This window comes from Lygodium microphyllum, chromosome 19, assembly GCF_053477565.2.
Source record: "Lygodium microphyllum isolate KBCC chromosome 19, Lygodium_microphyllum_v1.1.10, whole genome shotgun sequence".
NCBI classification, from domain to species: domain Eukaryota; kingdom Viridiplantae; phylum Streptophyta; class Polypodiopsida; order Schizaeales; family Lygodiaceae; genus Lygodium; species Lygodium microphyllum.
Genome location: NC_141153.1, coordinates 101,814,173 through 102,102,530, shown reverse-complemented (window position 1 = coordinate 102,102,530; position 288,358 = coordinate 101,814,173). Strand labels below are relative to the sequence as shown.

The window sequence follows — 288,358 nt, the reverse complement described above, 5'->3', positions numbered from 1 at the left end:
TCCTAGCCTGAGAATAGCCCTTCAAGAACGATGGGAAGGGAAGGAGGCATGGACACAACGCCTGGTCGAGCTTGAACGCCTATCAGAGACCCGTCTTCTAGCCACCCATGCACTTATATGTGAGAAGGCCTATCGCAAGAGTTGGTTTGACAAGCATGTCAAGCAGTGCAACTTTGAACAGGGTGACTTAGTGCTCCTCTACTCCCTTAAGGGACATAAACAGAAAATGAAATTTCGAGGCCTTGGACCCTTCAAAGTTCGTACGATCAGCCGCACAGGCAATGTCAAACTCGAAACCTTAGACGGTGAGGGAATAGGCTTCTTCAATGGTAGTCATGTCAAGAAGTACTACCCTCCCACCCATCCTTTGCACGAGCCCCCGATGTTAGAACCACTTGTCAAAGTACGAGTGGCCACAATCATTGAGATTGATGACGAGGATGAGGAAGCCGTAGAGCCCGCATACCTCCATATAATGGTCACTGCAAAACAGACCTGCGCTTTCAACGCTTTGATCTATGAGGGAGTAGACTTCAATGTCCTAACTCACGATCATTGGACCAAACTTGGCAGACCACCACTTCAGCCCACGAATGCTAAATTAAGCCCATATGGGGCCCATTCCTACGCACTCCTCGTCAAGTGCAAAGTAGCCGTTTTTATCGAGTCTGAGACTGCCACAATGATTTTTTACGTGTTGCCAAATGCTAAAGATGCAGGCACGGAGTTGCTACTAGGGCGCACTTTCAAAAAGCAGACTCACTGCAATGTTGATTTTTATGAGTCACAGCGCATCCACCTCGCAATAGGCAATGTTCGCATTGTCACAGCTTTCAGCAAGGGCTGCGCGACTTCATCACCATCCGCAAAGCCACCAATAGAATTCTCCATAACCAAATCTAAGGAGGGGGTAGTGCGCAGCCGCCACCTCCTTGAATTCAAGAATCACAGCCCACAATAGCAAAAACATAAGGCTCAACAGCCTAGATTTCAATGGAAGCCTAAGCAGCCGCAACCGCCGCCTAGGAGTCGATTCTCCTATCCTCATAAGACCAAAAAATCTAAACCTAGGAGGCCAAGACGCAGTCACAGAAAGAACCGCATGTGTTGGGGGTAAAGGCGCCTCCGCCGTGCCGCCCCGTGTATTACTACACTGACAGTACCCGCCACTGCACACTGCAGGTGGCGGGCGCCCGTCACGTCACTTTATTCTTTATTCTTTTAGTGACAGTTTGAATAAAGGAAGGCCCGGTCACACATTGTGATTGTTGGAGTTCCCATTTCTTGTCTCTCTCTTTCTTGCTCTTGCTCTCCCGCCATAGCTCGCGTGCAAGCTTCGATCCTTCTCACCTTTCAACTGGTATCAGAGCTTGGCATTCTCTTGCTCGAGCTTGACTCGGTGCTTCCCGACCTTCATATCGACTCGCTTCACGCATTGGGTCTCCATCCCGGCAGCCATAGCCGACCTCTTGAGCTCCCGACTCTCCCCGGCTTCCCGAGCTCCATCCTGGCCTTCTTGAGCTTCATCAGGGCCTTGCCCTTGAGGTATTGCTTCAGCATTTGCAGGCATTTGAGTGTATTCTCAGATTGAAACAGGGCAGGAACAAAGGGTAGCCACTCTTCTTGAGCTCCATAGCTCATATCTTCCCTCCCCTTTGCATTGGGCCTTCATGGCTTGGTATGTGCCTACCTTGGGCCATCATTGAGCCCCCCATTACCCCCTTTTCAGCCCATGTGGAGCAGCAACAAGTTCAGCACCAACAAGGCAGATTGCATCATTTTTTTCCAGGCTGTGAGCACTCATCTACTTCAGCTCCACACTTGGCCATTGCTTCTCGCTCTCTACCTTGATCAAGAGGGCTATAGACTTCATGTTTGATGTCATTCAAGCTTTGGGCATTGGTCTTGATCATTCGGGGCTGATCTCTTCAGATTTGGGACTGTCATAAACTGTCATAACAGGCTGAAAACAGGGCAGCACCATTGGCATTAGCATTTGTTGCTTATACTCCATTCCGGTTGTGCTATTTGATGCCCGTATGCGGTCTACATGATGCCTAGTGCCTTGGGAATGTATGCACATGATTATGCCATGATTTTGGCCTAAAATATTGGCTGATTTGGGACTGTTATTTACTGTTATACAGTGCTGGAAACAGGGCAGCCACACTTGGCATTGGCATTTGATGCTTATACTCTACTCCGGTTACCTTATTTTATGCCCGTATGCGGTCTACTTCCTACCCGGATGTATTGGGGATGTATGCATTTGGTTTGACCATGATTTTGGCTTGAATTCGGGGCTGAAATCTACTGTTTAGAACAGTAAATACATGCTGGAATAACAGTGGGCTGAAGGTACTTTACATGCTTTGGCACTTACCTACCGATACCGGATGTATGCTTTGAGCTTTGGCATGATATCTCTGACATTTGGGGACGACTTGGAGCATATGTATGAGATTATGGGATGCTTTTGAGCTTCGCATTAGCTCCGTCTTCACTGGCATTTGGACCGACTTGGCATGCTCGTGGACCGCCTATGCCTCATGTCTCTGCTTGACAGTTAGGCTTTTGCATTACATGCTTTGGTTCGTGACATATGCTATTTGGTTCGTGTATGCCATACTGACATTTGGAGCTTGGATTTGGATGTATTTGAGCATTCCCGGCTTACTTGATCACTGATCTTGGTTGCTATTTGGATGTCATTGAGTTGACCGAGAGCTTATTTGGGCTTATGTATTGCTTCATGGGTAATACGACCGGTGCTTCATGTATGTCATGCTCTCTTGGATGCGCTTGATGCATTGACAGGGTCACTTATCACTGGTGCTTTCTCTTGGGTTGTTTGAGCTTCTGAGCTCGCTTTGTACGCCTTTTGTGCCAGTGGGAGCATTTTACATGCTTGCTTGACCTTTGACAGTTGCATGCTATTGGAGCACTTACATGTATTTGGAGCAGTTTATGTCTTGAGCAGCTACATACGCATTGAGAATTGGGGATCATACTCCGATCTTTATGGATAGCCAGGGCTGCATATTCCTCATCCATGGCAGCACACCAGTTATCATTTGTAATTGCATCATCAAACTTTGTAGGTTCTTTGTAACCTGTCACACTAGCCATATATGCATAATGGCGGGCTGAATAACCAGTGTATGTAAACATGTCAACTGGTTTTTTGACTCTCTCAGATCTCTGTAACTGTACTGTGACTCACTCTGAGCTTGCCTCTCATGAGGTGGTACATAATGCCCAACTCACTATCCAAAGTGTCGCTGTTAGATGACTCATAACCTGCTATAAGTGGACCTGTCACATCCTCAAGAATATTTTCTTTTTCCTTATACAATCTCCCCCTCACTGACATATCTATGTCAGTGGACGTAGGAGTACAACTCTGCAAGCGTCTTGACGAAGGACTTACTGTAGGTGACCCATCACCTGTAGAACCCATCACCTGTAGAACCACTCATAGATGTACTCCTGTAGGTGTATTTTTAGCATTACTAGTGCTGGCTGATCCATCAATAGCCATTGCAACAGGATTACCATACCACGATGCCAGCTCATAAAAAACAATATCTTTGCTAATCAATGTCTCATATGTAGATGGTACATAACACTTGTAAGCTTTCTGGTCTTGTGCATAACCAAGGAACACACTCTTGACAGCTTTAGGATCCAATTTCTTCCTCTTTTCATCAGGAACATGCACATATGCAATGCTGCCAAATACTTTCAAGTGTGAAATATCAGGCTCATGACTATACAACCTCTCATATGGAGTTACATCATGAATCCCTACTGTAAGGGTTCTATTCAGCACATAGACATCAGTCACTACTGCTTCAGCCTAATAACCATTTGGCAAACTCTTCTCATTTAGCATAGCTCTTGCCATCAATACCCTATTTTTCCTTTCTGCTACACCATTTTGCTGTGGTGTATACCTGCTACTTAACTGTCTTCTGATCCCATGTTTAGCAAGGTACCTGTCAAAGTAATTAGAGGCATATTCTCCACCTCCATCTGATCTAAGACATGAAATTTTATAGCTCAACTCATTTTTGAAGTCCTTGAATGTATCAAACACATCATCCTTATGTTTCAATATGTAAAGCCAAGTAAACCTGTTGAAATCATCAATGAAGGATACATAGTAACGAGCACCACCAAACAAAGCATTATTAGATGGACCCCATACAATTGAATGCACCAACTGCAAGGGTTATGAGTTATTCCATACATGTCTCATAAATGGAAACCGTGCTTGCTTTCCAAACTGACATGCATCACATACATGTCCAAAGTCATGATACTTGAACTTAGGCAGTCCAAGCACAATCTCCTTCTGCTGCATAGATTTCAGCTTTTGTACATTCACATGGCCAATCCGCTTATGCCATATCTCAACATCTCGTATAGCACCATCATCATGTGCATACATGACTACTTTCAATTTTGGAATTGACACATCAAGATTAAACATTTTGCCATCTCTTCGGCCTCTAGCAATCAATTTGCAGCCATTACCATATTCTTCAACAAAGCATCCGTCTCTATTAAATCTCACCTACGGATTCTCTTCTGCCATTTGTCCAACTGATAAAAGATTCTTGGTTATTGTAGGTATATGTAGTACATCATGCAAGCTCTTTTTCTTGCCATCAAGCATCAACAACGGAACAATTCCTGTGTGCTCAATGTCATATTGGGTGTCATTCCTGGTACACACATAACCATGTGAACTTGCAACCATCTCATCAAACCATTCTCCATGGGGTGTCATATGATTTGAAGCCCCTGAATCAATGTACCATCTCTCATCTCTGTTTTGCCTAGATGCATTCTTAGACACATGCTACATGTGTAATATTTCCACGCAATAAAAGTTAGTTGGCTAGTTCGAAAGTTAGTTAGTTAGTTAATAAGTTAGTAAGATTACTAACTAAAGACTAACTAAGGTAAAAACTAACTAACGTTAATATTTAATAATTTTTATTTAAGTAAAACAATATTTAAAAAATTGAGAGTCGTAAATCTGATATTTTTCTCGGATTGACAAGGACCGTAGCCACCCTTCACGAAATTTACAATGTGAACGAGACTTATGAGCCATATTAACCACTAATATTAATGTGTATAGTTTGCATGGTCCAAAAATATTAGATTTTTGGGCAAAAAAAAACTAGTATATTTTAGATATTATCCTAAAAAGATAAAACTGAAAGTCATTTAAAAGAAAAGACAAGTGATGCTTTAGTTAGTTTTTGAGATTTTATAAAAAAGAAAAAATAAAGAAAAGTGACTGGCAAAATTGCGCGCGCCGCGATCGCAGTCTACAAGCAGTAGACAGCACTTCGAACAGAGAAAAGAAGAAGGAGTGAACCAAGAGCTTTCTAAGCAAGTATCTTGGGGTTTTACCCCCCTTTTGGAGCCAATGCAACCATTAGATTTATGATCTGATCATCAGATCACTAAGTCTTCCAAGAGCCCCTCCACTCTTGTTCTTAGCCTTATCCCCCCTCTCTAATTCATTATAAATATGAGGCATGGGGAGGCACAAGGGAGCATAAGGAGACCTCGAGAGGCTGCGAGAGAGAGGTAGAGAGAATGGTACCTCTCCGAGAGAGAGAGAGAGAGAGAGAGAGAGAGAGAGAGAGAGAGAGAGAGAGAGAGAGAGAGAGAGAGAGAGAGAGAGAGAGAGAGAGAGAGAGAAGAGTTACCCCAAGAGGCTACACAATTCCCTCTATCTCGATCCTCGACTTAACCATCTTCTCTTACGCTCTCCCATCTCAAATCTATTCCTCCTTCTTAATCTCTTGAGTCTACTTACGGACGATGGCCTCCAAACGAAGCATGTCGCGTGCAGATGGCAATCCTACAACTAGGAACAAGCTTCGGGTGAAGGCATCATTGTCAATCTAACTGCTGTTTTGGTCGTAAGTAATGTATTTCTAAATTGATAGATGCTTGCTTTGATTCTCGCATGAGATATGTTAGGCTCCGTACTTGTTGTGCTAGAATAGGTCATTGAAAAGGATAAATTGTATCTCAAATATTCAAATATGAAGTTTACGAAGTGCTTGTATTAAGGGGAGTTAAATTGCACCTAGTTGTTATGCGATGAATCCATGCATAGCATAAGGAGCACATGGGACTCTAAAGTATTGAGTATCGATGAGTCTTTGATTAATCTTTACCGATGACAATATTGTTTAAGGTTCGCAAATGCATATAGATGGTACATACATGGGAGAGATTATGTGAACTTTACATCAATGACATGCGACTCCTTGCCTTAGGAGAAAGGAAGATAAAGCCAAGATAAAATGCTGCATAGTAGGGAAAGGCTAAAAGATAAATGTCACTTAGAGAAGATGCATAAATGCTCTTGCTAGATTGATTAATTCACATTGGAAAGATAGGACTTATGTCGTGTATAGTATTTGAACCTTTAGCATATGCCTTAACCAAAAGGAGGGAATGTTAGAGGTAAATTTTTCTCTTTGGTCCCAAGGGGGAGAGCGAATATATGATAAAATTGTTATCGCGTCTATTCTTGCATTGTTTGGGAAATAAACAATTAGTTTTGTTGGTTGATTGAACAACACTCTAAATGTTTTTCTTTCAATCAATTGATTGTTGCATTATGATTTAGATAAATATTCCAAGTGCTTGTGTTTGATGGCAAAAGCATGGCAAAGGTCAGTAATGACAAGTAGCCATGGGAAAATAAGGGAATGTTTCACTGGAAGATGTTATTAGGGTTGATTGCCTTGATTGTGCTTGGTTCCTAAATGGATTAATTAAGGAAGAATATTTTACATGGGTGGATCATCTCCAAGCTCGCACCAAGGATTACCCTGAGAGGACGCTGCTCGATTCACAGGCTGATGGTCGAGTGGTGAAAAAGCCAACCACGGAAATGACATCTCACTCCTAGACCGCTTGTGGGTCAGGTGGAGCTCTGGACACCCCTTGCTTGTCTAGAATGGAGTTGGAGATCCCTGTTAGCCCAACGTATTGGGACATTGGACGATCCTATTCTAGATAAAGGATGGAAATTTTGGTGCCATGTGATTTGGAATAGGTACTTTTGTTGGATAGAAGGGATAGAAAATTCTCCTGTATGGGTAGGAGACAAAGACTAACTTGAAGATAAGTTAAGGAACCACATTACGTGTTTGTGATGTAAATTACGTGAACGAATCACATTTCCTAAAAGGCTTGATTAATGAAGCTGATTTTAAATGTCGCACATAAATGTGGTAGGATCTAATTAGAAAACTAAAGCTATCAAGGGAAGTGGGTAGATGGAATCCCCGACGGGTCCATCCTATGGCAGGGTGGTCCCAGAGAATTGGGAGGCTTCTCACAAGGATTTATCATCGGTTGACTTTAGGTATTGTTAATTGAGAACCCGATTTATGTCGTTTTAGGGGACCAAAATGGGACTATGCCCTACAGGCAGAGAGGTTGAGCGGGTGTATCCCTCTCGTTTTCCATTCTCTTTGAACCAAGTGCGGTATGGATTTGCTTCGGATTGGGTATCTTTTGCATAAAGTAGGATGCCTAAAACCCGATGTTAGAATGCTCTCAGGAGACCTTGACAACTAGGAACCTAGATTTCAGGTCGATCCTAGTGGGTTTGGTTGCGAACGTTCCGTTGCGAGGCGGACTCATGAAACCCTAGGTGGCAAACCCTGGAACATTCCATGGGAGTGCCGGGTGGCAATGCTTAGATTCGTTTCTGGATGGACCACTAAAATGTGGTTGGACAGGGCACGTTACAGTTGGTATTAGAGCAAAACTTTCTAATGCTATATGATTGATTAATGTATGGTTCTTAGATACATTCCAAATAGCATAACCTAAGTGGTATGGCTTGATTGTTAGGCACCTTCTACACCTACGAATGCCAACATGCAAGAGAAGAAATTAATTCTCAAACAAATTAAGGCACCCAAATTTGATGGAGAAGGGATAGACATTGTAGTAGAGGTGGAGATATGGATTGAGTCGATGGATGATTATTAGTCTGCTTCAGGAACTGCCTCCACGATGTAACGTGCCCGCTCCTCAAATCACAGGACACGTCTTAGCAGTCCATCGAGAGATATATCTAGAAGACGCCGCCTGGCACTCCCAAGGAATGACACAGGGTTTGCCAACTAGGGTCTCTCGAGTCTACCCCGCAACGGAACTTATCCGGCCGTTCCCACTAGGATCGACTTGAAGTCCGGGTTCCTTGTAATTAGGTCTTCCTAACAGCCTTCTAGCATCGGTCTACAACTGCTCCACTTTGCGCAGATACAAGTGGACCAAAGCAGAATCATACCGCACTTGGTTCAAAGAGAATGGGAAACGAGAGGGATGCACCGCTCGACCTCTCTGCCCGTAGGGCATACGGTCCCCTAAAATGGTATGAATCAGGGTTCTAACCAACATTGTCTAAGGCCATCGTCCGACTTTTCCTAGCATTTCGCGTTAACATTTCCTTTGAGGAAAGCTCTATACTAACCGAGACCACCCTTCCATAGGATGGACCCGACGGTCACATCCACCACGCTTTCCTCGGGGGTTGTTTTAGTTATCTAAATACCTACCACATTATGTTTGACACTGTGGGAGCTTTCGCTCAACCGCCAAGACCCACGGACTGCTTATTGTTTCAAGCGTTCCAAGCCGAGCACTAATGGCTACCTCTCACATAGCCGACACGCTATCCATATCTACGGGTGTAGTGAGATTACCTCCATGCCGTTCGAGTTACCTTCTCTCCCACGCACTCTGGTAGCTCCATGATCCAAGTGTAAGCTTCAAGCAAGCTCCATCCTCAAGCTCCATGCTCCAAGCTCCATCACCGCGAGCAAGAGAAGAGAAGAGAAGAGAAGAGAAGAGAAGAGAAGAGAAGAGAAGAGAAGAAGAGAGGAGAAGATGGAGAGCTTCTCCACCCCACGGTCCCTCACCCTCACACACTCACTCCCTCACACTCCCACACTTCCTCTCTCAAGCACAAGCTCAAGCAAGCAAGCAAGAAGAAGAAGAAGAAGAGAGCCACTTTTTGCCACACACAAGAATGAGCTTCTCATTCACTTTTCAACTTTATATACAAAACCCTAAATCCCTTTTGGGCGGTCATCCCCTTTTCCCGTTTCTTACATGGCCGGCCATAGCCTAGGCCCTTTTTCCCATTGTCCTTCTCTCTCCCTAGCTTCCTTTTCACCGCCTGTCTACATTTACAAATTGCACGGGTGAGAGCTCGGCGCTCCTTGAATTAAACCATGATGCGCTTGCGCTATTTTACAATAGTTTTGACTTGCGCTTTTCCTTGTGCACCTTTGTCTTCCGTTTCTCTTTGCCTTGGCCTTTGTCTTTGTCTTCTGTTTTAGCTTTCTGGATTTTCCACCGCCTGGCACTCTTTTACAAGATTTCAGGGTGCGCCTTTGTATTTTAAAATGCACATTTCCCCTTTTGCATTTGCCCTGGACTTTTTAAGGTTGCCCTTGCGCTTTTGACCTTTTCTCCTCTTCTTTCTTCAGTCGGGCTACCTTTTTTCCGCCTTTGCCCTGCGTCTTTTTCATTTCCTTTTGCTTTCTTTGTGTTGGGGTTAACAGACACATAAAAGTAGCTTCCTTAATTAACCCGTTAATCACAGGTTCCTTTACGTAATTTAGGGCAGTGATATGAAGACAAGATAAAACAAGATCAAACACTTCCTTAACTCATCTTCAGATTAATGTTTGTCTCCCGCCCATACAGGAGAATTAAGTGTTCCTTTCTGCCTCTGCAGAAAAATCCTTCCATCTCCTGGCAATAAAACCCGAAGGTTTATCCTACCAAGATTCCACCTTGTAGCTAGTATCAAGGCCTCGAGATCCCATCTCGAGTCACGTAGAACACTTGTGTAGGGCACGGAGGCATTGAGATTTACAGCCAGAGCCCCCACTGGCACCCAAGCGTCCTCCTACACCAAGTAATTTCCACGGAGAGACCTCTCACGACGGGTTCAGTCCACATTCTCGGCGCGGATTCATAACCCCCTTGGTCAAGATTTGGTGGTTCGCGGGGGGTAGCTAGCGCCATCCTTCCTTAATTATCCCTTTAGGAAATCAACCACAGCTGAAGCAACCAGCTTAATAACATTTACTAGGGAAAACATCCCTTTTGTTTCCATGGCAATCAGTCATCTCAAACCCGTCCATGCAATCATCAATCACAAACAACTTGGATTAGCATCCAAAACCACATCAAGCAATCACCTTGCTTATGATCCACCTATCCTTAGTAAGATTCTCTCCTCTTACCAACACAACCAGTCGACATTCACTTGGAGATACCCTTTTCAAGCAACCAAGTATAACTTGGGTCAACAATCCATCTTTAACAAGATCAACCTTTGTTAAAACCATTTCAATAGTTCCAAGCAACATGCTTAGCATAAATCAACTACCATAAAGTCCACTCTCCCCCTTGGGTTAGGGTTTCGCAAGGTCAATTTAACAAATTCCTTCTAGATCCTTTAAATGATCTAAGTGGTCTTCCCCTTGATCCTAATTTGATCAAGGCTAACATTGTCCTATTGTTTCAAACATAGACAAGTTTGGTGGTTTGTACAACATTCCTGTTAAGGTGAAGTTCCTTTCCTGAATACCCTCAGCATTCTTCCTTAGGTCGATTGCAACCCTCAAGATCCGATACCTTAGAAATTGGGGTTTTCCCTAAGTTCGTCTTTGCTTGTAAGGAACAAGAATATACGTAGTCGAATGCCAATTCAACTCGTGCTTTTCGAGTTATGGACTGGTGCTCTGCCCTATCCAATGACCTTAGCATCGACTAGGTCTTCATAGGAATTTTCCCCTAGATAGTTTGCCTATCTAACTCCTAAATGTTATTGTGCATTGAGTCCACTAGGACGTCCTTGCCCTAGTATGTAAGTCTCCCCTTCCTGGACGAGCAGGAGAATTTTTCCATCCCAAGTTCTAATGCATTTAAACTACCTTTTCAAACTTATAATTTACCATAAATCCCGGGTCTTAGAAAAACCCAATTTTGATCCGCAAGAGTTGAGACATCAACAGTTCCACTTGATTCGGTCGGCTTCTTTTCCCCTTTTGCAGCTCCCACTTTCGTACTTCAATCGCATACATCGAACGAGCTCTCGTCCTCCTTCCTCAAAGAGCGAACCTTGCAAGGAACTCCATAGCTTTGCTAGGAATTCGGCAGCCCTCAATTTGAAGGGAATAGTGGCAATGATCCCGCGGTTTAAGTGAGGGGGAAGGATGAGTAGGAACAAGGCTTAAGTAGGGGGGACCTTAGAAGGTTCTAGAACCTTCTCTTTCTCTCTCTTTCTCTCTCTTTCTCTCTCTTCTTCTCCTTCTTCTTCTCCTACTCTCTCTCTTTTTCTTCTTATTTCTCTCTCTTCCTCTTCCTCTCCTTCTTCTTCTCCTCTCTCTCCCTCTACTTCTCCTTCTTTCTCTCCCTTCTTCTCTTCTTCTCTCCCTCTCTTCTTCTCCTTTCCTCTCTCCCTTCTTCTCTTCTTCTCTCTCTCTCTTCTTCTCCCTCTTTCTCTACGCAATAAAAGTTAGTTGGCTAGTTCGAAAGTTAGTTAGTCAGTTAATAAGTTAGTAAGATTACTAACTAAAGACTAACTAAGGTAAAAACTAACTAACATTAATAGCTAATAATTTTTATTTAATTAAAAATATATTAAAAAATCGAGAGTCATAAATTCGATATTTTTCTTGGATTGACAAGGACCGTAGCCACCCTTTACGGAAGTTACAATGTGAACGAGACTTATGAGCCATATTAATCACTAGTATTAATGTGTATAGTTTCGATGGTCCAAAAATATTAGATTTTTGGGGAAAAAAACTAGTATATTTTAGATATTATCCTAAAAAGATAGAATTGAAAGTCATTTAAAAGAAAAGACAAGTGATGTTTTAGTTACTTTTTGAGATTTTATAAAAAAGAAAAAAAAAGAAAAGTGACTGGCAAAATCGCCACGCCGCGAACGCAGTCTACAGACAGTAGATAGCACTTCGAATAGAGAAAATAAGAAGAAGTAAATCGAGAGTTTTCTAATCAAGTATATTGGGGTTTTACTTCCCTTTTGGAGCCAATGCAACCATCAGATTTATGATATGAGCATCAGATCATTGAGTCTTTCAAGAGCCCCTCCACTCTTGTTCTCAGCCTTATCCCCTCCTCTCTAATTCATTATAAATATGAGGCATGGGGAGGCACAAGGGAGCATAAGGAGACCTCGAGAGGATGTGAGAGAGAGGTAGAGAGAAGGATATCCCTCTGCGAGTTTTACCCCCCTTTTGGAGCCAATGCAACCATCATATTTATGATCTGAGCATCAGATCACTGAGTCTTATAAGAGCCCCTCCACTCTTGTTCTCAGCCTTATCCCCTCCTCTCTAATTCATTATAAATATGAGGCATGGGGAGGCACAAGGGAGAATAAGGAGACCCCAAGAGGTTGCGAGAGAGAGGTAGAGAGAAGGATGCCCCTCCAAGAGATTGAGAGAGAGAGAGAGAGAGAGAGAGAGAGAGAGAGAGAGAGAGAGAGAGAGAGAGAGAGAGAGAGAGAGAGAGAGAGAGAGAGAGAAGAGTTACCCTGAGAGGCTGCACAATTCCCTCTATCTCGATCCTCGACTTAACCATCTTCTCTTATGCTCTCCCATCTCAAATCTATTCCACCTTCTTAATCTCTTGAGTCTACTTGCGGACAATGGCCTCCAAGGGAAGAATGTCGCGTGTAGATGGCAATCCTACAACTATCAACGAAGCTCCGGGCGAAGGCATCACTACCAATCCAACAATGGTTCCAGTGCAGCCACAAATAGTGGTGGCTATATGAGGTGTGTATAAAAATTGAGTCTTCTTGTACATGACCTAATTTTTACAAAAGAGAGTGTGTTGGTAAGCCTTACCTAGCCCACAAACATCTATACTATGTATTGATGAGGGTTTTGGGCCTACATGAAAACAAAGGCATGCCCATGCACCAACCTAAGCTTTCCAGCAAGAATGTATCGACCACTCCTAGATTGGCAGCATCCTAGGCCAACATTTCAAAATCCTCTTTCTTTGTCCTAGGCATAGCTTAGCACGTAGTTAGGTTGGCATGTTGAACTTTTGTGATACTCCACTTCCAATGTTTGTGCCACCAAACAACAATTTCACAAACTTCTAGTGTAATTTTCCTTATGTAATCACTCTTGTATTGTAATATTTCCATGCAATTAAAAGTTAGTTTGTTAGTTCAAAAGTTAGTTAGTCAATTAATAACTTAGTAAGATTACTAGCTAAAGACTAACTAAAGTAAAAACTAACTAGAGTTAATAACTAACAATATATATATATATATATATATATATATATATATATATATATATATATATATATATATATATATATATATAACTTCTAGTGTAATTTTCCTTATGTAATCACTCTTGTATTGTAATATTTCCATGCAATTAAAAGTTAGTTTGTTAGTTCAAAAGTTAGTTAGTCAATTAATAACTTAGTAAGATTACTAGCTAAAGACTAACTAAAGTAAAAACTAACTAGCGTTAATAACTAATTATATATATATATATATATATATATATATATATATATATATATATATATATGTATATATGTATGTATGTATGTATGTATGTATGTATGTATGTATGTATGTATGTAATCGAGAGTCATAATCTGATATTTTTCTTGGATTGACAAGGACTGTAGCTACCCTTCACGGAAGTTACAATGTGAACGAGAGTTATGAGCCATATTAATCACTAGTATTAATGTGTATAGTATGGATGGTCCAAAAATATTAGATTCATGGGAGAAACTAACATACTTTAGATATTACTTATTGTAAATATCCTAAAAAGATATGAAAATTTCTAGAACTGGATGTCACGTAAAAAAAAAAGCAAGTGATTTTTAAAGCTAGTTTTGGAGATTTAATACAAAAAGAAGAAGGATTGCTGAAATTGCGCACGTTGCAATCGCAGTTTACAGGCAATGAACATCACTTTGAACAAGGAGAAAAAGGAGTGATAAAAAAGATTTCTAGTCAAGTGTCTTGGAGTTTTGCCCCCCTTTTGGAGCCAATGGAACCATCAGATTTATGATTTGAGCACCAGATCACTGATTTTTCCAAGATTCCCCAGCCACAACCCTTCTCTTGTTTAGCTATGAATATGAGGCATGGGGAGCAGTTAGAGAGGCACAAGGAGTCCTCGAGAGACTATGAGAGAGAGGTAAAGAGAGGGAGGTAGAAGGATACCCCTCCAAGAGATTGTGAGAAGGAGCTTGAGAGAGAGAGAGAGAGAGAGAGAGAGAGAGAGAGAGAGAGAGAGAGAGAGAGGTTACCTGAGAGGTTGTGAGGGAGAGAGTCAGCTCAATTCCCCCTATATTGGTCTTTGACTAAGCCATCGTCTCTTAGACTCTCCTATCTCAAATTCATTCCTCCTTCTTTATCCCTCGAATCTACTTGCGAACGATGAAGCTTTGAGCAAGGGTATCACTATCAATACAACTACGGTACTGGATATAAGTAATACATTTCCAAATTGTTAGATGCTTGCTTTGATTCCCACATGAGATACATTAGGTCCCATACTACGTCACATGAGAGTAGGTCATTGAAAGGGATAAATTCCATCTTTATAATTGTAGGATGCATATTCAAGTGCAAGAGTTAAAATTATGATAATAAAATTGCACTCATTCATGTATGGTAAATGTTAGAATATCAAGCTCCCGTTACTCTTCAGTCATTCTATCTTTATGTGTGTGACTGACATTAGCTGGATACAATTGTTCATGTGTGTGACATTCAATAAGTCGGTGTAGTCAGTGACTTAACCACAGTTAGTCTCGGTTAGTCATATCTATGTGTGTAAGTCTCTTTCAGTTAGTATGATGGAAGAATAATGGAAGAAGAACAACAATGAGTTGTGGATCATCTTCCGCTCCACTCTATCTCTCTCCCTCTCTTACAACATGGTATCAGAGCTTGAATGTCTGAAGCCTGAAGGCTTGGTAGTGGCCATTTGGCATCAAGACATTAGATCTGAAGAAAATGTCATCAAAGGAGACTGTGTCTACATCCCGTTTTTTTGTAGAAGCTATAACTTGCTATAGAAATGGTTTTTGGAGAAACAACCTAATATTCTTGACCATTTTGACATGGTCTACAACTTTGCAGAAGAAAGTTTTTTCAAATTCCTTATAGATTTTGAGATATTCAGCACAGACCTGTGCAGATTGGCTGTTTACTGCAGTAAACAGCAGGTGATTCCAGGGAACTAGTGGCTTTCATCCTAACAATGTATATGCCCTTACTATCATGCATTTGAGCATAATATTGGAGTATTAAATGCTCAATTTTGGAGCTTATTTGCAGGCTAGAAATAGTGAACTGGTTGTTGTCCTAAATTTGGAAACAATATACCTACAGGGTTGAATTATCTGTGATGCTTATTTGCTAACAAATGCTTGGATCATACCACTTGAGTGGTAGATGCATTTTGGGATATTGTGAGTGCTGAAAGTCCAAATTTTGGACTAATTTGTTGCTAGTTATACCAAGTTATTGACTGGTTATTGTCTGCAAGAAGGATACCTATTATCTTCACTTGACATACATGCAATATATTCTGACCGATTGGACATGTATCAACTCCTACATAGAGTGGCAACTGAATGAGATGTTTTGGGGCTGTTTTGAGTTTTGAATACTCTTGTTTTAACAAAGAAAATACTGCTAGTTATAGTAGTGGGCTAGCTATATTTGGCACTGCTACTTGCATACAGTACAAACATTGATACTTCTATGGATACAATTTGTTGCTAGGATGTTTTGCCACTACCATAGAATGTTTTGAACTGATTTGAGCTTGGTTTATGCTCAATTGACTGTGTTTTTTCATTGTTGGAACACAATTTACAGCAAGCAGGTTGTCAGGAAAACTGTCTTGAATTACAGGAAACTATCCTGAATAGCAGGAAACTGGTCCTAAACTGTAGAAAAAGGAGTCAGATACTTACAGGTTGTATACATCACTGAATACCTAAGCTGCAACTATGGCAAATGCTCAAGGCACTGACAATATCACTCAAATTGTGGGAGAAAAGCTGGACAACAAAAATTTTGCTTTATGGAAGTTCCGTATGAAGATTTTTTTGGTTGGCAGAGGTTATTGGGACTTATGTACATGAAGAATTTTTTGGTTGGCAGAGGTTATTGGGACTTATGTACATGTGATGAGGCTGAACCTGAAATACATAAAGTCAGCTCCATGCGAGCTAGAGCTTGAGTTGACCAACACATGAGATATTCAGTTTAATGACTTCGAGTTTTTGTTCTTTTGTGTTCTAGAGAAGTCATACCCTATTTCTATATAGACTTGCTAGAGAGGGCATGTATAGGGTTTTTCCAAGGCATTGGCAATGTCAAGTAAGAGATTCCATAAGTAGGCAGGGATACTAGGGACCTCAATCCAAACAAGACATTGTTTCCTAAGTGATTCCCTTCCAATTTTGATAGGTTTCCAAGGCATGATTTTGCAAATCAGCCCATTGGGTTGCTAGAAGTCAAGTCTTGGATAGGCATTCTAGCTCAATTAGGCATTACTTCAATGCATCCTTTCCATCCCATCTCTCTTGGATGGCCACTCTTAAGATATGGACAAATAATTCTATTGGTAGAATGGCTTCAGTTCCGTAGCTCAGCCTAAAAGGAGTCTATTCCACAGTTGTTTTATAGGCTGTTCGATAGGCCCATAAAGTTGCCATCAACTTGTTGTCCCAGTCACTGCGAGAAGCAAAGACTATCTTGTTCAAGACATTCACTAAGATCTTGTTTGTGGATTCAGCCTAGCCGTTAGCTTGAGGGTAGTAGGGTGAAGGTTTCTTATGGATGATCAAGAAGGTAGACAGGAGGTGGGCAATCACTTTGTTGATGAAGTGCGTGCCTTAATCGTTGACTAGTTCAATGGGGCAACCAAATCGTGAGATTACTTGCTCGCAAAGGAACTTGGATATGGTCCTAGCATCATTTTTCCTAGTGGCTTGTGCTTCTATACACTTTGTGAGATAGTCTATGGCGACTATGATGTACTTGACCTGCGAGTATTGTGCTATAGGACTACTTGGCCCAATGAAGTCAATCCCCCATTTTTCGAATGGCTATCTTGTGATGATTGGGGTGAGCTCTATCTTGTCCTTGAAAACAGGGACCTTGGTCTATTGGCACTCATCATAGTGCTTCACGAATTGTGTTGCATCACAAAAAAGTGTAGGCCACCATAGTTGAGACTGCACCACCTTGTGTGCTATCATATCTCCGCTGAAGTGCCCTCCCATGATTCCATCTTGTGCCTCTGCGAGTACATCATGCATCTCATGTTTGCACACACATTGTTGTAGTAAGCCATCTTGTTCTAACCTATAGAGTTGACCAAAAATATCAATTTATAGGGTTGTATCTTGAGGATAAGTCACCTACGCCAGGCCTTCTTGATAGGTCTTTTGGGTAGCTCATGCTCTAGTACTTGGACTATGTTGTCCACCTAGTATGGCATCAAGTAGGCTCTAAACATGTCCTTTTCACTAGACATGTTGAAAAAATGTGCATCTACTAAGTCATTTACTATACTTGTCCAGTAGCCTCTCCCATGGGCGGGACATGTGATCAACCATGCAGTGTTGCTTCCCTTTGTGTACAACCATGGAGAAGTCAAATTCTAGAAGGAGAAGCAACCATCCAACAATGCGTCCTCTAGCACAAGATTTATTCATAAGATAAAGCAAGGTGACTTGATGGTGAACAAAGAAGGTGAATGGCATGGCCAGAAGATAATGTCAAAATTTCTTTACGAAAAACACCATGGTCAACCCTCTCTCTTAGTCATGGAATAGTTTATCTCAGTATCCATGAGCTACCTGCTAGTAAAACTCATAGGATAGTCCAACTTGTGTTCTCCAAGCTGACACAAAACAACTCACATAGCAAACTTCGAGGCGTCAATGTGTACATGGAAGGTGATGGTCTAGCCTGGGGCTCATAGAATGGGTGAAATTGTTAGAGACGTTTTCAACTCTTTGTATACGCATTGGCACTCCTTGGTCCATTTGAATATTATCAGCAGTTTGTAGAGTGGTCTAGCAATCGATGCATAGTTCAACACGAATTGTCGATAGTATCTTGTATGTCCTAGGAAGCAGAAAACTCCCTTGTAGCTAGTTGGTCGTGGAAGGTCGACAATAACCTTGACTTTCGAGAAGTCGGTGGCAATGCCATTCTTGGATACACATGCCGTAGGATGCAACAAGGGGGTTCAAACAATTTGCATCATTCAAAGACTACACAGAGTTTGTTTGGGCATTCCCTCCAACTCGAGTGAACACACAGATCATCAATGAAAACTTCTAACTCTCTCCTAAGCATGTCCTTGAAGATGGCACACATAAGCCATTAGAATGTGGCTGGTGCATTTGTTAGCCCAAAAGGCATGACTATGTAGGCAAAGACACCCCATTTGGTAGCGAATGCGGTATTATGCTTGTCATCAACGTGGACTTGCACCTAATTGTACCCTAAGAATTCATCCAAGAAACCATATGCTTCTTTGCCAGCCACTCTCTCAAGCATATGCTCAGTGTATGGTAGTGGATAGTTGTCTCTCTTCATAGTAGCATTGACTTTCTTATAATTAATGCATACTCTGATTTTTTCGTTCTTCTTTAGGACGATCACAATGGGTGAAACCCAGTCTATGTGCTCAATTTCATAGATGAATCCCGCTCTTAACAGCTTGTCTATCTCCCCTTTGATTGCATGAGCATGCTTGGGATTCATAGGGTATGGTCTCGCTCCTTGATAGGCATTGTGTATGGTGTCATGGAAATGTTATTAGTCAATACACTTGGATCTACTCCTTTCAGCTCGTCGAGGGACTAAACGAATACGTCTATGTACTCTTGTAGTCGCAATGAGATTTGCTTCTTCCTACCCAGTTAGGTCATCAACTATGAAGACATGTCACAAATTCTCCCCTTCTCCAGCTAGGTTGATCTCGTTGACCTTGGTAGGCCCTTCCATGGGTCGTTCGTTCACTTGTCCTTGCTTCTTGGCACCTAGCAAGATCACTACCTATCACCTTTCTTAAATTTTGTGAATCGCTTTGATAGATCTTGTAGCTTTCTTTGCTCCTTAGTGTTTGATTCCCCAGATTGCCTCTTTTCTTGCTCCTTCAATTGTCTGTGGTCTTAGGTAGACCCATAGGTCCCCCTTGGTGCATTTGGCGTTAGGCAGTCAGGGTATTTTGAGGCCATTATCTGAGATTACTTTCAATTCATAGTCAAACACCCTGTCTTTGCTAGAAGAGGGAGTCTCTCTTGGTGGTCATAGCTCCGAAGGTGACTTCGTCCTAAGTAATGGTGCGGCACTTGGTTGGGTGAGCCATGCCTGTTCGTAGTTGATTGCTCTTGTTTTCTCCTACCATGTGTGATCGCACTCTGTTTGCATGATTCCTCTCTCGAATCTAAAGTTACTCTCTTTCTGCAGCTTAGGATCTACTCGTATTTGCTCAATCTCATGTCCATCAGTGTCATGCTCTATCGTGTCACTCTCTTCTTCACTCTCTTTATCATCACTGAAGGAACAATAGTCCTCATACTCATCATTCGAACTATCCTCATTCGATTGCTCATCATTACCTAGGTTTCTACACTCATTTTTCTTCTCATCCGTGACTAAGGCCCAATTGTACATTAGGTTGAGATCATGTACCTTGGTTCATTTCCACTTGGGTTTGTCTGTGAAATCCTTGAGGGGTTTAAGATTAGCAACTGGGTTGCCACCTAGCTTGTCTGTCAAGTACTCTAAGATCTCGTGGAGCTCTCGCTTGTTGTGCAGGACATGGAACACGATAGGGTTGGGCCGTCTACAAGAGCTTCTAGCCATCATGCATAAAGATTGAGGGCTTATCCGTGGGTTTATTGGCTGCCTTAGTAGCTTGCTCATATTATCCTTGTTTTCTGAGAATGGCAGATCGATTGTGGCTAGCACATGCATCCAATCCTGCTCATCCTCAGGGCAAGGGATATACTTCGTTAGTGGCCTATAAGACTTCCTAACTTGAGCATCACCCTTCAACATGGTGGAGATGGTATCCAGGTTGATTGTGTGGTCTTTTAGGTATCCATATCTACCTTTACTACTTTTGTTCGATTGCCCAAGAAGATCAGACCATTTCCCTAGTCTTCTATGACTCGCGTGTTCCGCATCCAAGGTCGCCCTAGCAGGATGTTGTAGTCTATCCCCTTCATGACGATGAGATCCATTGAAAACTGAACTCTTGTGATATTCAATGGTCAATTCTTCAACACCCTTGAATGGCTTAACTCTCATCCCATTGGCCAATGTGATATTGAACCTAGTGTTCTCGACAGGTGGGTTACCCCAAGCCTAGAGCACTGCTTGGCTAAAGTACACTGACTCCTATCCTCATGTCTATGATTCCTTTCCTTGTAGCATCTCCTAGCACAAGACTAACAAGACCACATGCATCTCGGTTCCTTCCAAAAAGGCATTAACATGCAAGGACTTGGGTACTGATGAGTACAGCATCAAGCTCGATATCTAAATCACTTTATCAAGGTCATGTAGGTTAGCTACCTCCTACTCAATTGGTCCTTCTACCCACTGCTTCAACTCCTGCCACAGCATTGGGTGCTACCTAAGAAAGTCTCCTAAGCACAAAGTCATAGGGGTTGACACTAGCATTGTAAGAAGTGTCAATATTGTGGGAGAGAAGGAAGGAGTCTCGCTTGAAGCTTTCTTGCTTGCACAATGGGGGAAGACACATAAGGGTGGAGGCTGAAAACAGTTTTTCTCTTCTTAGTTGTGTAAGCCAAAGAACTCCAGTACAAAGAAATAGAAGAACCCTATATATGGATCTCAAACAAAACTCAACTAACTAAGGTGGCATACTAACTGAGCCATGAACTAGAATAGATAAGGATAGCTATCATGTAGCTATTATTCATGGGCGGTGTACCAACCGTGTCTGCAACTGACAAGTCGGTGACATAAATACACAACGGTCACCCTGGCGTATCACGAGTGGAGCTCGATATCTCAACACTCCCCCTCGAGCTCAATCCCAATTCCTGTACGCCAAGCAGGTCTCTGAACTTGCGCAGCTTCTCTGCGCCCAATGCCTTCGTGAATATGTCAGCTACCTGATCCTCTGTGCTGACATAAACTAGATCAATAAGACCTAGTAAAACCCTCTCTCGCACATAGTGATAATGCACCTCAATGTGCTTTGTTCTAGCATGATAGACTGGGTTATTTGCCAAGTGTATACTACTCATGTTATCACAATAAATGACAACTGGCTCATCTAGGCTGATGCATATCATAAAGTAGCTTATGCAACCAAGCTACCTCACATGCAGCCATTGTTGCGCCCCTGTACTCAACCTCTGTGCTGGATAAGGCAACTGTAGGCTGTTTCTTGCTGCTCCAAGTGACTGCAGCACTCCCAAAAGAGAACACATATCCACTAGTAGATCGTCTATCAGAAATGCTACCAGCCCAATCAGCATCAGTGTATCCATGCAACTGTATCTGAACCCCAGTCTCATAAAATAATCCATACTGCAATGTGGACTTCACATACCTAAGTATGCGTCTAGCCGCATCCAAATGTGGTTTCCTTGGAGCCTGCATAAACTGACTTACCAATCCAACAGCATAGCTCAAATCTGGCCTGGTAATAGTCATATAAATCAAACTTCGTACTATGCGTCTGTACATAGTAGGGTCTTCTAGAAGCTCACCGGCATCTATGCTCAGCTTCACATTCTGCTCCAAAGGAACTGAAATAGGCTTACAGCCTGTCATCCCATATTTGGACAGCATGTCCAATCCATACTGCCTCTGCAAGAGTTGTATCCCACTTGGTGATCTAATCACCTCAATGCCCAAGAAATAACGCAGCTCTCCCAAATCCTTCATCTCAAACTTCTGCTTCAATAGCATTTTCACATGAAGGATATCTTCATCACTGTCACCTGTCATAATCAAATCATCAACATAAATGACAAGTAGCATAATACCTTTCTCTGTTTTTCTCACATAAAGTGAGAAATCTGCCTTGGAAATCTGAAAACCAATAGTGACAAGATACTGTCCTATCTTGTCAGACCATGCTCTAGGTGCTTGCTTCAAGCCATACAAGGCTTTCTTCAACCTGCAAACAAACTCAGGATGAACAGCATGCACATAACCTGGTGGCTGCTCCATATAGACCTCTTCTTGCAAATCACCATACAAGAAGGCATTCTTTACATCCATCTGATGTAAAGACCATCCCTTTGATGCAGCCATAGCAATGACTGCTCTTACGGTTGCCATCCTTGCAACCGGACTAAATGTTTCTTCATAGTCAATGCCATATGTTTGTGCATACCCCTTGACTACTAATCTTGCCTTGTATCTGTTCACAGAACCATCTGCATTGTGCTTCACCTTATAAACCCATTTAAAGCCAATTGCATTTTTACCTTTAGGCAGTGGTACCAATTCCCATGTAGCATTTGCTTCCAAGGCATCCATTTCTTCATCCATGGCTTTCTCCCATTTTTCTTTTCCCATGGCTTCCTCAAAAGAAGTGGGTTCTGGTTCTTGTATCACTTTCACCATATATGCATAGTGAATGGCTGTAAATCCATCATATTTCAGCCTATCCACAGGATATCTAGTTCTCGTAGACCTGCGCAAAGTAGGTTCACTCCCAGGTGCTCTCAAAACATCCCTAGTCTTCCTTACTCCAGGTGTAACAATAGAAGGAATACCCAACTCATCATCAATGCTCTGTTCTGAGCCACTGGATTCACCATCCACATAAGAGTGACCTGCATTCACATCAAACATGGGCTGATCAACCTTCTCTTTTCCTTTTCGTGATACCTGCATACCACTATCTGCATTACTTTGAGAAGATTCTCCTGATCTCAATCTGCCTGTCCATGGCGAAGAATGTGAACCACTGCTAGAGGACGCTCCAGGTCCACTAATATTTTGTGACAGCTGCTGTGAGTTTTGTGCAGCATTACCATTCTGTGCATCTACATCATCAATCACATTTACTGGTTTATACCAGCTGCTCATCTCATAAAAAACAACATCTCTGCTCACTGTAAACTTACGAGTAGAAGGGTTATAGCATCTATACCCTTTTTGCTGCAGAGAGTAACCAATAAAGATGCACTTCTCAGCTTTTGGATCCAACTTGGATCTCAGTTCATCTGGCACATGTACATAGGCAATGCAACCAAAAATTTTCAAATGAGAAATATCTGGTTTCCTACCAGTATACCTCTCCTCTGGAGTCATTCCATATATTGCTGCAGTGGGAGTCCTGTTCATTATGTAGACTGTTGTAGCAACTGCTTCAGCCCAATAAAAATCTGGCAAGTCTTTTTCATTGAGCATGGCACGAGATACCTCTCCAATATGCCCGTTTTTCCTTTCTGCAATTCCATTTTGTTGTGGGGTATGACTGCATGAATATTGCTGCTTTATGCCATGCTCCTGTAGGAACCTTGCAAACTCATTTGAGAGGTACTCTCCCCCTCCATCTGACCTTAGGCATTTTATCTGCATGCCTGTTTCTTTTTCAACCATAGCTTTAAGAGTTTTGAAGTGCCCAAAAACTTCACTTTTCTTTTTCATAAAATATACCCAAACTTTTCTGCTATAGTCATCAATAAAAGTGACAAAATAATGACAGCCTCCAAGAGATGCAGCTTTAGTAGTCCACACATCAGAGTGGATTAATTCCAATGGCTTCTCACTCTCTTGAACATGTCTAGGAAATGGTTTCCTTGCCTGTTTTCCAAACTGACAGGCTTCACATACCTTATGCATTTCTGCAACCTTGAATTTGGGCAATCCTGCAACAATATTTTGGGCCTGCATTGATTTAAGTCGCTGTACATTTACATGACCAATGCGTTTATGCCAGATATCAATATCTGCAACTACACCGGTCCCATGTGCAAACATTGCTGCACTCAATTCAGGCATGTCTGCATCCAACGTAAACATTCTGCCCTTCTTCTTTCCTTTTGCTATCAAGCGACCTTTATTTTTCATATCCTCAACAAAGCATCCATGAGGATTAAATCTGACCTGCAAGCCCTGCTCAACCATTTGACCAACAGAAACCAGATTCTTGGTGATATTCGGGACATGAAATACATCAGACAGGTATTTCTTTTTCCCATCCTACATAGACAAAGGAATTTTTCCAATCTGCACAATAGGATGTGCAGTATCATCACCAGTCTCCACAAATCCTGGTTTTTCCATTTTCCTTGCATCCTCCATCCATTCTGCATGACCTGTCATGTGGTTTGATGCACCTGAGTCAACATACCATACATCATTGCTTTCTTCTGCACTTGTCACAGAATTGTTCAAGTGCTGTACCATGAACAAATGCTCATTTCTGTCATCACCCTGTCTACTAGAAGATGCATAATTCCCTTGTTGCAGTTTTCCATTCATGATGTCATTCTGCTTTTTATAGCAGTCTTTAGCCATATGACCCATTTTACCACAATAGTAGCATTCAACATTACTGTTTGCATTTTGACCTCTTTGCCATCCACCACGACCTCTTTGGCTCCCCCTGCCTCTAGAGTTACCACGTCCTCCTCCATAGGACTGGTTTTCTTGAGTTTGCTGCATATTCTGATTTCTACCACGGCCTCCAAATCGGCCTCCTCTACCTCTGCCTCTACCTCTTCCAGCATTTGAGTAGAAGACAGCTTCTTTTGAAGTTCCTCCTAAAGAAGATGCACCACCATTTCTCTGCTCCTCAGAAATTAGAAGAGCAATCAACTCCTCAAAATCAGGAAATCTTTCACGGACAGAAATGGATGTCCGAAACTGCGCATAATCCTTTCCTAGACCATTCAAGGTCACAGAAACTAAATCATCATCTTCCACTGGCGACCCAATGGAAGCAAGTGCATCTGCAATCTTCTTCACCTTCATGTGGTAGTCGTTGATGCTCATATTTTCTCTTTGCACATTATGCAACTCTTGCTTGAGCTGCATTTTCCTGGCTTGAGTATTTGTGCTATACATTTTTGACAAAGTATCCCATGCCTCCTTTGGCGTACTTGCATCCTGAATATGCACAATCATAGAGTCTGAAATACTGATAGACAACCAATACATAACTTTCCTGGCTCTCTCATGCCATGCTTTAAATGCCTGCATTTGCTACTGATTGGGAACATCAGGAAGAATTGGTTCTTCTTCATTTCCTGCAACAAATTCCCAATATCCTTTTCCCATAAGGAAATTCGTCATTCTAAACTTCCATGCTTGGAAGTTGTTCTTGTCAAGATTTTCAGTGACAATCTGAGAGAGAGAATCAGACGCCATTACAGAACACTGCAAAAAGTTCTGTCACTGCAAAGAACACAGCTTCAGCCTCACAAGGGCAAATCTGCAAAACTGGCGAAAGTGGTATTTGACCACACAGTCACTTTCTAGTGACGATTTTGCATAAACAGGAACCAAGGATAATTCTGAAACTCCCAATGTCTCTGCGCACAAGCATACGATGCAATTTCTACAGTAACTTTTCACCGACCTGTAGAACAGTGGCTGCACAGCATAAAACTGGGCCTTTTCCTGAGTGCGTGCAAAAAACTTCCGCCTCCAAAACAGGCGCCGAAATGGCCTCAAATCAAAAAAACAAGGTCGCCGAGGGCTAAAGCCCTCACCCGCAGCATATACTGCCCTCTTGCTTCACCGCGAAGGGCGTCTCAACCTGAGACAATGCACTCCTGCACTTTCCGGCTGTGCTACCTGCAGAGATCTGCTCCCAAAACAGAAAATGAAAGCAACACTGCTCCTCTTACCAGAACACCGCGAGCTTGGCTTGCTTTCTTGAGCTCCTTACCACGAACAAGGCTCTGATACCATGTCAATATTGTGGGAGAGAAGGAAGGAGTCTCGCTTGAAGCTTTCTTGCTTGCACAATGGGGGAAGACACACAAGGGTGGAGGCTGAAAACAGTTTTTCTCTTCTTAGTTGTGTAAGCCAAAGAACTCCAGTACAAAGAAATAGAAGAACCCTATATATGGATCTCAAACCAAACTCAACTAACTAAGGTGGCATACTAACTGAGCCACGAACTAGAATAGATAAGGATAGCTATCATGTAGCTATTATTCATGGGCGGTGTACCAACCGCGTCTACAACTGACAAGTCGGTGACATAAATACACAACGGTCACCCTGGCGTATCACGAGTGGAGCTCGATATCTCAACAAGAAGGTTGTCGACTTCCTGCTTCCCTCCTAACTCCATGCTTCTTGGCCAATGGTCTTGGCTAGTTTTTGCTGGCCCATGGCACGTAAGATCTACCTATGTGGTACTGCTCATGGTGCAAATGTGTCTCTTGACTTTAGTTAGTCAAGTCGGCAAGACCAATGTGCTCACACTAGAGAGCTCATCGATTTCATCTTCTAATATGGGCTTTGTGTCCTTTAAGTGCTCTTGGGCTTCTCTCACCTAGTCCTTGACCTTATCTATGGCTTCAAGCTGGTGCTTTAGTCTTTTCAAAGTAGATATCTCTACCTTTGCATTTGTGACTCTTTTTCTCGTAGATAGTGTCGTGGCACTCTCTGTCTTAAGTGTGACCTTTGTCTTAGTTCTCCTATGACTCTTCTTTCCTATTGAGGTTGCGTCTAGGTTACTAGGCCTTGGCAGTGATATGTCGGCTTGCTTTGTCTCTGCTTGGGTCATAACATGAAATGGGATGCGCGTAGCCTCTCTATGGAATGCTTCAACTCTGAACAACCCCAATGGCACTGATGGCACGATTGTCGAACTAAAGGATGGTTTCCTTCTAGGGTAATCTGTGAACAGATGGGTGATTCCGCACTCTGGGCATCTAAGGTCAGGCCTTCTCTCTATTGGTTTGATCCCTCTTGGGGCAACATGAAGAAATGTATCATGGGTGACCACAAATCTAACATTAGATTAGCTCTTGGTTTTGCCCTCCCAGGCCTCTACCTCTATCTCTAGCTCATGCCATCACCAACACTAGCCAATAGTCCATGAGAATGGGGTTGCCCTCTTCATCATATGAGACATAAGGGTTTATGCATGCCTCCTCATTATTTGGTTTCTCCACATAATGGATTGGAGCATCGCTCCGGTGGGTGGGTGACAAAAGGTCCAGGGGGCCTAGGGATGCCCATGGGATTAATCTCCATTCTAGGGATGGGTGGTTTCACTTTGTTAGGAGTTGGAAGAGCCAATGGGGCTCCCCTTCCAAAGAAGTTTGGTGGCCTATTTCCTAGGTATGGTTGGTTGTGTGGTTGCGAGCATGGGAGCCTCCTTGGTAGCCTATAGTGCATGGCATCATGGCCAAACCTACCGCAATTGGCACAAGATTGGGACCTTGGGTCTTGACATTCTACTGGAATGTGATTTCCTGTGCAATGCACGCACTGGACATGTGGGCGTGTAGGTCCCCTCACTATCTCTTGCAGTCTTGCTAGCTCCATCTTCATCTCTGCTAGCTCTTGGCTTTGGTCAATGCTTTTCGCTTTATCTTGGATCCCTAGGACTGACCGTTTGCGAGATGTTGTGGTTGTCTCTAAGGATCTAAAGTTAGCAACATCTCGGTTTGAGTTTCTAGAGCTTCTCTCTTTGAGCTGGTCATCTACTCATATGGCTTCTTCAAAGACACTAGCTAGTATGTCTCTTGACAAGCTCGAATTGCATGGCAAGGCCTTGTAGAGTTCCTCATTATGAATTCCATTTACAAAGATTGTGGAGACTGCTCTCTCAGTGGGTTTTTCATTAATCGAGATTCTCTTAAAGAGATTTCACATGTGGGTAACATAATCCTTGAAGTCCTCCATGTCCTTCTGCTTGACATTCATTAGCCTAACTATGAGATTGTACATGAGCTCCAAACCCTCGAAGAGTATGCCCTCTGCAAGTACAATTTGCACAGCTTCTTCCTTTTACTGATGAAGCGACGACCTCAAAGAAGTTGTGATCATCATAGTAGATATGCTCCATCAAGCTATCACCCTCAAGGATCATATTGAATCACATAACGACATCAAGTGGCTCTACTTAGCATGCTTCTTTTAAGTCATCACATTTCCTTTTATGGAATACACTACTTATATTGAGTTCTAGGTTATCCTCCACACTCTATTTCTCCATAACCTCTCCCTACTCATTCTACACCTCAAGCAACCTCTTGACTAGGCTCCATGCATTGGGCTACATGTGAGGCCAGGTGCTACATGTCATTTGGACATGTGTCTAGAGTAAATGTGGTTTAATAGTTAATTAAGTCCTATCTTCCTTCCTTCCTTTGTCATTCATACTCTCATTCTAAGAATTAAACTCAACCACCTTGGTCAAGTGCTTCCTTCTTTTGTGTCAATGTTTTGAACTTTTCATATGCAAAACTTCTACATCATCACCTAATTTCCCTTTTGTTGATGCACGATTATTTTTGTAAATAGTTAAATTGCAAGAAAATTATTTCCCATTTTGTGGATTCTCACATTTGATAATGTCAATTTTTTTTTTCTCTCTTGGAAAGAATATCATGAATAAATAAATATATACATTTGTAGTGTCATGCATAAATAAACACATACATTTGCAGTACTCATCCTTAAAGATCTTATGATTTGACATTTGAGCATCTCGTAGATATGCTCTTAATTGGAACTAAAATAGAACAAATTTTTTTATAGGCTACATTGACATATGCGACAAGTTGTCTTTGTTGCAAATATAAAATATGGCCCAACAAACTAAAAGGTAGATATCTTTTGCAACAATATGGGACAATTATGAAAATTTAGTATAGCCATTATAGGATCATGCAAATCTTTAACCAATCAAAACACCTATATGCATTGACAAAGATGTTATCGCACCAAAAAAATCAATATGCAAACGTATAAAATTTTGGTCATAAACCAACTTGACATTCAAATGAGAAGTTGGTCATATGCAAAAAATCAATATAAAATTTTGTTCAAAGGCTCATATGTAGATTTGAAAATCATCTCCACATTTCCTTGATCAAAACACTACCCATTGGTCACCAAGTATTCTTGATGGCCTATGTTGAATTCAACTAATGAAGTTGTATTGAGATTGGAGACATTAATGTATCATATGTTACGTAATCTTTAAATGTTGCATAACAATATGCCTCTCTTTGTATGAATGGTTATGAAAGGAATCCATAAGCATGCCATTCACAACATTGTATCTAATACATGCGTTACTACACCTCAAAAGAGCAAACATCCTAAGAAGGAACTTTTATGATGTTTCTCTCAATAGGCATAGCTTTTTCTATGGGAGAAACCTCATTAGGAGCATATGGGAATAGTTTTCTTACAAAACCCTTTACCATTTTGGTAGCACATGTGGCTATGTATTTTTAGCTATGAAGGGCCACATACAACTTCAATTATATGAATTGTAAGAATTGGCTAGATTACTTTTTCTCAAGTTATGGTGTAGAACATCTAACAAAAGTTAAGGATATCTCTCGCATGTTATAGATCTTTGACAAGGATTAATGAATGCACATGCTTCTGGAGCTTCATTTTTCTTATTTCACAATAAAAATACACATAACCTACATAAAGAAGTTTCTTGCTTCTAATGTTATTGTGTCTAATTCTTGGAATGCATATGTATAGTAGAGTGAGTGTAAGTTATTAACTCATGAGTGTAGACATATACATTATAGTAGAAAAAATATCAAATGCCAATTATGAATAGAATTATGAACTCCATGTATCCCTCTAGGAAGTAACATGTTGCCTCTTAAGATTCCTAGACAATCACTCTTTTCATTTAGGAAACCTATGTAAAAGCTGTGCAACTTGGTGAGCCTCTAGAACCAAGATGCCCTTGGGAAATGTAGGCCAACCTTTTTAGCATTTTGCTTGATGTATCTTTAGTAACTTTGCTCTTGAGCTACAATGCAGACATTCAAAGGTTGTTGATTTATTTTATTTTCATGTGACAATAGTCACACCTTTATTGTCTATTTTTAGAATAAGCTAAAGAAAGTTCAAAGTTCTCTAGTTAATTTATTTGTTACATTACTTGTGCATTTCTACTTTCCTTAGCACATGGGTGTGCAAGCTTATAGTCCAAATATTCATGTGTTAGGATGCACTTCAATATTTGTAGCTTCATGCCTTTTCTTTGTAAAAAGACACAAAAGCTCTCTTATCTTAAGATAATTGTGTCTATGATCTCGATAATGACGATGAATGTTGCAAAAAATCAAGAAGGTATTTAGAAAACAACATACTTTTTACACCCAATCCTAAAAGTGCCAACCTTTTGACATGCACTTTTGATAGTTGCAAGAAACAATAATTAGTTCAAATCATTCTTTATTAGCCACATTTTTACAACATGTGGAAATATCTAGGCTTCTTCACAACCATAAAAACCTAAGGTTCAACTTAAATGAGTGCATAAACCAACTATGAGATCTAAACATCTCCCAAATTCAAGCATAACATTCATGTGAACACCTATGGGACATTGTACTTGTATACTCACTTGGAGAAAAGGAAATATATAAAGGAAATGGTAGAATAATACAAAACTGGTGCATGCTATTTGACTTATGATGTAATATGAGCAAGAACATCATGTTTGGAAGTTGTCAAACACTTGTAAAGGAAATAGGTTCCTATTCATGCAATTGATAGATGGTAACCATACTATTTCCAACTAACACATGGAATAATAACATAAAGAAGTGCTATACTTTGAGATGAAGGATGCAATAACATGAATAACTCATTTAAGTTGCTATATTATTTAGTATGCAGTTTAGTATAATGCTAAATATCCCACAATAAATATGTGGATCATGGATGATTATAGAAAGCAAGTTCATGACAACTTTCTCTTTTTGTAATGCACTTATTGAAACATTGGTAACTACATTGTAAATATACTCACACTACTTTTCCAATCATTGTACAATTAGTGCATAATTGTAGGTTAAATTATAAATAAAAGGTCATATAGGAATCAATTTAAATGGTGCATAAGGGAGAGGGCATGAAGATCATAGGAAAGTGTCCAATTACTCTCTTAGAAAAGTGTTCAATGTCTCTAAATAATACTTTTTCAGAAAGAGAAAGACTCCTCAAACACAGTAAAAAAGTAACTTCCATATTCTCAATGCCTTAAAGAGAATGTTTGGAAATTATAGAGTTGCATTTGTCAACAATGCATATAATACACCTAGGTTTGCATCTTTGGGAGAAAGTTCACAATATGCATCATAAACCATAGTTCTTGCTAGAAATTTAGAAACATCCATACAAATCATTAAGCAATAGGAGAAAATCAAGCAATATATCACTTCTATAGTATGAGAACTTTGTGGTTCAATGAAATAAAGTAATGACCATATTGATGTTTTTTCCATAAATACAATATGCTAAAATATTATTGAAGATAAAAGATGTATTATAGAAAGATTAATAGATGCCAAGGTGTTCTCATGTAAAGATGGCCATAGAAACTAGTTAAATAATTCCTAGATTTATGGAAGTCCAACTTTTCATATGAAGGCAAGGTTTTTCTAGAGAGTTTTTTGGAAATCTCTATATTTCCAGTATGGTGTAATAATGCAATATTTGATTATGTCATGCCTTTTAATTGGGCTAGCATATAGTATAGTTATAATGTATGATTGCACTTAGAACTTTCTAGGCTTTTCATTGTATGATCATTTTTCTCTCTTTGAGGTTCTTCTCCTCAAGCTTGTACAATACCTACTCTTTTTCTTTTAGGGTTGTATATTTATCTTTTATTCTAACTTCATCATTATCTTTGATAGTAGAACAATGATCTTTGTCTTGCTCCATAACTTCTCTGTTATTGATTGTGCTCTTCCTTTTCCCTCTAGCCATTATTTCCAACAATTGTTACTAGAGAGATATTCCACCTTGTGGGATTTTCGAGTGTAAATGGCATTACTCTACCACCATTTTAGGTGGAAGTAGCTTCCATATATATGTTTTTCCTACATAGTCGGCAATGCTTTATGTGGTTTTCTTTGTGAGAGAACAGGAGGGTAAACGTCTATACTCTCCAAATTTAGCAAAATGTCTTATTCTTCTTACTATGGAAATTTTTAAAACATCATTTTCTAATTATACAATACAACTACAACAACTACATTGTTCCAGGTTGGCAACAAACTTATTGCTTCTATGATTTGTAAATATTTTGTAGTCACAACTTGAGTAATTTGATAGTGCATTTGAGATCATGTAATTGGAAGTGATGATGTACTTATTATGTAGTCAATTAATGACAAGCTTGATTTGATTGTCTATCCATTACAACCCTATATCATTTGACCTGAGATGTGGAATATTACAATAATTATTTAGAAGGATCCTAAGTCTCTCATTGTTGTAGTGTACTATTATTTCTAAAGATACAATGGAGGATGAGGTAGATCTTAGTAGTAGCATGGAAAGTGTACGATCCACTCAACAACAATGTAGATGGAAGGAAAAGGATACATAGACTCATGTATCACTATGTCTATTTATCAAAATAATGTTTATGTTTCATATTCTCTCATACAATATTTCCAAGTGGGCTTGAGATAGAATTTTTAAGCTCTAGCATAATGAGACACAAGTGACCTACATTGATAAGAGAATTAAATTCAAAATTTTAGTATTCATAATGACTTTGGATGCATTTCTCATGTTAATTAATGATCTCAAGGAGCTGCTTTCTATACAATTGATAAATTAATAAACCACTAGACCTTGGTTATTACTAGTAGTTACTATCACTAATGTAAATGTCTTACCAATATCTTTATCATGGGTTTGCATCTATAGTTGGGCTCATGATGAAGAGAAATCAAGTACCCTCACATTTCATGACTTGACTTAGTGTTGCAATAAGAACAATCAAAAGAAAATCGATTTTGGTTGTATGGTTGACGTGGCATTTATTGTTGCAAGTCGTCAAAAGGCCAAGGAAAATGCATGTTTTTTAAATGGCTTAAAGGTCAAGTTTGATTCTACTTTCTAATTAAATAGATACTATTAACGTAGTAGATTGCAAGAATTTTTATGTTGATATGGCAAATATAGTCATGCTTACAAGGATTAACAAAAGTGGTAGGCTAAAAAGAAGAAAAATAGTAGGGTTTGGCAATTGTTAATGTATAAGATGACGATTCTAGAAAAAAGGATTTTGGTGTTATGATACTTGTATGCATGGGACATGTATGATAATTTTTGAACCAATAATGCAATGTCCATACTTGCTCATGTCTTTAGCAATATGGAAATTCTTAGAGAATACAAATCTAATTGAAGCTCGAAGGGTATCAAAATCCAAGATGGTAAACCTTTTGGAAAGCATGGAAAAATTTTAAATGACTAGACTCTCCTAACTTATTGCAATGTAAATTAGTTAAAAATGAGAGCGAAGCTATTGTGCAAATTGTAATATCTCCTAGGATCATAGAGTATATTTTCTATTTTTATTCATGTGTATACAAAAGCCCTCACTATAAGAGATTGGGGGCTTTTGCAATAGGGGTGTCTTGATGCGACACATGTTAAAACCTTCGCATAGGAAGCATCACCTGGCATCCCATGAATGTTGATTTTTGAAGGTTGCACAAACTGCATTTCGATGCATAAACAACGTCCATGAAAGTTTGTGATGTAACAGTCAATTCTGATTACAAATTTTCCTTGTAAGTAAACACCTCTCATAGTTTTATTTCTTTTTGGTGCACTATCCTCTCTGTCTATCTCTTTCTCCATTGGACAACAAACACCGTCATGATTAGAAAGCACCACGATCAAAATGGATGTATACAGCATGCCATATTGAGTGAATACCAACCATGTTGCTTTCTTGTTTTAATGAAAGCAAGGTATTGCTTATTATTGAGTGTGCCTACTAAGCATAGGGTATGATAAGAGGGAACACACAAAGGAGAGTTAATATCCTACTACCATGGAGACTCAAGGAGCACAAGGGACCTGGGACAGGGACCTGGGACCTATTGTCTTTTAGTGTTCACCAAGTTGAACTATGGGTGTAGTATCGTAGGTCTTCCTAGAGTTTGTTCCTTGTGTGTTTGTGGAGTTGAAGGTCATCCTACTTGTGGAGTAGGTGGAGTGTTATGACCCACAAATAGGTGGTTGTCAAGAGTTGAATCCCTTTTGCAGAGGTAGTGGAAGCTTTGAAATTGTTCTTGTTCATGGTGCATGAAGACAATGTGATGTTCATGGAGGTGTGGAGAGTTGGAGCTATAGAGTAGAGTCAAGGACTCCCCAAGGAAATTCTTTGATGATTTATTTGCCTATGTGCTACGGTGTTGAGGAAATCTAGGTGTGTTTCTTGAGGAGGATCATGACCATGAGGTAGCTATTGTGTCCAATGAAGAGAATTTGTTTGTATTGAGTTTGCATGAAAATTTATCTATTCTATCAAGGTATCCTCATGGTTTTCTCATTGTCAAGTTTTCAGCAGAATAGTTGTAAGTAGACATGCCTTATACACCAAGTTCTATGAGAGTTGGTTGTACAAAAGAGTGATATTAACACTGCTTGAAGCTAAAATAGATATTGTAGTTGCTTGTGTGTTTGTTGAGGTATATACATTGGCATGTTTCTTATAAGTGTGGAAGAATTCATAGTGGCACAAATAAATTGAGTAAGAAGAGAACAAGAGGAGCTAGTTCAAAATTCAAAGAGGAAATAGATCGTTAAAGGAAAATCTAGTAGAAAGAAGAAGAGGGGGATCCACAAGGAAATTTAAGTCTGGAAATATGCCTCTAAGGGTGGGTCATGAGAGTTACAATCTAAAAAAGAATTTGTTGATTAAGAAATGTTGATATGTTAAGCTCCCATAGGTTGGTGTCCATTACAAAGCTTAGTGATGTGGCAAGTTTTTTCTCATTAGTACCTTAATTGACTAACATGGAGGATACACAAGTGCTTCTACAATTGACATTGACCATATTCACATATGCAATTGTGTACTACCTTTATGCCTACTCATTTTCATGGCTTCAAGAGGCCTAGAAGGACCAGCATTTTGGTCTAAACCAAGATGTGGCAAGATTTTGCTCATTAGCACCTTAATTGACTAACATGGAGGATACACAAGTGCTTCTACAATTGACATTGACCATATGCACATATGCAATTGTGTACTACCTTTACGCCTACTCATTGTCATAGCTTCAAGAGGCCTAGAAGGACCAGTATTTTGGTCTAAACCAACCTTAACTACTTGTTTGCTTCCCATGATAAGTGCCATCTCATATTTTAAATACCATCATTATTTCGTCCCATCTCACCATATGAATATATTCTTAATATAAAGCTCAACTAATTGCAAATTTTTCATTGTGTATTTTCTAGATCACCATGATGCCATCCACCATTAGAGATGGGTTGTTGATAACACTATGGAGACTACTACATAGACAAGGCTTGACATGTGAGGATATTGAGGAGTGCATGTAAAGCTACATGATGCTCTCCAATGATGCATTGGAGGCTACCATTGAGAGGCTATCCATCTTGGCGTTGCCACACCATTCAGAAGAGAGCACCTTGACAAATCCCCCCATGGCTATGAGGCAAGTTTTGTTTTCTTCACCTATAAAGTAACATTGGAAATGGACTTAGGAGTATATCGAATTCACCTTTGTTAAATGTTATCTATGGTAGAACCCTAGTTCTATCAACTCAAGCCACACAAGGTTTGCGTCATATCACTTAGGTTGAGGTCACGTACCAAGGTATGGATTCTCAAAATATATTAGACTTTGTTTTATGCAATATGTTATACTTAAAGGTTCTCTTTACATTTATTTTTCTCTTTTCTATGTGTAGGATGAGCATCCAACGCATAGGTGGAGTGACATTTCTCAATCTTTGACAACATGACTTGTTGCAGGGACTCTATCTCCTTGGTCTATTGCAACATTGCCTCCTATGCTGGCAATTTGAGGATCAATCACCTTTTCTCTCCCAAGTATATTCTTTTATCTTATTGAGTATGAGAGCAAATTTTAAGCCCAATTTGAAGCGGAAAAGTGGCATGGGAGCCATAAAGACCAAATTTTCATGGAAAATGAAATGGTTACATATCAATGAGCTAGATTTTTCCCACATAGAGTTCAATGCTAGGAAGGGTGAAAATTAATATTCAAGAAACAATGAGGGCTTTTTCTTGAAGGGTCAGTGGGAGTTATATTTATTTGCTTCTCTCTCTCTCTCTCTCTCTCTCTCTCTCTCTCTCTCTCTCTCTCTCTCTCTCTCTCTCTCTCTCTCTCTCTCTCTCTCTCTCTCTCTCTCTCTCTCTCATAACTAATAATGAATAATATATGTACATGGTAGCATTGGTGAGCCATCTAAAGTCATATTTACAAGCTTTATAGGTGCCCATAAGGAAAGGTAATTTAAAATTAAAAGGAGGCATATTTTAATATGCCAAATGCTATGTTGGAAGGCCTCCATATCAAAGGATATTTCTTCAAAGTTAGAACCTAGAAATTTTTATTCAACTAACTTCAATAATTATTTCTTGCAAAAGGAGGATGGATTATTGCTCGCTTTGTCAATTCCAATAATATGAAAATTGTTTAAGAGTTTATATAAGGCTTTGGACTAATTACTAGGCTCATAGCATAGATGTCTCATGATGATGATATTATGTAATTAGTGATACTTATAAATTAAGTATTAGTACATAATATAAATATTCAATCTACACATATATGTTGATTATAGGTCAAATATAATGTACATAATAATATTGAATACTTAATTATTAATACATAATTTGTGTGTGTGTGTGTGTGTGTGCGTGTGCGCGCACGTGTGTACACACACACACACACACAATTGTTTCCTTTTTGCTTCTTCTTGTTTTCCTATATACTTTGTGTGTATGCATGCATGTACACATATATACATGTGTGTGTGTGTGTGTGTGTGTGTGTGTGGTCTTGTAAATGTGTGTCCTCTCTATCCCTCTCATCATTTTATTTTCTCTCCTTTCTTTTTCTTCCTCCAATCTCTCACCTTTCTTCACCTCATATGTGTGCATGTGTATACATGTGTATATGTATATGCCATGCATTGCATGTATATGTACATGTTGATATTTGTGAGTGGATGTGTATGTTTATATATGTGCATGTGTGCATGTTTGTAAGTGCATGTTTTATTAGTATATGTTTATATATGTGCATGCATGCATGTTTGTAAGTGCATGTTTTATTAATGTGTGTCCATTCTCTCTCCTCGCCTCTCTCTCTCTCTCCCCCCATTTTTTCTCTCACTCATATATGTTTACATGTGTATAAGCATGTACATGTATATATGCATACATGTGTGTATATGTATATACACCAAATATACACGTACATATGTGTGTATATGCATACATGTATATGTGTGCATGCATTGTTCAAGTGTTTTGATAGTCTATGTGCACTTGTCTATGGTTTTGGTATATATTGCATGAATTGAACTTGTTCAACCATTAAAACGATATCCCATCCCATATGTTTTATCATTTGTGAATGTTTTAGAGTACATACACATTGCATAGATATGTTCAACCATTAAGATATCATATCACTTTATATTTCTAATTAAAAAAGAAATTCATGAGAGAGAAAGAAAGAAAAAGAAAGAAAGTTATATTAACGTCTTCTAAAGACCAAAACTGGCCTATGAGACAAACTGTGATACAACTGATGAGGTCCAGCTATCCAAAATAAAAGTGCCGAATGAAAAGCTAAAAACTGGAAACTGAAAATACGGTGCTGTGAGTGTGATAAGTGTCATGTATGTGTATGTGCATATGTAGCTCTGGTACTCCAGATAATGGCTACAAAAGGGGAACAAATGTCGGCTGTGATAGGGGAACAACTGTCGGCTGTGATAAAGTGGTGCGATGTGTATATGTAACAGATGCAGGGAGATATACTATCCTGGGATGTAGTAGCAGTCGTCGAAGTCGCCAATAGCAGGTGATCCCTCCTGGATGCAGGATGTGGTACATCGGCGGTGGAGAAAGAGCAAACTGGAGATCTGAGATCCAATGTGTCGAGTGTCGTCGGATCTCAGTCTGTTGTCGATGTAGATCAAGAATCCTCCGAATCTCCTGTCGGTGTGGCTGTGGGGTCCGAAACCCACGGATCCTCGTGCGGCGTCGGGTACGTTGGTCCTCAGCCTGCTGTAGTGTGAGCCCGGAGGTCTGGCTGGAGGTTGGTACAGTAGCTCTCACTCTATCTGTCTGAAAGAACTGTGTAATAGTCGTCTGGGTGGGCCCCTCTCTGACTGGGACCCCTTGTGTGCTCTGCTCTCTGATGTGCCATGCCTCTCCCAGAAAACGGCCAAATGATCTCTGATCCATATCAGTCATACATCCCTGAAGTGAGCTGCTCAATGTGTATCTAGATCTCAACTCTGAGTATGCCGGGCATCTGAGAACAAAATGCTCCTCACTCTCCACCTCTGATCTGCAAAGGGGGCATATCCTCTCCTCCCATGGGATGCCACTGGCTCTGCCACTCTCAATCATAAGCTGATGTGATGATACCCTGAGCTGTCCAATAAGAACTCTCAATCGATGTGGCATATAGATCTGCATATATCTCAAAATCTCTATGAATCCCTGCTCTGATATGCTCAAGAAGAGAGAGAGAGAGAGAGAGAGAGAGAGAGAGAGAGAGAGAGAGAGAGAGAGAGAGAGAGAGAGAACTAGCTCTCCTTTTACGAAAAAAAAAGAGAGAACTAGCTCAACATGGACACTTTCCTTGGAACTTATCTTACACCCCACTCATAAAATCACCTAAGCCAACCTTTCCTCTTCTTTCTATACAACCCCCTTCTCCCTAGAAACCAATAGACACATCTAATCAGATTATTGGACATATTTAACTAGGAAATCAATCTTAGTAATTCTTATTGGATGTGCCCAAGTTCACATAAGTGTATATATTACTTACTTGTTCTTAGGATGAATGGATAGAGTCTATTTTCCTGCATTGGTTGTGTATATTTGATGAGAATATTTGACTAGTTAAGAGTATTTAGCACATTCAAGTTGCGTACTTGTCAAATAAACCTAGAATAAGGAAACTATACAATAGTAGAAAATCATCACCATTGATTTTAATCTCCTTAAAACACATTTGTATACACATACTCACACTTCAATAATCTTTTAGTTAAATTGCTACACTAGTAGTAACACACATTATTATAGCCACGCTAACTCTCTTTCACATGTGCACACATAGCCTTCAGGATGTAAGAGAAAAAGTGATTGTTATCTAGGTTTGATGAATTATTGCACCTTTTGGTGTTCATCTAAAATACATGGTATCAATATCCCAGATTTGAAAAAAATCTCATTACCTTTAATACAGATATTCCCCTCCTAATCATTAAAAATATATCTATTATCCTATAATAATGGTGCTTTGCTGCACAAAAATTGGCTTATATGCTTATGGTAGCCTAGCTTGGCTAATGGTTTAATAGGAATACTCCTAATGTCTACACACTTAAATACTTCTCCCACAGTGCCTAAAATTTCCTAAACCTCATACATAGTGTATGATTTATTGTGTCCTTGGGCTAATGCCTCTTCTTAAGTTGTAGGCTAGGAGCATAGTATGCCTTATATTGGTCTCCTTGAATTATGCCTTAAATATTATTTCACTAAAAATGTTTTAATATATCCATATAGCTAGTAGAAATACCTTAGGGCATAAATTAACCCTTGCTTGGTTAGGGTGAGTTACTGTAGTTAACCTGAGTCTATACCATAAACCCTACCCTTGCTTGTAAACTTCTCTTTTGAGGAGTTATATATCTCTTTCCTCATAATGCTACTATCATTGCCTTGCCCACACATCGCCTTACCAAGTGCTAGGGCCCTACATGGAGGCTATTTATGACCCTCCTGCTCACTTATGGATGATTACATGCGTAAGTGCATTGCCATGGCTCTATTGCTATCAAGTTAATCTTGTCCTAAAATTGATGAATCAGATATTGTTTGTGCCAATATGATATATCCCCTTTAACACAATATTAATGAGTTTGGGAATCTCCCAATTCCCATTTTTTGAATACTAAAAAGGTGGCACACAGATAACATGCCCATAAGTTTCTCAAAACCATATGATGTGACCTATCATTGAAAAGTACTTGAAAAATGGAATCTATTGAGCTATAGAGCACTCAATTGGAGTTATAGTATTCAAGTTATGAAAAATCCAAAGATTTGACCATGTGTCCCAAACTTATGGGAAATTCCCATATTCCCCAATATGGTGTTCTTTGTTCTTTTTCCTCATGCAACAAATTTGTTGGAGGTAAAGGCGCCTCCGCCTAGCCGCCCGTGTATTACTACACTGACAGCCACTGCCACTGCACACTGTAGGTGGCGGACGCCCATCACCGTCACTTTATTATTTATTCTTTTAGTGATAGTTTGAATAAAGGAAGGCCTGGTCACACATTGTGACTGTTGGAGTTCCCATTTCTTGTCTCTCTTTTTCTTGCTCTTGCTCTCCAGCCATAGCTCTCGCTTGCAAGCTTCGATCCTTCTCACCTTTCAACTGGTATCAGAGCCCGACTTCCCAACTCTTGAGCTTGGCTTGTGGCATTCTCAGCTTCCCATCGACTCCCCACTCGCATTGGGTCTCCTTCACGGTAGCCATAGCTCATTCTCTTGAGCTCTCATCACTCCCTGGCTTCTCGAGCTTCTTCCCAGCCTATTGAGGCACCATCAGGGCATTGACATTGAGGTATTGCTTCATTATTTCAGAGATTTATCTCATTCCACAGGTCTAGGTAAACAGGGCAGCCACCATTGAAGCTTTCAACCTTCATATCTCTTTGCCACTGGTTGTGGGCTACTAAAGGCTTGTTCCCAAGCCTCTTTGGCTCATGTTTGAGCCCTCCAACCTCTCCAGACCTGCCACGTGGACTAGCATGAGCACTAGCAACATCACACAAATCTGTGCCTGATTCTGGACAGCCACCATTCAGCCACTTCAGCTCCAGCTCCAGCTTGGCATTAAGCACTTGTTCAGGCTCCATTTCGGGCTTCTTGCACATGTATTGATACTTGGCATTGATCCTTTGAGATTAGGAATTGGTTTGGTGGCTGAAAATAGTGTTTCAGGATTGTTATAAGCAGTCCACAGACATTTGATGCTAGTGCTACATTCACAGTTTATGCTTGTTTGGGCATGACTACATAACCGGTTTGATGCCTATTGCATCCCGATTGATTGGGGGATTGAAGCTACACGTCATGATATGATTTTGGCCAGATTGTGAGGCTGGAAATACACAATTTATAATAGTAAATGCATGCTGAATACTCTTGGGTTGAAGCTATCTTTCATGCTTTGACATATGCCTATTGGTTCCGGGTGTATGTCTTGGGTTATTCTATGATGTATTGATCATCGAGGGACGACTTCGAGCTTGTCATTGGATCCGGACGCTTTTGGAAGCTTGAGCTTATTTCAGCCCACACTTATTGATATCAGTCTATGCTCAGTGCTTTGACAGTTATATGCTCTTTGAGTACATGCTTACCCGATGCCTATGGCTTGATGAATTTGTCTTGGCACAGTGTACCATGTATTTGTTGAGCTTTAGTGCTCTCTGAAGACTTGGCTTGGATTCTCATCTGCTATTCTAGAATTTTGTATTGGATGTCATTTTGGTTGTCAGAGATCTTTATTGGGATGTATGTCTTGCTCATGGATGCTACCTACAGTTGCTTTGTAGCTGTCATGCTCTTGGGATGATATTGAGGCATTGTCTTGGTTACCTGTCTTTGGTACTTTAACTTGGTTTGCTTGAGATGTTGAGCTCGTTTATCCACCTTTTGAGCTAGTGGGAGCATCTTGTATGCTTGACCGACATTGAGTAGGAGGTTTATGCTATTTGAGCATTTTGCAGATACTTGAGACTTTGGGATCTCTTACACTTACATGTTGCATGGTTCATGCACTGATATCTTGGAGTTGCTTTTGACCTGAGCTTGGGCTTTGCACTCTTGTGAGCATACATCCTACTGGTGTTAGGTATTGCCAGTGTTATGTATACTTTGCCCTACTATCCAGGGGGTATGCCTACTCCACTGACGGATGCTTTGGTGACATGTTTGGGTGTTTGCTCAAGGTCTTGATGATTGTTTGGTGTTGATTTATGCCTGTTTATGGTTGGTCATGTCTTGGCTATCATTTATTCACTTGGTGCAGTGATTTGGTAAGCAATTGACTCTCACAGTACCCTGCTATCATTTATTACAACAAGCATATAACTCCAGACTGACATGGATTTTTCATGCTGAAATGTTTTGAAATGATGTACTTTCTCTAGTACTTGGTGGGTAGCAGCTTTGGTTACACTTTTTTCGCCATTTTCTCTCGATTTTGGTGATTTTTTTGTCATTTTCTGTAGTAAACAGCAAGTGGTTTTGAATTGTCTGCGGTCTTCCAGCCTGCATTATGGCGAGTTCATCCATTGATCATGCTATCTTGATGGTACGAATTACTCTTATTGGAAGAGCCAGATTTGGCAAGTGTTGGTGCAGAAATTGCAGATCAAACCATTGAGGTTCAGTGGGCAGCCGCCCTCAACTATACCAGATGAGGAATGGTTTGAGCTTGATGAGTTATGCAAGTCCACTATTGTATTATCTCTCACCAAACATGTTCATTACAATGCATTTGAGGAAGAACAGAGTGCATGGCAGTTGTGGGATAAAATCAAGAATCTCTATGACAAGAAAAGTCCAGCGAGTCAGATGTATTGGCTGAAGCAGCTTATGGATCTGCGCATGAAGGAGAATGTGACTATGTTTGCTCACTTGAGCCAGTTCCATGCTATACTCAAGAACTTGATTTCACAGGACATCACTTTTGCAGAGGATGTCACTCCTCTTTTCTTGCTTGGTACTCTTAATGAGTCATGGGATGTATTCCGCACTACATTATGTGCCTCTGCTGCTACCTTGAAATTATCTGATGTTGAGAGTGCTCTTCTGCAGGAAGAGGTTAACCGTAAGAATTTGGATGCCTCTCGTGTGTCGCATGCTATGACAATTAAAGGTAGGAATGATGGATATGGAAAGCATGGTAATGGCAGTGGCCGTGGACGGGATTCTCAAAAATCTCAGTCCAAGTCTCATGGGAAGTCACGTAGCAAATCGCGTGGCAGGAATGCAGATGCTACTTGTCACCATTGTGGGAAAAATGGCCATATTAGGCCACAATGCCATGAACTATGCAATGAAAGGCACAAAGATAAGGGGAAAGCCAAAGTGCAGGATAAGTCTTCTGATCGCAGCATAGTGCATGGAAAGTCCAGTGTTAAAATTGAAGAGATCAATGTTATGCAGCCTGAGGATGTTGATGATGATTATATCCTTGCAGCTTCTTCTAGTGCTTCGCAGATGACAGAGACACACTCTATGTATGCACAGTGTTGGCTCTTGTACTCAGGTGCATCCTTTCATGTGACACATTACCTAGAGTGGTTTCATTCATACTGTACTATTTCGGGTTCTGTGCACTTGGGTAATGACAACTCTCTTGATCTTGTGGGCATTGGTGATGTTAGGCTGTAGCTTCCTTATGGCAGCAGTTTTGTTATGCAGGATGTACGTCATGTACCTGCTTTGACACACAGTCTCATGTCAGCTGGACAGCTTGATGATGCAAGTTATCATGTATCTTTTGGAGACTCTACATGGAAGATCACTCGTGGACTTGTGATTGCGAGAGGTGCCAAGGCTGGTAACCTCTATCCCTTGATTGTATCCGCTTCTTCCCTTGATCATGTTTTGTCTGTGGGTTCTATCCCACATATATCTCTTTGGCATGCCTGTTTGGGCCATATGTCTTTGAAGAGAATGAAAATGCTTTCTGGTTTGCAATACTTACCACCCCTTGATTATGCATGTTTTGATTCATGTGAGCATTGTCTTTATGGCTGGCAGACCAGGTCTACACATAAGAAGTCTGATAGGCCACGCATGAGCAAGCCCTTGGCATTGGTACATTCGGATGTCTGTGGGCCCATGCCTTGTTAGTCTATGGGTGCTGCAAAGTATTTTGTTACTTTCATAGATGATTTTTCACGAAAAGTTTGACCTTATCCCATTAAGCTAAAATCCGATGTCTTGGTTGTGTTTCAAAGATGGCTTGCATTGGTTGAGAACCAGTCTGGGTATAGGCTAAAATGCCTAAGGATAGATAATGGGAGTGAGTATTTCTCACGTGCTTTTGAGCAGTTATGTGATGAGAGGGGTATTAAGCGTCAATTGACTGCCCCCTACACCCCCTAGAATGGTTTGGCTGAGCGGATGAATAGAACCATCCAGGAGTGTACGCAGTATGCTTAGCCATGCAGGCCTACCACAGAGCTTTTGGGCTAAGCCAGTTAGTACAGCTGTGCATATCATAAATAGATCACCTTCTAGTGGTTTGGATTTCTAGGTTGCAGAGAAGGTATGGACTGGAAAACCTCCCTCTTATGCGCATCTCCGTGTCTTTGGATGTGAGGCATTTTGCCATGTGCCCAGGGACAAGAGAAGTAAGCTGGATCCTAAGAGTGTCAAATGCATTTTCCTTGGTTATGGGGATGCAAGGGAGATGGGTTATCGTCTTTGGGATCCGCAGGCATGGAACGTTATCTGCAGTCATGATGTAGTCTTCCATGAAGACAAGATGCATAGGCAACCTGAGAGAGTTGTTGAGATCCGCAGGGTTATATTTCAGGAGGAGCCGAGAGCTCCTACACAGCTAGTTGGACAACCTACAGCTGCAGCAGATGCTCATGGTCAGGGTGTTAGACAAGCAGCTGGGTAGACATCAGAGCCTGCCGTGAGACGATCTACTAGAGACAGACGCTCACCTATGATAGATTTCATCCCTCAATGCATTATGTCTTGGTTACAGATACAGGAGAGCCTTTCACTTATAATGAGGCTATGCGCAGGGGTGACAGTCACTCCTGGGAGAGGGCTATGCAATCTGAGATAGACTCCTTGCATAAGAATAAGACTTGGGATTTGGTTTCCTTGCCTAAGGGAAATAAGGCTTTGCCATGCAAGTGGGTGTACAAGCTGAAAAGTACCCTTGGACACCCCAAGCCGGCATACAAGGCTAGATTGGTAGCAAAGGATTTTAAGTAAGAGCATGGTGTGGACTTTGATGAGGTCTTTTCTCCTGTGGTTAAGATGGCCACCCTATGCTTAGTCTTTGCTTTGGTTACTCAGCTTGACTTGGATTTATACTAGATGGATGTCAAGACGACTTTCTTACATAGGGACTTGCACGATGAGATTTATATGGAGCAGCCTAAGGGCTTTGCAGAACCTGGCAGGGAGCACCTAGTGTGCAAATTGAAGAAAAGTCTTTATGGCTTGAAGCAGGCACCTAGGGAGTGGTATCATAAGTTTAATGCATTTATGTAGTCACTGGGCTATAGCAGGAGTACTATGGATCCATGTCTTTACACGAAGAAAGCCCGTGATGGTTCTTTATTGATTTTGGTACTCTATGTGGATGATATGCTGATAGCAGGGAAAGCTCGTGATGAGTTTATGCTCTTAAGGCTCAGCTCAAGAAGATCTTTGAGATGAAAGATCTGTGACAGGCCTCTCACATACTTGGTATGCACATTAGACACGACAGGCATCTGGGACTCCTCTACTTGTCACAGAGGGAGTACATGCATAAAGTCCTTGAGCGCTTCTGCATGCAGGACGTAAAGCCTATTGGTTTTCCATTGCCTTCTTATGTGAAGGTATCACAGGCTGATTGTCCACAGACAGATGAGCACATGGCCGAGATGGCCAAGATCCCCTATGCATCCGCTGGCAGTCTTATGTATGCCATGATAGCCACTTGTCCAGATATTTCCTTTGCAGTTGGTGTTGTGGAACGCTATATGGCTACACCTGGTAAGAAGCATTGGGATGCCGTGAAGGGTATCATGAGGTACCTGAAGGGCACTGCAAATCTGTGCATATGCTATGGCAGCTAGGATACAGGAGTCATGGGGTACACTGACTCTAATTATGTAGGACATGCAGATAGTAGGAAGTCCACTTCCGGCTATGTATTCATCTATGCTGGAGGTGCTCTTTCTTGGATGTCCAGGGTGCAGAAATGCACAGTCCTTTCTACTACAGAGGCCGAGTATGTTGCAACCACTGAGGCTTGCAAGGAGGCCATTTTCTTGGGTCGTTTGGTTGTTGACCTTGGTATTGATGCTACCTCTACACTGCATTTGGATTCTATGAGTGCTATTGAGTTAGCCAAGAATCCGATCTTCCATGCGAAGACGAAACACATTGAGGTGAGGTATCATTTCATACGTGGGGTCGTTGAGGACAAGTTTGTTGACCTTATCAAGATCTTGACTGACCAGAATCCCGCAGATATGCTCATGAAAAGCCTCTCTACAGAGCGCTTTGCCTTCCTCGGGAGGTTGATGGGCGTGGGATGAGATGATGTCTTTCCTCATCCTATTGTACATGTGTACATGTTGTACTGTCTTTTTTCTTTTTCTTTTCACTCCTCACTAGGGCAGATTCACCTTTAAGTGGGAGGTTGTTGGGGGTAAAGGCGCCTATGCCTAGCTGCCCGTGTATTACTACATTGACAATCACCGCCACTGCACACTGCAGGTGGTGGGCACTCGTCACCGTCACTTTATTCTTTATTCTTTTAGTGACAGTTTGAATAAAGGAAGGCCCGGTCACACATTGTGACTGTTGGAGTTCCCATTTCTTGTCTCTCTTCTTCTTGCTCTTGCTCTCCCGCCATAGCTCTCGCGTGCAAGCTTCGATCCTTCTCACCTTTCAAAATTTTGACATGCTTTATCTTATGCTTAGTTATTATGACATAGCACTCCATCATCACCATGGAAAGAATATTTCATAATGCTTAAAGCAGCAATATGAGTCACTTGAATACTACAATAACATGAGGATGTCAAGGATGGTTAATTCCATGCACTCTTTGAATGCTTGGTAGGGTGGGTAATTTCCTTTTTAGCTTATGCTTGAAGAATTTTGCTCTGAAATCTGTTATATGCATAGACATATATTTGATTAATCAAAATAATACAATTTTCATCTTTAATTTAGTCCCATATTATTGCTATTATACATCATTATATGATGTCATATAACACTATAGTCTATTGTATACGCATTGTTCTATAAATAATCATTGATTATGATTGCCATTATTTTAGTATAATTTGTTGCTAAGCAAGATAAACTTTATTATCTTGCATAAAATTAGATTGCAATAAAATGAAGTCTATGTTGTCTTGTAACACAATTATATGTTGTATATGTAGTCCTCTATTAAAGAATTGTTATTTGTGATTGCCATTATTTTAGTATAAATTGTTATTAAGCAACATAATACTGCCTATGTGGCACTCATGTTGCATAAAATTAGATTGCAAGGAAATGAGTAGTCAATTGCTGAAATATGCCATTGGAAAATTTTGCATGTACTCTTATTCCGCTCGGTGTTTACACTAATTAAAAGCTAAGTCTTTAATGGTAAGATTCATTTGTGTTCTAATTTTCTACTGCTACTGTTGCTAAATGCATTTAACCCCCCTCTTGATGCAATTCTAGTTACATGCATCCTTACTTGCAATGACAAATTTTGTTTTACTTGCACCTTATTCTAATTAAATTTAACAATTATTGTACTTTTTATAATGCTAGTTATTTTTCTAAAGTGCTTAAGTGCATATTGTTAAGGGATGTAATTGTCTACTCTGATTAGATACTCTGATTAGATAATCACTACTAGCAACAACTATGATGATTTGTTATACACAAGAGCTACAGTCCACTCTAACCTTTCAGTACTCAAATACTTTCTTATTATGCCTCATTGGCATCATGCCTTTTCTCCATTACCTATGAGCATATGAATTTACTTTTCATATTAATTTCCTATCTTGATGTTACAAAATAATATTGTCAAGTTACCCATGAAGGTTTATTTGTTGCTATGAATAATGGAGCAAATTAACCCCATACTCTATTAAAACTTAAATGCTCGCTTAAACCGTGAGATGGGGTATTTCCCTTGACTATCTTTGAACTGCATTCCCATGGTTTCTCATGACCCTTTCTCATACTATGCATAATAGCACCATGTTTATGCTTCATTCCTTGATAACATATTGTGCTAGCACATTACCTATATATAGCACCAAAGAAATTACTCTCCTCAACCTTTCAAACTAGTTTAGCTACTTCTACCATAGCTTCATGGCTACATTTACGATAAAGTAAATGACAGTGGGTGACTGGAATAACACCTAAATGCTTCATACTGTTATAGTTAGACCCCTCATGTTGGCTAAAGATCTATCACATTTCACTCTCGAATGCACCTTTTGCTATTACCAAAATTAAAGCACTAAAAAAGCATGAACAATTTGGTAAAAGAAGATGAAATTAACCTTCATAATTGGATGGATTCTTCTAAAACCATCGTTAAGAATCTATTTTAGCATATAGGTATTCCATTCCAAGACTCTTCGTAATCTGTTTTAGCATATAATACCCCCACACCATGCCAAATAATACTAACTGAAAAGTCTTGGTCCCTTTGGATTTCTCAAAATAAGAGGCTAAATTTCTCAATGCCACATGGGAGACCCCTAAGTGGGTGAAAAATCATGATCAAGGTTCTTATGTGGAAGCTTTCATTTCCCCTCATCTCCTAGAAATCTACTTAGAGGCATGTAGTCACTAGCCCTAGTTGTATGGTGTGTTTACAGGTACAACACCTATTCCACCTAAAATGTGGTTACTATTTCTTGTGGTGAAGAAAACATTGATGTTGCTAGAAAATAGTTTGCCATGTTAGCTTTGGAGGGAACCTCATTCCTTTCCAAAAATATCATTCTCAATCGACCTTTGAGTATGGTTTTATTTGATGCTAATAGACGCCCTTCTCCTTATTGTATGGCCACCAAATCCACAAAGCCAAATGAAGGAAAATAGGATGCAAAATCGTCATCTGATGTATTAAGTTTTCTTTGACCATGTACCAAATGCAACTATGAGACTGCTAGTGAGGGCTTACGAGTGTAAAAACAATGCCATTCTTTGGTTTGATTATGTTTTATGGCATCCTATGCATAATATGGATATTGTCTTCCAAGCTAAGAGTCTTTGGGCCTCTATGATGTTAATTTTTAATTGGGTGGCTAAAAAGCTTATGTGTATCCCCTTTGTTTTTCTTATGCAACAAATTTTGACACATTTTATATGATGCTTGGTTTTATCATGACATAGTGCTCCATGATCATTGTGGAAAAAACATTTCTTAATGCTTAGTGTAGCAATATGAATCCCTTGAATACTGTAATAATGTCATGATGCTAGGGATGGTTAACTCCATGTGCTCTCCAAATGCCTGGTAGGACATGTAATTGCTTTTTTAGCTTATGTTTGAAGAATTCTATTGTGAAATCTATTATATGTAGAGAGATATATTTGATTAACTAAAATAATAAAATATCTATCTTTAATAATATTGTGTACTATTACAACCACAAATAATTATATGATGTGTAACACTGTAATATATGTTGTATATGCAGTGTTCTATAAATAATCATTGACTATGATTACCATGATTTTAGTATGATTCGTTATAAGCAAGATAAGATTTCTTGTATTGCATAAAATTAGATTGTAGGAAAATAAGGTCTATGTTTTCTTGTGACATAGTTATATGTTGTACATGCAACTCTCTATGAAAAATTGTTCCTTGTTATTGCCATTATTTTAGTATGAATTGTTATTAAGTAACAAAATATTTCCTATGCTATATAAAATTAGATTGCAAGGAAATGAGAGTCAATTGTTGAAATCTGCCCCATTGGCAAATTTTTATTGTACTCTTATCCCACTCAGTGTTTACACTAATTAATAACTAAGTTTTTAACTGTAAGATTCATGCATGTCCTAATTTTCTACAGTTATTGCTGCTGAATGCATCTAACCCCCCTCTTGATGTAATTCTACTTACATCCTTGTAATGACAAAACTTGATTTACTTGCACCTTATTGTAGTTGAATTTAATTATTATTGTACTCTTCATACTTTTGTTGTGACTAGGTACAACATGAGGCACCAAAGTGCTTAACATGGTGCTTCTAGGCAGCTGACTTATATTTCAATAGGAGGAATAAAAGAACTTGCAAAAGTTATGTGTATATGGTAAAACAGTTGGTATTGGCTTGCTCATGTTTCCCAATTGTCAAATCTTAGTTTCCCTCCTTTTTTGTGCATTCACTTTTAGTTGGACGTTCATAATCCTATTTTTATGATATGCTTAAGTGCATACTATTAAGGAATGTAATTGTCTACTAACAATACTAATAACAACTATGATAATCTGTTATACAAGTAATCCACTTTGACATTAAAATACTTAAATACTTTATTATCATAGGCTATGCCTATTTTTAACTATTGTTATATTCTTATACAACCACCCTAATTGGTATCATGCCTTTGCTCCATCCCCTACGAGCATATGAACCTATTTTTCATATTAATTTTCTCTTGATATTACAAATAATCTTATCAAGTTACCTTCTTCTTTTTTTGTTCCCCATATTCTATTAAAACTTAAATGCTCTCTTAAACCATGAGATGGGTTATTTCCCATGACTTTCTTTTGATTGCAACCCCATGGTTTCTTATGACCCTTTCTCATGGTCTACATAATAGCACCATGCATATGCTTCATTCTTGATAACATATTATGTTGGCACATTGCCTACATATAGCACCAAACCTACTTACTCACCTCATCCTTGTAAGCTACTTTAGCTACTTCTACCTTTCTCAAAGAGACACTTGCCTCAAGATAGCTTCATGGCTACATCTAAGGCAAACTAAATGATATTGGGCAAAATAGCACCTAAATGCTTGTGTTGATGCCTACAATCGGCTTGCACATAATATGTGGCATCCCTCCCTCTTGACTTTCGTTTCTTTATTGCAATCTATCTATCTTTATTTTAACATTGAATCAATGCATATATGGCATGCTAGGAATGCAATGGTATCCTATTTAAACTTGGTGCAATTTGTAAATTTTATTTTTGATCTCTAACAAATTTTGTTTTAACACATACACTCATGGAGATGGTACTTATGCAATCATCTTCTTTAATTTTATTATGCACATTGCCTCTTGTCTAACTTGTGCTTATCGTATTATGTAGCACAATGGCTAGCACTATGATCTTTTGGCCATAGTCTTGGCCATAGTCTAAACTAGTTTCCTATGCCCACCCTCTCCCTTTATGCAAGGTATATTGGCCTACATCAACCCTAAATAGTTCCATCAAGTATTGATTGATTTGGATTCTACATGTATTTGAGAAAATATAAAGTCAGAAAATGTATTGTTATTGCAATTAGACTCCTCATGCTAGCTAAAGATCTATCACATTTCACTATCGAATGTAGCTTGTGCTATTATCCAACTTAAAGCACTCAAAGAAAACATGGATAGATTGGTAAAAGAAGATGAAATCAACCTTAATAATTGGATGGATTCTTCTTAAACCATAATTAAGAATCTATTCCAACATGTGGGTATTCCATTCCAAGTTGAGAATCCAAAGACAAAAAAATCTTTAGATTTTGATACCCCTACATCTCTAGATAATACAAAGCAAAAAGTCTTGATCCCTTTGGTTTTCTCAGAATGAGAGGCTCAATTTCTCAATACCACATGTGAGACCCCAAGTGGGTGAAAAAGCAAGATCATGGACCTTATGTGGATGCTTTCATTCCCCTCATCTCCCAAAAATCTACTTATAGGCATGCAACCATCAGCCCTAGTCATATGGTGTGTTTACACTTATAACACCTATTCCACTAGAAATATGGTTACTATATCTTGGTGAAGGAAACATTGATGTTGCTAGAAAACAGTTTTCCATGTTAGCTTTGGAGGAAACCTCATCCCTTTCCAAAAGTATTATTCTCAATGGACCTTTGAGTGTGGATTTATTTGAGGCTAATACAATACCTTCTTCCTATGGGATTTGTGCAGCTACCAAATCCACAAAGACTAATGAAGGAAAATAATTATCAACAAGGAAACTTTAATAAGGGCTATACAAATCTTGCCAATACTCCCCATAATTGCAATAATAATAAAAACAATTATATGAATTGGAATAATGAATGGTATTGCTTCAAATTCAACCAACCATGCCACTTTTGTACTCAATGTCTCAAGAAGGGAATGAATGTCTATGCCAATGCTCCTCATAATCCTCCAAGGGAAGTAAACTTCAATAATCAAGGAGGCAAATGTGGAGCAAGGCATCGAGCTAAGGATTGGATAGGGAGTAAACCAAGAAGCATGACTTGGAGTTGGAGCCCGTGTCTATGCTATTGTAAGCAATGAACTAGATTTGTCTCTCTCAAAGAAGTCAAAACATGGTCTATTCATGCTTCAATCAACAACCACGATGTTGTTGACAATTTTCTATCATCCCAATTCTAGTTAAATATCAAGGTATTTCTTTCTAGATTTTAATTGATTGTGAAGCTACTCATTCATTTATGCCCCATAAATGTACAAAAAGATTGAAGTTAAATCCCACACCCTCTAGGAAACTCATCGTAGAATTACTAGATGGAAGGGAACAATGCCAACCTAATCCATTAACAATGTCTAGTTTCACATGGGGGAAGAGACCATGATAGCAAATTTCAAGGTCATATCTTTAGGGATTCATGATTGCCTATTAGGAATAGATTGGTTAGCACCCAATCAAGCATTAGGGGATATTTGAGGTCTCAAAAATGCTCTGTAAGTGATCCTAGAGAGAGAAAATGTTTATTTTTTTAGGTTTTTAAATTTTATATTTTGGTAAGTAAATAAATAAATAATTATTAATAAGTCATTGTCGTGATATTCTCGTAGTTATATCAAACCTAGAAATCTAGGCCGCCATAAAGGTGACAAAGATTGTCATAATGAAGATCTTACTCATCCTCATTAAACTGAAAGCAATATTAAATTTGAATTTTGTTTGACGTTTGATTACTTCCCTCCATTCTCACTCTCTTCTTTATTTCCCATCCTTATTAGTTTCTTCTTCATTTTCCTTCTTGTTTCTAATTCGCATAGTTTTTCAATCCAATCTTCTAATCATATCCTTACTATGGATTAGTCATCCAATGATCTCTATAGCTCTAGTAAAAAACCTCTCTATCATCTTCATATTGAGTTGGATAATGATTATGAAGCAATAAGGAAGAGAATAAAACACATTACTATTACAGAGTCTACAAAACATATATTGAGGTTTGAAGGAAATAAGAATCCTGATCTTTGGTTAGATGGTAGACTATATCCCAAAGATCTTAGCAAAAATAGCACTCCACCTTTCTATAATAGCTCTTCATTGATGAGGTTCATTGGTGATGATTATAATGGGTTTCTAGGTAATACAGTGAACTTCGTTGTAGAAAAGGATGTCCTTAGATTGTGTAAAAGCTGAAAAAGTTATATATAAGCATCTTGACTGATACCAATACTATCTAGTGTCTTTTGCACTAACTTAATATCCAAAGAATGATTCTTTATAAATGACTCCAAGCATTATTTCTTTACATTTTTAAATTTCTTATTCTCCAAAAGATCTTTTGAAACTATTGAAGAAAGAAGAAATTGAGATGCTTTTAAAGAATCTCTTTCACTTGCATTCAATATTGAAGAGAAGAGACCTAAACAAAATCAACATCACAAATCAATACAATTAATTATAAACAAAGTCATATTTAGTATTTTTAAAGTGAAAAAAAATACATTGCTGCTTGGATTATTTTACTACAACCACCTCCTCCTCATCTGAGACTCTTAATATTTTTAAGAGCCCTTAGTCAAATTCAAAGGTTTAAAATAGTTTGCTTTCATTGATAAGATTTGATGCTTTTCTCCAATGAATGAGTCCTCTGTTTGATAGCCCTCTAGCTTCTACAACAACTCGTTGTTATGTTTTGATAAAAGAAGCAAGGAAAAATACGCAATTGCATACATCCAAGGCCATCTATGCTTAGAACTATCAGATAGAGAGTGAATAACAAAGTGATGGAGATTCTGGGTGAGCCATTCCATATCAATGCTAGCTTCAAGGGCAAGAAAAAGAAAGTTGTATTCAATTAATTTAACAATGTTTTCCTTGACTTGCCCACCCTACAATGTTTAATGATCAGATTCTATGGCTTGCCACTAGAATAGGCATAAGGAATGGCTAGATTTGTGGTTAAACTTGATGAAAGTGAGATTCTGAAATGCACAAAACTAGAGAGGGTCTCTATTATCTTGATGAATAGAGCACTTTTATCAGATCACTACAATCACTCAATGTCATTTAATGTTCAATTGGAACACAACTTCTGGTGGCTATTGTATTGGATTTTTCATCAAACACCAATACCTGATGTTATTAAGAGACAACAAGTAGGAGAAGAGCTATTTGTTGAAGGATTTGGAAACTAAAATATTGAGTGGCACATAGTGGGTGACTTAAACACACTCAAATGTATGTACAATGTATCAAAGGGGGCCAACTCTAGATCTCCTTGCATATATTGCATGTCCTCAGTCATAAAGTTGAACTCAAGTAATTGGAATAGAGATCCCTCTAGGCACAATAAGGATCCACAGTTTAAGCTAGTCCTAGATATTCCTTTAGTGAATGCCCATATCTATACACTTCATGTGGTTTGTAGGATAATTGAAAAGTTTGTTCATATTTATATAGGATTTGTATACTTAGCTAGAAAAGATGCTAATACAAAGATCTTCAAAAGTCTAAGGATAGCAATTGGGTCCCCAAAAAGCCATCTATTAGTGGAGTGAAGGCTAGAAGGTTCCTAGGCTTTCATGGGAGACTTGGTAAGATAAACTCTATGAATGGTAGCTCAACTATTAGATACAATCAGTGGAAGTCCCTACATAATGCACTTAAGGATCATGCTGATAATGAACAAGCTTGGAATAGAAAAGCCAATGTTTGGGAAACACTAAACAAAGTATCTTTTATTGTGATAAAACTAAATGGAATGATGATGATCTCAAAGACTTCAAAAACCAATTGAACCTTTTTGAAAAGGAAATTATAGAAGCTTGGGATAATCAACACTTCACTTACTATATGGTAAGAAGTTTGCATATGTATGTCTCTTTATTGTCTAACCCATATATGGTTTTTTTATTGACTTTCTTTATTTGTTAACTATGTAGCATACTTTATACAACCATGCTCCATATTTTATCAAGAGATATGGATCTCTATCTATCTGGTCAATCCAAGGTATGGAAAAATGACATTATTAAGCAAGAACAAAATACTTTAGACACACAAGGCGTGGAGGTGGAATATACAAAGCAAACAGTTTATTAGAGGAATGGTTACAAACTAGACAAATAGATGGAAAAAGATGGGTTTCAAGAAACCCTTGACATCTTTTAGTCTGACTCTATGCAAAGAGTCTCTAGTTTCAAGCAATTCACTAGGTCCCCTAGAAGAATCTTTTGTTTCATCCCACTCAATGAGACCTCCACATTTCAAGAACTCTTATTTCCTATAGCCTAAAAGGAGCTTCAAATTCTTGGCATCTCCTACATGGGAGAGCAAATAAGAGCCAAGAACTCCAAAGTATCCTGCTCTAGACCCACTATATCGAGGCATGAAGCTAAAAACTCTTACAGCTTCTTCCTTCTCTACCAAAATTATCTTATATGATCCTCTATTAAAAACTTGGGATCCAATCACCTTGGAGATAGCTTTCAAATCCATCATTTGCAAGCTTGGAGAGCTTGACAACCTGCTATGATAAATTGCAACCGTTTGATTATTTAAGCTTCCAATAGAATGACTAAGGCCTTGACTTTTGCCAAGCTTCAATGGCCTTGAGCCCTTGACTCTTCCAAGAAATCTGTTTACATCTTCAATTTCTATCTGCACAATAAACCACAGTAGTGCAAGATGTCAATAGATAAATATCCAATAATATTTGTCTATAATGCATAACATTCTCTAATATAAACCACAATGGATATCTTAGAATTATCTTCCATACCTTAGGGTTTTTATCTTCTTCAAGAATACTATCATCGTAAAGATTTATTGAACTTTTTGGTTTCTCCTCTAATGGAGACATCAGTTTCTCTTCATACCCCATGACATCAATACTAAGTCTCTGAATTTGTAAGAACTCTTCCTTTGTAGGTAGCCCCCCCTTTTCATATTCCATGATTTGATTAATACATGAATGCAAGGCTATAGGGCTGTCTTGAAAATTATCTCCCTCAACATCAATACTTGCTAACAATTACTGTTCATAACCTATAAATTTCTTATCATTTTGATCCCATGCCGCAAGGATTGCCAAGCAGTACTCTTCTATGAGATTAAAAAAGGTATTGAATATCATTTAGCAATACATATCTCTTTTTGTTGATGATGTAATTGGGAAATATTGGGACACATTCAGGATGACCTATTTCGATGTCTACACTCAACTCTATCTCATTTTCTTCCACTTTTGTAATGTTCTCACTTTTAAACAAAGCAGCATCAAATCCCTACACAAATTAGTTCTCAACATCCTCCTAAAACATTTTTCCATTCTCTTCAACCTCTTTATCTTTGCTTGCAATATCCTCTATAAATCCAACATCCTTCTATATAAGAAGACATTGATGTTGATTCCGATGAAAAGAGCAATTTGCTTCCCACTTCTTGAATTCCTCATCAATAAGGCTAAATCTTGTTTTCAAAGTTGTTCTAGTAGCATTGTTAGCTTCCACTATATCACTATAATGGACAAATCCCTCAATCTCTAGGCCTTCCACATGTCTATCATAAAACTCCCTATAATCCTTCAGTTTGTCTTCAAGATTCTTCAAGAGCTCTTGCAAATCAAAGGGAACATTGAGCATATCTCTAATGTAAATAAATCCAGATGAATTTCTAGTTGCATGGAGGAAATCAAAGAGCTTCTCATTATAGGTATCCTTTAGATCCTCTTCCTCCATTCCCTCTAGAGAAATCTTCATTTAGTCATCTTGATTACTCATAGAACAAAATCTTGAAAACAACAAGACAAGTTTAGGGATACAATATACCAATCCACATTTACTCACTTCTAAAAAATTTGTCTAAAGCTAATGCACATAAAATATCAAAACCCAGATCATTTTACATATGTATAAGATCAAAGCAAGATTGTTAGAAAAGTTCTGTCAAACCCTTCATGCCATTTTTGGCTTTTTGATATTTTATGAGGAACTCACTCTTGGCTTTGAATTTTACCACTCTGATGTATAATATGCTCATTAAGGAAACTTGAGTAAGGCTTCAATGTTCTCTTCCTCCTCTTAGACCAACAAACACAAAACAATGGGCCACAATGGCACTTTAGTTCATTCATCTTGCATGTCTAAATTCATATATCATACTATACATTTGCAAGTGCTTGCATAACATATCATACATGTTAAATTGGATGAAACAAAACAACAATGCCTTTTGAAACGTGAATTGACTCTTTGGATAGCAGAGTAAGCATAAAATTTTGTGTTTCATCGGGCATACATTATTCTAGTTGGATGACTTATGAAACGCGACAATCAAGGTCCAAAACCCTTTGTAGGTTGATAATATCGCATTTCATATACTTCAATCAATCACTGAAATCAGGAAGAGTCCAGTGCCAGGAGTTCTGAGAGAGCCTCAACACCAAGTCAGAGAGTAGACCCAAGCACTCCGGACAAAGGGAAGGGCATTGAGACGAGACAAGAGCTAGCAGAGATTAGGATGGACATAGCCAAACTACAAGAGATGATGAGATGACCAACACGCCCACATGTCCAATGTGTGCATTGCAGCGAGAACCACTTGCCAGCTGAGTGTCATGACCCTAGATCACAACCTTGTGCTAATTGTGGTAGGTTTCGGCCATGAAACCATGCATTGTCAATTACCTCAGAGGCTCCCATACCCGCAGCCTTACGGTCAACTCCACCCTGCGAATAGACCACCAAATTTCTTCGGAAGGGGAGTCTCATTGGCTCTTTTGGCACCAAATGATGCTAAACCAACCATCCCTAGGATGGAAATCAATCCTATAGGTATCCCTAGACCACCTGGACCCTATGTGACCCATTCACCGAGTGATACTCCAGTCCACTATGTGGATGAGCCTAGCAATGACAAGCATTATGTCAACCCATACATGTCATACGATGAGGAAGGCAATGGTATCCTCATGGACTATAGACCATTACTGGTGATGGCATTGGAAAGAGGGAGAGGCAGAGGCCTAGGAGGGCAAGCCCATGAGCTAGTTGTGTGCTCTCACACCCAGGACATATTTCTTCGCGATGCCCCAAGAGAGAGCAAACGAATAGAGATAAGGTTTATTTAAGATGGAATGAGTGTGGAATCACTCATCTCTTTGTCAATTGCCCTAGACAAAAGGCCATCCTCCATTGGGGTTGTTTGGTGTCGAGACACTCAATGGGGAGGCAATACCTATTCCATTATAGGTCATGATCCGCGCACAGACAAAGCAGGCCGGCATATCATTACCAAGGCCTAGCAACCTTGATGCAACCTCAGTTGGAAAGAAGAGTCGAAGACAAAGGAAGAAAAGACTCAACGCTAAGGTCACCATCAAAACTGAAAGTGCCACAACACTGTCGGTTGGAAGGAAAATTGTTGATGCTGAGGAAGAAACGTCGACTCCACGGACGGCTGAGAAGGAAAGTGCTAAGGTCAGGGAGTACCCCAATCCAAAACACCAACTTGAAGCCATCAAGAAGGTGAAAGAGTGGGTGAGGGAGGCCCAGGAGCACCTAAAGGATGGTGAGCCCATACTGGAGGTTGATGTCAAGAATCGCATGGTGGGGGGACTTGCTTGAGGTTCTGTGCCAAACACACACTGTATACACAAGAGGAAGCTCACTCAAGAACACAAGAAGAGAGATGGAGGCCAAAACGTTTTCTTGCTGGTTTCTTCTTCTTCTTCTACACACTATACAATGTACACAAAGTATAGATAAGATACAACATAAAGAAAAGTGGCCTACTAAGTCAAACAGTGCATAACTGACTACACTAATTGACTGGCGCAATGTCTTTGCCAACTGTAGGAAGGTGTAACAAACTAAATATAATAAGCGATAAGTCAGTGGCCATGTGAGTATCATAATGACCACCAACGTGCTAAGTGTAGACGTGCGGACCCATCTAGCCAAGCGGTCCATCACCAATGTCTGCACGTTTTGAGCTTGCCATCTCAACAAATGAGATCGATGATCTCTCAAGCAGAGGCACCCCAATTTCTCTCCCACAACCAAAATCAAGGGAGGTGATGGAACCACAAGCTGGGCCGCCTGGACAAAGTCTAAATGCTTCATGCTAGCAAAATAATCAAGGCCATTGGCCAAGAACCACAGACCTAGAAGATAGGCGAGTGACTAGCAACCTCCTCAATACACTGGTGACCACCCCAGTAACTCTTAGCTTAGGCAACCTGATTAGGCAACACCCAACGCTATGGGGAGAGCTTAAGCAGTGGGTTGAAGAACTAAATGAGCCAATTGCCACAGACTTGCCTGAGCATGATGCAGAAACTCAAATACCAAGCTTAACACTGCACTCCATGCCTAAGTCCCTACACATCAATGCCTTTTGGGAAGACACAGAAATGCATGCAATCCTAGCAGTCCTAGCACTTAGAGACCTCACCAGAAAGGGGATCATGGACATAGGGGTAGGAGTGAGTGTGCTAAGCTATGCAATACTCCAAGCTTGGGGTAACCCACTAGTCGAGACTGCTAGGTTCAACGTCACACTAGCAAATGGAATAAAGGTGAAGTCGCTCTGAGTGTTAAAGAATTGGCCAATAAAGATCGCAGGGATCCAATTATCTATTGACTTCATAGTCATGAAGGGAGTGGACTACGACATCCTGCTAGGCTGACCCTAGATGCACAACATGAGAGTCGTAGAAGACAGGGGCAATGGTCTTATCTTCTTAGGCAATCGAATAGAAGCTATGAGAGTGGAGATGGACACTTGGAAGACCATGTCAGTTGACCTCAATGCCATCTCCACCATGCTAAAGGGCGACGGACAGACTAGGGGATCCTATGGGGCTCTTACCAAGTATATCCCGTGTCCTAAGGACTAGCGAGATTGGATGCACATTCTTGCTACTATCGACCTACTATTCTCAGATGCTGAGTATGAACAAACCATCAAGGCAACTGATAAGTTCAGGGACACACCTTCAGTGCCAGTCTGCATGATGACCGGGAATCTATGTGAAAAACCCATTCATGTTGCATTCGGAGTCCCAAACAATAGATGTGAGCTCCAGGAGATCCTAGGATACTTAACCAACAAGTTGGCTAGCAATCCAGCGACGAACCTTAAGCCACTCCAAGATCTCTTGGATGAGTCTGAATGGCGATGGTCCAAGGTGCACGATTTGAACTTGACGTACAATTGGGCCTTACTTCTCGACCAACAAGAAGGGAATAGTCAGAACCAGGAGAATCAAGAGCAATCCAATGACAAAGACAACTCCGATGACGAATATGAGGACTGTTGTTCCTTCAACGATGAGAGCGAAAAGGAAGTCGATACCCTAGAGTATGACACCGAGGGGCATATACAAGTAGACCCCATACCATGTAAGCAAAGTCACGTAAGCAGAGTGCGCTTATAGTAGGAAAAGGAGTCAAACACAAGAACTGCGATCAAACTTGGTTGGAGCACACAAGCACAATTGACTACAAGCGAGCAGGCCTAGCCCAACCAAGTGATGCACCACTATTGCAAATGGACTCACCTTCCAAGCTACGACCACCAAGAGAGAGCCCCTCTTCTAGTAAAGATGGAGAGTTCAATTCCAAGTCATAAGTCAGCTTAGATAGTGACCCAAAAATACCTTAGCCTCCCAAGACTATGTTAAGATTGTGGGAGAGAAGAAAGGAGTCTCACTTGTAGATTTCTCACTTACAAAATGGGGAAATACACACAAAGGTGGAGGCTGAAAACAGTTTTCCTCTTCTTAGTTGTGTAAGCCAAAAGAACTCACATACAAAGAAATAGAAGAACCCTATATATGGGTCTCAAACCAAACTCAACTAACTAAGGTGACATACTAACTAAACCACAAACTAGAGTAGATAAGGATAGCTATCATCTAGCTATTATTCATGGGTGGTGTACCAACCGCATCTGCAAGTAACAAGTTTGTGACATAAATGCACAACAGTCACCTTGGCATATCTCGAGTGGAGCTCGATATCTCAACACAACACTCCCCCTCGGGCTCAATCCCAATTCCTGCACACCAAGCAGGTCTCTAAACTTACGCAGCTTCTCTGCGCCCAATGCCTTCGTAAATATGTCAGATACCTGATCCTCTATGCTGACATAAACTAGATCAATAAGACCTAGTAAAACCCTCTCCCACACATAGTGATAATGCACCTCAATGTGCTTTGTTCTAGCATGATAGATTGGGTTATTTGCCAAGTGTATACTACTCATGTTATCACAATAAATGACAACTGGCCCATCTGTAGGGCTGATGCATATCATAAAGTATCTTATGCAACCAAGCCACCTCACATGCAGCCATTGCTGCACCCCTGTACTCAGCCTTTGTGCTCGACAAGGCAACTATAGGCTGTTTCTTGTTGCTCCAAGTGACTGCAGCACTTCCAAAAGAGAACACATATCCACTGGTAGATTGTCTATCAGAAATACTACCAGCCCAATTAGCATCAGTGTATCCATGCAACTGTATCTGAACCCCAGTCTCATAAAATAGTCAATACTGCAATGTGGACTTCACATACCTGAGTATGCATCTAGCCGCATCCAAATGCGGTTTCCTTAGAGCCTGCATAAAGTGACTTACCAATCCAACAACATAGCTCAAATCTGGCTTGGTAATAGTCATATAAATCAAACTTCCTACTATGCGCCTGTACATAGTAGGGTCTTCCAGAAGCTCGCCTGCATCTGCGCTTGGCTTCACATTCTGCTCCAAAGAAACTGAAATAGGCTTACAGCCTGTCATCCCATATTTGGACAGCATGTCCAATCCATACTGCCTCTCCAAGAGCCATATCCCACTTGGTGATCTTATCATCTCAATGCCCAAGAAATAACGCAGCTCTCCCAAATCCTTCATCTCAAACTTCTGCTTCAATAGCGTTTTCACATGAAGGATATCTTCATCACTATCACCTGTGATAATCAAATCATCAACATAAATGACAAGCAGCATAATACCTTTCTCTATTTTTCTCACATAAAGTAAGAAATCTGCCTTGGAAATCTGAAAGCCAATAGTGACAAGATACTGTCCTATCTTGTCAGACCATGCTCTAGGTACTTGTTTCAAGCCATACAAGGCTTTCTTCAACCTGCAAACAAACTCAGGATGAACAGTATGCACATAACCTGGTGGTTGCTCCATATAGACCTCTTCTTGCAAATCACCATGCAAGAAGGCATTCTTTACATCCATCTGATGTAAAGACCATCCCTTTGATGCAGCCATAGCAATGACTGCTCTTACGGTTGCCATCCTTGCAACCGGACTGAATGTTTCTTCATAATCAATGCCATATGTTTGTGCATACCCCTTGACTACTAATCTTTCATTGTATCTGTTCACAGAACCATCTGCATTGTGCTTCACCTTATAAACCCACTTACAACCAATTGCATTCTTATCTTTAGGCAAAGGTACCAATTCCCATGTAGCATTTTTCTTTTCCCATGGCTTGCTCAAAAGAAATGGGTTCTGCTTCCTGTATCACTTTGACTATATAGGCATAGTGAATGGCTGTAAATCCATCATATTTCATCCTATCCACAGGATACCTAGCTCTGGTAGACCTACACAAAGTAAACTCACTTCCAGATGCTCTCAAAACATCCCTGGTCTTCCTTACTCCAGGTGTAACAATAGAAGGAATACCCAACTCATCATCAATGCTCTGTTCTGAGCCACTGGATTTACCATCCACATAAGAGTGACCTGCATTCACATCAAACATGGGCTGATCTACCTTCTCTTTTCATTTTCGTGATACCTACATACCACTATATGCATTGCTTTGAGAAGATTCTCCTAATCTCAATCTACCTGTCCATGGCGAAGAATGTGAACCACTGCTAGAGGACACTCCAGGTCCACTAATATCTTGTGACTGTTGTTGTGATTTCTATGCAGCATTACCATTTTGTGCATCTACATTATCAATCACATTTACTGGTTTATACTAGCTACTGATCTCATCAAAAACAACATCTCTGCTCACTGTAAACTTACGAGTAGAAGGGTTATAGCATCTATACCCTTTCTGCTGCTGCAGAGAGTAACCAATAAAGAGCACTTCTCAGCTTTTGGATCCAACTTGGATCTCTGCAGAGAGTAACCAATAAAGATGTACTTCTCAGCTTTTGGATCCAACTTGGATCTCAACTCATCTGGCACATGAACATAGGCAATGCAACCGAAAATTTTCAAATGAGAAATATCTGGTTTCCTGCCAGTATACCTCTCCTCTGGAGTCATGCCATGTATTGCTGCAGTGGGAGTCTTGTTCATTATGTAGACTGCTGTAGCAACTGCCTCAGCCCAGTAAAAATCTGGCAGGTCTTTTTCATTGAGCATGGCACGAGATACCTCTCCAATATGCTTGTTTTTTCTTTCTGCAATTCCATTTTGTTGTGGGGTATGACTACATGAATATTGTTGCTTTATGCCATGCTCCTGCAAGAACCTTGCAAACTCATTTGACAGGTACTCTCCCCCTCCATCTGACCTTAGGCATTTTATTTGCAGGCCTGTTTCTTTTTCAACCATAGCTTTAAGAGTTTTGAAATGCCCAAAGACTTCACTTTTCTTTTTCATAAAATACACCCAAACTTTTCTGCTATAGTCATCAATAAAAGTGACAAAATAATGACAGCCTCCAATAGATGCAGCTTTAGTAGTCCACACATCAGAGTGGATTAATTCCAATGGCTTCTTACTCTCTTGAACATGTCTAGGAAATGGTTTCCTTGCCTGTTTTCCAAATTGACAGGCTTCACATACCTTATGTATTTTTGCAACCTTGAATTTAGGCAATCCTGCAACAATATTTTGGGCCTGCATTGATTTAAGTCGCTGTACATTAACATGACCAATGTGTTTATGCCAGATATCAATATCTGCAACTACATCCGTCCCATGTGCAAACATTGCTGCACTCAATTCAGGCATGTTTGCATCCAACGTAAACATTCTGCCCTTCTTCTTTCCTTTTGCTATCAAGCGACCTTTATTTTTCATATCCTCAACAAAACATCCATGAGGATTAAATCTGACCTGCAAGCCCTGCTCAACCATTTGACCAACAGAAACCAGATTCTTGGTGATATTCGGGACATGAAATACATCTGACAGGTATTTCTTTTTCCCATCCTGCATAGACAAAGGAATTTTTCCAATCTACACAATAAGATGTGCAGTATCATCACCAGTCTCCACAAATCCTAGTTTTTCCATTTTCCTTGCATCTTGCATCCATTCTACATGACCTATCATGTGGTTTGACGCACCTGAGTTAACATACCACACTTCGTTGCTTTCTTCTGCACTTGAACAGAATTGTTCATGTGCTGCACTATAAACAAATGCTCATTTCTGTCATCACCCTGCCTACTAGAAGATGCATAATTCCCTTGTTGCAATTTTCCATTCATGATGTCATTCTGCTTTTTATAGCAGTCTTTAGCCACATGACCCATTTTACCATAGTAGTAGCATTCAACATTGTTGTTTGCATTTTGGCCTCTTTGCTATCCACCACGACCTCTTTGGCTCCCCCTGCCTCTAGAGTTACCACGTCCTCCTCCATAGGACTGGTTTTCTTGAGTTTGTTGCATATTCTGATTTCTACCACGGCCTCCAGATCGGCCTCCTCTACCTCTCCCTCTACCTCTTCTTGTATTTGAGTAGAAGACAGTTTCTTTTGAAGTTCCTCCTGAAGAAGATGCACCACCATTTCTCTGCTCCTCAGAAATTAGAAGAGCAATCAACTCCTCAAAATCAGGAAATCTTTCACGGACGGGAATGGATATTCGGAACTGTGCATAATACTTTCCTAGACCATTCAAGGTCACGGAAACTAAATCATCATCTTCCACTGGCGACCCAATGGAACAAGTGCATCTGCAATCTTCTTCACCTTCATGTGGTAGTCATTGATGCTCATACTTTCTCTTTGCACATTGTGCAACTCTTGCTTGAGCTGCATTTTCCTGGCTTGCGTATTTGTGCTATACATTTTTGACAAAGTATCCCATGCCTCCTTTGGCGTACTTGCATCCTGAATATGCACAATCATAGAGTTTGAAATACTGATAGACAGCCAGTACATAACTTTTCTGGCTCTCTCATGCCATCCTTTAAATGCCTGCATTTGCTGTTGATTGGGAACATCAGGAAGGACTGGTTCTTCTTCATTTCCTGCAACAAATTTCCAATATCCTTTTCCCATAAGGAAATTCGTCATTCTAAACTTCCATGCTTGGAAGTTGTTCTTGTCAAGCTTTTCAGTGACAATCTGTGAAAGAGAATCAGACACCATTACAGAACACTGCAAAAAATTATGTCACTGTAAAAAGCACAGCTTTAGCCTCACAAGGGCAAATCTGCAAAACTAACGAAAGTGGTATTTGACCACACAATCACTTCCTAGTGACGATTTTGCATCAACAGGCAACAAGGATGATTCTGTAACTCCCAATGTCTCTTTGCACAGGCATACGATGCAATTTCTACGGTAACTTTTCACTGACCTGTAGAACAGTGGTCGCACAGCATAAAACAGGGCCTTTTCCTGAGTGCGTACAGAAAACTTCTGCCTCCAAAACAGGCCCCGAAATGGTCTCAAATAAAAAAAAACAGAGCAACCAGGGGCTAAAGCCTTCACCCACAGCATATACTGTCCTCTTGCTACACCGCGAAGGGCGTATCAATCTGAGACAATGCACTAATGTACTCTTGCACTTTCTGACTGTGCTACCCTACAGAGACTTGCTCCCAAAACAGAAAAATGAAAGCAACACTAGTCCTCTTACCAGAACACCGCGAACTTGGTTTGCTTTCTTGAGCTCCTTACCACGAACAAGGCTCTGATACCATGTCAAGATTGTGGGAGAGAAGGAAGGAATCTCACTTGTAGCTTTCTCACTTACACAATGGGGGAATACACACAAAGGTGGAGGCTGAAAACAGTTTTCCTCTTCTTAGTTGTGTAAGCCAAAATAACTCACATACAAAGAAATAGAAGAACCCTATATATGGGTCTCAAACCAAACTCAACTAACTAAGGTGGCATACTAACTAAACCACGAACTAGAGTAGATAAGGATAGCTGTCATCTAGCTATTATTCATGGGCGGTGTACCAACCGCATCTGCAACTAACAAGTCGGTGACATAAATGCACAACGGTCACCGTGGCATATCACAAGTGGAGCTTGATATCTCAACAGACTAAACGCACTAAGGGGGACCTACCCGTCCACCTATGACGCCGACAGTTAAAGAAGGAATGACAGGCACTGAGCAAAGAAACGCAGACAGACAAACAACAAAAACTGCAAGACCTACCAAAACGATTCACGAAGTTTAAAAAGGAAGACACGGTGGTGGTCTTGCTGGGAGCCAAATGATAGGGGCAAGCAAGTGAATCAATCGAGAGACCCACCAAGGTTAAGGAGGTTTTGCCAGGAAAGGGGAGACCTCACGACCTGTCTTTATAGCTGATGACTTGGCTGAGCAAGATGAAGCAAGTCTCATCACTCTCTTGCAAGAGTATGTAGATGTCTTTGCTTGGTCCCTAGAAGAGCTCAAGGGGGTAGACCCAAGTGTGGTGACTCACAACATACCCATGACACCTAATGCATCAACACCGGTCAAACAGTAACAATATCCCATGAATCCGAAGCACGCCCATGCCATCAAGGAAGAAATTAATAAGCTAATGAGGGCAGGATTCATCTATGAAATTGAACACACAAATTGGGTTTCTCCCATAGTCATCGTATTGAAGAAAAATGGGAAGATTCGAGTGTATGTCAATTACAAGAAGGTAAACGCAGCTACACAAAGAGATAATTACCCACTTCCATACACCGAGCATATGCTAGAGACAGTGGCGGGCAAAGAACCCTACATTTTTTTGGACGGGTTCTCTGGATACAATCAGGTGCAAGTGCATCCTGACGATAGGAATAAGACGGTGTTTGCCACTGAATGGGGAGTCTTTACCTACATAGTCATGCCTTTTGGATTGACTAATGCACCAACCACTTTCCAACGACTGATGTGTACAATATTCAAGGACATGCTAAGGAAAGAGTTAGAAGTCTTCGTGGATGACTTGTGCATTCACTCTACTTGGCGAGAACACTTAGGCAGGCTCCGAGTGGTCTTTGAACAATGACGGCTATACTATCTCTCATTGAACCCCTGAAATGCCAATTCTGGGTAAAGCATGGATGTATCCTAGGACACGTGATGTCAAGGAACGCCATTGCCACAAATTTCTCAAAGATCAAGGTCATTGTCGATCTTCCACCCCCAGCTGCTTACAAGGGTGTTCAGTGCTTCTTATTAGGACATACTGAGTACTATTGACAGTTTGTGTCAAACTATGCATTGATTGCTAGACCTCTATATAAGCTGTTAATTGCATTTGAATGGACAGGGGAGTGCCAACACATGTATCAAGAACTAAAAAAGGCTCTAACCACCGCACTGATAGTACGAGCCCCAGATTGGACACTCATGTTCCATGTGCACATTGATGCTTTGAAATTCGTCGTAGGAGCTGTGTTGTGCCAACCTGGTGAACACAACTTGGATTATCTAGTCAGCTTTGCTAGCAGACAACTCACTGAGATTGAAATGAATAACTCAACAAACAGAGAGAGAGGGCTTGGCCATGGTATTTGTTGTAAAGAAATTTGGACATTATCTTTTGGCCTTTTACTTTCTTTGTTGACCATCAAGCCTTGTTGTCTCTAGTCAATAAACCATGCGCTACAAGATGCATTGCTAGATGGTTGCTTCTGCTTTTGGAATTTGACTTCTCCATGGTGGTGCGTAAAGGGAAGCCGCATTACATGGTTGACCATCTATCTTGTATCCCCATGGGAGAAGTGGCTAGACAAGGCAGTGGATGAACTGTCAGATACACATCTATTCCGATTATCTAACGAAAAAGATTTGTTTAAAGCTAACTTGATGCCGTATTGGGTAGACGACATAGTTCAAGTGCTTCAACATGGACTACCGGAACGACCGATAGAAAAGGCCCACCTTAGGCGGCTTATCCTGAAAATCCAACCCTATCAGTTGATAGCTCGCCAACTTTACATGCTGGGGCAAGATGGGTTGCTGGGCAGATGCATGTGTGAGCATGAGATGCATGACATACTGACAAAGCCACACAATGGAATAGCAGGAGGAAATTTTAGTGGAGATGCGATAGCCTGCAAGGTGCTACAGTCCCAGTTGTAGTGGCCTACCCTCTTTCGAGATGCGATGCAATTCATGAAGCATTGTGATGAGTGCCAACGAACTAAAGTTTCTATCCATAAATATCGCATAGAGCTAACCCCAATTATCACATGGCAACCCTTCGAGAAATGCGGGATTGACTTCATCAGACCCATTAGTCCTGCGACACAATATTCACATGCTAAATACATCATTGTGGCCACCAACTATCTAACCAAATGGGAAGAAGCACGAGCTATGAGAAATAATGATGATAGGACCACCACTAAGTTTCTATGGGAGCAAGTGATCTCATGATTCGGCTGCCCCATCGAACTAGTCAATGACTAGGGCACACATTTTATCAATGAAGTGATAGCTCACATCCTGTCCTCCTTCTTAATCATCCATCAAAAATCCTCACCCTATTACCCACAAGCAAACGATCAAGCTGAATCGACAAATAAAATCCTAATAAACATCCTAACCAAGATCTTCTTTGATTCATGCAGTGATTGGGATAACAAATTGATTGCGTCCTTGTGGGCCACCGCATGGCTTACAAGAGAGTGGTAGGATACACCCCCTTTAGATTGACATATGGTACAAAGGCAATCCTTTCCTTGGAATTCTTTGTACCAAGCCTCAAGATCGCCTTTCAAGAAAGATGGGATGGAAAGAGGGCATGGGCGGAACGCTTGATTGAACTCGAACGCTTAACAAAAACCTGGCTTCTAGCCACCCATGTGCTCATATGCAAGAAGGCAAGACACAAAAGCTGGTTTGACAAGCATGTCAAGCAATGCAACTTTGAATAGGGTGGCTTAGTATTGCTATACTCAGTCAAGGTACATAAGCAAAAGCTGAAGTTTCAGGGGCTAGGACCTTTTAAGGTTTGAACCATCAGCCAAACTGGCAACGTCGAACTAGAAACCCTAAAGGGTGAGGGCATAGGCTTCTTTAATGGCAGCCGCATACAGAATTATTTTCCTCCCATGCACCCATTGCATGAGTCCCCCAATGCTAGCACCCCCCGTCCACGTACGAGTAGCCACTATCACTAAGGTGGATGGTGAGGATGAGGAAGCAGTACCACCATCTTACCTATGCATGATGGTCACTACTAAACACACATGCACCATCAACGCATTGATCGATGGGGGAGCTAACTTTAATATATTGACTCATGACCATTGGAACCAAATTGTCAAACTGCAAACTGTAACCCGCTATTGCTAATCTCACTCCTTATGGAGGCCAACCCTACATACTTTTGGAAAAGTGCAAGGTTGTAGTCTCTATCGAGTTGGAAATCATGCCAATAATCTTCTATGTGTTACCCAACACTAAGGATGCATGCATGAAATCGTTGTTAGGACGAACTTTCAAGAAGCAAGCCTCTTGCCATGTCGACTATGAGTCGAGCATATCTCAACCACATCTAGTCCCAGTGATGCCCCCCCTCAACTCTCAAATGCACCAAGTAGTACGTTAGCCATAGCCAAACCCGCACCCATTGAACATAAGGCCAAGCTACAAACTCATGAGCAAACCAAGTGACAACCATTAGCTAATGACCTCTCTAGTGCTATCAAACCTCAACCAGCTGCCGAGCTTAGACCCTCTTATGAGCGGTGCTCAATTCTAACCTTGGCTGCAAATTTTGCTGAAAATACTAGGGGCGACTTGGTTGCCTTTCTCCAACACTTGGACGCTACTTTCATGGCATTGGCTAAAATCTACGATCGACTAAATCTAAGACTCTTGGAAGAACCTATAGCAACAGAACTACGAACACTTCCTTGCTGTTAGGAGGAGTCAAATTTTGTATTCGTTAAAGCTTCCAAAGCAACTGCGGAGTTAATTGCAATCAAGGTATCCAAGGAACAAGCAACCAAACAGCGTCTCATCACATCATATAGCAAGAGCACGATCATGGCCACAAACCAGGAAATCGAGAAGTTGCAATGTCTTGCAGACAACAATTCCCCCTTCTTGTAGAAATCGTATGCTCTACAATTACAATGGGAGCTAGAGGGATGCCAAATAATGATCAATGCTGAAGAGTGACGTACAATCAAAGCATCTAAATATGACCCAACCTATGTCACTCCAACTTCATATAGGATGTTCACTACTCTCCGTAATCAACCCATGGAAGACCACATTAAAGAAAACCCTTATCTAGATTGCATCCTCACTGACGAGGAGTTGCACATTACTAGCAGAGTGGCCTCTGGTGACTTCTTACTTGATGTCCTCACTTACATTACACATGTGGGCATCCACCCTTTCGATATGGACAACTATGCTCGGTTAGAATATAATCCAAGTCTCTATGCCTAGCTCATGCGAAAGTAAAACACTAAGATTGTGCACTAAAGGCCCTCCATCCACTAACCATTTCATCCTAGAGGGATTCTCTTCATTGCGAAGGGGGAAGGGGTAAGGTGAATCAAACCAAACACATAAAGAAAACAATAAAGGAATAGCACACATTGCAAGGGTAAAATGCAACAACTTGTGAGTAAAGAAAGATCAATAAAAGTTAAAATCAATAGACTACTGGGAGGAAAAGTCTACTTCTGCACACGCAAGCATTTCAGTTCAACAAGCATGTAGTCATTTCTTGTTGCTTATTCTGAAAACCACTAATGGTGAATATGGCTTCATGATAGGCACCCATCATGGCGCAGGCAAATTGTCTTTTTTAGAGGGAGAACAAGAAAAATATGGACTTTCAGTGGAAACGCGAGCCTTCAACCAATTCAAATTCTGGCATATCTTCAACCTAAAAGATGTGGCCATCGAAGAATGAGCAGTGAGGTAGATCATCGAGCAATGAAATCTGCAGAAATACGTGGAAGCAGTGAGCTAGGGGGTGGACTACTTCCATTATGCAGAGTTCTTGAGGACTTTCCACAGAAACCGCGGCATCATAACTGTGCATGAGGAAGAGGAAACTCGCCAAGTGCAAATTGAATTGACCCCGGAGCTAGTAGAAAAGGCATTGGGCCTAGCAAACAAAGTAGAAAGGAACCTAAAAAGAGACATATATGCCTTACTAAGGATGGACAAGGTAAAAGTCTACATCAATGATGACGGCATCAGCTTGGCGGATATTCCTAATCCCGAAATCCAACTCCAAGCCAAGATGGTGCACACGCTATTCTCTAGCCAAAGATACAACTCCATAATGAACCACATCAATGTCCCCCTGCTACAGAGAGTATCGCAGCAAGGTCACTGGATGAGGTCAACCTCAACGGGTTTGTGAGGAAGACCATTGAGACCTTAGCAAAAGCCTTGGCAATGAGAGGGAAGCCTAGTGGAGGAGAATCTCCCGCCACCAAGGTTAAACGAAAAGCTTCATCCTTAAAGGCTACAATAATCAAATTTGGTGGAGTCCTCCCTGCAATCATTAGGGAACCTTTGGGATAGGAGCAGGAAGAAGGAGGAGAAGGGGTGGATGAAACACCAAGCAAGTCGCCACCCCACCAAGAACATGAGGCATAGTCCAACGAAAGGACGCTAAGTGAAGGAGAAGACAGCAAGGAACAAGAAGAACAAACTAACCAGGGAGAGGCTAGGAAGACAAAGAAGAAAATTGCACAAGAACAACAAGAAGAGGAGAGGAGGAAACAAAAAAAGGCGAACTTGCCATGCCAAGGGCCCGTAGGGAGTCCAAACGGGCCGAGGAGGAGAGAAAGAAAAAGTAAGAAGAGGAGGAGGAGCTAAGAAAAAAAGAGGAGGAAGACATGGCCCTCACCATGCGGCGCAGGTCCATTGAGCAATAGTCGAGGTACGATGAGCCAAAACCCGCAAGCCCCATCAGTAATGAAGGGCCAAGTTCAAGTGCATATGCGCCTGAGTTTGTGCCACCTTCAATGCAAGAGTGCAAGGGCAAGGCTCCGATCACCCCCATCCCTACCCTCCTAATGTCCACTACCACCACCACCATCTCCACTCCTAGTTCTAAGACCCAGGTGGACACCAGCAACCTGATGACTTGGGTCCAGTACTTTGTAAATAAGGAAATGGACCAAGGAGGAGGAGAAGGAACTCCCCTAGTAGGAACCAAAAGTCCCCAACTGTAGAGAAGATGCCGAGTCAAGGCAAGACCCTAAGAATCAAAAGGTGGCAGGGTCTACAACCTCCATCCTCGCAACAGAGAGGCCGCCCAAAGAATATGATGAGTATGTCGTCACAGGGAGCTCCTCTCTCAACTAGAAAGAGCCAAGGAGGATAAGAGAGCTACGGTAGTAGAGCTGGAAGTGGAAAGGGAGGCAATGGCCATGTTCCAGCTAGAGAGAACACACTTGGAAAGAACACGCCAAATGGCCATGGCCCAAAGGGAAGTAAATGAGATAAAAGAGTAGCTACAAGATAAGGAGGAGGCAGAAGATGAATGGCACGTGCACCTGAATGAAGAAACCGAGGCCACAGGTGCCTACAGCAGTACAATGAAGAGATTGTGACACTCTACAAAGATCTACAAGCTCAAATGGAGAAAATCACTGAAGCCACGGAAGAGGTGGAGGAGGTGAGGGAGGAAAAAGCTCACAAGTATGAAACAGAGGTGGAGAGACTAACCCAAGAGGCTACCTCAGCACAGGAAGAGTAGCAAAAGCTAAGGGCAGAAATGGAAGATCAAGAATGAAGGCTGATAGTACTAGCCCAGAGGCAGGGGGAAAGCCTCGAAGACATGAACAAGAGGGTGGAAGAATGGGCCACTCAAAACGAAAAAAGGGTCAAAACCTTGGCACATCTCCTCGCTCAAGCCAAAAAATAAAAGATACTCACCGAAAGCAGAGCGGAGGCCACCCAAATGAGCTTCCACATCCAACAATGTGCCTTCCTAGAAACCCTATTGGAGTCACCTAGGCAAAGGAGGGAGAGTCCATGGAAGTGATGAAAAATAAACTAGGAATGGCTCATAGGGCACTGAAGGCCGAACTTGAAATGCCACCACAACCTAGTGGAGTTGGCCCAAGCTTGGATGAACAATGCCATTATCTCCTATTGGCAGGCCTAACCTCACAGGAAGTGGACACACTCGGGTTCCTCAAAGAGGAGCAGCAAGAGCCAAGCCGACAAGGGGAGGTGAACATGAACTTTGAAATGGGACCACATGAAGACGAGCTTGTCCCATCGCCTCCTTCCTCGAGGCCTAAAGACCAATAACATGTAGACACCTCCGCAGAAAGAAAGGTGGCCCTAAGAGAAAGAATGAAGCAAATGGTGGAGGAGACAAGGAGAAAATGGAATTCCAAGGGAGTGAGGGCACCCCAGGCACCTATCCCACCATGTGTAAACAACACCCCAGCAAGCTTCCATGCTGACTTCATAACCTGGGAGAGGCAAGAAATGGCCAAGAGCCCCTTCAACCTCAACTTCCAATTCCCCACCACCTTGCGTAGAGGGTTACCTATCAAGGTGGTGGAGGAGGTGATTAACATCAAAAGCAAGCTCGAACAAAGATGGCTGGAACAGAGTTTTGGCAAAATACAGTTTTTGAAACACCACGGTCTGTGCCCGGCTAGGAATGCCAACCTACATGGAGAAGAAGGGTCTGTGACACCAACCTGGACACTTGGATGGCCTTTTGCAACACTCAACCCTTCAAGCGGAATGACCCAACATTTATGCCCTACCCTCGAAGGATGGGAGTGAATTTTGACTTTAGTGTCCACAGCCGCTACGACTTCCCTGTTATCTATAATCCTCATTGTACTACATATGAAGATGCCCTCGTCTTCACATCAGAAAACTTGTATGATATCCTAATCCAATTCACTAATGCATTCTCTTCATGCCCTGACCCCGCTTTTATTACCACTTGTAATTACCTTAAATTGCTTAGGATACTTCTTAGGCAAGACCCCACCCCACAGGAACACGGCTTCCTAGTGCTTCATTTTGATCCTAACACTATAGATACTTGTGTAATGGCTCGACTTATGATGCGAGCTACTCTATTGCCTTCATTATGCTTAGCTCTACTAGAGGACATGAATGATATCCGCTTCACCTGTTGCTATCATCCATTCCTCTCCACCGCCACTCTTCAAGTCTGCCCTCAACCTCAAGGGGTATCTCCAAAGCCGTCGATTCCTTAGTAAATCTATTAAGCCTCCTTCTCCACCTCACTCCAATGATGAAGATTAACCTTCTGTCATGACTATGTAACTTTATTATTATTATTATTATCATTATTATTATTATTATTAAAGAAAAAGAAAATGGAAGAGCTATCACATGTCTCCACCGCAAGTTGCACATCCACCACAGCCACTACACCTAAGGATCCTCAAGTTAGGTGTGTCCGGTGGCCCCAGTCGACCGGCTCCATTCCTAACTCCCTAGCCTCATTTTGATCCCCCACTTCCTACTTAGGGCACATCAAGGGTAGGGCACACCTAGGGAGGTAACACTCACATGTGGTTAGACTTGTCACCCTAAGCTCCATCCCACTAGCATGCGCACAATGCACCACACGACAGTGGCATACATCCACACGTAATTAACCTTTCTTTTCTTTGTAAGTATAGTCGAAGGCCCCACCACCAGCTTCAGAGACCCCATCATCCATGCAATGCCCTCCCCATCCTATGCCATGTGCCATCAAATAAAGCACAACCAACCAAGGGGTGAATGCAACAGCCACAATCAGAAAGTGAATGAAGAAGCTTATTTGGAATAGCACAGGAAAACTCAATCACAGAGAGTTAAATGACGAATCCATCTAACACCATTTTGAATTTCAAAGATGGATCCACCCCTCAACATCCTTTCAACACCAAGGATCATACCCAATGTCAGGGCCCTTCAGTTCCATAAATCCCTCCAACACCAAAGATCATATCCAACGCTAGGGTCTCTCAATTCCAAAAATCCCTCCAATACTAGGGCCCCTACCTAGCCCAAGGGCCTTTTAGTTCCATAAATCCCTCTAACAAGTCCATAAATCCCTCCAACACCAAGGCCCCTACCTAGTTCAATGGCCTTTTAGTTCCATAACTCCCTCCAACCAGTCCAGAAATCCCTCCAATACACCCCACCATATGGTATGCCCACAACCTCAAGAAGCCCCTAGCATCCTAGCACCACTATCCCCCTCACTACCAGCAACAAGTGCCATGGGATTGACACTCGTTTAGGAGGGGGGTAATGTTAACTCTCACTACCAGCAACAAGTGCCATGGGATTGGCACTCGTTTAGGAGAGGGGTAATGTTAACCCTCAGACGAAGAAGGTGGAAAATCAAGAAAATCTAAAGCAAAAGATAAGGCCAAGGCAAAAGTAAAACGGGAGACGAAGGCGTGCCAGGAAAAATATGGAAACACAAGAAGTGTAGAAAAGTCCTGAATCAAGGAGAAAGGCACACAAGAAAAAGCGCAAGTCAATGCTTTTGTAAAAGAACGCAAGGCGCACCACGATTTATTTTAAGAGTGTCGCAGGCTCTCACCCGTGCAAATTGTAAAGGTCGATGGATAGTAGGAAGGTAGCAAGGACCTCAAAACCCTAAACCCTAAACCCTCCTTGCTAGGGGCTTGGGGAGCAAAACAGCAAATGCAGTTGCCTCAACAAGAGCCATTAGAGCTGTTCTACGAAGAAGGGCATGACTCTACATCTAATCAATGAAAGAAAGAATGAGTGCATGAAACCAAGTCCCCCTCCGTGGCCACAATAAGTACAATCAGGAAGAGAAAAGGGCTCCATGCCAAGCCATGTATTCCTTGGTAAATCTCTTAGGCCCCCTTGAAATGTAACTATTGTAGAGCATCAGGATGATGTCTAGCATGCCCCCTACCAATGCATCTCCAAAACAAAACAAAAAAGAAAGAGAAAGAAAAAGAAAAAGAAAAGAGAAAACAAATAAAGACCCACACAAAGAAAAATGAAAAAAACACTAAGCTTTTCCATGATCAAAGTGCCACAAACACTACACCTAGGGGTCCTCATGTTAGGCATGTCTAGTGGCCTTGGTCAACCAGCTTCATGCCTAACCCCCTAGCTCTTTCTATTCCCCCACTTCACACTTAGGGCACATCAAGGGTAGGACACACCTAGGGAGTTTGTGCTCGCCTATGGTTAGATCTGTCTCCCTAAGTGACACCCACAGCACCTTCCCTATACACAAACTGGGTCCTCAAGTATGGGACAACACCACAAGCTTCCCTGAGGTTCTCCTTGAGGTTTGACCCAACTCCCAGTTTCACTAGCACATGGACACTATGCAACACTACACACAGTGAGGTAGACACACCCCCAAGTAGTGCACTTTCTTTTCCTTTTTTCAGGAATACTCAACAATGGTGATCAACCCCACATTGAAGGTCCCCACTACCCAAACAAAAATTGAATATGGGCCTCTGCAATCTAATCTTGCTGTCAATGAGCTCAATCATCCTACATCATGTTGACAAAAGCACAAATAATGTCTCAAGAAGCCTTCAAGTGTACTTCTCCTTAACATCGAATTTTTTCCACCCCATTGAAACCTCACTTCATCCACACATTGCTACAAGGAACGAGACCAATAGTCTTCTAACTACGTAATATCTAAGTATGTACATGCACTCACATAATATCTGCACCCTAATCTATATACATTTTGGGTCCTCAAGTGTAGGAAAATACTCTCGGCTTACTTAGAAACCTCTCTCCCAAACTCATCAAGCTATGTCTTGTGCATGATAAGAAGACTAGCATTAACCCCTAGGGAGAGCCCATGTGAGAGGTTTTCAATTGCAAGTATTGAAGTCTCCAATGAAAGTACATTTAGCTCTTCATCAACACTCTTGTCCTTTATCATCATGCAAGCCCACTAAAGAATCTTCACGAGAGTAGCTTCCCCAGAACAACAACACCTGTGCTAGTCATGAGTGCAAAGCCCCACAAAAAATAGCCCTATTACTAACTACAACAACCCTATCACCAGCCAATCAGGCCAAAAAAGTGCCACCAATGACCTTCATCCGCACCACCAAAACTCCTCCACAAAAACCACAGAAGTACCTTCCAACCATGCCTTTGGTGCATGCCAAAAGCCTACCTATGACAGAGAGTGCCATGGGATTGGCACTCATCTAGAAGGGGCTAATGTTAACTCTCAGATGAATAAGGTGGAAAATCTAGAAAATTGAAAGCAGAAGATAAGGCCAAGGCAAAAGTGAAATGGAAGACGAAGGCACACCAAGAAGAATCTAGAAACACAAGAAGTGCAAAAAGTCCTAAATCAAGGAGAGAGGTGCACAAGAAAAAGCACATGTCAATACTTTTGTAAAAGAGTGCAAGACACACCATGATTTATTTTAAGAGCGCCCCACAGGCTCTCACCCGTGCAAATTGTAAAGGTAGATGGGCGATAGGAAGGAAGCTAGGAAGATAGGAGAACAATGGGAAAAAGGGCCGGTCGGCCATGTAAAAAGGGAATGACCACCCAAAAAGGGATTTAGGGTTTTGTATATAAAGCTGAAAAGTGAATGAGAAACTCATTCTTGTGTGTGGCCAAAATTAGCTCTCCTATTCTTCTTCTTCTTCTTCTTCTTCTTTTTCTTGCTTGCTTGAGCTTGTACTTGAGAGAGGGAGTGTGAGAGTGTGAGGGAGTGAGTGTGTGAGGTGAGGGACCATGGTGGAGAAGCTCTCCATCTTCTCCTCTCTTCTTCTCTTTTCTTCTCTTCTCTTCTCTTCTCTTCTCTTCTCTTCTCTTCTCTTCTCTTCTCTTCTCTTGCTTGTAGTAATGAAGTTTGGAGCGTGAAAGAGCTTGAGAATCGAGCTCGCTTGAAGCTTGCACTTGGATCGTGGAGCTACTGGAGTGCTCGGGAGAGGATGCAACTCGATCGGGCATGGAGGTAAGCTCACTACACTCGTAGAGAGAGATAGCATGTTGGCTATGTGAAAGGTAGTCATTAGTGCTCGGTTTGAAATGCTTGAACAATAAGCGATCTATGGGTCTTGGCGGTTGAGCTTGAGATTACCTCTACAACACCCCCATGGGATCAAAGATGCATCAGCTAGGTCATAGATAGCCATTTTTGCTCACTTGAAATGCTTGAATCAATAAGCGGTCCATGGGTCTTGGCGGATGAGCATGAGCTCCCACTACAATTGGCCAAGTCAAATTCATGATAATTAGCAATGGTTCTCTTCTCTTGCCAGCCCATGCTTTCTCTTGGTCACTATGAACAAGCTTAGGTGTCTTTGTTGGGGGTAAAGGCACCTCTGCCTAGCCGCCTATGTATTACTACACTGATAGTACATGCACCTATACACTGCAGGTAGGGGACACCCATCATTGTCACTTCATTATTTATTCTTTCAATGACATTTGAATAAAGGGAAGGCCAGTCACACATTGTGACCATTGAAGTTCCCACATTGTGTGTGTTTCTCTCTCTTGCTCTTGCTCCTTTCACAATAGCTCTTGCTCTTGCTCATGCTTCCACTTTAGGGCTCACCTCCCTTCAGTCTCTTTCTTGGCAACTCCTTATTGGAGTTAGCCTTACTACCAGTAGCTTTTAGAGGACTAACTTTCACATCAGGATTAAGGACTTGCATCCCCTTATCATCCTATTTAGGGTTTGCCTTAACAAGTTTTACATTATCTCTAATGCCTTCTTTAACCTTTTGTCCTCTTGTAGTGGGGCTCATAAATTGGAAGCCTCAGTGGTGTTAACACGCACAGCTTCGATAAGGCTGACACCACTACCACTGGGTAGCTCTTCTACGATAGCTTTTCCTTTTTGCAATATTTTCTTTGGTCCTTCATCTTCCTAAAGGTTGTTACCTTGCACTCAATGATTAATCAAATCTAGTTGCTTACTCCTTTTTGCTGAAGAGAGGTAATCTTACTCGAGCTAGTACTAGCTAGATGGCAGGACTTTCCACATATATCACATTTGATATCATGGTAGTTTCTCGAAAAGTGATGACCACCACTTATAGCTAAATCTTAATGGGCCACCCTCTTCAAGACATCAACTTCCTATCAAGTTTTGTTACTTCTTTAGAAAATTAACATCTATGGCTATTTTTCTATACTATTTTGTTATCATATCAGTATAATGCTTCATCATGTCCTTGATTTTGCCTAGAATATTTGATGCACTAGACGCATAACCATGATTGTCTGATTATCATTCAACTAGCCTAACCACTTGATTAGGGATCAATTGTTGATTAATTGATATGACATTGGGTTCGTCATTTGGCTTCCATTATTTAGTAGAACCATTTGGCTAGCCATCACAATAGAAACATTAGGAGAAGCCAATAGCATGGGCACATTATGCATTATTCTTTCCCTTTCATATTCGAATTAGTCATAGGTGTACTAGTCGCACCTTAGCTTCCATTTGTCAATGCCAAATTGTTTTCAAGACCTATCCTAGATGCGTAGGTTACTTGTAAGCACAACTCTAACTCCCATGCACTATCTATATCAACAAGAGCAACACTACTCAATTGCCATATTAAAGTCTAATCCATGTAAAAAGTACTGCAATTGGGCAGTAGGTGGAACTGAAATAGAGGTTTGCAATTTGTGAAACACCTCTTTCAATTTCTTGGCATAAGCTCGAGCATTCTCATGGGGCTCTTGATGTGTCACATTTAGAACATGTATCCAATACTAACCATCTCTCTCAGAGGGCAAATTCTCTTCGGAAGGCCGCAAAGAATAAATTGATCATAGTTATTATTTCGGCTTCTAAGCCATGATACCTAATTATAGCTTATCCTTTCACAGTCATATTGAAAAATATCATGAGATGTCCTTCATTCTAAATTCAACAATTGAACATTAATTTTTGGAACTCACTAATGTGAAGTTCTGCATCTTTTTCTACTAATCCATTAAAGATGGGTAGAGGGAAACCTAGGGCTAGCAAATTTGGCATTCTTGTAGGTATTGCAATGGGTTGTGCCATCATGACAATCGAGTTTGCTCTAGGGATTTGTATCAGTGGGGTTATACTCCCACTCAAAGTAGATTGAGTTTTTGAGGAAATGGGAATGCAAAAGCTTCTTCTCCCCCTAACAAACTAACAAGAATATTGATTGGGTCAACAAGACATCTCTTTCTCAAGGATATCAAACTATTATGCTTAGGAGATGAGCTCTCATAATATAAATTGTAATTATCTATGAGAGTATTTTGTATATTAAATATCTTTCCATTTTAGCCCCACACCCCCTACCTTTTATATTTAGATTGCTTGCATAAATATAGAGAGGTTTCATGATAATTTTCCATAGAAAAAAGCTTTAAATACACACTTTAATATATAAATAAAGGTAAATTGAGGCAAACCATCATGCTTTACCTTTATTATACATCCACCGACATTCTTCTTTTTTTAAAATTTTTAACACACAAAACTATTTTTTTCTTAATTTTTCTCCTTTATTTGACTATTTTCCCTGAATTATTCCATTTATTTTAACATAAATTATTGATTTTTTAGTTTTTTATTTTTATAACTTATATGAAGTGTAATCCATCAACATACTCATTTTCATCCCATATGAATATCACTCGATCTCCAAAATCCAAGAATAATACCATTTTCCATTAAATCCCATATTTTAGGTTTTATGGTTTTATTGTTTTTAATATACGTACAGGAAAATGAATGAACTTTTGAGATTGCAAACATCAACAAACATATTCGAATAATTTTCAATCATCTTTCCATCATATGCACTAATAATTTATCATAAAAATAAATAAGAGTCGATTACTCTAAAATTTACATACTTATGTTTCGTATTTTTAGAAAGTGGAACCACTGACACTATTTTCTAGCCATGTTGATGCATCCAAATCACCCATCTACATGCCATTACACTTTTGAACCACCATCCATTCCCGATTCATCAAGTCAGCCCTCCCTCTCTCTCTCTCTCTCGCATAAATAGCCATATGAAAAAGGAACAAAGAGGAGAGAGAAATACATAATTTGGACCTTGCTAATTACTACATCATTTTGTATGAGGATTGAAGTAATGAAGAGCAAGAAATTGATAGAACTTAGGCCCAAAGAGGAAAAAGATCATGATAGACATCAAAAATCATTTTTTTAAATGAGAGGAAGAGGTGCAAAAAAAAATGTGACCCTCCCCATATCGTGTGGAATTTTTGAGTTATGGCCTTCTTTTAATCATATTTAAAGCATAACCTACAAAGCATCTAGTTGACTTTGGCTTTTTCACACTTGACCAATGTGATTTTATCCTGGATGAAGGGGCAAACGGCCTCAAAATCAAATTCAACTAGAGGGGCAACTTTTTGGCATCGAAATCTATCACCTGGCCTCCATCACATGCTTTTCAGCTTTTGAATCCAATAGCTGCTTCATAACGCCAAACCTTGATACCATTAAATGGGGGGTTAAACAGACTCCAATTAACGAACGGACACTTGCATTGGATTCCTAGCGTCGAAATGTATCTTAAAAAAACTCCAACTCATCGGTTCGTAATTGTTTCGTTTTGCACCAAAAATGCCTCTTTTATGGATCTCAGACTACTTTTGCACTTGAATTCTAGCTATAAAATCAAATCTTGGTGATAAAATCCATAGGGATATGTGCCCAATTCCCTTCAAGACTAGGCAGGGGCTGCAAGAGACCAATGGGTCTAAGTGTGCTGTCCTTATTTTTTTGGCATGGAACACAACTAGCCACAAAATCCTTGATATCCCTCCATAGGCCCTTCTAGTGAAAGCTCTTTGCAATCCAATCATATATTTTGAAAATACCCAAATGACCCGTGGTGTGGCAAGAATGCATCTCTTCCATGATCTTTTGTGTTGAAGGGAAAAGTGTGGGGGATGACAATCTTGCCATGGGACCAGATAATGTCATTTTTAAGCTAATATTGAGAGTTTTCATCCATGAACCCATGCTGCCATTAGGAAAAAATTGAACTCACAAATGGGCCTTTTAGTCCCCCCCTCTCTTCTCCTTAAAACAAGGAAAAGAAGAGAGAAGAATAGTAAAATAATCCTCTTCTCTCTCCACTTTTGCAATCTCATTTTACCTTTTTTATATTACCTACAAATTTATACTAAGATTCCTTCTCTCTCCTCATTCAAGAAGTCTTTTTCAACCAAATTTTATATTCAAAAAGAAGTTTGTTACAAGAGTGTGGTGCTTCATTTTCAATGCAAAATGATTAGTTGATACGAGGTAATTGATTTTTTAATTGAGAACAAGGAAAATAAAATTTCAAAAGTTTTTTTAAAGATATTTTGGGGATTTTTTATATTCTAGCTTTTGGTAAAAAAACAAACCAACTGGTCAAATTTCATGTTTTTCGAAAATGTTTTTAGAGGTAAAATAGAAATGTCTAAAATACGAAAAGTCTTGGGCATCCCTACCCTTTGAGCTATTTCCCCCAATATCTATACTCTCTCATTGCTCTATTGTGACCTCTTCTCTGTGTTTATGAAACCTTCATTAGCAGAGTGAATTACTTACACCCTCCTTTCCCTTGGCACCTTTGTGTGCCTCTCTGTGCATCTCCACTCTACCTCCTATGACAACCAAGTAGGCTCCCCATTTCTATTAATAGTAAATTGAATACAGGAAAGAAGGAGCTGCATATTGAGGTAGAGATTGAATATGCCCCATTATTCAAAAGAACCCAGCGTACCAGTGTCAACCCTCAGGTTTTGCAGAGTTACAAGCAAATGAGATTGAAATATGTGGATTTGTGGGTTGATAAGTGAATCTACCCAATTGACCCCTTACATAATAGACCTCCAACTTTCTCAGGAATCACAAATTTGCTTAAGTATGTGTGCGAGGGTGAAAATGGGTTGCTCGATTACACTAGGCGGATCAATGATCAAGCATTCAAAGTATTTACAACTTGTCAAGCAGCCATAAAAATTTGCCATGATGTGATCGTTGCACATCAACTTAAACAGCTCATAGGACAAGTGGTACAACTAAATGGCACTATAATTCAACAAAACAATCAAATTATTTCAATGCAAGACACTATCCGTGACATTGGTATCTCATATAAGGCAAAGGCACAATTGGACGACTTGAGAAAGATCAACAGCAAGCTAACACATGAGCGCAAACAAAAGAAGAAGCCAATCAATGAGTTAATTGTGAATAGCGGCTAGTGAAAGCGATGTATCAAAGCATGTAAGGTAGCTCAGAAAGAGAACCTAGGTGAGGGTGAGGTTGGACCGTGTATTAGTAGATTGTTGAAGGCAAGTACATTGGAAAATGCTTTGAGCAATCTTAAGTTTAAGGCTATGAAGGAAAAGGTGATTGAGTGCACATTAAAAGATGTGTCAAATGAGTTCTCAGCTGTGGATGCACAATCTATTTGTGACATGGCCAGTATTAGCACAACGACTTACTCAAAGATATTCAAAGGTGTGAAGGCTGGGTTTGGTCATGTACTGAAGAGAAATAGAATCATGCCTCTTCCTCAACCTTCAAAGTTAATAGAGACCCGATTACAACTTAATACAAAGGTTTTGGAACTAATAGGAGATCCCATGCATGTTCAATGCATGAAAACACTAAAGGTTGGGACTAAAAATGCATATGAGGTGAAGTTCACCGAACTCAACAATTACTATTTAGATTTGTACAAGGTGTAGTCGGCAATGGTAATATACTACAATATGTATGTTGAGGAATGTAATGGTAAATTGCAGTTTATTATAAAATTAGATGAAAGTGAGGTCATCAAAGGAGTAAAGCTTGAAAGAGTTAGTGTAACTCTGATGAATAAAGCTTTATAATTCGACAAGAACAAACACAAGGAACTTTAGTGTTCAATCTGAGTGCCATGTGTAGTGGCTCGCTGCATTTGAAGTTCCTAAGGAAACTTTTGAGGTGTTGCAATTGTTCTTTATGCACACAAGCATTCCAAGCATCACCAATCGTCAAGAAAATGGTGAGATGCTTTCAGTTGAAGGGTATGGTCAATACTTAGTTGAATGGCATCTTGCAAGAGACTTGAAAACTTTAAAATGCATGTGTGGAATCTCCAATGGTGCAAATACAAAAAATCCATGCCTATATTGCTTGATAGAGAGGGTGGAAGAAAAGGACGGAAAGTAGAACTGGCAAAGGTTGACAAGTCCTATACCGATGTGCAATATAGAGAAGATCCCACGTGGAAGCCCATCTTCAACATTCCATTGGATCGTATTCACATTTGTTCACTATATGCTTTTATCAGAATCATGGAGAAACTTATATATGAATACATTTGCTTTGCTTATAGGATGCAACCAGAAAAAGAATCCATTGCAACGTGTAGGAATGTGGAGCAAGTGCTATCAAAAATTGGGCTACACAAGCATCAAGTGACGATTGAAAAAGATAAGAAGAGATCAGGGAAATCTAGTAAATTGCCAAAAAAGCCTTACTTTGGCGGAGCAAAGGCTAGGAAGTTTTGTCAAGAATCGCGTGGTGGGGGGACTTGCTCAAGATGCTGCGCCGAACATACACAAAATGCACAAGGAGAAGCTCACTCAAGAGACAAGAAGAGAGATGGAGGCCAAAACGTTTTCTTGCTGGTTTCTTCTTCTTCTTCCACACACTTTACAATGTACACAAAGTATAGATAAGATACAACATAAAGGAAAGTGGCCTACTAAGTCAAACAATGCATAACCGACTACACTAATCGACTGGCATTATAACTATGCCAGCTATAAATAGCTGTAATAACCTGAATATAATAAGTAATGAGTCAGTGGCCATGTGAGAGTCATAATGACCACCGACGTGCTAAGTGTAGACGTGTGGACCCATCTAACCAAGCGGTCCATCATCAATGTCCGCATGTGTTGAGCTTGTCATCTCAACACTCCCCCTCAAGCTCAACTGCATCTCTGCAACTCCAAGTAAGCTTCGAAACTTTTGAAGCTTCTATGTACCCAATGCCTTCGTGAAGATGTCAGCTATCTGATCCTATGTGCTGACATACACCAAGTCAATCTCACCTGCTAGTACCTTCTCTCTCACAAAGTGGTAGTGTACCTCAATATGTTTTGTCTTGGCATGGAACACAGGGATCCTAGCCAACTATATACTGCTCATGTTGTCACAATGAATGACAACTAGACCTTCCACCTGCACATCCAAATCAGCCATTAACTTTTGTAGCCATACTACCTCACATACTGCAACAGCAGCACCTCTATACTCAGCCTCTATACTCGACAAAGCAACTGTAGATTGCTTTTTGCTGCTCCAAGCAACTGCTGCACTACCAAGAGAGAATATGTATCCGCTGGTAGATCTTCTATCAGACATACTACCAGCCCAATCTGTATCTGTGTATCCAAACACCTCTACATCTGTACCTGCCTCATAGAAAAGTCCATAATGTAATGTGGAATTCACATATCTCAATATGCGTCTGACTGCATCCAAATGTGGCTTTCTAGGTACTTGCATAAACTGACTCACAAGACCAACAGCGTAGCTCAAGTCTGGTCTTGTAATGGTCATGTAGATCAAACTCCCCACTATCCTCCTGAACATAGTAGGGTCTTCTATCTCATCTCCAACATCAGCACTCAACTTTACATTCTGCTCCAACGGGACTGAAAGTAGTTTGCATGCTGTCATACCATACTTGGACAACATATCCAAGCCATACTGTCTTTGGGACAGCCATATACCATCATCACATTTGATCACCTCAATGCCAAGGAAGTACCTTAGCTCACCTAAATCCTTCATCTCAAACTTCTTCTTCAAAAAGTCCTTGACTTCAGCAATCCCACTATCACTATCACCTGTAATAATCAAGTCATCCACATAGATGACTATGATGACCAAACCTGCATCTCCCTTTCTCACATAAAGTGAGTGATCAGCATCAGAAACATAAAAGCCAATATTGACAAGATACTCTCTAATCTTGTCAGATCATGCTCTAGGTACTTGCTTGAGCCCATAGAGCGCCTTCTTCAACCTGCACACATACATGGGATGCTCTAAATCTTCATAACCTGCTGGCTGATCCATATACACTTCTTTCTACAAATCACCATGCAAGAAGGCATTCTTCACATCCATTTGCTGCAACCTCCAACCTTTGGCTGCTGCCAAAGCAATCACACATCTGACAGTTGCCATCCTAGCAAATGGACTGAAGGTTTCATCATAATCTATGCCATATGTTTGGGCATAGCCTTTTGCAACCAGCCTAGCTTTGTACCTACTAATAGAACCATCTGCATTGTGCTTAATCTTATAAACCCACTTACGTCCAATAGCTTTCTTGCCCTTCGGCAATGATACTAGATCCCAAGTCTTATTGGCCTCTAATGCAGCCATCTCCTCATCCATTGCTGCATCCCAATGAGTATGACCAACAACATCCTCAAAAGAAGTGGGCTCAACATCCTCAACTAGTTTCACCATATAAGCATAATGGTGAGCTACATAACCTTCAAAACAAAATCTTGTAACAGGATATCTGACCCTGCTAGATCTGTGTACCACCGGATCACTCAATGGAGCCTTTACATTATTATGAGCTCTCTGTACACCTGGTGTCCTCACTGAAGGAATGTCGAGCTCATCATCCAAGCTCTCTGAGCCACTGGAGTCTCCATCAAGAACTGCATCAATACCTTCTGACACTTTACTCTTTCCTTTGTCTTTACCTGTAGTGCTACTACATGCACCTGAAGATGTAGAGCTACTCCTTAGTCTCCCAGACCAAGGACTACCAGATGATGTCTTTGGTCCACTAAGAGTCCGTGATTCTTGCTTTTCAACCTGCACATGAGTGTCATGATCATCATCACCATCTAATGCATCACCACTAGATGCATACCAACTGCTCATTTCATCAAAGATGACATCCCTGCTCACTCTGAACTTACATGTAACAGGGTTATAACAACGATACCCTTTCTACTCTAAAGAGTATCCAATAAAGACACACTTTTTAGCCTTTGGATCTAGTTTCTTCCGCAACTCATCTGGCACATGAACATACGCAATGCAGCCAAATACTTTCAAGTGTAAGACATCAGGCTTCTTACCTGTAAAACATTCTTCGGGGGTCATACCATGAACTGTAGCTGTGGGAGTTCTGTTCATAATATAAACAGCATTATGAACAGCCTCAGACCAAAAATGCTTAGGCATATTCTTTTCAGCCACCATCAAGGTGCGTGCAACTTCTGCAATATGCCTGTTTTTCCTTTCTGCAACCCCATTTTGCTGTGGGGTATATCTGCATGTGAACTGTCTCTTTATCCCATGAGACCTCAGAAAATCACTGAACTCATTCGAGAGGTACTCTCCCCCTCCATCTGACCTCAAGCACTTTACTTTCAAGCATGTTTCTCTTTCAATTGCAGCCTTGAAAGTTCTAAAGTGCTCAAATGCTTCACTCTTTTCCTTCATAAAATATACCCACATCTTTCTAGAACAATCATCAATGAATGTGACAAAGTATGAACTGCCTCCAAGAGATACATTTTGTGTAGGCCCCCAAATGTCTGTATGCACAACATCAAGGATATTTCTGCTTACATCTCTGTCATGTGAAAAGGGTTGTCTTGCCTGCTTACCAAACTGACATGCTTTGCATACCTTATGAAATTCTGCAACTCTAAATGTAGGCAAACCTATAACCAACCCTTTGGACTGCATTAATTTCAGCCTTTGTACATTTGCATGTACAATGCAATGCGTTTGTGCCTAATTTCAATATCTGCAACAACACATTTTCCTTTAGCGTACATAGCAGCATTCATAGTAGGAATTCCAGCATCCAGAGTAAACATACGTCTAACTCTACTTCCCTTTGCTACCAACCTGCACTTGTCATTGAAGTCTTCTACAAAGCAGCCCTTTGCATTAGATCTGGCTTGCAGCCCTTGCTCTACCATTTGACCGACTGACACCAAGTTCTTTATAATAGATGGCCCATGTAATACATCTGAAAGACTCTTTGTCTTACCATCATGCAAGGACAAGGGAACTTTTCCAATATGTGAAATTGGGTGGCATGAATCATCACCTGTCTACACATAACCTACATTTTGCAAATCCTGCATCTCTCCAAACCATTCTGCATGGATGGTCATATGATTAGATGCACCTGAATCTACATACCAAACATCATCATGTGTTCCCTTTCTTGTAACAGCATTCAGCATATGCTGCATAACAAACAGACGTTCATTTTTGTCTTCATTCTGTCGTGAAGATTATGCATAGTTTCCTTGCTACAACTTACCACTGCAAATATCATCTTTCTTAGCATAACATTGGGCTGCAATATGACCTGTTTTGCCACAGTAGTGGCACACAATACCAGAGTTGTTAGAGCCTCTGTTCTGCCATACACTTCTTCCTCTAAAGCTCCCTCTACCTCTAAAGTTACCACGACCTCCTAAAACCTACATATCGCCAAATTGCTGATTCAATCTATTTTGTTGATTGTCACTACCACGTCCTGTACCACGGCCTCTTGAAGAGAACCTGCCACGTCCCCTTCCTGAACTAGAGTAGAAAGCTTGGACCTGTTCACCACTTTTTTCAGATATCTCACTCTGCATGTTGATCTCTTCAGTGATCATAAGAGAGACCAACTCATCAAAATCTAGAAATGGCTTTCTGACATATACGGAAGTTACAAAAGACTTCCAAGCCTTTTCATTGTTAAGTCCACCCAAGGTAGACGGCACCAAATCATCATCATTAGGCATTGCATCAATCGCTGCCAATGCATCAGCAATGCTCCTTACCTTCAGTGCATACTCATTGATAGACATCTTCCCTTTCTTCAATGTATTCAACTCTTGCTTAAGTTGAATCTTTCGTGCCTTTGTATTTACGAAAAACATACTTTCAAGTATGGTCCAAGCTGCATATGAATTCTCTGCATTTCTAATATGTCCCAGCATATTATTGTCAATTACTGCAGACAGCCAATACATGATCTTCTTGTCTTTTGCATTCCATTCCTTCCGTGCCTTTGTCTCTTCTACAGTTGGAGGATCACTCACCTTCGGCTCCTTTTCTTTACCTGAAACAAACTCATAGAGACCTTTTCCAATAAAGAAGTTCGTAACATGAAACTTCCATGAAGGGAAGTTGTTCTTGTCGAGCTTCTCAATGATGGGGCTTCCATTGTTCTCTGCCATTATCACAAAACTAATACCAAACAGCAAGCAAATCTTCTACAACCCTCGACCTGTAGTGCACAGCAATACACCAGACGGCCTTTTTTCACTGTCTACTCAATAATACATGCAATCTGCAACCTATTTGCAGATAAACCTTATGTTTGCTTCCTGCATACACCTCAAGAATTACAAATTCGCAATCTGTAACCTGCGTACCCACTTTCGGTCAAAACAGTCGAAATCACAGTGTACCCTGAAACAGCTGTCCGCAACCTTGCGGCTCTAAAACGGGGCCTGAAACGGCCTCAGATGCTCAAAATAACTGCGAGAATGCCCTAAAGGGCTCATCTGCAGAATACACAGCACTCTTCGCGCACAACAAATCTCACTGTAATCCAAGATTTTTGCTCTGCCCTACTTTCGGTGCCTCCACAGGCACTATCCAAGAGAAAGAGTGGAAGGATAGGAGAGCTTCTTACCCGTGGCTTGCTTGCTCGAACCTTGCTTCTTCTCCTTCACTTCAACCTTCGAAATCAGCCTCTCTCAGTGGTGCGGCTCTGATACCATGTCAAGAATCGCGTGGTGGGGAGACTTGCTCAAGATGCTGCGCCGAACACACACAGAATACACAAGGAGAAGCTCACTCAAGAGACAAGAAGAGAGATGGAGGCCAAAACGTTTTCTTGCTGGTTTCTTCTTCTTCTTCCACACACTTTACAATGTACACAAAGTATAAATAAGATGCAACATAAAGGAAAGTGGCCTACTAAGTCAAACAATGCATAATCGACTATACTAGTTGACTGGCGCTATAACTATACCAGCTGTAAATAGGTGTAACAACCTGAATATAATAAGTAATGAGTCAGTGGCCATGTGAGAGTCATAATGACCACTGACGTGCTAAGTGTAGACGTGTGGACCCATCTAACCAGGCAGTCCATCATCAATGTCCACATGTGTTGAGCTTGTCATCTCAACAAGTTTCTCTCAACACCCATCAATGAGGAAGGGAATGTCATGGTTTGTAGGCCGCAAGACTACGATGGGTGGAAAAAGTTACATTTTGCAGTTCCTAATCAAAGTAATGGAGGAAAAACAAGGTTGGTCAAAGCTAAGGTTTGGATAAGTCTTAACAAATTGGCTCCCTTACTTCACAAGATGGTGTTTAACAATTAAGATAAGCAAGAATTTATCAATGATATGCATAGCTTCTATGAAAACATGGTGGAAGCATGGGGCAAAAGCTCTATCACACATTACATGGTGCGTACTAAGTTAATATTTTAAAATTGTATGAATTGTATAAACTGTTGAGCATAGTTTTACTCATATGTGATATGTATCTTTGTAGCATATCCTTGAGGCACATGGCCATACTTTGCAGAAAAGGAAAGCATCAGAATTTGGTCCACACAAGGGATGGAAATTTCACATTGGATAGCGCATGGTGTATACCAAAGAAAAACTAATCATGGTGGAGGTGTGAATGGTGGCAATCCAATGATCCAATTACTATCTTGGTGGTATAGGCCCTTATAGTAGCGAATGAAGCTAAACTCTCGCAAAAGAGAGCAAATGAAAGTGCTAATGAATCGGCTGTAGACATGATGGAATTACATTGTGTCACTAAAAGAGTGCGTTATGAAGCCTCAAACGCCAAAGAAAACCATGCCAAGTGGCTAGAAACAAGGCTCCGGTAAGGCAACAAATGGGTTCAAAGAGAGCTAAGATAGTAAGATGAACAATGTGTTCAGTGTGAATGTAATTCATGTAATTCATAGTTTAAGAGAGAAAGAGAGAGTGTACATCTATGTAAATGAGTGTTACAGTTTAGAGTTATATAAAAGGGGGTTTCACTTTCTATCTTATTCATTGAGTTCTTACATCTCTTGTGCAAGAAAGATGCCTAGGTCTAAGGTAGTTGCGAATAAGCTTCCGCTCAGAGCCCCATAACGTGTTCAACCCCTTGGAGCATCTACTAGATCATATGCATCCCCTTCTCAACCTAACACGCCTTCCTCAAGCCGCCCTCACAAGGGTCCTTCTCAACATCCCCAAAAGAAATGCAAGTGGAAGCTAGGTACAGTGGCCTTGAGAGAAATTATGAGGTATCAATGCTCTTTTGATCTCATCATTCCGAAGGTGAGCTTCTCAAAACTTGTTCACGAGATTGTGTAAGACCTCTACCAGAGGAGGTGGTTTTTGGCACAAGGTCAGGATAGACATGATCGCTTCACAAAAGAATGTATTCATGCTCTACAATGTGCTGCAGAGGCCTTTTTAGTTGACTTGATAACTGATACTCAACGTTGTGCAATACATGCGAAGCGCATCATTGTAACTCCCAAGGACTTCCAACTTGTAAGAAATCTTCAAGCAATGAAGGATGCATTCGTTCCAATAGAATGAGCACATTTTGTAATGTTATCTTTTTTGGCATAGTGTTATCCTCGTGTATTGGATATGACTATGTCCCACTGCAAAACTATTGTATGCGCCCTTAAAATATGAATTAAATTTTCACTCTTGTCCTTCGCTCTCAACTTTGATTGTGCATCTTTACTATATTTTCAATTCTTACTTACAATTTTTATTAGCACTATCAATTTCAATAGGAAAAACATGCAAAGATTTGCCATTTCTTGTTGCAGACTTTACTCTTGATGCCTCTGTATAGTCTATGTGGTGCAAAGTTTCTAAGCGCCAATAGTCACGATGTTGATTTCTCAATTATCAATCCATCCATAATTGTGGTGTGTGATAATTTTTAAAATACTGAACTTTATCGAAATGTGACGAAACTTCACACCTGCACTCGTTAAGTTTCCAAGAGCCCAATTTTTTTGCCTGCAGACTGGTAGGAAAGTGACTTTAGACGCCAGACTTCGAACCACAGGGGTCTGCAGGTTTTTTTTTTCTTGGCCAGCTAACAAGTGCACATATGAAGTTTCAAGCAAGAAAGTGGCTCCAAACGCCAGACTTTGGACCATGTGTCTGCATGCATTTTTTTCTTGGCCACCTAACGAGTGAGCGTGTGAAGTTTCAAGAAAGTGGCTCCAGACGCCAAACTTTGGACCAGGGGTCTGCATGCATTTTTTTTCAAAAAAAAATAATTTGGGCTCTTGGCCACCTAACGAGTGCGCTTGTGAAGATTCATCCCATTCCGATAAAAAGTTATGGATTTATGATCACATGATAAACAGCGCATATGAAGCTGCATTAACCCGGTTTTGGGATTTAAATGGGTTAAAAGTTCATTCTTCTTCTCATTTTCACATCTTGATTTCTTTGCTTCCTCCATTCTCACACTCCCAACCTCTGTCTCTTCTCCATCTTGCCGTTGTTTTGGCACGCACCAAGCAAGCATGTCGTTGTTTTGGCCCCGGGAAGACCTCACGCCAAGGCCCGCCACCTAGAGCACAAGATGGAGCCTCCTCTAGTGCAGCAACAGGTGCTCCCCATAGAGCACAAGGACCACCATAGAAGAAGAGGAGATGGAAACCAAGCACTGTAGTCCTTCGGGAGATAAGGAGAAGCCAACGTGGATACAATTTTCTCATCCCGAAAAGTTCTTTTCATAAGGTTGTTCAGGAAGTCATGCAAGACTTGGAGCTGAAAGGGATGGAAAGATTTTAGGTGCGAGTGCAGGATGGCCCGCCAGCAAGAAGGTGGACTGTTGCGGCTATGGAGGCCCTACAAACAGCTACAGAGGGGTTTCTCATAGACTTGTTCAATGATACACAGCTTGCGACCATCCATGCAAAGCATGTCACAATCACAGATAAAGACATAAATTTTATCATTCGGCTTTGACACGGCAAGGAGACTCCTCCATAGGTTATGAGATTAATGATGCAAGGTTTTGTAATGAGAGTTATAGCACCATACCATCTTGGAAGGCCAAAAAAATTGTGCACTTTTCCACATTAGAATATTTATTTATATATACATAATATCTCATGTGATGTGTACTGAATTCAAATAATTGAGTAAATTTGTTTTGTTTTGTTTCTTGAAATGCATGACTCTTAATTTTTGTTTAACGTATGAACACGTCGGGTAATACGTATGGATACGAGTTATGTTATTGTTTCACGTACCACGCATTGAATTATGCTAACGTATACAAATGCGTCATTCATGTACTACACATTATCGTCATACTTACACGAATCACACATTTATTCAATAAATATTTATTTATAGAGACAATGTAAAATATATTATATTCATCAAGAAAAATGCATGCGATGGCTAATAGTGATGGTAGATACAAAAAGCCGATAGCCAACAAGAACTCTCAATTGTTCCTTAGCTTTTTCATCAATGGAGAGGAGGGGCCAGCTTCCAATGAAAATATAAGTTTCTTCTTTGCTTCAAAAATGATGCGCTCCCCCTTCAGCTCTTTCTCCAGCGGATCTGGCACTTAAGCAAGGTCACCTAATGTAGCAAGCACACACATTGCTCCACCACGTGTTTCATCAAATAAGTAAAGAAGCTTTGATCGCTTGATTAGCACCACCTTCTCCAAGCTAGATGTCCCAAGTATCGCTCGAAAATGTCCAAAATTGGGCACAAAGCTCAAATTTTCATGATTATTTCTTGCCCTCCTAGTGAGCACTTCTTATGGAAGACCACAAAGTCTGCAACAAGGTTGCCAATGTACTCCTTTAGAGCTAAATCCTTCCGTTGATCTGCATGCTGAGCTCCTCCTTATCTTGATCCAAACTCATCTATATATAGTATGTCCTAAATGACAAATTCAAATCAAACAATATATTTAGCAACTAGCCTAGAGTTATCAGAAAGCGAACGATAGGGTGCGTCGAGTCCCCAGGAGTCCATCGGTGAAATCTTGGCCAAAAATGATGCATGCAGCTACCTTGTACAAAGTCTGGCATCTGGGGCCACTTTCTAGAGTCCATCGATGAAAACTTGGCCAAAAATAATACCTACAGAAAGTGGCCCCAGATGCCAGACTTTGAACAGGGCAGTTGCAGGCATAATTTTTTGCTAAGATTTCATCAGTGGACTTTGGGGGACCCGACGCATCCTATCGTCAAGTTTCACCACATAAAAATATATGGTAGTTAGAAATGTCACCTCCTCCAAATCATCTTGTATCTTCATTTCCTCGTGAGGCACCTCTTTGTGCAGTGGGATCTACAAACTCCTTGGTAGGAAGCTGGGACCTTGGTCCGAACAGATCATGATGTAGTGCTTCAAATTCAATATCGGGCACAAGGTAATCATCTTCTTCAACCAATGTAATATGATCTTGTGCTGTTATGATGGCACTCACTGTATCTAAGCTTGTGCCATCATATCTTCCAATCTCTGCCATCGTCGGATGCACATCCATGAAATTATAATTGATCAAGTCTTCCATCGAATCCCTAACTAGGATGGAAAACAATTCTTCTTCCTTCATTTCCAAGTATTGCAACACATCTGATAGAAGCAAGTATTGTACACCATCTACTTCAATGGGTGTCAAGGAGGCAAGGTTGGGTTTGTCGACTTGTGGTTGTTCTGAAGAAGATGGCACCATGATAGCCAACCCTTGCTCTGCCACCACTCGATGTTCCTCTTTAACATTTATGAGCTCTTCAATCGGTTCTTCTCCCATGTATGTGATAGCAATAACCTGTGGAGTTGTATCTTCATCGCTCTTCTCCTCTAGGGGTGTATCCAATGCAAGGAGGTAAATTTTCAATGCGCAATCACACTCCACGAGATCCAAAGGTGATGTACCTGGTGCACTGTCCATAGGAACAGTGTATACTCTTTGCAAAGGATCCACATGGGCCAGACACCTATTCACCACTTTTTGGTGATTCTTCCCTGCCTAAAATACCATGAGTTGTTCCAGAGGCACCCAAGTCATGTCAGATCCCTCGATGGAGTATGTGCAGGTAGCAATGGTGCTCACAAAGTCTTCCATTACCTAAAGGGGAGGATCCAGCGATGAAAGCACGCTTTCAAGGTTGAATTTCTTAGAGAAAACCTGAAATATCTCGTCATCCTGGTTGGAAAAGATAGTCTCGTGGATCCACTCATCAAAGTGTGCACGAGCATCCATTGTAGTAGGTAGGAGGGATGTAGTGGATATAAAGAGATGAAGAGGCAAAGTGTGAAATGAAACAATGAAACAAGAACTAAACTAGTTCTATCTTAAAAACCTTAAGTTTTAAACCATTAAGGGTTGTTCGCATACGATATTTAGTTATGGCTTTACTTACGTCTTTGTAAAGTTTACATGCATATGTAAATGTGTTGATGTGGAAAGTGTATAACAAATGTACGATTTTGCATAAATACCATAATTTTTAAACTTTACAAGTTTACAAGTGACAATATTCTATTGGCCAAAAAAATCTGAAAATTTATAGGTGTTGGATATTACAACTTGTGGTGTTGGGATTTTTAGGGAGACTCTACAATTTCTAAAATATGTGGAGCCACACACTTTCTGCTGGTAACCGTATCCCCAGCTCGGCTTCAAATTTTCCTACCATCTAGTTTAAAATAGAAGCTAACAGGTGGATTCTGCATTAACATTGTAATTTCCTGGCACATTATACTCAAGGGCCAATCACCCTCCATTGGCAACACTTGGGGCTCGCAACCCACTGTTGAGATGAGCTTGCACGTGTGGACATTGATGATGGACCACCTGGCTAGATGGGTCCGCACGTCTACATTTGGCATGTTGGTGGTCATTATGATACTCACATGGCCACTGACTTATCACTTATTATATTTATCTTGTTACACCTACGTACACTGGCAAAGATATAGCGCCAGTCAATTAGTGTAGTCTGTTATGCACTGTTTGACTTAGTAGGCCACTTTCCTTTATGTTGTATCTTATCAATACTTTGTATACATTTTATAGTGTGTGGAAGAAGAAGAAAAAATCAGCAAGAAAACGTTTTGGCCTCCATCTCTCTTCTTGTGTTCTTGAGTGAGCTTCCTCTTGCGTATACAGTGGGTGTTTGGCGCAGCAGCTCAAGCAACTCCCTCCACCACACGATTCTTGACATGGTATCAAAGCCGTGCCACTGATAGATGCTAATTTTGAAGACTGAAGTGAAGGAAAAGAAGCAAGGTTTGAGCAAGCAACCAATGGGTAAGAAGCTCTCCCATTCTTCCACTCTTTCTCTTGGATAGTGCCTGTGGAGGCACCGAAAGCAGGGTAGATTGAAAATCTCAAATTGCTGTGAGATTTGGTGTCCAAGCAGAGCACTATATATTCTGAAAATTGGTCATTCCCATAGTTTTTTTGGGCATCTGAGGCTATTTTAGGCTCCATTTTAGAGCCATAAGGTTGCAGAGAGAGTGGTTTCAGGGTACACTGTGATTTCGACTGTATTAACTGAAAGTGGGTGCACAAATTACAAATTTTGTTGAGATATTTGCAATCACACCTACTTTAGTCCCTTTGTGAGAAGGAGTGAGGGCTCAGGACTATAATCCCATATGCACAATAGGAGAAAGTACCACCACTCGATTCCTATAAAGCATTGTACTTGCGTTCTTTTTCTAATGCAATGATAGTACTCTTTTCTTTCTAGTAAAGTGTCAATGCCATTGTCCATACACAAGATTGTGTTTATGAGTCCAAGTCTCAATCTTGGAACCTAATTCACTTGTGTGACAATTTTTCTTTGTCAAGGTCAATGTATTCATGAGTTTCTTCTTCCTCTTTCAACCTCCATAGCTTTCGTATCTGCCATGTTCTAGATCCCGCACATCTCAACATGGTATCAAAGGGCATGGCACTGCTTCTCTAGCTCCATTGTACTCTCATCTAGCTCAGCTTGAGCTTAGTTCAGCTCAGGTTAAGTCTAGGAGCTCATCTTCTACTCCTTCTCCATTTGACCTTGTGGCAGCCATAGCCACCCTGCACCTATCCTGCTTCAAGCTCTTAGATCTCTTCAACCAGACAAGATCTTGACAAGCTTTCTTCTGGAGAACTGTAGCCTTGCTCCTGGAGCTCCTCTCTATCACCTCAGAGCTCGAGATTAGGCCATTTCAAGCTCAACACTGTGAGTCTACACAGCAATTGCCCTGTGTGTCTGCCATAGCCAGATAGACCCTGCCAACTTTGAGGAGTTCGATCTTGCAACAAAAGGCATAACTCTTCATGCTGTCTTCTACAAAGTTGTTCTTCAACTTCAGGTGCATCATCTTGGTACAACGCAACTTGACATTGCACACTCTATGCAACCGTATTGCTGAAATTCATCGCTGCTGTCAGAATTGTGCGTGTTGACGTTCGAGCTGCTACCGCCATCGCTACAGGTCGCAATGTTGACGACCACCATAGGGCATTGATAGCCCATCATTCAAGCTTCATTTTGATCAAAAAAGTTTTGAAAATGATCCACCGTAGCTCTTGCAATCAGCAAAAAACCAGGCTACCCCCAGAAACCCTAATGCAGAAGCCATAGCCAAAGCTTCAAATTTCTGACATTTTTCATTGTTTCTCTCATTGAAGTTATCAACATTGATTTTAATCATTGAGAAATACTCTCTGAAGTTCATTAAATTCCTGTCACTCAGATTTGAAGGTATCAGCATCAAATCAAGAAGGGAAAGATTAGACTTGGATTTAAAAAGAGTAAAGGACTTTGCAGATTTTGTGTTCATTGAAAGAAGCCTCGTGATGCGGATCTTGATGTAACTTGGCAAAAGAACGATGATAAGGCTCAGGCCATTATCAAACTGGAGCTAGATGATAGCTATATCCACCATGTGGATAACTGTGAGACCTCACACGATACATGGAAGAGACTTGACACCTTGTTCGGTGCACAATCTAAATCATCAAAATATGGTCTCCTGATTGAGTTTTTCAGGCTTGAAATGAAGTCCAGCACATCACTTGCCACACATCTAAATTACATGGAAGGACTTTTAACCCAACTTTCAGGAATCAACATTAAAATGGAAGAAGATGTTTGCATCGGTGTTCTACTTAAGAGTTTGTCTCCTGAATATAATAATGTATCAACAACTTTAATCAACATGCCAAATCCTAAACTTGTTGATATCCATGCATCACTGTTAGAAGAGGAAAAGAAGCTAAAAACTAAGGAAGAACCAAGTACCTCTAGAGATGAGCATGCATTATATGTTGGCAACAGGTACAAAGGCAAGAAGGATCAGCTCTTCTGTGACTTTTGCAAAAGGACCGGACACACTGAGAGGTTCTGTCACGCAAGAAAGAGGTCCCAAAAGGCCTATCTAGTTGCAATTAAAGAAGAAGAAGAAAATGGAGCTAAGGAAGAAGAAGAAGAAGAAGAAGACCACCAGGAGAAGGACAAACCTCATAGTCCTTCTATTCAGATAGACTTTTTTAGTTTTGTATTTCCTAGCCCTAATGCCTCAAACATAAACTTGTAAACTCCTTAGTTATCCTTGTACTACAGTCTCTGTACACTTTGTAAGGCCCCTGCTACAGCCTCTGGATGTCCATCATGTTTGTGGTACCCACACTTAGCCTTTTTTGCGACAGCCTCTGGTGTTTTGCCATGTTTATGGTGTGCCCACACTTTGCAGGTGTTGCTTTCACTAAAGCATCTACACACTTTGTATTTTTTGTTGTGATTGAGGAGGGGTGTTGAGATATTTGCAATCATGCCTACTTTAGTCCCTTCGTGAGAAGCAATGAAGGCTCAGGACCAGAATCCCATATGCACAGTAGGAGAAAGTACCACCACTCAATTCCTATAAAGTATTGTACTTGCACTCTTTTTCTAATGCAATGATAGTACTCTTTTCTTTCTAGTAAAGTGTCAATGTCACTGTCCATACACAAGATTGTGTTTATGAGTCCAAGTCTCAATCTTGGAACCTAATTCACTTGTGTGACAATTTGTCTTTGTCAAGGTCAATGTATTCATGAGTTTCTTCTTCCTCTTTCAACCTCCATAGCTTTCGCATCTGCCATGCTCTAGATCTCGCACATCTCAACAAATTTTGAATCTATATGTTTTCCAAGAAGAAAACATAAGTTTTATTTGCAAGCAGGTTGCAAATTACATATACTAATGAGCAATCAGTGAAAAAGGTTGCTTGGTGTATTGCTGTGCACTTGTTGTGAAAGGCTGCAAAAGACTAGCTACTATGTTGTATCCTTTTCTGTGATAATGGTAGAGAACTGTGGAAATCCCATTATTGAGAAGCTCGACAAGAACAACTACTCTTCATGGAAGTTCCGTGTGATGAACTTCCTCATTGGAAAGGGCCTTTATGAGTTTGTTTTAGGTGAAGAAAAAGAGCTAGAGCTCGATATCCCTCCGACTGCATATGAATTACAAGATGAATTAAAGGCATGGAAAGAGTGGAATACAAAAGACAAAAAGGTGATGTACTGGCTTTCTGTAGTCATTGATAATATTATGCTATGACATATTAGGAATACAGAAACTTCACATGCAGCTTGGACAATTTTAGAGAACATGTTTTCAGTAAATACAAAGGCACGAAAGATTTAACTCAAGCAAGAGTTGAATACATTGAAGAAAGGAAAAATATATGTCAATGAGTATATGTTGAAGGTGAGGAGCATTGCAGATACTTTAGCAGCGATTGATGCAATGCTTGATGATGATTATTTGGTTTCATCCACTTTGAGTGGACTCAATAATGAGAAGGCATGGAAATCATTTGTTACTTCAGTACACATACGGAAGCCATTTCCAAATTTTGATGAGTTGGTCTCTCTCATGATTACCGAAGAGATTAATATACAGGTGACTCATCTGAAAGATATTATGAGCAGGTCCAAGCATTTTACTCAAGTTCAGGAAGGGGGCGTGGTAGATCCTCTTCGAGAGGCCATGGTATGGGACGTGCTGGCGATAACCAGCAAAACAGGTTCAATCAGCAATTTGGTGAAATACAGGTTTCAGGAGGCTGAGAGGCAAGGGGAGCTCTAGAGGAAGAGGTGAATGGCACAATAGAGGTTCTGGAAATTTTTCTATTGCTTGCCATAATTGTGGCAAGACAAGTCATATTGCAGCCCATTATTATGCTAAGAAGGATGATATTCGCAGTGGTAAATTGCAATAAGAAAACTATACATCGTCTTCACGACAGAATGAAGACAAAAATGAGCGCTTGTTTGTTATGTAGCATATGATAAATGCAGTTACAGGAAAGGGGACACATGATGATGTATGTTATGTCAATTCAGGTGCATCTAATCATATGACCAATCATGTTGAATGGTTTGGAGAGATGCAGGACTTACAAAATCTAGGTTATGTGCAGATGGGTGATGATTCATGCCACCCAATTTCACACATTGAAAAGGTTCCCTTGTCCTTGCATGATGGCCAGACAAAGAGTCTGACAAGATGTATTACATGTGCCATCAATCACAAAGAATCTAGTGTCTATTGGCCAAATGGTAGAGCAGGGGTTGCAGGTCCGATTCAATGCAAAAGGTTGCTTTGTAGAAGACTTTAATGATAAGTGCATGTTGGTCGCAAAAGGAAGTAGAATTGGCCGCATGTTCACTTTAGATGTTGGAAGTCGTGCAATGGATGTTGCTATGTATGCTAAAGGAAAAGGAGTAGTTACAGATATTGAAATATGGCATAAACGTATTGGACATGCAAATGTGCAAAGGCTGAAATTAATGCAGTCCAAAGGATTGGTTACAGGGTTGCCTTCTTTTAGAGTTACAAATTTGCGTAAAGTTTGTGAAGCATGCCAGTTTGGTAAGCAGGCAAGACAACCCTTCTCGCATGATAGAGAAGTGAGCAGAAATATACTTGATGTAGTGCATACAGATGTTTGGGGGACCTACACAAAATTGATCTCTTGGTGGCAGTAAATACTTTGTCACATTTATTGATGATTGTTCAAGGAAGCAATGGATATATTTCATGAAGTAAAAGAGTGATGTATTTGAGCATTTCAAATCCTTCAAGGCAACTGTTGAAACAGAAACATGCTTGAAAGTAAAGTGCTTTAGATCAAATGGAGGGGGAGAGAACCTCTAATGAGTTTAGTGGCTTCTTGAGGACTCATGGGATAAAAATGCAATTTACTTGCAGGTATATCCCATAGCAAAATGGGGTTGCAGAAAGAAAAAATAAGCATATTGTAGAGGTTGCACGGGCATTAATGGTTGAAAAGAATATGCCAAAACATTTTTGGTCTGAATATGTCCATACTGCTGTCTATATTATGAATAGAACCCCCATAGTTGTAGTTTATGGGATGACCCTTGAAGAATGCTTTATTGGCAAGAAGCCTGACGTATCACACTTGAAGGTATTTGGATGTGTTGCATATGTTCATGTGCCAGATGAGCTACAGAAGAAGCTTGATCCAAAGGCTAAAAAATGTATTTTTATCGGATACTCTTTAGATTAGAAAGGATATCGTTGTTATAACCCTGTCATAGGTGAGTTCAGAGTGAGAAAGAATGTTATTTTTTATTAGGCAAACAGTTGCTATGCACCTGCTAGTGATATATTAGATGATGATAATGATCACGATAGCTATGTACAGAAAGAAAAGCAAGAATCATGGAGTCATGGACCAGAAACATCATCTGGTACTACACCTATAGTAAGCCCTTGGTCTAGGAGACTAAGGAGTAGCCCCACATCTTCATGTATATCTGTAATTCTTGCAATCAAAGACAAAGAAAAGAAGAAAGTACTAGATGGTAATGATGCATCTACTAGTCATTTGGGATTTGATGGAGATTCTAGTGGTTCAAAGAGTTTGGATGATGAGCTTGGTATTCCTTCAGTCATCAGGACACTAGGTTATAGAGAGCTCATAGTAATGTAAAGGCTCCATTGAGTGATCTAGTGGTACATAGGTCTAGCAAGGTCAAATATCCTGTTAAAAGATTTGGCTTTGAAGGTTATATAGCTCACCATTATGCTTATAACTACTTGAGGATGTTTAGCCCACTTGTTTTGAGGATCTTGTTGGTCATGCTCATTGGGATGTAGCAATGGATGAGGAGATGGGTACATTGGAAGCCAATAAGACTTGGGATTTGGTACCCTTTCCTAAGGGTAAGAAAGCTATTGGCTATAAGTGGGTTTACAAAGTCAAGCATAATGCAGACGGTTCAATTAGCAGGTATAAGGCTAGGCTAGTTGCAAAAGGCTATGCTCAAACATATGGCATAGATTATGAAGAGATATTCGGTCCAGTTGCTAGGATGGCAAATATTAGGTGTGTGATTGCCTTGGCAGCACCCAAAGGTTGGAGTTTACAACAAATGGATGTTAAGAATGCCTTCTTGCATGGTGAATTGCAAGAAAAGTGTATATGGAGCAACCAGCATGTTATGAGGATTTAGAGCATCCCACATATGTGTGCAGGTTAAAGAAGGTGCTCTATGGGCTAAAGCAAGCACCTAGAGCATGGTCTGACAAGATTGGAGAGTATCTTGTCAATATTGAATTTTGTATTTTTTATGTTGATCACTCACTTTATGTGAGAAAGGGAGATGCAAGTTTGGTCATCATAGTCATCTATGTGGATTACTTGATTATTACAGGTGACAGTGACAATGGGATTACTGAAGTTAAGGACTTCTTGAAGAAGAAGTTTGAGATGAAGGATTTGGGTGAGCTGAGATACTTTCTTGGTATTGAGGTGATCAGATGTGATGATGGTATATAGCTATCACAAAGTTAGTATGGCTTGGATATGTTATCCAAGTATGGTATGATAGCATGTAAGCCTCTTTCAGTAACATTGGAGAAAAATGTGAAGTTGATTGTCGACATTGGGGATGAGATAGAAGACCCTATTATGTTCAGGAGGATGGTAGGGACTTTGATTTACATGACTATCACAAGGCCAGACTTAAGATATGCTATTGGCCTTGTCAATCAATTTATGCAGATACCTAGAAAGCCTCATTTGGATGTAGTTAGATGTATATTGAGATATGTGAAGTTCACTTTACATTATGGACTTTTTTATGAGGCAAGTAAGGATGTATAAATCTTTAGATACACAGATGCAAAATGGACTGGTAGCATGTCAAACACAAGATCCACTAGTGGATTCATGTTTTCCCTTGGTAGTGCAGCAGTTACATGGAGCAGCAAAAAGCAACCTATTATTGCTTTATCAAGTACGGAGGCTGAGTATAGAGATACTGCTATGGCAGCATGTGAGGTGGTATGGCTACAAAAGTTATTAGGTGATTTGGATGTAAAGAGGGATGGTCCAGTTGTTATTCATTGTGACAACATGAGCAGCATACAATTAGCTAGGAATCCAGAGTTCCATGTTAGGACAAAACACATTGAGGTGCACTACCACTTTGTGAGAGAGAAGGTACTTGCATAAGAGATTGACTTGGTATATGTCAACACACAGGATCAGATAGTTGACATTTTCACAAAGGCATTGGGTGCAGAGAAACTTTGAAAGTTCCAAAGCTTACTTGGAGGTACAGAGATAAAGTTGAGCTTGAGGGGAACTGTTGAGATGGCAAGCTCAACACGTTTGACTTAGTAGGCCACTTTCCTTTATATTGTATCTTATCTATACTTTGTGTACATTGTATAGTGTGTGGAAGAAGAAGAAAAAATCAACAAGAAAACGTTTTGGCCTCCATCTCTCTTCTTGTGTTCTTGAGTGAGCTTCCTCTTGTGTATACAGTGGGTGTTTGGCGTAGCAGCTCAAGCAACTCCCTCCGCCATGTGATTCTTGACACTCACAAATGACAGTAACATCCACAGTTGCACTTTCACGCATGTCTTGATCAAGGCACAACCATTTGCCCTTGAGCATCCTCCATCTACAATACTTGAACACTAGGCATAAAGTCTATCGTGTGACAAAGTACCTATAATTGGAGAGGAAAGCTAGCCGATTCATCCCAAAGTAAGATAATAGTCAACTAAGAGAGAAAAATTTTAACTGAAAGTCACGTCCTTTGTTGTGACTCAACACTCCACTGTGTCAAGACTATGAGTCATTTTTTATATCCAAGTTTTGCCTAGAATCCTTGTTACGTAATCCTCTGATGCACATTTTATGATATACGTGCTTTTGGTACGTCTCAAACCCTTACATTCCTTGAACATGTGTGCAAAAATTGCAATCGGCATGAACCAGCTTAGATGTACATTCTTTGAGCCGGTGCTTGGCTTCATAGAATTCAATATGTCTACTGAAATTTTTGTGCTACACATGTGCACTACTACACAATGGCCATTCTATGCTATTGAGATTCGATATGTGCATAGACTCAGGGGTTCCTTATTCTCGACCCCCCTTGGGCAATATGTACTTGGAGTCATAGAAAAAAACAAGGTAATCTGCGAGCTGCTTAGCTATATGCCCCTCAAAGATCAATCTCCCAATTTCAAGGTGGTAACACTTAAAAGAACCTATGAACTCTCAACATTTTGCTACTCACAGCAATCATAAGGGTATACTTATGTAAATATGAGACAAGTTGTTACATAAATATCATGAAATTTCTCATTCTCAACGAGTTGCAAATACTTTGCAATGTTTCGTTGAAAGGGCACAGTGGGCGCAATATGTATTTGTTTTTGCATGAATACATGTTGTACAAACGTCTCTTTTACAAGGTGAGAATCAACATTCCTTTGTCTAATAGCTAAAATTTTACCCTTCCAGTGCTTTGATACATCTGCAATTGCAGATGCTTTCACCCTGAAAGCTTCCTTCATACTTGGATGCATATGTATCCAAGAGGAGCAATGATACGTATCAGTGATCTAATTCCCTTCTTCATCTTTTCTATTATATACTTCTATTGAGAGAATGCTTGTTCTTCTCTCAGGTGTTATAACCTACCCATTAGATGTAAAGAAGTATGTACTAACCCCTAAATAATAAGCATTTTAAGTTTGTCTAGTAATCACCAATATGCCATACAAATCAACATGGCATTAAGAGATGTTTACACTTTTATAAACAGACATAAATATCGATATCGAAACACATGTGGATATGTACATCAACACAAAGTATAGATTCAATTTCAAGGCATCACTTTAATTGTACCATTTACATGAAAAATAATGAAAATAATAGCACAAAAATACTCAAATAATTTTGCCAAAATAAATTTTATTATAATGAATAGGAATCTGATTTGACTCAATACATTATATGAAATGTGGGTATTATAGAGTAATTGTTATAAGGATAGCAGCCACATGGCATGCAAATCTTAATAGGCACATTGGATTGACACCTGAGATATTCTAAGACTCAACATATTGCGTTATATGGATGATATGATACAAGAGTTTCATGGATCATTGCTAATTGGCATGGAGATCCGAATGGACACATAGGACCAATAAAGCAGAGGATTTTTGAACCATCAACTTTCAGCAGATCCATATCATCCAGCACAAAGGAATCACTCACCACATCAAAATAGTCGATCAAGAATTATGTGCTTTAGCTAAACCTTGTACAATACCTGCATGTACAAAAAAATACCTACATGAATCCCTTTTAACAAAAATACTTGCATGAATCCCTTTTAGCAAAAAATATTTAGATAACAACATGAATAGAAGCAATACAAAAGAGGGCTCATTTACCTATAAGTTGATCTGCTGAAGATAAGATTGAATCGTTGCTGATTAAAACCCATTGCAAATGATGGACATAAGAAAACATCAATCCCATCAAACATAAAAGTCACTAATTACATGAATAAATCTTGGCACCACAAAATATGGCCGATTTACTTGTAAATTGAGCTACAAAATCTCTGCTCTACCTTGTGTTAAGTGTTGCAACAATAATTGATCCTTAAGTTAGAACTAGCATCAAACCCTATTGTAAAGATAGTAGAAAAGGGAAAATGTAGAGAGGAAGAAAGAGAGAGTGTGTGAGTACGCGGGAGAGAGAAAGAAATGAGCGTCTATCCAATCTTGCCCAAATTGATCTCTGCAAAAGACAATAGCAAGAGTTAGTATTTAAATGAAAGCATACTGAAAAAATAGTAGAAAAGAGGAAACAGATGGAGAGAAAAGGAGAGGAAAAGAGAGATGAGCACTTATGCAATGTCACCCAAAATTATCTCTGCAATAAAACAACAACAAGGTTTAGAACTAACATTACGTTGTATTGAAAATATATCAACAAAAAAAAAACAAAGAGAGAGATTAACATCTTTGCCTCTTGCTCCAAATTAACTCTGCAAGAAAACAACAATTAGAACCAACATCAAATTCTATTGAAAACACAACATAAAAGAGAAACAACACATAGAGAGAGGGGAGAGAGAGATATATATATATATATATATATATGAGGACCTCTGTCTCCTGCCCCAAACAACCTCTGTAATAAAACAACAATAACAATAAGAAATGACATCAAAACCCTATTGAAAAAATAGCAAACAAGAGAAAATGCAAAGAGAGATAGGCACCTATGTTTTGCTCAAAATCTGGATCTGCATGGAGAAGAAAGTGCAGAGGTAAGAAGAACGCTCAAAACCCTAATTACTCTCAGCAGGGAGCTTCAATGGAGATGAAAATTCAAGAGTATAGAGAAGAGAGAAAAGTGGTCTGTTGCTCAACTTTTGGGTCAAACTGATTTTGTGAGAGGAAAAAAAATCAAAATTGAAAATTCTCCAAAAAGGGGGGGAAATACAAGGTGAGAGAAACTCAAATTTTGTGTACTATTCATTCTCCCTTTTTTTAAATCCCCCACTACCCCTTTTTTTAATAGAAAACCCAAGATTTGGAGAGAGAATATTCACCCTCCATGGATATCAACATCTAGCCTTCCTATTGGACAATCCAAAAGGCCCACATCTTAAACTATATTATTTTTAAGGGCCCATTTGTGAGTTCATTTTTTTCCTAATGAATTTCTATAATATATGACTAAAGTCCTCATTCAACAAATAGGCCTCCTAAAGCTCCTCAATCCAATCACTATGCAACTCTAAAATGGAAGACACTCTATATGCTCAGATCCATGATAGTGAATTAGCCACTATATTGTCTTTTCTGCGAATGTGAGAGATGTCAAAATCATAATTTTGCAGAGTTGCCACTCATCTCCTCTACTTAAGAGTCAACGTAGGTTGAGTCTAGAAGTACTGAAGGACTCGATGGTCACTCTTCACTCTAAACCAGCTACCATATAGGTGATGGTGCCAATTCTTAACAACATGAAGGATGGCCAACATCCCCTGGTCATAAACATTCATTTACATCTCCTTTTCATCAAGCTTACGGCTCTCAAAAGCAATCACACCATTCTTTTGCAAAGCAAGATAGCACCAATATCTCAACCACTAGTATCACACTAAATGGTAAACTCTTTTGAGACGTTAAGGTATACAAGGATGGAGGCTAAAGTAAGCATATCCTTCAATTGGTTAAAGCTATGATCAACAATAACATCCCAAAAGAATGATTCCTTCTTTAACTAATCAATCAAAGGGGCTACAATGGTGGCATAATGTTTGATGAAACATCTATAGAATGAAGAGAGACCAAGGAAGCCACATAATGAGGTGGTGTTGGATGGTGTGGGCTAGCGCTTAACACATTGCACCTTTAAAGGATTAGCATATATGTTATTTTCACTGACAATGTGCCCCAAGTACTCCATTGATGTGTGTCTGCATGAAGATGCACCTACTTTCCTTAGCAAATAGCCTATGCTCTTTGAAGACATCCAATACCCTTTTGACATGTGCCAAGTGCTCCTCTTGTGATTTGTTGTAAATGAGAATGTCATCAAAGTACACAAGCACAAACTTGAATAGAAAGGGATGTAAGATTTTATTCATGATGCTCTAAAATGGGTTGGGGGCATTAATCAATCCAAAAGGCACCATTAGAAAATGATAAAGCCCATGAATAGTCCTGAAAGCCATTTTGATCTCATCACCCTCTTGCATGCATATTTGACGGTAGCTAGAGTGCTCTAAATCGAGTGGGTGGCCCACTTACCTCTTAGGGAGAAGGGTTGTAGAAATCTAAAACAAATCATCATACTCCTCTAGTAAGGCTTTCAAGATTGAATTCTTAGATGCATTGGGAGGCTGATCTAATTTTTTCTTACTCAAGTATAAGATAAAAATTTGTGAGCATTTTTTAAACTCCCTTTTGAGTTTATTTACTATAATTAGGTGAGAATTAGCATTATTAAGAACTCTCTTTAATCATATGAGTTGTCCATGCATCATAAACTCCATGTAGGGCTAAGAGAAGTCCATAGCAATTTTACCCAATTGTTTTAGCCAATCACAACCCAAGACAACATCAGTGGGGCCCATGTCTAGTATAATTAGATCAATTGATTCCACATAATTTTCTACCAAGCATAGGGAAACCTTAGAGCATACATATGTGCTATTTTCTTCTTCACCATTTGCTACTTTAGCTTTTAGGGGGTGTTTTAATTCCATTTCAATTTATCAATGGCTAATTTATTGACAAAATTGTGTACTAATACTATCCACTAGGATAAATACATGCTTTTCACATTAATGCTTCCTTGAATGCTGACAACACCTAGAAACAATGCCTACTCTTGCAAAAAATTTAGCAAAATTGTACACAATTGGCACATTTTATCAACTTTTTACATTAATTTAATGCAGATGTGGTGCTTGTTGTTGCTATTTTTGGAGGTCATATCTCGGCACTCTGGTAAGGAGATGTCAGTACAAGGAAGTTCTTGTATGAGAGAAAGTTAGTGCTATAGATTAAATCTAATAGGTTTCCTTGGTGAATCCACAATGAAAAAGCAACTGTTTTGTAACCCAATTCTTCTAGCTCCATGGGAATTAAGATAAAGGTTTTCCACCACTCTCCAACATGGCCATGGTTATTAAACTCTCAAATTTGCCATTTTGGGTAGGCCCATAACTACATTACCAAAAAAAACCTTCATCTTATCTTTTCAACAAAGAGCATCAAACAAAAACACATTTACCCTAAAATCATTGAGCTACTCTTAAAATACACTACAAGTCCAATAAGGTCTTCATTATCAATGTAACATGTATCAGAGGGACTATGTGTTTCTAGCATGATGATGATGAGTGTATTCTCTGAGAGATCTAGCAGAGGCCGTCTTTCTTTTAAGTTATGGCTACAAGCATGAAGGAGAGGAGAAGATTAGTGAGTATGAATAGGCGTGTCTTGCATGTTGATGGGCTCTCTGTGTGTGATCTTGGAACCAAACTGATTGAGTTAGGAGGATGTTTACCATCGCTACGAGCCAAGAGGGAACTCCTAGGGGCAATGTTCAATTGACATAAGAACCATAATAATGGTTTTAATTAAGGGATAGAAAGGAGGGAAAAGGAAATGCATTGCAAGAGGAAAATTTAAAAAAATAGCAAGAAGAAAAGGACGTTATGGGAGAGGAGGGGTCGTGAAGATGAAGGAGGGCACCATCATGCTAAGTGGAAAATGGAAAGAGAGACATAGGGAAGAGGCTACGATTGTTGGTAGAGTATTCGGAAAGGGGAAGGAAGTCGATAGATGGGCAATTGGAGAAGAGGGAGAGAGAGAGAGATCATTGAAATCTCAAGGAGGGAGACATCATCTTCTTGGGCGCCAACAATTAGAGAGAGAGAGAGCATTTACGTTGCAATGGAGAGATTGCCCTATCCTTGAATGTACTCCAAGTATAATAGTGTACTTTACATTCATCAAACAGAGAGAGAGAGAGAGAGAGAGAGAGAGAGAGAGAGAACAAACATGATGAAGAAGAGGGTGTCATATTCTTGAACACCATCATTTAAGAGAGGAAGAGGCTTTCCAAGCCAATCAAAACAAGAATATTACAATAGAAATGTAATTGGGGAAGAGCAAGAGAGGAGCATTGAAGCCAATGGCTTGAAGAAAACCATCGCCATGTCTTCTCCTCCAATCTCAAATTTGGAGCTTCAATGTACCCCCTTCATCTGAAGTGATAGGGTAGGAGAATAATATGTTGCCTTCTTCCAATCGCTCCAGTTTGCTCTTGATTTCGTGGAAGCATGCTAGAGATATTGAATTACTCTCTTCTCCCCTCTTAGTTGTCAACATGAAACTATGGAGGCTAAGCTCTTAAGCTTAAAATTAATCAAGATTTAAATCTTAAGAGAGTTACAAGTGGATATTCCTATGGGAACAAGGCAATTTGAAAATGAAAACTCAAGGAAGCAGGAAACGATGAACTTGTTGTTTGGAATGACTTGATAGACTTCCCTTGGCTGGACTACAAAGGACATGGCTCCCAAAGACGCAATTACGATTCTCGTACTTTACGTACGTATCTTAACTCGTTTAACAGAAATAAGTGATTCAGCATAAATATTTCTTTGGTTTATAATTTTTATAAAAAGTCCTTGAACCTCATTTTCAACTTTGAATAGTTGTTAGAATTTATGTAGGTTTGATTTTATATTTTAAAAATAAAAAATAGTCAAAATACTTTAAAATGGCTCAAATGATATAGATAAATTTTAAATATTTCGCTAAAAAAGTATGAGATATATTTTTTTAAATGAATTATATACTACTAAAAATATTTTAATTTTTTTTAGAATTTTCAAATTATATCTTTAAAATAAAAAATAATTAATTTAGATTAAAGTTATAGTATTTTTTATAAAAACATATTTTTAACTCAACAAAAAATTTAAGGTATTTTATAGAAAACCAGAGAATATAGTTTTGGATGTTTGGGATTAGAGAAAAAGAAAATTAATTCGATGTTATTACTTTGAAGATTATTAATATAAAATATGGTGTGTCTAATCTTATGCAAATTAAAAGTGTTGACAATGTATTAAGTTATACCATATTGGACAAGGAAAATGTTTTTAAAAGAAAATTAGAGTTTATGGGTTTGTGGAATGTTAGTTGATTTGATAATAAAAAGAATTAGATAGAACTATTGGATTTATGCTCTGAAATTTACTCCCTAGTGAGGGATAAAAATCCTAGGTTTAGTATTTTAATTTCCAGTACAAAGATAGAGACAAAGTGAGAGAATATACAAGTTTATTGAGTTCTCGATATTAGATTAATTATCAATATTAATTATTCAATACAAAACTCCTAAGAGTTGGCTTGACAACCTGGTTAAAAGTGGCTTGAGTCATTTTTTTGTGCGTTTTTTGGGAGCCAAGTGCACTCGAATGGGTGATCAATCTCCCTAGGATATTGAAATCCTAGGTATTTATGAGTGAATACAAGACCTCTTTTCTAAGGGACTATTTTTCTAATTTGTCCCAAAATTGCCAAAGTAGAATATTAGATTGGGCAAGAGACGCAAACTTAGTAGAGGGGGACAAATATTTTGGCCTGAATTTAACTATAGACATAGAAAATTTTTCTTCTTAGAGTTGGGGTTATAATGATTGCGTGCAAACCATAGTTTTATTAGTAGTGCACTTTGGTCTAATAGATGCAGTGGAAATAAATACAATCAGTATATCGTACCACTTTGATTGGTATTATTGTAACGCTTTATCGAACTTTTAAAAGAGTGGTATGGGATGATGTGTTGCCTTGGATACGTGTATCCAAAGGTTTAAAAGTCACTTTCGACAAAAAAAATATTAGAGAGATCAATGACGTAGTGGAAATAAGTACAATCAGTGTATCATACCACTTTGATTGGTATTATCATAACGCTTATCGAACTTTTAGAAGAGTGGTATGGGATGATGTGTTGCCTTGGATACGTGTATCCAGAGGTTTAAAAGTTACTTTCAACACAAAAGACATTAGAGAGATGACTAAAATTTTAGGCCTAATTCTTGAGCAAGAAGAAAGTTTGCCTTATGGAGAAATAGACCTAGAGTTACCAATCATTCTAAACCTTCTAAGTGTGCATGCATGCAAAAATTTAACTTTATAGCTTCAAAAAAAACATGCAAATTTTTGGAATATGATAGTAATAGCTATTTCATTAATAGTGCTCGAGATCAATGAGCTAGAGAACGCACAGCATGACAGGAGACTTGGCTATTAGAAAGGCTTGAGAGGGTGAATGCATTATTGAATCTAGGGATAGATGCTATGTCTAACTCAAACGTAGAACCTTTTAGGCCTAGTATATCATTCGATAGAACACCGTCAAAGGGAAGTGAAATAGACTCATATCAATGGGATCGAGTGGCCTCAAGCACCAGTAGTGTCACTGGGGAGAGGAGTAGACAAAGTAGCGAAAGTAGATAGAGTAGACAAAGTAGCGAAAGTAGAGAGAGTGAAGCTAATGCTACAGTAGCAAAAGTAGAGTCGAATTTTGGATTGCGCCAACTATTTAAGGAGCCTAAGGAACCTGCATGGTTGGATATTACCCAAGATTTAGGGTTAGAGATATTATTTAGAGAAACAATGGCTTGTAATCCAATGAGATTAGCTGACTTCACACAATTTGTGGGACTATGGGGTGAGGATCCTAATGCACATTTGCAAAGATTTGAGGTGACCTGTGTCGCCAATGAGATAGTAGACGATGACCAAAAGCTTCATATCTTCCCTGAAACATTAAAAGATAAAGCAGCAAGGTGGTATGGGAACCTAGCAAGGAGCGTTCCAGGAAAAATTTCAACGGTAAGGTTTCCAAGACAGACTAGCCCTTCAATTGGATTATTTGTCCCAAGGAACAATTGAAAGTGTTGAACATTACATTGAACATATGGAGACAATTATTTGAAAGATGAATCCAACTCCTGATGAACCTATGCAAAAGCGTAAATTTATTGATGGGCTTAATCCTAAAGTTCATCAACATGTTAGTCTACAATGGCAAGCTACACTGGCTGATGCTAAAACACATGCTAAATGGTGGGAAGAAGTGCAACTCAGTCAACAACAACGGAGGGACTTATTTAAAGAACCTCGAATGGAATATCCAAGCAATTCAAGCGGGATATCTAAGAACGTGTCTTATGTTACCATTCCTTTAAATCCATCGGTAACAACAAGTCCAAATGTATCAAGTGTACCTTTAAATATGTACGCGTCTATTCCAGTCTATATGATGCAATCGGAATGCCTTCTATGCCGCAATCTCAGTCCCCTCATGAAGAAGCAAAAGTAGCTGATATTATTGCAAAATCCCTAGGAACGTTGAAGGAGGAAATCATGGGTGCAATGGAAGCACCTTTGAAAGAAAGTTATTCAATAACAACACAATTTTCTAGTGCACAACAATTCTCGAGTAGCTCAACTCCAAACCCACCTAGATCCAATATTTGGTGTGGTAAGTATCATGGGTATGTCCATGTGGCTACAGAGTGTCCAACGCCTTCAAGACTAATGCCTAACCATCCACCGTTCTGCACCTTTTACCTTAAGACAAGGCATCTAGATACAAATTATTGGCATAAGATAGGTCAAGAGCAACAACAAGCTCATTCAACACAAACGAATTACAATTACATTGATCGTAATAATACAACTTATTCGATTGGACCACCTAATCAACCTTTTAGGCCAAGAAGATTGCCAACCCAAGGTAGACCCACAGTACCCCAAAATAATTACAATAATGATGGAAACAGAGGGAGAAATTCTCCTTTTTGGAGAAATAATGGTACTTTTCGTAATCCAATGGGGCAAGGGGGACAACAAAGGCCTAAGGGGCCGGTAATTTGTAATCGATGCCAACAGGAAGGTCATATAGCTACATATTGTTCAAATGCACATACAAATTAGGACTATACTTCTCTATGTAGGAGGTGTAGTGGCAAAGGGCATCATGAAGAGGATTTCCCTAAGCGAGAATATAACCAACCTAATGACAAGGGTAAGCAATTTTTTAGCAAACCCTCAACCTCATTTGCAAATTTAGTTGAAGTAGAAACAAAAAGGCAAGAAAATGGAGTTAAATCTAGATTCATACCCCGTAGGGTAACCTTTAAGGCTAACCCCATGATTGGCGTGGTTACTAGATCGCAAAAGCAACAACAAGAGGAGCAAGGTCTGGAAGAAGAGAGTCCACACTTAAAAGGAGCAATGAAGGATAAACCTAAGGATATAGATCCTAATGTAGAGCTACCTGAGTCAGATTCTCCACAACATTCCTCTGACCATCCATTATTGCATGTGCCTTTAGCAAATCCTAAGATTCAAGTAGGGGTAGCTCCTTTTCTCGAAAGATTGATACCTCCTAAGGAAGTAAAGAGCAAGCAGAAATAGTAAACAAGACCTATGATCTTTGGGCTACATTAGAATAGGTATCTTTGACTGTTAACCTTCAGTAATTGCTAGAAATAGCGTCTACATGTCGAAAGCAGCTTTATCATAAATTAGTTAGGTGTCGAAGGAAGAGGATTGAAATTAACATCCCTAAAGTAACCGTAAATTCTTCCAAAAGAAAAGTAATTAAGGATGTGAAAATACCATATTTGTTTGTGGATCTAGGATCTCCAATTATAGATACTACTATTAATGGCCACTTTTCTGAATGAAGTGCAGTTAGATGGTGGCTCAGTAGCAGTCAATTTGATGATAGAACAAACAATGCAAGAATTAGGGTTGAAGAAGTGGCAATCAAAGGAAAGTGATTCCTTTGGGGTTACTTTGAAATGTGAGATCTGTAATTGTTGGCCTAGAATTTCATGTGAATTACTTAGCAGTTCTCTCATTGTCAAATATCTCTTCATATTCTGTGTTGATGGGTCGACCTTGGTTATACCCAAGCAAAGTGCACTCAGGATTGGTATAAATGTTTAATTGTGATTGGTCCTCGAAATGATTGAGTTAAAATACAACTTATTTCGAAAGGATTTTTGAAAGAGTCAGGAGATGAGATGGTTAGTGAAATGGACGAGAAATCCAACATTGAGTTTTATGATTCAAAAATGGAGAAGACTGATAATGAAGGGCCTTATGCATGGTTATTTTGAACACAACGCCCAGCAGGAGCAAAAAAAGTGGAGGTAAATACAGTACATCAGCCTCATAAGGTAGAACAGATGGGTATTGGTGAATATGTTGTAACATTTTCATCAGACAATGATTCGAATAGTGATATTACTCATTGGTTGTCTACTTTTGAAGATACAACCCTAGAAATCCATTGTGTCTTGTATGTCTCAACTCATAGAGGTTGATACTACAGCCGATGCTTTGTTGTTGGGAAGGATTCGGGCTTCCTAGAGAGGGGAGAAGCTGAATAAAAGGTTATTTAAGGCCGAGAAAAGGAAAAGATATGAAAATCAGCCCGAAAAGAGGCCAAAACAGCAAAGAAAGGGCTCAAAAATATTGGTGCAAATGTAGGGAATTGATGGCTGCAAATGAAGGCTTCATTTGTGAACAGAGGGTCGCATTGCAAGAGACTGTCCCAATCGGTAGCAAGTTGGAAAATCAAAAATTCAAGGAGATCCTAAGGGAAAGAAGCGCAATTCTCTTGAAATATATTCTCGATTATCCATGGATCTAGAGGAAAATGATCAAGAAGATGTGTTTTTTTACGTATAGCAAGGCAGAAGCAATTTCTATGTATGAATTAGAAGAGGAAGAGATGCCTGTGACATTTAATGTAGATGACATCTCAATAACCTTTTTGGAGGATATAGACGAATTTGACGTTACTGAGAATAATAATGGCATGCCTGAGAGTAGGGTTTTTACTGTTTCCCCTTATTAGAAAAATGTTCTACCCTTTGGATTTGAACAATTGCTAGATATAGCTAGAAGAACTTATTGTCACCAGTTAGAAAGAAAGGAAAGAGAACGGAGGAGTAGGAATAGGTACAAACTGTTACAAAGACCAATATCACAGGATGATGAGGATGACTCAGCTTTGGTCTTACATAGGTTTGCACAAACATCTAGTGAATGTCATGGTAATTATGTTTAGAGAATTAAATGAGGCTTTGGAAATAGAATGTGAGGCAGCAGTGACTGTTGTAAATGAAGCAATGAAGAAAATTACTTAGTTACAAAAAGAAAAGGCAGAATTTCAATTTAGAGAAAGGCGATATCTAGATGAAATTTCACTTCTAGAATTGTGTTTAGAGGAACAGAGGTCGGAATTTAATAGTGGGGAGTTATAGATGAAACAAGCCTTACATATAGATAAGAACTATTGGGACAAATATGAAAGGACTAATCAGTTTTGGGAAAAAGATACGTCTAAGTGTCCTTTTGAACTAGAAACTCGAGGGGAAAACCCTACTAGTGCTCCTTGGTTGTATCATCCCTTTAAGCGCTTCAATGGAATTACGCAGAAGATCTATCATTGTTCTAAGGGACCACTAGTTGGTTATCAATGTGTCCAATCTAATTTCGCTAAGATCAATATGCAAAATATGCCAGAGATTGTATTACCTCATCCCAAAGAAAGGGTGATGAATTTTACTATCTATGGGGATGGAAAGGAACCACAACTTAGATGGTTTGAACCTGCGACACCTAGGGATTTTGTAGAACTTAAACAAGTCATACATTATTTGTTGTCGAATTCAAGGTGAGGAAAATGAGGATCTACATTCATTAATTCTTAAGCTTAAGAGTAACCAATGGTCTTGGAGTTTAGATGATCAAGAATGTTTAGAAAGGAACAATAAAATCTTATGTCAATATCATCGTAAGTTACATGATCAATATCCATGTGATCAAGAGCAGATTTTTCAGATGATGGGTTCTATAGATACCATGTTCACGACAAAGTACAATATAAATTTGAAGCCTATTTTGTATGGCTGGAGTAAAGGACAAGGGAGTCATACCGGTAAGCTATTTCTAGATCTATTAGATGCCCATATGATAGAAATGACTAAGGGTATTCAGAATGATCTCGCTATTGTTTCTCATACGGATGTACCCTTGGTACATTCTATGAATGCGAGGGAAGAAGAACCAGAATCAAGTGCCAGGAATAGTTTGCTTGAAAATGTATCAATGGGGATATCTGAGGATGTACCTACAATCAACCCTTGGAAAATAGCCTCCTTGTTTCCTGAAGAGCTTGAAGTGGAAGTAGTTAAAATAGAAATGGCAGAAGGGAAATATTTGAATCTAGGGTCAATTGGAATCCCAAGATCGAGAAAGGTTTGAGGAGGTATTATGAGCACATGTTGGGGAATTTGCTTGGTCTTATATTGACCTTAAAGGTATTAAAGCTTAACTTTGTCAGCATTATATTGATCTAAAACCAAGTACAAAACCCGTATGTCAATGCCAACGACGAACAAATCTTGTGTATGCATAACTAGTCAAAATTGAAATTACTAATCTCTTAGATGCGGGATTTATTTATCATATTACATATAGTGAGTGCGTTTCCCCTATTGTAGTAGTGCCCAAGAAGAACAGTAAGAAGATTTGCATTTGCATTTATTATAGAAAGCTAAATAGAAAAACACGTAAAGATCACTTTTCTTTGCCATTTACAGATCAGGTACCTGATAAAGTTGCAGGGCCATAAGCTATATTCTTTCATGGATGGGTTTAGCGGCTACAATCAAGTGTTGATTCATCCTAAAGATCAATCCACCAAAACTACCTTTACTACTGAATGGGGTACATTCACTTATAAAGTAATGCCTTTTGGCTTATGTAATGCACCTATGACATTTCAAAGAGTTACGATTGCGGCCTATCAAGATTTTCTTCAACAATGGATGGAAGTTTTTCTAGACGATTTTTGTGTCTATGGGATGGCAAAAGAAATGCCTAATCAATTGGTACAAGTGTTTGAACGTAGTGATGAAGTAGGTATCTCCTTGAACCCTGATAAATGTGTTTTTGGAGTGCCAAAAGGAACATTGTTAGGGCATATAATTTCTAAAGAAGGCATTACTATGGATCCGGCTAAAATTTCTAAGATTTTTGCACTTCCAGCTCCAACAAACCTTAAGCAATTGCATGGATTTTTGGGGCATCTAAATTATTATCGACGATTCATTTCTTTTTTCGCAAAAGTGGCCTCATCTTTGGCAAATTTGCTACGAAAGGATACTCCTTTTAATTGGGTTGTCGCTTGTCAAGAAGCATTTGAATTTCTTAAGCAAAAGTTAATTGAAGGACTAGTATTGGCACCCCCGTATTGGACGAAAGAACTCCATATTCATGCCGATGCATCTATGTATGCTATAGGAGCAGTTTTATGCCAAGCAGATGATAATAAGGTGGATCATCCAATTTATTATGCAAGCCATACTTTAAGTGATGCGAAAAGAAATTATTCTAGCACTGAGAAAGAATGCTTATCAATGATATTTACAGTGAAAAATTTTCATCATTATTTATTAGGGAATAAATTTACCATTTATGTGGATCATAAGGCATTAAAGTATTCGCTTAATAAAGCAAAACTTTCGGGATGTGTAATTTGTTGGATGTTTTTATTTCAAGAGTTTGATTTTCAAATTGTTACTCGTCCTGGTAGAGCTCATGTTCTAGCATATCATCTTATTGTTACTCATCCTGTTAGAGCTCATGTTCTAACAGATCATCTTTCACAATTATTAACATTTGATAAGGAAGAAGGTGTGGAGAATGATTTACCAGATGCCTCACTTTTTACTATGGAAACGCAAGTTCCATGGTATGCTGATATTGCAAATTTTCTTAGTACCGCTTGTTATCCATCTAGTGCTGATAAACGACGAAAGTTACAAATTTTAATGCAAGCACGCTCCTATGGATTATTAGGGGGTTACCTATATAAATTCTTTCCACACGAGGGTATCTATCAACAATGCGTAAGAGAAGAGGGAGTCCCAATGGTTCTTAAGACATTGCATGATGAGCCGTGTGGTGGCCATTTTGCCAATGAATTGATTGCAAGGAAAGTTCTATTAACTGGTTATTGGTGGCCTACCCTTTTTAAAGATGCATATTATTATTGTCAAAAATTTGATGTCTATCAAAGGACTAGTCATCACAGTTTTGCTACACCTTTGACACCTATATTGGCATTAGCACCTTTTGAGAAGTGGGGAATTGACTTTGTGGGCCCAATTGATCCACCTACCAGATATAGATCTAATCATTATATCTTGGTTTGTACTGACTATATTACCAAGTGGATGGAAGCGCAAGCGCTTAAGACGGATAAAGCCAATGATGTAGCTAAGTTTATGTATGAGAATATCATTACACGTTTTGGTTGCCCACTGGAATTAGTAAGTGACCAAGGTTCCCATTTCTTGAATGATCTTATTAGCAAGCTAATGGAAATATACAAAATTAAGCATCGCAAATCAACACCTTATTATCCTCGAGCTAACGGGCAAGTTGAAGTAACCAATCGCATTATTTGCGAGATTTTAAATAAAATGGTTGCTTCTCACCGAAGAGATTGGGATGAACGTTTGTATGAGGCATTATGGACCTATAGAACCACTTATAAAGTGACAGTGCAAAATACACCTTTCAATTTAGTTTATGGAACTAATGCTATTTTTCCAATTGAGCAAGAGTTTCTTTTCGCCCTCTCGTTACGATTAGGTGAGGCTAAACCATTGAAGAAAATAATTTTACAATTGGTGAGGTTAGATGAGGAAAGATTGTTAGCTTTACAGAGCTTAGAAGCAATGCAGAAACGTTGTAAAGCTTGGCATGATCAGAATATCAAAATACGAGAGTTTAAAGAAGACGATTTAGTTTTATTATATGATAGTCGCTATTACAAATTTTCTAGGAAGCTAAAAATTCGTTGGTCAGGACCTTTTAAGGTTATTAAAGTTTATGATAATGGTTCTCTTGATGTACAAGGTATTAATGCTAAAAGTGAGATATTTAGAGTTAATGGCCTCTGTCTTAAACATTTTGTGGCTTAGTTTAGTTAGGTATACGTAGGTAAATGGTTAGAATGACCCCTTAACTGATCTATATTCGGGTTTATTTTCTCTTTTGGGGCTTTTAACGGGATGCAGGTATGGCTTTTTTGTGGATGGATGCACTTTACCCCCGTCTTAATGTTGATAGTTCTGATCCTACTCATGTTGGGACTTATAGTATTCCACGTTTTCAAATGCATGATACTTATATGCATCGAGAGGAGAGGCCTATTGCGGTTCTTCTTTTGTGATCATTTTTTGTTTGCAATACCATCCACTATTTGGTTGTAGACAGTGTCAGCGACATCTTTCCGTGCATGCTCGGCTCCTGTGTTGGTAGTGTCGCGCACATACTTTCGATGCTATGGTACCACTGCCATGCAGGATGCTATAGGCTACACTTATCAGCGCCATGATTATGATAGTGTATTCTCACCTAAGCATGTTGTTGTTCAGTCTAGGGTGGGTAGAGAGCAGCAAGAATTTTCCCAATATCAAGCTGTTGTTTATCATTTTACTCCATCATATCTCGATGATCAAGTGATTGTCCCTGTTGGGCTTATGGAGGTTTTTAGTGATGCACCTGATAGCTGATCTATGACCTCTAATGTCTCCACATTGGAGGCTATTTATGAGCATGGTTTCGTTGATAGGTTTGACTTAGATAGTGTGGATGATTTTGGATTAGGGTTATTGTTTGCAGTAGAAGATCTTAGGGAGTTTGAAGATTTTAGTTTAGCTCTTTTGTTTTCTTAGAGTCTTTTGGGGTTTTTACTTTATTCTACATATTTTTTAATTTAAAAAACACATAAAAAACAAATAATCCTTTAAAACAGAAAGAAGAAAACTTTTAGTTTGATTGATACATTTACATTTTAGGTTTTAGCGCACTTTCATTTTGTTAGTCTCCACGTGGTTAAGTAGTTAGTTGCACGCATAGTTGGGATACTCCTTCAATGTTAGGAGCTCATTACAAGGCAGTTTGACTAGATGGCTGATTTTCTAAAGGAGTTTCACTCTTAATTGATCTAACATATTAATGGGTTAGTGGTTAGTGGTTGAGTTCTATGTAGGTTTGATGATTTTTGCAATTTACGAACCACTACGTAATTGCCTTCACATTATTTTGGAGTTGCAATATCCATGTACATAACTAGTTGTTTCATATCTAATTTATCTATTTATATTCATTTGAAATAAGGGAAAGTTAAAAATATAACTTGATTGAAATCACTTTCGTTTTCCAAACCTAAATACCTATTGAAGACACACAAAACTCAAATTTTTTAAAAAAAAAAACACAATACACCGAAAGCTTTATAACCAATTTAATCTATATAAGAGTCCACCTACATGGGATGGGGCTTTAGCACCAGGAAGGGGGTGATGTGTGTGCATGACCTAGTGAATTTCATTGTATGGACATCTGATTGGGAATCCTAGAATTTTTTTCCTATCTTTTTGTCGCTTTTCTAGTGATATGTGGGGGTAGCTGAATAACAAGGTTTTCTCCATGAAATTTTGACTAGGAGTAGCATGGACGAGAGATGCTAAGCTAATGAGTATCTTTGCTTATCATTTTCCTAGCTAGAGTGACTAATATTATATGCTACATTAGATTCCTCGAGCGAAGTTGTTGAGCTGAAATGTTTGATCGCTCAATTAAGTGATGCGTTCTTAGTCTTCTAGTGGATCCTTTATTTTTTTAAAACACTTCAATTCCAATCCAAATAATAAAAATTCAGAAGATTCTATATATTTATTTTTTGGAAAGAAAGAAAGAAAGAAAGGAAGAAAGGAAAAAAAAACACCTTGAGACTGCAAGGTTAAAGGAAGGGGAAAAAAAACACCAAAAGAAGATAACCATCGCCTCTGAGGTCCTAGTAGGCTGTAGGGATTCCTTGACAGGTGGCCTACGTCCGATGCTTTGCATCTCTTTGGGGTGGGGCCTTTTGGGAAGGAGAATCAATGTATATACTCTTTTAGCATTGAAAGAAAGCCACTACTATTTTAAAAAATAAAGAAACAAAACTCTAGACCGTTGGAAGTTAGGGACCATTGACTGGTTGTTCTAGTAGAACATGGAGGGTTAGCAACTGAACCATAGGATTCCTATTTGGTGTCATAATGTTAGCTTGCTTTGTTTGGGTTCTTTGTTAGGCATGGACCTTATTAGTGAGGCTATTTTGGAAGCAATATTCCTAGGAGGATAGATTATTGTAGTTTAGCGGCTCTAGAAAGCTTCCTAGTTGGTATATTCTATGCACTAGATGAAGCTATGAAATGCATTTAAGTGGGGAGAGTGAGTAAGGGAATGTGAGTATGCACAAGTTTTTATATAACTTAACCGAATTATTTGTTTAATATAACACTAGTAAATATTTTCCAATCTTTTCAGTGTCTACTAGTTTTCTATGTGCGCTTTTGCAATTCTTGTAGCTGTGCTCGTGAGGACGCTTCGCAATTAAGTGCGGGAGAGTATATTTCTCTTCTGAAGTTGTGTCACAGTGCTCGTGGTAGCTGTGTTCGCGATGCTAGATGTTTGTGATGTAACTATGCTCGTGAGGACACTTTGCAATTAAGTGGGGGAGAATGATAACACCTAGAAACAATGCCTACTATTGCAAAATTTTTAGCAAAATTGTACACAATTGGCACATTGTTACCAACTTTTTACATTAATTTAATGTAGATGTGGTGCTCGTTGTTGCTATTGTAGGCCATGTCTCTGCAGTCTGGTCAGGAGATGTTAGTACAAGGAAGTTCTTGTATGAGAGAAAGGTAGTGCTATAGAAGAAATCTGATAGGTTTCCTTGGTGAATCCACAATAGAAAAGCAACTATTTTGTAACCCAATTCTTCTAGCTCCATGGGAATTAAGATAAAGGTTCTCCACCACTCTCCAACATGGCCATAGTTATTAAACTCTCAAATTTGCCATTTTGGGTAGGCCCACAACTACATTACCAAAAAAACCCTCACCTTATCTTTTCAATAAAGAGCATCAAAGAAAAACACATTTACCCTAAAATCATTGAGCTACTCTCAAAATACACTACAAGTCCAATAAGGTCTTCATTATCAATGCAACATGTATTAGAGGGCCTACGTGTTTCTAGCATGACGACGATGAGTGTATTCTCTAGGAGATCTAGCAGAGCCCATCTTTCTTTTAAGTTATGGCTACAAGCATGAAGGAGAGGAGAAGATTAATGAGTATGAATAGGCGTGTCTTGCATGTTGATGGGCTCTATGTGTGTGATCTTGGAACCAAACTGATTGAGTTAGGAGGATGTTTACCATGGCTAGGAGCCAGGAGGGAACTCCTAGGGACGATGCTCAATTGACATAAGAACCATAATAATAGTTTTAATTAAGGGATAGAAAGGAGGGGAAAGGAAATGAATTACAAGAGGAAAATTAAAAAATTTAGCAAGAAGGAAAGGATGTTATGGGAAAGGAGGGGTCGTGAAGATGAAGGAGGGAGCCATCACACTAAGTGGAAGATGGAAAGAGGGAGATGGGGAAGAGGCTACGATTGTTGGAAGAGTATTCAGAAAGGGGAAGGAAGTCGATACATGGGCAATTGGAGAAGAGAGAGAGAGAGAGATCATTGAAATCTCAAGGAGGGCGTCATCATCCTCTTGGGCGCCAACAATGAGAGAGAGAGAGAGAGAGAGAGAGAGAGAGAGAGAGAGAGCATTTATGTTGCAATGGAGGGATTGCCCTATCCTTGAATGTACTCCAAGTATAATAGTCTACTTTCCATTCATCAAAGAGAGAGAGAGAGAGAGAGAGAGCAAACATGATGAAGAAGAGGGTGCCATATTCTTGAACGCCATCATTTAAGAGAGGAAGAGGCTTTCCAAGCTAATCAAAACAAGAAGATTGCAAAAGAAATGTAATTGGGGAAGAGCAAGAGAGGAGCATTGAAGCTAATGGCTTGAAGAAAACCATCGCCATGTCTTCTCCTCCAATCTCAAATTTGGAGCTTCAATGTACCCCCTTCATCTGAAGTGATAGGGTAAGAGAATAATATGTTGCCTTCTTCCAATCGCTCCAATTCACTCTTGATTTCGTGGAAGCATGCTAGAGATATTGAATTACTCTCTTCTCCTCTCTTAGTCGTCAACATGAAACTATGGAGGCTAAGCTCTTAAGCTTGAAATTAATCAATATTTAAATCTTAAGAGAGTTACAAGTGGCTATTCCTATGGGAACAAGGCAATTTGGAAATGAAAACTCAAGGAAGCGGGAAATGATGAACTTGCTATTTGGAATGACTTGATAGACTTCCCTTGGTTGGACTACAAAGGACACAGCTCCCAAAGACGCAATTACAATTCTCGTACTTTACATAAGTGCATTAACTCGTTTAACAGAAATAAGTAATTCAACATAAATATTTCTTTGGTTTATAATTTTTATAAAATGACTTTGAATCTCATTTTCAACTTTGAATAGTTGTTAGAATTTTTGTAAGTTTGGTTTTATATTTTAAAAATCAAAAATAGTTTTAAATGCTTTAAAATAGCTTAAATTTTGTATAGATAAATTTTAATAAAATATTTGGCTAAATAATTATGAGATATATTATTTTCTAAATTAATTATATATTATTAAAAATATTTTATTTTTCTAAATTTTTAGAAGATGTTTAATATATCTCAAAAATAAAAAACAATTATTTTAGATAAAAAATTCGATATTTTTTTATAAAAATCATGTTTTTAACTCAACAAAAAAATTAGAATATTTTATAGAAAACAAGAGAATATAGTTTTGGATGTTTGGGGTTAGAGAAAAAGAAAATTAATTCGATATTATTACTTTGAACATTATTAATATTAAATATGGTGTGTTTAACCTTATGTAAATTAAAAGTGTTGATAATGTATTAAGTTATACCATATTGGACAAGGAAAATGTTTTTAAAAGAAAATTAGAGTTTATGGGTTTGTGGAATGTTAGTTGATTTGATAATAAAAAGAATTAGATAGAACTATTGGATTTATGCTCTGAAATTTACTCCCTAAGGGATAAAAATCCTAGCTTTAGTATTTTAGTGTCCATTACAGAGATAGAGACGAAGTGTGAGAATATGCAAGTTTATTGAGTTATCGATATTAGATTAGTTGGACTACTACCAACGAGTGTTGTAACTATTGAGGAAGACTAGAATAAATCATAGAAATTAGTTATCAATATCACCTATCCAGTGCAACAATTCCTAGAAGTTGGCTTGACAACCTAGTTAAAAGTGGCTTGGTCTTTGGCTAGTCAAATGCACAGTGTGTTGGGGCTTCTAGAGCCGGTCCATGCGTCCATGGAGATGGAGGAAAGGGAAGTGGTAGCTAGGTGGGGTGTAGTAGCGGTGATCAAACTTAGATCATGAGATAGGGGTGTAGTAGGGGTGATCAAATGAAGATCATGAGATAGGCAGCCACCTGGGTCCAAGGAAAACCCATCCTCCAAATCATAGGTCTAAGTCCTCTACATACTCCTCACTTTTAGCATGTGTAACATTATTTGCAGCATGTAAGGCATGTGATTTCTCCTCATCATTGTGTCAATCTTCCATTACATACATGCTATGAACTTTGACCTTTGTTGTCTTGTAGGGGCATTTCAAGACATGGTCTGCCATGTACTTCTCACTGCACTGAAAATAGAGGCCTTTTTCTTTTTGCTCCTTTATAACATTTGGGGAGATGAATTTTTTACCACTTGGACCATTTGGGGCTAATGTAGTTCGGGGTTTATTTTTAACATATTTACCCTCACCATTGGAGCTATGCTGTCCCAAAGTGCCCTCTTTTCTTTTAGCATGGAAGGGGGTATGTAGGTATTTTGGGGCTATTACTAGCCATAGGTTGGCCTCTAAAAACACTGCCATAGGGGTCTAGTCTTAGTGGGGTGCATGGCTATCCAAAACCTTGCTAAACATTGTCATTTTTTCCATACTTCATTGCATGTCTTTCACAACCAATTCAATTGCATTGAGTAAGATAGAAAGCTTTTGAGTCATAACATTAATCGACAAGCTAGGTTCTAACCCATAGATGTACTTGTGCAATTTTGCATCATCACTCACTCTCAACAGACATGGTCAAGTTCATGAACTGATTTGTATACTCTTGCACTGTGAGATTACATTGGTCAAGCCGATATTATTGTCTTGCCAATCGTTATTTTTCTACTGGGGATATAAAGACTTAAATCATATGCATCTTAAAGTTTTTCCAATCAATAAACTAATGATTCTCATGGCTAATGTAGCACCACCATGTGTGGGAAAATCCCTCTATATGAAGAGAGGCAAATAGAATTTTCTGATCATTAGTGCATGGGTAAATATTTAAGTATGACTCCAATTTGCAAGTCCATTCTTCCCAGTCCAATGGGAATGGTAATTACCCATTGTACTTGGTAAGAATGATTTTGTTATAGGTCTCATTGGGGCCTTGCTGCCCATAATAGCCTTACTATCCATGTATGCCATACTGCCCATATATACCATGCTTTCCATACATGCCATGTTATGCAGTAAACCCATGCTCCCCCTAATAACCATGCTGTCCATTACTGCCATATTGGCCATTAATACCATATTGTCTATTATGGGGGTGAGCTAGGAAGAGTGGGGGAGCTTCTGTTGTGTGTGGGTAAGGGCCTCGTAGGGGAATTAGCTACATGGATGCTGGGAGAGCTCAAGTTAGGCTCATCATGACTATGGGAGGGCTCACCAATCTCAAATGTGGAAGGAGGGGGAATGCCCTTGGCTCTAAGAATACCTTGTGGGCCATGAAGCAGGTCCAATGATGGAGGCTGTCGTGATTCATGCTTGGACTCGTTTGCCTTATCTTGTGCCAAGGTAGTGGCTAATTAGGCTATAAGATTAGTGAGGTGTTCCAAGGTCTGTTGAGTCTAAGAGTTGGATAGGACCATTTGCTTGATCGTCGCAAGGTTGATTTTTGAGAGCATTTGATGATGATTGGCAACCATATCATTGTGCCTTTCCATGTGATAGATCACATACTGACAAGGGTGTGATTAAGCATGCTATAAGGGTCCATATCATGCACTTTCTCTTCATCTCATCATTATAATCTTGTGCTAAGATGGGTTTGGTTTTGTAGATCTTGTAGCTATGATCAAGCAAACAATTTGTATTTACTAACATATTGTCACATTATTTTTCAATTAATTTTATACAGTTGCAATGGTAGTTGATATCTTTAAAGGATGTGTCTCTATGGTTTGAGAAAAGGAAATTTTGAGTTCAAGGGAGCTTCCATGTAATATGAGAGAGCAGTGGACTCGGAGACAAAATGCGATAGAATTTTTAAGGTGGTAAAACAATAGAGCTTTTGCCAAAAGGGAATAGTATGCATTGCAATGGTGTAGTGCTACAAAAGATAGTTAAGGAGTTTTGCCTATAAGAAAATGAGATATTTTTGGATTGATGTTTATTCATGTAGGTAGTCCTAAATTGTCTCTCATATAAAATGATTCTACTTCTTGACAGAGTAAAGGTGTGTGCCTAACATCTAAGGTCTCTATTACTTTGTATGGGAATATTGCAAAGGTTTAAAAAACCTTGGTAGGAAAAAGAGGAGAAAAGAAAAAGGAAGTCATTGCAAGCTGACAGATTGGAGGAAAAGGATGGGAGATGACCTGAAGAAAAAAAACCATGAGGATAGGCAAGATGGGAGAGGGCGCCATCAACAAGGCCACCATGTGGAGAGAGAGAGAGAGAGAGAGAGAGAGAGAGAGAGAGAGAGAGAGAGAGAGAGAGAGAGAGAGAGAAAGAGAACCATCTGCTTGATTGTGCATACAAAAGGGTGTGCAAATAGTCAATCAAAGAAAGGGAGAGAGGGTGCCATCAGTTACTAGCAAGGAGGAGGGGAAGCAAAGGCAATGCATCCATCTTCTTCCATCATCTCCTAATCATGCACCTATTCCTCCTCTTATCAAATTGATCATTCTCAATTGCCTAATCATAATTGTCATTATTACTCTCTCTCTCTTTCCCTCTTCATTCGTAAAGAAAACAAGATCTTTTAATGCTCATAGTGGCTGTTCTCTTTCTATCGTTTCCATTTTCAAAACTTGCAACCATTCTCTTTGATACATAAAGCGATTGGTAGCATATTTTTTCTTGATCATAGAGCCACACTTTTGTTGAAAAGAAGATGCTCCGTTGTGATCTTCCATGTTGTCCATTAAGATGCCTTCGTAGTTATGAGCAAGAAGATACTCTCTTTTCTTTCCAAACTTTTGGAATTAAACTTTGATTAAATGATATCTAAAGCCTAATTCACCCAAACTAGTTAGGAATCATTTTTATGGAGTTCGGGACTAGGTTTGAACTAGAGACAAAAAAGGATCTGTGATCTGAGCACTAGTAGATTGAATTCTGTTGTTGGATTGCGGAGACACAAATTCCAAAAATGTGACTATGACCCATGAGAAATTTTCAAGTAAGTGTATTGTTGTTTTATCAAATAACAATATGATTTTTTTAAATTTATTATGCTTAATATTTTTAACCTATGCATTCAATCTTGGTTGTGCACATTCAATATTCCATATGAATTCTTAACCATGTTAGACAATTTTAAAAATGATAAAATGATAAAAACTCATCAAATTGATCATAAATCGACATTTGAAAAATCATTAAAATTTACAAAAAGCATACTACTATAAAATGATATTTTAAATGAATTATACATTATGATGAATCTTTTTTTTATTTTAATAATAAGGATTAATTTATTTTACATTTAAAAAAGTCATCAATTTGAGTGAAAATAATGGTTTTATTGGTGAAAATTTATGTATGTTGATCAAAAAATTATGATATTTTATGAAAAAGTAAATAATGCCATTTTTTAATTTCAATAAATTTTTAGATATTTTAGAGAAATAGAGACTAATATAAATGCATTTTCAAAAGAGGAATTTACATAAGAATGGCATGTTTTTAACTGTATGTAAAATGAAATTATATGTGTTATGCCGATTTGTGACACATGGGAATAGGGGGAGTGTATAAGTACCTCTTAATAGTATTAGAATTGATAAGTTTTTTAATTATCTATGAGAATACAAAATTAATAGTATTAGACTACAATCTCAAAATTAAATATAGTACCTCACAAACAAAATGTGAGTTTACATTTAATTAATGTGATGGCATGAGGGTAAACTCAACATCAATGCTAAAATTTTATATTTTATCTATATAAATGTCACTTGGTTGATCAAGTAAAAGAAGAGAGGAGGGCCAATAGAGTAATTTTTTAATTTAGGAGGGGCATTCCAGGTTTTAAAAATGAACTCTGTATGTGTACACTAGAGAGTGAGAAAGGAATTTGGATTTACCTTGTTTGTTATTTAGTTGAAAGGAAGGAAAGAAGGACCTCTCTTTTGACAACTCAAAATAAATTAATTATTTAAACATTTAAAGAGCAATGATGAATCGTATTTCATAGAGAGGGCGACATTTTTAAAAGGGAAATTAAGATTTATGAGTTTTTGGAACATTAGTTGACTTCTTTGAATGTTTATTGTTAACTAACTAAAAGGAATTAATTTATAAAAGGTGGAGAAAGACACAATAAGAAGGAATTTAAACAAAGATACACTGATAGATCAAGAAGATCTAAAACAACTCCCTTAAAGTCAAACAAAACAAACCATTGGATAAACTGCCACAAGTATGGTAGGAGCAAATTATGAGGAGTTGCCCTTGCAATATGCAGGGGGGGGGGGGGGGAGTTAGAGAAAACTTAGGATTAGAATTTTAGTGCCTAACTTAGATACCTACTAGCCATGAGTCATCATTAAAAAATTAGAGTAAGTGAAATTGAGTAAGCTTACTTAGTTTCTAGACATTATGCATTATTGGTTGGACTACTACAACAAAAGAGTGACATAAATACTTGAAAGGGTAATTCAAATCATAGAAATTAACGATGAATCCCACCTATCTTATGCAACAACTCTTAGGAGTTGGCTTGACAACCTAGCTTAAATTGGCTGGCTGGTCAGAAGGAGAGACTTCTATCATGCTAAGAATCTGATCCTAGGATTGTAGGATATCTTGTGTACTATCATGACTCTCAACTTTGGTTATGGCATGTGTTCTTACTAAATCGAAGGCTAATAGTTCCCCAAGTGTGACATAGTTTCTTGTTGCTGACCTCCAAAAGATCCATAAGCATGCAGGCATATGGCATTCATCCACCTAGCATCTACTAAGGAACTTAGCTTGAAGAGCATGAATTTCTTTCAATGTTTTGGGAAGATTGAGACCCCCATCTAGTAGAGGAAGCTTGAGCTTGTTTAAAGCTATGGGTGCCATGAAGTGTGACCTACCTTACTTGCCCCAAAGCAGCCTGTTGACCAAAGAGTCCCATTGCTTTTGATACTATTTGCCCCACTTGAGAAAAGGCAGACAAAATGAGAGCATGCGGAAAATGAAGAAATATAGAATCTTAAGTCTCACATGAAGTGGCCAATTAATTGTAGCCTAGCTATTGGCTTCTTCACAAACATTATTAAGCACCTAGTATGATGTATTGGTTTCAAGTGTATCTACCCCTAATGGGAACCCCAGATATCTGAACACATTGCCCCTTCCTACTATGCCACCTCTCCATTGAAGGTTGAGAAGATCCTCTTCTAAGACATAATTAATTTAGATTGTTTATGTTGATGACAAACCCTATTGCTTGCTCATATATCCTTAGGATTTCTATCGCCTTCTTGATGTTCTCTTGCTAGGCTCTAAGTGCCATTAGCAAATCATTAGCAAAACCTTGTCCAAGCAGTTGCTTCCCTCTGTAATGTATACTATGGAGCTCTCGATTTTCAGCAAGCCTATCCAATGTGTAGAATAAGGGTTGATTAGTGGCTATAAATAATAGAGGGCTTAGTGGGCATCCTTGCTTGACCCCATAGGAAATTGAAAATGGGTCTAGTAGTTGACCATTAAGGGAAATTCTAGCTTGTGCTTGACTAGCCACCAACCGTGGGAGACTAGCAATTTTGTTGTCAAAACTCCATCCTTTCTAGTACTCTTTCAATATAGTGTCAGCTCACTTGATCAAAAGCTTTTTCAATATCAAGTTGGAGGAACACTAGCTCTTGTCTTGAGGCTTTCACCCATTCAATCACAACCATTGCATTAAGAACATTGTTTGCTAGGTGTCTTCCCTTTATGAAGCCAAATTGAAGTTTGTGAATATATTTGCTCATTAGAGGCATTAACCTATTTGCCATGGATTTAGCAAAAATCTTGTAAATTGTATTTAACAAGGATATTGGTTTCCAATCCTTAAGCTACACACTTTGCATGTGTTATGGAATCAGAGTGATGGTACTCTCCACCCATGACAAAGAATGTTCCCCCACCTGCTAGTAATTATTTATCATGGTACAAATGCTTTGCTCTAATGCCTCCTAGCTGAAGCATAGGAATTCAATAGTCATCCCATCAAGACCAAGTGTTTTTTTACTACCCAATCCCTTGAGTGCCTTTGCTTGTTTTGCCATGGTGAAAGGACATGTTAAGTTATTGTTGTCAACCTCCATGATGACCTTAGGAACAACATCAATAAGCTTCTGAATTTCGACTCTACTTGCGATATCCTGATACTATTTAGCAAACTGAGCTCGACATGTGTCAGCTATTTGCTACTTTGGAGACCCAATGCTCATTATCCAGTTGGAGGACGGCCAAGTACTCCCTCATTTTCCATGTCTAGAGACTACTAATAAGTTGTAGAGAGATGAAATCTACATCAAGCATCAGTTGTTTGCCAAACAACAAGATGAGCTTCTCAGTCTCCCTTTCTAGAGCTACACTCCAAATATTTAGAGTAGTAGAGAGGGCTTCAATTTCCTCCTTCAATAGGGATCTAACACCTACCACCCTTGAGAGGTATTCCATTATATGGTTTGCCCATTCTTCCTCTTTCCTTTCCTTGGATGTGAGTCAAATACCTTGAAGGTTGATGGCATGTTGAATTGTGGTAACAAAAGTCCCCAAAGGGTTGATTACTCTACTACCCAGGTCATCTTGGAGTTTTGAAACAACCTTTAGAAGCATGTATTGAAAAGTGACCTGGCTAAAATGCGTATGATTGACAATTAGCCTCTTGTGTTCCCCTACCTCCCTTGATGGCTCAAACATTTGCATTTCCAAAATGATAAGAAGATGATGTGAGAGAAGATGGTTGGCATTGGTCATCATCTAAACTACATTTGGAAGCCACTCTCCTACTAGGGAATAACACCACTTGTCAAGTCTAGCCCAATATTCATTGTGTGAAAGAGAGTTGTAAGTGAAGGAGACTTACGTAATGCCTAGGTATTCAACCACATTTATCAGGCCCCCACACTCTACCATCAAATTCCAAGCCTCTAGTTCCCCCCATGTGCCACCAAAGAGTTTGATTCTGCATCCTTATAGTGTACCACCATATTGAAGTCTCCCCCCCCCCCCCCCCCCCCCCCCATAATGCAATTACCCTCCATGATATCCACAAGTTGGGACCATTGGTGCTTTCTGATTCTCCTATCATTTGATCATTATACATTGATGATTGAGAGAAGTTCATTATCCAAGGTAATGCCAAACATTAGGATACTCTCCTCTAGAGACTAGTGCAGCAGGGTCAGATTCGACTTGCTCTTGATTTCTATCATGCACCTAGAGTGGCTCCCATGGTGACCCTCAATAAAGCAAACATAGTCCTTTAAATGAAGCATCAAACCCCTCCATTTATGAAGTTTGTGCTCTTGCACCAACATGACATCCAAGTCTTGTTTATACACCCAGTCCTAGAACAAGTGCATTTTAGCTCCTCCATTGAGTCCCTTGCAATTAATGGTTGTTGCTTTAATCATTTCTCTGTTTGTCTCCATGAGCATGAATAGGTTGGTTAGTGAGCTCCTATCCCATTGGCCCTGCACGCTCCAATTAAACCTCCATTGAAGGCTAAATATCACCATCAACCTCCCTCTTGCTCCCTGGTGAGAATGAAGTTTAGCCAATAACCAATCATTATGATGATTGGCCAATTGATCTCTATACCCATCCCCTAAGGCTGCTCGATTTTTGGCATCCACATTCAAGTATTCCTTTGCCAACTCGTCTAAAGGAATCTTATTAAGCTATGTGAATGAGCTTCCCTTGCTTCTAGAGTTTTTGGGAATGGTCACCTTGGACAAGAACCCTTTGACAAATTGATGAGGCTCATTGACCATTCCATTATACTATGCACTTGCTTGTTGCAAAATAGCTTTCCCTTGTCTTCCTTTGACCTATTGCCAACCTTCTCCATCATTTCCTCCCTGGCCCATTTTAGCCTTGGGTTTGTCCATCAATGCATTGCTCTTTGCTACCTCCACCCAGACAAGGTTGCCTACAAGCGGGCTCCCTTCCTCCTTGCCTACCAACTCGATGAATTCTTTGATGTAATGACCCCACTTAACATAATTATGACAAGCAACCTTGCTCAAAGCCAGATGAAGCCAAAGTCCCTTAGAAATATCTGGTAGCATGCGCCATAGGTATATAGGTAGTTTGGTATTTCCACCCAAACCAAGCAACTTCTATTTAGAGATTCTTTGCCCAACTCCATTGGCTTTCATGTCATGATATACACCAAGTCCATGCCCCAAAAATACACACCTTGGTCCAAGATTTTGCATGCAACTATTTTGCTAGCAAATAACACTTCATAAAATATTTTTTCTCCATAGAAGGCTTTGTAGAGTTTATTCTTACAATATTATAGTTACAATGTTGATATATTTATTAATGTATGACTGTGTCTAGTGCCTCATAAAAATATAAAGGCCAATGTGAACAATCACTAATAGTGTGTGTATGTGTGTGATACTAGTGCCCAACATAACAGCCCTCAAGGTGACACATCAAAGACAAGCATTTTCCATAATTGCAAGTGTTTTTCCTCAAGATGATAGATTTGTAGAGAGAAACTCTTGGAGAGTCTAGTAGCACCATTACTATTAGCATACAATTAGATGTTATAAACTCACCAAACTTTGAAGCAAAGTACAATGATCATCATCAATAATTGTGTAAAGAATGGTCACTTTCTTGAGTTTCCCATTCTATCCTCCATAATAGGTTTTCCACTTATTACATCAATATGAGGCCCACTTTAAAACATACAAGTTTCTTGACAATGGTGAGCATATTAGCTTTTTATGGAATAGTAACTCTATGAAGAACTATAACAATAGCAATAGTTGCTAAGTATGCAGATCATTATACGTGAGAAACGACTTTGATAGGAAACAAAATGAGGACCAATTAGTGCTATAACAAGTGTATAAAAAAGATATTCTCATTGGCATTTCTTAAGACTATAGGGACACACCTGAATCTACACCAAACATCTTCAACTACACACTACATGAACAAGAGGACACCTACTATTGCATGGTTTGTGTAGGCCTATCATTATGAGCAATGCTCTCAAAGTTAGTGTTTATCGAATATGAGGGTGTTGAAGCTCTATTAAAAGGCATTTCACTAATATTCTACTTGAAATTACATCTATCAAGGTTTCTTCTACATGATTTTAAGGTTAATTCCTACTTTCCAGATCTTGCAAGGTCATTGTAAGTAAGTTTGTCTCCTCAAAGTGGGGTGGTGTGTCATTATTCAATATTGTTGGGATTAGCTTGCATAACATTTGAGGATATCAAAGTTGGATCGAAGCTACTACAAGCTAACTTGTTTAGAATAACATGTTTCAAGATACATTCTAGTGCTTATTTTTATGCATAGTTCCTACCTACTTAACCTCAAGAGGCTAATAACACCATTGGATGATGATGATGTCAACTTCATAGGAATAACTTGGAATTGTGTTCAAATTTGCTTCTAAGGAGCTTGTTCGCATGTTTGAAAGCACTATTCATTCCATTCCAATCCATATTCAAGTATTACATAGTGCTTCCAAGCTACTTGTTATGATTATTCGAGCTACTAATTATTATGTTTCTACTCATACATTTTGGTTCTCGAGTAAGTTACTTATGAACATATGTGTGCATCATGTGGGTTCAAAATAAGGTATTTTTAAAATATCATTTTTTTAGATATAGAAGGGTATAATATAAAGGGTTTATTTATAAATTGAATAGAAAAGGGTTATGTTTTATTCAAGAAAAATTCATAGATAAGGATATTTATAGATAGGCCTTGAACGCAAGTGATGTAGAGGATATACATATAGTAACTTCCTTGAGATAGAACATTGCTCTTGTTTGTAATATTGGCAAACTACTTACTATTGTTCTTCCAACTATCAACTGATTTATGTGCATCCATGTCCACACTGAGCTTATTCCCATCCTTCAAAGGCCTATCTACACATTTCCATCCACACTTAGCTCTCTATGCCACTTACCAGCATCTTGTTAAGATTTCTCAAGCTAGCAAATTGTTCCATTTCTATCCACACATTTTTAATTACAAAACTATGACTCTAATTGATATAGAAAAACTATTTGCTACAATTCTTCAAGTTACCAAGTCATCCATATGTAGCCACATGGTTTGTTTTTTGAAATTTTGGCTCATTCCTTCTCTTGTAATGATGTTTTTTATTGTCATACATTGTGCTAGCATTCTACAATAACTCTCTTATAATAGGATGATCTTCTACATTCCCAAGCATAAGAAGACAAACACAATAAACTTGTAGAGGTATAAGAAAATAAATAATTGGAATTGCTTAGACTTTCGAGAAACATTTCCATATATGATATTGTAGAGGCTTTACTATTTTTTTTTACATAACTAACATGCTACTCTTTTCACTTTTTGAAAATAATAACTTTATCATTTGGCATGCTACTAGCCTCAAATATGGATATTTCTTGGAATAGGTTTTCTAGATCCTCCAAACCATTCATATAAGAGCCTTCTACAATCTTGATTGTTGATGTACTGTACAACACATCTTGACAAACATTATTTGAGGATGGAGAAAATCTTTCTTGAAAAGTGATTCTAGCCAACACATGATAACCTTGAGCTATAATGTGGCCAACTAGACTTGTAATCTCACCAAAATAGTAAACTTTTCATAAACTACAGCCAGGAGAGTAAAATGACATGGTCTCCAAGATGCTATCCTATAAGATTTTAAAACCTTTTGAGATCTACAAATGGACACATAAAAAAATATGAGGATCATTCGGGCACCAAAAATTGCATGTATTCTTCTATATGACCATGCATTGAAAGGTTGATTGTAGTAGAGACAAACCTTTCTATTAAAGAAAATGTTATGTATATTCATATATGTAGTTTCAGCAACATGAATATATGTATCTTGTTCTTGTGATTCTATATTGTACCATGTAATATAGCTTGACACAATAAATTAAACAATTCTAATATAATATAAGATAGAGAATGACCAAAGTATAGTCTTTATTAGATCATAAAATATATATGAGCATGTATAAAGCTTTGGAAGCTAGATTTGGCTTGCATACAAGATGGAAGAACTCAAAGTTGCCAAATAATATTGTTTGTTGCAATACAAACAACCCTCAATGTACATAAAACTTTGAAAACCAAAATTCGCTTGCACTACAAAGTTAGAACAACTACAACATAAGATGATGTGTCTCATGCACTAACATACCCCCCCTCAGCTCCACTATTGTTAGTTCCATTATCATGTAACCATTAGACTTGTTTGATCATGTTTCCTCCTCTCCCTCTTCATTGACTTGTGCTTGTACAAATGAGACATCTTACATATAAGCAATAAGAAAAGGATTGGAATACTTAATATTAGAAACACACAAGCTTAATGAATCAAAGCTTAGATGCATACAAACTCTACTTCCCATTACGCTCATATTATTTCATCTGAATTTGTGGCATTCAAACATAATGCTAAATATAAACCCATTTTTCCACATGCTTCCTTGCTTCATCATATATAGTCTCATGCCTTGAATTGGGTTTGGTTCATATGGAGATGTGTTGACCTCAAGAAGCTATGTATCTATGGTTCTAATTGTACTTCATATAGCATTATGGATTGCCATATTGAAACCTACATACTCAATTGCTTAACTTGTGTGCCAAGACCTCAAGAAGTTGTGTACCTATGGTTCTAATTATGCTTCCTCTCGCATAATGGACTACATACTGAAACCTACTTACTTAGTTACTTAGCTTGTTCCAAACCATACCTCAAAGCTCTACACCTTAATTGTGTGTAGAACACTAATATTAAGAAAGATGCTCAAGTTAAGGTATAGGATGAATAACTTCTTGAGTTCTACACATAATTGGATAAGCTAAAAGTATTGCCATAGCCATAGATGCACATCTTTTCAAGGTCTATGCAGCATTGTATAAGTTACACTCAACCCAAGGTACTTAACATACTTAAAGATAGTTAATATTATTGAATACTATCATATACCTACAATGATGTGTCCTTAAGAATATGTAAGGATCATTGTGAGGAGAAAAGGAGAAGACATTTGTAGCTAACACTCTGGAGACCAAGGAGAGGTAAGAAAGGGTAGGGCACTCATTGATTCTTTACAATTGAACACTAATAGCACCACCTCCACACCCTCCTCCAACCCTATAGTAATATGATTTTGTTACTCTATTAAATGATTTTTTGGTCAACAAGATGCATGCAATGCTTTCCAACTAACAACCTAGATTAGGAAAACCAAAATGATCAAGAACTGGATGGCCAAGTAGAGTCAATGACATCACACCCATAATATCTCAATGGCTTATAGCTCCCAAAGCAATTAATGTCATAGCTCAAATCAATCAAGGAGAAGATAAAGACACCAGGAGTTCAATCACCCAGAATATATACCAAATCTGTAGGAACAAAAATCTTTCTATTTAAATGACTTGTCTCAAAACTGAAGCAATCTAAGAGTTTTAATGCAATGTTTCAAGGCAATTCTAACACCAAGAGTATGAAAGTCATATATATAACCAAGATTGTGTATTTGTATAAGCAAGACTATGTATCCATTGAATAGAAGAACTTTCTTTCAAATTTGAGCTTCCTAATTTATCTCACCTATTTCGTATACTTCATGAGGTCTAACATTTCAAGATTTTCTCAACCATATCAAAAATTCCCTCATGGCCATCTTTCTCACATCAAGAAGCTCCATTCTAGCACTTCAAATCATGAGATTGCATTTGTATAGCTTTAATATTGCTATTTTTCTCAAAATTTATCTAGATTTGCATTGGTTTTTCTCTTTTCCTAAATCTCATCTATCTACCTTTGGGATTTTTATTGTTGCTATTAGTCGCTCATCCTCACCTTAAAAATTTTCAAAGTTATTCCTTTACAACTTTATGGAAATGATTTTCTAAAACATTGTCAAAGCTCCCATAGCTAGGGTTTTGAGAAAGCTTCATTTTTACAATCATCATTTTCTTATAATCTTCTATCTTCTCACAATTGGTGGACTTTTCCACCCTTATCAATGGATCTTTCCACTACACAAGTGGCTCTTCCCACTAGGCTGAGTTTCATTTCAAACTTTGATTTTTTGGGAAGGATCAGCATGGAGAAACAAAAGGATCATATTGTGAAGTTGAATGGAGTTGACTATCATACATGACCTTTGAAGGAAATTTTACTAGTTATAGGTGGTGGAATGTAATGAACAAAAAGTACAAATGTCCAAGAGCATTAGATGAAAAGGCTACTTTTGCTTTGTTTTCTTCCCGTTGCTGGTGTGCTAATATGTGTAGACTAGGGATCATGAACTTGATGAGTACCATTAATCAATTTGAACTATATCTGACCCATGGCTATATTGTACATTGTTTTATAAATCCAAAATGTAGCCATTAGCTTATTGTTCCAATCTTCTTACAATCTCAAAATTGTATTTGTCAATGTGTTAATCAACATTTCATTTCTCAATTTTACTTGGCTCTTTGCTTATGGGTAATGAGGAGTTGATTTCCTATGGATCCTAAGTTCCAATTATTAGATTTTAATTCATCTCCTATGGATCCTAAGTTTCAACTAGTAGCATTTAGTATCATAGGGACTATCTCTATTATGGTGGAAAAGGGGGGCTAGGTTCTATGGAACCAATCTAGTATCTCTAGTGTTTTTCCAAGTGATGATTTACTCGGTAGTTGGTTTGGCTCTCTATACGATTATAGCTTCCCATAAGAAAGGCTTTAACCCATGAATAAAAAAGCATTCTATGTCTATAAAATTTGTTCTCATTGTCTCTCATTATACTTGGAAGATTTGTTCATTTTGGCTCATGATTAAGCTCTACTTGTATGTAGTATGTGTGCCTTTAAATTTTACTTCATTAGGTTATTGAGTAATAGATACTTTGGACAAGCCAATAGCTACAAGCTATATGGATACAAAATTATAGAAGGAAATGGTGAGTATATTTTGTTAATATTTAGCATGTTTTTGGAAGTTAAAAAGGGTGAATAGTTTGATTTGGCATGATACAAAAACAAATATAACAAGGGCACTAGAGGATCAATATGTGTCATATCCTTTTAGGTTTTTGTACGTGAGTGTGTGTGGGGCAAGGGGGGGGGATGTACACATTCATTGTGTATGGAAACTAATATGATAAATGCTTGTGTAGACATGTAAATATAGATTATATTACATTAGATAGATTCCAATTACAAAATCAACTATACAAGTTACTTGGAAACTAATATGATGCATTAAATGGATGCCAATTACAAAATCAACTATATAAGTTACCCAATAAATGTTAGTGTTTTGGCTTATTCCCTTCCATCCAATTCACCAATCATATAAGATACACTCCAAAACTACCTAACTTCCATACCACCATTAACCAACTGGCCTCTATGTTACTACCTTCAAACAACACTTTTACTATAACTTCCTAGATGGCCTAGAGTTAGAGCATTAATGGAGTGGAGCCATGCACCTTTGTCTTGTCAAACTAATTGTCCAATCTAAAATATAGAAATTGGTACTTGTCTTGCCCTACCCTTGGAATCCCTTGCAAGGAAGGATAACTCACCAAGCATCATTGGAGGACACTCATCTAAAAAAAGATTCCTTAAAGATTTATCCATGCCACATAAGCATTGTCCATCAAACAAACCTCTCCTCATTAATTTCTCAACAGTCAAGAATACCCCCATTTCTACCTTCCAAGGAAAAATATTTTCCTTCAATGGAAGCTTCAAGGACCCTATCTTTATAAGTACATTTGTTAAATGATCTTGAGAAAAATCAACCTCCCATTCCTTACATACCATGCGTGCTTAAAATTCCCAATTATCCAAATGCACTCTAATTGTCTTTGGTCTAAGAACTTCTACCATTTATTTTCTTATAGTATGTAATTGGGAAATGCTAGTCACTGACCAATGCTATAGCAAGCATGTAAAATTTTGAACAAGCAGTAAATATAGGCTAGCTTGTATGCTTTAGAAATATGCCCTCTTCTTTTGGAAATGTCATGCCCATCAATCATGATCTAGTGACAAACTTTGTAAGCACCTTGTTTGGCAAGAAATTTCCCTCTCCTCCTCACTATAATTGCAAGAGGAGTAAAGGGCCAAGACCAATAAGCATTTATATTTCCATCCAATAGTGCATTGCTAAACCCCCATTGCTAAACCCCCAAGTGGTGGTATCCATGCACCAAGCTGCCATCATGCTTGCACTAAGACCTTGGGATTTAGTTACTTTCATTGTTTATGTGGTTATGATTTTTGTACTATTTAGAACCCATGCTTCACAAAAATTCATGTTCTTTAAATAAATCATATTCACCATCCCTTTTTCCCATTACAATTCCTACTCTCAAAACGTTCTAAGGAGTTTTTTCCTCAACAAGATTGTTTCTTCTTTGAGGTTTATCATCACTATTGTAGGCCTCCAGAATCACCTTCCTTCTTTAGGCATTTTAAAGCTATGGATGTGAGATATCTATTTTAATCATGTTTCCCAAAGGAATATCCCTATCATAGAATCTTAGGATTTTTGCAACCCTACACTCTAAGATTTCAAAGTCAAATAAAACCTTACTACTAGGAAAATCAAAAGCTTTAAAATCTTGAGCTTAACATGGAAGTGCTTTAAAATCTTCAGCTTAACATTGAAGAGCTACATCAAATGAAGCAAGAGAGCCACAAAGAGAGAGGGACAATATGGGGGAACTCCAACAGTCACAATATGTGATCAACCTTCACTTATTCAATAGTCATTGAAAGAATAAAGAATACGGTGATAGTGATGGGTGCCCGCCACCACCTACAATGTATAGGTGTGCAGTCACATTGTGTGAAGTAAATACAAGGTGATATAGGCACATGCACCTTTATCCCCAACATTCCTTTGCTCAATGCATACACAATCACTCATTTGTGATAAGTAAGATGCATCTACATCTCACTAGTAATATTATAGATTTATTCAAGTAACAAGACTTTGACTTTTGCATTTTGCATTTTTATGTTGTTTTTGAGTTTTTGACTTCCTTCAGATTTAGCCTACCTGAACTAGCCATGAGTGTTTCAAAGTGAGCAAATTGTGAGTGCAGATAATTGATTCCTCATTGTTCCACTCCACACTCACTCAATGGATAAGCCTCCTATTCTATCATAGAACAGGAGTGTGAGAATCTTGGCAGTTGATTCTATCCTTGGTCCCATTTAATGAAACCAAAATGAGAACCTTGGCATTTGATTTCATCCTTGGTCCTATTAATGGAACCAAAATGTTGGGCCAAATGCACAATAGCCATGACATTGGATAAACTTTTATTCTTTTAAAAACTCTAATCTCCTTGATTAGCTACCTCTCATATAGTCATCTCAACATTTCAACTTTAACCAACTATGTGCTTTTCCTTTCTACCTAAGAAAGCAAAAAACACAAGACTAGCTTTTGAGGTATAGTGAATTGACCAACTTACCTTCTCATGTTATAGTTTGAAGAGACTTGAAAATTATTCCACAATCTAAGCAATACACTTCAAAAGTAAAACACCTCAACTCCTTTGCATCCACCATCAAGTATGCGCATCTTGGAGAGAAGAAGAATAAGAATAAGAATAAGAGCTTCACCTCATCCAATTCCTCTCTCACACAACTCAATCCTCGTATACAAAAGGATAGACCCAACCTCTTACTAAAATGGGAAGAAAGAGGAAGAAAAGAATGAGATGGAAAAGAGCTTCACTATTACAAGTCCCTCGCTTATGTGTACACTCTCACTTGCTTGCTCACTCACTCACTTGCTCATTCTCTCCAATCAATGGTTGCATAAGATGAAAAATTGAAGAAAAAGAGTAGTTGCTTGAATTCGACACCATGGAGGCACCAACATGAATTCAGCAACCTGGAGACACCAATATGGATACAATAGCATGAAGGCCCCAAGATGGATGATTACATCTATAGACTCCCACCCTTACACACACAAAAACTAGGGTTAGGATTAGTCGCTCTATGAATTAGGGTTAGGGTTTCCACCATTATGCATTTTAGGATTTCCACCACTTTTTGGGTTTCCTACCCACTTTGTTGACCCTTGGCTAGTGCTCCTTGAATTAATACTTTTTCCTAAGGTTGATTGGACCTAGCCTAGACTATAGCAATTAGATTTTCATGGCTGTAACATCCACAATCTATTGCAGGTTGGTAAATACACTTGTAGCAAATATTACAATGTGCATAAGTGTGAGCTTGGCCCTCGCAAAATAATGCTAAAATACGAATGATGTGTCCATGATAAAAATGCAAGTTTCCAAAATAATCCAGTAAAGCCCAAAAAATAATTCATCTCTAAAAATAATTTTTGATACTTGTGCTTTGGCCTTGCTTTGCACTCCTCGGACTTTGCCCTTTACAACTTGTTTGTTAACAAAATCTATGTCCAACTAGCTACTACTTGCTTCTATAATTCACACACTCTCATCCACCATTTATGCTTAGCTTTTCCTCAAACAAAACAAGCGGTGTGTAGCTATATCAAACATCAAAGGGCTTAGAGGTCTCCCTTGCCTAACCCCTCTTCTTACATGTAGTAAGTCAAGAAGTGATCCATTTACAAAAAATAAAGGCATGTGCATTACTACCCATCGTGAGAGGTAGATTTGTGGACCTCCCTTTCATGAAGCTTTATTACTACTTATTAATACTCTTTTGCAAAATTGGTGACCAGTTGAGTGCATGAGCTTTTGTAAAGTTTTTATGAACATTTTCCATTAGATATATGGGGATGTAGTGGTCCATTTCAATACATTGGCTTTGCTTAGGCAATAGACTAATCATACTTCGAATACATGACTTAGGCAACCTTCTCAAAGCTCAATATTCACTACCAAGCATAAAGAACTTGTTCTTTGAGGTGTGATTAGAAATGCGTAACCATTTTCATGGTTATGCCATCATATTTAGGGTACTTCTTTGTGCCCAAAATCTTCAATTCTCTATATAGCTATTCTTTAAAGACCTTTGTCAATGGAGAAGTATTATTCTCTCTCATCACTACTTTGCTACCTGGTTTCACTAATGTCTCCAATAATTGGTGATCACTACTACCCTCCTATCCATAAAGATTATCAAAATAACTCATGCATGTGACCATAACTTCTTATTTCTTTGTTATCTAATGGCCATCGTGCTTTTGTAAGATAACTAAGCTCTCCTTAAGTCTTCTTTTTCTTAGAACTCTTATAAATTTAGGTGAGATAAAGTGCAGATCCAAAATAAACCTTCGATATTTTATGATTTTTGAGGCTCAAGCTACATTTTTAAAGCCCAAAACATTCAAAACTCTAAAGCTACGATGGAGCTCCATTCGGAATTGTTGGTAGTAGAGAGGTTCATCACATGTTAAAGAGCATGAAAATTTTCACATTTGTATGCACTTTATTTACCAAAGTCACCCTAGTGTATGTGAAAGGTGAGGAGCATGATTTAAATAGAACTAGGTGATCTGCACCCAGCCTAGATTCTCCTTGCTTATTGTTTTCCTAATGCTTCACACTAGGGTTTGAAAGCACATTTGGCAAGATGATATAAGAAACATAATCCAAACTTTGAAAGCTTTGGCAACTTAGACTAATACAATGTTGAATGCATGAAAATGCAACATGTGGGGGTGTGGCATTCACTAATGTATATGGAGTGAAAGACCAACATTAATGGCTTATATCTCCAACAAAAACTTATGACAATCCCTCAAAGTTTCTCAAAGACAAAACACATTTAATGGTGATTTCTATTTACAATGTTGAATGCATGAAAATGCAACATATGGGGATGTAGCATTCACTAATGTATATGGAGTGACAGAAAAACATTAATGGGATTAAGCCTAAACTATATGTCCAACAAAAGCTTACGATAATTTCTCAAAGTTTCTCAAAGACAAAACACATTTAATGGTAATTTCTATTCAGATTGAGCTTATCACATGGCATGCATATTATCCTCACACATAGAGCCAATAACATCATGTAAATTTGAGAACCTGCATATGATTATACATATACATATGCATACATACATACATACATACATATAATTATTAATTAATTGATATTTTAATAATTAATGATTAATAGCAAATCAATTATACAATATTATTACAAATTATAATATTAATATTATAATAAAATTTAATATAAATAATACATGAAAGATAAGTATACATAACAATTATTAGTTGAAATAATAATATGTTAATCAATATGATAGATATAGTTATATATTAATGTATATACATAACCCCTCATACATATATACTTTAATTTATTTATTAAATATTACGTGTATATATAATACATATTTTATTAATAATTGATTAAAATGTTAATAATTATTAACTAATATATAATTATGTATATAATTAAATTAATATATAAATATATCATATGTATCATTATAATTATACATATTATATTTGTAAATATAATATATAAAATAAAGTTTAAAATTTAAAATATATTAGTTTATATATATAAATAAATAATTAAGTCTTAATGTGTAATATAAATATTAACTATACATATACATATTGATTATAGGCTAAGTATAATTTACATAATAACAATTAATAGTTAATGGTTAATACATAATCAATGTATGGATGTGTATATGGGTGTGTTTGTGCATGTATATGAATAATACACATGCGCACACACATTTTCTTCCTTTTGCCTATTCTTGTTTTTCCTATGCTTTGTATGTGTGTATTTAATACGTGTGTCTTTGAGTTATTTTGTGCGCTGTACGCCTTTGGTTATGCTGTGCTCGCACAACCTGTCGAAGCAGGCGCGACCCTCTCTTCCGGTGAACATACTAATACTGATGATGATGATGATGATATAGCGATCGAGAGATTCTCTCTCTCTATCTCGAGTAACCCGAATGCTGTGTGAGGCTATCTTCCTCCCCTATTGCTACATGCTCGCTCACCTTCGTGCGCATCCCTGCTTACTTGCAGAGCCGTACACCCCCCCAAGCTTGCAAGTAGGTCTCTCTCAAGGTCCGAAGTTGCATGCTTTCGATCAATTCCGCGCAGTACTTAAAGTATAGAGCAGGGACTAATGTGTAGCTCCTTGGATTAATGCATGCCCATGTACTCTGGTATGCATCATTCATCCATTTCCCATTATCTTCTTTACCTGAATGGCGCTTTCATATTCGCATTGATGCCCGAATTTCGAAATGCATTTGGTCGTCACCATCAACGCCTATCATAAGCTGTAAAATCATATCAGGCATCAGTGGTAATGCAAAGTAAAATCATGCACGTCAGGCATAAAATGACAGGCCCAGCTACTGCACGTAGCAGCGTCTTTTGTAAAACTGCAGAGGTTGGATTGTGAGTTCTGCGTTTGTTTGCAACAAGTGGCTGTCAGACTGCTGTATCCTTAATCCCTTGCTTTTTGGACTCAAAGATGTTATCGTGTGTTATGTTTATAGACTATGCTGTGTTCTCTATGAATTCAACCTTATGTCTATGTCGGCTGGCTGGTTGTGTCATACTATTTATTCATGTTTGCTATTAATTATCTTGACTTGCATTTGGACTTATTCACCTTCGGTGTTGCCTAGGCTATTTGGACTGAACTTCCTTTTTAAATTTTGGAGATGGGGCTGGGACTGGGGCAGGATGAGAGCAGATGCATAGAGTCTCCCTAATGGAGAACTTCTCCTCAAGCATCAACCAATGCTCTGGATCCTTGCCCTGCTGAACTTGAACTTGACTGAGTCTGAATTGAAGTTGGCTCTAGTTGAAAGGCATCTAGGTAAAGCTACAACAATTGAGGATGATTTGCTCAAGTTATTCTCTTCCATCCATTTGGCATCCATTGGTAAATAATTTTAAAAATTTACCAAGTATCTCCTCGAAACTTTACCTTTGACATTTCTTTATTTATGTGCCAAAATTTGCTCTGATATCAAAATCTCATTCAACTTCTCAATCTTAGGTTGAATTTCAGCAGAGATATTCTCTGGCACATCACTACGAAAAGACCTCAATAAACTTGTATGGAAAGCATTGTGTATCGGCAAATGTGGAGGTAATTTTAGCCGATATACCATATTGTTGATATTTTCCAACACTTAGAAGGGCCCATAGTATCTCATACTCAACTTCGAATACAATTTCTCTTTTTCTTTCATCTTTTTTGCCTTGCTTTTTCAAAATGCAATAATACATAATCACCTTTAGCAAACTATAAAGTATGTCTATAGTGATTAGCTGCTCTCTTTTGCTTTTTCTGTAATCTTTGAAGTGCATACTTTATCTTTGAATAGACTGCAACCAAGTTTCCCACATAACTATCAGCATCAAAGATCTTATCTTTAGTTTGCAATATAGGTGTTATCTTCTTGCCACCCTCAACCGCCTTAAATGGAGCTTTGCCAATGAAACTATGCACTATGTTATTATAAGCAAACTCAACTAAGGGCAAATATTGCTTCCGCTGTGTCTTGTGGCTTAAAACTTAGCATCTCAAAAGCTCTAACACTGTGAGATTTGCTTCCTCAAACAGACCGTTTGTTTGTATAGATGGGAGGATGATGAGAATTTCAGCTTGGTATCCATATTTTTAAACAACCCCTTTCAAAATAAATTGGCCATCCGAGGATCTCGAAACTGACAACGACTCTGGCATACTATGATACTTAAAGACGTGTTGAAAAAATAATCGTATCATATAATCAACCTTTTTTTTTCTCACTAAATGAAATAGACTCGTTTGCTAAACGTGCAAATGATAGTCCATATCTCATCATTCCCTTAGTTATCTTAGGAAGCTAAAAAATAAAATCCATTGCAATGCTCTGCCAAGGCTATTTAGAATAGGCAAGGGTTGCAACAAACTTGACATGTTTTGTTAATCATGCTTTATCTTTTGATGTACAATACATGTCTTGACAAATTGCTCTACATCATGTCTCAAAGCTGGTCAATTAAAAAAAAGGCTCCATTGCTTTGATTGTGGCATCAACATATCTGTGTTTTGTATACGGAGGAGCATGACTTTCAGTGATAACTCTGGGTCTTAACTGCTTTGTGACACACAGTTGTCCATGCATTATTAGAAATTCATCTTTTAATACCTCTGGCCATTGCAAAGATAATCATAAATATTAGCAAAGTTTGAATTAGCAACATATTGCTTTCATGGCATCCAATCCAGTGTGAAACCATATTGATGGTTGAAATTTGTGGCGTATGTTATGTCCATGAACTACAACATTCTTTTTACCATCAATATAATATATACAATCTGAAAGTAAAATATAGAGAGAAAATTTGCCCATATCATATATTGTTCTGATAACTTTGTCTTTGTCAAAAAGTATCTCAAAGTTTGATAGTCTATCTGCACTGTAAAATCAACCCCCAACAAATAATGTTTTCGTGTAGATAGTGCATGAATTTCAACTAGGAGCTCTTTCTTATAGACCTGGAATTCTTTTTTATACCTTGGAGAAATGGTCTCCCATAAGCCACAACTCGGTCATCTTGCATAAGAATAGTTTCAATGCTGTTACCACATGCGTTACACTGAACCATGAATGACTTCCTTAGATCGGGCAATATAAGCACTGGATCTTAAGTCATCTTTTCCTTTAACTTTTCAAATGCTGAAGTTTCTACTATTGTCCTGTAACGTGTCCGCTTGTTCACTTGTGGGACACGTCTTAGCAGCCCATCGAGAGGGGAGTCTAGAAAGCGCCACTGTTGGCACTCGCAAGGAATGTCACAGGGTTTGCGATCTAGGTCTTCCTGAGTCTGCCCCGAAGCAGAAATATCCGGCCGTTCCCACTTAGGACCGACCTGAAGTCAGGGTTTCTTTCCTATCAGTCAAGTCTCTAGGAAGTAGCTAGCGTCGAGCTTGAGATGAAACACTTTGCATAGGAACAACATAGTCGAAGCAGATTTATGCTGCACTTGGTTCATGGAGAATGGGAAACGAGAGGGATGCGAAGCTCAACCTCTCTGCCCATAAGGCAAAGTCCCATTCCGCTTCCCTAAAACAACATAAATCGGGATTCTAACTCTACTGACTCTAGGTCTTTACAGTTTCGTTATTACGTCTTTTGAGAAAAGTTCCCAGCTAACCGGGACCACCCTTTCGTAGGACGGACCCAAGTCACGTCCACCGCACTTTCCTTGATAGCTTTAGTTGTCTAATTAGGTCCTACCACATTTATGTGCGACATTTAAAATCAACTTCATTAATTAAGCCTTTTAGGGCATAGAGTTCGTTCACGTAATTTACAACACATGCACAAAAATAAAACAGGCAATCCTTTTATCAAACAAGTTCCTTAACTTATCTTTAAGTGAATCTTTGTCTCCTGTCCATACAGGAGAGTTATGTATCCCTTTTGTCCAACAGAAGTACTCGATCCAAATCACATGGCACTGAAATTTCCATCCTTTATCTAGAATAGGATCTTCCAACGTCCCAGACATTGGGCTCACGGGGATCTCCAACTTCATTCTGGACAGGCAAGGGGTGTCCAGAGCTCCACATGATCCACAAGCGGTCTAGGAGTGAGATGCCATTTCTGTGGTTGGCTTTTTCACCACTCGACCATTGGCCTGTGAATCGAGCAATGCCCTCTTGGGTTAATCCGTGATGTGATCTTGGAGATGATCCACGTGTGCAAAATATCCATCCTTAATTAATCCAATTAAAATTCAAGCACAATCAAAGCAATTAGTTCTAATATCATATTCTAAAAAAACCTTCCTTTATTCCCATGGCAACTTGTCATTACAGACCCCTGCCATGCATTTTCCATCAACACAAGCCTTGGAATATTTATCCAAATCACAATGCAACAATCCCTTGATTGAAAGAAAAACATTTAGGGTATTGTTCAATCAACCAACAAAACTAATTGTATTTTTTCCAAACAATACAATAATAGACGCGACAATAATTCCATCACATATTCGCTCTCCCCCTTGGGGCCAAAGAGTAGAATTTACTTAATATTCCCTCCTTTAGCTTAAGGCATATGCTAAAGGTTCCAATACTATACATGACGTAAGTCCTATCATTCCAATGCAAATTAATCAATCTAGCAAGAGCATTTATGCCTCTTCTCTAAGTGACAATTATCTTTTAGCATTTTCCTACTATGCAACATTTTTTTCTTGGCTTCATCTCCCTTTCTCCTAAGGCAAGGAGTCGCATGTCATCGATGTAAAGTTTATATAATCTCTTCCATGTATGTACTGTGTATATACATTTGCGAATTTTAAACAATATTATCCTCGGTAAAGATTAATCAAAGACTCATCGATGCTCAATACTTTAGTGTCCCATATGTTGCTTAAGCTATGCTTGGATTTATCACATAGCAACGAGGTGTAATTTAACTCCCTTTGATACAAGCATTTCACAAACTTCATCTTTGAATATTTGAGATGCGATTTATCATTTTCAATGACCTATTCTGGCACCACAAGGTACGGAGCCTAAAGCATCTCTTGCGAGCATTAAAACAAGCATCTATCAATTTGAAAATACATTACTTACGACCGGTACCGCAATTGGATTGATAGTGATGCCTTCGTCCGAAGCTCTGTTGCTAGTTGTAGGATTGTCATCCGCACGCGACATCCTTCGCTTGGAGGCCATCGTTCGCAAGTAGACTCAAGAGATTAAGAAGGTGGAATAGATTCATGGTTAAATCGAGGATCGAGATAGAGGAAAATTGTGGAGCCTCTCGGGGTAACTCTTCTCTCTCTCTCTCTCTCTCTCTTTCTCAAGCTCTCTCTCACAATCTCTTGGAGGGGTATATTCTCTCTTTCCCTCTCTCTTGCAGCCTTTCGGGGCCTCCTTATGCTCCCTTGTGCCTCCCCATGCCTCCTATTATAATGAATTAGAGAGGAGGGGATAAGCTTGAGAACAAGAGTGGAGGGGCTCTTAGAAGACTCAGCGATCTGATGCTCAGATCATAAATCTGATGGTTGCATTGGCTCCAAAAGGGAGGTAAAACCCCAAGACACTTGTTTCTAACCAAGACACTTGGTTAGAAAGCTCTTAGTTCACTCCTCCTTATTTTCTCTGTTCGAAGTGCTATCTACTGTCTGTAGACTGCGATCGCGGCGTGCGCGATTTTGCCAGTCACTTTTCTTTATTTCTCTTTTTATAAAATCTCCAAAACTAACTAAAACATCACTTGTCTTTTCTTTTAAATGACTTTTAGTTCTATCTTTTTAGGATAATATCTAAAATATAATAAAAAATCCCCCCCTCTCCCCCCCCCCCTCCCCCCCCCTCCCCCTCCCCCTCCCCCCCCCCCCCAAGAATCTAATATTTTTGGACCATTCAAACTATACATATTAATACCAGTGATTAATATGGCTCATAAGTCCTGTTCACATTGTACTTTTCGTGAAGGGGTGACTACGGTCCTTATCAATCCGAGAAAAATGTCAGATTTATGACTCTCGATTTTTTAAAATATATTTTTAATTGAATGAAAATTATTAGCTATTGATGCTAGTCAGTTTTTACCTTAGTTAGTCTTTAGTTAGTAATCTTACTAACTTATTAATTGACTAACTAACTTTTGAACTAACTAACTAACTTTTATTGTGTAGAAATATTACATGTCCATCTAAATGACACGTCCTTCTTTTGCAAGGCATGCAATGGAGATGCAATTTTAGCAAACCCATGTATATACTTCCTATAATAGAAACATAAATCCAAGGAGCTATGGATCTTATGCATATTTCTCAAAGGTGGCCATGATTATATTGCCTCAAGCTTTGCAAGGTCTATGCGAATACCATCAACCAATACAATATGCTCCCAAAAATGGATTTTATATAAAAAGAATTCACTTTTTTTGTCATTGATAACCAACTTATGCTCATGCAATTCATTAAACACAATATCCAAGTGTCTTCTATGCTTTGCCTCATTCCTTGAATAGACAATTATGTCATCAAAGAAAGTGTCTACAAATCCTCTATGTGGTTTGAAAATGCGATCCATCATTCGATTGAAAGTGACTGGTGTCAAAAGATAACGTACTAGCAAAACAGTAGGTTTTGCGGGGAGGAACACGGAGTGAACTCGGCAAACATGGAGAGGAGAAGAGAAGAGAGAAGAAACTCTGATGAATGGAATGTTGAAGTTCTGAATCATGGAGTGAATGTGATACAAGGGAACAAGGGTGCTGTAGCACAAGGAAGATGATGAAGACAACCACGAACCACGAACCGCAATGTCCTCCTGAAGGGGAGTGAGGATAGTGGAGAGACTGGAGAGAAGAGGTGACAGATTGAATGAATCAGCCGTGAGGAATGAATGAGAGAGTGGCCTATAAATAGGCAGAGTCAGTCTAGGATGGCGCGCCTTTTTAGGGCTGCAAACCCTAAACACAAAACACAGAAACGCAAAAACGCAAACTGCAGGTGAAGGGTGAAGGGTTTCTCAATAGCTAGAGCATTTGTAAGCCCAAAAGGCATGACAAGAAACTCATATAGTCCAAAAGATGTTTTGAAAGGAGTCTTAGGTATCCACTTTTCAAATCTATACAGTTGAATATGGCTGCCCCCTGCAATCTATCTATAACATCATTGATTTGAGGAATCAAAAAGCAATTCTTTATCGTGATCTTGTTCAGAGCATGATAATCAATGCACATACACCATGAACTATCCTTTTTCTACACCAAAAGCACTAGAGAACCAAAAGAAAATGAGATGGGCTGAATCTGTTCTTTTTCTAATATCTCATTCACCTGATTCGTAATCTCCTTGTGCTAGGTTACACTGACTTTGTAGGGTGGCTTATAGATGGGCTATTTCTAGGGATAAGATCTATGCCATGATCTTTCGGCTTTTCAAGCGGTAGGTGCCTTCTGCCTTGGAAGTGATTGACAAAAGCAATTAGTATACATTTTCAGAAATGACATGCAATCTTTCTCTAACTTAGACATATTTCCAACATTCTCACTATCATCTTTATCCTTAGTAAAATCCAAATATGTTGAAAGATGATTTTTCATCACTTTAGAAATAACAGTTGTAGATACAAAAGGGATAAATTTTCCTTTCAACTTTACATCAAGTGTGAGTATCTTTCCCTTATGCTGGATAGTGATTTCTTTTGCACGAGAATCAATCACTGTATGCATACGGTGACACCTTGGCATACCAAGCAATACATCACAACCCTTAAGTGGAGCAATGAAGAACTTTTCGTTGTCCACATATCCTTGTATATGCAATTGAAGCTTTTTAATGAGTGGTGTGACGGGCTTTGTATGACCTTTATATGCCATTTCAACTTCCTCTATGGGTCCCATTTTATCCTCTCTGATGTCTAGATGGGTTGCTATGTCTATAGAGATAAAGTTGGCTCATACCATTATCAACCATTATCAAAGAAAATCAATGCATGCTGATCTCTAATTTTGCTCCATACTTTGTATAACTCAGTAGCATCATCATTGAGCTGATCACTAATAACATGGGGCACCAATCCCACTGATGTTTTGGGTTTCTTTCCTTTAGAATCTCCCTGATTTTTTGATTTTTCAGCTGGTGTCTATTGGGACAATCCCTTGCAATGTGACTCTCTTGTTCACAAATAAAACATTTATTCATAGCTAGCAATTCCCTACGTCGTGCCAATGTTTTCGAGCGCTTTCTTTGCTATTTTGGCCTCTTTTCAGGTTGATTTTCAGATCTACCCCTTTTCTTAACCTTAAACAACTTTTTATTCGGCTTCTCCCTACTCTCTAGGAAGCGCGAATCCTTCCCACGCAGTAAAGCATATGCTATTGTAGTAGTCTCTATGAGTTGAGATATGCTAGAGATGATGGATTTAATGCAAAAATCCCTGATTCCTTTAGGTAGCCCACAAATATATTTTTCCACTTGCTCATGAAGGGGTACGGAGTGATAAGAAGTGATGGGCAGCAATGCATCCCAAAACTTCTTATTATATTGCTTCAAATTCTTACATTCCTTAGCATCCAACTTATTCCAAGTTGTCACGATGTCCACCTCAAAGGTACTTGCAAACCAATTCAATGCAAACATTTGCTTGAATTGTGCCCATGTTGATGGTGCTTTACCTTGCATCAAAAGAGTGGAGCACTACTGCAATGCATTCCCCTTTAAGAAAGTGGTTTCCTTTTGAATCTCCGAGGGCTAGGTGAAGTTTTTCCCTCAATAGGTTGCATCAAACTGTTGAATAAAAGTCAAAGCTTTCAGCCTATCTTATGCACCACTGAAGGACTCAAACTTCATTACTTTTCCACCCTCATCAGTGTCTTTTGCTGTCCCATAGTCTTTTGCTGTCCCTTTGGATGTCAACTTGTCATACACTGGCTGCTAGAAAAAGAGTGTGGAATGTAGACACCTTTTTAGCCCCACAACTAGCATCCCTTTCGGTATTTCTTTAACTTTGATTACTAATGAGATGAGTACAAGTTGAGATTCCACAATCTCCTTTGCTGTTCCAAAAGCCCCTTGCTGTAATAACAATCACCAAGCAATTCGGGCCATTTGCCCCTTGACTTTTTATCCAAGACTTGCATAATTGGAACCACCAACTTGTCAAATGCTGTCCAACTTTATAGTGAATGGATTGGTATCTCAACTCCTTGACTGTTACTCAAATTTTAGGTGCTAAATTCAGTGTACGATGCCTTCTTCCTTTGGTACAGCTCTCGAGGTGGTTGTCAAATCTTAATTTCTACAGAAATTGGCTAGGTCATTTGCAACGTGGAGTGATCCCTAACCTCAGTTGACCCTTAGACTAGCACGCTAGTTCCTAGTGTCATCATTGATACTTATTGGCCGAACAATTGTTCTAGGGTCAAATCTGATACCAATTGACCGCCAAATCCCAGTCGGCATAACTTATCACAACTTTTGCCTTTGACACCACTGCATCCTCGGGATCCTTGGCTTGTTACTATGAAATAATTGCCATGTGTATCACATGTGCTAAACAACCTTGTACATTTGATTAATAACTTAATGAAATGTTATTAGCAAGATTAAAGCATCTCAAAATTTCAGGTCTCCATGATATAAACCAAGACGAGACAATATAGGAACAACAGTGAGTCATTGGTTGTGTGGGCACCAGCTCTCGCTCCCTCTCTCCACCAGAAACATGTAAATATGCTATATACATAATGACTGAGGAGGAGGGAGCACTGGCCAATAAATAGGCCATGAGTATAAATAGGTCAGATAGCATTAATGAGATATCAATAATGTAGTTGGTCAACAACAAAGAATGCGCCAAGTGGCCAAAACAAATCCTATATATTAGGCGACCATATTATACTCTAGAAGAAATGTGCCTGCCCACTGCAACATACATAGAATCACTCATAAACTGACAATATTTGCTAATAGTCTTAGACCCAAGTAGCCAAGGTAAGCTTTTCCCTTGGTGGATTAGGCTTATCCTTACTGTGACTCGAGTGAGTTAGGCAAGTTTGCTTCCAAGTATAAATAGACAAGCAACCTCAATGAGTTAGATAAGCAAGCTTAGTTTTGTAGTGAGAAATAACAAATGATGTATGCTCTAGGAAGAGATGTCCTGAATCCCATATGCACAGTGAGGAGAGTAGAACAACCCAACTACTATAAAGCATTGTACTTGCAATATGAGTAATGCAATATGATGATACTTTTGTCCTTTCAGTTGAGAGTTTGAGTCATTGTTCAACCACACAAGACTGTGTTTATGAGTCGAAGTCTCAATCTTGGAACCTAATTCACTTGTGTGACATTTTATCTTTAACTCTATGTCTTCATGAGTTCACTCTATCTCTTTAAGCCACCATAGCCATGCTCTAGATCCGTTCTTTTGACATGGTATTAGAGCTCAGCTGAGCATGGCCCAACTCAATCTAGCTTTCCTCTCTGCTCTCTCAAGCTATCTTAACTTCAGTCCAGCTCAATGTTAGTTTATGACCTCATTTTCACCTCTACCTTCATTCCAGCTCTCATGGTTGTCATAGCCAAATTGCACATGCCCTACTTGGAGCTTTTGGATCTTCCCAACTAAAGCCTATCTCAGCTAGCTTTCTTCTAGAGATTTGTTCCCTTGCTCAGGACGCATCACTGGATCACATCAAAGGTCGACATTACACGCTCCCTGCTCCACCATTTTGAAAAAACCCAGCTCACTGAAATTCTGTGCCTGTTGCTGTTTGTATTGTCGATTCAGCTTCTGCACGCCGCAGCTCACTTTGCAGCTATAGGGCTTTCAAAGCTCCATATCTAAGCTCTCTCCCCATAAAATATTTTCAAGAAATTATTCTTCTAAAGCTGCAACAAACAAAAAACCATTCAGCCAAAAAACCCTAAACTAGAGACTCCATAGTCTTGAATTTCAAGCTCAAAATTTCTTCATTTTTTCATCCTTCTTAGTCAAGTGGAGCTTCTGTCATTTAGATTTGATCAGTTCCAGCAAGTGCGAACTTTAAGAAGAAGATTTGGAGCAACTCACCTGAATTCAAGCAGTCACCTGAAGATTAAGAAGACCACCTGAAATCAGGAAACATCAAGCTTGAAATCAAGCTAGTATCTCTTGATACTAATATAGTGCTTCTTGGCACCTGTGTTTCTTGACACATCCAAGAATAATTCAATTGCTGATTTTACTTCAGTCTTGCAATGACAAACACGAATAATTTTAATGTGGAATGGCCAACTGATTAAATCTCTTGTAAGCTTCAATCTCATTGTAAAAGGATAGACACTGCCCGAGTACACTCATGGTAAGACCTCCTTTAGAATGTCTGAACTTCAGCAAATAGTCAAGTTCAATGGAGAAAGCTTTCATGCCTGGAAGGAGAAGACTATGTATCACCTTATGCGAAAGGACTTGTGGGACCTATTTGAGGATGATGCAGATAACAAGAATGAAGATAATGAAGACAAGTTCATTGAAGAAGACCAACTCAAGACAAAGGAGTGGAAAAAGATGAATAACAAGACTCTACACATCATTGCTTGGGGACTAAGTGATGATGTGCTATGTAACCAACCCTCCTTCCGTGGATGGGTGGTAAATCCTTGATTACAACTTGATTACAGCAGAAAACAATTAATGTAAAATCTGAAAATGCAAATTTACCTACTGATCTTGGACAATGCACACTCGATTGGCCCCAAAATTGGCACCTCTTTCGGTATTTCTTTAGCTTTATTGAAGAAAAAGTTGATTTACAATGGGATTCTCCCAATCCCCTTTGCAATCCAAACTTCCCTTTCTGTCCAAAGTGACCAACAAGTCTTCAATCTATTTTGCCTCTTGATTTGGGCACTTAATTGGCCTTCACCCACTTCATAGACGATGAAAATGAACCAAATTCAATGGCTGGCTAGTCCTCCACTTGAATTTAGCTGAAATTCACCTTCAACCCTATTGAATCCAAGTTTTGGAGCTTTCAATTTTTGGCACGCTTTCCAAGGTTGCTGCTAAACCCTAATTTTTTGCTGTAAATTAGGGTTTATAGTAGAGAAATTTGCAATTTCTCAGTCTCCAAGGGTCCAAATACTGAGATCTTCAAAGCAAGGTTGTGAAATGGCTGGGAGATGAGAGAAAAAGTTGTAGAGAGAGAAAAATTAGAGTTTTGTTGCGAAGAATGACTGGAAATCAGTCAAATGCAGTTGTTGCCTTGTCACAGCAGCTTGTAGCTGCAAAGAACTAAAGAAAATCAATCATTTACTGCTGTTGTCCTGTCTCAATAGCTTGTAGATGCTGTGACCTGCTGTTGATTGGTCTTCTCTAGCTCCTAACTGCCTCATAAGGTCCTCCAATGGCTGCAAATCAGACCAGCAGCATCTCCTCTCTCTCTCTTGCAGGGTGAATACACTAAAAATGCATCTCTCCAGCCTCTAAAGACGTTTTTCAGTCTTGCATGGGCATTTTTGACAAGTGGCAGCCTTTCAAATGGCTTTTCGAGCATTAGTCAGAATTATATATTAATTTTCAGTCTTCAAATATTGAAAATTAATCTAATAATTATTTCGGTGTCCTGAAAAATGATATGATTGGCCAATAATTAAATTGGCTAGGCAACTTTCATTTCCGAGTATTTCTGCGCCATCTTTGACTATCAGATTGGCGTTAGGTACCATTAAACGCCACTTCTCTAGTGCCACCAACTGACACTTATGGCCAAATGAATGATCTAGGCCATGAGTTATGCAAGTCCACTATTGTATTATCTCTCACAGAATAGGTTCATTACAATGTATTTGAGGAAGAATAGAGTGCATGGCAGTTGTGGGATAAAATCAAGAATCTCTATGACAAGAAAAGTCCAGCGAGTCAGATGTATTGGCTGAAGCAGCTTATGGATCTGTGCATGAAGGAGAATGTGACCATGTCTGCTCACTTGAGCAAGTTCCATGCTATACTCAAGAACTTGACTTCGCAGGACATCACTTTTGCAAAGGATGTCACTCCTCTTTTCTTGATTGGTACTCTTAATGAGTCATGGGATGTATTTCGCACTACCAAGTACTTGTGCGGAATAACTTATAGTAACTTTTGCCTTGACATCTCGTAATTTCTTTGGGTCCCGGGTTCGTAAATTTACTCTAACCCCAGTTACACCTCACATGTGTAACATTTACTTAACCATGCAATTAAAAATTAATCCACATGCTAAGTAAGGTTTCAAAAATACATGTCCTCATGACAGCCCTCTCCCATGAAATGCTTGCAATCGTCTTGGATTGCACTGCCAGATGCATCGAAAGCAAAGTACTACACTAGAATTTTCATAGGGCATCATAGTCAACACAACATTGCGCACTGTTGTTCAACCATTCCATATGCCCAACATATGCTGAAAATTACCAGCCAACATAACATAGCATAAGACTCATAAAGAATCTCAAAAACATTGCCAGATTATCATGTGACATGTCCATTTTTCATGAGCTCACATCTGGCAAAACCAAACCATAGTATAGTGAAAACCAAGCATAAACCATGGCTAAAACATCAATGGCATCATAACATATGCTGTTGTCCATGAAACTAGATGTAAACCATTGAAAACTGAGCATAATGTGATCATAAACTGATCACTTGCTGATCTGAGAACTGATCACAAACTGTTGGAAATGTGACCCCAAATTGATCACAAACTCATTGCAAAAACTGACCAGCAATCAGTGCAAAAACTGATGCACAATTGATCCAAAAAGTGACCATAAACGGTTCTTAAGCTGATCAAAAAATGAGCTGAAACTGATCAGAATTATTGTTTCAAAATTGAGGCAAAATTCATGCCAAATTGATCATAAGCTGATGCAAAAGTATAGTTCTAGTGCCCATGTGAAACTCATACTCATCTGCATATATCTCATAGTGACTAGGACACTAAATAGTGATCTCATGGCAAACATATTGTTAGCGTAGTACCTTGGATGCTGTTAGAGACGTCATTCCTTAGACAGTGCAGCAGGCAGGACATGTCATCACCACGTCAGCAGTCAGCGCAGGTGCCACGTGGCGAACAGTTCAGGCTGTGCAGTTGGACAGATTTATGTTAGTCGGCTGCATGCAGCCGATCTGGTCATTTTTGGCCTTTTCTTTTTTGCTATTTATAGCAGTTCTGTCAAGCACTTGATCACTTGTATTTGACAGAGACAGCCTTTTGGTGACAGACAACACGCGGGCTAATGGAGAGGGAGGTCCTCAAGGCGGAGACATACGCAGATATTCTCTCTGCACCCGTGTATTTCTGCATTCCTATACAACATTCTTCACTGCAGATTTTTTGCGTTTCACTGTCTCCTCTCTCTCTCTCCTCTCCGTGCTTACTCTCTCTCAATCTTGGTCCCATGCTTCCGCATTGCTGCACTCTGACATGGTATCAGAGCGGTGAAATCGGACTGACTGAATCAAGAACCTACCTGAAGAGGAGATTTCAGCGCGACACAAGGTTGCGTTTCCAGCATTCGAGGTCAAGCGGGAGGGCTACGCATCAAAACAAGGCTGAAGCGAGCGTGGGCATGCGGGAAAGGAGTCCAGTTGGTGAATTTGCTGCAGGTTGTTGCTGTTCGAAGGTCAAGAAGGCTGGGTTTTCGGCCTTTCATTGCAGATTTTACCTTTTCATCGCCTTCGACGGCTGTAAAAGGTTTAAGAAGCGGAGAAAAGAGCCCTAGCAGGCTGCGCCTTCACAGTCAGAGGGGGATGCTTTTACGTTCGTGTAGGCATTGCAGGTGAAAATGTCTACAAAGACCGACTTGGAGTTCCAAGCGATCATGGACCTGTCCTTTCGGCTCTTCCATCGGATCAAAAGCTTAACGGTGACAATTACCGCATCTGACGCGTGATGATGTTGGCCATTTTGGAGTCTTATGATTTGGCAGAGCTTGTGATGGAGGAGATTAACCGGCCCTCAGTGAGAGACGAGTCCAAACTCTCTTTCAATGCTCGTGCGGAGTTGACCAAGGCCGAGTCTCATTGGGACAACTGAATGCCCGGATTGGTTTTTTTCTTTTTCTGTCTTGTACTACAGCCGTGATAGCTCACATCAGGTACTTGACGGTGGCTCAAGAGATATGGCTGGAGCTCGACCATATGTATAATCAGATGGCCCTAATGAAGGGGGTTTCTTTGGAGGTGCAGATGCAGACCTTGTTCGTGAATAAGTCTTCTTCGCTTCAGGAACACACCAAAAAGCTTCGACAGCTTCAGATGCAGGTTCAAAATGCAGGGAAGCCTATTTCCTCCGAAGACATGGTGATCACTTTATTGTCCCAGTTGCCGCCGCGATTCGGTACTTTTTATTATGCTCTTATTGCATCAAGGCGGGAGTCCACTCTTCGATGGTAAGAGCTGGTTTCTATGGTCTTGGACCAAGAGGAACAGTTGAAGGGACAAAATGCTTCCAAATCGGAGACATTGGTTGGTCAAGTCTCTTAGAAGAAGGGGAAGGACCAAAAGAAGAAGAATAAGGACAACAAATCCAAGGACCAGGAGAAAGAATCGACATGGCATATTTGTGATAAGATCGGTCATTGGAAGAAGGATTGCCCCGACAAGGACAAGGACACCAAGAAGGACTTGAAGGATTGTGGAGTGGTGGCTACACCCTCATTAATTGCTTTTCTACACTTAGCAGTCATTAATGACCCTACAACGAAGACTTCTGATGCTACGATGACAGCTTTTCAAGCTCGAGAGTGGATCATGGACAGTGGTGCCTCATCGCACATAACTCCTTCTGCCGTTGGTGTTGCCCAATTGCGACCTTCGCGTGGGTAGATTCTCATTGGAGATAGCTATTCTATGTCTATTGCTGCACGGGGTGAGATGCAGCTGATTCCAGATGGACGTGGTGGTACTTGCACTTCCGAGGTGTTGCATGTGCTAGGTTTAGGGTATCATTTGCTTTCGGCCCATAAGATTTGTTCTCTTGGCCTCTTGGTGGGGTTTGACAGTGATGCTGTTCGGGTTCTTGATCGTGAATCGAGGAAGGTTCCCTCTTTAGGGTATGAGGAGAACGGCATTTACAAATTGAAGTCTTCTACAGCTTTTACCTCCCTTCTTCTTACCTCTCACACAGTCTGAGCTATGGTATGCTCAGTTTGGCCACTTGAACTATGAGTACCTTCGGAAGGCGTCGCAAGGATCGTTTGTTTGAGTTTTGCTAGATATAGTGGTGAGCCAACAGCCATGTGTCTCCTGCATTCGTGGGAAACTGCATCGGGATGTGATTTCCAACAAAGCTTTGAGGCGGTCTACTCCACCTCTAGAGCTTGTATCTACGGATCTTTGTGGCCCGATGAGGACCGAGTCCCTGAAGGGGAGCTTGTACTTCATGTTGATCGTAGATGACTACAGCAGGATGACATGGGCCTATTTCTTGACGTTGAAGTCGGAGGCTTTCTCTCACTTCAAGGATTGGCTTCTCTTTGAGGAGAACCGATTTGGCCGGAGACTGAAGACCTTGGGATCATACAAGGGTGGTGAATTTGTGTCTAATGAGTTTGCTCGTTTTTGTGTAGATAGGGGCATTCACCAGGAGTTTGCTAAAACCAACACTCCTCAAGAGAATGGCATTTTGGAGTGAAAGAACTGAAGTGTGCTTGAGATGGCATGCACCATGATGGAGCACCGACAGACACCTCAGTTTCTGTGGGCCGAGGCAGTGGCTACGGCAGTTCACATCCTCAATTGATCTCCCACTTCGGCCATTGATAGGATGACACCTTTTGAGGCTTACTTTGGGACTAAGCCTGATGTCTCTTATTTCAGGATCTTTGGGTGTGATGCCTATATGCACATCCCAAAGACGCAGCGTGACAAGTTTGAGGCGGCTTCCCGATGATAGGTTTTTGTTGGTTACAGCTCCCAGTCCCAAGGTTATCGGTTGTTTGATCCCATCAAGCGGGATGTCTACACGAGCCGAGATGTGTGGTTCATGGAAGTTTTGGCCATAGAGGAGGGTGAGAAGCACCCCGTCCTTGGAGATCCAGGGGAGAGTTGGGCTCCCGAGACAGTTCATTTGGAGCCAAAGCCTCTTGATGGAGATTCTTCTTTTGATTCAGAGTCTTCCCTTCCACCGACCACCCAAGTGGAGCTTCCGCCGGTGGATGTATCCGAGTCTTCAGTAGATGGAGAGTGCCGAGGAGAGATCCGGCCTCCTCCTCGTTGGGCCCGTGACACGCTCCGAGATTCAGGGATCGAGGGGTCCTTGAGGAGTGGGAACTGCAGGATGGACCGCGGAGGTCATGGAGAAACCAGGCACATTCTACGGAGCTTGTTTTCTCTAACTATTGTTTGATGACCTGTGTTACATAGGATCGAGAGCCCACTTTCGTGGAGGGGGCTTTGTAGTTTGACTATTGGCGGAAAGCTATGGAAGCTGAGTTGGAGGCTATTGAGAGGAATGGCACTTGGTACCTTGTGCCTCGTCCCTCTCACAAGAAGGTGATTGGCGTCAAGTGGGTCTTCAAGACCAAGTATCTTAGCGATGGTTCTTTGGCCAAGCACAAGGCTCGCCTTGTTGCTAAAGGTTTTGCTCAGCACCCAAGCATTGACTTCCATGATACTTTTGCTCCCACTGCTGGTATGGTGACTATTCGAGCTGTTCTTCCCTGAAGATTAACTCGTTCCTTCAGTTGAAGTTGGGGAAAGTATATAGGTTGAAGAAGACCTTGTATGGCCTCAAGCAAGCTCTGCGCACATGGAACGAGAAGATTAACTCGTTCCTTCAGTTGACTATTCGAGTTGTTCTTGCCTTGGCTGCCCCCAGACTCGTCCTACTCTTCTGCTGTGTGACAATGAGAGTTGCATTGCCTTGGTACTGAATCTTGTATTCCATGCTCGGACGAAGCACATTGAGATCCAATACTACTTCATTTGGGAGAAGCTTCTGGATGGGACCATTGATGTGGAGTACTGCAAGACAAAGGATAATCTTGCAAATTTGTTCACGAAGGCGCTTCCCTAGGCTCTTCTTTGGAGACATGCCAGATCCCTCAGTCTTTTGACCTTTCTAGGATTTGAGAGGGGGTGTTAGAGATGTCATTCCCTGGACAGTGCAGTAGGTAGGACACGTCTTGGTCACATCAGGAGGACACGTCAGCAGTTAGCACAGGTGCCATGTGGCAGCCTGCAGTCGGACAGATTATGTCAGTCAGCTGCATTTAATGCAGCCGACCTGGTCATTTTTGGCCTTTTCTTTTCTGCTATTTATAGCAGTCCAGCACTTGATCACTCGTATTTGACAGAGACAGCCTACTGGTGACAGATAGCACGCGGGCTGACAGAGATTGAGGTCCATAAGGCGGAGACATACGTAGATATTTTCTCTGCACCCATGTATTTCTGCATTTCTATACAGCATTCTTCACTGCAGATTTTCTGCAATTCACTGTCTCCTCTCTCTCTTTTCTCTCTGTGTTTACTCTCTCTCAGTCTTGGTCCCATGCTTCCGCATCGCTGCACTCTGACAGATGCATGCTGAATACATCCGAGATCCACTACATACGAGAGCTGTCCATAACTGGAGGAGGGGAAGTGCTATCTCCCCCTTAAGCATCAAGTAATACTCTTGACCCTTGCTCTACTGAACTTGAGGGAGCCTGAACTAAAGTCTGCTCTAACTGAAAGGCATCTAGGTAAAGCTGCAACAACTGAAGATGGTCTGCCAAGTCATCCTCTTCCATCCATTTGGCATCCATTGGTGAATAATTATGAAATTTCACCAAGTATCTCTTGGAAACTTTACCTTTGACATTTCTTTCCTTATGTGCCAAAATCTGCTCAAGTACCAAAATCTCATCTAGCTCCTCAACCTCAGGCTGAATTTCAGTAGACATATCCTCTGGTACATCGCCATGAAAAGGCCTCAACAAACTGACATGAAAGGCATTGTGTATCCGCCAATGTGGAGGTAATTTCAGCCGATATGCCACATTGCTGAACTTCTCCAACACTTGGAAGGGCCCATAGTATCTAATACTCAACTTTGGATACAATCTTTCTCTTCCTTTCATCTTTTTCAGCCTTGCCTTTTCAAATCGCAGCAATACATAATTACCATCTACAAATTGCAAAGCACGTCCGTGGTGATCAGCTGGCCTCTTTTACTTTTCTTGCGATCTCTGAAGTGCATATTTTATATTTGCGTAGGCCACATCCAAGTTTTCCACATAACGATCAACCTCAAAGATCTTATCCTTAGTTTGCAGAATAGGTGATACCTTTTTGCCACCCTCAACCACCTCAAATGGAGCTTTGCTCGTAGAACTATGCACTGTGTTGTTATAAAGCAAACTCAACCAAGGGCAAATATTGCTTCCACTGTGTCTTGTGGTCTGAAACATAGCACCTCAAAAGATCTAACACTGTGGAATTTGCTTCCTCAGACTGACTATGTGTCTGCGGATGAAAGGATGATGAGAATTTCAGCGTGGTACCCATATTCTCAAACAAGCCCTTCCAAAATAATCTGGTCATCCGGGGGTCTCGATCACTAATGATCAACTTTGGCATACCATGATACTTAAAGATGTGATGCAAAAACAATCGTGCCATATGATCAGCCTTTATTTTCTTCCTCACCGGAATGAAATGGGCTTATTTGCTAAACTTGCAAATGATAGTCCATATCCTATCTTTCCTTGTAGGTGTCTTTGGAAGCTCAAAAATAAAGTCCATTGCAATGCTCTGCCAAGGCTTATTTGGAATAGGCAAGGGCTACAATAAACCCGGCATCTTTTGCCTATCATACTTTACCTTCTTGCATGAAATCCACTTTTTGGGGCATATTGTATTGGCTAATGGTATTCGCATGGACCCTGCAAAGGTTGAAGCAATATAATCATGGCCACCTTTGAGGAATGTGCATGAGATCCGTAGCTTCTTAGGTTTATGTTCTTACTACAAGAATTATGTATGCAGGTTTGTTGAAATTGCATCTCCATTGCATGCCTTGTAGAAGAAGGATATGGCATTTAGATGGACAACAATGGAAATTTTTGTTAGCAGTCATGTTTGTCATGACCTGTCATCTCCTGCCTGTGAGCTTCAGTCTGAGTCAGACGAGGACTTTAGGAGCTTTGACTTGTCTATCACTTGTTTTGATGGAGGAGGTAGCTCATCCTAGAGCACTCAGTTTATTGCATTTCAGTGCATTTTTTCCTCCAGTCGGGATTTTATGTGCATTTCCCGGGGCAATTTCTGCATTCTTCAACCTGCCTTACCTGCCGAACATTGTCCACCCTTTCTGGGATTTTTCTGAGCATTCCTGGCATTTTTACCAGCATTAAATGCTGGTCAGATCAGCATTAAATGCTGGTCGGACATATTTATGGCCTCAAATTTCAGGTCAGCCAGTTTTTGGGTTTTTTGGCTATTTATAGCCATTTCCCACTTGGCAGTCAGTTGTATTATCATCTTCCCTCCTTCCTTGGCAGGTGCACACTCCGACTCCATCATCTTCCTCCGTCTTCGGTGCTGCCGTCATCATCAGCCTGATCTGGTGTCCTCATTGACGCTTCGCGCTGCGTGCAGGGACTGATCAGTCCATTTCAGTGTATTCAGCATTCATTTCAGTCAGTGCAGATTTTCTTTCTTCATTTTCTGCTTTCTCTTTCTCTCTCCCTCTGTGTTCGTGTTTCTTCCGTTGCGCACTCTCACATCGTATCATCGCCTAACTGAGAGCACATAGGAGAGCTTCCATTGCAGAGGAGGACACCATCAAGTGCAGCCTTTCTTCCCTCCTTTCCAGCCCTTGGCGGTGCTGTCCAGGCTGAAACGCAGCCTTCCATACCTGCGTTTTGTTGTTTTCCAGCATCAGGAGGAGTAGACGACAGTTTTCTAGGTGTTTGCAGCCTGCGTTTGCATCAAACGTAGTCAACAGGAGGTGGTTAACCTCAGCAGAGGAGAAGGCGTCATCATCTGGAGGATAGGCGGCAGTTTTTTTCTCTCCTCTTGTAGGCGACAACATCTTCTGGGTCTTTTCTGACATAGGCGGTTCCATCTTGACTGTCTGTTGGTTGCAGATTGTTTGGTGATTGCAGATATATGTAAAGATGTCTTATCACCAGTTCTTTGCTGATTCAGAGGATGAGGTCTCTATTCCTTCCTCTGAGAGACGGAGAGACTTTCGTGCTAGTTCACGTGACGACCGGAGGTCACCTAGCCTATTTGACCGAGATCCCTCTATTCCCCATTCTCTCCATGTTTCACAGAAGGCTCGTTCTGCTGGCCTTCATATGCCTTCCATGGCACCCTCTATACAGGTGCCCGTACTCCCTTCTTTTCCCAAAGAAGACCGGCTTGATGGTTCCAACTACTCGCTTTGGTCGTGTAAGGTGGAGTGTATCCTTGATACCTTCGATTTTTGGCAGTTTGTTACCCACCCTATTTCCCGTCCAGTGGAGGATCCCACCGTTGGATCATCGATGGATCGTGCGGCCTTATGGGATCGGCTCAACTCACGAGCTCGATCTTTTCTCTTTATGAGCTTACAGGATTCTGTCCTAGTGCATGTGCACAGGTTGCGGAAAGCAGCGGAAGTGTGAACAAAGCTTGCTTCTTTGTACCATCAGAAGACTTTTGCCCATCGGATTACTCTCGAGAAGAAATTACGGATGCTCCTTGTTAATGATTCTTCTTCCATGAAGGATCATATCCACAGGTTGGAGGACATGAGGGATGAGCTTGCGTCCCTTGACAGGATGATATCTTCCGAGGATATGGCCATGATTCTTTTGACTCAGTTGCCATCTCCCCGTTTTGATGTCTTCTACACCAGCCTTCTTACATCGAGGACCCGTGAGAAGCTTCTATGGGAGGAGCTTGTCCTGCTTGTTTTGGAGCATGACGAGCCCGCCAAAGAGGTAGCCAGTGGATCCACCTCCATCAAAGCTTTTGTTGCAGGTTCGAGAGGGGGGACACAAAAGAAAGGGAAGTCACAGGCTAAAAGACAGGAGAGTTCTTCAGGTTCTGACTCTGACTCGGAGAAGCCTAAATGCCCACTATGGGAAGGGGACACATCCAAAGGAGAAATGTTGGAAGAAGTACCCTCACCTTCGTCCAGGAGTGAAGGATGGCGCTAAAACATCTGAGCCTTCTACCTCTACTCCAGCGGTTACCCATGAGTCAGTGTTCCTTCATATTGTTGACTTGGAGGAGCCTTCTTCAGTGGTTGCCTCATCTTCTGAGAGACCTTGGCTGGTTGATAGTGGAGCTTCTAGTCATATGACTCCCCGAGGTGATTTGTTGCAGGATCTATGTCCTTCTGAGGGTTCAGTCACTGTTGGTGACATTGTTTCGGTGCCTATTTGTGGTATTGGCACTTTGCCTTTGTTTCCCGACCACGCGTCGAGCTCCCTTTCCCAGGCTTTTTATGTTCCTGACTTGGGCTTTCCACTCCTCTCAGTCTATGGCCTTACTAGGCTTGGTACCCGGGTTGTCTTCACCGAGCAGGCCGTTTGTATTGAGGATTCTTCTACAGGGGCTGTTATTGCGACAGGTTGGTAGGAGAGCGGGCTTTATAGGCTCCATTCCCCTTCTCTTATGCAGGGACCTCCGAGGCAGTTGTCTATTGCTACACCCGTTTCCACTTGTGCACCCTCTTTTCCACAGGTTCCTTCCCATCCCCCACCCTCTCCTTCGGTGGTTCCCTCGTACCCCCCATGCCTTTCAGAGGGGGACGATCTCGGTGATGCGGCTATGGATTTCCTGGCCCCTACTGTTTTAGAGGGGGCTTCCCAGGATCACGAGGAGTTTCTTCATCGGCAATCTTCATGGACGGACTTCATCGATCTTGGCATTTCTCTTGCCACCCTAGGCTCCGTTTCTCCCTTCGCCTTCCGCCACATCCAGGATCTGAGAGGGGGTGTTAGCAGTCATGTTTGTCATGACCTGTCATCTCCTGCCTGTGAGCCTCAGTCTAAGTCAGACGAGGACTTTAGGAGCTTTGACTTGTCTATCACTTGTTTTGACGGAGGAGGTAGCTCATCCTAGAGCACTCAGTTTATTGCATTTCAGTGCATTTTTTCCTCCAGTCGGGATTTTATGTGCATTTCCCGGGGCGGTTTCTGCATTCTTCAGCCTGCCTCACCTGTCGGACATTGTCCACCCTTTCCGGGATTTTTCTGAGCATTCTTGGCATTTTTACCAGCATTAAATGCTGGTCGGATCAGCATTAAATGTTGGTTGGACATATTTATGGCCTCAAATTTCAGGTCGGCCAGTTTTTGGGTTTTTTGGCTATTTATAGCCATTTCCCACTTGGCAGTCAGTTGTATTATCATCTTCCCTCCTTCCTTGGCAGGTGCACACTCTGACTCCGTCATCCTCCTCCGTCTTCGGTGCTGCCGTCATCATCAGCCTGATCTAGTGCCCTCACTGACGCTCGGGCTGCGTGCAGGGACTGATCAGTCCATTTCAGTGTATTCAGCATTCATTTCAGTTAGTGCAGATTTTCTTCCTTCATTTTCTGCTCTCTCTCTCTCCCTCTGTGTTCGTGTTTCTTCTTTCGTTGCGCACTCTCACAATTTCAGCATTTGAAAAGTTGAAGAAAAAGATTACTTCAGATCCTATGCTTGTGTTGCCTGATCTAAGGAAGTCATTCATAGCTCAATGTGATGCATATGGTAACAACATTGGGGCTGTTCTTATGCAAGACGGCCGAGTTGTGGCTTATGAGAGCTGAATTCTCCACGGTGCAAAAAAGAATTTGCAGGTCTATGAGAAAGAGCTCTTTGCTGTAATTCATGCACTGTCTACATGGAAACATTATTTGTTGGGGGCTGATTTTACAGTGCAGACAGACCATCAAACTTTGAGGTACTTTCTGATGTAGACAAAGTTGTCAGAGAAGCGTATGAGATGGGCAAATTTTCTCTCTATGTTTCATTTTCAGATTGTACATATTGATGGTAGAAAGAATGCTGTGGCTGATGCACTGTCATGTCAGCCACAAATTTCAGTTGTCAGCATGGTTTATCACAGTGAGTTGGATGCTATGAAAGAGCAGTATGTTGCTGATTCAGACTTTGCTAATATTTATGATCAGCTTTGCAATGGCCAAAGGCATGGACACTTTGTGCTAAGAGATGGATTTCTGATGATGCATGGATGACTGTGTGTCACAAAGCAGTTAAGGCCTAGAGTTATCACTGAAAGTCATGCTCCTCTGTATGTAGGACACAGAGGTATTGGTGCCACAGTCAAGGCAGTGGAACATTTCTTTTATTGGCGAGCTTTGAGGCATGATGTAGAACAACTTGTTAAGACATGCATCGTTCTATAGTTCGTACCTCTTGCCTTGACATTCCAGTTTAGACAAGCCTGCACAGCTCGGAAGGCGAGGCAAGACTCGGCAGCCAGAGCGCGAATAGTTTGTTGCCGCGGGGTGGAAGGGTTTACCCTTCCCTCCCAATATAACCAGCCTTCCTTCCGTGGATGGGTGGTAAATCCTTGATTACAAGTTAATTACAACAGAAAACAATTAATGCAAATCTTAAAATACAAATTTATCTACTGATCTTGGACAATGTACACCCGATTGGCCCCAAAATTGGCGCTCCTTTTGGTATTTCTTTAGCTTTGTTGAAGAAAAAGTTGATTTACAATGGGATTCTCCCGATCCCCTTCGCAATCGTGGATAGGTGGTAAATCCCTGATTACAACTTAATTACAACAGAAAACAATTAATGCAAATCTGAAAATGCAAATTTACCTACTGATCTTGGACAATGCACACCCGATTGGCCCCAAAATTGGCACCCCTTTTGGTATTTCTTTAGCTTTATTGAAGAAAAAGTGATTTACAATGGGATTCTCCCAATCCCCTTTGCAATCCAAACTCCCCTTGCTGTCCAAAGTGACTAGTAAGTCTTTAATCTATTTTGCCCCTTGATTCGGTCACTTAATTGGTCTTCACCCACTTCGTAGACGATAGAAATGTCCCAAATTCAATGACTGCTAGTTCTCCACTTGAATTTAGTTGAAATTCACCTTCAGCCCTATTGAATCTAAGTCTTGGAGCTTTCAATTTCTGGCACGCTTCCCAAGGCTATTGCTAAATCCTAATTTTTGCTGTAAATTAGGGTTTACAGCAGAGAAATTTGCAATTTCTCAGTCTCCAAGGGTCCAAATGGCTAGGAGATGAGAGAGAAAGCTGTAGAGAGAGAAAAATCAGAGTTTTGTTGCGAAGAATGATTGAAAATCAGTCAAATGCAGCTGCTATCTTGCCACAACAGCTTGTAGCTACAAAGAACTGAAGAAAATCAGTCATTTTGTCAGGAGGATGTGAAAATTTGATGCTTTGCTTATGTTTAGTTGACATTTGATTAAATGATTAATCAAATGTGCAATTAAAAGATACACGTGTTGCACATGTAAGGTGCAAGCTACTTTTTCATAGTTGAAGGCCGAAGGACCTTGTGAAAAAGATGGGTGTCAAAGGCAAAAGTTGTAACAAGTTACACTTGTTAGATTCTAGGTGAAGTTTGGTGTCAGTTTGCCCCTAGGACCATTAATTGGCCATTAAGTGTTAGTGGTGACACTAGGGACTAGGCATTAGTTAATGGATTAATGCTTGTCCAAGGGTCAATTATTGCATGGGACCACTTTGGGTTGCAAATGGCTTAGCCAATTAATTTTTGGATGGGCAAGGTCAATTTTCTAGGCATGGATTAAGGACTGAATTATTTTTCAGAATTAATTAATTCTGAAAATTAATTAAATGGCTGGAAATTGCTGAAAATGGATTAAGAAAGCTGCCACTTGGCAAAACTTTCCTATGCAAGTGGGGGAAAGGCTAAATAGGGCTGAAGGGAGAGAGAAATCTCGTTTTTTCATTTTGGAGCTGTTGGGAAGAGGTGTTGGACTATTGTTGCCAGCTTTTGGGGCCATTCCCCAGCCATTGGAGACCATTTTGGTGATGGAGATTGCATATTCTTGACCATGGGAAGCTGGCAATTGCTGCTGATGCACTTTCTCCCGAAGATCACAGTCTCTGATGCTCCTATTGTTGTTGGTGCATCCGTTTGGGGCTGGTACAACAGGGCAGCAGCAGATTTTGATAAGTTCTTCACGACAAATCTTAGACTTTTCTCTCTCTACAGTATTCTCTCATCTCCTTCAGCCTATGCTCAGCCATTCTCAGCAATTCTTAGCCATTCGGAGGAGATCTCAGCCATTTTTGGTGGGCTGATCTGTAATTTCTGCAGTAAACCCTAATTTACAGCAGAAATTAGGGTTTAGCAGCCACCTTGGGATCCGTGCCAGAGATTAAAGGCTCGAGGGACTGAAATCAGCAGCTGATAATTGAAGATTATCAAGGGATTTCAGGAGCCAGCCCATCCCGAATTGATTTGGGGCAGCATTTGGCCAGCCAAGGGTCAAATTGGAGAAGAAGTCCTGGGTGAATCAAGGGGAAAATGACCCAAAAGGCTTGCTGTTCATTTATGACAGCAAGAGCAATTGGTTAGCAGGAGGAGATTGAAGAATCTCAAGTTGTACTCCTTCCAATTAAATGAAGCTAAAGAAATATCGCAAGAGGCGCCAGTTTTGGGGCCAACAGGGAGTCTATAGTCCAAGAATGTTATGGTAAAGTGTGTATTTTATTTTATGTGCATTTATTTATTGCTGTAATTAACTCTTAAATCAGGTTATCAGAAGGGGGAGGCTGCAAGTCCTCAATTAAGAAGCTAAGCCTTTTAGTATCACAACTGGCAATATTGGGATAGATAAAAGATTCGGGTCATGTTCTATTGTGAACGATTTGTTTTTTGTATTTTGCAAGATGTCCCCGTTGTAATTAGGGCGAGTGCATTTTTCTCACAGTGTACTTGGTATTCATGATTATGATACATTTTTCTTTTCCATGATTGGGATGATTACAGGTGTATTACAACAACACACAACTCAATTTTTGGTTCTATGAGTCATTCAAAGGAGACAACGGCCATGTCTTTGCATAGTTACGTTACACAATGTAATGCTTGTGCAACTTACAAAACAGAAGAAATTGGTGGCTGTATTATTCGACATAAAACCTTGAGATATAGTGACACGACCATACATTTTGTTGAAGGTGGAGATGTGGCAGGAGAACTGGTAGGAAAAGGGTCTAGGTTTTAGTTTAAATTGTTACATTTCTTTTACCAAAAATTTGTTAGAAGTATAAAGTTTTCTCCTAATTTTGTTTTGTCTGCCCTTTTTTAAAACCAAAAATAATCATGGAACTGGTATGAAAAGGCTCTAGGTCTTAGTTGAAATTATTACACTTCCTTCACCAAAATTGAGGAGGTATGATATTTTTGCTTAGGAAAGTAAAGCAGTTATAACATTGAAGAATTTTCTATTAGCAGCTTATGTTTGGTATGCCCCCTCAAAAAAGCCTCAAGCAGTTTGGCTAAACAATCATGGCATGCTATGCATGACAATCAGCCATAATGGAAAGGCGATTGGTAAATTTAGGGAAGTTTACCAGTCAAACAGTTCTTCAATCGCAAAAGTTGATTGATTTTTTCACCAGAGAGTATAGTGCAGAGTTTGTAGTATGCCTTCTATGCTTGAGAGTGATGAAAGACGCCTGATTTAGGAATAATACCTTGATGATCTCCTTTTACCTCGAGCTACAAAGTTGAGAGCTCTAAAAAGTAGTAATATACTTTCAACAAATCTAGATAACCTCAATATGACTTTCAGGAATTACTGAGAAAGTAGAGTATAGTGGTTAGTTTTCAGTATGCCTTTGATGCTGGTCATCAAAGGTGTACCCCATGATTTAGGAATAATATCAAGGAGTACTCATGATTAAGGAATAAGACCTTGATAAACTCCTTTCCCATCAAGCTACAAAGTTGAGAGTGTGAAGATATGCTAAGGTTTGCACAGAGAGAACACAGAATGTATGAACATAGTTGAAACACAATAACTCAAATAGTAATGCAATGAACATAAACCCTAAATGCAAACCGCAAAACATGAAACTTAAAACTTAAAATGCAAAAACACCAACTCAAACATAGAGAGAAGAGAACTTTGAAGTGAATGAATAAAATCTGTAAATGAATGAAAGAATGTATAGGATGCTCAAGTGCAGAGCTGTCCAATAGTAGGTGCCTCTTGTGGGAGTGGGCTGAGGGAGATGTCGATGTGTCTCATCCACCGAAGATGGATCCGGAGTGCAGTGGCCACCAATTGGAGCAGAGATTGATGAAGAAAAGTGTTGAAGACATAAAAGCGACGTGCTGTAGATGCAAATGCAAATCAAGCCGACATTGGAAATGGAAGAGCAGCAGGCCGAAAACTAGAACGCAGTACTCTTTGGTGTTGGAACTAGTCGATGCAGCAATGTAACCGCCTAATTATGATGGCAGCTGATCTCACTGACAATAGTGGGAGGTTGGGCAACAACTGTGCACCACGTAACAGTAGTTGGACAGCTAGTGGAAGAGGATTAATATTGCTAATCGGAAACATAACGTCTTTCGTTTTCTGCAGAAGCTCTTTATGAGTTGAAGTAAGCACCGTGGTCTTGGTTCTAGAGGATGGATGAGTTCCTTCGAACTCATAAATACTATTCTACCCCTTATGATCCGAATTAATATGTCTGTATCACTTTAGAGGGGGTTGGATATATCTTGCTATATGTAGACGATCTACTTATCATTGGCTCAGATTTTTCTACCATAGTGGAACTAAGGTCAAGCTCTGTGCTATATTTGAAATGCTAGACCTTGGTTTGTTGTCTTATTTTTTGGATATGGAGGTAGTTTAATTTGGGGGTTGTTTTGTGTCATAGCAAAGGTACACTCTTCAGTTGATGGAATTGTATTGCACAGATTAGACACGGCTTGTGGCCACTCCTCTCGATCCAACTGTCCACCCTAGGTCAGTCCTTTGATGTGAGCATATCTATAAATTTGTGGTAGGAAAACTTCTTTGATTGATTTGTACTAGGCCAGATTTAGCATACTCAGTTAGTTTGCTCAGCCAATATTTCATAGTATCTAGGTTGTCACATTGGATTGCATGTCTTCGTGTTTTGAGATATTTGAGGTGTTCCTATTCCTATGGTCTGACTTATGGTTTTGGTTTATGTTTGCAAGGGTACACTGATTCTGATTGGGTAGGAGATGACACCTGGCGTTCCCATGGCAGCTACCTCTTTACCTTGGGTAGGGCTCCTATTTCTTGCTCCATTCATAAGCAGGAGATGGTGGTGGCTTCCATGGCCGAGGCTAAGTATAGGGCTCTCTTTGATGGCACCACCAAGGCCATTTATCTGAGGAGCTTATTTGCAATGATTCATTTTCCATGTGCTACGTCGATTGTTACCTATTGAGACAACCAGAGTGCGATTGCACTAGTTGGTAACCGAATCTTCACACCTCGAACATAGCATGTTGGTGTACATTTTCACTTTGCGAGAGAGTCAGTTAAGGTAGGTGCTATTCACCTGGAGTTTGTGCCTTCATCAAACAACTTTGTAGACATATTGATCGAGGCAATCCATTGGTCGATGCTTCAGTATTTACTAACTAGTATTGGCTAGGTACACCCTTCCCTACTTCAAATTGATGGGGAAAGGGTGCTTCTCTCTAGCTTTTCCTTCTAGTTTGAGAGTTGGCCACTTTCTTCTCTTGATGGTGACAAGGTGGTGTTTTTAGTTTTGTTTTAGACATTATGTATATTGTGCTTTGTATCTTCATCTACATCATTAGGATGACCATGATTGTAAAAGGGCACTTGGACAAGTGAACAATCCTTAAGAGAGCACTTTCTAAGTGGCACTATTGCATAGCATTTTGTATGAGCATGATCACACCTGCATTGCCTCTTGCATAACTCCAGTGCATGAGCTTTTGATTCTTATAAGTATTTGTACACATTTATTCATTTTCAATCTTTGGATTGGTCAACTCTAAATCCACCATATTCGCGGCATTACATATGGCAGTTTCCAAGGGAAGTCTCTTCCTTGCTTAGCTTGCCTAGCTTGCTTTCCACACTTCTTTTTCGCCTCTTCATATATCCACCATATCTTCATAACACACTTAGGCTATTTCCTTTGTCATCAACATCTAGTAGTGGAGGGATGGACTTGTTTGTTTCGTGAAGGTCTTGGATTTGACCATCCCTTTCTCCTTTTTGGACACTGTTACTACTCAATAGGCTCAAAAATTTTGAAAAACCCTCACTTAATGATATGATAAATCTTTTGAAAAACAAAACAAAATCTCTCTAAGAAAAAAGGAGTCCATTGTGTTTCCATCTGCCTTTGTAGGACTTAGTAGGCCGTTGGGCAGTTGACGAGCACACTTTGTCTGATGCTTTGTCCTCTTTGGGGTGAACACTTGGGGTTCCTTGGTAAGATAACCATTGCCTTTGTTGTCTTGGAAGGTCACTGTGGGTAGCTGATGTGCATCCTTTACCCGATGCCATGGGTGCTTTGGGGTGGGGCGCCTTGGGAAAAAGAAAGAAACAAGGGCTTGCGCTTGTTTGCAGTCCCTTTTTGGTTCCAATTTTGGGCCAAAGAGGGTGTGTTGAGCTAGAAAATAATTAGCCTTAATTAACAACCCCAAAACTCAAATTAATTAATGAATTTTAACATTTTACTGAAAAGAAATACAGATCTAGAGAGTTTCAATGTTCCACATATAAACACTAATTTTGAAGGCCCCAAACTTTCAATAAGTAGATAGGCTGCCTTGCCACCTAGTCCAATCTCATTTTTGCAGGTTTTAGGTGCTAGAGCTTTGTTGCACACATCCCATTCCCGGAGGACATCTCAGCCGAAGTTGCGCCACATTGTCTACCTCCTATTAGCACATGTTTGCAGCCATCTTCTTGCTGATCCCTCCTCCTTCAGCCATTGCTAGCTGATCTAGCCTATCTCTCCTATAGTGTTTGGTGCTGGTGACCAGCCCCAAGCTGCATTTGCTGCTCTCAGAGGCACCTCCAACTGTTGGCAATAGTCACTTGTTGAGCTAAAAAATGCTGCACATGCTGATTAGCCTCTTAAACAGCCCCAAAACATGCTTAGTTAATGAAAAACCCTAAATTGGCGAGTGGTTCAAAAGAGTTTCTTTGTAAACCCTAATTTGGGAGGGTCCTTCCATATCTATAAATAGATAGGCTACCCACCATTCAGCCCATCCTTTTGTGCAGGTTTCTTACTCTACCATGCAGATTTTAGCCATTAGCCACCTATCATCTGCTATCCAGCCATGACGGACTGTAGCCCATCATCATCTAGTGCGAGGTGTCCTGTTTCCAGCCATTGCCTTGTTGTTTGGAGATCTCCATCTGCTGCTTCATTGTAGCACTTGATTAGCATGTGTTTTAGCATTTGTTGCTAGGGGATAGGCTGTTGCCATCTCTCCCACTAGGTGGTTGCTACAATATCTGCGTTTTTGCTGTCCAACAGGCTGCCTACATCAGCAAACATCTCTCCTATTGTTGCCTGACAGCTCTCTGCCTCGAGTGATCAATTTTTAGCCTTCTTTGATGGTACATTGTTGTGTCTACTAGAATTTAGCCTCTGATTGTTGTGTTTTGGTGACCAGCTTATTGCCCTTAATTATTTAGCACACTCTCATCTCTCATTGATGGTTAGGGTACTCACGATCCGTCTCCGGTGGGCGTCACTCTTTGACACTCACCACACTGTCCTTGAGGTTAGGGTACTCACGATCCATCTCCGGTGGGCGTCACTCTTTGACACTCACCACACTGTCCTTGAGTATTATGTACACTCTTACATTCATTTACTGCATTGATTTATTCACTTCAGAGTTCTCATTCTCTCTTTGTTTGTGTTTGTTTTTTTGTGTTTTGAGTTTTGAGTCTTGTGGTTAGCATTTAGGGTTTGAGTTTTGCATGTCACTATCCGTGTCTTTGTGTTTCTGTCATGGTCATACATTATGTGTTTCCTCAGTGTAAACCCTAGTAGTTTCTTCACATGGTATTAGAGCCGGTGCTCTTGAAAAGAGTATCTTGCAGATATTGTGGAGACTTGATTTTGTGCGAGGCACACGAATGACTCATCACCGAATCATAATGACTTAGACACCTTCTCTTGGGACTCGAGGATTCTTATTTGGCTTCAACATCATTGGAGGCCTTGATGAGGCATTATGGACTCCGCAAGGAACATGACACCCCACCTTCACCTTCACCTTCTTTGTTTTCTCCTATTCTAGATTTCAGTCTCATGATAGAGGAGTTTAGAGAGTACTTGCACATCAAGTATAGTCAAGCTTACAACCATCTAGCTTTGTTACACCATTGCTGGTTGGTAAGGCGGGCCACCTCTCTGATCATGGAGAACATACAACATTTAGGACGATTGGCGACCCATGTTCTTCATCTTAGCTAGGCCGAGTGTTAGGTTCATACAACCCCTTTGAGTTGTGTGAATCAAAGCCCTCTCTTGTTTTTTCCTTTGGTGTGCATGATCCAGATGATTTCCTGTTTGTAAACTTCAATAGAGGGGGGCTCTCGAAGCAAACACCCTTCATCAAGTATATCTACATCTTGTGTTTTATTTAAGCATGTAAACCACTCTTCTCAAATCCCTCCAATCCTACCCTCTTTCAATCCACACCTCGATTTCGTCTCTGTTTCAAAACCTCAAATTACACTCCACTTCCGCATCCAGCACTCTCGGAGTTGGATCCTCCATCTCCGCTCCTAGTACTCTCTCTTTCTCCACACCATCCTTTATCTACCCTCACTTCACTATCTCTTTGTACCCCGGTATATCGTTAGGGAGAGTGCCACCCTTTGACACTGTGCCTTCCACATGCCCACCCTTTGACACTTCTTTTCACCTAGGGGCAAGGTGATGGGCATTCCATGGTGGGCACTTTGGGATTGATTTCAAAGTATACTCCATTCCCCCGCCCTATCCAACCTACCCTCATTACACGCCTTATCCATTTCCTAGCACTACTACTATTATTGCAACAGCCAAGGATGCCTTCACGGATAAGACTCATTTTAACGGGTCGAATTTCACAACTTGGTGAATCTCAAGGGCCTTGGGACCTTGTCGTTGGTCTAGAGTCTATGTTGGACCCTCGATTAGCTTATCTTGATCACATTCATCAATGGAGAACCCGCAATGCCATAGCCAATGTTGAGTTAATGCAGGGGTTGTTTTGTGATTTCCACTCTCAGTTACAACAATTTTCTTTCAGATCTGAGCGTTGGAGTCATTTCATTGACCACTATGCGGTGCAAGGTTGCTTGGGATATCAATCTCTTACTTTGAGCTTCATGAGTTTTCCATTAAGGAAGGGAATGATTTGAAAGTCAAGTTGGTTGAATATTGGCGGTTACTTGTTAAGTTTGCTACTATTGGCTCCCCAAAATCAGATGATGATCATGTTATGTTCTTTTTGAATAAGCTGCTTGAAGAATATTTCCATTTCATTTAGCACATAATCTCGTTGCCCTGATTGCTGACCTTATATGAGTTTGAGCGTCAATTCTTGCGTTGTCCAAGGATGCACGATCAAGTCCACAAGAAATCCTTTACATACTCTTCTTTGCAAGGGAAAATCGGAGGTGTAAAAAACCCACAAGATGTGAAGGCAAACACAAACAAGGTTGAGACCCCTTCTTCCAATGGAACCAACTCCCTAAGACAAAAAGGTTTTGCACACACTACGAGAGATCCAAAAAGGTGTTGCACACATTGCCAAAGATCCGGTTATGTGAACGAGAAGTGTCGTACTAGGGCCTAGGGTCTTTCTCCTAAGAAACCACAACAGATTGCTCTGATTGCCTCCCCTTGTGCTAGATAGTCTAGTGGGGCTATGCTCCCCTTTGCTGTCCCATTTGCTGCATTTGTCCCCACGGCACACAGACAGCCTCAATAGCCTGTATCTATTTGTACTCTTGGAAGATTAGTTGATTAGTCTGCTAGCTCGTCACCCATTGCATTCTTTGCATCTACTCCTGGGTCATCCTCTGCACCTTCATCTAGGACCACTTCTCCCTCTCATCAGACGTTTCATTGGCAAGGACGTGTTGATGGACGTATGCGATGGTGACCTCATTCTTAGTTTTTCCTTATTTAGTCTTTTGCTGCATTCACTCACACATACACTCTCATTGCATTGTTTTTTCATTTAGCTTTCTTTTTGTTTTGTTTTGCTTTGGAGCATCTCACTACTAATGTGAGTTTTGTAGATTTTGATCTCTCTTGGAGGTTTTTCTTTTTTAGTGTAGGGTTAACATGTAGGTTTGCACTAGTCCTTCCTGTTAGCGATGGCGGTCAGATCTTGGCCGTACCAGTTGCAGCCGACCTGTCTTTTCTGGCGCATATTTTCTGGCTATTTATAGCCGATGTCCAGCACAGTCTCTCTCACTTCTAATCGCAGGTGTCAGGCTGGAGATTTGTGCAGATTACATCTCTGTTTGCAGATTTCAGGCCAGAGATCGTGCAGACTGCAGCGGACTTCGAGATGAATAGCAGGTTGCATCGTCGAGGTGGAGACACGCAGTCCCGTGCACTGCGCCCGTGTACATATTTGCATATCTTTGTATACAACACACTTTATACAGCAGATCTTCATCTTCCACTGTCTCTTTCTCTCTCCCTCTTCTCTCTGTGTTCACTCTCTCTCTCAGTCTTGGTTCCACGCTTCCGCATGGCTGCACTCTGACATGGTATCAGAGCAGTGAAGAAGGGCTGACTGAATGAAGAACCAACCTGAAGAGGAGATTCCATCGCGACACAAGGCTGTGTTTCCAGCGTTCGAGGGCGAGCGGGAGGGCTGCGCATCGGAATAAGGCTGAAGCGAGCGCGGGCGCCCGGGAAAGGAGGCTAGTTGGTGGATTTGCTGCTGTTTATTGCTATTTGAAGAGGAGGAAGGCTGAGTTTTCAGCTTTCAAGTGCAGGTTTTGCTTTTTCATCGCCTCCGGCGGGTGAAGAAGATACGTGACGTGGAAGAAAGAGCCCTAGCAGGCTGCATTTTCATAGTCAGAGGGGGCTGCTTTTGCGTTTGTGAAGGCATTACAGGTGTTAGCGATGGCAGTCAGATCCTGACCGTACTAGTCGGACCGGTCGGACTGCCACGTGGCAGTCCGACTATACTGCACCAGTTGGCTGCATTTAATACAGCCGACCTGTCTTTTCTGGCGCATATTTTCTGGCTATTTATAGTCGATGTCCAGCACAGTCTCTCTCACTTCTGATCGCAGGTGTCAGGCTGGAGATTCGTGCAGATTACATCTTTGTTTGCAGATTTCAAGTTGGAGATCGTGCAGACTGCAGCGGACTTCGAGGTGAACAGCAGGTTGCATCGTTGAGGTGGAGACACGCAGTCCCGCGCACTGCGCCCGTGTACATATCTGCATATCTTTGTATACAGCACACTTTTTACAGCAGATCTTCATCTTCCACTGTCTCTTTCTCTCTCTTCTCTCTGCGTTCTCTCTCTCTCAGTCTTGGTCCCACGCTTCCGCATCGCTGCACTCTGACATGGTATCAGAGTAGTGAAGAAGGGCTGACTGAGTGAAGAACTAACCTGAAGAAGAGATTCCATCGTGACACAAGGCTGCGTTTCCAGCGTTCGAGGGCGAGCGGGAGGGCTGTGCATCAGAACAAGGCTGAAGCGAGAGTGGGCGCGCGGGAAAGGAGTCCAGTTGGTGAATTTGCTGCTGTTTGCTGCTGTCTGAAGAGGAAGAAGGCTGAGTTTTCAGCTTTCAAGTACAGGTTTTGCTTTTTCATCGCCTCCAGCGGGTGAAGAAGGTACGGGACGCGGAAGAAAGAGCCCTAGCAGGCTGCGTTTTCAGAGTCAGAGGGGGCTGCTTTTGCGTTTGTAAAGGCATTACAGGTGAAGATGTCTACAGAGATTGACTTGGAGTTCCAGACGATCATGGACCATCTTACCGGCTCTTCCCGCAAATCAAAAGCTCGATGGCGACAATTACCGCATCTGGCGCGTGATGCTCTTGGACCAAGAGGAACAACTGAAGGGACAACATGCTTCCAAGTCGGAAGCCTTGATAGGTCAAGCCTCTTAGAAGAAGGGGAAGGACCAAAAGAAGAAGAAGGAGGACAACAAGTCAAAGAAGGACAAGGACAAAGAATCCACATGCCATATTTGTGGAAAGACCGGCCATTGGAAGAAGGATTGCCCTGACAAAGACAAGAAGGACACCAACAAGAAGGACACGAAGGATTCTGGAGCGGTGGCTGCACCCTCATCAGTTGCGTTTCTTCATCTAGCTGTCATTGAGGACTCTACACCGAATGCTTCTGATGTTGCGATGACAGCTCCCCAGGCTCGAGAGTGGATCGTTGACAGTGGTGCCTCCCGGCACATGACTCCTTCATCAGTTGGTGTTGCCCAGTTGCGACCTTCGCGTGGGCAGATTCTCATTGGAGATAGCTCTTCGGTGTCTATTGCAGGACGGGGTGAGATGCAGCTTATTCCAGATGGACGTGGTAGTACCCATACCTCAGAGATCTTGCATGTGCCAGGTTTGGGGTATCATCTACTTTCGGTTCATAAGATTTGTTCACTTGGACTTTTGGTGGAGTTTGACAGTGATTCGGTGCGAGTCCTTGATCGTGGGTCACGGAAGGTTCTCTCATCAGGATATGAGGAGAACGGCATCTACAAATTGACGTCTTCTATCGCCCTCCCTACTCTTCTTCTTACCTCTCAGACACAGTCAGAGCTATGGCATGCTCGCATTGGTCACCTCAACTATGATTATCTTCGGAGGGCGTCACGTGGACAGCTTGTTCGAGGGTTACCGGACATAGTGGTGAGCCAGCAGCCATGCGTCTCCTGCATTCGTGGGAAGCAACATAGGGATGCGATTCCCACCAAAGCTTCGCGGCGGTCTACTTCACCAATGGAGCTTGTATCTACGGATCTTTGTGGCCCTATGAGGAACGAGTCCTTGAGAGGCAGCTCGTACTTCATGTTGATCGTAGATGACTACAGCAGGATGACATGGGCCTATTTCTTGGCGTTGAAGTCGGAGGCTTTCTCCCACTTCAAGGATTGGCTTCTCTTTGAGGAGAACCGATCAGGCCGACGATTGAAAACCTTGTGATCCGACAAGGGTGGTGAATTTGTTTCTAATGAGTTTGCTCGTTTCTGTGCAGATAAAGGTATTTACCAAGAGTTTGCTAATACCAACACTCCTCAAGAAAATGGCATTCTTGAACGGAAGAACCGAAGTGTGATCGAGATGGCGCGTACCATGATGGAGCACCGACAGACACCTCGGTTTCTGTGGGCCGAGGCTGTGGCTACTGCAGTCCATATCCTTAACCGATCCCCCACTTCGGCCGTTGCTGGGATGACACCTTTTGAGGCTTACTTTGGGACTAAGCCCGATGTTTCTTATTTTAGGATTTTTGGGTGTGATGCCTATGTTCACATTCCCAAGACTCATCGTGATAAATTTGAAGCAGCTTCCCAAAGACAGGTGTTTGTTGGCTACAGCTCTCAGTCCCAAGGCTATCGTTTGTATGATCCCGTCAAGCGGGATGTGTATACCAGTCGAGATGTGCGGTTCGTGGAGGTTCCGGCCATAGCAGCGGGTGAGGAGCATCCCGTTCTTGGAGATCCAAGGGAGAGTTAGGCTCCTGAGACAGCTCCTTTGGAGCCAACGCCTTTTAATTCCGATTCTGTTTCCGATACAAAGTCTACTGTTCCACCGGTCACACCCGAGGAGTTACCACCGATGGATATCCCAGAGTCTTCAGCTGATGGAGAGAGGCGAGGAGAGGTCCGGGCTTGTCCTCGTTGGGCCCGTGACACACTCCGAGATTCAGGGATATTGTTTGATGACCCGTGTTATGCAGGATCGAGAGCCCACCTCTGTGAAGGAGACTTTACAGTCCGCACCATGGAAGAAAGCTATGGAAGCCGAGTTGGAGGCTATTGAGCGGAATGGCACTTGGTATCTCGTGCCTCGTCCCTTGAATAAGAAGGTGATTGACGTCAAATGGGTCTTCAAGACCAAGTACCTTAGCGATGGTTCTTTGGATAAGCACAAGGCTCGCCTTGTTGCTAAAGGTTTTGCACAGCGCCCAGGGATTGATTGTCATGACACTTTTGCCCCCACTGCTCGTATGGCGACTATTCGAGGTGTTCTTGCCTTGGCTGGCCTGTCTACCAGTTGGATGTGAAGTCGGCCTTTCTCAATGGTGATTTGAAGGAGGAGATCTATGTAGAGCAGCCTCCTGGCTTTGGATCTTCAGATGGGCAAGTCTACAGGTTAAAGAAGGCCTTGTATGGCCTCAAGCAGGCTCCGCGTGCATGGAACGAGAAGATTGACTCGTTCCTTCAGTCACAGTTTGTGAGAGCTGAGGATCAAGGTACAGCAGAGATTCAGTAGACAGTGTGAGAGTGTGAGACAGAGTTGAAGCACGACACCCAAGAGAATAGACTGAATGAGTGTAATCTGAAAGTACAAAGTACAACCCTTAAAACCTTAGGGTTGTAGGGGGGTGTTCACACTCGACACACACTAAGTGCCTAAATGTGTGTAACATAAGCACATAAGTACATACGATAATAAGACCATAAGTCTGGGGGAAAAAACCCCTCCTACCGAGAGTAAAAAGTACCCCAGTGTCCTACTGATCACCGACACTCCCATATGAGCGTAGGCGTAAGTAAGGCGTGAGTAAAATACCCAACTCCTACCGAGAGTAAAAAGTGCCCCAATGTCCTACTGATCACCGACACTCCCATATGAGCGTAGGCGTAAGTAAGGCGTGAGTAAAATACCCAACAAACCCCCCTGGAGTGAAGAGTGATCAAGAGTACAAGGATCATCCGCCACCAAAGGATATCAAATTTAAAGCATCGCGAAATGCTTCAAATTTGTCACGAGGAAGAGCTTTGGTGAAGATGTCTGCCACATTATTGGTGGTAGGACAATAGACAAGGCTGATATCACCTGCATGTAGCCTCTCTCTGACAAAGTGATAGTGAATTTCAATGTGTTTTGTGCGAGCATGAAACACTGGGTTCCGTGCCACTGCAATGGCACTCTGACTGTCAGTGAACAAAGGAGTAGGCTCAGTAACAGATACATCCAAATCAGCTAGCAAGCGTCTAAGCCATACGCATTCAACTGTGGTGGTGAAAGCTGCCTTGTATTCAGCTTCACATGACGATGTGGCAACAATGGATTGTTTCTTGCTAAGCCAAGAAATGCAAGAAGTGCCAAGAAAGAAACAATTGCCACTAGTAGAGTGACGTGTATCAAAATCACCAGCCCAATCAGAATCACTGTAAGCATGTAAATGCAGTGGTCCCCCCTTGGCATAAAGCAACCCAAGAGAACGAGTACCCTGCAAGTAGCGGAAAACACGCTTGACAGCTTGTCAATGTGACATACGTGGCTGATGCATATACCTGCTCAAGGCTGAAACTGCAAACTGTATGTCCGGCCTAGTATTGCATAGATAGATAAGGCATCCAACTGCAGGAGCATATGTATGTATATCAAACAAATCACTGTCATGTAATGACAGTTTCAGTCCAGGTTCCATGGGAGTAGTAACTGGCTTGCAATCCTGTAAGCCAAATTTCTCAAGAAGCTGCCCAATATACCTTGACTGTGATAACCCAATACCTCGAGCAGTATGTATGAACTGGATGCCCAAGTAGTAATGCAAAACTCCCAAGTCAGACATGTCAAAAGTTTGCTGCAAATTTTGTTTGAATGCTGAAATCTGATCAGCATGTGTTCCAGTGAGCAAAAGATCATCAACATAAAGACATAAAATCAGCATAGATCCCCCTTCTTTACATACGTAAAGGGTAGACTCAGATGAACTGTTTAGAAACCCCTGACCAAGCAAGAAAGCATCTATCTTTTCATACCAAGCTCTAGGAGCTTGTTTTAAACCATATAGTGCCTTTTTTTAGCTTGCATACCAAATGTTCTGAGCCTTCAACTGCAAAACCAATGGGCTGCTGTACATAAACTTCCTCCTGAAGTTCCCCATGCAAAAATGCAGTCTTGATATCTAGCTGATGAACTGTCCAACCATAATGTGCAGCCAAAGCAATCATAGACCTGATGGTCGTCATACGGGAAGTAGGAGCAAATGTCTCCTCATAATCAATGCCCTTTTTCTGTGCGTAGCCTTTAGCTACCAGCCGTGCCTTGTATTTATCTATGGATCCATCTGCTTTTCTTTTCAATTTGTAGACCCATTTTGTTCCAATGGCTTTCTTCCCAAATGGCAAGGACACCAAATCCCAAGTGTGATTCTTAGTAATAGAATCTAATTCAGCTTGCATGGCTGCCTTCCAATGCACACTGTGTTGTGCATCCTCATAACATTCAGGCTCTTCATTATCAAAAGTACTTGCTGCCATAAAAAACTCCATAGTATGTGCTGAATCATGCAAACGAGTTTGCCTTCTAGTACGACCAGCCATGGGTGCATCCAAAGGACTATCTTGCATAGTCTGCAAATACCATCTAGGTAGTTGTCTAGCATCCTGGCTGTGTGCAAGCTCTTGCTGAATTTCTGTTTCAGCATTATGCTGAGTATTCCGATCAGCCAATGGCTGAATTTCTGCACTTTCCATAGGAGCAGCTGGCTGAACATTAGGTTCATTTTGTGAACCTCCAGCTGAGTCACCAAAAGTAATGGGCAGCAGCCCTTCAAAAACATCACGGGCAGCCTGATATGTGTCCAAACCAGCCAAGGATAATTCTGATTTTTCATCAAAAACAACATCCCTGCTGACAAAAACCTTCTTAGTAACGGGATCATAGAGTCTGTAGCCTTTGCTCTCATTGCTATATCCCATAAAAATGCACTTAACAGCCTTGTTGTCCAATTTTCTTCTAAGTACCTGTGGAATATGGGCATAGGCAAGACACCCAAAGGTACGAAAGTGACCAACAGAAGGTTTGCGGCTGTTCCAAGCCTCAAATGGTGTGATGGTCTTCAAGGCTTTGGTAGGGCATTTGTTCAAAATATGGCAAGCACACATGACTGCTTCCATCCAAAAACTATGAGGCAAGCTCTTTGCCTTCAGCATACATCTGGCCATCTCCATGAGTGACCGATTTTTCCTCTCTGGTACCCCATTCTGCTGTGGAGTATAAGCTGTAGTATACTGATGTACTATGCCCTTCTGCTGCAAAAAAGAATTCAGCATAGAGGACATGTATTCCCCCCCTCGGTCCGAACGGAGAGTCTTAATGTGGCATCCAGATTGGTTTTCAACAAGTGCACTGAAAGCCAAAAATGCATCATACACTTCTGACTTCTTTTTCAAACAATAGACCCAGCAAAAACGTGTGAAGTCATCAATGAATGTCACAAAATAATAACAACCACCCAATGACATGGTCTGCATAGGCCCACAAACATCTGAATGCACCAACTCCAATCTGGTTGTTGCCCTGAAAGCAACATCACGAGGAAATGAGAAACGATGCATTTTCCCCAAAATGCATCCCTCGCATAAGTGCTCAGGAGGTCTCTCCAAGAGAGGTAAGCCATCCAGCATCTGAGTACGCTGTAAAAGCATCAAGCTGCCATAACTCCGCCTGTATCATAGCAAGAGTAAGAGTGGATGTCAAGTATGCTGACTGATCTACTGAAAGAGCATCCAACTCATATAAACCATGACACAAAGATCCTGTCAAGACCAATGTCATGCATTCTTTATCTCGAACCATGCAACGGTCATCATCAAAAGTGACCTGCATACCACAACGTGCCAAAGAAGAAATAGAAAGCAAATTCTTCTTTATTCCAGGCACATACAAAGCATCCTGTAGGCGGAGAATAGAGCCATCAATGGCTGTGAGCTCAATCTCCCCAATACCACGAACAGGGTATGATGCATTATTGGCACACTGTACCGTTTTCCCAACGGGAGGTGCATTAACTGAAGCAAACAAATCTCTGCGAGATGTGATATGTCTAGAAGCACCACTGTCAAAGAACCAAGTGTCAGCATCCTCTGTAGAGCTAAGTGCTCTATCGGCCCAAGAGATATCATAACTGCAAGTGTAAAAACAATAGTCCCGGTCCACAACAAAGGACGCGGACTCACTAGCAGTGGAAGGAGTAGAAGAAACAGACATTCCTGACTCCTTTTTCTTCTCTTTGGCAATGCGCTTTCTGCACTCAGTGATATAGTGGCCGGGCTTCTTACAATAATGACATTTTCCTTTCTTTGCTTGCATCCCCCCTTGTGACTGAGTCTGCGATGTGCCCGAAGTGCCAAAACTCTGTGGAGCATTTTTCACCTTGCTGTTCTTGCCTTTCTGTCTTGCCACAAAAGCCTGCTCAGAGACTATAGCATCCACACCACTATTTTTCCGTGTTTGCTCCTCCTCTAGAAGCAAGCTAACCAGCTGAATAAAAGTGAGTGGGTGCTCAGCAATCCTCATTGTGAGGTTCAATGCAGTATGAAAAGACAAGTACGAAGGAGGTAGGGAATTCAAGGTGGTGGATATCAACTGTGCATCCGAAAAATACTCATCTACATTCATGAGCTGCTCCCTCAAGTCCTGAATCTTGTTTAAGTGATCCTGCATAGAATCACCTTCATGCATCTTCAGAGTTTCCAACTCTTTCTTCAAGAAAGAGATCTGTGTCTCATTTTTTCCTGCAAACATATGCTCCAAAGTCAACCATGCATCTCGTGAAGAAGATGCCGAACGGATATGAGGTATGATGGACCGTTGAACTGCCAAAGCAATCAGCGACAAGGCCTGTGCATCACGGGTATCCCAAGCTTTTTGAGCTGTAGTTCTTGGAGGAAGTGGCTGAGGTGGGGCGGGCTGAGGTCCCCGTTGTCCACGTGCGCCATGGGGAGGAGGAGTAGCGGGAGCTACAACTCCCGGCCGAGTTTCCTCTCCACTGACATAATCCCATAAATTCTTGGCCACTAATACATTTTTCATCATAAATGACCAAAGGGAATAGTTGTTTCCGTCCAGTCTGTCCTCTTTGGATACATACGTAAAAACATCACCTCCCTGATTTGCCATGATGACAAATTTCCAAAGACAATATGAGCAATGTCAAAGCAGTTTGAACTGGAAATCTGCAAATTTCCAGAAATTGCAGCAAATACTTTTCTGCAATTGATGTGCAAGGGCGTACTCTGTCAGAAAACTGTCCTTTATTGCACGCTTCCCAAGGTGCAAACAGTGCAGTGCAACACTGTTATGAATAAATCCCCAAAATTTTTGCCAAAATCTCTGTCAAAAACAGTCGTTCTGTGACTGTATCAGCAGTTTAAATGCATCTGTCCTCCAAATACACAAAAGCCCCAAAATTTCTGACCATTCAGTCCAGAAATTTGCATGAAATTTACTTTTCCAGTAGATCTGTGTCAACCGCGTGTGAACCGCCGCTTCCAGAATTTTATTCTGGGCTGGAATAACAATAATTTTAAAAATTTTACCTGGGCGTGAAGCACGTCGCGAGCTGCTGACGTGACGTAGACTGGCGGGCAGGCGGGAGCAGGTCGTCTGATTGGCTGACGAGTCGTGATGGGCAGGCGGGCTGCGCGTAGACAGGGCAGGCAGCGTGAAGAACGTCGCGAGCAGGCGTTGACTCCGCCTGCACGAAACTGGTCGCGAGACTCGCGAGCTGCTGACGGACGTTTGCAGGAAACAGGCCCTGGCGTATTGAGGCGGATTGCTGGTGTTGCTCGCGAGCTGCTGACGGACGACTACGACTGCTGACGTGGACGACTGCTGACGGGTAGGATACTGGTGGAGGCTGGCGACGAGCTGTACTGTGCTGAGGCAGCTCTGTGGAACGGCGCCTGACTGCTGACAGAACTGACGACAGGTTGTACCTGTGCTGTTGTGACGTCTGACGCTGGAGCAGGACTGGCGTGTGCTGCAGAAGCTGACTTCAGAGCTGAGCTCTGATACCAAATGTGAGAGCTAAGGATCAAGGTACAGCAGAGATTCAGTAGACAGTGTGAGAGTGTGAGACAGAGTTGAAGCACGACACCCAAGAGAATAGACTGAATGAGTGTAATCTGAAAGTACAAAGTACAACCCTTAAAACCTTAGGGTTGTAGGGGGGTGTTCACACCCGACACACACTAAGTGCCTAAATGTGTGTAACATAAGCACATAAGTACATACGATAATAAGACCATAAGTCTGGGGGAAAAAACCTCTCCTACCGAGAGTAAAAAGTGCCCCAGTGTCCTACTGATCACCGACACTCCCATATGAGCGTAGGCATAAGTAAGGCGTGAGTAAAATACCCAACTCCTACCGAGAGTAAAAAGTGCCCCAGTGTCCTACTGATCACCGACACTCCCATATGAGCGTAGGCGTAAGTAAGGCGTGAGTAAAATACCCAACACAGTTGGGATATCAGCGTTCCAAGGCCGATCCACAGCTTTATGTACACACTTCCGAGGCTATCTACATGCAACATGTGGCGTTGTTGATGCCATGGCCGATGCAATGTTTGCAGTAGGTGTGGAGGTAGCACTTCCTGATACTAACCTTGCTCTAGATACATCTGATAGGGATGATGTCACAAAAGTTGCAAGGTCAACCGCAACACGTCGTGGTCTAGATGCAAGATAAGCTTGTTGGCCTGCTACACGGTCACGAAGCTCCCTTTGCTTCTCCAAGGTCAGATTTGGACAAAATTGTACCTTTGAATTTGGCTCATGTAGGAGATGAGCTCAGACCTGATTATACATAAAACGGAACAAGTGACAATTGGTATTTCATATTTTAAATATTAAGTAACTTTGAAAAATTAAAATCAATAAAAATTCGAAATACAAATGCTTGGCTCAATGGATTACCTTGTTTGCTCCACTAGTTCGCTTGTATGGGAAAAGCTTGCAAGTCCATGGTGGAGATCCTTCACCACTTAATGGGCGGTCAGCATTTACTTTTTCCCACCATGACCAATCATTAGACCTTCTTCCTCGACCACCAACCCGATGAGCGGGGCGGGAAGATGAAGCCATTTCAGGCTGAAAATTGAAACAAAAATGGCTCGAGAGAAGTGAGAACTTGAGTCTTGAGAGAAGGGAGAAGGCTCAAGAGTCAAGAGTCGAGAGAGAAGGGAAAAGGAGAGAAGGTAGAAGAAGAAGAGAAGAGGAGAAGAATGAAGAACTTGGAACTTGGAGAAGAAGGAAGACTCAAGAGAAGAGGAGAAGAAGGAAGAGAAGGGAGAAGGTCCAAGGAAGAAGGAAGAAGAGAAGGGAGAAGTGAAGAGAAGGAAGAAGGAAGAAGAAAAGGGAGAAGGAAGAACAAAGAAGAGAGGTTGGAGGCTGGAGGAGACGGGGGGACTGGCGGTTGGCCACTGATGGGGCAACAGGGAACGGGCGCCATGCGGACTGGTCATTGGGGGCGGGAACGGACAGACTTTCTTGGGTAGGAGTAGCAGGCAGGAGAGAAGCGGGCAAAACACGCAGTCGTAGACGATCGGGTGACAGCAGTAGCCGGCCGAAGGTAAGTGGGTGCCACGTGGCATTCCCTGTCCCGTTTCAGACAGGGAATGCAGCAAGGCGGTGCATTATTCAATGAGATGCAGTATTCAAATGTATAATAGAGAATGTACATTGCTTCAAAAAGCATTCTAAGTCACTGTGGGTTTCAGCAAGAAAGCTTCTTGGTAAAGTTGCAATAACTGAGGCGAATATACCAATTTAGCCTCTTCCATCCATTTGGCATCCATTGGTGAATAGTTCTTGAACTTCACCAAAAATCTTCTTATAACTCTACCTTTCACTTTCCTATCCTTGTGTGCCAGGATCTGCTCAAGAACTAGAATCTCATCTAATTCCTCTACTTCAGATTGTTCCTCTTGAACCATATCTTCTGACATTTCACCAATAAAAGGCCTCAATAGACTCACAAGAAATGCATTATGAATTTTCCAATTCTCTGGCAATTTCAGCCTATATGCTATGTCATTGATATTCTCTGAGACTTGAAAAGGGCCATAGTAATGCATACTTAGCTTTGGAAACAAACGTTCCTTGCCCTTTTGTTTTCTCAAACGTGCCTTTTCAAAACGCAATAAGACCCAATCATCCTTTTTGAACAAGAGTTCCCGACGATGACTATCAACAGCTCTTTTTGATTTAGCTTGTGACTTTTCTAAGGCATACTTGACCTTTTTATATGCTTCTTCCCAATCTTTTACATAACGATCTGCTTTAAAAATGTTATCTTTTGTTTGCAAAATGGGAGGCAGTTTCTTTCCATCTTTCACAATCTCAAAAGGTACTTTGCTAGTAGATGAGTGCACTGTATTATTGCATGCATACTCAACCAATGGCAAGTATTTCCTGGACAGTCAGTGTAGTACGGCAGAGGAGGTGCCACATCATCAGTGCCACGTCAGCAGTGCAGTCGGATTGCACAGTTGGCCAGATTTCTGCTGTCGGTTGCATTTAAGGCAGCCGACCTGATGCTGTTTTTTTATTATTTCTTGGCTATTTATAGCCGGTTCTTGTGGCACACATTATTATTCACTCTTCAGTGATTTCAGATTCTGATCTTGAAGATCTGTTGGCTGAGACAGACTGTGCTCGGGCTGATGGAGATCGAGGTCATCAAGTTGGAGACATACGCAGATATTTCCTTTGATCCCTTGTGTATTTTTGCACTCTTATACAACATACTACACCCCAGATTTTCTGCGTTTACACTATCTCCTTTTCTCTCTCTCTCTCTTCTCTCTGTGTTCACTCTCTCTCAGTCTTTGTCCTATGCTTCCGCATCGCTGCACTTTGACATGGTATCAGAGCGGTGAAGATGGACTGACTGAGGGTTGAACCTATTTGAAGAGGAGATTTCAGCGCAACACAAGGCTGTGTTTCCAGGATTCGAAGGCGAGCGGGAGGGCTGCGCATCGGATCAAGGCTGAAGCGAGCATGGGCGTGCGGGAAAGGAGTCTAATCCGTGAATTTGTTGCAGGTTATTGCTGTTCGAAGGGGAGGAAGGCTGCATTTGAGGCCTTCCATTGCAGATTTTACTTTTTTCATCGCCTTCGGTGGGTGAAGAAGGTTTGGGCAGCGGAGATATCCATCCTAGAAGGCTGCATTTTCATAGTCAGAGGGGGCTGCTTTTGCGTTTGTGTAGGTATTGTAGGTTAACATGTCTACAGAGACTGATTTGGAGTTCTAGGCGATCATGGACAGGAAGGTGCCTGTCCTACCGGCTCTTCCAACGGATTAAAAGCTTGATGGTGACAATTACTGCATTCGGTGGGTGATGATGTTGGCCATTTTAGAGTCTTATGATTTGGCGGAACTGGTGATGGAGGAGATTAACAGGCCCTCGGTGAGGGATGAGTCCAAACTCTCTTCCAATGCTCGTACGGAGTTGACCAAGGCCCAGTCTCATTGGGACAAACTGAATGCCAGGATTCGATCTTTTCTGTTTCTGTCTTACACCACAGCCGTGATAACTCACATCAAGCACTTGACGGTGGCTCATGAGATATGGCTGGAGCTCAACCAGATGTACAACCGGATGACCCTGATGAAGAGGGCTTCTTAGAAGGTGCAGATGCGGACTTTGTCCATGAATAAGTCTTCTTCGCTTCGGGAACACATCAACAGGCTTTGGCAGCTTTAGATGCAGGTTCAAAATGCGGGGAAGCCTATTTCCTTCGAAGACATGGCGATCACTTTACTATCCCAATTGCGGCCACGATTCGGTACTTTTTATCCCGCTCTTATTGCTTCAGGGTGGGAGTCGACTCTTCGGTGGGAAGAGTTGGTTTCTATGGTCTTGGACCAGGAGGAACAATTGAAGGGACAAAATGCTTCCAAATCAGAGGCATTAGTTGGTCAAGCCTCTCATAAGAAGGGGAAGGACCAAAAGAAGAAGAAGGAGGACAACAAATCCAAGAAGGACAAGGAGAAGGAATCAACTTGCCATATTTGTGGCAAGATCGGTCACTGGAAGAAGAATTTCCCCGACAAAGACAAGAAGGATACCAAGAAGAAGGACACGAAGGAATCTGGAGCGGTGGCTGCACCCTCATTAGTTGCTTTTCTACACTTAGCAGTCATTGAGGACTCTGTACCGACAACTTCTGATGCTGCAATGACAGCTCCCCAGGCTTGAGAGTGGATTGGTGGATAGTGGTGCCTCATTGCACATGACTTTTTCTTCCGTTGGTGTTGCTCATTTGCGACCTTCGCGTGGGCAGATTCTCATTGGAGACAGCTCTTCTATGTCTATTGCTGCGCTAGGTGCGCCCAGGCATTGATTTCCATGATGCTTTTGCCCCCACTGCTCGTATGGCGACTATTCGAGCTGTTCTTGCCTTGGCTGCCATAGGAGATGGCCTGTTTATCAGTTGGATGTGAAGTCGGCCTTTTTGAATGGTGACTTGCAGGAGCAGATCTATGTTGAGTAGCCTCCTGGCTTTGGATCCTCGGATGGGAAAGTTTATAGGCTGAAGAAGGTCTTGTATGGCGTCAAGCAGGCTCCGCGTGCATGGAACGAGAAGATTGACTTGTTTCTTCAGTCAAAGTTGGGATATCGGCGCTCCAAGGCCGATCCGCAGCTTTATGTGCACACTTCCGAGGTTGGTCGTGTGTTGTTTGTGTTGTATGTTGATGATTTGATTTTGACAGGGGATCATGCACAAAAGGTCCGAGAGGCCAAGACAACTTTACATCAGGCATTTGAGATGACGGATTTGGGGCTTCTTCATTTCTTCTTGGGTCACGAGATTTATCAGTCTCAGAGGGGGATTTTCATCTCTTAGCAGAGGTACATTCAGGAGCTCTTGGTGACTTTTGAGATGGAGTCTTGTCGGCCCATTACTACTCCTATGAATCCAAATTGGAAGGCCACTTCACACTCAGACTCTCCCATGATGGATGCTTCACGCTACCGTCAGTTGATTGGATCCTTGATTTGGCTTCTCAATACTCGTGTTGATCTTTGTTTTGCTGTGGGTCTTTTGGCAGGGTTCATGGCGGAACCCAAACAGGTGCGCATTGGCAGGCTGTCCTGAGGATTCTTCGGTATTTGAGGGGGACCTCTGACTTAGGGATTTCTTATCCTGCAGGTACAGATGCTTCGGATCTGGTTCTTGCAGGTTGGAGTGACTCGGATTGGGCTGGAGATGTGGACCACCGATGGTCTACTACAGGCTACTGTTTTATCTTGGATATAGGTGTTATCTCTTGGAGTAGCAAGAAGCAGCCCACGGTAGCCCTTTCTTCTATTGAGGCGGAGTATCGGGCTACGTCTTCCACCACATGTGAGGCAGTGTAGCTTCGGAGATTGTTGGAGGAGCTTGGCTGCGCCCAGACTCGTCCTACTCTTCTGCGGTGCGTTAATGAGAGTTGCATTGCCTTGGTACGGAATCCCGTATTCCATGCTCGGACGAAGCACATTGAGATCCAATATCACTTCATTCGGGAGAAACTTTTGGATGGGACCATTGATGTGGAGTATTGCAAGACGGAGGATAATCTTGTAGATTTGTTTACGAAGGCGCTTCCCTAGGCTCTTCTTCGACAGCATTCCAGATCTTTCAATCTTTTCACCCATCCAGGATCTGAGAGGGGGTGTTAGCCAGTCATTTCCTGGACAGTCAGTGCAGTACAACAGAGGAGGTGCCATGTCATTAGTGCCACGTCAGCAGTGCAGTCGGACTGCACAGTCGGCCAGATTTCTGCTGTCGGCAGCCGACTTGATGCTGTTTTTTTATTATTTCTTGGCTATTTATAGCCGGTTCCTGTGGCACACATTATTATTCACTCTTTAGTGATTTCAGATTCTGATCTTGAAGATCTGTTGGCTGAGACAGACTGTGCTCGGGTTGACGGAGATCGAGGTCATCAACATACGCAGATATTTCCTTTGCCCCCTTGTGTATTTCTGCACTCTTATACAGCATACTACACCACAGATTTTCTGCGTTAACACTGTCTCCTTTTCTCTCTCTCTCTCTTCTTTCTGTGTTCACTCTCTCTCAGTCTTTGTCCTATGCTTCTGCATCTCTGCACTCTGACAAAGTAGTGTTCCCAAGAAGTCTTATGGTCTGAAACATAACACTTCAGTAGATCTAAAACAATCGAATTTGCTTCTTCAGACTTTCCATCAATTTGTGGATGGAAAGAAGATGAAAATTTCAGCGTAGTGTCCATGTTTTCAAACAATGCTTTCCAAAACAGGCTAGTCATTCTTGGGTCTCTATCACTGACTATTGACTGTGGCATTCCATGGTACTTGAAGATATTATGCATAAATATCTTTACCATGTGTTCTGACTTAACCTTTTTCCTTGCAGGAATGAAATGTGCCTGTTTGCTGAATCTGCAAATGATAGTCCAGATTCCATCATTCCCTGAAGAAGTTCTTGGAAGATAAAAAATGAAATCCGTGGCAATACTTTCCCACGGTCTTTCTGGAATAGGCAGTGGTTGCAATAACCCTGGTGCCTTCTGTCTATCAAATTTGACCTTTTGTCATACACGGCAAGATTTGACATATGCATCAATATTAGATCTCAAGGTTGGCCAATAGAAGAAAGTCTCTACCGCTTTGACTGTGGCATCTATATCACGATGTCTTGCATATGGTGGAGCATGACTTTCTAATAAAACTTTTGGCCTTAGCTATTTTGTAACGCATAGTCTTCCATGCATCATGATAAAGCCTTCTTTGAACACATAATGATCATGATGTTGGCCATTGATCAATTGCTCATAGATTTTAGAGAAATCTTCGTCATCAGTATACTGCTCTTTCATATCATCCAATTCATGGTGATAAGAAATTGAAACAGCTAACACCCGTGGTTTGTGAAGCATCTGCAACTACATTCTTCTTGCCTTCCACATACACTATCTGAAAATGAAACATAGATAGGAAATTTGCCCAACGCGTGTGTTTCTCTGACAATTTAGCATATGTGAGAAAGTATCTAAGTATTTGATGATCCATTTGCACTATAAAATCAGCACCAACCAAATAGTGCTTCCAACTAGAAAGTTCATGGATCATAGCCAATAACTTTTTCTCATAAATTTGGTAAGTCCTTTCAACAACAGAGAGTATTCTACTCTCGTATACCACAACTCGGCCATTCTGCATTAATACAACACCAATGTTGTTTCCACATGCATCACATTGCACTATGAATGGCTTAGATAGATCTGGCAAAATAAGTACTAGATTTGTAGTCATTTTCCCCTTCAAACATCTAAATATTGATTTTTCTTTGTCAGTCCACTGTCATTTGACATCCTTCTTTTCAAGCACATGTAAAGGAGAAGCAATCTCTGCAAAGTGTCTTACAAATCTTCTGTAGTAAGAGCATAGGCCAAGGAAACTGCGGACATCATGAACGGTTTTCAAGTCTGGCCAAGAGACAATTGCTTCTATCTTTGCAGGATCCATCTGCACACTATCTTTAGAAACTATGTGCCCAAGGAAGTGAATCTCTTCCAAAAAGAATTCTCTCTTCTTACCATTAATGAGCAATCTGTTATGCTTAAGCTCATTAAAGACTGTAACTAAGTGTTTTCTATGCTCTTCATTCTTTGAAAAGATAATCATATCATCAAAGAATGTGCCAATGAAACGTCGATAAGGGTGGAAAATTCTATCCATCATTCTGTTGAACGTGGCAGGAGCATTGGTCAATCCAAACGGCATGACTGAAAATTCATCGAGACCAAATGTCATTCTAAAAGCAGTCTTATGGATATCCTCAGGCCTGATTCTCATTTGATGGTACCCACTTTTCAAATCTATCCTGCTAAACATTCCTGCTCCCTGTAGTCGATCAAGAATGTCATCTATCCTCGAAATCGGAAACCTATTCTTGATCGTGTTCTTATTCAAGATACACATTCACCAAGAGACATCCTTTTTCTAAACTAGCAACACAGGGGAACAAAACGGAGAACTATTGGGTTGAATTAGTCCCTTCTCTAAAAGCTCATTAACCTGTGCCATAATCTCTTTTTGTTGTGCTACAGTGACCTTGTACGGTGGCCTATTGGGCGGACTAGTCCCTAGAATAAGATCCATGGTATGATCTTCAGGCCTCTCAGGGGTTAACTCTCCTGGTAACAAATCTGAGAATCGCTTAATTTATCCAAGAAAGCCCTTCTACTTTCATCTCGTACAGACACATTACTATCAACTTCATTAACTTGCTTTGCAAAAACCAAGTACACAGAAATATGATTTTTCATTACAAAAGTAATTGCAGAAGTAGAAACAACTGGGATAGACTCTCCTTTAAGCTTCACATCTAATACATGTGAGAGAGAACAGGATCGAACCTCAGTACAGAAAACCAGTAGACAGTAGAGAGTGAAGCACGACACCCAATACAATAGACTGAAAGAGTGTAAACTGAAAGTACAAGGTACAACCCTTAAACCTTAGGGTTGTAAGGGGGTGTTCACACCCGAACACGGTAAGTGCTTGTAAAAGTGTGTCATAAGCACATACGAAATAATACCATAAGTATGGGAGAAAAAACCTCTCCTACCGAGAGTAAAAAGTGTCCCAGTGTCCTACTGATCATCGACACTCCTATGTGAGCGTAGGTGTAAGTGAGGCATGAGTGAAATACCAACAAACCCCCCTGGAGTGAAGAGTGATCAAGAGTATAAGGATCATCGCCACCAAAGGAGATCAAATTTAAAGCATGGCGAAACACTTCAAAATTTTCACGAGGAAGAGCTTTGGTGAAGATGTCTGCCACATTACTGGTGGTAGGACAATAAACAAGGCTGATATCACCTGCATGTAGCCTCTCTCTGACAAAGTGATAATGTATCTCAATGTGTTTTGTGCGTGCATGAAACATTGGGTTCCGTGCCACTACAATGGCACTCTGACTGTCAGTGAACAAAGGAGTAGGCTCCGTAATAGATACATCCAGATCAGCAAGCAAGCGTCTAATCCATACGCATTCAATTGTGGTAGTGAAAGCTGCCTTGTATTCAGCTTCACATGACGATGTGGCAAATGTGGACTGTTTCTTGCTAAGCCAAGATATGCAAGACAAGCAAGAAAGAAACAATTGCCACTAGAGGAGTGACGTGAATTATAATCACCATCCCAATCAGAATCATTGTAAGCATGTAACTGCAGTGGTCCCCCCTTGGCATAAAGCAATCCAAGAGATCTAGTACCCTGCAAGTAACGGAAGACACGCTTAACAGCTTGCCAATGTGACATGCGTGGCTGATGCATATATCTACTTAGGGCTGAAACTGCAAACTGTATGTATGGTCTAGTGTTGCATAAGTAAATAAGATATCCAACTGTTGGAGCATATGTGTGCATATCAAACAAATCACTGTCATCATGTAATTACAGTTTAAGTCCAGGTTCCATTGGTGTACAAACTGGCTTGCAATCTTGTAAGCCAAACTTCTTAAGAAGTTTACCAATGTATCTTGACTGTGATAACCCAATATCTCTAGCATCATGTATGAACTGAATGCCCAAGTAATAATGCAAAGACCCCAAGTCTGACATGTCAAACGTTTGCTGCAAATTTTGTTTAAATGCTGAAATCTGATCAGCATGTGTCCCTGTAAGCAAGAGAACATCAACATAAAGACAAATGATTAGCATGGATCCCCCCTCTTTACATACGTAAAGGGTAGACTCAGATGAGCTGTTTATGAACCCTTGGCTAAGTAAGAAAGCATTTATCTTTGCATACCAAGCTCTAGGAGCTTGTTTCAAACCATGCAAAGATTTTGTTGGGAATAAAGGCCTCGTGCCTTTTAAATGTGCTTGGGTGTGAACATACGCTTAGCACTTGTACTTACACATATATATCTATCTAAAAACCTAAAGGTACACACTCCTCGTTGTCAAACGGGCTCACTCTCTACTCTGCGCTCTCTCTCACTCTCTTTGTCTCTCACTGCGCGTAACGAATCTCTCTCTCTCCCTCCCTCGATCTCCGTGCCTAACCAGTTAGCCTACAAATTGGTATTAGAGCTGGCAAGAGACAGCTCAGGTGTTGTTGGAGTTCCAGGTGGACTCGACGAGCAGGAGCTGTCATAGTCAAGCAGTTGGTTGATGCAGACAGGATCATGACAGATCGTTTCTTAACTAGGTGACAGCAGGCGCTGACCTGGCAGGCAGTGGGCAGTAGCAGACGTGACGTGTAGGCAGTGGGCAGCTCCAGACGGCAGTCAGTTGCAGCGAGACGGGCTGCGACGTTATTCCTGGTCAGACGCAGTTCACAAGATCAGGTGACAGACTGTGATGTCATTTCTGGGTAGACACGGGTCACGCGATCAGGCGACCGGCTGGAAATGGGGAAGATTCGTCCTTTTTTTTACAAACTTTTAAATTTTTTCAAAGGTTCCCTGCAACCAAGCCCTTTGCTCACTGACGGGCGTTTGTGCGTGTAAGCACAAGCAGGATTTTGGGCAGATTTAGGCCCAGAAATTTGGGGCTTTTCCCAGATTGCACATAGTTCATGTCTGTCAGTGATTATCGAGTTAGACATTGCAGACATTGCGAGCGCTGACCCAAATTAATTTAGGGGACCCAAATTAATTTAGGGATTAATTAGTCAAATTTTGCCTCTTTTGAGCAAATCTCTTGACATTGGATCCTAGAAAATTTGGGGCTTTTTCCAGATTTGGGGAATGTGATGCAGGAGAAACAAATCTGCCTTGGAAATTGCAGGAATTTGTGACATTTTGTCCCCGAGATTTGGGGCTTTTCATTTACATGCACAAATTGGGCTGAAATTAACCCAATTTCTTGACATTGAGGTACATTGGACCCCGTGCAATTTGGGGCTTTTGCAGTTTGGGCAAAATCTGTGCAGCATTTGGTCATTTTATGTACATGCAGGTTGAATTCCACGCAATTTGGGCATCAACACTTGGTAAAATTTGGGGGTTTGCTGAAATTTTCCTATTTTGGCAAAATTGGCCTGTTCTATGCATGACAGAGAAAATGCAGATGTGTGTTTGATGCTTTGAGCACAAAATTTTTGGGGCTTTTGACCGTTTGTGTCAAATTTTATGCCCGTGGATACATGTACAACAGAAATTGCAGCTGAAATTTTGGGATTCCTCATGTAATGTGATGCATATGCCCTTGGAATAGTTGTAATCAGCTGGATAATGCTGTAGCACATGGTTTGGTGCTTCTGAAATTTTAATTATAGATCTGAAATCTGTGTTTCTACGTGATCATTTATTGCTGATTGGTACTTGTTTGTACCTTCGTCACTTGGGTGATAGTTTGGGCTTGCATTTGCTAGTTTTTTGGTCACATTTGGCCTGAAAATCATGGCTGGCAGCAATGACAACAGTAATGTGATGCACATAAAGAAGCTTGAAGGCGCACATAACTTTGTAGTATGGCAAAAGTAGTGCTACAATATCCTGTTGTAAAAGAAGCAGGCAAAGCCGATCAAAACCAAAGGGGCAAAGCTCGCGGACATGGAACAGGACGATTGGGATGAGTTAAATGAGCTTGCACGCTCAACCATAGAGCTATCAATTTCTGATGCCTTGCTATTCAACATTGAAGGTTTGGATTCTGCATATGCTATATGGACTAGACTGGAAGAATTGTATGCACAAAAGAGTGCTGCCTGTATATTGGCTGAAAATCAGATAGATAAGACATTTCAGTGTCTTCGCTCTGACAATGGTAGGGAATATGTGTCCAAGGCCTTTCAGGCATTTTGTGACAGCAAAGGGATAAAGAGGGAGCTCACTGCCCCTCATAATCCGCCCCAAAATGGAGTTGCAGAGCGTATGAATCGGACCATACAGGATAAGGCCCGTACGATGCTATCTCATGCTGCATTAGCCCATGGTTTTTGGGCAGAGGCTGCTATGATAGCTGTTCACTTAATTAATTGGTCACCAAACAGGGTCTTTGGGAGAGGGAGTTCCCCAAGAAGCGTGGTCGGGCAAGCCACCTTCATATGCTCATCTGAAAGTGTTTGGCTGTGAGGCTTTTGTGCACATTCGTAAAGAAAAATGCAGCAAACTTGAGCCAAAGTCCTCTAAATGCATTTTCCTAGGCTATGGTGACGAGGGTGAAATGGGATATAGATTGTGGGATCCCGAGAAAAGGAAAGTAGTACGCAGCAATGATGTTATCTTCTGGGAAGATCGCATGCACAAACAACCCAAAAAGACTGAGGAGGTCTGTAAGGTTGTATTCTGGGAAGAAATACCTTTTGGACAGCAAAATGTGCTTGTTGTACAGCAGCAAATACCTGCTGTAAATGAACTTGCAAATGCAGGAAATGATGCTGGAATGATCAGCCAGCTATTGCCCATGAAAATGAGCCATTACATGTGCAGGAAAAGTCAGGACATCAAGCTGTTAATGCTGATTTGCAGGCTGAAATGCCAGGACAACATGCTGAAAATGGAAATTTGTAGGAACAACCAGCAAACAATGACCATTGGGTTATTAGATCGTCTAGGGCTACTAGACAACTTGACAGATTTGTTCCTGGTGCAATTAATGTGGCTGATTATGTCATGTTGACAGACTGTGGTGAACCGTCTTGCTTTACGGAAGCAATGGACAGACATGACAACAAGAAATGGTATAAAGCCATGCTGTTAGAGATGGAATCTCTTGAAAAAAATGGCACTTGGGGACTTGGTGTAGTTGCCTAAAGGGTAGAAAACTCTTCCATGCAAATGGGTTTATAAGATGAAGGTCACTTTTGGTTCCTCACCAAAGTACGAAGCAAGATTGGTTGCAAAGGGGTACAAGCAGGAGCATGGAATTGACTTTGATGAGATTTTCTCTCATGTAGTCAAGATGACTACATTGAGAATCATTTTGGGCTTGGTTGCAGTTGAGGATATGGAGCTCATACAGATAGATGTAAGGGCTACGTTTTTACATGGTGATCCGCATGAAGACATATATATGCAGCAGCCCAAGGGTTTGTTGAACAAGGGAAGGAAAAAATGGTATGTCAACTCAAAAGGAGTTTGTATGGGCTGAAACAAGCACCACGAGAATGGTATCATAAGTTTGATACATTCATACAGTCCCAAGGCTTTCATAGAAGTCAAGTGGATCACTGCTTATACACCAAGAAGGCAGCAGATGGTAGCCTGATTATCTTGGTATTGCTGGCAGGGATACTCATGCCTTGGATTCATTGAAGCAAAGTCTTCATGGCAGCTTTGACATGAAGGATCTTGGTGATGCATCTCAGTAGGAGTATATCTCCAAAGTTTTGCAGCGTTTCAATATGGAGGGGGGGAAAACAATCAGGGTTCCATTGCCTCCATATGTGAAACTTAGTACAGAGGACAGCCCTACATCTGATGATCAGAAGGCTGAAATGGCCAAGATACCATATGCTTCAGTTGTTGGTAGTTTGATATATGCTATGGTTGCTACACGTCCCGACATTGCCTTTGCAGTGGGAGTGGTTAGCAGATATATGGCAACCCTTGGCAAGAAGCATTGAGATGCAGTGAAAGGTATTATGAGAAAGCAGAAGGCATCTGTTGTTGGCTTTACGGATGCAGACTATGCTGGTCATGTGGACTACAAGAAGTCCACTTCTGGATATGTGTTTACTTTCACAAGAGGAGCAATCTCTTGGATCTCCAGGCTACAAAAGTGTGTTGCATTGTCTACTACAGGGGCAAAGTGTGTGGCTGCCACTGAGGCATGCAAGGAGGCTTTATGGCTTTCACGTCTGGTGGGAGAGCTTGGCATCACAAAGTTTACCTGTTCTCCATTGTGATAGTCAGAGTGCTATCATGCTAGCATGGAATCCTATCTTTCATGCAAAGACAAAGCACATACAGGTGAAGTACCACTTCATTAGAGATGTACTTGACAGCAAGAGCATTGAGCTTGTCAAAGTGCATACAGATGATAACCCTGCAGACCTTCTCACGAAGGGTCTTCTAGCAGAGCGATTTGCTCATCGCCAACAGATGATGGGAGTTGGATAGGTATATGTATTTTAGCTTTGTATATACCTAGACTTAGCTGATTCTTTTCTCCTCTTAAGGCACATTGTCTTTAGGTGGGAGGTTGTTGGGAATAAAGGCCTCATGCCTTTTAAATGTACTCGGGTGTGAACACGCCTTTAGCACTTGTACTTACACATATATATCTATCTCGTCATTGTACCTACGAACGGGCTCACTCTCTACTTTGCACTCTCTCTCACTCTCTCTGTCTCTCACTGCACGTAACGACTCTCTCTCTCTCTCTCTCTCGATCTCCGTGCCTAACCAGTCAGCCTATAGCTTTTTTCAGCTTGCAGACCAAGTGTTCCAAGCCCTCAACTCCAAAACCAATGGGCTGCTGTACATATACTTCCTCATGAAGTTCACCATGTAAAAATGCAGTTTTAATATCTAACTGATGCACAATCTATCCATAATGAGCAGCCAAAGCAACCATAGACTTGATGGTCGTCATACGGGAAGTAGGAGCAAATGTCTCCTCATAGTCAATGCCTTTTTTCTGTGCATAGCCTTTAGCTACAAGCCTTGCCTTGTATTTGTCAATGGATCCATCTGCATTCCGTTTCCGTTTGTAGACCCATTTTGTTCCAATGGCTTTCTTCCCAAATGGCAAAGACACCAAATCCCATGCTTGATTCCTAGTGATAGAATCCAATTCAGCTTTCATTCCTGCCATCCAATGCACACTCTGTTGTGCATCTTTAAAACATTCAAGCTTCTTATCATCAAGGGTGCTTGCTGCCATAACGAACTCCATGGTATGTGCAGTATCATGTATACGAGCTTGCCTTCTAGTACGACCAGCCATGGGTGCATCCAGATGACTATCTTTCATAGTCTGTAAATACCATCTAGGCATTTGTCTTGCCTCCTGACTGTGCATAAGCTCTTGCTGAATTTCAGTTTCAGCACTTTGTTGAATATTCAGATCAGCCAATGGCTGATTTTTTGCATTTTCCAAAGGAGCAGTTGGCTGAACATTGAGTTCACTTGCTGAAACTCCAGCTGAATCACCAAATGTAATGGGCAGCAGCCTTTCAAATACATCATGGGTAGCTTGATATGTGTCTAAACCAGCCAGGGACAATTCTGATTTTTCATCAAATAGTACATCCCTATGACAAACACATTTTTAGAAAGAGGATCATAGAGTCTGTAGCCTTTGCCCTCACTGCTATATCCTATAAAAATACATTAAACAACCTTGTTATCCAACTTTTTCTTGAGTATCTTTGGAATATGTGCATATGCAAGGCACCCAAAGGTATGAAATTGTCCAACAAAAGGTTTCTCGCTGTTCCAAGCCTCAAAAGGTGTAATTTTCTTCAAAGCTTTGGTGGGGCATTTGTTCAAAACATGGCAAGCACACATGAGGGCTTCCATCCAGAAACTGTGAGGCAAGCTCTTTGCCTTCAGCATACATCTGGCCATCTCCATGAATGACCGATTTTTTCTCTCTGCAACCCCATTCTGCTGTGGAGTATAAGTAGTAGTGTACTGATGGATAATGCCCTTTTGCTTCAAAAAGGAATTCAGCATAGAGGACATGTATTCCTCCCCTCAGTCCGAACGGAGAGTCTGAATTTTACAACGAGACTGGTTTTTAATAAGTGCAATAAAAGCTAAGAATGCATCATACACTTCTGACTTTTTGACCAAAGAGTAGACCCAACAAAATCGAGTAAAGTCATCAAAAAAATTCACAAAATAGCAACATCCTCCGAATATCTTTGTCTGCATAGGTCCACATACATTTGAACGCACTAATTGCAACCTGGCTGTTGATCTTAAAGCAACATCACGGGGAAACGAAAAATGATGCATTTTCCCCAAAATACATCCTTCGCACAAGTGCTCAGGAGGTCTCTCCAGTAGAGGTAATCCATCTAGCATCTGCGTACACTGTAAGAGCATTAAGCTGCCAAAGTTCACATGCCCCATCCTAGCATGCCATAACTCTGTCTGTATCATAGCAGGAGTAAGAGTGGATGTCAAATACGCTGACTGATCAACTGAACGAGCATCCAACTCGTATAACCCATGACATAAAGTGCCTATCAAGACCAAAGTCATGTGTTCTTTGTCTCTCACCATGCATTTGTCATCATCAAATGTGACCTGCAATCCACAACGTGCTAAAGAAGAAATAGAGAGCAAATTCTTCTTTATGCTTGGCACAAAGAAAGCATCCTATAGGTGGAGAATAGAGCCATCAATGGCTGTGAGCACAATCTCCCCAATACCTCTAACAGGGTATGATGCATTGTTGGCACACTGTACAGACTTGCCAACTGGAGCTGCATCAACAGATGCAAATAAATCTTTGTTAGATGTAATATGCCTAGAAGCACCAGTGTCAAAAAACCAAGTGCGTGCATTCTCAGTAGAGCTGAATGCTCGATTTGCCTAAGAGGTGTCATAACTGCATGTGTAAAAACAATAGTCCCTGCCTGCAACAAAGGACCCAGACTCAGTAGCAGTGGAAGGAGCATCAGAAACAGACATTCCTGACTCCTTTTTCTTCTCTTTGGCAATGCACTTTCTGCACTCAGTAATGTAGTGGCCTGGCTTCTTGCAATAATGGCATTTGCCCTTTTTGGCTTGCGGGCCCTCTTGTTTTTTGTTTGCCTGTGATGTGCCAGAAGTCCCAGAACTCTGCGGAGCATTCTTCACTTGGCTGCCTTTGCCCTTCTGTGTAGCCATAAAAGCCTGCTCAGAGGCTATAGCATCCACACCACTATTCCTCCGTGTTTGCTCCTCCTCTAGAAGCAAATTGACTAATTGGAGAAAAGTGATTGGCTGTGCGGCAATCCTCATGGTGAGGTTTAAGGCCGTATGAAAAGCCAAGTACGAAGGAGATAATGAGTTCAAAGTGGTAGATATCATCTGTGCATTCGAATAATACTCATCAACATTCATGAGTTGCTCTCATAAGTCCTGAATTTTGTTCAAGTGATCTTGAGTAGAATCACCTTCATCCATTTTCAATGTCTGTAGCTCTTTCTTTAAGAAAGAGATGCGAGTCTCATTCTTGCCTGTAAATATCTGCTCCAAAGTTAGCCAAGCTTCTCGTGAAGAAGCTGTTGAACGAATGTGGGGAATGATTGATCGCTGAACTACCAATACAATCAGCGACAAAGCCTGTGCATTGCGTGTATCCCATGCTTTTTGAGTTGCTGTTCTTTAGGGAAGTGGCTGAAGTGGAGCAGGCTGAGGTGCCCGTGGTGCACGTCCTCCTAGAGGAGGAGTAGCTGGAGCCACAACTCCAAGTCGAGCTTCTTCTCCACTGACATAATCCCAAAGATTTTTGGCCACAAGTACATTCTTAATCATGAAGGACCAAAGTGAATAGTTGTTTCCATCCAATCTGTCCTCCTTGGACTCATAGGTGAAAATATCTCCTTCTTGATTTGCCATGATTTTCAATTACCAGATAAAGATGCAAAAGAGCAATGTCAAAGCAGGACTACACTGGAAATCTGAAAATTTCCAGAAATTGTAGGAAATAACTTTCTGCAATAGTGTATAGAGGTGCACTCTGTTAAATTTGTCTGTTATGCACGCAATCCGACGTGCAATCAGTGTTCAGGAACACTATATCAGCAAAATCCCCAAAATTTCTTGCCTCGGGTTTGTCAAAATAGTCTTTCAGTGACTGTAACTGCAGTGCGTATGCCAATGTTCCCAGAAAACATAAAAGCCCCAAAATTTTTTGATGAATGTGTCTAGAAATTGCATTGAATGTGTCCCAGACACGTTTCCTGAATTCTGTGTCTATGGCGTGGGAACCCCTGCTTCCAAAAATTATAGATGAAATTAAAAAGTTAAAAAAAAACTAGAAAAATTACAGGTTTACTGGCGCAGAGCCGTCAGACAGGTGTTCAACGGGTTGACTGACGGTGTTTCAGTCGGGTGCTTCAGTCGTGAGCTTAGCTGGCGACGATTGACGACTGGTAGGCTAGCGCTTGATTGGCGGCATTTCAGTCGAGCGAGCTGGACATTTTTGAACAAGAACGGCGCAACACGCAGAGGCGGGCGCCGGTCCAGGCAGGCACAGGTGGGTGTGACATCTGACGGGTGGCGCAAAGGTTGTGTCTGATAGGCGGCACTGGAGACGTTTGCCACAGGCGAACTGCTAAGGCAGGTAGCATTTGTGAGCTGGCGAGCAGGATGTTGCGAGATTGACGGGCTGTGTTGTCAGGACGTGGCCACAGTGGCCCGTACAACAGACTAGCGTGTCAAGCTGAGCTGAACAGAGTCAAGGCAAAGTTGGACTGAGCAAGAAGCTCTCGGAGGTTGATCCGAGCTGGGCAAAAACCTAGCTCTGATACCAAATGTGAGAGAGGACATGATCGAAGCTTAGCACAGAAAACTAGTAGACTATAGAGAGTGAAGCACGGCACCCAACACAATAGACTGAAAGAGTGTAAACTGAAAGTACAAGGTACAACCCTTAAACCTTAGGGTTGTAAGGGGATGTTCACACTCGAACACGGTAAGTGCCCGTAAGTGTGTGTCATAAGCACATATGAAATAATACCATAAGTCTGGGGGAAAAAACCTCTCCTACCGAGAGTAAAAAGTGCCCCAGTGTCCTACTGATCACTGACACTCCTATGTGAGCATAGGCGTGAGGCGTGAGTGAAATACCCAACAATACATGAGTCTTGCCCCTATGTACAAGAGTAATCGTTCTGTTGTAAGTATCCAAGATAGCATGCTTCCTGTGGCACCATGGAATGCCGAACGGAACATCATAGCCCTCTAAAGGTATAATATGGAACTCCTCTGTGTCCACATAGCTCTGGATGTGCATACGGAGTTTGCCAAGAATGGGGGGGATAGGTTCGGTATGTCTTGGGCATACCAAATCAGCCTATCCAACTGGTCCCATTTTCTCGAGACGTATATGCAGCTTAGCTGCCAATGCTGGTGAGATAAAGGTTGCACTAACTCCAGGATCAAAGAAAATAAGCATTGTGAAATCTCTGATCTTTCCCCAAGCTTTGCACAATTCTCTAGTATCATTAGCTGTAACCAGCCTTCCTTCCGTGGATGGGTGGTAAATCCCTGATTACAACTTAATTACAGCAACAAACAATAAATGCAAATCTGAAAATAAAAATTTACCTATTGATCTTGGACAATGCACACCCTATTGGCTCCAAAATTGCCGCCCCTTTTGGTATTTCTTTAGCTTTATTGAAGAAAAAGTTGATTTACAATGGGATTCTCCCAATCCCCTTTGCAATCCAAACTCCCCTTGCTGTCCAAAGTGACCAGCAAGTCTTCAATCTATTTTGCCCTTTGATTCGGGCACTTAATTGGCCTTCACCCACTTCATAGACGATGGAAATGCCCAAAATTCAATGGCTGGCTAGTCCTCCATTTGAATTTAGCTGAAATTGACCTTCAGCCTTGTTGAATCCAAGTCTTGGAGCTTCCAATTTCTGGCACGCTTCCCAAGGCTGCTGCTAAACCCTAATTTTTGCTGTAAATTAAGATTTACAGCTGTCCAAGGGTCCAAATGCAGAGATCTTGGAGCAAGGCCGAGAAATGGCTGGGAGATGAGAGGGAAAGCTGTAGAGAGAGAAAATTCAGAGTTTTGTCGCAAAGAATGATTGAAAATCAGTCAAATGTAGCTGTGCCCTGCCACAACAGCTTGTAGATGCAAAGAACTGAAGAAAATCAGTCATTTACTACTACTGCCCTGTCTCAATAGCCTGTAGATGTTGTCTCCTGCTGTTGATTGGTCTTCTCCTGCCCTTGGCAGCCTCAGAAAGTTTTGCAATGGTTGCAAATTAGACCAGCAGCCTCTCCTCTCTCTCTCTTGCAGGCTGAATTTATAAAAATGCCTCTCTCCAGTCTCTAAAGACGTTTTTCAGTCTTGCATGGGCATTTTCGACAAGTAGTAACCTTCCCAAATGGTTTTTCTAGCATTTTCCATACTTAAATATTAATTTTCAGCCTTTAAACACTGAAAATTAATCTAATAATTATTTTGGTGCCGTGAAAAATAATCTGATTGGCCAATAATTAAATTGGCTAGGCAACTTCCATTCCTAAGTGTGTCTGCGCCATCTTTGACCATCAAATTGGTGTTAGGTACCATTAAACGACACTTCTCTAGTGTCACCAATTGACAGTTATGGCAAAATGGATATCCTAGGCCAACAAGTGGCACCAGATACTACCAAGTACCTGTGTGGCATAACTTATAGCAACTTTTGCCTTTGACATGCCATGATTTCTTTGGGTCCCGGGCTCATAAGATTACTTTAATCTCAGTTGCACCTCACATGTGCAACATTTACTTAATCATGTGATTAAAAATTAATCCACATGTTAAGTGAGGTTTCAAAAATACATATTCTCATGACATTAGCTGATTGATCTCCCACCATATCAAGCACTAAGCCAATGCTCGGCTTCTTTTTACTTGGCGCATCTTTATCCTCTGCATCTTTAGAAGATTGCTGTGGGCACTTAGAAGCAATATGGCCTTTTTGTTCACATATAAAGCATTTCCCAACCATCATTAAAGCCTTTATTTCTTCAAATGATTTGCCAAAAAGTGGCCTCTTCTATCCTTTACCTTGTTTAAAAGAAGTGTGAGGGTGTTGCTGAAAACTTTTTTTCCAAAAAGACTTCTTTGTAAAGCTGGTCTTTTTTGGAAATTTCTTCTTCATCTTGCTAGGATCCTGCTTAAAAGTGAGAATCCTTCTTTTCAGTGCCTTTAAAGCTGTTAGCTTTTCCTTTCAACAATGCATTTGCCACACCAGCATTTTCCATTAATTGTACCATATTTGTAACCCTGGTCTTGGTACAATAATCCTTGATGGCTTCAGGCAAACTGCAATAGTACGTTTCAATTTGTTCTAACAGGGGCACTATCTTGTAAGAACTCACGGGCAAAAGTGCTTCCCAAAATTTCTTATTGTACTCTTCTAAATCTGCACAATTTGCCACGTCCAATTTATGCCATGCAGTCATGATATCTACTTCAAATGTGTTAGTTAACCATGAGGCTGCAAACAACTGTTTAAAATGGACCCAAGTGGCAGGTGCATATCCTTGCATCAACAATATGTTCCTCCACTACAAAGCATTGCCTTTCAAAAAAGTTGCAGCCTTCCGCACTTAAGTCTCAGTAAAATTCCCTCCAGTGTAAGATGCATCAAACTGCTGTATAAATGTCAAAGCTTTCAGCTTATCCTGCATACCATTGAAGGTTTCAAACTTTAATGTTTGACCACCCTCTTTATAATCTTTAGGCTTTGCACTTTTTGGTGTCAGGTTGTCATAGAGAGGTGGCTGTAAAAAGGGGAGTCCCTTAGGCGCATTATCAGCATTAATTTCACCTGTCTTAGCTGCCATATGCCTACTAGGCTGAGAAAAATCAGCTGCTGCATTTTGTACTCCAAGCATCAAATAAGGACTTTGCAAAGTCTGATAACTGGGCTGTAGACCAATATTAGCATAAAGTGGGTTCACTACCTCAATAGGCATCATTCCTGGTGGCCCTTTGGGCAAGTATCCTTGATAACCAGTGGGTAATCCAGCCATTGCTTGAAAAACTGACCCACCACCAAAGTAACTAGGATAAGTAGCAAACTGAGGAGGAATAGTCTGCTGTGCCACTTGTGCATTACTACCTTGAGCATTCACTCCGTGGTCCTGTGCTTGTGCTTCTTGTTGCATTGGACCTATCTCCATGTTTGGTGTCTTTTCTGCATGCTCACGCACATTAGAGGTTTGCCTTTTTGAGCACTCCATGGTATGATGTGATGACTTAGCCTGAGAATCCTCATTATGTGACTTCAAAAATTTTTGCATCTGAGGATTCTTTACAAGCTGTTCGAAAGAGCCAACCATACTGAGGAGTTGTGCCATAAACAAGTCCTCCTGTTCTTGCTCCTCATCCTGTGGTTCAATCTCGGTTCTAGAAGGTGTTGACACTTGTGCACTAATACTCTCTCTTCGGTGTCTATGAGTAGAAGAACTCTCTTCTTCATGAGAGATTTTTCCTTTGTCTTTGTCCATGTCTGCCATCTCTCTAGTCCTGTATCTAGCAAATACTATATCCAAGAAAAAAATTCTCGTAGTCTTTCTCACCTGTAATCTCTGTAAAACCTGTGTGTGTAGCCTTTTCACCCAAAACTGTCCGAGCTTAAATTCTTACAAAAAAGAATGCAATCCTGGCAATGGAACCATGAAACCGGTCTATGACTCACATAAAGCAGTAGTCCCTTCAATTAATACTTGGTCTTTTCACATACACACACAAATAGAGACCTCACTTCCTCGTTCAACACTAGATTGGCCCCAAAGTCCGGCGCCCCTTTCGGTAATTCTTTATTAATTAAAAGATGGAAAGTTACAAAAATGAAATGTTCCAAAGTACAAAACCTGTGAACAGTTGGCTTTCATATTTTTTGAGCAAATTTCAGCTGCGTAAGGACAATACAGCATATCGAGAACAACATCCGAAGTAGGAAAACACTTTCAGTGACTATAACTCAATAATTCAAGTGCAGAATTGCAATCTACAGAAATTTGTATTTACTGGTTTTACTCCAGCATATTCAGAACAACATACCAAGTAGGAAAACAATTTCTGTGAGCATAAATCAATAATTTAAGTGCAGAGTTGCGATCTGCAGAACTCTGTATTTACTTTTTTTACCTGTTTCTTGGCTTGTTCTAAGCCTTATACCATCCCAGATCTGTTCCATACAAGTTGGACTACAAACCCTTTGACCCTGGCCTCATTCCAATAGTAAAACAGTCCCACAAGCAACACTAAACCAGAGCTGAAAACCCTGTTCCCGTGTGGCATGGTCATCTCTTTCTTTAGTTCCTACATTGGAGAAGCAATAGCTGCTCTTGAACCTGGACAGTGAGGCTCTTGCCTCAGCAGAGGTGCAAAGAAAACATAGAACTGTACATTCGATGGAATCAGCCCATCATGCAGAGCGTTTCCTCTGAGAATAGAGAGAGAGTTGACCAGAGGGAGCAAGGTCTACCTCTGTACATGAGTCAGAGACGAAGAAGTACGCTCCATAGCTGATGTACTTGCAGCAATTTTCCCTTAGCCCCCAAAAACTTCACGCTCTGATCTGCCCCTCCTGCCTATTACGTTTTTTTTAAATGCTCTCTCTCTCTTTTGGAAATTTGTGCGCCCAAATTGTGACACATGGCATACATGTAACAATTTTCCCGTTTAAACCTTCCAATCTAAAATTCTCCATGATCGGTGCAAAATTTGACCTCAGCACAGTTCAGAGAATTAATCCTCGTGCAAAAACAAAGATAATGACGCGAACAGATGCTAGGGTCCAAAAAATAGTAACTCCCTAAATTTTAGGGATGGTGACCCTTGCATTTCTCAAGTTGCTCTGAGCAACTTTTATCATTGTGACCACATCAAAAAGTGTAATGTGGCTTAGTTACGGTGATTTCTATTCCGTGACCATTCTCGCATGTGCATCTTTTTTTTTTTTTCGTAAAAGGTAATTGTATTAATTACGAAAAAGTACAAGATTACATGATTACACGAGTACAAGAGACACGAGGGCCGTAGGCCAACGTGTGGGAAATCCCCAAACTAGTATACTAGAAAAGCTACACCAATCATGGCAAGGACCCAGAGGCAATTGCCAAATGCCAGGAATGCAAATCCTCCCGAGGGAGCAAGTCAGAGTGCCTGATGAGATCTAGCTGCCAATGCAAGAGCCCTTTAAGCCTTGCAATATGTCGCGGTACATTCGAGGCCGAATCAAAGAGAAAAGCATTTCGGGTGGTCCAAATGTGCCAGCATCCCCAGTATCTGAAAAAGGGAAATAAGATCTTCATATGTAACTGTGACGGCGTGGGATACTTTGGGCGCACAAAAACCCAATCAAAAGGAGTCAGTGAGGGCCCCACCACTGTGCGCCAGATTTGGGACAAGAGAGACCAGATATTCTTGGCGAGCGGGCAAGAAAGAAAACGATGTCTGGCCGATTCCTCCGTAGTGGTACAAAAGAAACAATTGCCATTCGAGATTCGACGCTTGGAAGGGGCCGAGGCAAGAGGAAGACCACCAATCATTACCCGCCACAGGAAGACCTTGCATTTGAAAGGTGCCCTATTCTGCCACCCCTCCATCAGCGTTGCCTGCCACCATGACAAGGATTTCCGCAGGCCCCAAACAGTATTAGCTTTCTCACCCAGCCATTGGTGATCTTTAATAAGAAGATGATACACCTGATTAGTAGAGGCCTTTTCCAGAGTCAACCGGCCTGCAAGGTCCCAATCCTGCCAAGGGCGATCCATAGTCAGGGCAGGAAAGGGTTGCCTACCCTGAAGTTCCAACGAAAGCTTCTCCCATAAATCACGGTATCCGCGCGGGATCCTGAAAAGTCTCCTAGCGGTCCGAAACGATGCGAGGACATTGCGAGTAGCAAGGGTAGCATCCGCAATCGAAGTCACACCCAAACGGGCCATGCGATTAAATCTTGGTCTGAGCTGATGTTTATCTTCCCATGAAAGTAATCTGGATACTGCCAACAATTCCAGCTGGAAAGAATTAGTCTGCAAGCGATCCCCTACTGGATGCCAACGGGTCTTTTGGAGCACCACTTTCCAAGATCCGACCAAGTGCTGTAACAAAGAGGAAGAGGGATTGGAAAATCGAGAGTCAGCATTAAGGACATGCCACCATGAGGCCCGAAGCCGTGTATTGCCCTGGCGGAGGCCGCTATCCTCAAGAAAATAACGGGCGATGATGGTCCACGGGTGATGATCCGCACACATGGCACGAAAAAGAGACCAACGAAGAGCCAGCATATGAGTTTCTGCATCCAAAATAGCTCCACCACCCATGCGCTTAGGGGTACATGCATGTGACCATGAAATCCAAGAAATGCCTGCCTGTAGTGAATCTTTCTTCCATAGCATGAAACGAATGGGATGGGTGAGAGCCTTCAAAGTAGTGGGCGTCCATGGCAGTAATGGCAGGAAATACGTCAGCATTGGTAGCATAATTGTCTGAGCCACTTTGAGGCGGACATGGAACGGCCAGGCTTGCGACTTCCAATACATAAACTTCGCGGCCAGTTTTTGTGAAATCCACTCCAACAGGTCCTTTGGCTGTACATCCACCCCCAATGGGTATCCAAGATGCCTGACAATGGAGCCACGGGAAACCACCTGGCCCTGCCAGCCTAACGACTGTAAATCCGGCTCCGTGCAACGGAGAATGGCCGACTTAAAGGCATTGATGCGAAGACCAGAGGCTTGACCAAAGAGCGTCCAAACATCTAATGCCTTGCGAATGTTGTCCCTGTCCGCCTGCAAAATCATAAAGGAGTCGTCAGCCAAAGATTGGCTAATGAAGTGCTGCCCCAAAGGAAGAGATAACCCTGCCAGCTGGGCAGAAGCCGCCATGGAGGATAGCATTGAAAGGACCGGGTGAGTCGCGAGGGCAAAGAAGAGAGGGCTCAAAGGGCAACCCTGTCTGACCGAGCGTGCAAGGACAAATGGCTCTGTAACCCCACCATTAAGCATAACTCTTGAAGAAGCCTCAGTACTGATGGTGTAAATCAATCGAGACATCCGGATACCAAAGCCCATAGCAGACATAAGATCGGCAAGGAAAGACCAGTCCACACAATCAAACGCCTTTTCCAGGTCCAATTGAATCAAGACCACTTGCTGATTGGAGTGCCGCGCATAGTCAATAGCCATTTGCACATTTAAGATATTATGCAAAATATTGCGGCCCTTAATGAACCCATACTGGAGAGGGTGCACAATAGCTGGAAGGTGCTTGTGAAGCCTATTTGCCAGTACTTTGGAAAAGATTTTATACATCGCGCCCATCAACGAAATTGGTCTCCAGTGTTGCAGCTTTGACGGCGAAGGGACCTTGGGAATCAGTTTGATAAGGCCTTCTTTCCATGAAGAAGGCATGACCCCTGTTTCCCAAACCTGCTGAAACATGACCACCAAAGGCTTTACCAACTGCGTGGCCGAGCGCTCAAAAAATTCATTAGTGAGACCATCCCAACCAGGACTTTTATCCTTAGGCAGGTGCAACAAGACATCCATAACCTCCTCTTCGCAAATATCCGCCTCCAAAGTAGCTTGCATATCAAATGGGACCTGCTGGTGGACCAGATGGTAGAAGACCGAGCGGGCATGCATAACCTGGCTGGACGGCAAGGAAGAGGAACCAAAAAGATCCATAAAATAATTTCTGCACATATCGATAATGGTCTGTGGATCAGTGACCATACGACCTTCCGAATCCTGGAGTCGCGTCATATTTTCGCGGGCCGGAGAAGCATGCAAGGCGCGAAAGAACCTATGAGACTTGCAGGCACTATCTTGCAATGTGTCAGTCAAGTTTTGCAGCTTGGCTTGCTGATAAGATTTCAAGCTAAATACTTGAATAAGATGGGCCAAACGCCTCTCCAGGGACAGTAGAAAATCATCATCTGGGGAGCTCAGGAGCAAGGAACGGACCAAGGCCAATAAGTCCTCTGCTGCATGTCGACGACGGCGACAAAGAGAGGCATTATGAATCCCATACTGCCGAGCAACCCGCTGCACATTAGAGAGCAGGCGTGCGAACGAAGCCAAGCCCTCAGAGGCGAAGTCCAATAAGAACCTCTCAATCAATTGCTGCATATAACCCTGAAAGATTGGATGCTTCAAATAAGAGGAATTGAAGCGTAAAGGGAGCTTATTCAGCAACTGCCTAAAAGGTGCAATGGGTTGAGCCCGCATCTCAAGCTGGAGGGGGAAATGATCTGACAACGCATACTGCTGCAAGACCTTCATCTCCAGCATCTCGGGAAGAAAATCATCCCCCTGCATGATATACATTCTGTCCAGTCGCGACCAGGTGGTCGCATATTGTGCAGAATGAAAAGTGAAACCTGAAACAGAAGGGTGAAGCCACGACCAAAGATCTTGCTTAAGTACGTGCAAAGCAAAGGAGTTCCACACCCGGCTTTCTGGCGTATCCATAACCGAATGCCCTGAGGTGGACTGAGAAGAGTCAATACACATATTGAAATCTCCCATAAAAAATCCCCTGCGACCAAGTGCCATGGAGCCCTGCAAAGTCGACCATAGATCCCGTCGGGATGCGGGATCATTCGGAGCATAGAGCCCCAGCAACCAGAAAATTTCTCCTTCAAATAAGACTTCAATCACCAGAAATCGGCCGTGCACATCGTTTTTAACAAGAACAGGCTGGTATTTCTCATGGACAATCATCAGCACGCCCGAGTAGTGCTTAGCAGGTGTCCCTGCATAAAACAGACGGAATCCATGGCAATCCACAACTTTTCCTGCCTCACCATGACTTTTGTGCTCCACTGCACACAATACATCCCACTGGTTCTCATGCAAGACAGACCACATGGTATGTTGCTTATGGCGAGAGCAAATGCCTCGCACATTCCACGTGGCAATCTTCATATATTTTCAAAAAAGGAAGTCAGGAACGAGGCGCCTGTTGCCTCGATTGCACCTTTTCCGCGAGGGCATCCAGGACACCCTCATCCAGAAAATCAGCCAATACTGCAAACGAATTCGGGCGACCTGCTTTAGAGGTAGAAGGGAAATCCACTGCCTTGGGAGTAGGGCGGGGATAACGCCTATCCCAAGGTGTAATCACATTACCTTTTGCATCAAATGCCAGCTTAGCAGGTGGGCCCTTGGGGCCTGCTGAATAGCCTTTCCTTGAAGACGGATAACGGGGGGCGGACGGGGCCATAGTACGCGCATCCTGCTGTGGGGTGACCATGTCTTTCCTGCGCGTGTACGTGCGCACAGAATCCAGAGAAGCATTAGGCCCAGCATCAGCCAGGCCTGCGTCCAATTGTTTACCTTTTTTTTGTCGTGCCTCAATCCAGTCAGTGTTAGGAGAATCCAAACCCCGGACCTGTTGTTTGCCTTTATCCATGACAGTAGGTGGCTGAAGGGTCTCCTGTGCCGGGGCATCGAGCACCATGTCATCCTTGGGCTGCACAACCTGCGCCTCCTCAGAAGACGGTTGCCGTTCCGGGCATTCGGCCACAAAATGCCCTAGTTTACCACATGAAAAGCAGTGTCCGGCAAAATTGCCCCATTTCAGGCGAAAATGCAAAGGATGCATGCCTGAACAATTGAGGCGAAGCCACGCAGGCCTTTTCCTGGCCGTATCCCATAGCATGCATAAACGGTTGCGGTTCATGGCCCTGAGGCTCGGGGGAACCAGCACTGTGCCCACAACCGCCATCGCGTCCTTCAACAATGGCCAGTATACCGCTGGACAGTTTTCCACTTCCACCCACACCGGGCATTCTCGTTGAAGTAGACGCTGGAAGTCAGCCATAGGGCGCCATGGTACCACATGGACTAAGCGGCGATCAAAGAATAGTGGCAACTTGGACAGGAGCTCAGCTCGATGCGATTCCGATTTCAACAGCACCTCATAAAAACCGCGAGGTCCAAGGAATATCTCCTCAATACATTCCCCTTGCAGTAAATGGTGCATCCATTGGCGAATATGTGAGAGCACTGGGATCCTGCCGGTGAAAAAAAGTATAACTGCACGGTCGTAGAACACCGAGAAGGACCGCAAGACTGATTTTGGGTCCACCGTGGCTTCCAGCACATCATCCGCAGCCGCAGCAGAGAAAGTATCATTGTTATGCTGGACATAATCGCCAAGCAGAGTATTGGCAAAGTCCAGCAGATGTTCCCAGTCAATTTCCTGCGAATCCACAGGCTCGGAGGCAACCTGCGCATAGGAACGGTCCTGAGGACCCACTGGCTCGTCTGAAGTGTGCTTGGAGCGTTTGCCTGCAGGCGGCAATTCAGAACCCGGAGGCGGCTCCTCCGTGCAGGGCACCATATCCTCCGGCTCCTCTGTATCGGAATCAGGGCCAAGGGCTGCCACCGTCCGGTCGAGAAAATCCATATCCAGGCCAGCCATACTGCTGTCTTCTCGCTTTCGCTCGCTCCCTCACTCTCTCTCTTTTTCGCTCTGTGCAAGTCCCGGAGGGCTCGCTCTCTCTCTCTCTCTTCTCTCTCTCTCTCCCTCTCTCACTCTCTCTCTCTGTACAAGAGCAGATCAGAGCTCGGAGGCGAGCAGGGTTGCTGTCACGCGCTGCCAGATTAGGGTTTCCTTTCCCTGTCACGGCACCGCAAGATGCAGAGGGCAGGCACCCGCGGGCAGCAGGCGTAGGGCAGGGGGCGGACAGAACAGCCGTGGTCTCAGACGAGCAGCTGTCGACAGCAACTGACGGAACGCGGGCCGAGGGCGGGAGCTCAGGCGATGGAGGCGCAGACGACGGAGCCTCTGACGGACGACGGGGGCCCAGGCGACGCGGGCTGAGGAGCTCAGGCGACGAAGGCACGGCGGACGGGGACGCAGACCAGAACGACGGGGGCCCAGGCGACGGGGGCCGAGAGGCTCAGGCGACGAGGGCACGGACGACGGGGGCACAGGCCAGCGACGGGCGCTCAGGCGACGGGGACGGGGGCTCCATCGCCTCACAAATTCTCTCTCTCTCCACGCATGTGCATCTTTTGTCTTGGGCAGGCTCAATGTCCTGCACCATCTCCAGTGGCTAAGCACACAGTCCCAAACCACTAGCATTCTATTCTTCAGTGCCCATTCAATATGGAACCGGTCCCAAGGCTCAGAAAAACCATTAGTCCAATTTGTCCCAATGGCTGCCTCTTCTGGCCATGCAAAGATCCCGGCCTAATCCTAGAGAACTCTGGGGGTAAAAAGGAACAGCAACTAAAGAAAAGAAAAATAAAATATTTATATAAGTAAATAAGGAAAGCAATTGCAAAAAGTATCACCACCTGGTGATAACTTTCTCCTATCTCATTGGCCATTTGGGGCACAAATTGTCAATAATACAATAAGTGCATCATCTGCTCTCACAAATAGTCAAAGGCTCTCTCTAGGGCCATGATGCCTCAATCTTGTACTGCTTGAGTTGACTGCTTTCCAAGACAAATGTAGGCTTATGCTTGAATCTTTGTATCTTTCACTGCTGCTGTGCAATCTGTCATGGGAACAGCTTTCCAGAGAGTTAACATATTAAATTTAAGTGTCTTGGCCCAAAACTTTGGACCACTCCCAAATTTCATTAATGATCAAAGTGAATGAACAATTGCTAAAGATGCGGGATCAATGAGGTTTTATAAATAGACTGAACATGGGACACCACTTGAGGTGCATCAGTGTGCAAGAAATAGGGGCACCTGAGAACTAAAATGGGCATGCCCAAAAGGGAGCTGGAGTCTGGATACAATATCTCAGAAGACAACCATTATTTCAGCTAGCCCCTTCCAATTGGAACTCCAGCTATGCCCTTTTGAGTTACACCACTCTAAATTTCAGCTATACAAGGCCCTTGATCTATCAATGCATCAACTTTTTACAGAACCGACCAGAGGTCTAGGAAGCTGCTATGACTGCAGAGCACTTTAATAGCATGCTGATGCTTGGATGGCAGGTACTTGAAGTTCTCCCCTATTGCTCTGTCCCCTTGGCAGGAAAACACTTCTGCTAATTAAACTGGTCCATGCTTCAGAAATATTGTATGCTAAAGACGCCACTCAAAGTGGAGCTTCACATCTGTATTAGAAACCTCCTCCTCTTGCTTTTTTCCATAACTATACAATTATAATCAACTTTTTCTTGACCATCCTTCCTCCCCCACCACTCTTTGCTCTGAGTCCCCACACCTCGCTACCTTCACAGTAATGCTATGATGCATCATCTGGTGTGTGTTTCCAGAGTAATGCCGTGGTGAATCTGAACCTTTAAGTTTTTGTCTGAGCAGACATATACCCAGATCTGTTTCATGACCAGTCATGCAGGATATTTCTCAATGAAATGTGGAAATAGAAATAATGTTTTAATTATATTATTAGAAAAAAATTGGGATTCAACACACTGCATTTTTTCCATGCTTACTATTTTCTTAATGTCAACCTGGGTATTTTGAATACACAGGTCATGCTTATTCACGGCTTTCCAAATTTCTGGTTCTTGTGGATACACCAACTACAGGCTCTGGCAGAAGCAGGATTTCATGTCATTTGCCCAGATCTCAGGGGATATAATAAATCTTCTAAACCGATTGGTGTTGACTTCTATGGAGCTGCACATTTGATATCTGACATGATCCAGTTGATTGACTTTTGTGGCAAAGGACAGATGGTAACCATGGTAATGTCACATGTGCCACATTGCAGTTGCTTTGCTGAAGATCTTGATAATTGTTACTTGTAAGGATCTTCTACTGCCTGTGGATGAGAAAGCATCCATGATGACTTTGTGTGTGTGTGTTTTACAAGAACCTGTTTACTCATCTATCCAAGTATCAGGGTAATTGATATCTCAGTGAAGCATCAGAAAGAATCTTAGCAAACATTGTCTCCTCGTTGTCTTCATGACTGAGAATCTCTGTAAGACGAAAGCCCATCTTAAACGCCATATCTAAGGCTTAGCAATGAACTTCTAGTCCATGATAGTTTGAGTCCACAATTTCAAAAGAGGCTGAGCCTGTTTGAACGTACTTCTTGCTAGAGTTTCAATGTTTCCAGTGGTAATCTGCATCTGTTCTTGGGAAGCTTGTCATGTATTCTAGCAAGTTGATAAGCACTGGACTGTAGGACATCCATCATTGGCAAAACCTGTGGATGAATTGTCTGCCCATGTTAGAGAACCTCAAGTTATATAAGCATGTCTCTGATGAAGCTACCAATTATCCAGCAACAAATAATGGACTTGTTTGGGAGTGTTGTCAGATCTAGATTTGAATTCTGTGCAAGATTGTAAGCACCTTGATATTTGATGCATGAGGGCACAATAAGAAGGGATCTCAGATTGTCAAGTTGATTTGACTTGAAAAAAGTGAGGGCTTTCCTTTGACTCATTAAGTAGACCTTGTCAAATATATTTAAAGGCATAAATCTATATTGTTCATTTCTGAGGTACCACAATGAACCTCTCTATGTCTGCTTGCACATTATCACTTTCTGGCGGATCTTGTCTTATTCACTCTTTCTGGTTCATCTTGTCGTATTATATACTTTTTTGGCTGATCTTTTTCCATTCTTCACATACCTTCTTTTTGAAATCTTGAAGAAGAAAGTTCTAGGGCTCAAGAAACACAATGTTTACCTGCGGCATCAATTATCATTCCAACCCTCTTTGTAAGATAATCTTTTCCAACAACCATAGGATGTAGAATTGTGATCCCCAATAAAGTTTCAACTGCAAGGCATGGGCTGTATTTCATTGTTTTCCCTTGAATAATTTCACACTTGAGGATCCCTAACCAGCCTGCATCTCCCTTGTTACTCCTTTCAAGGCCCATAATAGGGGAATCATTGAAAACTCCAGATTCTGCAATAATATTGATGAAACAAGTATCCCATACCTAGTATGGGAGTCCTCAAAAACTAGGTTATCTTGAAACATATCTCTTGTTACTGTTAGCCTGCCTATGTTAGTCATGTCAGTCTGTCATCTCCTGGTTGTGCTCTCCTATCAAAGTCTGATGGGGACATAGGAGCTTTGGTAGTTTAGGCGCATTTTGTTCAGTTGTCGGCTTCCTGTGTGCATTCCTAGGCTAGTTTCTACTTTCCATAGTCTCTCTACACCTGCCGAACATTGTCATTGTCATATGGGATTTTTCCGTGGCCTTCTCTATTTTCTCTGGTATTTTTTGTAGAGTGACCAGCATTTAATGCTGGTCGGCCAGCTTTTTGGAACCTACTGGTGCATGGTCGGCTAGATTTTGGGTTTCTTGACTATTTATGGCCTCACCCTCCACTTTGCAGACACACACTCTTTAGTCTTCAGTCTTCCGTTTGCAGATGCACACTTTGACACTTCAACACTCCATGCTTGGTGCTGCCATTGTCATCGGCCTAATCTAGTGCCCTCATTGATGCTGTGGGCTTCATGCAAGGACTGATCAGTCCATCCCCATTGTATGATTCTTCTTCAGTCAATGCAATATTCTTCCTTCATCTTTTGCTTCCTCTCTCTCTCTCTGTCTCTCTCTCTCTCTCAGCTTCTCTTTGTGTACGTGTTTCTCTTCCGTTGCCCACTCTCACTTGGTATCATTACCTAAGTGAGGACACACTCAAGAGATTTATTATAGAGGAGTAGGTGATTTTTGTGGAGAAGCAGCCTGGAACTTCACAACATCAGTTTTCAGCTTGCATTTGCTGCACTAACAGCACGTGTAGGTGGTCTAGTGCCCAGTTGACCCCTTGGAGAGCAGGCGATATCATCCAGGGCAAGGAGACCCTATTCTAGTAGTAGATAGCCTCTTTTTTCTACGTTCTTTGGAAAAGACAAATTTGCATTTGTAGGTGATTACTCCTTGGCATAGGTGACAACTATCTGGAGGCGATAGCTTTCTAGTGCTAGCGACCCCCTTCCTGGTAGTAGATGACACATCTACAGTCCGTGTAGTTGATGCCTTCTATTTTCACGCACTTGTCTCCATCCAAATGCAGCTTTCTGGGTGATTGCAAGATTGAAGATGTCTTATCAGTGGATGCCCCACTCCGTGTTAGAGTCCGGGTCATTTGTAAGGAATCCAACCGACTTTCACCAGTTGATTTTTGCTCCTACTACAGTATAGAATACCTCAAGAGCCAGTCTCACTCTCTCCAACATCAACTCATCGTCCTCCATGTAGAGTGCTGTATCATCTACATACACCGAGTCTAGCAACTCCGTCTCCTCTCTCATTGGAAGTCGAAGGCCATGTAACTCGCTCACACGCGACCTGAGGAAGTGAGACATTGCCTCTGCAAAGAGTAAGAATAGGTATGGGGCCATGGGGCAGCCCTGTCGGACCGATCTCTCCAATCGAAAATCCTCCCCTCGCCTACCACGTATGAGAACCCTATTGGTAGCCGATCTGTAAAGTACAGAGACCTCGCAGATCCATGCCTAGGGGAAGCTCAACCTCACCATGGTGCCCTCTAAGAAATCCCAGTCCACCCTATCATAGGCTTTCTCGAAGTCCAGGAGTAGTATGGCCAATCCTTACCCACTGTGCTGAGCCCACTCTGTTGTCTCAAAGAAGGTAAATACATTGTCTAGGATGCTTCTATCGTGGACAAAGCCTGTCTATGTGTCATGAATGATGTCTGGAAGCACAGGGCGGAGTCACCTATACCAATCATCTTTGCTAGTGCCTTATAGGCCACTGACAATAAGGTGATCGGTCTCCACTGGGAAAGCTCCAAACGATCTCTCTCTTTGGGGAGAAGATTGATGAGGCCTGCCGAAAGACTCCCTGGCATCTGTCCTGAAGTGAAAATCTCCTGGAAGGCCATCAGTTAAGGGATCCTTCACCACCTCCCAGTAGGTAGTGAAGAAGGCCTTAGAGAGGCCATCCTCTCCCGGGCATTTTTGCTCGTCTTGTGTATGGAAAGCCTCCTCTAGTTCCTTCTCTGTGAAGGGGGCTAGGTGGGAGCGTTCCATCTCCTCTGTGACGAGGGATAGGATGTGATCCCAAATTTGTTGTCTACATCATTGTTCTCTAGCTGAGGCTGTATCCTATTGGAAAAGGCGTCCGTAGTAGTCGATGGCAATCTCCATCACCTCGTTTGGGCTAGAACGAGTCCTCCAATAGTGATCCCGAAGGCTGCGTATCTGCTCTCCTGAGGTGCGGGGCTGGTGCACCTAGAAAAATTCCCTGCACATCATGTCCCCCTTCCTCGCCCTGAAGGCTGTTGAGGTGCGGAATGAGAACTCTGAGCACCTGTCCTCTAGGACGGTGATGGTTGCTCGTGTGCGTACCTTTTGTGCGTGGAGGGTGGGATCCCTTGGTGCCTCCTGTAATAATCTTTGCGTGGTTGCAAGGTCCCACCGGAGTGCTCTCTTCTCCTCCCAGCTTTGTTACCTGGCCTGTAGGGCTGTCTCTTGGCAGGCACTGCTCAACTCGGCTAGGATCTCTCCAACCTCCTCTGCGATCCGATCCCTCCTGTCCCACTCCTTGGTCCAAATCTGCTCAATTTCTCTTCATCTCCTCCCTTCTATAGATCGAGTCAGGGATCCGCCGACAGGATCGTGTGTCTAGGGCAGATGTTAGGGGATCAAGTGTTAGGAGAACCGGGAAACGATCGGACAACGTGATGCCCGCCAATTGCCTTATCTGGCCTCCACGAGAGCATCCCCACTCTCCCACATAGAACCTGTCCAATTGCTCTAGTAGGACTCCATCTAGCTGCATGTATCCCCAAGAGAAGTCCAGCAACCTCTCCCTCTTGTGGAAGGCAGGGTCTCTCCAAGCATGGCGTGCTTCTATTGCCAGTAGAAAGACCTCCCATGCCTCCTGCTCTTCCCCAGCCATGCCTTGGTAGTTTCTGCCTTTGCCCTGCTGGTTCTCTAAAGCCTCCAGGTTGTTGAAGTCTCCTCCAAAAATCTAGGAGTCCACCTCTGGGAGTCTTGCTGCAATCCCCACTCAGAACCTATTGCGTGCCCTAACCTCAGTAGGGGCATAGACGTTGAGGACTCCAAGACATGATTCCTCAATATCCAATCTGATCCATAGAATCCTTCCTGCCACTATAGTTCTGTGGTCTCGTACACAAGCGGTGAGACTCGGGCCAATAGAGGTGCATACGCCTCCACTCCTGTCATGGGCACCGATGCCGTGCTCCTAGTAAGTGTGTGAACTGCTCGTGAGTACCTTCCCTACCCGCTGGGCCTGGGCGGGAGTGAGCTTGTGCTCTTGTAGAAGTAAGATGTCGATCCGTCCGACTAGGCAGGCTGCAGCTCTTGCCAAACAATCAACTTCCTGGAACCATGCCCCACTATAGTGGAGGCTATTCACATTCCAGGATGCAAGGTGTAAACTCATAGGGAGACCTGTGATTGACCGAACAAGCATCTGTTTGGTGTGGAAGTTGCTGACGAGGAAGAGGAGCTATGAGGCATGCGTATATGCTTTGCTGCCGACCTGGACGATGAACTCCATTCCCCATGGTAGCCCTCGGGCAGGACCATGGGGGTGATGGATGCGCCTGGTGGTACCACTAGGGCATCTATAAATCAGGCTGAGAGGCAAGACTTCATACACTGGTAGAAATGGGCCGCATGTGCCAGGGGCCACTCGATCACATCCATCGGCGCTCTCCACTGCGGCGGGGCTCAAAAGATAATGCTCAGATGAGGGACCTTGGTCCTAGCCCACCAGTCAATGGAATGAATCTTAATGTGTATATTCGCTAGGTTCCCAAGATCACATAAAACTTTCTAGTGCAAAAATAAAGACCAAGAAGGCCCTGATCCAAAGTATTAGTGTTGTTGACAACCAAGAAAATGGCTCCAAATGCCAAACTTTGGACTAGGGCCTTCTTGGAAAGAAAATGGCCCCAAACGTGAGACTTTGGACCAAGGCCTTTGTGGCATTGTTTTTTGCATAAAAAGCTTTTAGTGTGCTTTTGTGCACCTAATAGATGTGCACATTAAGTTTTGTTGCATTCTAATAAAAGGTGATGACTTTATAATCATACGATGAATCATACTTGATTCACTCCTAGACTTGTGTACCACGAAGATTTCCACCTCCAAGGGTAGTGGGAACTCTCTGCGCTCCGCAACTCTCAGGTAAGACCACGGCCCACTGCGAAAAAACTCCTGTGGTAGTAGCTGCGCCTCTTTGTCGGGAAAGTGTGATGGGCGGCATGAATGGATGAACTGGTGGTTGTGTGGGGAGGGGAGGGGGGGCTAGACTGTCGGTGAGTAGAGGATGTCAGTGTATGGGGCTCTGCACCTCTTGTGGGAGGGGGAGGATGGGTGGAGGGGGGTTCACCTGTGCTGGGTGGGGATCAGGGGGGCTGGTCGGTTGGGGTGATGGTGGGGAGGGGGAGGATCGAGGGATGGCGGAGTGGTCGGAGACACACAACGGATGTAAGGGCAGGCTGGTAGCTTTGAAGGAGGGGGGCTGTTGACTAGGATCGAGGGGGGGGGGGGGAACTGTGGGGAGGGGGGGGATGTGGGCCCTTGGGTAAGACGGCCTGTGATGTCTTCGTGGGGGGTGGATATGTAGGCTTGTGGTCCTGTCGGGTAGGGGGAGGAGGGGAGGGCCCGTGTAGTGCTCTGCCGGGGGGGCGATGCTTGCCCTCTTGCTCCTTGCTGCGGTGGCTATGTTTGAGGGACTGCCTACGGCCCCTCCTGCCGTCTCCATCTCTGTAATCTTTGTACCCATGTAAAGCTGTCCGCGTCCACCTGCGTGCCTATCGACGAAGCCGCCTTAGCTTCGAAGCGCATGCATTCTGCTGCTTGGTGCCCAAAGTCATGGCAATGCAGGCACTGCCTTGGTTGCCTAGTCACAATGACCTGCTGCCTGAAGGAATGTTCGCCTGCCTCGATCTCTAGAAATTGTGGCATATTCTTTGTCTCTTTCACGACCACCTGTACCTTTGGGACTCTTGCTGTTCTCATTGCGTCTGCAAAAGAGGCGGGAAGGACAGTGCCGAAGAGCCGTCCAAAGTCTTCCACCAACAACTGGCGATAGTCTGGGAAAGAGAAGGGTGACCGGGTGTCTAAGGAACCTCTTGTGGAGCGCGAATGCCTCCACTGTACCAAGGGTCCATGTAAATAACTCCCTTCTTGTGGAAGCATAGGGTGAATTGGCCAGTAGCTCACGGACTGCGTCTGCCGAGGTGAGCCATACCCTGAAGATCCCTTGGCCCATTAGAACCACCTCCACGATCTGCACTGTGCCGATGCGTAGCGTGGAGTGAAGCCAGTCCCGAAGCTGGGCCCTGGATGGGGAATGTCCTACTATTTGACCAAAGATCGCTGTTTCTTTTAGCTCCAGTTCGATGGCTAAGAGCTGTTTCTCAGAGAGGATGACGCGCAAGATGTTTGACTGGGGGGCACTCGCAAAATGCACCGGCGTCTGACTAAAGGCTTCCATTGCGCGTCCGTGCTGAGAACCTACCAATCACGTTGCGGTGTTGTCGGCGGGGGAGTGTTGCTACAAAAGGAGGGAGCAACAGGGGAGGGGAGGGTGATGCGGAGGAATTGGGGGGGGGGGGGGGGGCAGCCCGTCACGATTATGGAGGCATGCGGTGCAGGGGGAGGCACCAAGGCGGACAGGTGGGAAGAGGGAGGCGCAGTGGCGGGTAGAAAGGGGGGGGGGGGGGACGCGATGATTGGTGGGAGGAGGGAGGATGGTGATGGCGGCCAGAAGGGAGGAGGGAAACAGGGGCGGAAGGGGGGAGGCACAATGGCGGCCAGGGAAGGAGGGAGAGCGCAGTGGCTATTGGGGGGAGGGGAGCGTGAAGGCGTTCCAGAAGGTAGGAGAGAGGTGTAGTGGCGGCTAGGGAGGGGGGCGCGATGATGGCTAGAGAAGGGGAGAGGCGCTATGGCGGCAGGCGGGATGGGGGAGGCACGATGGCGGGCACACAGCGCGTCGGTAGGGAGCGTTGTGCATTGGCTTACTCTTGTTGAGAATTAGTTTGGGTATAGGCTGAAATACCTAAGATTAAATAATGGGGGCAAATATGTCTCTAAAGCATTTGAGCAATTTTGTGATGAGTAAGGTATTAAGCATTAGTTGACCGCCCCTTACACCCCACCCCAAAATGGTATTGTAGAGTGCATGAATAGAACGATTCAAGTGAGAGTCCGTAGTATGCTTAGCCAGGCAGGCTTACCACAACATTTTTAGGTTGAGGTAGTTGCTACTGCTGTACACTTGATAAGTGAATCCCCATGCACTATTATCGATTGTCGGGTTGCAAAGAAGGTATAGTCTAGAAAATCTCCATCATATGCTCATTTACATATCTTTGGATGTGAGGCGTTTTGCCATGTTCAAATTGTCCCTAGTCAGATGAGATGGCCAAGATCCCTTATGCATTCATAGTGGGTAGTTTGATATATACCATGATAGCCACTCGTATAGACATAGCATTTGCAATGGGAGTTGTGGTATGCTATATGGCTATACTTGGCCCCCGACGACATTGGGACGTTGTGAAGGATATCATGAGGTACCTGAAAGACACTGTAGATATGAGCATTTTCTATGGTGGTCAAGATACTACAATCGTGGGCTAACTGACTTTGACTATGCAAGACATGCAGATAGTAGGATGTCCATATTTAGATATGTCTTTACTTTTGCTGGAGGTGCTATTTCTTGGATGTTCAGGGTGTAGAAATGCATAACCTTATCTACTACTGAGGGAGAGTATGTTGCAGCCATTGAGGCTTGCAAGGAGCCTCTATGGTCAGACCTTGTTGTTATTGTTACTCCTATACTACATTCGGATTCTATGAGTGCTATTAAGTTAGCTAAGAATCTGGTCTTCCATGTGAAGACAAAGCACATTGAGGTACACTATCGCTTTATCACGGAGGTGGTAGAGGAAAAGTCTATTGAGCTTGTCAAGGTCATGATGACTAATGAAAATCCAGCAGATATGCTCGCTAAAAATCTCTCAGCAGAACGTTTCTCCTTTCTTAGGAAGATGATGAATGTAGGATGAGATGATGTCTATTTCTCATCCTGTTGTAGTTTATGTACATTTGTACTTTGTTACTTTTTCTTGTTCTTTTCTCAGTAGAGACACATTCACCTTTAATTGGTAGATTGTTGGGGGGTAAAGGTGCGTGTGCCTCTATTTCTCATCCTGTTGTAGTTTATGTATATTTGTACTTTGTCACTTTTTCTTGTTCTTTTCTCAGTAGAGACACATTCACCTTTAATTGGTAGATTGTTGGGGGGTAAAGGTGCGTGTGCCTATTGCACCTTGTATTTGCCTCACATATTGTGACCGCACATCTGTACATTGAAGGTGGTGGACGCCTATTACTATCACTTTATTCTTTATTCTTTCAGTGACTATTGAGTAAGGGAAGGCCAGTCACACATTGTAACTATTGGAGTTCCTAGATACAGTGTCTCTCTTTCTTGCTCTTTTGCTCCATCTGCCATAGCTTTTGCTTCCACTTGTGTGCTTCCACTCAGGCTGTACCTTTCAAAGTAGAGATGATGTCCTTGATATCCTCTATCACTAGGTGGTGATAATTTTTACAATTTCTTTTCTTATTTACTTATATAAATATTTTATTTTTCTTTTCTTTTGTTGCTGTTACTTCTTACCCCCAGAGTTCTCTTGGAATAAGCCGAGATCTTTGCATGGCCAGAAGAGGCAGCCATTGGGACAAATTGGACTAATGGTTTGTCTGAGCCTTAGGACCGGTTCCATATTGAATGGGCACTCAAGAATAGAATGCTAGTGGTTTGGGACTGTGTGCTTAGCCATTGGAGATGGTGCAGGACAATGAGCCTGCCCAAGACAAAAGATGCACATGCGAGAATGCTCACGGAATAGAAGTCACCGTAACTAAGCCACATTACACTTTTTGATGTGGTCACAATGATAAAAGTTGCTCAGAGCAACTTGAGGAATGCAGGGATCACCATCCCTAAAATTTAAGGAGTTACTATTTTTGGACCCCAGAATCAGTTCGCGTCATTATCTTCATTTTTGCACGAAGATTAATTCTCTGGTCTGTGCCGAGATCAAATTTTGCACCGATCATGGAGAATTTTAAACCAAAAGGTTTAAACGGAAAAATTGTTACATGTATGCCATGTGGCACAAATTCCCAAAAGAGAGAGAGAGAGCATTAAAAAAAACATAACAGGCATAAGGGGCAGATGGGAGAACAAAGTTTTGAGGAGCTGAGGGCAGATTGTTGCAAGAAAATCAGCCATGGAGAGTACTTCTACATCTTTGACTCAAGTACGGAGTTAGAGCTTGCTCCCTCTGATAAACTCTCTCTCTATTCTCAGAGGAAATGCTTCGCATGATGGGCTGATTCCATCGAAGGTACAATTCTGTGTTTTCTCTGAAATTCTGCACATGAATCATTGAGTATTGGTCACAGAAAATGCAAGACATGCTGGACAGTAAGAACAGTGAATTCAGAGATCTGCAGACTATAATTCTGCACACGAATCATTGAGTTTTGGTCACATGCTGAACAGTTAGAACAGTGAATTCTGCACATGCTGGACAGTAAGAATAGTGAATTCAGAGATCTGCAGATTGCAATCCTGCACAGGAATCATTGAGTTTTGGTCACAAAAAATGCTTTCCTAAAAGGGATGTTGATCTGGACATGCTGTACTGTTCTTATGCAGCTGGGATTTACTCAGAAGAGATGAAAACCATCTGTTCACAGGTTATGTATTTTGAAAGATTATCATTTTTGTAATTTTCCATCTTTTAATTGATAAAGAAATACCGAGAGGGGCACATGTCTTTGAGGTCAATCTGGTGTTGAGTGAGGGAGTGAGGTCTCTGCTTATGTGTTTGTGTGTAAAGACCAGGTGTTAATTGAAGGAACTACCGCTTTATGTGAGTCATAGACCGGTTTCATCCTCAGTGCAGGTGCTTGTCTTATCTTCATTACCTAAAGAAGACAAACTCGATGTTTTGAAATATTCCTTGTGGTTGTGTAAGGTGGAGTGCATTCTCGACACCTTCGATCTTTGGGCTCTTGTTTCTATTTCTATCCCTCGTCCTCAAGAGGATTCGACAAATGGAATTCTATGGACCATGCAGCCTTGTGGGATCGGCTCAACTCTTGAACATGATTCTTTTTCTTTATGAGTTTGCAGGATTTTGTCCTTGTGTATGTTTGTAGGTTGAAGACCGCGGCCAAAGTATGGAAGAATCTTGAGCCTTTGTATCAACACAAGATGTTTGCCCACAAGATTTCCCTTGAAAAGCTTAGTCTTGATGACTCCTCCTCTATGAAGGAGCATATCATGAAGATGGAGGACATGAGGGGTGAGCTTGCCTCTCTTGGTTGGATGATATCCTCTGAAGACATGGCTATGATCCTTTTGACTTACCTGCCATTCCCTTGGTTTGATGCCTTCTACATCAACCTTATAACATGGAGGACTTGTGAGACTCTCTTATGGGATAAGCTTGTCTTGGAGCATGACAAGTGACTCAAAGAGGTTGGGGCTAGTGGTTTTAGCTCCATCAAGGCATTTACTACAAGTATAGGTGGAGGGAAGAAAAAGAAGGTGTAGGCCAAGGACAAGAAGCAAGAGGAGAAGAAGAAGGTCCACACTTTGGGAAGGACACTCATCTCGAAGAGAAGTATTGGCAAAAGTACCCCCAATTAAAGCCAAAGGAGAAGGATTCGAAGGATACAAGGGCCACCTCCGCTACAATAGAGTCTGTCTTTGTGCATGTATTTACCAAGGAGGATATAGCTCTTACTTCTTTCACTCAGGAGAAGCCTTCGCTCATGGACAGTGGGGCCTCCCAGGAGTGAGGACTATTCCTTTACTACCAGTAGATAGGTAGTTTTCTTTAGCCAAAGTTCTCTATGTACCGGTTTTTTTTAAAACCTATTGTTTGTTCATGGTCTTACACGGCTTGGTACCCACGTGGTCTTTGCACAGGATGCGGTGATAGTGGAGAATGTGAGAGGGTGAGAGGATTGAAGCTCAACTAAGAGTTGCAGTAGACAGTGCGGAGAGTGAAGCACGACACCCAATGCAATAGACTAAAAGAGTGTAAACTGAAAGTACAAAGTACAACCCTTGAATCTTAGGGTTGTAGGCGGGGGTTCACACCCGAACACAATAAGTGCTTGTAAGTGTGTAATATAAACACATATAAAAGAAGACAATAAGTCTGGGGGAAAAAACCTCTCGTACCGAGAGTAAAAAGTGCCCCAGTGTCCTACTGATCACTGACATTCCTCTGTGAGCGCAAGCGTGAGTGAAACCCAACAAATCCCCTTGGAGTGAAGAGTGACCAAAAGTACAAGGATCATCTGCCACACCAAAGGAGATCAAATTTAAAGCATTGTGAAATGCTTCAAATTTGTCACGAGGAACAGCTTTGGTGAAGATGTCTGCCACATTACTGGTGGTAGGTCAATAAACAAGGCTGATATCACTTGCATGTAGCCTCTCTCTGACAAAGTGATAATGTATCTCAGTGTGTTTCGTGCGTGCATGAAACACTGGGTTCCGTGCCACTGCAATGGCACTCTAACTGTCAGTGAGAACAAAGGAGTAGGCTCCGTAACATATACACCCATATCAGCTAGCAAGTGTCTAATCCATACACATTCAATTGTGGTAGTGAAAGCTACCTTGTATTCAACTTCACATGACGATCTGGTAATAGTGGATTGTTTCTTGCTAAGCCAAGATATGCAAGATGAGCCAAGAAAGAAACAATTGCCACTAGTGGAGTGACGTGAATCATAATCACCAGCCCAATCAGAATCATTGTAAGCATGTAACTGCAGTGGTCCTCCCTTGGCATAAAGCAATCCAAGAGATCGAGTATCCTCTGCAAGTAACGAAAGACACGCTTAACAGCTTGCCAATGTGACATGCGTGGCTAATGCATATATCTGCGCAGGGCTGAAACTGCAAACTGTATGTCCATCCTAGTGTTGCGTAGGTAAATAAAGCATCCAACAGCTGGAGCATATGTGTGTATATCAAACAAATCACTGTCATCATGTAATGACAGCTTTAGTCTAGGTTCCATTGGTATACAAACTGGCTTGTAATCTTGTAAGCCAAACTTCTCAAGAAGTTTACCAATGTATCTTGACTGTGATAAATCAATACCTCTAGCATCATGTATGAACTGAATGCCCAAGTAATAATGCAAAGACCCCAATTCTGACATCTTAAAAGTTTGCTGTAAATTTTGTTTAAATGTTGAAATTTGATCAGCATGAGTCTCCGTAAGCAAAAGATCATCAACATATAGACAAATGATCAGCATGGATCCCCCCTCTTTACATACGTAAAGGGTAGATTGAAATGAGATGTTCATAAACCCTTGTGTAGAGGCGATCAACCGCCAAGACCCACGGACTGCTTATTGCTTCAAGCGTTCCAAACGGAGCACTAATGGCTACCTCTCACATAGCCGGCACGCTATCCATCTCTACGGGTGTAGTGAGCTTACCTCCATGTCCGATCGAGTTACCTCCTATTCCGAGCACTTCGGTAGCCCCACGATCCAAGTGCAAGCTTCAAGCAAGCTCCACGCTCCAAGCTCCATTGCCACGAGCAAGAGAAGAGAAAAGAAGAGAAGAGAAGAAGAGAGGAGAAGTTGGAGAGCTCCACCACTACGGCCCCTCACCGTCACACACTCACTCCCTCACACTCTCATATTCCCTCTCTCAAGCACAAGCTCAAGCAAGCAAGAAGAAGTAGAAGAAGAAGAAGAAGAGAGCTACTTTTGGCCACACACAAGAATGAGCTTCTCATTTACTTTTCAACTTTATATACAAAACCTTAAATTCCTTTTGGGTGGTCATCTCCTTTTTTACATGGCCGGCCGTGGCCTAGGCCCTTTTTCCCATTGTCCTCCTATCCTCCTAGCTTCCTTCCAACCGCCCATCTACCTTTACAAATTGCATGGGTGAGAGCTCGACACTCTTAGAATAAATCATGGTGCACCTTGCACTCTTTTACAAAAGTATTGACTTGCGCTTTTTCTCATGCGCCTTTCCCCTTGATTTAGGAATTTTTTGCACTTCTTGTATTTCCAGATTCATCTTGGCGCGCCTTTGTCTTCTGTTTCCCTTTTGCCTTGGCCTTGTCTTTTGCTTTAGATTTTCCGTATTTTTTACCTTGTTCATTTGAGGGTTAACAGTATCCCCGTCCTAGACGAGTGCCAGTCCCATGGCACTCACCGTCGTAGGTAGCAGGCTGTGGCATGCATCGAATACATGGTTGAAAGGGATTGTTGTGGTTTGCCGTGGAGGAGTTGTGGTGGTGGTGCGGATGAAGGCCGTTGGTGGTACTTTGGTGGTAGGATTGGATGGTGATAGGGTGGTTGTAGTTGAAGATAGGGTTGTTCTTTGTTGGGAGTTGCACTCATGGCTGTCACAGGTGTTGGTGTTCTAGGGATTCTGCGGGTGACGATTCTTTGGTGGGCTTGCATGATGATAAAGAATAAGAATTCAGAGTTGAGTGCTGATGAAGGGCCGTTGACACTTTCGTTGGAGTCTTTAATACTTGCAATTGAAAACTTCTCATATGTGGTCTCTCCCTGGGGATAGTACTAGTTTTCTTATTATGCACAAGACGTAGTTTGATTAGTTTGGGAGACAGGTCGAACTCTAACAAGCTGAGAGTATTGTCCTGCACTTGAGGACCCAAACTGTGTATAGATTGTGATGCAAATATTATGTGAGTGCACGTGCATACGTAGATAGTACGTAGTTAGAATACTGTTGGTTAGGTTCCTTGTAGCAGTGTGTGGATAAAGCAAGGGTTCAATGGGGTGGAAAAATTTGTCGATGCTGAAGAGAATTACACTTAAAGGCTTCTTGAGACATCATCTGTGCTTTTGTCAACACGATGTAGGAAAATTGAGCTCATTGACACCGAGATTAGATTGCGGAGGCCGAGATTAGATTTGATTGGGTAGTGGGGGCCTTCAATGTCGGTGGTTGATCGCCATTGTTGAGTATACCTTAAAAAGAAAAAGGAAGTGCACTACCTGGGGGTGCGTCTATCTCATTGTGTAGTGTTGCATGGTGTCCGTACTAGTGAAATTGGGAGTTGGGTCAGAACCTCAAGGAAGCCTGTGGTGTTGTCCCACATTTGAGGACCTAGTTTGGTATAGGGGAGGTGGTGTGGGTGTCACTTAGGGAGACAGATCTAACCATAGGCGAGCACAAACTCCCTAGGTGTGTCATGCCCTTGATGTGCCCTAAGTATGAAGTGGTGGGACATTAAGGGCTAGGGGGTTAGGCACTGAGCCGGCTCACCAAGGCCACCGGACATGCCTAACTTGAGGAACCCTAGGTGCAGTGTTTGTGGCACTCTGATATACATGGAAAAGCTCATTGTTTCTTTCCTTTTTCTTTATGTGGGTCTTTGTTTGTTGGCACTTTTTTTTTTTTTTTTTTTGGAGATGCATTGGGAGGAGCATGCTAGACATCATCCTGATGCTCTACAATAGTTACATTCCGAGGGGGTCCAAGAGGTTTACCCAAGGAATGCAGGCTTGGCATGGAACCCTTTTCTCTTCTGACTGTACTTCTTGTGGCCACGGAGGGGGCTTGGTTCCTATACTCGCTCTTTCTTTTGTCGATCTAATTTAGAGTTACGCTCTTCTTTGTGGACCAGCTCTAGTGGCTCTTGTTGAGGTGGCTACCTTTGCTTTTTTGGCTCCCCAAACCCCTAGCAAGGAGAGTTCTTGTGAGGTTCAGCCAATTGGGATTAGGGGAGTATCTTGCTCCTCCACTCCTAAGCCAGTGAGTAATCTTCCTCCTCTTGTGGCATTTGCTTTAGCTCCTCTTTTATTGTCTTTGATTCCTTCTCTGCCCTTTGCAGCTCTCTGTCTTCCCTGGAGACAGATCGAGCTTTTCTTACGGGGATTTGGAGAGTGTGATTTTTACTTTTCGCTTAACTTGACAAATTTTTAGCCTTGCTACTCACAGATTGTTCTCTTGCTCTCTTGTCGTTGAGATGGTTGCTCATTCTTCTTTTTATTAGTAACTCTCTCCATGTTGTCCTGCTGTTCCTTGTGGACTTTGTCTCCCTCTTGTTCCCGGATTGGTGGCGGCTCACCCCCAGCATGTTATGCACATCCCTCCTTGGGCGTTTCTTAGTCCTACTCCTGTGGCTAAACCCAGGGCCTTCTCCACCATCGCAAGGCTCCACTCCACCTCTACTTGATGAGCTTCTTTTCCTCTTCTTACTGTCGCCATGCCACAATTTCTTTCGGCATGGAGGCTCCTCAGAAATTCTACACACTTGCTGTAATCGATAGCCTGCCTAGCCTTCTCTACATACTTCTGTAGACTGCACTGGTCTAGGAGTTGTTTTACGGTTGGCTTCTCCATGATGGCATCTTTTGGGTTTAGGATAAGTTTGAATATAAACTAGCTGAAACCCCCTATTTTTATCAAGCCGTACTTTGCTTGCTCTTTCACTGTGAATGGGAGCTTGCCACCTTAATCTTACCCCAGATGTAGAGTTTGGCCAAGAAAGAGAGAGTAGCCAATGACTATGCCTTGGGCCATGCTCAAATGCAATGTGTGCTTTTTGCAAGGGTGATTTTCTCTTCCAGCAAGTAGGGCTTCCGTCATGGCTCTTTGTTCTTGGAAATTTTATCGCTTTCTCCATAATGGTTCTTTGTGGGGTTGGTGGTCTTGTGGTGACTTGGACATTGAACGCTTTCGTACAGAGACCTGTGTCATCCTGCATTCACTTGGCAACTCCTGAGAGTACATGCAAGTCATATGCTTCAACCATAATGAGTAGGTGCAGCTCAAAGAGAGATCACTTATCTGAATCCCATGGTGTTTTTTATGCATATCACTTGCGCTTGATTATCATTGCTTGTGTGTGTGCTTGCCTTGCTTTTTTTGGTATTATTTATACACAGTCACAAAACACATTGTTTATTTATGTACAATTTATGCATCCATGTCACTTTGTGAGGATAAAAACCAATTGTAGAACTCAGGATTGTACTGGAGTGTGGCACATACATCCAGTACTTGTGGCAGCCTACTCAATAACAACAGATATTTTGCAACATCGAGTAGCATTGTACCTTGTCCGAGTCTACTCGCAACATGTAGCTCCTCCTCAGTGAGAATCTTATCAACCAGAGAGTTTTCGTGGCTAGTTCCGGCTAAGTCCATACTCCGAATGGCAGTCAGTACTCGAAGGGAAGTTGGTGCTACATAGGTTGGGTCTCTTTGAGGCCGCCATTTGGCCAATCGCTCCTCTGAGACCGTCATAATCTGAGCTCCTAGTTCGGCTATTGTAACTTGGTTTTCAAACCAATGTTTTTTAAATTGACTTCGACCCTCTGATTTTCGCTTTGGTTGCTCTATCTCTAAGAGATTTGGTTGGCAAAGCACTTTGTTGAATGTCATAGTTCAGCATAGTTCATCGGCCTTCTCGTCAGAGATGAGTTGCATGCGCTTACGTAGGAGCGTGTCATAGTGGTCGTTAAGATATTCTTGCTCTTCCCAGGATAGAGGACCTGGTAAGTATTCTTCAAGTTGCTCCCTAGGGAATGTGGCCATGTCTGCCAGGATGTAGACACGTGCGAATAGTTTGAGTTTAGCGTCCAACTCAATCAAGCACTCTGTGACACTTCTATGTTCTATGAAGGCTTTCTCGGTTGCTATCTCATGCAAAGTTCTAGGAGTTTCTCTAGGCTTTAGCATAGTTGGGGGGTCGGGCCTAGATGAGCAAGATTGGTCAATGCTAGGATTGCCTATATCCTCGGGGTTTTCATGTTTCTCCTGGGGCTTTGTTGCTCTTGCGTCGTGGTTCTCCTCGGATGTGGCTGGTATAGATTTGTTATCATGTTGTGACAATGTTGTATCCACTCTTGATTGGTGAATGCAAGTCTTGTTGTCTATGGATTGAGTGTTGCAAGCAACCGTTGATGGTAATGGTTGCTTTGACTTCTCAGAACACATGGATACGTTTGAGGTTTCACTACTTTTAGGAGAGATAGCGATGGGTTCATTGTGGACTTTATGTTTTATTTCTCAGCTCTTCAGTGCTCTTAGTCTCGATCTTCTTGGCGTCTACCACCACATGCAACTGCCGTTGTTTTCGTTGTTTTATCCTATTTTTCTTAGGCAATTGAGGTGTATCCCTTGAAGACTCAAGATCGTGAACCAGGTCAGCCATTGATATGCTTGGTCGGATCTTAGCATTCTCTTTCTCTAGTGTGTCCTCATGGGACATAGCTGTGGCCTGTTGAACAGCCTCGCTAGGTTGTGAGGGTACAACTACCTCTCTTTTTGGAGAGTCTAGCTCTTTAACTAATTCCCTTCTGTTTAGCCTCTCATCCAATTACATTGGCTATTGCTCCTGATCAGGCGTTTGCTCTAGAATCTTGTCCTTACCCATTGGAACATGCCTCTATTGCTTTTTATCAGAGTGAGTGTTGTGTTTAGAGCTGTTTTTCTCTTGCTCAGGAGGCTCGAGTAACTCTTGTGTAGAACCAAGAGATAGTTTAGGGTTCTTGTCATGTAGGCTTGGACGGAACCAACTGAAGAAGTCAGGATTGTATTGATGGGAAGCATAAGGATCTGGGATTGCAGGATCTTGAGTGAGGCAAAAGACATATGCACTAACATCAAGAACCATGCTCCTTACTCCTAGCCTACTAGGCACGTGTAGATCTTCTTCTAGAAGTAGTTTATTGTACAAGGGATGTTTTTGGACAGTGGCAGAAAGCTGGACCTCATGGACAGTTACCAATACTCTTAATGAGGTTGGAGCAACGTATGTGGAATCATGTATTGATGTCCAAAGGGCTTTCCTTTGCTCAGCGAGTGTCATTAGTCGGTGGCCAATTTTGGCGACCAAACTTTGATTAGAGTACCATTTCTGCACAAAGTCACCTTGTCGTTTCCCTTTTCGTTTGATTGCTTTGAGCTTTTCCTTGTTTGTCACACATTGAGTAGTATAGAGTGAGGGTATCAAGTGTAATTCTCTAGCTCTGGCTTTTGGGATGTCCTTTATGACTTCTTCAGCGGCAGCTAGGACGTATGCACTTGTGATGGCTGTCAGCTTGTAATCAAGCTTCATCAGGCACTTCATCTCTGGTTCATTGGTCAGATGTGTCATCTCCTTGGCCAAATCTTTGAGAGATTTCTCCTCAAGCCTAGGCTTTAGGTGCTTCGGAAGTGATGGAGGTGTCAAGGATGTTGGTTGCAACATCTCTTCTGCAGGTGAATTGCTGAGGACATGTTCCGCAAGGGGCATCTTCATGGCCAAAGGCAGTGACTGCTGTGATTTCTGATTGGAAGTAGTAGCGGCTAGTTCAGTGGATTGGCCACTATTGGTAGATTGCGGTGTCAAGTCCTTAAGCAGATTAGAAGTGGTCGTGTCTTTTGTTGCCCTTTGCGCATTCACTTGTGCAGATCAAGCATCAGTGAGCTAGTCATGGTGGATCGCACAGGCATATCCTTAGGCTGAGAGCTAAGGGTGTTTAAGTGCTTGCGACCTAAAGCGTGGCCGCAAGAAGTAGGCTCAAAGATGGATGATAGAAAAACAAGGAAACAAGGCCATAGAGGAGGTATGGTGCTCCTCTACGAATCTGAAGAAGAAACATCTTCGCTAGCACCACCATCGCTACTAGCGTCGCTATCCCCCTCCTCGCTATGCTTCACATCGGGGTTCGCCTACACACACAAAAGATCAAGGTTGCTGACGTACAATTGCAAAGAAAAAGTTATAATTAGCCATACTTTTAATAGGAAAGTCAGAAAAATATAACTCCTCTGGATGTCAAATCCTCATAGCCCGGTTGTATTGCTCCTCAGTGATGAGACCCTCCTCATAGAAGTGAAGCCATGTGGCTGCGCGGTTATGGCCTCGATGGTAACCTACCTCTCTAGGAGTAGGTATCCTACCAACGATAGTAGTCTGCAAAACAATTATGATATATACAAACAATTATGAGACACAATGTATCAGAACAAATTATATAAAGAATTTAAAAAAATATAAATTTTAAAAAACTAAAAATCAAAATATACTTACAAACTCTGCCCATGACTCTCCACTGCCCGATCCATAATGCGACGATCCCATGGTTTCCATTTGGATGCGTCGCGCCTCTGCGTGCTGGCGACTCTTCACTTTCTCTGCTGCTTTCTTCTTGGCTTTCTTCCACTCTATGCGGTGACACATAGATGGTTGGCTATAGGCTCCACGCCCCTCCTCTTGTCTCCGCAGTGACTCCCTGGCGCGTGTCATGAGGTGGGATCTTTTGTTGTGAAGCAAATCCCTCACTTTTGTGCATCCCCAATCATCCGAGAATCGCTGACCCTCAGGATTTAGGTACCTCCTATGGACTGCCCTCAACACCTCCTGCCACAAGCCGCTTTTCTGATTCTTGAAGTAAACGAAACAATCTTTATACGTCGCATGCACGACGCTCCTCATATACGCCATTACATCCCTTCCTTCATCATCATGGAAGATACCACCAGTATCTGTAACTCTATAGTATTGGCGTACAGGCTCCTCTACGTGATCTTTTGGTGAGGGTGATCGCTCGCCACCTCCTAGGCAACCCCCACTTGACGACTGTTGTTGTGCTTCCTGTATCCGATTAGGGAAAGAGGATGTAGGAGATTTGGGACTCCTAGGTGGACTTGGCAGTGGGTGGAGGATTTGCTCGTGGCTGTTAGACGATTATGCCATTTTCTTTGTTGAGAAATCAACCTAATCATGAGCAACATTGCGCCGGTGGTGCTCATTATCCTCTTGGGAAGTCAAAGGCTCCTTGGGCACTAGTGGCTTTTGTGCACACTCCACGGCTACGTCTGTTATCTGCCCGTTAAGCACACTAGGCTGAGGATCTACCTTTCGACTAGTCCTATTTGATTTCTTGATTTCAATTGTGAGGGGCTCAGTCACTCCAATGTTATTGACTCGAGACTTGAATTTTCGTTTAGATTTTCTCCTTCGCTTCTTCGGTTTTGATACGATTCAGCTGATAGAGGTGGTTTAATAGGGGGCTTTGGCTCTCAAATCCATCGGTTACCTGCATAATACCCTTGAGCATGTAGCAATGCTTTGGATATCCATCGTGGCGTTGGGCTGGCTCTCCATCTATATCCTCGTCTATAAGGCTTGGGCTTCTTTTGTGGTATTCTACGATGTTTGTAAGTCCAAAGACTGTCCTTGGTATTTGTCTCCTAACCTTGTTTCAAGCATGGCCTCGCTCACTGGTTCTCTTTGTTCCACATGTGCTTGTATCAACTCTTCTAACAAGTCCTTGCTCTCATCACTAGACTTGCTTGGTATGTCAAAATGTTCCTTATCCTTCCTCAGATTTGATGAGGTCACCCTCCCTAAAGGCTGTGATTATCCTCACACCCGGTTGTGTGAAGTGTATCCTTTGTGCTACATAACCGGCCTCGCACTTTGTCGCCCTTTTGAAGGGTCGTCCTAGGAGGGTTTCCTTTCCACCATTAGCACTATTTAGAGGAACATGAAATAGGATAGGTAAGCTTTCAGTTTCAATAGTTGCAAGGATTTTGCACTTCCCTATAAGTGCTTGTGGGTGTCCCCCGTAAGGACTAAGAGTTACATTAGTCGGTGTGAGCTCTGGTTGGCCTAGTAGGGTCCATACTTCATAGGTCAAGATATTAAAATCTGCTCCTTCATCGATGAGAGCATCGACACTATGCTCTCTTTTTGCGGTGAGTTTGACCCTAAGATAAGCAAACGGTACTATGTCTTCATCTTTCGGGTCTTGGCTTATAAATTTAAGCCTTCTGATACATGTCTTTGAGTCCCCAACTGCACGACCAGATGTGGATTCTCCACTGATGTCTTGGGTCGTCTGTGCAGTGCCGTTCAAGGTGCATCTATCGTTAGGGCTATCATGTCCAATCATCCTCGCAGTTGTAGCTTGATGTTGTTGGATTGCGCTTTGACCAGATGCAGTCCGAATGCAACCTATACGTATTCTTGTAGTATGGGCTTTCTGCCCTTGTTGGCTAGATTGGCCCAATGAGGTTCTAGGGTCTCTGTCAGTCTTTGTTCGGGTATGGGCTTTTGGCTGCTGTTTTGCAAGTGAGGATCTATGCTTCTGCAGAGCTCTTACTACACTAGGATCTAATTTGGAGGACCTGTCACGTCGCGCGTTTTCTCTCCAGCCTACTTGGGAGAGGTGTGGAGGGAGCAAAGCCTCCTCTGCGGGGGTCCGGGGGGAGGGCAGTCCCCCCGGCCTGCAGGGCCGTTACGCTAAATACCATGCGTGATCTAAAGAACCGTTTGTAGCCAAGTCTTGAACTACTTACTCTAGATTTCAGCCCAGTGATAGATCTATAATGTGCTTTTGGCTCTATATGGTCTTTGGGTCTATAAGTATAGGTAGTAGTGAACTGATGAACAATGCCCTTTTGCTTCAAAAAGGAATTCAGCATAGAGGACATATATTTCCCCCCTCGGTCTGAACGCAGAGTCTTTATTTTACAGCTAGATTGGTTCTTAACAAGTGCTACAAAAGCCAAGAATGCATCATACACTTCTGACTTTTTCACTAAACAATAGACCTAGCAGAAGCGTATAAAGTCATCAATAAAATTCACAAAAGAGCAACATCCACCCAAGGACTTTGTCTGTATAGGCCCACATACATCTAAATGTACTAACTGTAACCTGGTTGTGGCTTTAAAAGCAACATCATGGGGAAACGATGCATTTTCCCATAACACATCCTTCGCACAAATGCTCAGGAGGTCTCTCCATAAGAGGTGATCCATCTAGCATATGTGTACGCTATAATAGCATCAAGCTACCATAGTTCACATGCTCCATCCAAGCATGCCATAACTTCGCCTGTAACATAGCAGGAGTAAGAGTGGATGCCAAATATGCTGGCTGATCAACTGAAAGAGCATCCAACTCATATAACCCATCACATAAAGTGCTAGTCAAGACCAAAGTCATGTGTTTCTTATCTCTCAGCATGCATTTGTCATCATCAAAAGTGACATGCAATCCACAATGTATCAAAGAAAAAATAGAGAGTAGATTCTTCTTTATACCTGACACAAACAAAGCATCTTGTAGATGGAGAATAGAGCCATCAATGGCTGTGAGCGCAACATAGAAACAGGGAACGGCCGTTCCAGCCTGTAGGAACGGTTTAACGCGTTCCAGACCCTTGGAGGAGGTGAAACGGCCAGGAAACGTTCCCTGCCGTTCCCAAGGCCGTTCCCTACCGTTCCCTGCCGTTCCCTACCGTTCCCCTTGCCGTTCCCTGTTTGGAACGGCCGTTCCCCAGTCAATCTCCTGCGAATCCACAGGATCAGAGGCAATCTGCGCATAGGAACGTTCCTGAGGACCCATTGGCGCGTCAGAAGTATGCTTGGAGCGTTTGCCCGCAGGCGGCAGTTCAGAACCCGGAGGCATCTCCTCCGTGCAGGGCACCATATCCTCCGGCTCCTCTGTATCGGAATCAGGGCCAAGGGCTGCCACCGTCCGGTCTAGAAAATCCATATCCAGGCCAGCCATACTGCTGTCTTCTCTCTCTCTCTCTCTCTCTCTCTCTCTCTCTCGCTCTCTCTCTCGCTCTCTCTCTCTCTCTCTCTCTCGGTGTCTATGGAAAGGCAAGGCTGCACTGTCTCCGTGTGCAGGTCGCAGAACCCAGAGGCGTAGGCTCAGGCACGAACAGAGGATACGGCCTCTCGCTGAGAGGAAGAAAAGATCAGTGCGCCCTGCGAGACGCTGCCACAAACGATGTGTTACCTGGGGCGATGACCACAGCGGCTGACTGGCGAGGGCAGCGTCCGACAGGCGAGGGTGGCGTCCGACAGGCGAGGGCGGACAGGTCTGGCAGGCGAGGGCGGACAGGTCTGGCAGGCGATGGCGTCTGACAGGCGACAGGGCAGGCAATCGTCAGGGGCGGGCGAGAGGACAGGCGACAGAGCAGGCAGTCGTCTAACAGGACAGGGCGGGCAGTCGTCAGGGGCGGGCGAGAGGACAGGCGACAGGGGCAGGCAGTCGTCTGACAGGACAGGCGTCTGACAGGCGACAGGGGCAGGCAGTCGTCTGATAGGCGACAGGCTTCTGACGGCGAACAGGACCGCGACGAGCAGGAGCTGCTGGTGTGACACTCGACAGCGAGCAGGAACGATGGCGGGCAGGGGCGACAGTCATCCGGTCGACGGCAGGGCGGGACACGCAGGCGGCTTCATCGCGACCTCGACGAGCTCAGAATCTCTCTCTTCTTTACTCTCTCTCTCTCTCTCTCTCACTAATCTCTCTCTCTCTCTCTCTCTCTCTCTCTCTCTCTCTCTCTCTCTCTCTTTCTTTTTGAATATTCAAAGTGTCAAGACAACCCACAAGCCAATCAGGAGTCCATGCAAAGTTCAAATTTGATGCATTATGAACTCTTGCAAATCACAATCAAATTTCAGCCTATTCTCAATTCCAAGGTAATCATCCATTTATATTGTCTAATTTCAAGGGAAACTAGAATAATTGGGGCAATTCAGAGCAATTTGGAGCTATGGGGGTAATCGAGTCAATTTTGGGACATTCGAGTCAATTCGGAACATTGAGGGGTATTGGGGCAATTAGAGGGGCATTCTTTGGGGCAAATTGGTCATGCAGGGCATATTTGGGGCACTTAAGACATGTGTCGTTCCCCCCGTTCCCGTTCCCCCACCTTGGACGTCCCCCCCGTTCCCGTTCCCGTTCCCCGTTCCAGGTAACTATGGAGCGCAATCTCCCCAATACCTCGAACAGGGTATGATGCATTGTTGGCACACTGTAAAGACTTGCCAACTGGAGATGCACCAACGGAAGCAAATAAAGCTCTGTGAGATGTGATGTGCGTAGAAGCACCACTGTAAAAAAACCAAGTGGTTGCATCCTAAGTAGAGCTAAATGCTCTATTAGTCCAAGAAGAGTCATAATTGCATGTGTAAAAGCAATAGTTCCTGTCTGTAACAAAGAACGTTGACTCAGTAGCAGTGGAAGGAGCATTAGAAACAGGCATCCTTGACTCCTTTTTCTTTTCCTTGGAGATGCGCTTTCTACACTCAGTGATGTAGTGGTGTGGCTTCTTATAATAATGGCATTTGTCTTTCTTGGCTTGCGTGCCCCCTTGTTTTTTATTACCCTGTGAAGTGCTTGAAGTCCCAGAGCTCTGCGTAGCATTCTTTACTTGGCTGCATTTGCCCTTCTGTCTTGCCATAAAAGCCTGCTCAGAGGCTATGATATCTACACCACTATTTCTTCTTGTTTGCTCCTCCTCTAGAAGCAAATTGACTAATTGAAGAAAAGACATAGGTGAGGTTTAGGACCGTATGAAAAGCCAAGTACGAAGGAGGTAATGAGTTCAATGTAGTAGATATTAGTTATGCATTTGAATAGTACTCAATCGACATTCATAAGTTGCTCATGCAAGTCTTGAATTTTATTCAAGTGATCCTGGATAGAATCACCGTCATCCATTTTCAATGTCTCAAGCTCTTTCTTTAAGAAAGAGATGCGAGTCTCATTCTTACTAGCAAACATCTGCTCCAAAGTTAGCGAAGCTTCTCGTGAAGAAGATACAGAACGAATGTGAGGGATGATGGACAGTGAATTGCCAATGCAATCAGCGACAAAGCCTGTGCATCCCGTGTATCCCATGCTTTTTGAGCTGCTGATCTTTGGGGAAGTGGAGCAGGCTGAATGGGCTGAGGTGCCCGTTGTCCACGTCCTCCTAGAGGAGGAGTAGCAGGAGCCACAACTCCGGGCCTAACTTCTTCTCCATTGACATAGTCTCAAAGATTTTTCACAACAAGCACATTCTTCATCATGAAGGACCAAAGTGAGTAGTTGTTACCATCCAATTTGTCCTCCTTGGATACATAGGTAAATACATCTCCTCCCTGATTTGCCATGATAATCAATACCAAGAGAAGGCAAAAGAGCAATGTCCAAGATGAAGCAACTTAGAAATCTTCAAAATTTCCAGAAATTAAAGCAAATAGCTTGCTGCAATTAGTACACTGAGGTACACTCTGTCAAAAGTGTCTGCAATGCACACAGTCCAACATTCAATGTTCAACAACACTGTATGAGCAAAAACCCCAAAATTTCTTGCTTCAAAATTGTCCAAAACAGTCTATCTTTGACTTAGACTGTAGTACATGTGCCAATGTCTTCAAAAATCCCAAAAGCCCTAAAATTCTTGACTTATTTGCCAAGAAATTTACATCAATCGTGTCACGTACTCTGTTTTTTGTGCCTACCCTTGTCCAGAGGTGAATCTGGAATAAAATAATTAAAAAAAACTTTTACCTCTATCCAAAGAGGCTCATGGCGCGCTGGAGGCCGAGTGTAGGACGCAGGGAAGCACTAGCACAGGGCATGAAGTGGCAGGGGCAGCGATGGAGGCGGGTGGTTGCAGGTTGGTGGTGCTTCATGGCAGACAGGTGAGCAGTGATGGTGAGTTGGAGATAGGCGAGCACTGCCACAAGCGGGTGGCAGAGTCCACGTGAGAGGGTGTAGATTTGCGGCTCTTCCAAGCGGGCTAGTGGGTGGCGTGGCCAGTGGTACAAGGCACGGATGGCAAGTCAAAGGGTGGCGGGTGGCGTGGTTGCTGACGGCCGGTATCCCTAGGCAGACTAGCGGGCAGCGTGAGCCTGGTGGTGCAGGACGACCTGGCGTTGCTGTGGACTTGGCGGTACAGGTGGCGGACCTGCTGTAGGAGACGGGCAGCACTGGCGGTCTTCCACTAGATAGAGCTGGACTGAGCGGGAACTCTCGGAGGCTGAGTAGAGTTGAACCTTGCTGTGATACCAAATGTGAGAGGGCAAGAGGATCGAAGCTCAGCTAAGAGTTGCAGTAGACAATGTGGAGAGTGAAGCACGACACCCAATGCAATAGATCGAAACAGTGTAAACTGAAAGCACAAAGTACAACCCTTAAACCTTAGGGTTGTAGGGGGTGTTCACACCCAAACACGATAAGTGCCTGTAAGTGTGTAACATAAACCTGTAAGTGTGTAACATAAACAATACGAAAGAAGACAATAAGTCTAGGGGAAAAAACCTCTCGTGTCGAGAGTAAAAAGTTCCCCAATGTCCTACTGATCACCGACACTCCTTTGTGAGCATAGGCGTGAGTGAAACCCGATAGAGAATGAGTCTTTAAGTGTCGTTCTTTGGACAGGATTCCAAGAGGATGGGCTTTACGCTCTCATAGACTTTGCCACGAGGTCTTCCCACGAGCTTGGGCTGCTTTAACATGCTCGTTATGGCCATCTAAATTCTGACGCTACCAATGGGATTCTTGGAAGAAGATGGTGGAGTGACTTCTTGATTTTCCTCCTATTCACACTTTGCGCCCTATCTATTTGAGGGGCAAGCAACATAGGTAGTTACATCCCTAGGTTGTCTCTAGAGGGCTTCTACACAGCTTGAGTTTGTGTACACCAACCTTTAGGGACCAATGGACATGGTCTCCATTGGACAAGTATTTGATGTTGATTATCGATGACTTTAGTCGTTATGTGTGGCCTTATTTTCAAGAGTACAAGAGCGAGACATACTCCCGTTTTTGCAAGTGGAAGGTGTTCGTGGAGACAAACTAATTTCAAAAGTTTGTTGCATACAAGTAGATGATGGTGGAGAGTTTACTTCTAACCTCTTTTCTCAGTTTTGTAGGGATCATGGCATTCAGATGGAGTATACCCATCCGAATACACCTTTGGAGAATGGTGTAGTGGAGCATGTGAATCAGACCATACTAGAGATGGCCTAATTAATGTTGGAGCATCGAGGTTTTCCTTATACCCTTTGGGGTGAGGCGGTGGCTATTGCGGTTTATATCCACAATCGCTCCCTGACTTGTGCCTTACATGAGAGGACTCCCTATGAGGCTTTCTTTGGTCAAAAGCTTTCCATGTCTTACTTCCATATCTTTGGATGTGATGCATTTGTCCATGTGGACAAGAAGGAGAGGAAGATGAAGCTTGACTCGAAGTTGAGCAGGCTCATATTCGTGGACTACAACACTACCTCGAAGGGCTATCGCCTCTATGACTCGACAACACGGAAGCTTGAGGTGAGCAGGGATGTGATCTTCGATGAGGCTGTGGCCTTGGAGGATCCTATTGATGGTTCTCTTATAGGTGATTCTTCATTCTCAACTGATGCTCCCCCACCCTTAGTGGCTCTTATTTCTTCCAGATTGCCTCTTAGTACCCCTTCTTCGTCTTCGGCTCCTTCCCCTCCTCCTCCTCCTCCACCCTCTACCCCGGCTTTCCTACCACCTTTGACAATTGTGACTATTTCTTCTTCGCCATGTACTTTCACCCCTTCAGCCTCCCCTCTGGAGTCTTCTAGGGATTCTTAGCCATCAGAGAGGGAATCTTTTTTAGATGAGGATTTACCTTACCTTGGTGAAGGGGGGTCTCTTCCATAGATAGGTGCATTGCAGGTCCCGGTGGCTACTCATTCTCCCTCGTAGCTTCATTCAAGTGTTTCACACTTTTCTACTTTTTCTACAAGCCCACACAAATCAACTCGCTTACAAGCCTAGCGGAATGGTTCACTCTTTGTGAACTATGCTCTTATGTCATTGATTCTTCATGAGAGAGAGCCTACTTCAACTGAGGAGGCTCGTGCATAGGCTATTTGGTGTTAAGCCATGTAGGAGGAGCTTGATTCTATCGAGTGTAATCAAACTTGGAAGTTGGTTATGTGTCCACCAAAGTGGAAGGTGATAGGTGTGAAGTGGGTCTATAAGACCAAGTATCTTGCAGATGGTTCCTTGGACAAGCACAAAGCTAGGCTTGTTGCCAAGGGTTTTGCATAGAGGGCACATTTGGACTATTTTGAGACTTTTGCACCTACAGCTTGGATGTCTACTATTCGGGCTATCTTAGCTCTTGCAGCCCATCACTACTAGCCTATTTATCAGATGAATGTAAAGGCTACCTTCTTGAATGATATCCTTGAGGAGGAGATTTATGTTTCACAGCCTCCAAAGTGTTCTTGTGTAGGGGAAGGAGGACCACGTCTATAGATTGTGGAAGGCTCTCTATGGCCTGAAGTAGGCCCCTAGAGCTTGGTACCAGAGGATTGATCGATTCTTTCTATAGAGTGGCTTCCATTGATTGGCTCACGACCCCAACCTCTACTTCAAAGTTGAGGGTGATAGGTGTGTTTTGCTCATCTTGTCTGTGAATCTTATCATCACAACGAGCTATACTCAAGAGGTTGATCGTACTCAGAAGATTTTGAGACAGGAGTTTGACGTGACATATCTTGGGAACCTACACTTCTTCCTTGGATTTGGAGATCTATTAGATGGCACAGGACATCTTTATTTCCTAGCACATGTACATCACTGAGCTTCTCATGGAGTTTGGTATGGCTGATTGTTGGCTTATTTCATGCCCCATGGACCCTGAGTCCAAGCTTTTGGTAATTGGAGTCCCCCCTTATAGATGCCACCTGCCAAAGTTGTCTCATTGGATCCCTCATCTAACTTATTCGCACTTGGCTGAATAAATTTTTTGTTATGACTTTGTTGTCTTCTTTTATGAAGATTTCCACTCAGGAGCATTGGAGAGTGGCCTTGTGCATTCTTCGTTACTTACAGAGGACTCGATCCTATAGGATCATGTATGGAGAGGGGGCTGCTCTCTCTGGTTTGAGTGATTCTGAGTAGGCAGGTGATGTGGGTTCGAGACGGTCCACTACATATTATGCCTCCTCCCTTGGATCGGGAGCTATCTCGTGGAGCAGTAAGAAGCAGCCTACTGTGGTACTCTCTTCTATAGAGACACAGTATTGTGCATTGTGTTCTACGGCTATGGAGGCTGTTTGGTTTCGCCGCATGTTGGCAAAGATTGGCTTTCTCCATCTTGGACCTACGGAGTTGTGTGTGGGCAACCGGAGTGCTCTAGCTCTAGTGAAGAACCCTATGTTTCATACTTGCATGAAGCACAGAGAGATTCAATATCACTATGTTTGAGAGTGGATCATGGATTTCGAGTTAGCGGTGGTCAATTGTTCCATGGCAGACAACGCAATGGATCTCTTCACGAAGCCTTTGTCCAAGGCTTCTATGCTTCGTCACATGAGGTTGTTGGGTCTTCAGACACTCCGAGCATGTGAGAGGGGGTGTTAGCCTACCTATGTTGGTCATGTCAGTCTGTCATCTCCTGGTTGTGAGCTCTTGTCAGAGTTTGATGGAGACATGGGAGCTTTGGCAGTTTAGGTGCATTTTCTTTAGTTGTCGGTTTCTTGTGTGCATTCATAGGCTAGTTTTTGCTTTCCACAGTATGCCTACACTTGCAGGATGTCATTGTCATTTGGAATTTTTCTGCCACCTTTCCTATTTTTTCTGGCATTTTGTGTAGAGTGACCTGCATTTAATGCTGGTTGGCCAGCTTTTTGGCACCTACTAGTGCATGGTTGGCTAGATTTTGGGTTTCTTGGCAATTTATAGCCTCATTCTCCACTTGGCATACACACACTCTTCAATCTTCAGTCTTCCATTTGTAGGTGCACACTCCGACACTCTGTGCTTGGTGCTACCATCGTCATCAGCCTGATTTGGTGCTCTCACTGACACTATGGGCTGTGTGCAGGGATTGATCAGTCCATCCCCATATCAGCATTCTTCTTCAGTCAGTGCAGGATTCTTCCTTCATCGTCTGCTTCCTCTCTCTCTCTCTGTCTCTGCTTCTCTCTGTGTTTGTGTTTCTCTTCCATTGTGCACTCTCATAGTTACAACCCAAACATAGATCATACAATAATCCATGTATTAACTATCTCATCTTGGATTATGGGTTTTTGGATGGGATTGCCCCAAGGCTCAAGAGGTATGGAGGAGAGCCTGCAGGATGTTTTTTTCATAGCAGATTAGAGGTTATCAAAATGATGTTGAGAACAATAGCTTGCATCACCAACAAAGGCCTGACTTGCAGCTATGAGGATGTTCAGGGGAGTTGCTCCTATTTCATTTCTGGTCAGCTTTTGAGTAGGATAGCCACACAAGTGTAGGTAGAGTGGACCGAGAGGGATTTTCACACATTTGGAGCTGATAGCCAAAATAATTGTTTGGTTTATTTCGACCGCCAGATGTTGTGAAGCTATAGATTTACTGGGCACATTCACTGCAAAGACTCTCTTCAGGATTTGTTGGGCAGAGATTGTCCACACTCTGGAGTCTCCACAGGGGATGGGAGAGGCTACGGAGTGACTTTGAGATCGTGAGGAGGAGAGGTGCTTTTCTTAGGATCTGGGATTCTGGGATCTCTCTTATTTGAGTTACACATGGTTTGGAATTATAGACCTCCAGATTGTTTATTCACTCAGGCCTTATAATAGACTTTCCTTTTTGTCTTGTTTTTATTGTATGTTACAAGTCCCTTATAGGGCTAATCTGAAGGAAAATCATTGTCTAAATTTGCAAAAGGGTCTTTGAGTGGAGGTAGTTCAATGATCTATGACAGCCAGATGATCAATCAAGTCTAGTCACTATCATTAATTTTTAAGTGCCCTGAAGGCTATCTGATGGAGGGCCCTCTAAAATTTTTTGGATGGGAAGAAATCCCATCCTTCTCTTCTACATGAAATTGTGAAATTGAAATAGGAATCTTAGCAAAACCAATGCTAGGCTTTTGGAAGCTAGCAAGCACAAGAATATTGACATTGTGGGACAAAAGCTATCATCCAAACTCCTTTAGAAAACCATGAGAAAAGGTTTGTTTTGTTAGTGCAGTGTTGTTATCAGAGAGGGTCTCATCTCTAGGCATAGTTAAGGCACATCTAGAAATATTCTTATGGATCCTATGTGGGATCAGATATCCACCATGTCAATGATTGGATCTAAATTGCAAGAATACATGAGAAGCTTGTATGGCGTTCACAGGTTATCTAAAAGGTCCATGGTAGAGACTAAGAAATACTAATGGAGTATGGGCTTACAAGATACCACTCTTAGAGTACATTCTCTCTTGACCCTGCACTTAGGAAGTTGCACAGATTTGTAAATGCAACCTATTCTCATTATTTGTCATTCTTGAGAGCATTCACACTCCCACAAGGTGGATCAAAATCATTTCAAGAAAAGTGTGAGGTGTCCCTCAAAGTCTGGAATCACAAGTTCTTGTTCCTTTGACATCATACTGATCTATTTTAGCACCATGAACCTCCCATATTTTGTGGACTTCACAATGTGATAGTTAAGCATTGTCAATATCAAGTTTAGAGAGGTCATATTCCTGCTTTGCCTTTTGTCATCTTTCCATGATGATTCAATTGAAATGTTTACCATGTATGCAAGAGAAGTACACTGTTAATGGTTGGCTTTGCTTTTTGTGACCTTTTCTGATGATTCAATTGAAATGCTTGCCATGTATGGAAGAGCTCAGTACACCATGAATGTAGAGATTGTGTAGCTATAGTCTGTTTTAGGTAGGCTTAACATAGAAACAACATTGTGTCTTGTAGGTAGGCCATGATTGGGGTGGTACTGTTACTTGGGCTTTTGCAGAGGCCTATCCTAGCCGGTTGAAGAAAATTATAGTTGTCAATTCACCACATGTCGCGTCTTTTCGGATTGCATTAGATTCCAGTTTGCGACAATGCATACGGAGTTGGTACTTCCGTAAGTTGTTGCTTCCAACTTGAACTTTGACCTTCATCAATGTAGGCAAAATGCATTACATTAATGTCCAATTGATATAAGAAATACATATCTAAAAAAAGCCACCTGTAAGCTCGTAAGCTGAAGAGGTCATCTGTACAGGCAGGTCTTTAAGATGCTTTGTGTGGGTGGGGGTGTTGGATGCGTATGCATGCATGTGTTCATGTGGGTGGGTGACTGGTGTGTGAATGAGTGCATGAATCACAGAACAGAAAGTGAGCTTATTGCAGCCTTCAAACAACAATTACATTCTTTGTTTCAGTTGACTGACATCTTATCAAAGATGGTAGGCTTGAGAGTTTTGCATTATGCTATTCATCTGGTGGTGGGTCAGAATAGGTCAGCATATTGCTATGTTATTCTGAATATTTTCTGCACAGATGCTTGCTAGTTTGTACAAGCCTGTTTCCTCACACATCTGACTTTGTTGCATCCTTTCTAGTTTGGTAGTTCAGTTGTTTGCAAGTTCCTTAATGATAATAAGGTCTCTGCAGTTGCTCAAAAGTGTTTGGGAAATGCTTCATGTACTTCAAGATATTCGAGTTGGTGCACCAAACATTAAAAAATCAAAATCAACCATCTTTCTAGGAGCTTACAGTGCAACAAAAGAGCCCATCTCCCTAAAAGAGAGAATTGATGCAATATTTGGACTCAAATTAATATCAGAACTTTACCCTAGAAGGAAAGATGAGGCCCAACCAATCCACTAGCATGTTGTTTGATCTGCAAGTGCTCCAGAAAGATGTGGTAGAATTCTTGAACCCAAGACTTCAAGAGACAAGGGGAGTTTTATATGATGAGACGTGGTAGAATTCTTCAGCAGCCTTTTGGGCATAGAAGAGGGACACGATGTGCAGGGAGTTCTTCCACGTGCATCAGTCCCGCACATCTGGAGAGTAGATTCGCAGCCTCCGGGACTAGTATGGTAGGATTCGCTCTAGCCCAAATGAGGTGGTGGGGATTGCCACTGATTACTACAGACGCCTTTCTCAGCAGGACAGCCTTAGCCAAAGGACAATGATGCAGACAACAGGTCTGGGATCACATCCCGTCCCTCGTCACAGAGGAGATGGGACTCTCCCTTCTAGCCCCATTCACAGAGAAGGAACTAGAGGAGGCTTTCCACGCAAAGGATGGGCAGAAATGCTCGGGAGAGAATGGCCTTTCCAAGGCCTTCTTCGCTATCTTTGGGAGGTGGTGAAGGACCCTCTATTGCTGGCCTTCCAGGAGATCTTCAACTCAGGCCGGATGCCAAGAAGTCTATCGGCAGGTCTTATTAGTCTCCTATCCAAAGGGGAAGACCAGTTGGAACTTTCCCAGTGGAGACCGATCACCCTGTTGTCAGTGGCCTATAAGGCACTAGCCAAGATGATTGGTAAGCGATTCCGCCTTGTGCTTCCAGACATCATTCATGACACACAGACAGGCTTTGTCCAGGATAGGAGCATCCTTGACAACGTCTTCCTTCTTTGAGACGACAGAGTGGGCCCAACACAGTGGTTAGGGACTGGCGGTACTAGTGCTCGATTTCGAGAAAGCCTATGACAGGGTTGACTGGGACTTCTTAGAGGGTACCATGGTGAGCTTGGGCTTCACCCAAGCATGGATCCGCGGGGTCTCGGCACTTTACAGATCGGCTACCAGCAGGGTTCTCACAGGTGGTAGGAGAGGGGAGGAGTTTCGGATGGAGAGATCAGTCCGGCAGGGCTGCCCTCTGGCCCCATATATGTTCCTACTCTTTGCAAAGGCGATTTCTTACTTCCTCAAGTCACGTGTGAGCGGGTTACGTAGCCTCCGACTTCCTGTGAGAGAGGAGACAGAGCTACTAGACTCAGAGTCTGTAGATGATACGACACTATACATAGAGGACGATGAGTTGATGCTGGAAAGAGTGAGACTACTAGCTCTCGAGGTGTTTTGCATTATAGCGGGAGCGAAAATCAATTGGCGAAATTCGGTTGGTTTTCTTATGGACCCAAACTCGAGCACGGAGTGGGGTGTCCACTTGGGATTCAGGTGGGTGTGCAGAGGGCAGACTGTCTCTTACTTAGGGTTCCAGACGGGACTTGACGTCACTCCTGCCCAGGAGTTTCTTCTAGTCCTCAACTCTGTTCAGAGAAAGCTGGCTTATTGGAGTACTGCTCGCCTTTCCCTAGCAAGCCGAGCCCTGGTGGTTAACCAGGTCCTCCTAGCGATAGGCTGGTACATTGCCTTGTGTTGGTGCTTGTCCGCGTCCTATGTAGTGCAGCTTTGCCGCCTTGTGCGGAATTTTCTTTATGCCGGGTCCGACGGTTCCAGGGACTCCTGGGCCAAGGTAGCGTGGGCAACCGTCATACGACATCGGTCTCAAAGGGAGGGCTTGGAATCATCGACCCAGAGTATCAGAGTCCGGCCCTTTTGGGCAAGCTTGTAGTCCGCGGTCTCACACCAGGTGGGTAGACATGAAAGGTCCTATTGTAGGAGGGCCTCCAAGAGTGCAGACTGAGGCTTGGTGGTGATTGGAGGCCGTCCTCGAGGCGGATCTTCGCGACAGCACAGATCACGCCCCCTAGATTTTCTTTCTCTGCAGCCTACTTCGGGTGTGGCAGGGCCTCCGTAAGACCCTCATTCAGAGCCCCCTAGGTTGCCAAGAGGAGATAGACTGCCAGTCGGTGATCTAGAACCCCCAGGTCAAAGATCGAGAGGGGGTATAGATTGGCGAGTGCCCCCACATCCAGTGGGCTGGTTGGGAGGCCGGCCCGGCTCGTACCATCAGGACATGGTAGGAGGTGTACAGGATGGTGGACCGGGAGATGTTGCAGCAGGCATTAGGTTGTCGGAGAGGAGTTGAGTTGAGGACAAGGGAGATCGATGCCGCCATACCTTAGGACTAGCTTGACCCCTCGATATGAGAGTCGGTAGAGCTCAGTGAGGTATGGGCTGCTAGGTTTTCACCAATTGGCATCCTTCTACAGGTGGCAGATAGAGTGGGCGGCGCTCCACATGAGACTTTCTTCACCATATAGGAGGGGGAGTGTTTGGTCCTTGAGGATAGAGGGCAGCAGGATGAGGGGTTATGTGTCCTTTCGTGGAGGAGAATTCGGGTGGTTGGCCTTCAGGGGAAGTCATGGTGTTTGGATCCTTATGTGTTTTGGGAGGAGCTTTGGGAGTGGTGCCTCTGGATTTGGGAGGGCAAGCCACTTGATGAGCTGGAGTGGGACCCTAGAGAGTGGTTATGGCCAGCCACTGCGGTCGCCAAGAAGCCACCGAGGTTCCTGGAGTACACAGCTAGGATTGACAGACACGTATTGATGCAGGAGGACATGGACTGGGCGCCTTTGCGCAGCAAGTATTGAGCGGAGCACAGTATCACGAATGCTTTCCGGCGGACTTTCTAGCGCCGCCTATGGGACAGCTGGAGGCCGATGAGGGTGTCATATTTCTTGTGGCTGTTGGCACATGGGAGGCCTGGCGGTGGGGAGTTGGTTAGCCCAGATGCAGAAGATTAGAGGTTGTAAACGCTGTACACAGCAGGTTCTGGAAACTCCAAGGCATTGCCTTTGGTCGTGTGAGGCAGCGCAGCTCATGTGGAGAGGAGCATGCTGCATTCTCCGCCGTATAGCACCCAGCCTGGGATGTATCTCATGGGGAGCTTTCTGCTGTGGCAGGCAGTCAGCCAGGGCCGTCACCTTTTGTATGACGCCGGGATGCAGGACACAATCTTCATCATTAAGGATGGATCTTGCGCAGTGGTCGGTTTGGAGATTCTACCCATCTGTAAGGTACTGGAGCCCACAGCAGACCGTTCTGAGGTATGGGAGATCATAGGGAGTCTTATTGGATGGCACATTTGGAGACCCACTCCCTCTACGGCCGATGGGACTAGATGCAAGGCGAGTCTCGAGCTTGTTAGAAGCTCCGTTTTCATTTCATGCGTGCTTGGGGCGGCGAGGATCTGTTTTTCATGATGCAGGCAGGCAGCCCCAGTTGGCGATACACCCCCCCTCCATGGCTTCTTGCCCCCATCCCCCCTAGACCGCCCTGAGAGGCTTGTATACTCGATATATCTGTGATCTTGCATCAGCTCCAGCTAGTCTGTTGAGCATGAGCACTTCTTTGTATTCAGTTTTTTTTTTCTAAAGTAATATAATTAGCCACACTTTATTTGCTTTTTTTTTTTTGCATTTCCCCCTTCACCACGTGATTGACCAAGGAATGATGTATCCTCTCCACTTGATCTCGTATCACCATGTGAAGACATGCTTGCTGTAATTCACTGCTGAGAACAATTTCAACAATAATGCAATAGTCCCAAGTTGCAATCAAGTACCATGGGCCCACCAATTCAAAGGATTTGATGGTGTCCCGGTAACGGAACCATGTAACCAGTCTTTCTTCCGTAGATGGGTGGTAAATCCCTGATTACAACTTAATTACAATAGCAAACAATTAATGTAAATCTGAAAATATGAATTTACTTTTATTGATCTTGGACAATGCACACCCGATTGGCCCCAAAATTGGTGCCCCTTTCGGTATTTCTTTAGCTTTATTGAAGAAAAAGTTGATTTACAATGGGATTCTCCCCATCCCCTTCGCAATCCAAACTCCCCTTGCTGTCCAACATGACCAACAAGTTTTCAATCTAATTCACCCCTTGATTCGGGCACTTAATTGGCCTTCACCCGCTTCATAGACGATGGAAATGCCCCAAGTTGTGAAATGGCTGGGAGATGAGAGAGAGTTGTAGAGAGAGAAAATTCAGAGTTTTATCGCGAAGAATGACTGAAAATCAGTCAAATGCAACTGCTACCCTACCACAACAGCTTGTAGATGTAAAGAATTGAAGAAAATCAGTCATTTACTGCTGTTGCCCTGTCTTAATAGCTTGTAGATGCTGTCACTTGCTATTGATTGGTCTTCTCTAGCCCCTGTTTGCCTCAGAAGGTCCTCCAATGGCTGCAAATTAGACCAACAATATCTCCCACCTCTCTCTTACAGGCTGAACACACACTAAAAATGCCTCTCTCCAACCTCTAAATATGTTTTTTAGTCTTGCATGGGCATTTTTGACAAGTGGCAGAATTCCCAAATGGTTTTTCTAGCATTATTTATAATTAAATATTAATTTTCAGCCTTTACCGAAAATTAATCTAATAATTATTTCCGTGTCCAAAAAAATAATCTAACTGGCCAATAATTAAATTGGCTAGGCAACTTCCATTCCCGAGTGTCTTTGCGCCATCTTTGGCCATCAGATTGACATTAGGTACCATTAAACGCCACTTCTCTAGTGTCACCCAATTGACACTTAGGGCCAAATGAATGACCTAGGCTAACAATTGACACAAAATACCACCAAGTACCTATGCGGGATAACTTATAGCAACTTTTGCCTTGACCCACGTCCGTTTAGGGTCATGACTCGCTGGCCCGAAGTCGCCTATCACTAGCCCGTGACTCTCGCCTCTCCGCCTCTCTTGCCTGTCTTACCCAGTTCCCTCACTTGCTCCCACCTCTTCCGCCTACTTGCTCCTGCCTCTCCCACCTGCCTGGTTTGCCTCTTCTACCTGCCTGGCAACATGACTCCCGCCTACGATTAGGTGAGGTCCGAGGAATCTCGTGTAAAGCACCAACCAATGTATTTGTCTACTTAGTACTGATTTTTATTTAGTGGGATCATTATCTCCCCCAAATTTGGGGCATTTTGGATCAGTTGTTGGCAATTGCCCCAAAATTTGGGGCTTTCTCAAGGATTGGGGCCCAAATTTGGCTGCAATGTCCCCAAATTTAGGGCATTGGGATCCATCATCCCGGGATGTGAAAGAGCCTCCAAATTTGGGGCATTTTGAATCAGTCTCATTGCCCCAAATTTGGGAGTTGAAAATGTGCCAAATTTTGGGGCATTTTTAGCAAGGGAATGCATGCTGGAATGCCCAAATTTGTGGCATTTTGAATCAGTCATTGCCCCAAATTTGGGAGCTGAAAATATGCTAAATTTTGGGGCATTTTCAGCAAGGGAATGCAAGCTAGAATGCCCCAAATTTATGGCATTTTTAGTAAAAGGAATGCAGGTTGAAGTAGCACCAAAGTTCGGGCATTTTTAGCAAACATTTAACACATGCATGTTGAAATTTTGGCTGCAAATTTCTGCAATTTCATTGAACTTTATTGATTATTTGTCACTTTTATATAGATGGCAGCATTGACATCTATGGGATCTTCATCATCCTCAACAGGTACTTTATCAACAACTAGACGAAGTCGAAGCACTACTTGGTCATGGTGGAATGAGGTAGATGCAGGGGTGCCATTAAGAGGTGGAGGGGCTCTCCCTTGGAAATGCAAACTTTGCTCTTATGCTTGCACTAGTAGGGCTAATAATGTGAGAGCCCATCTTCTACATGAGGAGGGGAAAGAGGTGCATTTTTGCACCAATGTATCAATTGAGAAAAGGCAGGAGTTACTTGACCGCATAGCCACTTCTATGGGGAATTCACATGCCAAGAGGATGCCAAATATAGCAGTGGATTCAACAACATGGACTCCAAGGCCAGCAAGGCATGGTGCTTCATGCAAAAGACTACCAGGATTAGTGGCTACGCAACCTTCTCGTGGGCCATCAGTGGTAGCAGGTCGTGGTGTTAGACAAAGTTCATTGGACACTTCATGGGAACCGAAGAAAAAAGAGGAAAGAGATGCAGCAGTGGCATGCTTTTTTCACCATGACCATATGCACTCAAATCAGCCAGGTCACCTTATTTTTTAAATATGGTGACAAAGATTGCAGAGTATGGACCCACATATAAGCCCCCTATTAGGACTACATTGCTTCAAAAGGAGAAAGCAGCCACAGAGATTGCAACAGCAAATATCCGCAATCAATGGGAAAGAAATGGAGTAACATTGATAGCAGATGGATGGAGTGACACGCGCTATAGGTCCATACATGGTGTTGTCGCATTTTCTCGTGGGGATGTATACTTCATTGGTAGTCATGATGCTTCAGAGACTGGAAAGAGTACAGATATATTGGCAACCAAGTAGTGCGAGGCATTACAGGTTGTTGGGGCAGAAAATGTAGTGCAATTTGTGGCAGATAGTGAACCTACAAACAGGGCAGCATGAAACATTTTAATGGCAATGTATCCACATATCACCTTTAGTCCATGCATGCCGCATTGCTTGAATAACTTGTTGAAGGATATTAGTGCCATGGATTGCATCTCTTATTGCGAAAGGCAAGAAGATTATCACATTTATATGTAATCATCAATACTTGCATGCTGAGTTTTACAAGAGAAGTGACAACGAACTTCTCAAATGCTCGGATACACGATTTGCATATAACTTTCTTATGCTTGGTCGATTGCACTATTGTAAAGGTGCAATTAGGGAGCTATTTGCTAGTAATGAGTATGAAAATTGGACTGGGGCTCCCACTGCTACTGCTGTGTTATGTAATGCATATGTCTCTTGAATAAGATTTTTGGGATGAGGTGAATCTCACCAACCAAATGGTTGATCCTATTATGCACATATTGAGGCTTGCAAATGGCATGGATCCATGCATTGGGAAGATCTATGAAGGTATGGATCGCATGATTGAGAAGTTGGAGAGTTTGGAACCAAGTGCAAACAGGTGTGAGCAGATCAAGGAGTTATGCATTAGCAGATGGAATGAGTATGACTCTTCTATGCATGCTACAGCATATGTGCTTGATTCTGAGTTTCAAGGAAAGATGCAAGAAAGAGACCTTGACGCGGTCAAGGCTTGGAGCACATTGCTTGCAAGGCTTTATCCTAGCCGTGAAATGCAACAAAAAATTAAAAATCAGCTCTCTGTGTATCGGCAAACATTAGGGATGTTTGGTACAGAGGATGCACTAGAGGATATGACAAATATTGGGGTTGCTTAATGGTGCGAGGACTATGGGGCAGAAGCTCCAGAGTTGCAGAGTTTGGCTATTTGTAGTCTTAGCTACACAATTAGCTCTTCTTGTTTAGAGCAAACTATGGAGCTCATTCAATCACATTCACTCAAAGAAGAGAAATCGTCTTTGATACAATGAAGATGAATGACCTAGTTTATGTGAGCTTCAATCTTTGCTTGCTAGCTTGAACATCAATTGCAAAGGCTGATTCTTTTATACGTTGGGAAAAAGATGATGATGATGGTGATGGTGATGGTGATGGTGATGGCCAAGATGTTATTCAGCAGGATGAGTATTCAGGCACAGTGGAGCCATCTTCCATGAATCAGAGCAGTTAGCGGCTAGCCTTTTGGAACTTTAGAGTATTGACCTGGAAATTGGAGCTCTTGTAACTTGGATCTTTAGACTTTAAAGTTTAGTGCATATTTTGTGTCTTTGCAGTGCACACTTGTTGGACTTATGCAACATTGTTGATTACAATGTTGAATCATAAATGTGACAATCCATTGCTGATTACAATGTTTTGAATCTTTATTATCGTTGAAACTTGATTATTATGTCTCTAATTTCACGAATTATGGTTGATATGATATTTCTCTCTAGATTCCAAGACTTAAGTGTTGATTCTCTCTCTCTCTCTATATATATATATGTGTGTGTATGTGTGTGTGTGTGTGTGTGTAGTTCCCTCTGTTTCCGTTCCCTAACTTTGGGTGTTTCCCCCATTCTGGTTCCCATTTTCCATTCCTGGTAACTATGCGTGTAACTGTAACCCATCAATAGATATATTGGCACACATAGCAATACGAAAGGTATCCCATAATTCAGGCAATGTAACTAATAGGAACAAGAGAAGAAGAGTGCCCTTGAATTCAATCCCTTGCGAAGACAAATGACTGATAATGAAATGAAACTCATTTAAGTGAGCTGACATAGAAGTATCCTTCTTCATGTAAAGGTCCATGAGTTGATTCAGCCAATACATTTGAGAAGTGGAGTTTTGCTTGTCATAGACACTGCGAATCTTTTCCCATAATTCCCATGCGGATTGCCCATCAGAGATAACATTATAGAACACCTTCTTAGAGAGGGATAATATGATGGTGGACTTACATAGCTTATCTAATTCAGCCCAATCATCTACATCAATAAGTTCGGGCTTGACACCCTTATGTTTCAAGGACTTAACTTGCATTTTCTGCACTAAAACTTGACAAATTTGGGCCTTCTAGTAGCTGTAATTAGTGCCATCCAAATTGTCAATATTAAAGATAGCACTATCACTCGATTCACCAACCATAATGAAGGCAAACAAGTGCACAAATTGTCAAAACAGGCTGCTGTAATTATTGCAAATAGCTTAAAACCACTACTAATCAGGTTGAAAACAAGGGGTACTTACCCAAGTAATGAACTGTCCACAAACTTAATGTATATCATGTGTCAAAGGATTTAACATACAGGCTGATCCATCTTTTCTTAAAGGAACCGGGTTTGGAACTACGGGTTATAGTAAACCTGTCAAATAAAGGTAACTACTTGCGTAAACAGTGCAATAAACTGCAATTACAGCATGCTGAAAATGAAGTACATCAATATAAGAAATCAATGCGAAAGAGGAGCAATCATTAATATAAGACAAACTGCAACTGCCAGGGAATAGCTCCAACTAGCAGTGAGTGAATATGTGACTGGCATCGCGAATTGTCAAAGAATTAGCGTGTTAGACTAAGATCCCATAGGCATAACCATTATGTATAGAGTAGGTCTCACGGGTAACATAAGAGACCAACTAAGGGCACAATGGACTGATCAATGTAACGGAAGCTCAATACATAACCAACCAAGATGCATACAGTACTGACAACATCGTGATAGAGATAGGTGCTGGCCCAAAAGTAATATCAGATCAGCCCACTAATCATCAACTGCGCACAGAAAGCATGACAAGAGCATGTACATGTCACCAAGTCCCACAGTCTCATTGTAAGACCCTCAAGGTCAACTGCGTAACCAAAAGCTCAATGTAATCTCCAAATGTCAAGAAGTGGCTTCCACTAGAACGAGAGTCAAATGCCAGATGAGCAAACAAAGCTCAAAGCATCATGTGGAAGGCATTCATACATCCAAGATCCAAGTAGCATATATCCGGGAGCATCCGACCCAAGTAACTTGCAAAGTGCTTACTAGAGCATTAAATAACCATACATAACAGTGAATGACAATCAATGTCAAAATTTAAAGCTCCAACTCAGCTCAATTGCAATCTGGAAGCATAACAAAGCACGTAACATGAACCATAAGCATCGGTATATCAATCCCGAATAGTCGGTAAGCACCCGAGAGCAATAAGCATACACTTTCACTGATAAAATAGCATTCAGCCCTGCTTATTACAGCACTTAAAATCCTCTATAAAACTGAACAAAACAGTGCTCAAATCAGTGACATTGCATTCCATTACATTGGCATAGCATCCCTAGATGTTCCGGCATCAAATTGACATCCTGGGAAGCATAAGTGACCTCCGGACAATGAATGAAGTGCTGCCATAAAAGTTTGCTCAGAGGCTATAGCATCCGCACCACTATTCCTCCGTGTTTGCTCCTCCTCTAGAAGCAAACTGACTAACTGAAGAAAAGTGATTGGCTGCGCGGCAATCCTCGTGGTGAGGTTTAAGGCCGTATGAAAAGCCAAGTATGAAGGAGGCAATGAGTTCAAAGTGGTAGATATCATCTGTGCATTCGAATAGTACTTGTCAACATTCATGAGTTGCTCTTGCAAGTCCTGAATTTTGTTCAAGTGATCCTGAATAGAATCACCTTCATCCATTTTCAATGTCTCTAGCTCTTTCTTTAAGAAAGAAATGTGAGTTTCATTCTTGCCTGCAAATATCTGCTCCAAAGCTAGCTAAGCTTCTCGTGAAGAAGCTGCTGAACGAATATGGGGGATGATTGACCGCTTAACTGCCAATGCAATTAGCGACAAAGCCTATGCATCCCGTGTATCCCATGCTTTTTGAGCTGCTATTCTTTGGGGAAGTGGCTGAAGTGGAGCAGACTGAGGTGCCCGTGGTGCATGTTCTCCTAGAGGAGGAGTAGCTGGAGCTACAACTTGAGGTCGAGCTTCTTCTCCACTGACATAATCCCAAAGATTTTTTGCCACAAGTACATTCTTCATCATGAAGGACCAAAGTGAATAGTTATTTCCATCCAATCTATCCTCCTTAGATACATAGGTGAAAACATCTCCTCCCTGATTTGCCATGATTTTTAATTACCAAAATAAGATGCAAAAGAGCAATGTCAAAGCAGGACCACACTGGAAATCTGAAAATTTCGAGAAATTGTAGGAAATAACTTTTTGCTATTAGTGTATAGAGGTACACTCTGTCAAAATTGTCTGTTATGCATGCAGTCCAATGTGCAATCAGTGCTCAGCAACACTATACCAACAAAATCTCCAAAATTTCTTGCATCAGGTTTGTCAAAACAGTCTTTTAATGACTGTAACTGCAGTGCGTATGCCAATGTTCCCAGAAAACATAAAAGCCCCAAAAAAAATTTATGAATGTGTCCAAAAATTGCATTCCATGTGTCCCATACACGTTTCCTGAATTTTGTGTCTGTGCCGTGGGAACCCCTGCTTCCAGAAATTGCAACTAGGATTTTTTTTTTTGAAAAATTTTTTACCAAAAAACAGGATGATTAGTGTAGAGACGTTGGGTGGGTTGACTGGCGGCGCTTCAGATGGGCTGTTGCGTTCCTCACGGCATAGTCGACGGGTCAGACCAGTGGCGAGCTGCGGGTCAAAGACTGCGGGAGGGCTTAGACGGCTGCAGGCGGGCGTGACGACTGGTGACGAACGTTTGCCAGGTTCGTCCAGCAGCTGGCAAGGGGAGTGTCGCAGCAGGACTGGTGGCGGGGCACTACAAGTGACAGGTACGATGGCGAGAGGGTAGGCGGGGCAGTGGCGCTGGGCGAGGAGCTCCCTGGCGGACTAGCGAGCTGCAGGACAGTGGCGCAGTTGTGCTTCTTCGCGAGCCGAGTTATACCTGAGTACAGCAGAGCTGAGCCAATGCTCTGATACCAAATGTGAGAGAGGACAAGATCGAAGCTCAGCACCGAAAACCAGTAGACAGTAGAGAGTGAAGCACGACACCCAATTTGATAGACTGAAAGAGTGTGAGCTGAAAGTACAAGGTACAACCCTTAAACCTTAGGGTTGTAGGGGGTGTTAATACCCGAACACGGTAAGTGCCCGTAAGTGTGTGTCATAAGCACATATGAAATAATCCCATAAGTCTAGGGGAAAAAACCTCTCCTACCGAGAGTATAAAGTGCCCAAGTGTCCTACTGATCACTGACACTCCTATGTGAGCGTAGGCGTAAGTGAGACGTGAGTGAAATACCTAACAAGTGTAACTAATACACGGGCGGCTAGGCACATGCGCCTTTACCCCCAACAATCTTTCCCCGACACGGCTACAAACATGGTCTCTAGCCAGTGGAAGCTTTCTTTCCATGTTAGTTGGCTACCTCCCTCCGTTAGTTAGGTGGTTGTAGTGGTTAAAACCAATTCCCTTTGTGGAGATAGAGTAGATGGTAGTGCCTAGATGGGTTGCTTTCCCTTGCGGTCCTCTTGTGAGTGAGCATCTGCATTGATAGTGCTTCCTACCCTTCTTGGTGCTCCTTTTGTGGAGATAGAGTAGATGGAAGTGCCTGGATGGGTTGCTTTCCCTTGCCATCCCCTTGTTTGCGAGCATTTGGCTATTCCACTAATTTCTAGATGGGCAAGTCATAGTCTTCCGCCTCTTTCCTCCTTAGCTTCTCTTTTTCTTTTTGGAGCCTAGCTTGCTGCTCAGCCTCTGTTATTTTGGAATCCAAAATCCTCCAAGGCTTCTTCTATAGCCTCCTTTTCTTCCGATGCTGTCTTCTCCTCCCCCCCATCTTTCTTAGAAACGTCTTTCTTTTTGCTACCCTTTGTGGAGGTCTTACTCTTGTTCTACTCCTGTTTATCCTCATGAGGGGTCTCCCCTAGCTTTGCTTTCTCAGTGTTTTGCTTGTGTATGCTCAACTTGCTGAGCCTCTTCAACTCTTTTCCTTTGAAGCTTCGTCTTCTTGTGGTTGACCTTGTTTACCAGACTCATCGGACATCATCTTGTTGGACTCCTTGTGGGTGTCTAGCCTCCTTTGGATTTCTTCGTAGTGTTTCCTTGCTAGCTTAGCCTCCTTTTGCAATTGTGCTTCTTCAACCTCCTCGTTGCCTGTGGTAGGTAACTCCTCATCTAGAACAACTGTCTCCCTTGTTGAGCTAAAATATGCATTACTTGCTGATTAGCCTCTTAAACAGCCCCAGAACACACTAAAAATGCTCTTCTAGTGTAAAACCCTAAAATGGGGAGCGGTTCGAGAGAGTTCAGTGGAAACCCTAAAACGGGGAGTGGTTCGAGAGAGTTTAGTGGAAACCCTAATTTTTGGGGCGCCCTTCCACATCTATACATAGATAGGCTGCCCCCATTCAGCCATTATCCTTGTTTGCAGGTTACACCAGCCCACACACCCTCTGCTGCTATTGGCGCCCAGTTTCCAGCCTGCAGCCCGCCTCCATCTGCTGCTTAGCCATCATCGACTAGAGCCACATTATCTTCGACCTGTCCATTGCTATAGGCGATAGCTCTCAGCTGCTGGTGCATGCTCCAGACTATCCCAGACTACTGTTCAGCCTGCTGTCCATCATCTCTAGGGTCAGCCAGCCTGCGTTTTCAGCAATGCAGGCCCTGACACTCTCAGACACTGTTTCAGCCTGCTGTTTACAGCAGACTGTGCACAGTTTCCAGCCTCCGATCGATGGTACACTACTACTTTTACCAGTTTCTAGCCTCTAGACTACTGCATTTTGGTGACCAGCCTGCTGCCATTCATTATTCAGCACTCCTATACTCCGACTGGTGGTCACAGACTTGGGATCCGTCTTCGGTGGACGTCACACTCCGACATTGCTCTGCCCTTAAGCACACTGTACATTTTTACATTCATTTACAGCATTCATTCACTTCAAAGTTGTGTTCTCTCTCTCCCTTCTTCTGTTTGTGTTTGAGTTTTGAGTTTTGCGTTGAGGGTCTGAGTTTTGCCCTCTGTGTCTGTGTTTGTCTCTTTGTGTTTCTGTCGTGGTTGTACACTTTGTGTGTCCTCAGTGCAAACCCTAGCAGTTTCCTTCACATGGTATCAGAGCCGGTGCTCTTGTAAAGAGTATCCTGTGGATATTGTGGAGAGCTAGTCTTTGTGCGAGGCACGCAATACGACTCGTAACCGAATCACAATGTCCCAGACATCTTCTTCTCCAGTTCCTATGATGTCTTATCAGGCTTCTCCATCATTGGAGGCCCTGAGACGGCATTATGGACTCGGTGAGGAGGACGACACTCCACCTTCACCAGATTTCACTAACATGACAGAGGACTTTGAGGAGTACTATCGCAACAAGTATGGTGATGTTTACACCCCTCCTACCAGTTTTGCTACCACATCTAGACTGGTTGGTGAGGCTGGCCACCTCTCCGATCATGGAGGACATACGGCATTTGGAACGTCTGGCGATCCATCTTTATCATCTCAGCCAGGTCCAATGTCAGGTTTGTACAATTGTTTTGTGTTGCATGAATCAAAATCCTCGCCTCTTTCTTGTTTTGAGGTACAGGATCCGGATGGCTTTGCGTATGTGAACTTCAATAGAGGGTGCTTACGAAGTAGACGAAATTCAGGTACATCTACAGCTTTTGTTTCATTTGAGCATATCACACACACTTCTCACTTCCCTCCCATCCGACCCTCTTCTATATCACACCTCTCATCATCTTTCCAAAACCTTGGATTACACTCCACATCTGCATCACACACCCTAGGGGTTGGATCTTCCATCTCCGCACCTAGCATCTTTTCCTTCTCCACCCCATTCTCTACCTCTTTGCACCATGGTACTTCGTTAGGGGGAATGCCACCCTTTAACACAGTTCCTCTCACCTTTCAGCACATGAGCACATCCATAACTCTTGGGACGACTGTGGTGGGCATCCCCCTCACTATCCCTAGCTTCACATCTCCCATGACCACTCATACGCAGGGGTTTCCATCCTCAACTTATGGTGCATCTTCACACTCTCCTTGGCCTGGATCCACCTTGCACACTACACGCATGCTTGGTGGGCACTCTGGGGCCCATTTCCAAGTGTGCTCCACTCCCCTATCCTATCTACACTACACTTTTTCACACTATCCATCTCCGAGCACTACCACTCCTGTTGCAATGGCCAAGAATGCCTTCACGGATAAGACACGTTTTAACGGGTCAAATTTCACCACTTGGTCTAATTTCATGCAACAAGTGCTTGAGTTTCAGGGTCTTTGGGACCTTGGTCTAGAGCCTATGCCGGACCCTCGACTAGCTCACCCTGATTACATCCGTCAATGGAGAGCCCGCAATGCCATAGCCAATGTTGAGCTGATGTAGGGATTGCTTCTTGAGTTTCACTCTCAATTGCAGTACTTCCTACTCGCGTCAGAGCATTGGAGTCACCTTCTCAACCGCTATGCGGCTCGTGATCGTACTCGACGCATCAATCTCGACTTTGAGCTTCAAGAGTTCTCTATTAAGAAAGGGGATGATCTGAAAGTCAAACTGGCTGAATATAGGCGGTTACTTGCCGAGTTCGCCACTATTGGCTCTCCAAAGTCAAATGACGATCAGGTTATATTCTTCTTGAATAAATTGCCCGACAACTACTTCAATTTCATTCAACACATCATCTCCCAACCTAGATTGCCAACCTTCTACGAGTTTGAGTGCCAGTTCTTGCATTACGCGAGGCTGTATGATCAAGTCCACAAAAAATCCTCATCACAACCTTATTCAGAGCAGAGGGGGTTGGTTGCCTCTTCTTCGGGAGGGACAACCACTAGTGGGAAAAACTCGCTAGATGCGAAGGCAAGCCAATCAAAGGGTGACTCCTCTTTCTCAGATGGAACCAAAGAATCTAGACCTATCTGGCAGCAACTCCCTAAGAAAAACCGGTTTTGCACATTGCCAGAGAGCAGGCCATGTGGAGAAGGAGTGTCGCTCCAAGGCCCAAGGTCTTCCACCTAAAAAGCCTCCGCTGGCCACTGTGACTACATAGTCCAGTGGGGCTACACCCTCTGCTCCTACTTCATCTGCTCCTTCAGCACCTGTTGTTATTCTTGTTGGACATGTGGCTCGAGTACAGCCTCAGCGGCCCATCTCTTTCACTACCCCTGAGGGATTGGCTGATTGGTCTGCAGGTTCCGATCCCGTTGCACTTCATGCATCCATCTCACCTTCCTCTCCACCTCATCAAGCGTTTCCTTGGCAGAGCCCTGCCACTGGACATACGCGATGGTAGTCACCTTCTTCGACTTGCATGCCTCTATGTCCTTTCGGATATCCTAGGTCAGTCTAGCATTCATTTTTTCGCACTCTTAGAGTCGGGCCCATAGGATTCATTATCCTTAGTTTTTCCATTTTTTTATCTTTCGTTGCATTTACTCACACACATACACAATCATTGCATTTATTTTGAGTTGGATTTTCTTTCTATTCTGTTTTGCTTTGGAGCATCTCACCACTAACCTTTGTGTTTGCAGATTCTTATCTCTTTTGCAGCACATTCATTGCATTTATTTTGAGTTAGATTTTCTTTCTGTTCTATTTTGCTTTGGAGCATCTCACCACTCACCTCTGTGTTTGTAGATTCTCATCTCTTTTGCAGGGTAGCAGATTGCTTTGGTCCTCCCTGGGCTAGAGACGTGGGGATGCGCACCGTTCCTTTCATGGTTTCATCATCCTAGGAGTGCTTGCTCTTCTTCCAGCATGGCGGTTTTTCCTCCCGAGGCAAATCGTGTAGCATCTCTCTTGATGCTATCGTGGCGGTGACTTCTACCTTGCTCTTCTAGCGGGGTGCTTCATCCACTTCATCTTCTTTCATTCCTTATGGTTCTCGGCACCATATGAAGACCGACATCAGGTTCCTCTTCCTTCTTCAGCATCTGCATCCAAGTTGAGAGGGGGTTCCTACCCTTCTTGGTATTCTACAGGCTTCAGTACTTTGTCTTCGACATCGGCTTCTTCCCCCTGTTGTACCTTACCCTTTGCATTGCATGATTACATCATCCTTGTACTAGGGTGCTTGGGCAAGTGAACAATTTTCCCACGAGGGACACTGTCCAACTGGCACCTAGTGCATAAGCATTCTTCAGCATGTAGCATACTTTGCATCTCATTGTGCAGAGCACCACTTGCACGGATCCTAAATTGTTTCCACCGGTGGCTGTTGTTACCACACCACCATCCTTCTTCATCACATGGATACCTCATCACCTATTTTCCCTTGTCATCGACATCCTAAGTGGATGGGTTAAGAAGAAAAGAAGATTAAATCCAAAGAAGAACCAAGCACCTCTAAATATGAACAAATTTTATATGTTTGTAATAGGTACAAGGGCAAGAAAGATCAGCTGATTTGTGACTTCTTGCACTGTTTTGTGATGTGTTGGGTGTACCCTCCCTACTTCCGTCTTCTGGGTCACTTTTACTCAATCGGCCGCATCCCATCAAATTTACTTCACTTATTTTTTAAAAAGAATAAAAAAAAATCCATGTAGTTTTATCCGCCTTTGTAGGCCTTGGTAGGCCACTAGGCAGTCGACATGCACCCTTTGTCTGATACCCTGTTCTCTGTGGGGTGACTACTTGGATTCCCTTGGTAAGGTAGCCATCGCCTTTGTAGTCTTGGTAGGCCACTGGGCAGCCAACGTGCACCCTTTGTCCGATGCATTGGCTGCTTTGGGGTGGGATGCCTTGGGGTACATAAACATCACAATGTCTGGCCTAACCTTTCAACTCAGTTTTGGGCTTGAGAGGGGGTGTTCAGCTTAAATACGCACTACTTGCTGATTAGCCTCTTAAACAACCCCAAAACACACTAAAAATACTCTTTTATAGTAAAACCCTAAAACGGGGAGCGGTTCGAGAGAGTTTAGTGGAAGCCCTAATTTTTGGGGCTTCCACATCTATAAATAGACAAGCTGCCCCCATTCAGCCATTATCCTTGTTTGTAGGTTACACCAGCCCACACACCCTCTGCTGCTGTTGGCGCCTAGTTTCCAGCCTGCAGCCCGTCTCCATCTGTTGTCCAGCCATCATCGACTAGAGCCACATTATCTTCAGCCTGTCCATTGCTGTAGGCGACAGCTCTCAGCTGCTGGCGCCTGCTCCAGATTGTCCCAAACTGCTGTTCAGTCTGCTGTCCATCATCTCCAAGGCCAGCCAGCCTGCGTTTTCAGCATTGCAAGCCCTGACACTCTCAGACACTGTTTCAGCCTGCTGTTTACAGCAGACTGTGCACAGTTTTCAGCCTTCGATTGATGGTACACTGCTACGTTTGCCAGTTTCGAGCCTCCAGACTGCTGCGTTTTGGTGACCAGCCTGCTGCCATTAACTATTCAGCACTCCTACACTCCGACTGGTGGTCACAGACTTGGGATCCGTCTTCGGTGGACGTCACACTCTGACATTGCTCTGCCCTTGAGCACACTGTACACTTTTACATTCATTTACAGCATTCATCCACTTCAAAGTTGTGTTCTCTCTCTCCCTTCTTCTATTTGTGTTTGAGTTTTGAGTTTTGGGTTTAGGGTTTGAGTTTTAAGTTTTGCGTTTAGGGTTTGAGTTTTGCCCTCTGTGTCTATGTCAGTCTCTTTGTGTTTGTGTCGTGGTCGTACACTCTGTGTGTCCTCAGTGCAAACCCTAGCAGTTTCCTTCACATCCCTTGCTTTTGAGGTCGCCTCTTGTACAAATGGCATTGCAGCTTCCTTACCTGCACTTGTTATGATTTCCTTCATAGTGTTAGGATCCTTAAGGCCTTCTTCATCAATGATGGCTATGAGCACTCCTAGTTACTAGGGCTGCCTTTCTAGATGCTTTTCCTTTTGTTGGTTTCTTGCTTCCTAATATCACATCATCAAGGTCTTTTGGAATTTGAGTATTGAGTCCCACGGCTTTGGCTATGGCATGTATGGTATTCCTAGTGTAGGCATTGAGCTCCAACTTCTTGATGTTTCCTATCACAATGTCTTCAAACAACGCCGCATGGATCCTGTTAATGGTAGAGTTATGCTTGGTATTGGAGAACAAGGAGTGCACTAGCTTCACTTGCATCCTCAAGGCTGGGTCATCGATCTTGATTCCATCATTGTCCATTTCCTGTTTGGAAAATTTAAACTTTGCAGAAGTAGCGAATCCTTTGCTTGCTTGATTATCGGAGCATGGCCACCTGCCAACATGAGGTCATCCACATAGAGGATGAACACCATGTGCTCTCCAACTAAAGGGTGGACGTGCAAATTTAGATCGGGGACAAGCCTATGATACACCAACCTTTCCCTAAGGAAGGCCATCTTCAAAACATATACCTTACAATCTGAGGACAAGAACCTAGGAGATTGCTCAATATCGACCTCCTCCTTTAAATCTCCATTCAAAAAGGCTGATTTGACATCCAACTAGTAGATTGGCCGCAAAAAAGGATTGGCTAAGGCAAGCAAGTATGGTGCAAATAGTAGCCATGCATGCAGCAGGAGCAAAAGTGTCATCAAAATCTACACTTGGGCTTTGAGCAAAACCTTTAGCCACCAAGTGAGCATAGTGTTCGTTCAACGTGCTATCATGATACTTGGTCTTGAAGACCTACTTCACTCCAATCACTTTACCATGCACGGGCCTAGGCACAAGATCCCACATGCCATTGTGCTCTATAGCCTCCTATTTTTGTTCCATGGCATTCCACCAATGATCATACTTCAATGCCTCACCAATTGATATAGGTTCCCTATCTAGATGGCATGGGTCATCAACCCATAATTAGTGTATAACAACTCCCTAGAAAGTGCTTGGTTCCATCAAGACTGTTGCAGTCCATCCTACGGCTATCGCTCCTTGGAAAGACCATATTTCCCTGCATCATAGACTCTCTCTCAAACCCAGCTGGGAGGAGGCTGATAATCCTCCCACCACTCTGTCTCTATTGAAGTCTTAGGAACATCCACTGGATGGGGATCTGGTAGTGAGACAATCTTCTCCTTAGGAGGCTTGGACTCTGCTGGTTCCACATGAATTGGCTCCGGTCCCCAATTGTCACCTAGATCTTCAAGAACATGGTGCCTTCCCCCTGGTCAACTGGAAGCTTAACAAATAGAACATCTCAGCTTGTGTAGACATGTTGGGAAACTCAATCTTAAACCCAATATCCCACTGACTAGGAGCTATAGCCAATAAACATTTGCATTTTAGCCTTCGGCCCAAACTTATCACACCTCTGGCCATAAAAACTAGGGTACTTGTTGATGCTCCAGCATAGTCCTTGCCATTGCAATCATGGTCCTATTCTTTTGCTCCAAGATACCATTCTCTTGCAAAGTCTTGGTATTCGCAAATCCTGATGAATCCTTTGCTCCATACAAAAGCGAGCCATTTCTTTGGAGATGAATTTCCTGCCTCTGTCAACAAACCTCTTACCTAACAGTCTTCAACTTCCACCCAGATTGATTTAAAATCATCAAGGTTCAGCATGAAATAGGTACTCCCCTTAAGGGACTCCTGCTATATTGGTCCACATGAATCTATAGGCACAAGCTCCAAGGGGGCCATAGCCCAACGAGAAGCTTTGTTTGGAGTGGCATCACATTGTTTTTTACCCCTGATGCAGGACACACAAGGGGTATGGTTCACCCCAACATCTAGTAAGCACAAACCAACATTTAGTATGCAAGACACACAAGGGATATGATTCATCCCAACATCTAGTAAGCGACAAACCAACTGACCATGAGCTGCCTTCCAAAGGCACTCATAGTTGAGGTGACTGAATTGAGCATGCCATACCTTGTTCTGTGATTGAGAGGAAAGGAAGTAAGAGCTTCTGTACTTTGAAGTTTGTAGACACCATTGTCCTTCTTCCCTTGACACACCATCGATCTAGTCTAGCCATCTAGCATTGTAAGTAGCATTGAATTCCACAATAATGTAGAGTTGAAGGTTTGTAGAGTTGAAGCAGAAGCACAGAGAGAGAGAGAGAGAGCAGAGAGCAGGGAGCAGGCGCATTAATCGAGGTGCTCAATAATCCAAAACTGAAGTGTTGAAGAGTGAGATAGAGTGAGAATGAGTTGTCAAATAGGCGTGTACCAGTGTGGTACACAGAAAGAATAAAAGAATGTATTTATACTTAGGGTACGGTACACTTACACCCGCTAGGGTGAGTTCACGTGTGTGAAGTAATATATACACGGGAGATGCATAAAGGGCCTTTACACCCAACAACCTCCCACTTAAAGGTCCTAAGTGAACCTTTAATCAACTCGCAGAAGTCTAATGCAATGCTCATGTTGAGCCTTTGCAAGACTTTTAGTGAGAACATCTGTAGGGTTATCTTGTGATTTGATCTTAGTCAGGGTGACTAGACCATCATCCAAAACTTGTCTGATAAAATGATACCAAGCATCAATATGTTTGATACGTGCATGAAACATTGCATTCTTAGCTAGGCATACAGCGCTCTGGCTATCACATCTAAGTACAGGTGTTTTGGTGGGCAGCCCAAAATCCTTGACCAAACGACCAAGCTAAACTGCTTCTTTTGAAGCTTCATTGGCAAAAATATATTTAGCCTTAGTGGTAGAGAGTGCTACTATTTTTTGCAATCTCGAGCACCAAGAAACCGCCCCACCAGTCAAGGTAAAGATGCGCCCGCTAGTAGACTTGCGAGTATCCAAGTCACTTGCCATGTTTGCATCACAATACCCCTGCAGATCTAATGTACCCTTTTCATAGCAAATACATTTACTCTGTGTGCCCTTAAGGTATCGTAAGATGCATTTCACTGCTTCCCAATGTGCTTTGCTAGGATTTGACATGAATCTACTTACAACTCCCACTGCATAAGCAATGTCAAGTCTAGTGGCAACCATAGCATACATGAGTGAACCACGTGCAAAAGCATAAGGAACACCCTTCATAGTACTGGCTGTCTTATCATCTTTTGGGCAATCTGCTTTGCTAAGCTTAAGATAAGGTGGAAAAGGTACACCAAGAGGCTTAGCATCAACCATAGAAAAACGATGGAGTACTTTGCTGATGTACTTTTCTTGTGAGAGAAATAAGATTTGTTGCTCTCAATCTCATGTTACACGCATGCCCAAAATATGTTCAGATGCACCCAAATCCTTTATGGAAAAGGCTGAATTCAGCTGTCTTTTCAATGCATTAATCTGGCTTTTATGCTTACCAGCAATAAGCATATCATCTACATAAAGCACAAGTATAATAAGGCTTCCATCATCAGCCTTCTTAATATATAAGCAGTGATTTGCACTACTCCTTTTAAATCCATGTGACAACATGAAGGTATCAAACTTTTTATACCATTGTCTAGGTGCCCGTTTCAAACCATACAAGCTTCTCTTAAGCTTACATACCAAATGCTCCTTTCCTTGTATAACAAAGCCTTCGGGCTATTTCATGTATAGCTCTTCTTCCAAATCACCATGCAGAAATGCAGTTCTAACATCCATCTAATCAAGTTCAAGATCCATAGATGCTGCAATGGCAAATAACACTCAAAGAATGGTCATTTTGATAACGAGAGAAAATACTTCTTGAAAATCAATGCTCTCCTTTTGTGTATAGCCCTTAGCCACAAGTCTGGCTTTGTATTTGGGTTTGCCATCCACACATTTGATTTTATAGACCCATTTGTTAGGAATGGCTTTTCTATCCTCGGGCAATGTAACCAAATCCCAACTTTCATTCTGATACAATGACTTCATTTTTTCCTGCATATGCTAGCTCCCACTTTTTCTTTAATTCACATGATAAGGCCTCTTTATACGTAAGAGGCTCACCTTCATCTGTGAGCAAAATGTAGTCCAAAGAAGGATCAAGTCTTTGTATAGGTCTTCTGACACGTGTAGACCTTCTTACCCAATGATCTGTGTTATCAAGTAATGGATCCACATCCAAGGGTATGTCAATGACCTCATTGTTTGGCTACTGAATTGCATATTTAGGTTGCTGTAATATAATTTCAGGCTGCTATAATTCATTTTCAGCATGCTGATTTTGGTACTCAAGCTGATGTTCTGCATCCCTTTGCTGATCATTTTCATCTGGCTCAATAATGATACGTTGATTGTCATAATCAGCATCAAAAGGAACTGAATCCCCGGGCTGATGGCTGCTCAAGTAACTGATCATACTAAAATTTAACTTTCTTTTTGTCTGAGTCATTAGATGTGACATTTTTCAGCAGCTTTGACTCATTAAATACCACATCCCGGCTGTGTAGCACTTTTTTTATGCTTGGAACCCAAACTCTATAGCCCATTTCACCTTCATCTCCATAACCCATGAAGCATGATGTGGAGATTGGTTGCAAATATGCACCGCGGTTTTAAGTGCTTCTTCCCAAAACGATTGTGAGAGATTAGCTGTGGACTGGATGCAGTGAATCTTCTCACATAACGTGCGATTCATTCGCTCAGCCACACCATTAGATGATGGATTATAAGGAGTTGTAACCTCTCGTCTAATCCCACAAAAGTCAAGCTTTGAGTTTTTCACATCAACTCTTTCAAGTGAAGAAAGTGCTTGCAAACCCTTTCGATTCATGTATCCAAGATGCTTGTGCCATAACTCCATGTGTGACTGTACTTCAGCAACTGCAACAAACTTTTCAGGAAGTGCCTTGCAGTAGAGATAATACAGAGTCCCCTTTTTACCACCTCTAGTGACTAGCATAGATCATTTCTTTATTTTCCACATACCACCCAAAAGTAGTAAAGTAACCTTTGGTGTCTAGCTGCCCAACAGAAAGCAAGCTCTTCTTGATGCCAAGTACATACCTAACATCGTGAAGAATCAATTCCTCACCATTTTCTAGAGCTAGGAATATGGTGCCCATTCCTTCAATATCATATGTATGATTGTTGCCAAGGTAGACTTATTACCTTCTGCATAAGTAGAAAAATACTCCAAGGATGGAGTTACACGAAATGAAGCAACGCTGTCGACAATCCATGATTGTGACAAACCATCATGAGCTGACAACAAAGCATTTATCACATCTGTTTTAGTGATATACATGTCCTCCACTGTCATAGCAAGCAAATTTAAAAATGCAACCAGCAAATCAGCATCTTTATCCTTTTCTATTTCCTCAATAACAGCACTAGATATCACATTTTCTTTTTCTGACTCTTTAGGGGTAGAGCTGCCATGCTTGTCATTCTTTTTTGCCTTTTGCATTAGCCTGCTTCTTGCATTCTTGTTTCCTTTTAAAGTACTTGCAATCGAGCTTTTTATGCCCTTTGCGACCACATTGATAACAAGTTACATCTTACTGTTTTTCTTTGCTTTTGCTGCGATTTTTGTTTTTATTTGCAGCATTAGATATTTTTTCAATTCTTCCTCTTACATTGTAGGATAATCCACTGTTTTTCCCACTTGCCTTGCATCTAATCTCTTCATTGAGAATAGGACCACGCACACCATCAAATGTCAAGTTGGGTTTATTGCTCAATGACAACCAATGCTTCCCATGAATCAAGCAAGGTCATGAGCAAGAAGATAGCCCTTGATTTAGGATCAAAAGCTGGCAAACCTGTATCTTGTAACTGACTCAAAATACCAGTGAAAGCATTTAAATGCTCTAAGGCAAGCTTGGACTCATCAAGCTTCAAGTTGACCGACTTCCGCATGAGATGTACCTGATTGACAGGAGTTGTATTCTCATAAGTAACCTTGAGTTTCTCCCAAACTACATAGGCAGTATCAAGCCCCTTTATATCAACCAAGATATCATCTGTGACGGCCGTTTTAATGTAAGTAATGGCCTTTTTGTTCTTTTTAGCCCAATCCTCATCTAACAAAGCAACAGGTTTATGTTCTGCTAAAGCATCATCACAATCCTTTAAAAAGAGTATACCCTACATACGATCTTTCCAAAGATCAAAACCATTTCCATCGAATTTACAAATCTCAAAGAGATTCTTTGTGTTAGATGTAGATGCACTGCCAGCCATCTTCAGCAATACACAACTACAACAAAGGGCTGAATGCTTTCAGCCAATAGCAAGGTTGCTGAATTGTAACAGCAAGTACACACTCTTGTACTTCCAAGGTGTCCAAGAAGCAGATGTTTAGCTGCAATTTCAGTCTCAAGTACTGATTACAGCATATACATGAATCAAAACTGATACATTTGCATCAAAGACAGCTCCCGCTTCAATAATACATCACCAAAATTCCCAAATGTTGTATTTACCACTGTTTCACTGCATAGTGAGTATTCAGCAATACATGTACCAAGAGAAGCTGCCCTTTTTCAACATTTGAAGCTTCCAAAACTCAAAAGACTCCCACTCAGCAGTGAATCTGCGCCAATTGCATCAATACATCTTCCCGAGCATCAAGTATAGGCTAATGTTGCAGAAATTTCACAAATTCTGCAAAAGCCCAAATTTCGGGGTCCAAGAGTGCACAATTTCCAAGAAATTGGCACAAACAAGCAAATAAATCACTTGCATCTGAAAATCCCCAAAATTTCTGAGACCCGTGCACTCAATGTTGCAGTTTATGGATCAGGAGTCACTGAAACATGTGTCTGGCACCAAATTTGGGAAAAGCCCCAATTTTCCAGGAGCAGATTTGCACAGATTCGTGCTCTGTGCTTGCTCACGTGAACACCCGGGAGAGAAGAGAATAAAGTGAAGTGAAAATATTCTGAATTTTAAAGAGAAAAAAAAAAGTGTTGTTGCCCCGCCTGATTGACGGACATCAGTCCGTGCAACCGCGTGACCCGTCGGCAGCTATCCCCCGTCGCGAGCAGTCAAATCGCGACTGTCGCGCTGACCTAAAGCCCCATAGCGCCCTCTTGATCCGTCGTGAAGTCGTGCCTGACCTGTTGTGCAGTCTTCGACTGGCCCCCCATCAACGGCCAGTCAGTTACACCTGCGGAAGGCATTAACACAGCTGACGCGTGTTGGTCCCAATGGTGACGACTGCACTGTCAGCAGTGACTAATGGTCACAATTGCCTGCCTACGGGAGCCATTGGCTCTGATACCAGTTTGTAGAGTTGAAGCGGAAGCACAGAGAGAGAGAGAGAGCAGAGAGTAGGGAGTCAAACGCATTAATCGAGGTGCTCAATAATCCAAAACTGAACAGTGTTGAACAGTGAGATAGAGTGAGAGTGAGTCGTTGGATAGGTGTGTACTAGTGTGGTATACACAGAGTAAAAGAATGTATTTATACTTAGGGTACGGTACACTTACACCCGCTAGGGTGAGTTCACGTGTGTGAAGTAATATATACACGGGAGATGCGTATAGGGCCTTTACACCCAACAGATAAGGCCCAGTCTACATATTCACCAAGAGTAAATGATAGCTAAGACCATTGTCCTCCTTGCCTTGACACACCACCTATGTAGTCCAGCCATCTAGAATCCTAAGTAGCATCAAATTCCACAATAAGGCCCAGTCCACATGTTCACCGAGAGTAAATGGTAGCTAAGTCTGAACCACATAAGACCTCCCATGTATGAGCCATTGTATCCATTGGGAATAACCAGCATCTCATCAACACCCTATATCAGGATGGAAGAGCTGTCTCCATTAATTTCCTTGCATCGGATGAAAGCGGGCAATAGCTTCCTTGGATGGAGTCATGTGGCAAAAAGCGCCACTATCCACGATCTACTCATGAACCTGTGGGGCCATCAGCATTGCTTTAGATATAGAAGCTTAGGGCTCTCAATCACTTCTAGATGAACAAATGCCGATGAAGATGGGGCAGCAACTGCTCCTGATGACTCGGAGAGTCTCTTGTTCTCCTTCTCGTCCTTCAATAGGCAATCTTTCTTCCAATGTCCGAACTTCCCCCATATATGGCAAGCTAAGTCTTCTCCTTCCTGGACTCGCTGTTCTTCTTCTTCTTTTCTTTCCCCTTCTTTTGTCTTTAGAACTTTAACCCACAAGATCTGCCTTTGCTTGTCTCTGTCTTCGAACTTGTTAGTTTTCCCTTCACTATCTTTCCAACTGTTGCTCTTGTCTGCAATCTGTGTGCGATCAGGGTCCTCAGAGGCAACATCAACTTTACCAAAGGTTAAAAGACTGTAGTTGCTGAAGTAACAAGTAGAAAATGCCAGTCCACTTTCAGTGAACACAGAATTGTAATATATGGACAGACTGACCCTCTAAAGTAAGCTTGGATTCTGAACAATTATGTATCTCACCTGTTTACAGTATTCTTCCAGCTCCCAATAATACCAGAGGCATTCTTACGCTTCAATAGGTGGGAATTTTTCTGACTGTTTGAATTGTTCATCACATGTTCTATGACGTTTTTATTTTTGTTTCATAGCACAACTCAATATTCCTGCATGGCAGATTTTGGGCTCTAAGAGCAATTATCAAAAGAAGCAGGTCTGCAGAGATGATCAAGAGGTTTGATGAGATTAAAATATCTTGTTCTATTAGCTTGTTTGAGAATGCTAGAGAAAAATCTGTAATCTGTATGCTTACAGAGGCCACCCACCAGTGCAGACATCTTGAAGCCTATGACTCCATGGGAACTGCAACTGGAATGCTAAACTATTATAGAGCAGCACATGCAGGGCATTGGAGCATTGTCGGGAAGACCCAAGTTACTTTGCCCGTCACAGTGATTTGGGGAGAGAGAGATGATTGTCTTGATATTAAACTTTCTGATCCTCCAAAGGACCTCGTACCAAATGCTGAAGTGGTGGTCTTGCCTCAGGTATATTTAAACACATTCTGTTTTTTCTGTTCTTCTCGGAGTTGGTTTACGAGGAAGCTGGTTTTGGGTGCAATCATCCTGTTATAATAAGGGTACCAATTAATTGGATGCTTGTGAGCAAGATAACATCAATGAATGAATAACACAGTTTTGTAAAGTTCAGGCCAGTGATGATGTACAAGCCTGCTCTAATCAGAAACTGATTTGTCACCTTTCTCTTTCCCGTACCTCACTCTTCCTGTCACTTTGTAATTAGTGCCATGATCTTTGCTTCTTCTTTTATGTGGGTGGTGCAGCTTTCACACTGGCCGATGTGGGATAATCCTGAGCTGTTCAATAAGACATTACTGAATTCTCTTGTCTAGCTACATGCATGGGGAGGGTTTTGTGTTTGTTCAATTGCAATCGACATAGATTTTTATCAGTAGCAAAGCCCTAACACTACGCAGATTACATGAGCTCAGAAGTAATTTGAAAAATTCAAACATGGAAGGTCAGCTGTACTTTGGTGGTTGTACTTAAATGGTTGACATTTTTGAGGACTTACATTCAAGGTTTTGACTTGCAAATTTATGGGTTAAGAACCTTCTTTTGAAGATGGTGGGCCAAACTCTTCTAAGACATATTATTTGGCATTTTCTTGTTATTTCAATGACTGTTGTTGAACTAAAATTTAAGTACATGTACAAGTGCAAGCTTGGCCAGCATGCAAAAGCCATGTGCGCTACTCACAAAATGAATGGAACTTGTTGAAGCGCCATTGTCAATGCTGAAAGCATCAGGCACCATCATGGATAGCAACACTTGAAGATATCATGGAAGCCACTTGCCACGATAAAAAGCTTTTAATTCAACCAACATGACAAACATAGAAGATGAGAATGAAGGCATTTCTAGCACGCTAGATGTGTCAAAACTCTCTCTCTCTCTCTCTCTCTCTCTCTCTCTCTCTCTCTCTCTCTCTCTCTCAACCAAATAGGATGTCTTTCATTCTATCAATGATGCATGTACTCTAGCATCCACTTTACTAATCAAATGACATTGGACATGAAAGTACTTTGGATTCTCTCATAGTTAGTTTTATTATTTTTTTGACATTGAGAGATGAAAGCTAGGGGAGTGAATGGGATTAGATATCCCAGTAGTCCTAGTGATAAACAATGGTTACTAGCCTTGCATGTATTGACTTGTGTAGTGCTATACCGTTAGCATTATTTGTAGTAATGTAGCATTAGCATTTAATATTTAGGAGTACATTCACAAATGGCTAGGGGTGGGTCAAACAACTACTACTATATTTCTTTATTGAAGTATGAAGGGCCATAAGAACCTACAAGCAGGAAAAGAAGTCCTTTGCTCCACAATCGTGTGACCATTGTGAAACTTGGCCTTATATAGACGTTAATCTCTCTCTCTCTCTCTCTCTCTCTCTCTCTCTCTCTCTCTCTCTCATGCCTTTGCAACATATGTTTCCCCAATACAATAGAACTCTAGAGGGCATACCTCCACGAGGAAAAACATATGACCATGAGGATCTAGTCTCACATAGCATTTTTCACATGCTTGATATATTAGCCTCTCTTGATGTACATGCTCAATGTAGCCTTCTATGAGGGCTAGATAGCTACACGTGCTACTTTGTAAGGCCTAAGATCCCATAATCTTCAATATTTGGTCACTCTTTAGCCAAGATATGTGGCTTTATGATTGAGCATGAGTTGAGTGATTGGGAAGAGACACATCAACACAAAGTTGCAGGGTAAGTTGGTTTCAAGTGCATTGGACCGTATACTTGAGAGCTATCATAATAGGAAATGAATGTGGGATGAGGATTTACTATTGATTTATTGTAGCAAAGCCTTTGACATTGAACCACAAGCCAATCTTATGGGGAGCCTATAAGATATTGGAGTATCAAAGGAGTGGTTTTGGGCATATAAGCTAATGTATGACTTGGTGATAAGTGAGTGTGTACACTTAAGAGGCCTATTATATACAATGATCATCAACATTGGGGTTAAGATGGGGATACAATATCACCTACTTTATCTAGTTTGTATATCAATAAGATAGGAAATTATATAGATAAATTGGGAGGGCTTTAGTATGAACTTTGTAGGAGTATTGATTTTCATTCTACTCTTTGCGAGTGATATCGTGCTCATCTTTGATTTTGTTAAGGTCTACATTGCCATCTGAATGCCTTACAAACCTTCTGTAAATGGAGATCCCTTGATGAGCAATGGAAAGACGCAAATCATGTTATGTAACACCATAGATGTTCGGATGCTATCTAAATATCCTATAAGTCTCTTATGTAGATGGAGACCATCGAATGTTTGAATGAACCTTGGAAATACCAAGATCATGGTATTTGACAGCATTGAGGTTTGGATGATTGTATTGGAGTATCGATTCAATTTTGATACAACACCTATTGAGATTGTTAGACTATATTTAGGCATGGCCTATGAAGGGCTACAATTATCCATGCAAGAGATGGTAAGAGCAAGGTCAATAACACCTTTAATCATTGTTGAAATATAGTGAAACCTGTAAGTTGCAAGCATATATTTATCTTCACATCAAGATGTATGTTTAGGGCCATAAAAGTCCTTCAATTTGCATACCTTTGACTCATGTTCATAAATGCAAAATTAGGTTAGTGAGAAACATATATTTCCACACAGAAGTTGCCACTTAGAAAATCAATAATTTTGTGTATATCTCAACTATAATGTGTTGTCAATGCTACAAACAGTACATATTGGTCATATGTGAAATGATTCATTATAATCAAACCTCTTTTTCTTAGCATAACTTTTTGCAGCAAGCAAAGCCTTGTAGCTATCAATGTTATTTTCTTCTCTTATCAACTTAGACCCACTTCATTTTGATGGTTCTTTTGCCCTCATGTAAGTTTATTAATTATACTATTCTTAAGTATGGTATCATATTCATTTCAAATGAAATGCATCAATTCAATAATGTCATTGGAGTTTTCAAACAAGAATAGTCTCTCTATATCACAAATAGAAGTAATAGGAGCATACTCATCAATAAATGAAACATGTGAAGACATTTGTGCATATCTTGCTAATTTACTATTTGTTCATGTTACAACTTGTATCCTTGCAAAACGAGTAGTAAGAAGACATGCATCAAATGCAACCTTCTCATAAACATCCATAAATAGATTCCACCATAGAAAGTAAGTAAAGCAATTGTTATGTCACCATGGAGTGTGATCAACTAAATACATATCATTCACAAATATAGTGTAAAATAAGCTTTGATAATTGTAGAAACTAACATGAGGTTCATTTTTGTTAATTAGTATATAAATATTAATCGAAGAGTAAATTTGCCATTATTGGTTGTTGTAAGATGCACTTTCTCAACAACTTGAACAAGATATGAGATGTTAGCACAATAAAGTGTGCATTTTTGCAATGCCATTTTTGAGGAGCAAGGCAGCTTTTATGTAAATACCATACTTGCTAGAGTTGTTATCAAAATACTAAACATGTTTCTTCAATAATTTAGTCCAAGGTAAATTTTTCTTTTGCAAAAATTCTTTTGGGTTTTCTAAAAGTGATCATTTGATCAATTTGGGCTTCAAGCTTGTTAGAGGTTTGGGTTGAGAAGAGCACATGTCATGTATTTTTTGAATTGCATTAATTGTGCTTGCTAACTTAGCATTTGTATCCCTTCTCATTGAAACATTGAAAACTTGTTTGTCAGGTTGAGTTGGTGGGTGTGACTTCAGTTTTAGTATTGCAACTATTCTAATTCCACTTCAACTACTAGTTCTATGGGTATAGTAGTATTACTAGTTAGGGATGGTTATTGACTCAAATTTGTTAATGGATTGAAAGTAGTAGCTTGTTGAGAAGTCTTGGATTTGGTATTAATAAAGGTTTAGGGATGCTATTTTTAGTTTTCTAATGATTGTTTTCATTTTGAATCCGAATCCTTGGATGTAGCAATGGTACAAGGGGTTGTTGCTACTCCTTTTTCTACTTCTAGATGGATTATTTTGTTTTTTATGCCTTTGATTTCACAAGTTGAGTCCCAACTACCATGGGCTATTGCTCTTCTGCATTAGATGCTTCTTATAAACAATCTTGGGCTTTTTGGCCATTGGTCTCTTTATTGCATGCATAATCCTTGAGCATGCAATAAGGCTCTGGAGACCCATTGCAGCTTCAAGTGACTCTTTGTTGGCCTTTTTGATTTCCTTGATGGGAATATATGTTCCTCCTGTTTGAAGAACCAACAAGTAACGGAATAATGAAAGACACAAGATGGATGAAAGAGACAATGCGAAAGATGTAACTAGAAATAGGAATTCACTATGACGAGAGTAATGGTTGAGCATCAACTCACACACTTCACAAGCTCCCTCTCTCCACACCAATGATTTGCAAGTACATTAATGGATAATGGACTTTGGCCAACTCTGGCCACACTTCCTCCTTTTATAGACAAAAATAAAGAACTTGAACTACCATGAAATAGGTTGGCCAATTACCAAATAAAGAATAAAGAGAGTGACCATAAATTAGACAGTGGGCACCCCTGAACTTGTGATATAACCACTTTTAACACCCTCTCTCAGAGTGCAGGTGAACGAGCAATAATAACACCACCTAGGATGCAAAATGAGTACTCTAATAGCATGCATTCCCCTGGATACATCTTGGTAAGAAAGCACCCTAAAGAAGTAGTAGTCAAGTTAGCCACAGTGCACCTCTTGTAGCCACACAAGCTCCATAGACAGCTCTCTGTGATATCAAGGTTCCTTCACTAGAGCATATGCATGCCCTTCGAGTCTTCTCATGCGAGAGTACATGAACACATCATGTCCCTCGTCCCAACATGAACTTGATGTTGAACATACGAGTCCAAGCTTTGGATTGCCAAAATATGTGAATTCAATGACACACACCAATAATAAAGAGCATTAGCATGCCCTCTCTCCATACTCACACTTGTCTCCTTTGGCTAGGAGCATGTGAGGAAATTCAACATCACTAGAGCCAAGAAGAACCATCCACTCAAGCCATAGGCTCTGATTAAAACAAGGTGATGTAGACATATGTAGGTCTCATGCTTTGCCATGGTATCCACTATACGAAACAGTAACATGGCTTTCATATCTACCTTCTTTGCAAATATGACACTATGCCACACCATTCCTTTTCTTCACTTTCACGACGCTAACACACACCCTAAAAAGCACTTAGGAGTACCATATGCAATGAAAGCTCCATGAAATGTGTTAGAAGAATGAATCTCTAAGTCACAAGGGTGTTTGTAAGATCATAATGAAGTGTGATGAGAATTAAAAATGACTCGCATGTTACGTCGGCTTGGAGAAGGTAGCAAAGGGAGTGTGATTAACCGATTTTAAAATAAGAAAACAAAGGGAGTGTGAATAGCCGGTTTTTAAAACAAAACCCAAAAAACTCAAGTCATGACACATGATCACAAACTCAAAAGTTGTAAAATGCAAATAAACAATGTCACAAATGAAATGAATGCACAAAGGGGACACACCACATGAACGAACAAAGCACCAACTCATCGATAATCAAAACACAACACTGACTCATTAGTGGCGTAGCAATCAACACGTCAGCATCCACAACTAGATTAGACACAAAAAACTCTGTGAGGCGCACAACACACTGCAAGGCACATGCAGAGCAATGCAATGACGGTCAATGCACAGTTAGATATTCACATACCATGTGTTAAAATCTCATTCAATCAACTAGACCTCCTTCATACCATCTAAATATCAGATACCATGTTAGAAAAGCAAAACACATAGGAGAATAATGAAAGACACAAGATTGATCAAACAGACAATGCACAATATGTAACCAAGAATAGGAATCCACTATGACAAGAGTACAATGGTTGAGCGCCGGCTCACACACTCCATAAGCTCCCTCTCTCCACCCCAATAATCTACAAATACCTAAATGGATAATGAACTATAACCACACTCCCTACTTTTATAAACAAAAATAAGAGAGTTGTCCTACCACAAAATAGGATGGCCAATTACCAAATAAAGAATAAAGAGAGTGCCCATAAATTAGGCAGTGGGCACCCGTGAACTTGTGATATAACCACTTCTAACACCTCCTTCATAATAGGCTTGGAAGCTATTATATCCTTCTTAGTCTTATTAGGTAACCACTAATACTCATTTTTGTCTTGATAGTAGAACTTGGTTTATTGGATTCTTTTTCTTCCTTTGGGTTTTAATAAAGTTCTTTGAGCTCTTTCATATTCCCTCACTAGAGATTGTGGTTGATCACAATATAGTTCTTTTGCCTTTCCTTCAGGATAAGTTAGATCTTATTTGCTTAAAGTAGCTATTATCTTAACATTGGGAAGGTTGAGGTACATGCATTTGTGCATCAAAAGTAGTTATTAATCTTTTACCTTTGAGGGTAAGAAATATCTTAATTACTAAAAGTAGTTATTATATTAACATTAGGAAGGCTAAGGCTACATGCATTGTGCATCGAAATCGATGTTACACTTAATATCTACTATCCACTTGAAGGTTGGCCAATAACATCTCAACATTCCTAAAAGGTGAGAAGGATCGAAGCTTGCATGTGAGAGCTATGGTGGGAGAGCAAGAGCAAGAAAGAGAGAGACAAGAAATGGGAACTCCAACAACCACAATGTGTGGCCGGGCCTTCCTTTATTCAAACTATCACTAAAAGAATAAAGAATAAGTGACTGTGACGGACGCTTGCCACCTGCAGTGTGCAGTGGTAGGTATTGTTAGTATAGTAATACATGGGCGGCTAGGCGGAGGTGCCTTTACCCCCAACAACCTCCCACTTAAAGGCGAATCTACCCCAGTGAGAGAGAAAAAAGAAAAGACAGTACAACATGTACACATGTACAACAGGATGAGGAAAAAGACGTCATCTCATCCAATGCCCATCAATCTCCTGAGGAAGGCAAAGCGCTCGGTAGTGAGGCTTTTCGTGAGCAAGTTTGCAAAATTTTACTCAGTCGGAATCTTGATAAGGTCAATAGACATGTCCTCAACGACATCGCGAATGAAGTGATACCTCATCTCAATATGTTTCATCTTCTCATGGAAGACCGGATTCTTGGCCAACTGAATGGCACTCATAGAATCCGAATGTAGTGTAGGCATATCATCTGTCATACCAAGGTCTGCAATCAAACGGCCTAACCAGATAGCCTCCTTGCAAGCCTCTGTGGCTGCAATATACTCGGCCTTTGTAGTAGAAAGAGCCGTACACTTCTACACCCTGGGCATCCAAGAGATAGCCTCTCTTATAAGTGAACACATTGCCAAAAGTGGACTTCCTACTATCTGCATGTCTTGCATAATCAGAGTCAATGTACCCCACGACTCT

At 41.6% G+C, this 288,358-nt stretch overlaps 2 protein-coding genes across 9 annotated transcripts; one reads left to right on the top strand and one right to left on the bottom strand.

Annotated features, from left to right (window-relative positions):
* The first annotated feature begins 146,160 nt into the window (after positions 1–146,160).
* Positions 146,161–281,936, top strand: LOC148020216 (uncharacterized). Of its 8 annotated transcripts, none has more exons than XM_087700532.1 (8): positions 146,164–146,536; positions 172,821–173,034; positions 220,921–221,136; positions 252,946–253,102; positions 280,421–280,469; positions 280,565–280,621; positions 280,721–280,934; positions 281,231–281,909. In XM_087700532.1, the coding sequence occupies exons 1-8, from the start codon at positions 146,517–146,519 to the stop codon at positions 281,297–281,299; spliced, it is 996 nt and encodes a 331-aa protein (XP_087556658.1). In that variant the 5' UTR covers positions 146,164–146,516; the 3' UTR covers positions 281,300–281,909. The 8 variants fall into 8 exon arrangements, with proteins under 8 accessions (XP_087556663.1, XP_087556658.1, XP_087556662.1 ...); XM_087700536.1 differs by having other exon boundaries at positions 146,166–146,419; positions 281,231–281,906; XM_087700534.1 differs by having other exon boundaries at positions 146,166–146,435; positions 281,231–281,906.
* On the bottom strand, positions 211,044–211,955 carry LOC148020217 (uncharacterized). The gene has a single exon (XM_087700788.1). It carries the CDS (start codon positions 211,953–211,955, stop codon positions 211,044–211,046), a length of 912 nt encoding a protein of 303 aa, XP_087556914.1.
* Positions 281,937–288,358: the final 6,422 nt, after the last annotated feature.

What these genes read in the sequence shown, in the direction of transcription:
- LOC148020216 (XM_087700531.1), top strand. Translation starts at nt 147,446, where the DNA reads ATGGAAAGCATTGTGTATCGGCAAATGTGGAG. An exon ending in CATACGGAGTTGGTACTTCC is followed by an intron (nt 253,103 to 280,420) that starts GTAAGTTGTTGC and finishes ACCTGTTTACAG; the next exon opens with TATTCTTCCAGCTCCCAATA. An exon ending in GCATTCTTACGCTTCAATAG is followed by an intron (nt 280,470 to 280,564) that starts GTGGGAATTTTT and finishes CCTGCATGGCAG; the next exon opens with ATTTTGGGCTCTAAGAGCAA.
- LOC148020217 (XM_087700788.1), bottom strand. Translation starts at nt 211,955, where the DNA reads ATGGCAGACATGGACAAAGACAAAGGAAAAATCTCTCATGAAGAAGAG.